This window comes from Peromyscus leucopus, chromosome 5, assembly GCF_004664715.2.
Source record: "Peromyscus leucopus breed LL Stock chromosome 5, UCI_PerLeu_2.1, whole genome shotgun sequence".
In the NCBI taxonomy this organism is placed as follows: Eukaryota; Metazoa; Chordata; class Mammalia; order Rodentia; family Cricetidae; genus Peromyscus; species Peromyscus leucopus.
In genome coordinates, this window is record NC_051067.1 from 17,117,152 (window position 1) to 17,405,509 (window position 288,358).

A 288,358-nucleotide genomic window follows, 5' to 3' on the forward strand; every position below is an offset into this window, starting at 1 on the left:
CCCTTTTTACTTGTTATTTAGGCCTAGGGATCCCGGTCACTGTTAATTTAAACGCAGCTTTCCCCCATCCTATTTTGATACAGTATTATTCTTCGATTTTACTGTTTACTTCCATTCCGCTTATAATTGATGAACGGGAGGAGATTACTATTTTCATATCGAGTGCTATTCTGAATCTAAACAAGCAGCCAACAGCCAACTGCCGCCAAATGACCCGGGCTTTGTGCCTCTGCGGCGCTCCGCGGGTGTTCTTCCGCGACAGCCTGCCTTTCCGAGAATCCGTGTTCTTGCGCGGAAAAAAAAAAAAACAAAAAAAAGAAACTATATTTCCCAGAGGCCTCCGCGGCCGAGAGCGCGGGCTCGACCAACCCTTCCTTCCTTTGCCCATCCCCCGCACCGTCGCAGCGTGATGATGCAAGCGCGTCGGGCGCCGAGAACTGACGGTGTTCTGGCTCGCGACCGCGGCGGCGGCGGCGGCCTCAACAGCGGTAATAGGCGCAAGAGCGGCGGCGGCGGCGGCGGCAGCGGCGACGACTGCAGGGACGACGACGGCGGCGTCGGCGTCGGGGCGGGCGCAGCGCGCACAGGGGAGGGGTAGGCGGGCGGCGCCAGCGGCCTGGACTGCGGCAGCGACGGCCAGGGCGGCTGAAGAGGAGCCTCCAGCAGCCGGCGGTCGAGCTAGGCCTCAGCGGCGCCCGGAGCAGCTCGCGCCGGCCTCGGCGGGAGATCTCCATAGAGACGGTGACAAACACAGACGCGGGGGTCCGCGCGCGGCCGGCGGCCCGCAGCCAGCTCGGGGCCCTCAGCCGCCGCCGCCACCGCCTTCCTCGCCGCCGGCGTGCGCGCACTCTCAGTTCCCGCTCGCTCCCTCGCGGTTCTCGCTGTGTCTGTGTGTCGCCTAGGACCGGGCGGGGGAGGCCCTCAGGCCGCCGCCTCTGCCTCTCCCGCCCGGGAGCGGGAGGCCGGCCAGGCTCCACCATGGCCTCCGGAGCCGGAGGCATCGGAGGGGGCGGCGGCGGCAAGATCCGGACGCGTCGTTGCCACCAGGGGCCGGTGAAGCCTTACCAGCAGGGGCGACCCCAGCACCAGGTACGGGACCCGCACGCCGCGGAGGCTGGGCGGCCCCGGGCGGCCGCAGTAGGGGGCGGTGCGAGGCCCCGGCTCCCCACGTGGAGAGGACCGGAGGGCCTGAGGCAGGGCCGGGGTGGCGACGGGAAGTGGGCAGAGCCGGGCCGGGCCGGGCCTGGCGGCGCACACGTGGGGTGCGGGCGGCCTCTCCCAGCCCTCCCGCCCTGGGGCTTTCCCCTGCGGGCACAGGGCGGGAAAAGAAAATCCAGGCTTCGGATACTCGGGTTTCTTTTTTGGCGGGTTTTGAGGTTTTGGTAGGATTGCTCACGACCTCGCGAGGGAACAAGGGAAGGAGATGTGCTAACAGGCCCATCGTTAGTAGGCTTTATTTATTTATTTATTTTTCTTTCTGGTGTTCCCGGGTTCAGGGTGCGTGGGGAGGGTAGTTGCCGCTGCGGCCCAGAGGGACTTGGGGAGGGGGCGCTGTTCCCCGAATCGTGGAATAATTCAGTTTAAGCTGCTTTAAGACATTACTGTTGTCCGGTCCTCTCTCGTCTCCCTGGCTGGCCTTTTCCAGATCTGAACACTGTCTTAGCTTCCCGTTCTCTTTCCCTCTTAACTGAGTTATAGTTACTGTGGCACTGAGGCATTTTGAAAGTCCCTCTCCACTCTTACGTCTGGTCTCTGCTGCGTGATTTCTTCCTTCCTCTCTTCTCTCCTCCCCGCTCTGTATTTTGAAGGCCAGAATCAGCCATTCTCTATACTTAAAACAGTTCTCCAACTCTGATCTAATACACCAAATATTTTTAATACTGGGCGTTTTCTAGAAGTTTGAGGTACTTTGGGCACACCGGGAGTGTGGGTGGTCTTACGTAGTTTAAGCCACAATATGCCTTCGTGGATCTTTTATAATTTTAAAAAGTTGATTCCTGTTGTAAATGAGATGTTTGGTTCTGAGAAGAATTTCATTGTTTAAAAATTGCTTGTGAGAATTATGATAAAAAACTCATTGTAACAAAGCCACTTAAAGTTCCTTGGTGAACTGAAGTAGAAAGTGTACGTTTTAAGTTTATTGAAGAAGTCCTAATAACTTGTTTTATACTGTTAAATGTAGACTTTGTTTTATTCTTGATAGTGCTGAAATTGAATACTTAGCGTTTTGTTTGGTAATGTTAAATTGTATCACTTTCGACAGTTCAAAAAGTAAGATATGAGCAAAAGTTTTGAATAGTAAATGCTGTGGTTATGTAATCAGTAATTATTTGCCATTGGTTGGGAGGGTTGGCACTATTACCATTTTCCCTAGATATGTACAGAATGCTGAGGAGCAGTATTTTCAAGCAGATTTTAAGATTCAAATCAGGTCACAAGCCTGGCCATTTTACTTAACCTAATATTGTACAGTAGAAGTTAAGACAGGCATGCCTTTCTTCTAAGAATAACGAATCACCTTCAAATTCTTGTTAAAGGAAAATGAAAAAAATTTGAGCAGAGAAATAAATGGATGGCTTTGATAGAGTTTAGAAAGGAGCTGATATAATCTTAAGTGACAGTTATTATAAAATGTACTCAGGTAAAAATCTAATCTGGGAGAGAAGATGCCTAACAACTAAAACCCAAGTTATTTTAGAACTGTCCAGATTTCAGGCTGTATACTGTTTTAGAGCTTAGCAGTTAAGTCATCTAAAATACTAGCTTCTTGCCTCAGCTATTTATTTCTCTGTGTGTAGCCCCAGCTATTAATTTAAAATGGAAATATATCTTAACATTGAATTGGGATTAAAGATAACTATTTATTGATTAGCAGATTTAATAGTGACAGAAATGACCAAAAAGTATTCAGGGTTACATGAAAGAATACATGTGAGTTTCTGTTTCTGTCTTAAAGTAACGAGTCTTACCTGGAACTTAGTGGGCTTCATTGTCATCTACTAGCAGAGCTTGTCAACTGGATGTTTTGCAGCAGCTGCTGAGTCATCCTGGATATAGTAAAGGAGCTTCATGACATGGCATGTTTCACACTAATGTTTGATAAGCGTCCAGGGCTTCTGGGCAAATGAAACCTCTGGTTGTGTAGTAGAAGGTTAGAATAAGAATAAGCAGGCTGGCACTATTAGTGGATACTGGACAGCGAATGTCAGGTCAAATAACTTCATGCAGTCAGTCACCCAGTACCCGTGACTCCTGTATTCACTTGACTTCTAATTTCCTGTTTTGACTTCTGGTTTAGCTCTTCTGGGAAATGTCTAAACTTTAGCATTTTTCTACTTTTAACTTACCTTTAAAAAAATGTCACCTTGCTTGATGTTGTGGAGCTAGAAAGTTACTGTCTTGCTCAATCAGATAAAGGGAGTCACTGTTAAATGTAGGAGCTGGTTGTAGTGGCACACACCTGTAATTCCAGCTACTAAGAATCCGAGGCCAGGGGATTTTTTAAGTTTGAAGCATGGGCTTCATAGTGAGTCCAGACTAGCCTGGACTGTAGAGTGAGGCTGTCTCAAGAAGTGTAGAAGCAAATGAGCAATGCAAGATGGTTGTTTTCACTTGCCTCTTCACCTACCCTGCTAACCAGCCACTTTTTAGCTTTCCTGAGGTAGGATCCTTCTGTGTGGCTCTCAGGCTGGCCTTAAACCTGAGATCTTCCTGCCTAAAAGAAATCTTAAAAAGAGATCTTCTGAGGACTAACCTAGGTACTTTGAAAAATGCTCATTTTTATAGTTGGGAGTTCTGTTCACCAAGGCATTGTGTTTAGTTCTTGTCAGCTGTTCAGTCTCCTTCCCATTTCCATTGTGTGTAGCAAGGTGTGAAGGTTAAGCTGGCTGCTTTTTCTAGTAGCCACCACAGAACACTTGAGTTAAGAGCAGAACTTACCTCTGGAAGAACCTGTTGGCACCTCCTGGTGAGATAGACCTATTTGTTTTTGCCCCTCCCTCCCTTTTTTGGTGCTAGAGGTTTTCGGGCTTGGAGCTAAGGGAGTCTACCATCCATCCTTACAGAAACAGAATGACTGACTTAGTAAGTTATTGACCATTTGAATCCCCCCCTCCATCAATAGTTTAGATCGCCGGCCGGTGGTGGCGCAAGCTTTTAATCCCAGCACTTGGGAGGCAGAGGCAGGTGGATTTCTGTGAGTTCGAGGCTGGCCTGGTCTACAGAGCGAGTTCCAGGAAAGGCACAGAGCTACACAGAGAAATCCTGTCTGGAAAAACAAAAAATCAAACAACAACAAAAAAAAAGTTTAGATCAAGGGTTGGTACATCTTTTAAATAAAGGAACAAAACTATTTTGAGGCTGTGTAGCTGCCCGGTCTTTTTTATGGTTCTTTGGCAAATGCAAAGACCATTTTTAGCTCCTAAGAACAGGCCAGAGGATAGCTTGGCCCACAGTTGCCGAGCTTGTAGAGTCTGGTTCATGTGATAGGATCCTTTTTATTTTGGCACTTTGTCTTTTTTTCTTTTTTTGATACAAATAACTATGTCTTGCCTAACATTTGATGACTAAAGAGTATTCTCAGCTTTGAAAAAGTACTATTTCTCAGTATTTTATTAATTTCAGATGTCACTAAATCTATTTTCTATACTCCAGATGCATAATGCTTTTGGTAGATATAGAAGCAGAAATAATTGGTTTGAAAACATTCTGATGTAATCACATGAGTTTGAATCCCTGTTCTGCCCTGAATTGAACGATGACAAATTCTTCTTAATTTTGTCATCTGTATATTGAAGATTGCCAAGAGTTAAATGACAAACACGTCTCAAGTGGTATAGTTAGAACTCACTTGAAGTTGTGATTAAATAGAGCCTTGAAAGTTAGTATTTTTAAGTTGTCTATGCATTTTGCTGTCTTTTATTAGTTTTTTTCTCCCTCTGGTTACCCAAGTCTTTTCCAGAGTACTAAACTTTTCCAGATACTAATTTTTTTTCCCCCTGAGATCGGGTTTCTCGATCTGTAGACCAGGGTGGCCTCGAATTCACAGAGATCCGCCTGGCTCTACCTCCCGAGGGCTGGGATTAAAGGCGTGCGCCACCACTGCCTGGCAAAAAAAAAAAAAAAATTTTTTTTTCTTGTGGTGAGAGGTCCGAGTGTGTTATCTTACCACTTTGCTTTTCAGGTTTTTAATATAACAAAAAAGCTCCCAATTATGTCTCTGTTTCTTGGAAAGTCCTAATGAGACAAGTCTAGCTTGAAATAAAAATGAATCCTTTGGTCAGATACCACTAAAGACAGCCATTTTATTAGGTACAGGGTATTGGGAATATTGCAATAATTCTGTATTTTCAACTTGTTTTATGATATAGAGCTTCCTATGATAAATCCCGAGGTAGGCTGGAACTCCGAGTAAGTAGCACAAGTTGGCCTTGAATTGGCAACTCTGCCTGTGCTCAAAAAGCAAAAAAGGTATATTTACATACAGTCTGGATGTTGGAGACAATTTATTATCAGAGAAAGGGTAGAATGCCTTTTTCATCTATAAATATTTCAGTTTGTACTTATTTTTTTCATAGTGTGGTTTGAGAAATAAACTCTTAGTCTCAGTATTGAAATGTGGGATATAAGATAGTTCTTGGGGGGTTTAACTGCTGTGGCCATGAGTGGATTATGTTTTTCTTTGTTGTATTTTAAGGTTTTTGATTTTTAATTTTTGTTTTTTCCAAAGACTTGCTTTTACTTCTTTTTTGCATATATGTCGTGTGTGTGTGTGTGTGTGTGTGTGTGTGTGTGTGTGTGTGTGTATGCGCACACACAAAACCACTGCCAGACTTCTGCTAAATGACTTGCTATTAGCTCTGACCCCCAGGCAACTTTATTTATTAACATACAAATAAAATCACATTTCAGCACAAAATAAACTATCACCATAGTGGAGGACTTGAAGTAGTTGCTTATCATGTAGCTAAAGGCTGTAGATAGAGCATTTTAGACCAGAGTTCACTTTTCTTCATGACTTGGAGTCATTTAACCTAAGAGTTTGATTACTGAAGCTTAAGGGTGTTAGTTTTAATGGCTTCAGGTCAGTTTGTATTATACCTTTCTTTTTTATTCTTTGGGCTATCATTTACTGTGAGTCCTCTTGGGCTGAAGCTAGTGTGCTGGTTAAATTTTAGTTGAGAAAATGAAGCTCTCTTAAGTACAGTTGCTGCATGCCAGTGACCCCTTATTGTAACTTTTTGACTTTCAGTTTGTTCTCTGATCTCCAAGATACGTAATGCTTCTGTATGTGACTTTTGGTTAAATGTAGTGCTGTTTCTAAGTTGTTCTGTAATTGCTTTATATGGGTAGGAATCATAAGGATATTTATTTATTTATTAATTTATTATGTATACAGTGTTCTGTCTGCATGTATGACTGCAGGTCAGAAGAGGGCACCAGATCTTGTTACAGATGGTTGTGAGCCACCATGTGGTTGCTGGGAGTTGAACTCAGGACCTCTGGAAGAACAGTCAGTGCTCTTAACCTCTGAGCCATCTCTCCAGCCCTATTATTATTATTATTATTATTATTATTATTATTAATGAGATTTTCTATTCATTTTACATACCTACCACAGATTCCCCTCCTCTCCCTCCTCTCACCCCCCAGCCCAACCCATTCCCACGTCCTCCAAGGCAAGGTCTCCCATGGGGAGTCAGCAGAGCCTGCACACTCAGCTAAGGCAGGTCCAAGCCCCTCCACCCTGCACCAAGGCTTCCCAAAGTGTCCTACTATAGGCACTAGACTCCAAAAAGCTGGCTCATGCACTGGAGAAGGGTCCTAATCCCACCTGTTGGTCCACAGTTTGCGTTTCCACTAGTTTGGCTGTCTGTCTGTACATTTTTCCATCATGATCTCGATGTCCCTTGCTCATAGAATCCCTCCTCTCTTTGATTGATGGACTCCTGGAGCTCTGCCTGGCGCCCAGACGTGGATCTCTGCATCTGCTTCCATCAGTCACTGGATAAAGGGTCTATGATGACAGTTAGGGTATTTGGCCATCTGATCACCAGAGTAGGCCAGTTCAGGCACCCTCTTGACTATTGCCAGTAGTCTAAGGTGGGGTCCTCCTTGTGGATTCCTGGGAACTTCCCTAGCACCCTGTTTCTCCCTACTCCCATGATGTCTTCATTTAATCATGGTATCTCTTTCCTTGCTTTCCCACTCTGTCCCTGTTCCAGCTCGAACCTCCCATTCCCCTATGTTCTCATCCCCCATCCTTTGCCCTCCATTACCCCCCTCACCCCCGTTTTTTTCATGTAGACATAAAGATCTTTCATATTCTGAGAAGCTTAAGGAATTCCACAAAAAGACTTTCCATCCCGTGATCTTGCTGTAAGCTTACAGAGATCCTCTAGTCTCTGCCTCCTAAGTCCTGTGTTTGTCCTTTTTAAAGTATAGTTTATCTTGTAAGCACTTTCAAGTCTTGCAATAGGAGGATGAATAACTATTACTCTGTGTGCTTTATAAACATTATGTTTAGGTACATAATTCTCTCAATTAATATTATATAATAAGATAAAAATAGAGAAATGATGAACTTGTGTTCTTCAGAATGAATGTTCTTAGAACTGTGGCCTTACCATATAGTTCTGTATTTTTGTTTAGAGACAAATAGAATATTGTTATTGTTGTTGTTGTTGTTATTATTATTATTATTAATTTCCGAGACAGGGTTTCTCTGTAGCTTTGGAGCCTGTCCTTGAACTCACTCTGTAGATCAGGCTGGCCTCGAACTCACAGAGATCCGCCTGTCTGCCTTTCAAGTGTTGGAATTAAAGTGTTAGAATTAAAGGCATGTGCCACCACCGCCTGGCAGAATATTAATTTTGTTATACTTATCAATTATTTATACCTTTCCAGATAACAAAGCAATTACTATTAGTATTCAAGTATTTGTTTCAGAAAGATTTTTTCCACCTTTTCTCTTGATAGAATTTTCAAAACCTAGTTGTTATATTTGCTTCCAAAGTAGAATTATGTATTCTGCCTTGACTTAATTTCTTTTTGTATCTACTAAGCACCTATTTCTTTGATTCTCTGAAATCTGATTAATACTGCTTTATGAGAGAAATTTACGCCTGAGATTACTTTATCCCAGCTTGCTTATGCTTTTTTCCTTTATTAGTAAAATTATCCACACCTGTTTATGTGATACCTTGAGAAGTACTTCCATGTTATTTCATTTGATTTTCATCGTCATTCCAGTGGGCACTTCCTACTGGAAGGGATGTTCTTAAGAATAAATCAGAGCCGGGCGTTGGTGGCGCATGATTTAATCCCAGCACTCGGGAGGCAGAGCCAGGAGGATCTCTGTGAGTTCGAGGCCGGCCTGGGCTACAGAGTGAGTTCCAGGAAAGGTGCAAAGCTACACAGAGAAACCCTGTCTCAAAAAAACCAACAACAACAACAAAAAGAATAAATCAGAGAAAAGGGAGGTTGGTACTCAAGTTCTGCCATAGGTCCAGGATGCATGCATGACTAATGCTATTACTCTGTCACACACTCATGCTTGTATCTTGGGCATGCTACTTAATGGCATTGTCTTTCTTCATGGTTTGGTTTTCTTAGGGCACTGGGGATTGAGCTCAGGCAAACACTACCATGGAGCTATGTCCCTGACTCTTCATTCACGAAGTGCCATATTTTCACTACATAAAGTGATTGATTGTATTAAATTGACAAATATTTGGAAATTGCTTAGAAGACTGCTCAGATCCCACTACAGCTGCAGTGAGTGTCAACTGTAGTATTGTCTTGTTTTCCCTTTAGAAGTTGCCATCCTAAAGCTAATTGCTCAGATTTTTAAAGAAAAGATTTTATAATATAAAAATTTTACCACCAAAAAAGGTCTTAGGTTATTTCTTGAGTTTGAATTATGTTGGATTAGTTGTCTTATTTCCTATTTTAAGAGGGATTCCTCTTACTCTTATTTGTTTAATTTTTTTTTTTTAACTTGTAGTGCTGAGGAATCTAAACTCAGGCCTCAAGTATGAGAGGCATGCAGTTTACCAGCTGAACTATATCCCCAGCTCTTGTCTTTCTTAAAGAATGTGATACAAAATAATTGTTGAAATGGTTTATATTGTGTCTCTTAATGTTCTAAGGTACAGAATGATGAAAACATTTACTGCCTTTTTAGTAAATTTTGTTGGAAACACTTGTGTTTTGCTTGGCATGACCTTCTGTAAGTACTTACTTACGAAGATAAATTTTCTAAAATAGTCTTATGTATGTTTTCTCCAACAGGGCATTCTTAGCAGGGTTACAGAATCCGTTAAGAATATTGTTCCAGGGTGGCTACAAAGATACTTCAACAAGAGTGAAAATGCATGTAGCTGTTCAGCAGATGCAGGTGAAGTTCCACACTGGCCAGAAAATAGAGAAGATGAGCGGGTGATTTATGCTGCTGAGGACAGCACGAACATTGATGATGGGAGAATCACCCCCGAGCCGACAGGCAGTAACACAGAAGGTACATAGAGCGTGAATATTTGGTGACAAACAGACTTTCATGTCGAATCTTAAATATCTTTATATTACTTGGTTATGATACAGTCTTACTGAGTGGTGTATAAATCCTGTATGGGTATATGGAATCAGTTTTCAACTGAGTATTTTTTACTTAGGAGTCTTAAAAAATTATTACTTTGTGTTTATGTGCACATGGGCCAGCATGCCACTGTGTGTGTGTAGGTAGGTATAGATCAAAGGGCAGCTGTGTGGTGGAGTCAGTTCTCTTTTCTCCTTTTACATGAGTTCCCAGGCATTGAATTCAAGTCACCAGGCTTGCATAGTAGTCCCCTTTATCTACTGATCCATCTTGCTAGCCTATACCAGCCTTTTTTTTTTTTTCATTAAGGGAGACTGATAAATCAGTGAAAACTACAAGCATTGACAATTGGACTTTCAACTTAAAGTTTTATAACTTCAGTATTTTGTGGCTTTGGCAAGACTCTTTTTCTGACACTGTAAAAATACTTATTTTTCTCTTCATGTTCTGTTACTTTGGGGAAGGGTTGGGGAGTAGATGATGAGGATGGTATGTTAAGCAAGGACACTACCACTGACCAAATTCAATGTGGTTTTGTTTTTACTGTATTTTGATAAATGTTAAAAAATTTTTTTTGGAATAACTGACTTAGATGTATGGCTTGTTACTGTTGGTGTAATTAGAAACATATATTCCTATCTAGTTGGCCTGAAAAGAGAAATAGTGAAATGGTCTTGAAAGAGTGGTTACTTTGAAGAAAATTATAAATCTAGTGTTCATAGATTTACACCTAATCATAATCAGGGTTTCCATTGCTGTGAAAAGGTTGATTTCATTTTACAGCTTACATCATCCAGGGAAGTCAAGGCAGGAACCTGGAGGCTGAGTTCAAGGAGGAATATTGCTTACTGGCTTGCTCCCCATGGTTTTCTCAGCCTGCTTTCTTATTACACCGAGGATCACCATTCCCAGGGATGACACTGCCCATGGTGAGCTGGGCTCTCCTTACATCATCAATCAAGCAAATGTGTTGTTAGCTGGGCATGGTGATGCATGCCTTTTATCTAAGAACTCTGGAAGCAGAGGCAGCTGGATATCTGAGTTTGAAGAGAAACCCTGTCTTAGGTCCCCTCCCCCCCCATAAACAAACAAAATATCAAAATGAAATAAAATGCACCAAAGGCTTGCCCACTCTGGTGGGTGTATTTTCTTAGTTGAGGTTCCCTTTTATCAAATGACTCCAGTTTGGGCCAAGTTGACATAAACCAGGATATTTAGTAGTATTCAGTTTGGCATAGTCTTTGAAATTTTGCTGTTTTTTATTAGGATAATTTGAATTTTGATATTTGTACTTTTCATAATTTTATTCAAATGTTACCAGCAATACCATCGAGGCTTTATCTGGTGATTGCTTCAAGTCCACTTTCTTGCCCTCAAATGGAGCCCAGACTTTCTGTTTTTTAATGAGATTTCTGGTCAGCACTAGTGTACCCATAGTAGCATAAAGCCCTTTCTCAGTTTGATGAACATATTAGTAAGGACTAAGTAACCTGAGTTTCTAATTTTATATCTGTAAAATTTTAATTGTGTGTGTTTTCATGAACATAATGGAATTAATTGGAACTTAGATTTTGTTCATTACATTACTAAATTTCTTATGTAGATTGTCCATGTTATGTATATTTTTGTAAATTTTGAATGTAAATTATGGGGGAAAAGTATAGAAGAAGATGCTACAGTGTACTCCCAATGTTGCCTCTTAATGTTGGTAAGGTTTTACACACTGTTAGTGGAATAGACCAGGAAGGGAAACTTCAAGAATGTACATGTTAAGTTTTTACTGAGATGAGACTTTAGGCCCCTGTGCTAAGGATAGAACCTAGGCCTTTGCACATGCCAGGCAAGCACTCTAACATTGACCCCTGTCTCTGACCATTTAGAAACAAGGAGGGCAGCTTTTTGATTCTTTTTCAAAACAGCAGCAGCAGTTTTTCCTCTCCACTTTTTTGATCTTGCCTCCTGTTTTAAAACTTGTCAGTCCCAAATAGTTCTTACAGTCTTCCTTGCTTTTTCTCAAGACATTTATTTGTTTGATCTGCAGTCATTGTGAGGAGTCAAGTTCCACTGATAGCTCTCTACAAAGATGAATAGAAACTGTACTAGATAGAGCTGAAAAATGTGAAACATTTAAATGTAAAATGCATTCTCAAAACAATCTTAGATACATTTGCTGTTCAAGTAGTATCAAAATGTGGGAAGCTAGCTGAGTATTGTTACTAAATAGAAAGTTTTGCAAATAACTTTTATGTTACTAGTTAAGACTAGAGAGTATTGAACATTCAAGTAACTCAGCAGTAACAGAATTATGCAGTTTCAAGTTTCTTCCTTACCGCATTCTGCTCAGGTACCTCCTGTGTTGACTTGTGTATGTATGTGTGTGTACATGTTTGTGTGTATGTGCCTGTGCCACATGCATGTGCAGGTCAGAGGTGAACATTGTGTGTCCTCAGTTGCTCTTTACCTTTAAAAAATAACAACAAAGCCGGGCGTGGTGGTGCACGCCTTTAATCCCAGCACTCGGGAGGCAGAGCCAGGCGGATCTCTGTGAGTTCGAGGCCAGCCTGGTCTACCAAGTGAGTTCCAGGAAAGGCGCAAAGCTACACAAAGAAACCCTGTCTCAAAAAAACCAAAAAAAAAAACCAAAAAAAAAAAAAAACTGAGATTAGCTGGTTAGCAAAACCCTAGGAATGGATTCTCTTGTCCTTTGCCTTCCCAGTGGGGTTACACTTTACTCAGCTTTTTTGTATGGATACCAGGGATCCAAACTTAGATTTTCATGTTTACATAGTAAGCACAGTTACCACTTGAGCCATCTACCCCATGGTGGTTCTTAATGTTGGTGAGGTTTCCTCCACTAGGTTAGTGGAATAGACCACTAAGGAAAACCTGAAGAATGTACGTGTTAAGTGAGAATTTAGGTCACGGAGAGTTCCATAGTGGCATATCTAGTAAATGAGTGAGTCAGCAGTGAATTGTACTTGTGGGCAGCTGTTTGATTTATTCTATCATGATTTGTAGTTGTCTTAGTTAGAAATACAGCATTGATGACTGATGTGAATCTGTAAATCATAGTGATCATAGGGTTGTTTCAGCCTATGCCTTTTGTCTAGCTTGTTGTGGAAAGGAAGGAGCCGTCTGTAAGCAGTAAAACTACATATACTAGGTTTAGTAGATGTCTGCTCATGCTAGAAATGGTCCTGTCACTTTTGCCTATAGGATAAATGGATGCAAGGTCAGAGAATGGAATGCATCAAAGGCACTATCTGCTAGAATCAGTTACAACAATTGGAGCACTTGTACCCTAAGACTCATTTCAGGGCAGATGAGATGACTCAGTGGATTAAGGCACTTGCCTACCAATCCTGACAGCCTGAGTTAAATCTCCAGGACACAATGGTGGAAGGAGAAGACTGACTCCTAAAAGTTTTCCACTGACCTCCACAAGTGAACTATGACATGTGTGTGTATACACACAAACACATAACCATAAATGGAATAAATAAATGCGTATATGAATACGGATCATAGAGAAGTTGAAATATTTATAATCTTTGTGTGTGTGTGTGTGTGTGTGTGTGTGTATGTGTATGTGTATGTGTATGTGTATTTTGTGTGTATTTTGGCTTTCCTGGTGGCTGAATCCTGAGCCTTGTGCATGCTAGACAAGTGCTCCATTATTAAACTACGTCCTTATGTTTAATTTTTAGATTTTTTTTTTTTTTCTCATGACAGAGTTTCTCTGTGTAGCCTTGACTGTCTTGGAACTTGCTTTGTAGACCAGGCTGACCTTGACTTCTGCCTCTGCCTCCCAAGTGCTGGGACTAATGGCATGTGCCACTACATTCGGCAATTTTTATATGTTTTATGTTGTACTGGGCATTGCTTATGCTAGACAAGTTTTTGTGATGTTTAAATGCCAATACAAGTAGATTTCTATGTTTTAGCTAATATTTCTCTTAACATATTTTGTTATAGATTATGTTTAAATCAGTTTAGATATTCTACTGGATTATATTTAAATCAATTTAGATAGTCTACCAGGTTGTTTTGTGTCTATGTGGTGCTGGGGATTTAACCAAGGGCTTTTCATGCATGCTAGGCAAGCTCTTAAAAACAAAAACAAAAAAAGACAAAACCTCAAGAAACAACCCTCCTCTTTTTTCCTGATGTGTTTTTCACCCTTAAAGAATTCTTCATTGCCATGTTTGGTATACCTTGTTTTTTAGAGACTTTTTTGAATTGTGGTAAAGTTTTTATATTAAACATGAATTTTATCATTTTGTTATCAGTTATAATAAGTGTGTAGTTGGTTGCACTAGGCCTTGTTTTAAGTATATAGGCATTGTTTGCAGACACTGTCTTGGAACTTTTTTCATCTTACAAAGCTGAAAGTCTCCATGGAACAGCCTTCCCACTCCCTCTCCCTTAGCACCTGTCATATTGTTCTAACTAGAACTTCAGTTCTGGGTCTCAGGTATCCCTGATCTAATAGAACAAGGTTGACCTTGAATTCTGAACCTCCCAAGTATAGGGAGTTACAGGTGTTTGCTACTGCACTCCTTTTATGACACAGTGCTGGAGTTAGTCCTTGTGTGCTAGGTAAATGCTTTACCAACTGAGCTATCCCGTTCCCCTTAATTTTTCTTGTTCTGTTTTCCATGGTTTGAAAATAGTTGTTCATGTGTTTTCTCTAGTTCTGTACATGTTTATATTAGAAGAGCTAGTTTGATCTTACTTAACTCCATTCTAAGAGGAATCCTCCTTTTGGAACTTGAAACATGATTCTGTAGTTCTTGAAGATATACTGGAAGATGGTTAAAAGAAATTCGGGAAAAGAAGAATAAAGAGAAGTTGGGAGGTGAATAATTTTAGGGGGAGTAATAAAAGCACAATATTTAAAAGTGAAGGGCAATTCAGAAATGTCTCAGCCATAACACAGAGATGAGGGAAGGAAGCCTTTTGAAATTAACGAGCATGAAGGTGACGTCTCATCTGTGAGGAAAATGAGAGGTGGTTTAAGAAGTTATTGTAGGACACAGTAAACACTAATGTATAACTGGTGTTATATTCTAGCTGGAGTAAAGATTAGCCACTGTATTGTATTATATTGAAAGGGTAGCCCACTCAAGAAATATGAAAGTCATGAATAGGTTTGGCCAGCTGGGGAAAAAAAAATAGTTATATATATTCAGCTGTCATATATCACATCCTGAATGATGAAAAGTCTATCTTACTAAGAAAGCGTGTTACTTGCTTTGAAGTCCAGGCTGAGATTAAATGTACAAAGATGGTAAATATATTGGGTTAGAGCAGTGCCTTTTCCCAGTTTTATTTGTAATGTTCCTATTCCTTTAAGAACCTTCGACGACCAGTACTGCTTCAAATTACCCAGATGTGTTAACCAGGCCTTCTCTTCACCGGAGTCATCTGAATTTCTCCATGTTGGAATCCCCTGCGCTACATTGTCAGCCTTCCACGTCCTCTGCATTCCCAATTGGTAGTTCTGGGTTTTCCCTTGTGAAGGAAATTAAAGATTCTACCTCTCAGCATGATGATGATAACATCTCAACTACCAGTGGTTTTTCTTCAAGAGCTTCTGATAAAGGTATTCTTATTACTAGAAGGTAAATAGTTGTGGCAGTAGGGATAAATTTCATATGTTGGGTTTTTTTCATATGGTGTGTTTTTTTGGGGGAAAGGGTCTCACTGTAACCACGACTGGTCTAGAACTTGCTCTGTAGATCAGGTGGTCCTTGAACTGATAGAGATCCACCTGCATCTGCCTGCCAAATGCTAGGATTAAAGGAGTGTACCTCCATCCTAGTTTAGATGTTTGTTTTTGTTTTGTGTTTTAAGATTTATTTTTAATTTATGTGTATGTGTTTACCTGCAAGAGTTTTTGTGGGCCAGAAGAAGGCATCAGATTTTTTGGTACTGGGATTCCAGGTGGTTGTGGGAAGGTGCTGGGAACTAAACCCAGGTCCTTTGCATGAGTAAATACATATTCTTAATTGCCTAGTCACCTTTCCAGACCTTCTTTAATTTTAGTTTTAATTTTTATTTTTCTTTATGAAAATCTAGGCCTTAGGGTCTTAAAATTGATGGTTACTACAAATTACACATTTTTGTCCTAGATATAGCTGTTTCAAAGAGTACTTCCCTGCCACCTCTGTGGTCCCCCGAAGCAGAACGTTCTCATTCACTCTCACAGCATACTGCCACCAGCTCCAAAAAACCAGCATTCAACTTGTCTGCCTTTGGAACACTTTCCACCGTGAGTATTAACTATCTTGGATATAATCACAGTGTCTAGTATTTTTGTTTATAATTTATCACTGTGTTTCTGTGCAGTCACTTGGGAATTCTTCAATTCTTAAAACAAGTCAGCTTGGAGACTCTCCTTTCTATCCTGGCAAAACGACATATGGTGGGGCAGCTGCTGCTGTGAGACAGAGCAAAGTACGCAACACACCTTACCAGGTTAGTGTCGGGGGAGGATTGTTGATGAGCTCTCCATTCATTACCAGACACTGACTGCCAACACCCAAAAGACCTGTGAGAGTACTTGAAAAAATCTAGAGCACGAGAACACTTTTAATTGTAGTGGACTTATTGAATATTAGATTAGTGTCCTTTAGGAAGTACGAAAGTTCCACTCTTTAAAATGAGATAAAAATTACACATGATCTCATTTGTCGTAATCTTAGCATATTGGAATTGTGATAAAACAGTGTTGTCACTACCACTATCTAAATGTTGAAAAAACCATTTTCATCAAAACAAAACATTATCTTGGATATTTCCATTTAGCTTTTACAGTCATTCTCTGGCAGCCCTTACCAGTTTTTCTGTACTTAGGGTTTTTCATAATGTTAAATGAATTTAGTCATACAGTGTGTAGCCTTTTGAATTGGGCATCAATCTGACTTGGTTTGAACACCTTGATTCGCTTTTTTTTTTTTTTTTTTAAGATTTATTTTATGTATATAACTGCTCTATCTGCATGTGTGACTTTATGCCAGAAGAGGTCATCAGATTCCACTAGAAATGGTTGTGAGCCACCATGTGGTTGCTGGGAATTGAACTCATGACCTCTGGAAGAGCAGCCGGTGCTCTTAACTACTGAACCATCTCTCCAGCCCCTACCTTGGTCCCTTTTTGATGCTGGTAGTGAGTTACAGTTTATTAGTGAAAGGATACTGGATTATTTCCAGTTTTAACATTTATTTTCATCTTCCTTGGACATATAATAAGGAGTTAGATTGCTCAACACATGGTTAAGTACATAATAAGACAGATGTTTTCTGATGTCAGTACCTGCTTGCTTCCTGTAATATTACAACAGTTGTATTGTGTCCTTGCTTCACATGGAGAATTGTCAGTTTTTTTGTTTTAGCCATTCTAATAGGAACAATGGTAATTTCAACTTGGGAGTTTAATTGCCTTGTCCCCAATGACTAATGATGTTGAATGTCTTTTTTTCCTCTTCTCTTCTCTTCTCTTCTCTTCTCTTCTCTTCTCTTCTCTTCTCTTCTCTTCTCTTCTCTTCTCTTCTCTTCTCTTCTCTTCTCTTCTCTTCTCTTCTCTTCCCTTCCCTTCCCTTCCCTCCCCTCCCCTCCCCTCCCCTCCCCTCCCCTCCCCTCCCCTCCCCTCTCCCTCCCCTCCCCTCCCCTCCCCTCCGTCCGGAATGTCTTTTTAAATGTTTATGTTTTAGAAGTATGTTTTTCTTTGACTTTGACAAGTATTGTTCACTATTAAATTGTGTTGTGTTCTTGATGAATTTTGAGGTTTTTTTTTTTTTTTTTGTGGTTGAGTTCTTTTTTTTTCTTGTTTTTATGAGATGTGTGTTTTACAGGTGATAGTATATTTTATTTTTCTATTGTGATTTTTTGCTTTTAGTATCTTTTATGAGATATCCTATATATAGCCCAATGTCACAGCAGTTTTATTCTAAAAATTTCAGTTTTTTTCCTTAGGCCTTAATTTAGGTCTTATTTATTTTGAGTTGATTTGTGTCTGGTATGAGGTGTGTACCAACATTGATGATTTGTTTTACATTTGAGTATTTGTTGGAAGTACCGCTTGTTGAAGACTGTCCCTTCTCCACTGTGTTAACTTTGCATGGGGAATATTTTGGGGACTTGTTTTTTTTTGCCTATTCCATTGTCTGTTCTTATACCGGTACTTTCTTCGTGATAGCTGTTGATGTAGAGTAAGTTTTGATCCCCCCCCCCCCACACACACACAGGGTTTTTCTGTGTAGCTTTGCGCCTTTCCTGGAACTCACTCTAGCCCAGGCTGACCTCGAACTCACAGAAATCTGCCTGCCTCTGCCTCCAGAGTGCTGGGATTAAAGGCGTGCGCCACCACCGCCTGGCAGGTTTTGAAATTGGTAATTGCCCGTTCTTTAATTTGTTTTGATACAAACGTGCTTTGGCTTTCCTAGGTTCTTTTGGTTCTGGGGATTGAACTGAGGACTGTGAACATGTTAGGCACTCATTTCTGCTCACAGGAGAGCCTTTGGTTTTCTGTAGTTCTTTGAATTCCATAAAAATTGAAAGGGTGTTAGTTTTTGCAGTGGCTATCTGGATTTTGATTGTGATTACACTTAGCCTAAAGAACAAATTGAGGAAAACATATATAACAAGTCTTCCAATCCAAGAATATGATGTCTCTCTAGTTATTTGGTTCTGTGTGTGCTTTTTGTTTGTTTGTTCTGTTTTGGGTTTTTTGTTCGTTTGTTTGTTGGGTTTTTGGGACAGAGTTTCTCTGTTTAGCCCTGGCTGTCAGGTTGGCTTTGAACTCGAGATTAACCTTCCTCTGCCTCCTGAGTCCTGGGATCAAAGGTGTGCAGCAGCAGCAGCACCACCACCACCACCACCACCACCTGGCTTATTTAGGTGCTTTAAAATTTCTTTTCATGATTGTTTTGTAGTATATAGCGTGTGACCTTGAATACATTTATGTTAAATTTATGCCCCAAGTGTTTCCTGTGGTATTTGTCAAGAATAGATAGAATTATTTGTTCATTATATTTAATTCAGTTGAACCTCCAAGCCAAGAAATATGGTTAATTCTACAAGACATATAAGAAGGAAGTAAATACTGATTCCACAGTTTGATGTAGTCAAAGAAGAGAGAACTTTTCATAACATACTTAGGAGAATAGCAAAGACATTGCAAGAAAATTATAGGCCAACATTTCTCATTAATTGTAGCCATCTTTTCACCAGATATATTTGTAAATTAACCCAAATCCTTAAAATGGTCAATTGGTTTTTTTGTTTTTTTTTTTTTTCTCAATGTTTGAAATTAATGTAATCTATCTTTTTCAGAAAAGATAGAAAAATCATATGACACATTTGGCAGAAATCCCTCATGCTTGATAAGAATTTTCATCTGCCGGGTGGTGGTGATCCCAGCACTCGGGAGGCAGAGGCAGGCGGATCTCTGTGAGTTCGAGGCCAGCCTGGTCTACAAAGAGAGTTCCAGGAAAGGCACAAAGCTACACAGAGAAACCCTGTCTCGGAAAAAAATTTTTTTTTCATCTACTAGATAACCTCACTTGTTACCGCACATCTCTATAAACCTTCAGTCAACATTCGGCTTTCTGGTGAAAGGCTGAATGCTGTCCCCCTGAGGTTAGGAAAAGAATATAGGTACTTAACTTCTGTCCCTGCTTAACATCAGGCCGCAGCTTCTAGTCTGTACAGGAGGCATAAAAATGAACTAGACACACGTATTGGAAAGAAGGACAATACTATTTCTATCGAGGACAGTATGTTTACCTTTCCCCCCAAAGCTGCCATGACTAAGTGTAGCAAGGACATAAGCTGCAAGGCTAATATGTGAAGTCATGCACAATAGCAGAGTTAGAAACTGGACAACTTTTAAAGAAATAACCATTTTGTGCTTTGTGGTAGTATTTTTCTAAGGAAGGAGCTATGTGAGCTGCTTCTTAACGGGAAGGTAGGAAGGTCTATTTCATATATGAATTAAATGTATTGAACTAATAGGATTGTTCAGACTGGCCAGGCGGTGGTGGTACACACCTTTAATCCCAGCACTTGGGAGGCAGAGCCAGGAGGATCTCTGTGAGTTTGAGGCCAGCTTGGTCTACAGAGCGAGATCCAGGACAGGCACCAAAACTACAGAGAAACCCTGTCTCAAAAAACCAAAAAGAAAAAATAAAAAGAAATCAAAAATAAACAAAAAATAAACTCACATACACAAATTGTTCAGATTGTTTATAGCTAGCAAATGGCATAAAATACTTAAGTATAAATCTAGTGATACAATACATTCAGGGTCTTTGTGCTAACTGCTAAAGGATGTGAAAGAAATTTCTGTACAAGTTTTACTTATTTGCATATTAGTGTGGCATTTTAATTTTACAATAGGACTTTAAAGATAGGAGAGACTACATGGAAGCTTTTATATGCTATATGTCCTTAGAATCTTTCTCAATATAGACTTCCAAACACTTGAAATTTGGTGAGTTTTTGTGGTTTTGTTGTTGCTTGTTTTTACATGCTGAGGGATCAAATATAGTGTCTTGCTTGGCAGGCAAGTACTCTGCCTATGAATAACACCTTCAGCCCTGTAAGTGACATTCGGATGATACCTGTTACTCCTTTCATACAGTGTAAGAGCTAGGAAACATACTAAAGATTCGTAATTTGATTCCGTTTTAGTGATTTACTAAATCCAGGCCATGAAGCCAGAGGACTATATTAAAAGAACAGACATGTTTTTTCTGGTAGATATTTGAATGTTCTTGGTTTTGACAAAGTCTGTAGCCTCAACTACAGTTGTTAACAAGCACCAGGTTCTTAATACTTATGTACAATATTACAGCTCTTTTGAAAATTGAATGAAATATTTGACATAACTGAAAAACATTTTTTAAAGCACTTATTGTAGTTCCACTTTTATATATAAGCTATTTATAAAAGATTAGGCTGGCTGATCAGTGGTATCCCGCACCTTTAATCCCACCACTTGGGAGGCAGAGTCAGGTGGATCTTTCTGAGTTCCAGGCCAGCCTGGTCTACAGAGTGAGTTCCAGGATCATATAGAGAGACCCTGTCTTAAAAAATGAAAGTGGGTAAAAAAAATTAGGCTTTTTAAAATGATATTAGTCATCATGCTAGCTATTTTGGGTTTGTGTAGTCCATGTGGTTGGAATGCTGTAATGCATCCTTGAGAAAAGTGTTTTTATTGAAATTTGTAAGCCTTTCAGTGTATAAAGGTCAAGGTTTTCTTCCCTAACCCCAATTTTAAGACCCTTAAAAAAAGCTTATTCCCCCCCTTTTTTAGATTTTAATATAATTGTGCTATTTCTCTCTTTTCCTCCTCCCGCCATCTGCTCCCACCTCCCCTTAATCTCTTCTAAATTCATTGCCTTTTTTTTCCCCCTCTTGTTATATGTGTACATGTCATGTTACTTGTATGTATATGATCTCAGGGCTGACCATTTGGTGTTGGATAACCAATTGGTGTGCTCTTCCTTAGGAAAGACTTGTTTCTCTTGATCTCAGCAATCATTAGTTGCTTGTAGTTTGTTTAGACTTGAGGCCTTGTGGGCCTTTCTCCTTCTATGTTAGAATATCATTGGTGACATCCTTTTTCAGGCTGTGTTCAGTCAGCCACATTGGGTACAGCAGCTCTTGACATTTCTAGGAGACACAGTCTCAGGACAAACTCCCTGTTCCTCTGACCCCTGCAATCTTTCCATCCCCTCTTCTACAATGACCCCTGAACCTGAGGGGCAGCGGTTCTGTTGTAGATGTATCAGTAGGGACTGGCCTCCACAACTCTGCACTTTGATGGGTTGTAGTTGTCTGGAATGTCTCTGTCTGTTACAAAAAGGAGTTTCCTGCTGAGGGGTGAGAGCTACAATTAACTTTGGGTGTAAATATAGATATTTAAGAACATAGTTAGGGATTATGCTGGTTTAGTAAAATGGTAGTTGTAGGTTCTCCTCCAAGACCCATTAATTCACCAGCCTTGGGTAATTGGCTAGGTTTCCACTATGAGGCATGATTTCCCTCTTGTTGAATGAGCCTTATATCCAATTAGAGAGCTGTTGGTTTTTGCCAGGGTATGCATACCATTACTGCACCCTTAGGGTTATCCTGGTAATTTTAGTTCATAGGTATCATAGCTAGATGGAACTTTTGGTTGCTTCCCTCCTTTGGAAGCTGGTGCTCAGAGGGAAAGCTTTAACATCAAATCTAAAGCTCTTTCTTCAAGAAATAGTCTGAATATTTTTGAAAATCTGTTATACTCGCTGTGGTAAACTAAGTCATAGTGATGAGAGTGATAAGTTCCTACTACATTAGAACCTAGTCTTTTTTACTGTTCTTTGAATTTTAATTAAATATTATTTAATACTCAGTGTTAATGGATGTCTTAATTTGTCATTGACTTTTTTAATTTAAATATTGGGGTGTATGGGTCAAGGTATTGCTACAAATTTTATGGAAAAATTTTATGTCCTATTCCCATCATGGAACATATGGATAATTTTCTTTAGAAGAGTGCATGATGTCTTTTTGTTTGTTTTCTTCAAGACAGACTTTCTCTGAGTATTCCTGGCTATCCTGGAATACTGGCCTTGAATTTGGAGATCCTCCTGCCTCTGCCTCCCAAGTGCTGGGATTAAAGGCGTGAGCCACCACTGCCCAGCTGCATGTTGTCTTTTTACTTCTGATTATTAAAGTAATTCCGCAGTTCAAGAATTAGAGTTTGATAATTGCATAGCCTGTCTTCTCCCAGAGATAAGCCACTGTTACCATAATCTTGTTTTATTTTGTATATCTATTTTGTTTGTTTTTTCATTGTATGTACCTTGGACTGTATGTTGCAGCAAGTCATGGACTATGTTTTTCTAGGCACCAGTCAGAAGACAGATGAAAGCTAAGCAGCTCACTGCACAGTCTTATGGTGTGACGAGCTCAACAGCACGGCGGATATTGCAGTCATTAGAGAAGATGTCAAGCCCTCTCGCGGTAAAAATTTGAAATCGTAATGAAATGAAATAATGCAGCAGAATTTGAGTTTAGTGAAAAAACTGATTTTTATTAACTTTTTTTGTTATTGTAATGTTAACAGGATGCGAAAAGAATTCCATCCGCTGTTTCTTCTCCTCTGAATTCTGTACGTTAACTTTTAAATTTTACATGAAATGAGAGTTGTTTTTCAGTTTTCTACCTATTCTAATACTATTTCATTTTTTTCAGCCTCTTGATAGGAGTGGGATAGACAGCACAGCTTTTCAGGCCAAAAAAGAAAAGGTAAGCTATCTAAAATGTCAGCCGCTTGTTGTGTTTACAGTTAGCAAGTAGATTGTAGTCACCAGCGAACATGTTTCAAAAAGGAGCTATTTTTACCTTTGGCATTGTAGCTTATCTCTCAGCCTTGGGATGAGCAACATAGGAAGTACATTCAGTGTTTTGGCTGTTTTCCATCCTCATGTTTATGACAGTGCTTACGGCTTTCTCTTAATTTTAGGTAAATAAAATGAAGAGTGGAAATTCCAAATGTTTAGTCATTGGAAGTGCAATAAACATATACCCTCATTGAAATAGTCAGTTTTGAAGAATTTTTATTCAACACATCAAATAGAACTTCATTTTGATAGATATTTCATCAGCTGAAATACTAGTTGAGGATATTGTAGCTAATAAAACATGCAATGTAAATATCTTGATGCCTTTTAGTTTAATTTTTGTGGATTAAATTAGCTTTTGAAATTATTGTGAGGGAGATTAGTGCTTGGTAATGGTGTTGAAGAGGTGTCTCCTGTCTTATATTTATAGCTATTTAAGTGTTCTCCAGGAAAAGTAGATTGCTGGATCCTTACTTACGAAAGAATTTATTATAACATTAAGCTCTCTAAAAGTAATTACTAAAATTATCACTATCTGAATTACTTGTGGAGATTAAATGAGATGTTGCTATGTCATTATAATTATTCTTACCAAATATGGGGCAGGAAGAAAGTTAGGGTTCTTTTCCCCCCTTGGAAGAATATTCGAATTTCTAGGGTTACCTAGATGTTTGTAGTTAGGTAAGACGGATCTATCTGCTTCGAACCACTGTCGTGCTGTAAATATAAAATGTTAACTTTCCTCAGACTCCCATTTATATCAGAAAAGTAAAATTTTAAGATTGTGCCATAATATAAATTGTCAGTGAAAATACTGTAAGTGTTTATGAGTTGCTGGGAATTAAAAAGCCGTATTATAGTATTAATTGTGTATCACATATAACAAACTTTCTCATAGAGTTGAGGATTTATAGGTGCTTTACAGAAGGCTTTGCCCTGGAAACCAGCATTGTTGACAGCTGTTGCTGAGTGAATGGACTATGCATGATAGTTTATGGACACAGTGGGTGTTCTAGACTTTATAATTGTCTTACACCAACAAGACTTTTACTATATTTCAATGTAACAAAGGACCATGAGCAAAACACTTGGGTACTTAGACTTCAAAACCAGTTCATGTCACAGTCTGGAAGTCTTAATATAATGCTTTATCAATTAGACTCATATTGTAATTCCTTTGGTTTCATTTGTTTTTAAAATAGTGGTAAACCACTTTGGAGAAAAAGATTTGCATATATGTTTATGAATTTGAAAATTTTTATGCCTTATTTAAAAATCATTTAACTTTTAAAAATTATTATTATTTTTTTTTGTGTGTGTGTTTTTCTGCATGTATATGTGTGCACCGTGTATATGCCTTGTGCTCTTAGAGGCCAGAAGAGGGCCTCATATCCCTGAGATTGGAGGCGTAGAAGTAACATGCCATGTAGGTGCTGAGAACCGAACTCAGTAAAAGCAAGTGCTTTTAACTACTGGGTTATCTCTCTGGCCCCTGTAAAAAACTATCTTAATTCTCAATGAAAAGAAATAGAAACAGATGTTTGGGAAAATGCAGAAAAATAAGTTTTAGCCATGTCCAAAATTCATCTTGGCTAAGGTTACAGTTGTTCAGTTGTCTTGACTATTACACGGTTTCATTTTGTGTGGGTACATGTGTGCTTGTGTGAAAGTCCTGCAAAATAGTCTAAAATTAGATGTATGTATATTTGCATATTAATAGATTAAATTCCTTTGGTTTATCATTTTTTTTCTGTTACTATTTTAGTCTGCCTATTTCTCTAGGAAATAGTCTCTAGGTCACATTAGCTATTTTGAAATAATTTTTAGATATGCCACTGATCAATAAAAATGTTTATTTTTGATTTCTGTTTTTCTTATAAGGTGGACTCTCAGTATCCCCCTGTTCAGAGACTAATGACCCCAAAGCCAGTTTCCATAGCAACAAATAGAACTATCTATTTTAAACCGTCTCTGACCCCATCTGGTGACTTAAGGAAGACTAATCAAAGGATAGATAAAAAGAACAGTGTGAGTTTGTTTGTTTATTTGTTTTCTTAAGATAGTATCTTGCTATATATCTATGCTGGCCTGGAACTCAGTAGATAACTGGGCTGACCTCACATTCATGTTGGTTATACTGCTTCTACCTTTTAAGTGCTGGATTATAGGTGTGCACTACCACATCTCTCTGAGTGTATTTATTTTTTACCAGTTTATTTTCTTCTTGAACCAGTCTATGAATATTGGTTGGAGTGAATATGTAAATGGAGGACCTCTGCTGGTGTAGTCTAGTAATTGTATGATGCCTGTTAACTAGTTAGCTAATTAGAATTGGGATACCTTTGAAAATAGTTTTCACCTAGATCACATCCCAAATCTGTGTGGGCAAATTTTATATATTCATCGCCTAGAAAAAGTTTGTTAAATTTACTTATCTATGAGTCTTATTTGTGTTGCTGAATTCTAAAAGGTTTCAGATGTTATATCTTCTGACAGAATTTCTCCTGTATTAACTCATTTTAAAAAGAAAATACGTAAAAAAATTTTTCCCCCCAGACAGGGTTTCTGTGTGTAGTTTTGGTGCCTGTCCTGGGTCTTGCTCTGTAGAGCAGGCTGGCCTGGAACTCAAACTGCTGGGATTAAAGGTGTGTACCACCACCGCTGCCCAGCTTAAAATGTTTTTTGTATCTGCTTCTCTAAACTAAGATCCAAAGATCAGATACTGCTTATGATTTTTTTTTCTTCCTAGACCACATAAAAGTTTCTTTTTTGAGGTGTTTTTATACCATAAATTTAACTATTTCATGTTTTTATTTTAGTGATTTTAGCATATCTTAAAGGGTATTGAGCCATTACTACAATTTTAGAACATTTTCATCATCATTTATCTCCTGAATTTTTTTTTCTTTTTTCTTTTTTCTTTTTTTTTTTTTTTTTTTGGAGATAGGGTTTCTCTGTGTAGTTTTGTGCTGAATCTCACTCTGTAGATCAGGCTGGCCTCGAACTCACAGAGATCTGCCTGGCTCTACCTCCCAAGTGCTGGGATTAAAGTTATGCACCACCACCGCCCGGCCCTCTCCTGAATTTTTTAATAACATACCATGTTATAGTATATATGAATATTTTACTGTTTTTTTTTTTAAGGCAGAATATTATTTCATATTATGGAACTTTGCTTAACTATTACTTAGTTGAGATATTTGGGGTTTTTTCACTGTTCAATTAATGTATAATGCTGCTATAGACATTTATGTAGATATGCTTTTGTGGGCATGAATTTTCATTTTTCTTAGGAGTGGAATTGGTAGGCATGTTTGTATTTGAAGAGACAAGGGTAGTTTTATGAAATACCTCACATTCTGTGTTTATTATCTTGTGTTATTTATTTTAGCTAAAGTGTTTTGGGTTTATGTATTATTTTACTGTTTGTGCCTACACTTTTTTCTAATTTCATAAAATAGCTCAGCTTCTTGAAAACTTCACATTTGATAGGGTAGTGTAGCGGTTTCTTGTGTAATGGAGACTAAGGGGATTCAGTCCCTTGATAGTCCCCTCCCAGGGCCAGGAAGAATCTACAGCCAGCTAATAATTTAATCTTTGATGATAAGAAATAAGTCTACATACATGAAACTTTATTATTCTGACTCAGTTCTTTCTCTCCACAGCTTCTATTCTGCTCTCATGCCTAGCTCCTTTCTTGCCTGATTTCTATTTACATTTATCTGCTGTCCACTCTAAGTTCTAACTTAATTCTCTCATCTTAGTTCTGCTCCATCTAGGTTCTCATCTCTCTAGTTCCTTCTCATCTTAACTCCTCACCCATCTCTTTCTCTCTCATCTTGTTCTTCCTCATCTGACCCTTCCTCATCTTCCATCTTGTTCCTAGTACTCTCTTGTAGCTCTTCAATCTGGTTCTTCCCATATAGTTCGTTCCTCTCCAGTTCTTACCCATCTAGTTCTTCTGTTCTCTTTTCTCTGTCTCATCCTCAAGTCCTGTCTCCAAACCTTCTCTAAGTCTCCTTATACCTCTCAGCTCCCTCATCTCTCTGGTATTCAGTTATAAAACGAAGCAATAGCAATCCTTTGGCTGAAGAAGGTCACCAGGCTTGAGTTCTTGCAGGGTTATAAAGGCAGACAAGAGTTTTCCTCAGGGAGTGACCATCAGGTTTTCTTTTGTAACCCAAAAAGGGAGTGGTTAAGGAGGAGGTCAATTGAGAGCTAATGATTAGTTAGTATATCAAGAAAAGGGGATTTATGTGCTCAGTCTACATTCCTAGAAGTACTTAGGTAAGACGTTAGGGGTCTGTAATGTTAGTAAGGCTGTATAAGAAAGGAGGGTCTCAGTTTAAACTGCACAAGAAATAAAGCTACCCTCCTGATCTAGGAGACATGCCTTGTTTCAATAAGGGTGTTACCTTAGTTCAGGAGATCATTTGGCCTTGGATGCCTGATAGGTGTTTTAGATAAATACACTGTTAGGAGTTCTTGGAAGCAAATAGCATACAAGAAAATCATTATATACAAAAGCTAAAATATCACCAAGACTTCTTGATCTTTGGAAAAGTCCTTGACCTTTCCAACTGTAGCTTTTGTGATAGTAGCTGGATCCCATTACACTTTCCTGCGGCCTGCAGCACTGTGTACTTGCTTATCTTCATTCATTACTTGTTAACATTTTGTCATTAAGATTCCCTTTTGAAATTTCTGATTCTCAAGATTTAAAACTTTCTTCATTATTGCTATTGTTGTTATTAGTGTTTGTAATTAGTCAGGCCTAGGGCCTTAGGCTTGTGAGGTTAAGTGCTCTGCCACAGAACTGTATCTTAGCTTGTAAGAAAAAAAATACCTAGATTTCACTATATTTGCTTTAATTTTTTGTCTGCTTATCCTACAGTTTAGGACTTCCCATATGTAATACGTAATAGCATTCAGACCCAATAATGAATGTTGGTGCAAAACAAATCTACAGGTTTTATTTTAGATGTTAAGCAGTTGTCCCCAAAGAAAAATGTCCCAAGATTATGACTTGTAGTTGTTGTATCTTTGTCTCTGTCTCCATTATCCTAGAATAGTCTTGAAAAACAAAAGTCAGTTACTGTGTAATGTCCAGCAGTGTGAGATTGTTCTGGATGGACCTAGATTCTGATTATTCTTGGTTAACCACTAAAGAAGGGCTGGGCTCTTCTTAGTGCTCAGGCATGCCTATTTTTGATCTCATTAGCATTTTTGAGAATTCTTGCCTGAAGCTGTTTGTTGATTGCACTGTGGTGGATCTTTAATTCTATTGTTCTTTCTCCATGTAGTGGTTAACCTTTTGCTATAAAGAAGAATTTCTTTTCTGTATTGGATTTACTTCAACTGAATTCTGAATTTAATAAAGTCTAAAGTACTTGCTTACGTCCACCCACCCCCCACATTGGCTTTGAAAAGAATCTTTTATGCTCTTTTACTATGACCCATCATCATTATTATTATTATTATTATTATTATTATTATTATTATTATTATTATTATTTGGTTTTTCGAGACAGGCTTTCTCTGTGTAGCTTTGTGCCTTTCCTGGATCTCGCTCTGTAGACCAGGCTGGCCTCGAACTCACAAAGATTCACCTGCCTCTGCCCCCCGAGTGCTGGGATTTAAGGCGTGTGCCACCACTGCCCGGCAATGACCCATCATTTTGAGCACTTTACTTTTTATATTGCAAGGTAATTCAGAATCTTGGACATTTCTAGCTCTCTATTTATGTAACTGGCTCTTTGTACAGGAAGCCTTAGTTCTTCTCAGTGAGAGGAATTTACATCTCAGAGATTCTGTCCTGTTTAAATTACATGTGCATTTAGTATGCAAGAAGGAAAGTGATCCCCCCGGAACTTTGTACTAGTGTTTTAGTAAATACATGATGAATGACATTTGTGTACACACACACACACACACACACACACACACACACACACACACACACTTTGTACTAGTGTTTTGGTAAATACATGATGAATGACATTTGTATACACACACACTCACTCACTCAAATTATAGTAAGTAGTACATTTGTAACTCTGGTTAGCATTCAGAGAACATGTCTAAATTATATATTCTAGGACTTGTTAAAAAAAATCACCAAATTTCTAATTCCAAATATTTATAGGGTAAAGCATGTTATTAAGAAAATTTGAAGCTATGGATATAGCTTTCAGTGGTACTTGTTTTGCATGTTAAGGCTCTGAGTCAAGCCCATCACCAAAAAAGAAAAAATTTAAGCCAGACATATTCATTCTTATAATCCCAGCACTTGGTGGGTGGAGGCAACAGGATCTGGAATTCAAATCTAGTTTAAAATTCATACTGAGTTTGAGGCATGCTTCTCTTATTACTATCCCACCCCTATAAAAAAATTGTTTTAAATAAAATCTTCATTCTGTTTTTTTCTTTCAGACTATAAATGAAAAAAATATCTCAAGACAAAATAGAGAGCAAGAAAGGTAATGTCATTTCATATACAACTGGATTTCTTTATATTTATTTTGTAAGGTTCATATTTATAATAGTCTCAAAGATTAAGAAAATTAAAAGTATATTTAGGGGAGTAGTGAGATGGCTCAGCAGGTCAAGGCACTTGCTACCAAGCCTGGAACCTTGTGTTCAGTCTCTAGAACCCACATAGTGGGAGCATAGAATTGACTCCCCAAAGCTGTCCCATTACCCTCCTAAGCTCTCCGTGTGATGATCATGTGTGCTCTCATGTGCTCGCACACATACACAAAAGAAATGTAGAAAAATTTATGTTTTGCTATTTATTGATTGTCTTGTTAGCTCTTCTGGTAGTTGAATATTCATTTAACAATTTCTGGAACAAAATAATATATCAATTGTAATTTTCTTTTTATTTGCTAGTGGCTTTTCATACCCCAATTTCAGTATTCCTGCAGCCAACGGTTTATCTTCTGGAGTAGGTGGTGGAGGTGGCAAGATGAGAAGAGAGAGAACACGCTTTGTTGCTTCTAAACCCCCAGAGGAGGAGGTAGGCTCCTATTTTATAGAACTTTGAAATGGTGGTGATGAGGTGTGACCCACAGGAATGGGACTTGGGGAAGACTTGGATTGAAAATTATCCACCATTGAAACCATCCTTTAGACTGTGCCTATCCAAAACCTAACCTAGGAGCCTTAACTTCATGAATTGCATAAAATAACTTACAATAGAAACACCATTTTTTATGTAGGTTATTCCTATTGAAATTATTTGATTCTCTGGACACTGCCTTAAGGTTTTGCTTATTTTTCAAATGTACATATGATTAACACTATGTACTTTTGCTAGCCCCTCCCCTCTCCCTCCCTCTCTTTCCCTCCCTCCTTCTTTCATTCTCTCATTTTTGTTAGTCCTCTCTCTCTCTCTGTGTGTGATACTTCATGTTAAATGGAACGATGGGTTTTAAATTTCTCTGCTATTTATCCTTTGTGCAGATTTACAACAATTAATCCATTCTCTCATCAGGGTACATTTGGGCTGATTCCCAGTATGTGCTAAGGTGAATATTTATACACTTCTCCTTTGCCATGTGCAGTTTGGTCTGGAGGATATTTACCTAGGCATGGGACTGTTGACTGCAGGGGTTGGCACACGTCTTTAAATGTGTCTGACTTTACTGTATTCCTCTTCACAACACTTCACACGATCATAGGTGGACCATCTATTTATTTATTTTTTTTTTTTACTAGCACTGTTTTGTTTGGACTCATTACTGGTGTGATAGCTGTAAAATGTCATTGGGATTTTATTTTGCATTTTCTTGTTTAATGGGAAGAATTAGTTTTTTGTATGTGTTTTATGACCATTTAAGTTTTTCTTTATTCATATTTTCCCTATTGGGTTTTTAAATTTTTTCATTAGGACGAGTTCTTGGACTGGTGAGGTAGCTAAGTGGGTGGGGGTGCCTGCTACAAGTCTGGAACCTGAGTTCATTCCTGGGACCTACGTGGTGGAAGAAGAGATGGACCTTTGTGGGTTGTCTTTAACTGCCACATGTGCTCTACAGCCTATGTGTGTCTGTACACGTGTGGGAACACACACGTGTAATTAAGATACAGTTTAAAAAAGAATCGAACTTGTAGGTGCTGCTTGGATAGAGAAGATAGAGACTAGTTGAAGACTGGTTAAGTTGACTGTCTGGAGTTTGCTCATTTCTTACCTTTTGAGTTGAAACAGCTCCCATTTCATTCAGTCTTTTTTTTCTTAGATTTATTTATTTTCTTTATGTATATGAGTGCTCTATCCGTATGTATGCCTTTGTGCCAAAAGAGGGCATCAGATCCCACTATATAGATGGCTGTGAGCCACCATGTGGTTGCTGGGAATTGAATTTAGGACCTCTGGAAGAGCAGCCAGTGATCCTGACCCCATTTCAGTCTTTAAGAGTGATTTCAGCCAAGCTAAATCATTTAAGGCTCTCACCACCCTCTAAGAAGATGTTCAACTTACTAGTTCATTTCAAATTTTGGATTGTAGGAGGTTTTTAAAATTTTACATATGTGGGTGTTTTGACTGCATGTTAGGTCCGCACCATGTGCATGCAGTACCTATGAAGGATAGAAGAGGGCATCAGATTCCTTGGAACTGGAGCCATGGACAGTTGTGAGCCACCATCTGTGTGTTGGGAATTGAACCTGGATCCCTGGAACTGCTCTTAATCACTGAGCTATCTCTCCAGCCCCAGGGGAGTAATGCTTTGACTTAGTTGTTTCTAATTAAAATTTCTCATTATGCTTATTGACCCCTAAAGTTTAAAACTTATATTTAATTGATGATGAATTTTTTTCTGATATGTGTGATTGTGGGCACACATGTGCCAGGGTACATGTGTAGAGGTCACAGGACAACCTCAATCATTGATTTTTGCTTTCCACTTTGAGACTGGGTCTCTCCATTGTTTGCAGCTGTGTGTGCCAGGGTAGCTGATTGGCAGAGTTCTGGGAATTCCCGCCTCCCATTTGTCATGGAGCACTGAGGTTACAGACTGCCTCTGGCTTTATGTGGATTCTTAGATTTGAATAAAGGTCCTCACACTGGTCAAAAAAGTGCTTTTTTTTTTTTTTTTTTTTTTTTTTTGCCACTGAGTCATCTCCCCAGTTCAGTTTATGTTTGAATTTAAAGTTGGATTTCACATCTGTGTTTGGTTTTACAAAAGCTTTGTTTTTTGCTTTTCTAAGATAGTGTTTCTCCGTGTAGTTTTGGTGCCTGTCCTGGTCTCACCCTGTAGTCCATGCAGGCCTCGAACTCACAGAGATCCGCCTGGCTCTGCCTCCCGAGGGCTGGGATTAAAGGTGTGTGTTACCACCGCCCGACTGATCTGTTTTTGTTTTTTTTATTTTTTAGTTGATATGGGGGCGGGGCGGCGCATGTGTACATGGTTGTACTCCCAGTACCACGTATGGCTTTGTTCCATAGCGGAATCATAATTGTGGTACAGAGGAAGACATTTCCCCCATTTAAAAAATGGTGGGGGCGGGTACATGTGCCACAGTGCTTGTGTGGAAGTTAGTAGACAACTTTTAGGAGTCAGTTCTCCTTCCACTTGGGGCTCTGGGGATAGAACTCAGGTTGTCAAGCTTCTTCTGCAAGCAGTTCTACCTACCCGGTCAACTTGCTGCCTCCCCTCATTTTTATAAAATAGGAAATTGGTGCTGAAATTAAGTTACATGGCAGTTGGTGGCACAACTGGGAATTGAAGTCTTTAGGTTTTTAACTCAAGAGCTCTTGTTAATATTGCATGGGGCCTATTTTTTTCTTCCTGTTTAAACTTGCTCACAACTACGTCAGTTCTCCTTGAAAATAAGTTGATAAAAGCATGGCATGAAAGATGACATCGTCACAAAACATGCTGTGTTTTAGGAAATGGAAGCACCAGTGTTACCGCAGATCTCTCTACCAATCAGCAGCTCCTCACTGCCTACCTTCAGTTTTAGTTCCCCTGTGATCTCAGCTTCCTCATCATCACCGGTCAGCTCTTCTCAGCCATTACCAAACAAGGTACAGAACCACTGTGTGAGTGTGGTGACTTCTGGTTTACTCCTTTTAATCCAATACTTAAAAAAGAAAAAATGGCTGGGCGGTAGTGGCGCATGCCTTTAATCCCAGCACTCGGGAGGCACAGCCAGGTGGATCTCTGTGAGTTCAAGGCCAGCCTGGGCTACCAAGTGAGTTCCAGGAAAGGCGCAAAGCTACACAGAGAAACCCTGTCTCGAAAAACCAAAAAAAGAAAAAAGAAAAAAGAAAAAAAAATGGCTTTTCATTGTAAAAATCAGTAACTCAAAACTAAGAAGAGAAAAAATATTGAGGAATTGGTGCTGGGAATTGATTCTAGGGCCTTTTTCATGTTGGGGAACATTCCCCCACACACACCCCAAAAATTGAAAACGGTGTTTTATTATTTTTTTAAAATGTATATTTACAGTGGGAGTATTCCAATCTCATAAAGTCTATGCACTAGACCTAAAGTGAGAATGTTGGTCTCCAACAGTATTTGCAGTTCAGGAAAAAGCAGTTGCTAGTTAGTGTTTTAAGAAGTCAAAAGTATTTTAAATTTAAATGGAAAGAGTGCTTTTATTTCTTTGAAAATATTTTCTTAAAGTCTGTTTTATCTTTCAGTCTTCTTACTATCTCTTTTTGTATTATTTCTCACTACTATGGAAAACCAGGTACAGACCTCTCTGGGCAGCACTGGCAGTCCTATGTTCACATTTTCATCTCCCATTGTAAAATCTACACAGGCAGATGTGCTACCTCCAGCATCTGTAAGTACCAAACAAGGACAGTTCATTATTGATTTCAAAGCCATAGTGTTTTGTTTTTAAATCAAACCTAAGAGTTCATTGGTAGTAAAACACTTCTCCAAATTAAAAATTGAGTGTACAGGAAACAAATGTATTGTATTCTTTAGTACATGTTTAGATATGTGTGTGGGCATCTTCTCTGTGTCATTTGTACGGTTACAGTGAAGATGTTTTAATTTCATTAGTACTTTTTCAGTTATCCCCAAAGAAGGACATTCATTTGCATTCATTTATACTCTAGAAATTTAACATGGCTTCAATATAGTATATATAGTCAGTGTTTTCTTGTAACTTCAGACTATCCTATAATGCTGATTAATTGCTGTCTCCTGAAGATTAGATGGAAAGATGTTGGCAGCTACATCATAATTGCATTTAAAATCTCTCGAATCACTTTTAATCTTGAACAATTCTGTTTGGGATATTGTTACACAGTATATATTTATTTCTTTGTAATTGAGAACTATTGGATAAGAATAATATGTACATGTAATGTTCCTGTTGTATACACTTCCGTCATATATATCAGCTTTTATATACTGTCTTTAGGGTTTTTTTTTTTTTTTTTTTTTTTTTTTTTTTGAGAAATGATCTTACTGTGTAGCAATGGCTGGCCTGGAGCTCATTATATAGGCTAGCCTAGCCTTGAACTCACAGAGATCACCTGCCTCCGCTTCCTGAGTGCTGGGATCAGAGGCCACACTTGGCTTGTTTTCAGGGTTTTGGCTGTATACTTGGGTTTTGTCATAGCTAATTGTTAACAGATAATTGTAGTTCTCTTGCACCCTTGTCCCCTAGACCTCATAATTTGTAAGATGGTGTTCAAGACCTGGGGATTAGGATCTCTTCAATATTTTATGTAATCCTTTTAAAAGGGAAAATACATAAACAGTTAAACTGTTTTATTATTTTTTAAAAATGTATATTTACAGTGGGAGTATTCCAATCTCATAAAGTCTATGCACTAGACCTAAAGTGAGAATGTTGGTCTCCAACAGCATTTGCAGTTCAGGAAAAAGCAGTTGCTAGTTAGTGTTTTAAGAAGTCAAAAGTATTTTAAATTTAAATGGAAAGAGTGCTTTTATCTCTTTGAAAATATTTTCTTAAAGTCTGTCTTTAGGTCAAACTGACAATGCTGTTTTATATTTTTTTATTCACTGAGTTTTTCATTCATTTATTCAAGATAGTATCTGGTTATGTTGCCTAGGCTGACTTCAAACTTGGTTCAAGTACTTTCTTAGCCTCCCTGATTTGGGTCTAGAGCTCAGCATCAGTGTACTAGGTACTTGGTTTATGAGTTCTAAATTTAGGAATTACAAAATATGAAAAGCTATCTTATTTATGACCAGTGATATTTAGTATGCCTTTTGATATAATGTAAAACAAAGTTCTGTTATTTGTTTCATGATATTTTGACAGCTGAAAAATACCTTTTCTCATTATAGATTGGATTTACATTTAGTGTGCCTGTTGCGAAAACAGAACTTTCTGGCTCTAATAGTTCTTCAGAACCAATTTTAAGTAGTAGTTCAGGTAAGTGAAAATTATGCTTCACAATCTTTACAAAATAAAAACCAAACCCATATGTTAAGGGGAGCACTTCAATTCTCCTTTGGTCATTCTTGAAAGTGCTTTCCTTTGAAGGAAATCAGCTCTGAAAAGTTAGTGGAAGCCATTCCAGCAGTTTTTTTTTTTTTTTTTTAAATTATCGTGAGTCATTTTTAACTGTTGTAGCTTGGTTTATGGTGTGCTGGCCATAATAATGCATTTATTCACTATAGTTAGTCAGAATAAGACACTAAATTTTTTGTCACATCTTATTACAAACTGAAGGTTTATTATTGTAGTTGTGGTGAACCTAATCGTTCGGTTTCTTTCACTTCACAAACATTTTTTTTTTTTTGGTTTTTTCGAGACAGGGTTTCTCTGTGTAGCTTTGCGCCTTTCCTGGAGCTCACTTGGTAGCCCAGGCTGGCCTCGAACTCACAGAGATCCGCCTGGCTCTGCCTCCCGAGTGCTGGGATTAAAGGTGTGCGCCACCACGCCCGGCTACACAAACATTTTTACTTATGCATTTTGCTGGTTTCAGATTAGTGGTGCATAAGTTCTGAACTGAAGAAACACTGCATCACTAAGTGAATGAAATTAGATCATCAAAGCAGGTTTTGGTGGTAGTGGTCATGGTTTTTGGTGTTTGGGAAATAAGAAAACATCTGAGTTTAATTCCCTAGGTCAAGAATTTTGAGCAAGTATATTTTACCCAAGAAGGAAAAGGAAACGGGGAACAGGGACAGGAGCAGTGGACGCTTGCATGTGCTTTGTCATGAGGCTGGAGAAGTTGCATTAAGTCTTAAAAGCCCTTGCCTTCTATGCTGAATAAATGGCTTGATTAATACACACACACACACACACACACACACACACACACACACACACACACACACCCTACACACCTACCTCATTTTTGCTAATGCTAGGTGGTTACTCTAGCCTTAGTTTTTATTCTGATGCTTTGTTGTCTTTTTTGGGGGGGTGTTTTTGCTTTTGTTTTTCAACAGGGTCTCTACCCATCCCTGGCTGTCTTAGAACTCATTGTGTAGACCAGGCTATCCTCCAGCTCAAAGAAATCCTCCTGCCTCTGCCTCCTGAGTGCTGGGATTAAAGGCTGGGATAAAAGACGTGCACCACCACTGCCTACTGCCCGCCCCACAATGGTTTTTATATGAGAGTGAGTGAAATAGTAGTTGACGGTGGGATACTGAGTAAGAGCATATGCAGTGTTGTAAGTACAGACATCAGTTGGGGGTTCTTGTCCTGTCCACAGTGTTTTTCACATAGCTACTCAAAGGCCTAAAACCCTAGATCCTGTCTTTTAAAATGTATATTATTAAACCAAAAAGAAAAAGTAGTTAGGACATAGAAGTTAAGAGAGGTTTTGGATTTTCTAGGCATCTGAACAATAAGACCCATAGACAACGGAAAGGGCCCAGAAAAATTTTATGTCTGTGCCCTCCCAAATTGGATGAAACAGGTCTGTATCATAGAAAGTAGCAAGCAATTTCAGTTTCAATTCTTACTATTAGTTATTTTCTTAAATGTTATTATGGACTTGAGGAAAATCCTTGAATTGAGCAATCTTAAGACTAGTTTCAAAGACAGAAATTCATCTTTCTGAATTTTACTAATGTTTTAATAGTAGATGACTGGCAGTTTGTTAAAGAAGCTTTGCATTTTATTGCTTCTTGAATTTTTAGGAGTTGGTCACAGATATATTCATGAGTGGAATCTTTAGAGGTATGTGTTCTTGCGACACGACCATTTCTCGCAACTTTTATCATTTAAAGAAACTGATTGAAATGTGGAGATGGTGGTGCAATGCCTGTAGTTGCGAGTTTGAGACCAACTTGGACTGCAAGTTCACATTTCAAACAAAACAAAAAAACGTGTGGAGGTCATGACTAATTTTGTGAAAGGAGCAAGTGTTTTCTTTAATTACTATTTCTTTATTTCTTCCTTTTTATTTATTTATTTTTTTGTTTTTGTTTTTCGAGACAGGGTTTCTCCGTGTAGTTTTGTGCCTTTTCTGGAACTCACTTTGTAGACCAGGCTGGCCTCGAACTCACAGAGGTCCGCCTGCTTCTGCTTCCCGAGTGCTGGGATTAAAGGCGTACACCACCACCAACCCAGCTAATTCCTATTTCTGTCACATTGAGTACTGTAGGCAGAAGTTTCTGTCCTGCCAGCAGCTCCTTACTCCCAAATACCCAGCAGCTGCTTCCCAAATTACCACAGAGGCTTATATTAATTACATATTCGTGGCTGACGGCTCAGGCTTATTACTGACTAGCTCTTAGGTTTAAATTAACCCATTTCTACTAAGCTATGCATTCCCACGTGGTCTGCGGCTTACTGATCCTTACTGATCCTTGGGTGGATGGTTTGTTTCTGCCCCAACTCCGCCCTTTTTCATATCTGTCCTCAGTTTGATTGTACTGCCTAACCTTATCTTGCTTCGCCGTTGGCCAAACAGCTTTTTTTTTCAACTAATGAGAGCAACACATATTCACAGCATACAGAAGGGCATCCCACAGCAGAGTACATTTCAGGTTGTCCTTAAAAATATGCTTTTGCTGAGAATAGTGGCTCTTAGAAGCACTGGGGAGACCGAGGCAGGAGGAGTGGAAGTTCAAGGCCAACTGTGTTAAAGCTAGCTATGGCTACGTGTATCTCAGAGGTTGAGAGCACTGGCTACTCTTACTCTTCGTTTCCCAGCACCTACGTGGGATCTGACTCCCTTTTCTTAGCCTGCGTCGGCACCAGCCATGCATATACATACGTGCAGGCAAAGTATACACATAAAATAAATATTAAAAGAAAACTAATAAAAAGTTACTTTGCCTTATGTTACTAAGTTATGATTATAAAATATGAAAGCAAGGTCTGACAACCACCCATCCAATCATTATCATGTTCTGCTAATCTCTAGATGAAAGTTTTGTTTTCTAATCTACTTTACCACAGTTATACTTTATGAATAATTTTTGTGGAGTGTTTAGCATTCTGTTGTCTCTGATAATTTATGTACAAGATCCTTATTATTGAATATTAATTGAACATGTTTTTCAGTACTATAATTGAAGGATATTTTTAATCGTAGTATGGATTTCTAGATGTGAAACCAGTTGAAAATTGCTTTGGTTTTTTTTTTTTTTTTTTGGTTTTTCGAGACAGGGTTTCTCTGCGTAGCTTTGCGCCTTTCCTGGAGCTCACTTGGTAGCCCAGGCTGGCCTCGAACTCACAGAGATCCGCCTGGCTCTGCCTCCCGAGTGCTGGGATTAAAGGCGTGCGCCACCACCGCCCGGCCTTGGTTTGTTTTTTAAATTGCTATTTGATCAGATCTATTATATCAGGCATTGGACAAACTTCTCATTTGTCATGTCTGGCTAGTGCTTCTGTTTGCTTTCCAGAGAACTCATGGGCTGACAGTTGTCATCTTTATTACCTTTTTCTCTGCAGAGTGGTTTGTGAGGGAATGTACAATGTAAGAAATAGTGTTTTTACGGGGGCTGGAGAGATGGCTCAGTGGTTAAGAGCACTGGCTGCTATTCCACAGGTCCTGAGTTCAATCCCCAGCAACTACATGGTGGCTCATAACCATCAATAATGAGATCTAGTGCCCTCATGCATGTGTACACGCAGTTGTACACGCAGGCAGAACACTGTATGCATAATAAATAAATCTTTAAAAAAAAAAAGAAATAGTGTTTTTTACTTTTGCGATGGCAGTTTGTTTAACTCTACTCTTTGTTATTTGTCTATTATTTTTGAATTGGGGTGAGTTTTTCAGAGTTTTAGAAACTGATCAAAAAGTTGTTTTGAAAATGGTTTTAACTCAAGTCCGCTTTTTTTTCCCTCTTGGCTTAATAACTTTTATAATTTAAAAATTACAGCTCAAGATAACACTGTAGTGAATAGTTCAAGCTATAAGAAGCGAAGTGCCACTTGTGAGGACCCTTTTACACCCGCAAAGATCCTGAGAGAAGGAAGTGTTCTAGACATTCTGAAAACCCCTGGTAAGTGCAGCTGCCCTTGTGATAGTAACAATCTCTTTTGCAAACTTACGGGGTCATGAGTGTTGTTACAATTTAAGTTTTTAAAAAATACAAGTAAATGCATAGTAAGGTGACTTGTTAATCTAGTAGATACTGTGCTGTATAAATTCTGTCAAAACTTTCACTTAATTCTTTGTCATTCAAGGACTCCATTAATAGGGGAAATCTATCCCTAAGTTGTGAATATAGGAGGAGAAGATGTCACCGTTTTTATTGTTGTCTTCCTCTGATAAAAGCATTGAACTACCATCTCACATTAGTCTTTAGTTTGGTATATGTACAGCTAGGCTGTTTGCCACTCTAGCATATTTGGAGGGTAATGCTCTAGACTTGAATGTTAGTGGGTAGTGCAATGTTAATTTTTTTTGTTTTTCGAGACAGGGTTTCTCTGTGTAGCTTTGTGCCTTTTCTTGGAACTCACTTGGTAGTCCAGGCTGGCCTTGAACTCACAGAGATCCGCCTGGCTCTGCCTTCCAAGTGCTGGGATTAAAGGCGTGCGCCACCACCGCCCGGCTGCAATGTTAATTTTTTAATTAACATTTTTATATGTACTCAGATATAGTATAAAACTTCAGTATATCTTTAAAAACCTTTCCCAGCACCTACGTGAGATCTGATGTTAGGGTACCATAGGTAACTAAATAGGAATACATTTTCAATTTGAAATAAAAAGAGAATGTTCATAGTTTGAATTGTAGTGAATTTGTATTTGGATGTAAAGCTGTTTATAAATAAGGTAACCTAATAGCTCAGAAAGAATGTAGGTTTACTCAGTAGACGTGTTTAGTGTTTAATGGATTAAGGTTTAAAAAGCAGCCTTGTTGTCCTCTTTAAGAAGGTTCAAAGGATTAGGTTGTTTGGGTTCAGTTTCCTCCCTTTACAGATAGTACTTGCTGCCTGTACAGGAGGTATGGCTGAACTCCAAAGTACACGGACTAGAACTACCAATTATCAGGCAGGGCCAAAGGTGTAGCTTTTTCTCACATAGACATTTAGAGCTACATTTTGCTTCCATAATCTTGTCCCCTTTTATTTAATTAAACTTTAAACAGAATCAAATTGAGTCTTCATTTGGATGGAATTGGGAAAAATCTTACAATGGAAGGAAAAAAGAAACATGCAGTGGCTCCAGAAAATTGCTTCTGGGATTTTACCAGCCTGACTGATTGCAATTAAACCCATAAATGATAGGGAACTGCTGATCATGGGCAGTATTCAGAAGTCCATGGATTGTATTCCCTTTAGGCCAAAAGCAATTCACTGGTTTCTTTATTTGACTTCTTTTGAATTCAGAGTCTCACTATGTGACCCTGGCTGGCCTGGAAACTCATTGTGTCACTAGGTTGTCTCAAACTCAAAATGATTTGCCTGCTTCTGCCTCCCAAGTGCTAGACTTAAAGATGTGCCCTACTATGCCTGGCTGGATAATATCTTGATACCATTAGAAAACCTTTACCAATCTTCTGAGTTTCTTTTCTGTGGCACTAAAGGCTGGATGCCCAGATCCCTGATGGTCGTGGTGTATGCAATGTGAAAGGTAGCTTGTTTTAAGTAAAGGTATTTCCTAGGCATGTGTCAGTGAATCAGCTTAATGACAGATCCCCTACTTCCAATCCGTAGTTCCATGTGAATATTTTTACTTGTCAAAATACACCTTTAATTTTTACTAAATTAAAGTACTCAGGATTGTATTGAAGAGAGATTTCATGCATTTGACTTGAGTTTATGTCATTACAATTCCTCTTCACGAGCATAGATTGGGTCTTAATCACTTCGTGTTTCTAGGCTCGTCTAGAGGGTTTGTCACATCTTTGGGATGTTCATCAAACTATGCCCTCTTAAAGTTTACTGTAATTATAGATGATCCTTGGTCTAGGCTTGGTGGTCTTCACTGTAATTCCAGCACTTAAGAGGCGGGAGGTGATGAGTTTAAGGTTGACCTCAGCTAGATAGTAAGACCCTATCACAAAATAGCCTGACACTCTTCTTACAAATTGGACGAACATCTGTCAGATAGTTACTGTCTATTTGACTCAGCCAGAGTTACCGAAGGTACCCAATACCCCAGCAATGGATTAGGACTAAGCAGCATTCAAGAGATTATACATATTGCAGTCATTTGACACAGCCATGTGAATACCTAGGAGGGATGGATGAGGAGGAAGACTAAGTGTAATAATAAGTTCATTGCTACAGGGAAGTAGAATAAAATGTGGACAGCAGTGGTACTGGATAGTAAGTTCAAATGAGAGCATCAGACTAGAAAGTTGTAGAGGGAGAAAGTGATATATATATGTAGTGTAAAGATGACCTATTTTTATATTTATAGAAATTCATTCATTCATTCATTCATTCATTCATTCATTCATTCATTCATTCATTCATTTTGGTATTTTGAGACAGGGTTTCGCTGGGTAGTTTGGTGCCTGTCCTGGAACTTGCTCTGCAGTGCAGGCTGGCCTTGAACTCACAGAGATCCGCCTGGCTCTGCCTCCTGAGTGCTGGGATTAAAGGCGTGCACCCCTACCACCTGGTTGTGATGACGCACGCCAGTAGGATTTGCTGAAGGAGGTGGAGGCAGGGGTATCACAAGTTTGAGACCAGCCTGGGCTACCCATTTTGGGCTCAGCTGTTAAAGGCTAGGTGCACAACCAAAAATATTTATAGAATTTTAAATAGGTTTAAATGCCATACATACCCATATGAAGTATGATTGAGTAAGTAATTGAAAAAACTTTAGTCCTTCTCAGGTCATATTAACTTGGTAATAATGTAAATGTTTTCCTTCCATAATAATGTTGCAGTCAATGCTTTGATGAGAGCCCCACTGCCTCATTTTAAAAGAACATTCTTTTTTTCCCCACTGTAGGCTTTATGTCACCAAAGGTTGATTCTCCTGCTGTTCAACCCACCACTACAAGTCCGGTGGTTTATACAAGACCAGCAATAAGTACTTTTTCTTCTAGTGGAATTGAGTTTGGAGAAAGTTTAAAAGCTGGATCATCGTGGCAGTGTGACACATGTCTACTCCAAAACAAAGTCACAGACAATAAGTGTATAGCCTGTCAAGCAGCAAAACTATCACCGAAAGAAATTGCTAAACAGGCTGGAATTGGGACACCAAGCAAAAGTGACAAACCAGTTTCTACATCAGGGACAGGCTTTGGAGACACATTTAAACCAGCAGTAGGAACTTGGGATTGTGATACCTGTTTAGTGCAAAATAAGCCTGAAGCAGTAAAATGTGTAGCCTGTGAAACACCCAAACCTGGCACTGGTGTGAAGCGAATCCTTCCATTGGTGGTGACTTCAGAAAGTCCTGTGACTGCTTCCTCTTCTAGCTGCACTGTGACCACTGGTACACTAGGATTTGGAGATAAATTCAAAAGGCCTGTGGGATCTTGGGAGTGTCCAGTATGCTGTGTTTGTAATAAGGCAGAAGACAATAAATGTGTCTCCTGTATGTCTGAGAAACCAGGTATGTTTTACAGCTGTATGGAATAGTTTGCTCATTACTTAATAGAACATTTAACTGTGAAACAGTTAATAACAATCCTGGTGGTGTAAACTGTTTCAGATGAACATTTCTTTTTATACCTTAAATTTTTAAAAAAAACTACCTTGTGGTTTACGGTAGACTACCTGTTCATTCAGAATAGTTTGTGAACTGGTTCATTCTATACTGTACCTGCTTTTTCTGTGTAGTGTTATTTTGGAAATGTTCCTCTTGTGGTAATTGACATGCTTGACAAGTGAAGATGCTGAAAGCTCTCAGAATGGGGCAGTCTTTCTCAGACCTTCATGCCTTGTCTTCTTTTGTCTGTAGAAATGAGGATGGTGAGTGGTCATTTACAGAAGGTTCTTTAAGAGGTAGGCAGTCATGCTTTATGCTAGTGTCTGTTTTTTACTATTATTGGTGCCATCTGTAGCCATGTGCTGTCTACCAGATTGTGCAGTGATTGTAATTAATTAATTGGTGAAAAACTCTTTCCTTGGTTAGAGAAGTAGAATTTGGTTTGAGGCCTTTTTTCAAAACCTTTGTTCAAAGCTAGAAGAATTACTACAGATTCATTTTTAAATTTGTTTTGGAAGTGTGTGGTAGTATGGACAGCAAGTAACATGTTTATCTTAGGAGTTAAGACTACTATTTTTGTTACGTTAGCTGTGGGTGGGTATGTAAGATTACTTCTGTAATGTGAGGCTCTGTTACTAGCCAAATTCCTTGCCTGAGCTCTTGAATCATGTCCCCCTATTTCTAATTTCTTCTGGTGTCAAAAATGAGCTGTCAGAATCCTCATTCCAAAATATTTGACTCTTCCCATCTGGCACCATCTATCTCCTCACCTAAGAAAAGTCATGTAGGACTCTGAGTTGACAGATGGTTAATGCAACTTTGAACCAGGAAGTAAATTATGAAGGAACAACAGAATCCTATGTTGGTATGAAAACACAAACACACACACACACACACACACACACACACACCAAACTTGGCCTGGAATTAGAAGTCACCTGACTTTGCCTCCAACCCTCATTTTATTTTGAAGGGTGGAGGGTGGTTTTTGTGTGTATGTATATTTGTCTCTGTTTCTGAGCACACATGTGCTAACCTGAAGAAGCCAGAACTGGGAATTGGATTCCCTGGAACTGGAGTTAGAGGTGCTATCTGGGAACTAAATTCCAGTCCTCTGCAAGAGCAGCAAGTACTCTTAACTGCTGAGCCATGTTTCTAGGCTCAATTTTTTTTTTAATTTTTAAAGTTACTTATAGATTTATTTTCTTTGAGTGTTTTGCCTGTGTGTGTATGTTTAATGTATGTATGCATGCATGCGTACATGTATGTATGAATGTTTTTATGTTTGTATGTATTCATGCATGTGTGCTAAGTCAGAGATGAGGGCATCAGATCCCTTAGAACTAGAATTAGAAATGGTTGTGAGCATTGTACTTCAAGGTAGCAGAATTTGGAAGGCCATCTTAGGAAGTTTGTGTGCGTAATATAAGTGGCAGATAATGGTGATAAGAAATCAGACGGTGGTGGTGGTGGTGGTGGTGGTGGTGGTGGTGGTGGTGGTGGTGGTGGTGGTGGTGGTGGTGCAGCAGCACACCCTTAATCCCAGCACTCGAGAGGCAGAGCCAGGGGGATATCCGTGAGTTCAAGGCCAGCCTGGGCTACCAAGTGAGTTCCAGGAAAGGCGCAAAGCTACACAGGGAAACCCTGTCTCGAAAAACAAAACAACAACAAAAAACAGATGGTGGAGTTGAATAAGGAGGGAGGATTTAGAACTGTGTATGGTTAAAGACACATTAATTTCAAATTGCTGAAGTTGATGTTTAGATATATATGTTGCTTTTGGCTATATCATGAGGGACTACAGATCCTTAGGGATGCAAATATAGGAGGTCATGGGAAATAGTTTGAAGTCATGGGAGTAGATGTGAGTTGAGTGAATTGAGGAATAGATCTCCAGACTGAACTCTGTGAACTTGAGGATCTGAGGATCTGGAGGGAATCAAACATTGATCTTGGATTAACCAGACAGGGAAAACAACTGTGGCAGAATAACCTCTGAAGAAGGTGACGAGAATAAGACCAAGACCAAGTATTCTAGTAAGGGTCCTGTTCCTAAAAAAGATGATCAGGCTGGGAAGAATACTGCAAAATAGTTTCTTCTGGATGTGACAGGGTTGTTGCACTCATGAATCCTCAGTGATAATATGGCTGCTTGCATAAGACCTGCCCAGGACCATACATATCAGTCAACATTCCAGCACAAGGGGGAGGTGGGCCTACAAGGTCACACCCCTGTTTGTAATGGCTGCTGAGGGAGGGAGACTGTTTCCTTCTGGTATGAGTCCCCCTTGATGGGTTCTCATGTCCAAGTGGTTAGTCTATAATCATGAACATGTGGGTAATACTTAGTATGTTTTACATACATCTGTGTACAATTATAGAAGAGGACATACATTTTTAGGGAGTCACCGGAGGACTTGGAGTGGAGGAGAGGTAGATAGGATAAAAACACATTATACTCAGCCGGGCGATGGTGGCGCACGCCTTTAATCCCAGCACTCAGGAGGCAGAGCCAGGCGGATCTCTGTGAGTTCGAGGCCAGCCTGGGCTACCAAGTGAGTTCCAGGAAAGGCGTAAAGCTACACAGAGAAACCCTGTCTCGAGAAAAAAAAAAAAAAAACATTATACTCATGAAATTCCCCAAAAGAAATGAGAAGACTTGAATAGCAGAAGGATCAGACAGATTGATTGTACTTGGGAAGTACATGAGACCGGGACCTTCCAGAGAAGCTTATAAAGAGCAGGGAAGCGTGGGTTGCAGGTAGAGATGAGGAAGTGGTTACACTGGTACTTAAGCCATCAGCGAAGGTGAGACCTTGTCAGGTGGGTAGTGAGTGAGTCAGTGATGGCCAGCAGTTTTGCTGGCAAAAGAGAAGAGAACATATTTTGAAATGCAGAGACTATTCCTGTAACTATGGGAGGAGAATGACCAGGTGGACGTTGTTTAGAGATTGGGACCCAAGGATAAATGGCTCCGCGGAGCTCTCCCCTGTTTGATTCCTCCTTCCTGTGTCACTCTTCTCAGACATGCTGGTTCTGCCTAAAGATTTTGCCTGTATTTTTTTCTTAAACCTTTCTGTTGTCTTCCTCTTTTGCACACTGAAGATCTATTACTTTCTGGTTGTGTTGCCATTAGTTTATATTTTCCCCCTTTTAGACTGGGAAGATACGCATTTCATATCATTTTAGTAATCTTTCTGTCCTGTAACTCAGTTACAGTAATAAATACCTACAAAATAGCATCTAGTGAGAATGTGTGAAAGTAACAGGCATGGGGCTGAATTGTAAAGTAGATTATGTCTATGGAAAAATAATTGTCAAAGCCAGAGATACATTGAAATTGACAGTGTAGATGGCCATGCATTTTGTGCATTGCCTGAAATTGACATTTTGTATTTTAGAAGTCTAATAGTTGAAGGAATTTGGACATTGTTAAGGACGTGTGGCCTAAAAGTTTAACTTGTTACATAGGCCAGACTGGCCTTGAACTCATAGAAATCTGCCTGCCTCTGTCTTTTGGAGTTTTGAGATTAAAGGCCATGTGCCAGCAAACTCAGCAACAATTTAGTTTTCTTTTTTTTTTTTTTTTTTTTTTTTGGTTTTTTTTCGAGACAGGGTTTCTCTGTGTAGCTTTGTGCCTTTCCTGGAGCTCACTTGGTAGCCCAGGCTGGCCTCGAACTCACAGAGATCCGCCTGGCTCTGCCTCCCGAGTGCTGGGATTAAAGGCGTGCGCCACCACGCCCGGCAAACCTCTTTTTTTTTTTTTTTTTTTTGTTTTTTTGGTTTTTCGAGACAGGGTTTCTCTGTGTAGCTTTGCGCCTTTCCTGGAACTCACTTGGTAGCCCAGGCTGGCCTCGAACTCACAGAGATCCGCCTGGCTGTGCCTCCCGAGTGCTGGGATTAAAGGCGTGCGCCACCGCCGCCCGGCTCAATTTAGTTTTCTAAACCCTAATTTTTCACAATTTCTTTTTAAATGTTGTTACTGGGAATCAAACTCAGTTTCTTATTTTTGCAAGGTATGCACTTGACTGACTGAGCCATCTCCCCAGGTCAGAGTCCCTAATTTGTGAGAATGATAGCCCACCTCTTTTTTCTCATTCCATGTGTGTCTGTGTGGACTGGATACATGTATATGGTATGTGTGTCTTGTGGTGACCTGATGTTATTAACAGGACTCTTTTTGCCCTATCTCATTTTTTTGATGCCGAGTCTCAGTAAAACCCAGAGCTTGCTAATGTGGTTCATTTGCTTGCTGACTAGGTTGCTCTGAGGAGCCCTTGTTTTCATCTTCCAAGGCTAGAATTAGAGGTAGAGTATGTCCACTCAGCATTTGTTATGTGAGTTCTCAGGGATTGGAACTGTGGCCCTTTTGTTTATTTGCAAGCACTTGAACCACTAAACCATCATCCCAGCCCCAAATTTTAAACAGAGAATAGTTCAAATTTGAGAGAGAGAGAGAGGAGAGAGAGAGAGAGAAGAGAGTGTGTTGTGTGTGTGTGGTTTAATAGGAAGGTTTAAGGAAATTAGAAAATGCATAGTCAGTGGTGTCATTAAGATGGTATTATAAGAGTGAGTTCCCAGGATGTTCAGGGCTACACAAAGATGGTACGAGAATATAAATTAAAGTTTTCATCAGTTTCTCCATTGCTTTTAGGTTCAGTATCTGCCTCAAGTAGCAGCCCTGCATCTGTCTCTCTGTCTTCTGGAGGCTGCCTAGGATTGGATAAGTTCAAAAAACCTGAGGGAAGCTGGGACTGTGAAGTGTGCTTGGTGCAGAATAAAGCAGACTCTGCCAAGTGCATAGCATGTGAAAGTGCAAAGCCAGGCACAAAGTCAGAGTTCAAAGGTAAGACGTTGGTGAAGATGCCCCAATGCCTAGTTAAAAGCGAAGTGTTGGGGTGGAGGCTGTGGTGGTATTGTGTTCCCCAATATATTGTGCACCCTAATAAACTTATCTGGGGTCAGAGACAGAACAGCCACTAGATACAAAGGCTAGAAAATGGTAGCACTCACGCCTTTAATCCTAGCATTCCAGAGGTAGAAATCCCTCTGGATTTCTGTGAGTTCAAGGCCACATTGGAAACAGCCAGGCATGTGACACGCCTTTAATCCCAGGGAGTGATGGTAGGAAGGAAAGATATATAAGGCGTGAAGACCAGAAACAAGCAGCATTTGGCTGGTTAAAGCTTCAGGCCTTTGAGCAGCAGTTCAGCTGAGATTCATTCTGGATGCGGACTCAGAGGCTTCCAGTCTGAGGAAACAGGATCAGCTGAGGAACTGGCAAGGTGAGGTGGCTGTGGCCTGTTGTGTCTCTCTGATCTTCCAGCATTTACCCCAATAACTGGCTTCAGGTTTGATTTTATTAATAAGACCTGTTAGGATTTCTACTACAGGGGGACAGGTTTGTTTTTAAGGTACCTGTTCTCTGAGTAATTATGTAAAATGCAACATGATCCTTGGGATTTTGTGTGTGTGTTTTGTTTTTACTGTTATCTGTGGATGATGGTAAAATCAAATTAGTTGCACCTCAGCATCAAGATGCTGTCTGTGTATCTTGGTAAGAAACTTGGTGCAGTTTCCAGGTTTGGGTATGAATTTGACTCTTCCATGATTACCACCCTTAGGATTTTACTGTAAGTCATTTAGCCTCTGAGTATGTGAGTACGAGGGAACTCTTAGCAGGCATGGTGGGACGCATGTCATCCAGCATTTGCGTCACCCAAAAGCCCAGCCTTCTCAGTATTTTAATACCTAAAAGTAAAGAAGAGCCTCACGTGGTCACTGATGCTAAATATATGAAGGCTGGTGTTTTCAGATTTTGACAGCTCATTTGAGTTCTTCCATGCAGACTTTGAAGTTGTGGAAAGCTTAGGAAAGAGGAAATATTTTAGAAATTTTAGATCTGAATGAAGATCAGGGAATCTCTGAATGAAGTTAGCCTCCAAGAGGGGAATGTGGAGGGATTTCTGTAGGCTAGGCTTTATTTTATACTTTACTTCAGTCTTTAGTGGCCTTCAAACATTGTAAATCAAAAGTCAAAGCTTGGATCTATCACACCCACTTCATGTTAGTTCACATGGTTGACAGTGTTTTACGTTAGTCTACAAGATTGACATGATTGATAGTTTATCTGAGGATAAAAGTTCATAGAAAAGCTTGGCTGTCCTTTGCTTTCATTTATGGGTGAGTAATGGGTGTCTGCCTTGCCACCTTCTAATAGGCCTTGTTTTAAAATCAGTCAAGTACTTCATACTCCATTTCTTTTTTTTCTTTCTTTTCTTTTTTGGTTTTTTGAGACAGGGTTTCTCTGTGTAGCTTTGGAGCCTGTCCTGAACTCGCTCTGTAGACGAGGCTGGCCTCGAACTCACAGAGATCACCTGCCCCTGCCTCCCGAGTACTGGGATTACAGGCGTGTGCCACCGCCGCCCGGCTCCATACTCCATTTCTTTAGCAACAGAAAAGCACCAAAGAATGCTAAATTTTTCTTCTTCTTCTTTTTTTTTTTTTTTGTTTTTTTTTGTTTTTTTTCAAGACAGGCTTTCTCTGTGTAGCTTTGCGCCTTTCCTGGAACTCACTTGGTAGCCCAGGCTGGCCTTGAACTCACAAAGATCTACCTGGCTCTGCCTCCCGAGTGCTGGGATTAAAGGCGTGTGCCACCACCGCCCAGCAATAATGCTAAAAGTTTTTAAATGCTTCTGTCAACACAATATTTAAAAACTGTGATCAAGGGTCACAGAAAATTTATCTCCTGTTTCTACTGGCTCTTGTTTCACCTTTTTGTCTCCCTGCAAATCATGGCTAATGCAGTGCTATACCTTCTAAAAGTGCTTTCTCCCTGTCCTAAGCAAACTCATTGCCATTCTAGTTATTCTGATTTCCTTTTTTGTCAGAATGTTGTATATCACCTACCTTTTCTGTTCGTCTTGGGTTTTTTTTTTTTTTAATCCTAGTTACTTTTGGCATGTTTTGTTTATCTTTCTTTCTTTCTTTTTTTTTTTTTTCTTTCTTTTTTTTTGGTTTTTCGAGACAGGGTTTCTCTGTGTAGCTTTGCGCCTTTCCTGGAACTCACTTGGTAGCCCAGGCTGGCCTCGAACTCACAGAGATCCGCCTGCCTCTGCCTCCCAAGTGCTGGGATTAAAGGCGTGAGCCACCACCGCCCGGCAGCATGTTTTGTTTTTCATCCTTTATTTATAGTTGCCTGGACCTCACAGCATTTTGTGTGTCTGAATTTATCATAAGACAAATTCCAGCTCTAAAATGCTGAGTCTCAGAGGGTATATTATGATTTAGATGTTTTCCTGAACATTGATAGATTATATTCCAACAGTTTGGATGCTGGTTTGGATCTCTCCCTACAGGATAGGGAAGTGCCTACTTCTCCTAGCATTCTCACTGACACGTGTTCTTTCATCTTTCTAGACCTTCCAGTCTTAGAGATGGAAGTGGCATATAAGCCTTTTTAGAGTTGTCCTATGGTGGGGCTTGCAGGGGTTATAGTTGCTAGGATGAGCACATTAATTTGGCGTCTCTTTGTGTGTTTTCTATTTTTGAAGGCTTTGGGACATCTTCATCTTTAAATCCAGCACCTTCAGCCTTCAAATTTGGTATTCCATCAGCCTCTTCTGGACTTCCTCAAACTTTTACAAGCACTGGAAATTTTAAATTTGGAGATCAGGGAGGATTCAAATTAGGCGCTGCATCTGACTCTGGGTCTACAAGCTCCATGAATACAAACTTTAAATTTTCTAAACCAACTGGAGATTTTAAATTTGGAATGTCTTCTGATTCCAAACCTGAAGAAATTAAAAATGACAGCAAGAATGATAATTTTAAGTTTGGATTTAGTTCTGGCCTAAGCAACTCAGCTTCTTCAGCTCCATTTCAGTTTGGGGTATCTACTCTTGGGCAGCAAGAAAAGAAAGAGGAGCTCCCTAAGTCTTCATCTGCAGGCTTTAGCTTCGGTTCGGGAGTTAGTAACCCCCCCTCTGCTGCTACCGACACCACAATGACCTCAGAGAACAAGGGCACCTTCAACTTTGGAACCATAGAAACTAAGAGTGTCTCAGTGACTCCTTTCACATATAAGACAACAGAATCAAAGAAAGATGATTCTTCTGCTACCAAGGGCGGCTTTCCATTTGGTAAAGTGGAGTCTGCCTCTTCGCCATCTGCCTCAATGTTTGCTTTGGGAAGGACAGAGGAGAAACAGCAAGAACCTGTTACTTCTACTTCTCTGGTGTTTGGAAAGAAAGCCAACAACGAGGAGCCAAAATGTCAGCCAGTATTTTCCTTTGGAAATTCGGAGCAAACCAAAGATGAGAGTTCTTCCAAGCCGACATTCAGTTTCAGTGTGGCAAAACCATCTGTGAAAGAGTCTGAACAGCTGACCAAGGCCACCTTCTCATTTGGAAATCAAACCAGTACAACTGGTAAGTACTAAAAGACTTATTTTTTGCAAGTCACATTCGATACCTTGACATGCAGGAAGTCAAAGAGTGCCAGAAAATAATGGAGGATACTGGTTTTGAAAGTCTTGAGGAAAGGGCTCAGGTTTTTCTGTTTTAATTGAACCAAATAGCCATGGTTCTGATGGGATATCTACAGATCTATTTTTGAGAAATACAGCTGTAATAGAAAGTGTAGAATGGGGCACATTATATATGTCTTTCTGTAACTACCTGTAAACAAAAATTTAACATAAAATTTTCCCTGACCGCATGCATCAATTATAAAATGTCTACATCCCATCTATTGTACAGCATCGGAGCTGAGAACTGGGGAAGTAGAGTTTTTCAGGTTGTAGATTCATGATTTCATGTAAACTCAAAAGATTTGTTCCAAGTTGACAATCAGTTGTACAGCATAAACATGACTTGTATTTGCTAAGCTTTCTAATTTCCAATGGTGGCGATGCTGAATAAGTACAAGAGCATAGGGGAATTGTTTCTTCTGTTCTTTTCATTTCAGTTCTTAGTTTTTGTACATCTTGTCAAGCTAAGCTACTTCTGAAATTTGTAGGGAAAGTGCATGAATGTGCAAGGAATTTGAGAAGCATGGCAGGCATGTAGGCATTAATTAATGGTCCAGTGACAGCGACAGCAAAGGGAATAGATGTGTACATTGTTAATTTAGGGTGCCACAGTAGTGACATTGTGTACTAGTTAGCAGGGGTTAGCAAATGCTGAAGTCCAGTCAGTGCTGTGAGGAGGTTGATATGTTAGGGTGCTGCTGCTGTAATAAGACAAAACAGTCAGACACATAAAAGTGCACCTACCTTCCATTGTCTGAATTTGGTTTATGAATACAATATCAAGTTAGAGTTGGATGTGAGGTTCTGTATTTCCCATTAAATTTATATACATAGCCACAGGACTTTTTATTTGAACGTTGAAGGTCTTTGGGTAAAGAAAAAATCCATAAACCATAAAAGACAGGTGCTTTGACATTTCAAAGTGATAATATTTATTTTATGAGTCAGACTATAAAAATAATCTTAGTTTATATTATCTGAAAAAATTTGTTAGGAAATTTGTTCTTAAGGATTTATGTTTGTTTCTCAATTATTCTTTTGCAGATCAAGGTGTAGCAAAGCCAGTTTTTAGCTTCTTGAACAGCAGTTCCTCTAGTTCAAGTGCTCCAGCCACTTCATCGAGTGGTGGCATATTTGGTAGTTCCACCTCTTCCTCCAACCCTCCTGTGGCAGCCTTTGTGTTTGGACAGGCCAGCAATCCTGTCAGCAGCTCTGCCTTCGGTAACTCTGCAGAGTCGAGTACATCTCAGTCTTTGTTATTTCCTCAAGAGAGCAAAGCAGCCACCACCACATCCAGCACTGGCTCCGCTGCCTCTCCCTTTGTGTTTGGATCAGGAGCCAGCGGTAACAGCACTGCATCCTCGGGCTTCAGTTTTGGAGCTGCCACATCAAGCTCTTCAGGTACTTCAGCGACAGGAGGGAAGGTGGAGTTCATAGGTAGTTGAATTGGTTTTGCTCCAAGTGTGCCAGTGGTAGCACATTCTTGCAGCTTGTAATCTTCTTCTTCTCAAGTGGCTTGAGTGCCTCTAAGTCACCTGTATCTGGAATGTTGTGAGTTTTCCCCTGTGGAGAAGTATGCAGTTTATGTTCAGGTTAATTAAATATATTTAACTCTTAAGAACAATTTTTTTCAAGCTGGGCATCGTAGTACATGCCTTTAATCCAAGTACTGAGGAGGCAGAGGCAGGTGGTTCTCTGAGTTCAAGGCCAGCCTGGTCTACAGAGTGAGTTCCAGGACAGCTAAGGCTGCACAGAGAAACCCTGTTTCAAACTAAATAAATAAAAAATAAAAATAAAAAAATCTTAATTGTAGGAAGAATATATAATTGCCTTTTGACATGTCAAATTCCCGAGCAGCCAGATAGTAAATAGTTGTTGTATAGGATGTGAGTTCTCATACAGTGATTCATAGGAAGTCGTACATCATTTTAGAAAAAAAATTGTTGAACCTATGCTGCAAAGTGAGTTCCAGGGCAGCCTGAGGAACAGAATAATATCTTAAGTACACTTCTCCTAGTAAAGGATTGTTGGTTGCAAAAGAGTATTGTTATTTGAAGTTTTTGTTAAACTAGTATATGTTATAGTAAATAGTATCATTGTTCTAACCATTCAAAGCTTGTGATCAAAGTAAGAGTCTGGAAAATGGCCAGAAATTGGTATGAGTTTAGAGAGTTTCCCAAGGGTGATCTCACTACAAATCTTGATACTGATTTAAGAATTTCTTGGTCTCCAGGATCCTCCTTTGTATTTGGCACTGGACATTCAGCACCATCTGCCAGTCCAGCATTTGGTGCTAACCAGACCCCAACGTTTGGACAAAGTCAAGGTGCCAGCCAGCCTAACCCTCCAAGCTTTGGCTCGATATCATCTTCAACAGCATTGTTTTCTGCTGGTTCCCAGCCCATACAACCACCTACTTTTGGGACAGTGTCAAGCAGCAGCCAGCCTCCTGTGTTTGGGCAGCAGCCTAGTCAGTCTGCATTTGGCTCTGGAACAGCTCCTAATTCCAGTAAGTTGTGTAATGACACTTGGTATCCATACTTGAGTCTAGTGTCTTAAAATAATGTTTTTCTTTGAACTTTAAACCATGAGTGTATCCTGTTTTCTAATGTTTTATACTTAACACAACAGTGAAGTGTGGTGTTTAACATTCACCTATCAACATTGCAGAATGTTCGTCACTACATTTGGTGGCATTAGTGTACACTGAAAGTGTTTCTTCCTCTGACTTAGGTGTGGGCTGTGTTCCACCCTGTTTCTCTAGCTGCAGTGCGGCAGTGCTTTGATGTCCTTTGGGAAGGGAGTCTTATCCATTTGCTGTTGAGTGGTAGTCAGTTTTGGCTGTTAGGAAATATTGTTTTCATGTTACAGAGTTGGGGAGCAGACGTGTTTCTTAGTGATGCACTTTGAATAGAAAGGTATACCTGGTATTTAAAGGTATTTATTACAAACTTACTGCTGGGTACACCAGTTCCCACGCGGCCACTGGTGGATGACAAGTCTCAGTCATACTTGGGTTCTGTGTAGTTTCCCTTTTTGTGAATTCTTTGTAAGTATTTTGTCTTTTAGTTTTGTTTGGTTATTGGTTTCTAAAGGTTCATCTTGTATTCTCTATTTGTACTTAGCTCATGTGTGCCCTAACATGTCTCCTGTTTTGTGGCAGTACTGGCTGGCTTTGATATCAGAGATTCTCTCCTTTCTGCATCCTGAGTGCTGGGACTAGAGGCGTGCATCACCATGCCTTGCTTAAGATCTTAAAATTTTTCCCATGTTTAATATGTCCAGGTCAAAGTCAATCTTTAACATTGTGTCATTAATGGGATATTTCTCCTTAATTTGTATAGGTTCTGTTTTCCAATTTGGCAGCAGCACTACAAATTTCAACTTCACAAACAATAATCCATCAGGAGTGTTCACATTTGGTGCAAATCCCAGCACGCCTGCAGCCTCAGCCCAGCCCTCAGGTTCAGGGGGCTTTCCGTTCAGCCAGTCTCCAGCATCATTTACAGTGGGGTAAGAGATGATTTTATTTCATTGAGAGTTGACATTGGTAAAGGTGTCTGTTTCTAAAAGTAAATCAGGCAGTTTGGGTAAACGTAAATATTACCCAATATCAGCTTATGATATTGTAATTTTGAGGGTTGTGTTATAATGTGAGACAAGGCCAAATATAGCAGAAGATATTTACTTGTATCAATAATATTTTCCTTACTTGTCATTTTGTTGCTGGCCATGTTAAGTGGTTATGAGCCTCTGTTTGTCCTGAACATTATAACACATAATGTTTTATTTTCACAGGTCAAATGGGAAAAATATGTTCTCTTCTTCCGGAACTTCAGTTTCTGGTCGCAAGATAAAGACTGCTGTTAGACGCAGGAAATAAAGGTCACAAAGGTGTTAATACCCAACAGTTTTATCAACAGCTGGTGCCTGCTTTCAGATACTGGATTGTACTACATGCTGGGCTTATCTGAAGTCAGATCTGTCTAAGGATTTCTTTAATTTTGGAATTGTACTTTTTCTCTTTATGGAAGTCCCATTCCCATATCCCATTCTCTTTTGAAAATAATAGCTAGACTGATGACTGACTGATTCTTCAGCAGAAACATTTTATGATCCAGCACATTATTCACTGATTGGCATAGTCTGGCTGTACCCAGGAATAGAGCCTGCACGGTGAATGGCTTTGTATAGATCCTGTCTGCACCGCTATGTGTGTTGATAAAGCGTTAATGGAACGCATTGAAATTGTAATTATATCTGGGGAATTCTGTATAGATTAGAATCCTGTATAGATTAGAGGACTTTGAAATGAATGATTTCTATGCGGAGTTTGTGGTGGTGTATGTGTGAAGTGAGTTGGATGTATTGTGCACAGGAAAATTCTGATAGAGAAAGCCTGATTAAAGAATGGTCTATACTAAGGACTTGTTAGATCTAGTTCATTCTCCATTTAATAAGTATATGCTATTTCTATATTTTCATTCTATTGACTGTCTTGCCTTTTTCATTATTTTATTATGAAACTTCTGTAAATACAATATTGTTTCTGTACTTTTTTGGCATAACATAAATCTGTGAACTTGAAATTTTAATTTTGTGTTAGACATATTTTTGTTGTTTGTTTAGTCATGTCTCAGATTTTATTATGTAAATCCCATTATTCAAAGTTGCCTAAATCCATTTGGAAATCTTTAAAAAAAAAATTGGGGATTCTTAAAGTTGAATTTATTGGCTTTTCTGATCCAGTTTTGTTTGGACCAAAAACCAGTATTGTACAAAGTATTAAGCATATATTTTTATATTTACTGAAATGGACTGTGGTGACTTTGGATAATAAGGAAAAGTTTAATATTAAAGCCATGTTTATTACCGTATAATTAACATGTTAAACCATGGGATAAATGCCATCAATAAAACTTTATGAAGCACGTTTTGCTAACAGTTCTCATAGTGAAGGCACACAGTGTTAATGGGAAGGGTGGTTGATTAGAAATCCCAAAGAGTATAATCAGGCAAGGCCCAAGTATGATCAGTTTGCAGTATACAGAAGAGCCTCTGCTTTCTGCCTACTGCTGTCTTTACTTCAGTTGTATATGTAGTACCCCTTTAAAAGTTGAAAATAAACATAGAACCCTTTCTGTTTGTACTTCTAGCTTCCCTGCTAGGTTATCTAAGCAATGTTTATTGCTCACCTTCTTGGAGATATTCCCCAGGCTTTCCAAAAGTTTATAAAACTGTAAGGGGGTGGGTGGTGGTGGTGGTGGTGCAGGGTTGGGGATTTAGCTTTTGTCTTCATTGTAATTCGGGTGGGCATTTATTGTTAGTTTGTGCTTAATTTGCCATACTTCAGGTTAGTTACATTGAGAATTTCTAATGCTTTGTCTTCGTGAAAAGATGTTTTTCTTACTAAGATAGCACGGCCATCACATGATTTAAGGGTAGAGCTTTTTATTTTTCTAATATTCTCTTTAATATTTACCTGAAACCTAACTGTTTGGAGCCTGGTGGTGAATGCTGGAAGAGGTAAACTGGGAACCCTACTGACCTCACAGTGACCTCGGAGGCCAGTTCTTAGCCATTATCTAGGTCCAAATAATTGCAGCTTAATAGGGCATACTCTTCTCTAAAATGTGTAGGAAATAATTTTGAAACCCCCCCCCCTTTCTTTTTTTAAAGCAGGCTACTAAAGTCTTACTAAGGCTGGTTTATATGAAAATTGGGTTTTTTGGTTTTCCAGTCTGTAAGACTGTTCAGATCTTGAGACTTGATTCTTGGGTTGCATGTAGCTTTCTAATCGTGGTGGCAGCCCCATCTCTGGGCCTGTCCCTCCTCCGGCCCAGCAGTGGTAAACTGTTCATTGGATTGGCTGAGATTGAGAGTGCTTATTAGTGGGATATGTAAGTGTATGTTTTAGGGCATATCCCCAGAGATTGACAGACTGGTTTTAGATAATAGTCTATCATCAGGTCTGGGTATGTCACTTTAAGCATTTAAGTGCTGGGTTGTTTGTAGTGATTATAATTTTAGGCCTTAAGGAAAAAAGTATAATTTAGACAACTGAAGTTCCTTTTTACAAGTGATGAAATGGTTTATTACTATAACTAGCATTTTTTAACAGGAAAGATTTAACCTGGGAACTTGTCTTCATTGTTGTACAAGCTCCTTTGGGCTTGTATAAAGCTTGAAATTCAATGGAAACCAACATTCAACAATTTTATAAAGGGTAGCATGTTTATTGGAAACTTTCATAACATTGAAAAGTGATGAAGATCTTATATAGCAACTATATGACAAATTTAGTCATAACCCTTGTTTCTTTGTAATATGGGCTGTCCCTCCCCTTTTCACTTTGTTTTTATTCCTCCAAAAAATCCACTGTAGTCCCCAAACATACAGTTTGTAGCTTGGCTTAGAATAGTTAATTGTCCGGAGCAACACTTTGACCTGGCTGCATTAAATAAAGTTTGTACATATATCCTTTAATGTCTAAAGATAGGGTCTTACACTGCAGCTCAGCCTGGGATTAAATTTGCAGCAATACTTGTGTGTCAGTCTCCTGAGTTCTGGGTTTACAGGTAACATGTCCACAATCAAGCTAATGCCTTTCTTGAAAGGCTGTCCATAAGGACTAGTTTATAAAGGCTTTTCCCATTAAGACTGAGTTTAAATCTAGTCATCTGATTGTTGTAATGCTAAAGGCTCTAAGTACCTACCCGTGAGTTTAACCTGTACTTTTACAGTTTTTCATAGGTGTTTGGATAATGCAGGTTGTTACATATTTGAGGCAAGTGTTATCAGCACCATTAGTTTAATACACCACTGTTGCTGTTTTCTTAGTAAAAAATAGGCAAAGACAGATAACACTGTTGACATTTATTGAGACAAAAATACAAACTGGTGACATACAAATATTAAAAATAGAATGAGTTTTATTTATAGGTGGGTCATTAGATACTGCTTGCAGGGCAAGCCCTACTATAGTGAACTACAAGGAAATCGGCATATACCAGCTGAAATGAGAAACTTCACCCAGGCACGAGTAAGAACTTTGATCTTTGGTTATGTGAATGGAAGGTTGCAAGGAGCTGAAACAGGACCAGTACTTGTCAGAGTTTAGGAATACTGTTAATTTAGGCACTGTCCTCAAAGAAACAGTGAGAAACTTCAATTGCCTCATCCTCTAAGTAACAAATGAAGATTCATTTTTGAGGTATGCACAGTGGCCCTCAACTAGGATGTCTTCTTGGAGATTAGAAGGTGAATGCTTTGTAGGGAGAATTAAGCCAGTGCTAGGGAAGGAGTTGGGCTATGCTTTAGAATACTGTCAAATATTTATGGTCATAGAGAATGCTCAGTAAAGTAAGGCCCACCATTGCACTGTTACCTACCTAGATAGTAGACTATCCTACTCACAAGATCTAGCCACTCCAGAACACTTTCAGCGATGGGTACCAAGACTTTCTCACTGCCTAAATCTCTTTCCAGTTGTTAGGACTGAATGCAGCAATGAGACTCCAGTCCAGCTCAGGGTACGTACATTCATTTAAGAACATCTTCATTTCTGACTTCAATTTTGCCCTTTTAGGGTACAGCTTCAGCATGAGACACAGGAAATCAGTATTTCTGTAGTTGAATATACTCATGTTCTGTGAAGGAAACTCCATTTTACAACCCTATGAGGAAAAAATGTGCCAGGTTCCCTTTTCTCTTTATTTCAACTGTTGGTTTTTTTTTTTTCGAGACAGGGTTTCTCTGTGTTGCCTTGGCAGTCCTGGAACTTACTTTGTAGACTAGGCTGGCCTTGAACTCACCGAGATCAAGTGCTGGGATTAAAGGCGTGCACCACCACTGCCTGGCTTATTTCAACTCTTGAGATTTCTTTTTTTATTGTAGAGGCAAAGCAATACTTTTACAGTCTATATGGCACAACTTGAATCCACAGCTGGATCTAAATGACTTGTCCATAGCAAATTGCAATATTTAAACTATAACAAATTGGACTAGTTTATTTTACTTTATAAATAAAAATATCCTCAGTGAAAAGTACAGTAATCTTTGGGTAGAATAATCAAGCACTCCAGAGCTGCATGAGTGAAGTACATTTCAACTTGAATTCCCTTATCAGTGGCAAAAGTAGTGTCCATACCAACTTCTTGATTTGTAGTGTAAGAGTTTGAAGAGCCGTAAAATCTTGACAGAGCCACAAGTGCTCTACATACTGCTCTTGACAAGTAATAGGGGTTCTGTGAAGTTGGATTTAATTTAAATAAAATTATTTTGAAAAACGGTTTTTGAACTCTTACAATAAGCTATTAGATTCTTAAAGTGTCTGTAGATATTAAATGCATTTTCACAGTTTTAAATGTCAAAAGTCCACTGAAAATGGATGCAGTAATAACACATGGATTATTCTTGCTATTTAAAACCCAGGAACAAAGATTGATTTCTTATACAATACAATTTAGTGTTTCTTGGGAAAATCATATACAATGAGTAAGAAAGTTTAAACTATAAGCAGTGTGGGTACATTTCAGTACAGCTAGCTAACTGGAACACAACAAAAGCACACAGACATAAACCTGATAATGTTGCACCAACAGAGCAAAGTACAATGACCATACACAAAAGTTTGCTTTAACATTTCCTCCCAAATTTCATCTCTAGCAGGCCCAAAATGAGCTTAGAGAAGCTAGAATAATGTCCGGAGATGACACTCTGCCTTGCTTTAGAGAGAACAATTCATTATGGGAAAATTGCTAATATTTCACAGGCTACTAGTATTTAGAGTTATTCACAAAATACTAAAGACTTAATACCTTGATGTTTTGACAGTCACAGAACTGTATAGAATATAGTGCCTTAGGAGTTTGCTTGTACAGAAATAGAATCTACAGGTACATTCATAACACTGGAGAGCACACACTGGGAATGTTTGATGGATGTTTCCCCCACATATTTATAGTTGATTTTTAGGGCACATGAATTCTAAGCTGAATTTACATTGAAAGTTAACATTCCCATCCCCACCCTACCCCCACAGAAGGCAATCACTAACTTACCTTTTTCTTTTAAAGTATCAATGATATGACTCAATACATTTTCATCATCATGAAAATTCCTGCCTCCAAATACATAAGTAGTAAGAAGCTGCAGAATTCCACCACTACTGCAGTGAATTCTAGAACATCCTGCAAGCATGAGGTGAGGGGACTGATAGGCCTTCCTCACTAGCCCTTTTCTCCAACACTTTGCCATGGAGCCAGCCAGTGGTTTGTTGAGTATCAATGCCCACATAAAGCAACTTCCCTAAGAAGAGTTGTGGGAGTTAGGTAGGTAGGTGTTTATAAAACACAACTGGACATTTTTCAATTACTCTAGGATAAGCCAAAATAAAATGGAGAATTTAAAGCTGAAAATGCTTCCAGCAAATTTTGTTTATCTTAAATGTTAAAGTATATATTTTTCTGTATTGGTTGAAATCATTTGTTTTGTTGTCCTACAAATATTTAACACTTGAATTTAATAAGTTTTCCTTCTGGAAAGGTTCTTGACATTTAAGTACAGTCAACACTTTCAGAACAGTCTCCTGCATCACACCGTAGTGACTGCTCTAATTTTTAAAACATCAATTAATGTAGCCTAGAGATACTGATGGCCTTGATACATAATTTAGTCTTGTCATCATTATTCCAAAAAGTGGAATTCAGGGCTCTGGGGCATCATCTGACCCCATTTCTTTTTACCACAATGGTTCCTGCTACAATGTCATAGGCTGTTCGATTATGCTGAAAAAACAGCAGTGTGATGAAAGCAGGGAAAAAAGAAGCAATAGAAAAATTCTTGATCAAAGCTCGTATGGTGGACCTAAAGGAAGCAAACAGAAGTAGCAAGTCAGGTCATATCAGTCATTGCCAACTGGGTATGTTGTTGAGGTCTATAACACTCAGAGCACAGTTCAAACAATACAGTTGAACTACCTGCTCAACTCCTAAAGAAAACTACGTACAAGACTAGAACTTTGGTAACAAACATCTCAGAACATCAAAGAGGAGACAGCACACAGGACTTTGTATTCTGTCCAAAGACATTTTCCCTTTGCTTACGTTTTCCATAGTCATATGTTCCCATGGGTTTCTAGATTCTTCTGAATTGGGTAGGCTACTGCAGTTCTACTTTCTATTTTATCTGAAACACAATCTGTTCTTTTATCTATTTTCTCCTGTATGGGCTCTAGTAATCTTAAAAAGCTTTCAACAATAGCTCAAAATAGAGAATTATCCTAACAATGTTAGTTTCTGCCTGTCGGTGGCTAAAAGTGCAGACTCTGAATCCAAACTGGCTGGTTTCACATTCATTTTCTAATTACTAGTGCTCCACAACTGTGAAACGCTATGTTAAATTACTAAAATGCATGGTATCTGAGAAGCGCTCAATAAACACTAACCATTATTGGCTCATTAAAAGAAGTAGCCAGAGCTGGGTAGTGGTGGTGCATGCCTGTAGTCCCAGTACTCGGGAACAGATATCTTTGAGTTTGAGACCAGCCTGGTCTATACAGTGAGTTCTAGGACAGCAGGGCTACACAAACCCCCTTGAAACACCAAAAAAAAAAAAAAAAAAAAAAAAAAAAGAAAAAAAAAAAGGCCAGAATTAAAACATAAAGTTGTAAGGCAATGTGCATATGCCAGTAAAATCTAGCCTGCTTCTGGAGCCTTGTTTGTGTTTCCCCTGAATCATTCCTGCAGCTTTTCTAGCCAAATTTTGTTTGTGCTACTGGCACAAACTTCCATCACCACTGCATGCTTAATGGTGCTGCATGCCAAAGGCCAGCAATGAAGACTACAGGCACTCTGTGCTCTACAGCTAAGAGCTGAAGTCAGGATAGGGTTGTAGTGGGTAGTTCACAGAGCCAGAGAATAAAGCTAGGCACAGAGCACTAAGAACACCCAAATATCTTTTTTTTTTTTTTTTTTTTTTTTTTGTGATATATATTTTTTTATTTTACAATACCATTCAGTTCTACATATCAGCCATGGGTTCCCCTATTCTCCCCCCTCCCACGCCCTCCCCTTAGCCCCAGCCCACCCTCCATTCCCACCTCCTCCAGGACACGTCCTCCCCCGAGGATTGTGATCAACTTGGTAGACTCAGTCCAGGGAGGTCCAGTCCCTTCTTCCCAGACTAAGCCAAGTGTCCCTGCATAAGTTCCTGGTTTCAAACGGCCAACTCATGGAATGAGCACAGGACTTGGTCCCACTGCCTAGATGCCTCCCAAACTGATCAAGCCAATCAACTGTCTCACCTATTCAGAGGGCCTGATCCAGCTGGGAGCCCCTCAACCTTTGGTTCATAGTTCATGTGTTTCCATTCATTTGGCTATTTTTTTTCAATAATTGAGTAAAACTGAAATTTATTATATGCCACAGTCGTCCTAGGGACCTCCATGCTATATATATAGCCTCTATGGTTCTATGGGTTGTGGTCTGATTGTTCATTTTATATCTAGAATCCACCAATGAGTGAGTACATACCATAACTGTCTTTCTGGGTTTGGGTTACCTCACTCAGGATGATTTTTTCTAGTTCCATCCATTTGCCTGCAAATTTCATGCTTTCATTGTTTTTCTCTGCTGAGTAGTACTCCATTGTGTATATGTACCACATTTTTTCCATCCATTCTTCCGTTGATGGGCATCTAGGTTGTTTCCAGGTTCTGGCTATTACAAATAGTGCTGCTATGAACATAGCTGAGCATGTATCTTTATGGTATGAATCAGCATTCTTTGGGTATATGCCCAAGAGTGCTATGGCTGGGTCTTGAGGTAGTTCGATTCCTAATTTTCTGAGAAACCGCCATACTGATTTCCACAGTGGTTGTACAAGTTTACATTCCCACCAACAGTGGAGGAGTGTTCCCTTTGCTCCACATCCTCTCCAACATTGGTTGTCATTGGGAACACCCAAATATCTTAACCATTGTTACACAGTTCATAAAATTATTTTGAACATGTGTGCCAAAGGCAATGAGACATACAAACCTCCATGTGATCACAGTGTATACTATGAAGAACCTGTAATGGGGTATTGAATACAATCTTGTGCTGCTTAACGAGGGACTCATTCTGAGGAATGTAGGAATGATCTTGAGAATGCAAAACTTGGTGCACTGTCACACACTTCAAACACCTTGAAGTCAACGTGCAGCAGACTCTTCACTGCTGAGTGCCATGATTGACATCATTATACAGTAGAAGATGACTTCACGATATTCTTTTTGCAAGTAGATTAAGATAAGCAAAGGACTTACGTTGTGATGCTAACATTTGAGGAAGGAATCACTAAAACCCGACTTGGAGCAATGAGTACCGATGTATCACATGTCACAACTCGAAGACCTAGCAGGAACTTTCCTGGTGTAGCTCCCCCTGCTCCCCAAATGCAAATTATCTAAGGAAAGAAGGACAATTTAAAAATAATTCACTAAACCAATTTTAAAGATTTACAATTTTTTTTTCTATTAAATCATTTCATTCTTGATAAACCATCATGCTGGAGGGCCAAATGTGGTAGCAGCACCTTTAGTCCCAGCACCCATCTCTGTAAGTTCCAAGTCAGCCTGATATACACAGTGAGTGAAAGCCAGCCAGGGCTAGGGGTTGAGACCCTCTCTCAAAACGAAAGTTACACTGGATGTGCCAAATGTATAGACTACTAGAAACCTAACAATTTTAACAGGCTGGTAGCACATGCCTGCCATCCCAGAACTCTAGAGGCTGGTGAATGATGACTGGCAAGATTGGGACCAAGCCAGGCTACATAATGAGGCCCTGTCTTGGCAAACTAAACACTAAATAAAGACCTGGTGGCACAAGGTCTGTCATCCCAACTACTGGGTAGGCTGATATGCAAAAAGTCAAACTGCATTCAGGAACTGCCCTCAGAACTCACTGAGACTCTCAAAAAGAAAAGAGCCTTGAAATATAGCTCAATGGACTTGCTTACCTAGCATGTATAGGGTTCTGGGTTTGATCTCCAATACCCACCCCTCTAGATTAACCACTAATGCATTTTATAGCCTTTTAATATATTCAATGTCAAAAATTATCTACTGCATATTTTTTGGCTCAGATTTTATGGAGTTTCACAGATAAAAATAGATTATTTCTACAACCAATCTGTAAGTATATTTTTGGACCAAAACCAACTTATAAATGTAATTTTATTTCTAAAACTGAAAAGCATAACAAAGCAATTATTAAATGTTTCCTTTCAAAAAATTTAATAGTTTTTTTTAACTTGAAAATGTTAATTTTAAAAATTGTGAAAAAATACAAATATGAAGATGCCTGAGAAATTCTCATTCTTTTTCTTGGTAGAAATCTACAATTACACTATTAAAGCAGCATTTGCTTCAGTCAGCAGCTTACCTCATAGAAACAAACTAACAACCTGTATATAAGTGCCACAATCATCATTTTCTGCAAGTCTTCCATGGATGTGTCTTCATCGATTTCTTCTATTATGTAGTGCATGGCAAACTTAGAGATGTCCCTGCACAAAAAAAGATTTGGGGTTATACGGAACTAGTTACCAGGTCATTGTACCGTTTTTCCCTAATTAGTGTAAGTCGTAAATTTTACATGAAATTCTAAGCTAACTGTTAGGTTCTCACCATCTAACTGCACAAAATACCCATGAGTTTATTCAACAAATAGCAATAGGTAAATAAAAGCAAAAGGTGCGGTTATGTTTGTTTGTTGTGTGTTTGTAACTCAGTGGTAGAACACTGTAGAACAAGCAAAACTCCAGCTCTGAGGACATGGTCAATGGTTTTGTCAACTTGAAAGGATACAGTCACCTGGGAAGAGGGAACCTCAATTGAGAAAATGCCTCCATCAGATTGGCCTTTAGGCAAGTCTGTGAGGTATCTTCTTGATTAGTGATTGATGTGGGGAAGGGCCTAGCACACTGTGGGTGGTACCACCTCTGGGCAGGTGGTCCTGGATGCTATAAGAAAGCAGGCTGAGCAAGCCGGTAGATAGCATTCCTCCATGGCTTCTTCTTCAGTTCCTGCCCTGACTTCCCTCAATGAGACTACAAGCTGTAAGATGAAATACACCCTTTCTTCCAAAGTTTTTGATCATGGTCTTTATCACTGCAACAGAAGGCAGACTAGGACAGCAAGGGCATATTAAATGTCTCAGCTTTCACTGAGATTCTAGCAAGGAAAACAGAATAAAGAACAATAATAAATGGGGATGCCAATTGTGTCAGGAAACCAGACCACCACGGAAAACAACCAGTTATACTGACTCTTGTGCAGACTTCTTAGAAATGACATGTCCTACAACACAAAGAATGAAGAGAAGCCAGCCAGACAAAGAGGATGGGAGAAGCTCTAGAGAAAGACTGGCAGGAGAGAGAGAGCCTTGAAGCAAGTGGTAGGGCTCCAATTTCTCTTGTGTGTGGACTGTGAGTAAGACTGTGGGCACCTGTTGAACCACGTGATGAAATTCAGACTTGTCAAAAAAAAAACTACAGCAGAGTTAAGGCTGGAGAGGTCAAGTTCTACAAATTGTCTTCTGACCTCCAAATAAAGAAAAATGTAAAATCAAAATAAAGGCTGTGTGTTGGGTTGGAGAGATGGCTCAGTGGTTAAGAGCACTGGCTGCTCTTCCAGAGGTCCTGAGTTTAATTTCCAGCAATCACATAGTGGCCTCACAGCCATCTGTAGTAAGATCTGGTGCCCTCTTCTGGCCTGCAGGGATACATGCATGCAGAACACTGTACATGTAATAAATAAATCTTTTTTTTTTTTTAAAAAAAAAGGCTGTGTTGGTGGGTAGTGGGAGGTAGGATAGGAAGGAATTGCAGTAACACTTGACAAGGGCCCTAAGGTTTAATTAACAACAGTTTGTATCAACTTTTTTTCCTCTCAATTCTGGCCTTAACTTCTCATAAACCTAATTAATTTCTACCTTAAGGTTAACAAAAACCAGTCAAATTCAATGTCTTGCACATAGATAATGCTTAGGAAATGATAGCAGCCATTCTCCAAGACTGAGTTTTTCAAGTAAATGCCATACTTGGCAGTGGAGTGAAATCTGCTCAACTGTAAGCAACCCCACTGAAATGCCACTAAGAGATTATTAAGAGTTCACCTACCACAGGCTCTCTGTGCTTTGGAAAGAAATCTATTTGTGTGTGTGCAGAAGAGGGGGTTGGATCCCTAGAGCTGGAGTTACAGGTAGTTATGAGCATGAGCTGCCTGACATGGGAACTGAACTTGGAACCTCTGGACAGGCAGCAGATGTGCGTTCATGTTAGAGACTGAATAGGCCAATAAGGAAACCAGTAAGTTCCTGGCTCACGAGAATGGTTAACAGAAACAAGCCAGGTCTGGAGACTCCTTTTACCTATTAAAATTTTTTTGAGATAAGATCTAACTGTAGCTCTGGCTGGCCTTGAACGCAGAGATTTGCCTGCCTCTGCCTTCTGCGTGCTGGGATTAAAGGTATGTGCCACCAAAGCCTCACTCTATCTATTTTCAAAAGGAGAATTTCCCACAGATTTTAACATATTAAGGTTTCCTCCTTTGTTTCTTGAGCCAACAAGGGGCCTGTGGTGATTGCTCAGTGAGTAAAGTGTTTGTACAGACATCAGGCCCTGAGCTGGTTGGTCCCCAGAACCCATCTAAAAGCCCACATACCAAGGTGTAGCATGGGGGGCGGGGGCAGGGAGACGGGTGGATCCTGGGGACTTGATGGCCAGCCAGTCTAGCTGAAATGACAAGCCCCTGGTTAAGTGAGAGATCCTCCCTAAAAAAAATACACTAGAGAGCAGAAGACACCCAAAGTGGACCTCCTGGTCTTTATAAGTACACACATAAACATACAGCTTTTAAAAGTTTAAAAAAAGAAAAAAAGAAAACCTGGCCCTGGGCACCCATCACCCAGGGTCACTCACGGGCATGGACAGATTTTACAAAACAAGATCTCTAAGTAACAGCTCCAGACTCTTCTGTGACTATCGTTAACTTACTTTATCCCACTGAGATGCATGATGCTCAAGACAATGGTTGCTTTTATAAAGAAGAGAATAAAGAAATCCACCATCTCTGCCATAAATCTGTGCGCCAAGGATGGAATGACATACTCTCTGCCTGTAAATTGGGGTGGGGGGGTAAGGGGGAGAGAAAGGAAAATGAATCACTTACACAGGCTTAAGAAAACAAGCCAAATAATGGAGGGGCAAGGTAAAGTCAAGGTCCAACTTAATTTAAAAAAAAAAAAAAATTCTAGCATTGTAGCAGCCAATGGCAATGATTCCACCAAGAGAACAAGTGACTGAAATATCTAACGATGACCAATACCAGTATTTCTAGCACTCTGGACCTGGAGGCAGGAGCATGACTGCAAGTTTTGCTAGAGTGAAATTCTAGTTACTACACAGAATCAATTAGACAATATTCAAGATCAATAAGTGTGGGCCCAGTCGAAGCTCGTTATTTGTATTCAGGTCAATCTCCTTGCAGTTCCACTGTCCTTACACAGCCCAAGTCCAGGTGATTCCTAGTATTCTAGTCTCGTTCCTCCAATAGCGGGGCTTGCCACCTGCGTTTAGCTTCGGATCTCTCTTTGCAGAGCATGGAGATCACCCAGAGGATGGTTTGATAAGCACAGGTCGCTACACAAGGGAAGGACTAGTGCCACCAGTAAGGGAATATCCTGGTAGTGCCAGGTCTAAGGGAAGAACAATTGGCATTGGCTCACAGTACATTTTTGGAATTTAAGGCCTGGGCAAACTGTCAATGGTAGTAGCAGCCCCAGTTACATATCTCAAGAGCGAGCATACTTGTCCAATGGTCACTCCTTCAAGAGACTCCTCTGCCAAGGCAAGTAAGATCCTGTGGACTGACACAGAAGTCTTACTGCGAGTTCGAGGCTAACCTGGCTACATAGTGAGTCAAGGTTAGCCTAGACTACAGGGTGAAATCCTTCCAAAATAGTAGGAGTAGCAGCAGTCATTTTAAAAAAGACCGTGAGCCATCCGTAACCCTAACACGCGGGAAGTGGGGGCAGAAGGATCAAGAGTTCGAGGTCAATAAGGGCGGCTGTAGGAATCCCGGTCTAAACCTCAAAACGAATATAACCCTCTACCCCGCCCCTCCTACATCTCACCCACCCACTCACCCAATCCCCGTTCTCACCCGCCTGCCGCCCGGCGTCGCTCGCCGTCCGGGCGGGGGCCGCAGAGCCGACGACCCTGGTCACGGGGGCCGCCCGGCCGGATGCCTGCACGTGCGGGGCCCGGGCTGTCAGGCCCGCGACGGCGGTCGGGGTGGCGCCGCCAGTGGCCGCCCCGGCCCGGGTCCGGGTCCGGGCCCGGGCCCCGGGGCGCTCAGGAAGTAGAAGGGATTGTAGTAGGCGAGCTGCGGCGGCGGGGCGGCGGCGGCGGGGGCGGGGCCGGGGCGGCGGGCTGCGGGGCGGCGGGCGGCGGGCCGCAGTAGGCGGGGAGGGCGGCCAGGCCGCTGTGCCAGGTGAGGTAGCCGCAGTAGGACTGCCAGAGCCATTCGTGCACCTGCCGCGAGTACTCGCGCGCGCTCAGACGCCCCGGCCCGTCCGACGCCTCGCAGCCCCCCGGCTCCTGCGGCCCCGCGGTCCCCTCCCGGCGCTTCCGGAGCTCCGGCGGCGGCGGCAGCTCCGGCTCCGAGGCGGCCGGGGCGGCGGGCGCGAGGGCCGGGGGCCGGGGGGCGGCCGCGGAGGGAGAGCCAGGCCCGGAAGGGACTGGCTCGTGGTCCCCGCCGCCGCCGTCCTGTCCGGGAGGGCGGCTCCGGGCTTCCTCGGGCCCCTCTGCCATCGTCGCCTCCGAGGCACCCTCCGCGCTGCCTGTCACTGCGCCGTCGCCCTCCCTCGGCAGCCCCGCCGCAACCGCTCGGTAGCCACCACAGCAGCGGCGGGCGTCAACAATCCGCCGCCGGAAGCGGAAACCCCTCCCCTCCGGCGCGTTTGCGGGGGGAACCGGGTGGGTGGTGGCGCGGCTGGGTACGTTGGTTCCTGGTTATGCAACGCCTTTTTGACTGTTCTGTCGTATGTTTTAATCATCAACTGTGACATATTCGTTAACATGACATGTCGCGGCACCACATAACCTGTGTGATACTGCATACGCGTGGGACACTGTGAACGTACTCAATTAGGCTACATCTTTGAGGCATTCGACATCACTCATTCTTCTTGAGAATTCCATCACCAAGGCCCCTACAGAGGATCCTGTGGGGTTAGGACGGGGTTGTCCCTCGTGGAACTGCATCCGAATTACCAGAATTTCCAAGAGGGCCCAGATCTCCAAACACAGCGTTTTTTTTTTTCTTAGTTCGTGTATGATTCGTCTTATTTTCATCTATATGCGACACCTCACATACTTATATCTTAATACACTTTGCTGTGTTAAATTTATAAGCCTGTTAGAGGTAGCAGTGTGTCTTTGTATCCCCAGGGCCGAACAAGGAAACTGCAAGAGCCAACTCTGTGAGAATACTCCATGATGATTGTGCTGGCTAAGATTAACTTGATACAGGCTAGAGGCGTTTGAGAGGAGTGAATCCCAAATAAGAAAATACCTCCATAAGACTGGGCTGTAGGCAAACGTGTAGAGCATTATCTTATATAGTAATTGATGTGGAAGGGCACAGCCCATCGTGGGTGGTGCCACCCCCAGTCTGGTGGTCCTGGGTTCTATAAGAAGGTAGGTATGAAGAGCAAGCCAGTATGCAGCACCTCTCCGTGGGATTTTCATCAGCTCCTGCCTCCAGGTTCCTTCCCTGTTTGAGTTCCTGTCCTGACTTCCAGCAGGGATGACTACAATGTGAAAGTGTAAGCCACATAAACCTTTTCCTCCCCAGCTTGCTTTTGGTCATGGTGTTTCATCACAGCAATAGAAACCCTAACTAGGAAAATGAATCAATCGTGTAGTTACTCTGGGAGACAGAAAAAGGCCTAACTTTTGTCCTTAAGGAACTAATAATCTGCTTGGAGGGAAAGTCTTCCATGAAACATTTGAAAACCTATTCAAGGTCATCACTAGCAGCAGGTAACAGAGCTCAACATCAGCAGCTGTGCAACATCAGCAGCTGTGCAACCTGAGGCATGTCCTTCCGAGTCTCAGAGGGCTTTACTTAGGTACAGCCCAGATTCTTAAACTATGCTGCATAAAAAGAATTTTATAATGAGTTACAGTTTATTTATCGGAGAAAGGACATAGGCAATGGGAAACAAGTGTGGTTACTAAGAGATGAATGCACAGGTAATAGCTTCTGCAGCAGCTGGCTATGTGAGTGATTTTGGGGAGTTTGCCATTACCTTGTTAAAGGATGTGATCTCTAAGATTGAGAGAAAAATGTGTGGCTATATTCATTTTCTTATGGGAAAATGATTTATATACAAGTGAAAATTTAAGATAGTGTATGACTGTACTAGCAGGCTTACACGTGAGAAAGAAACATAATTAAGACAAGATCATAGATCATTCGAGGCCGGATAGTGCAAGTATGTACTACCCAAGAACTTGCAGCCTCTGTCTCTCTCTCTCTCTCTCTCTCTCTCTCTCTCTCTCTCTCTCTCTCTCTCTCACACACACACACACACACACACACACACACACACACACACACACACAGAGAAAGGAAAGAAAGAAAGGCTAAGGACATAGCTCAGTGATTGATTATATGTGTAATATGTGTGGCCCTAGATGACCTTCCAGAAAAAAAAGGAGTTAAATTGTTTCTTTCTTTTTCACCCTGAGTATAGTTTGCTAACTAATAATATTAGTTTTATGGAGAGAATACAATTTTCTCTATACACTTTCTATATAAGGACGTCCCCAGACATCTAGGTCAAAACTCTTGTTTCTGTCAGCAAAAGGCATGGCAATTCAGGTAGTGGGCAGAGGGGATTTCTTCCTTTTATATGTCCCCTTAACTTTGTCTTTCTAGTCTGCCCCAAGACTGTGCAAAAAGGCTGTGGCAGCTCCAACTTACAGTGGCTTCTGTCTAACAACTTGGTTTCAAAATCAATTCAGAAGAAAGATTTCGTTGTTGTTCTGATCCCAGAGATCCAATTCAATACCTCATGCATACTAGGCAAATTATTTATATTTTCTAGTTGTGTTTATTTATTATAATAATTATTGTGTATATATGATGCATGTGTGTGGAAGTGCACATGCTATACTGAAACTTTGTGGAGTCTGTTTTTCTTTTTCTAACTTTACATGGGTTTCAGGGATCAAAGTCAGGTTGCCAGGCTTGGGCAGCAATTGCCTCTACCCACTGAGCCATCTCTGTCAGCCCGATAGACAAATTCTTTATCACTGGACTATGTCTTCAGCTATGAAGACATTTGAATGTTTAAATAAACAATCCTTGTGAGTTATGAGTGGGGAAGCAGGAATAGCAGGAGTGAAGAAAAAAGGTCTGGAGTGAGGGTGAAATATCATGATTATTGGGTATGAAGACTTTGTTTTGAGTAGCTGTGTTCTCATAGTATGTGACACAGTAAAGAAATTAAGAAAATAATATAACAAAGAATAAAGAACTCTCAGAAATGAAGCCAGATAATCAGAGAAGAATTAGAAACAAATGAAATGGTTATTTCAGAAAACCAGAAGCAATGAGGCAATTATAACACACAGTGCCTGAAGAGGTCGAACTGAAATCAAATATGAAATGCCTTAAGTTGAAAGAAATGCAGAGGGGCTGGAGAGATGGCTCATCCATTAAAAGAGCTTGCTGCTCAGGCGTGAGGGCTGGAGTTTGGATACAGCACCCATATAGTAAGCAGAGTGTTGTCCCATGCACAGCTGTATCCCAGCTCTGAGGGGGATGAAGAGGAGGGGTTCCCTGGCTTCCCAGCCTAGCACTGAAAACACAAGTTCCAAGTTCAGAGAGAGATCCTGCCTTAAAGGAGTAAGACAGAGAATGATAGAGGAGGATTTATGATACTGTCCATGTGTGTGCACAGTCACTTGCACAAACATCTACACATATACATACATAAACAAAAGAAAAGAAACGTGTGAATACTTGAAAGAAATGAAATCAAAGATAGGTGTAAACTACTCCTCATGAAGACTGAGGCAATGAGTCAGAAACCAAAATAGATAATAGAATAAATATAATACAGTATAGCCCCAAAGAACTTTTCCTGAATACATTCATACATGTATATGTGTATATAGAGAGGTTTTTACATATTTTACTGGTTGTATGTATATTGCATATAATTTTGGCATTCTGATAACACTGAATGAACAAATGACCTAGATTTCCTTTTAAAAAGATGGCCAGAGGAAACAATGATTGTGAGAGAAAGAAAACTGGATTGCCATGTGACTTAAATATTTATATGAGAAAAAATACTGGGGGCTGGAGAGATAGCTCTGTAGTTAAGAACACAGAGGACCCAGGTTCAATTCTCAGCACCCACATGGCGGCTCACAATCATCTATTACTCCAGTTCCAGTGGATCTGATGCCTTTTTCTGTCCTCTTTGGGCACTGCACACACGAGTAGACAGACATATATGCAGGCACCCACACACATAAAATAAAATAAAATAGTATGTGTATGAATATTTTACCTGCATGAATGTCTGTACACCACATATATGCCTGGGGTTCGTGGAGGTCACAATTGGGCATTAGATACTCTGGAACTGAGTCAGGATGGATAGATACCATGTGAGTGCTGAGAGTTGAACCTGGGTCCTCTGTAAGAGCATGGAGTGCTCTAAGCTTCAGAGACATCTCTCCAGCCCCATTATCTGATTTTTAAACATCATGAGTTCTTTCTGAAAACTGATTATAGCATGAGGCTCAGTAACTCACTGGCCAGTGAACTATGTTAGAAGGGTGACTAGTAACATGAAGCGTTTAGTTACATTAAATAGTTGTCTGCATCAGTCAGGGCCTGGAACCACTTAATGACTTGAACAGGGAGCAGTGAGGAATTCTAATGGGACTGAGATAAAGGGGGATTGGCTCGCGAAAGCCAAGTGCTCTGTATGCAGAACCCTTCCAGCCAGGAGAAGGCCTGGGAGAAAAAGCCTCAGTATGAAGCAACCATCTCTCTCCTGCTGTTCGGGTACCCAAATCAGGCTCTCATCATGGACAACACCCTTACGAAAGCTACAGAATGAAGTAAAAACTTGTTTCTTTGATGTTCAGTCTTTTGATCTTTCTTTTCCTTTCAAGTTTATTTTAATGTTGTTTTCAATAGGGTCTTGTTATGTAGCTTAGTCTTCTAATTCTGTGCAACCCCTTGCCCCAGCCTCCAGAATGCTGGGATTACAGGCATGTGCTACCACAACTGGGTAAACAGCTAATTATTTTTTAATTCATGTTTGAGTCCTTGCTTTCCTAGGACTTACAAGAACATTCTAGATATTTGGGTAGCAAAATGCCTGTTCTTTGATTATGAGACTTCTTAGTTTTAGTGAGATAAGCAAAGTTTTTAAAATTTATCATTCTATTTGAGTAATCCTTACCAATGACATTTAATAAGATGCCCAGTGCACTGAATAAAATATTTAACTTAAAAATAATTTGATTTCTGTCCTAACTTGTAGAATAAAACATGTAAGGAAGACGTCTTTTTCCTGTGTAACTAAACTTGGGGTGAAATGCTGTATTCACCTCTCCCCCATCTCCTTCCTCCTGGGGTTGCTAAGCAACATTAAAAACTTATCCATTACTTTAAGTATTTTATATGGTAATAATAACAGTAATAAAATAATATTTTTCTTTACTGTGAATTTATTGATTATGAGAACTTGGGGTGATTTATATTTGTGTCCTTATTCATAGCAAGCTTTGTTAACTCTGAAAAAACATGTCAAAAAACAAAACAAAACAAAACAAAACAAACAACGTGTCATGCTCAATCTGACGCCTGCTGCTTTGTGTAAAATAAACAGACAGGACTTCAGGCAACCAGTAGGGGGAGGAATTTCCAAAGCTAATCACTTTCTCCAGCCCTGACTTCAAAAGCTGAGAATCTTGAACAGGATTGACTCAATTCTCTGTTTTTTCTCTCTCCTCTCCTTTCCTCCCCCCTCCCCCCCCCATCTTTTCCCCTACCCTCTTTTGTTTGAGACAGGTTCTCATGAGCCCAGGCAGGCCTTGAACTTGATGTGCATTCAAGGATAACCTTTAATTTCTGGTCCTCCTGCCTCTGTCTCCTGAGCACTGGGATTTGTGGTGTGTGTCACTATGTCCAGTTTACATATTTCAACCCCAGCTCCTGTCTCTTTTTTATTCTGACAGACTCCAAGGCTTGTTTGTTGGTTTCATGTTGTACCTATATACATTGCCTGTGAAATTTGGCATAAGGAAAGGCTATTATAGGGTAAGACTAGATTTTACTTTGAAATATAAGATTGAGATGAAGGAAAAGCAGAGTTTTATGTACTAAGCATGACATCATAACCAGCTGAATGGGAGACGATACATGAAGAAAATGACTATCATGTAAGGAAGAGGGGGAGAGAGAGAGACTCAGAGAGACAGAGACTCAGAGAGAGACAGAGAGACCTTAGAAGCCTTGGTGACGTGGTAGAAAGTATCAGGTTGTATGAAAAGAACAAGAGAGCTGAGTATGACTTGGACCTAGTTAGCAACAGAAAAGATGGACGTAGCTCAGCCAAAGAGTATTGCCTAGCATGCATTAGACACTGGGTTCCATCCCTAACATGATGGGGCGAGCGATCATGAAGGGCATACATGTATAAAATAAAAGGGTTGGTTCCAATGAGTGTGGAAAACACTGATCTGCACCTGTTCTTTCCTTCAGTCACAGTGGAAGCTCGTCACAGGGACAGCACAACGTTCTTGATCTCAGAGATCAGGCCTCCTCCTGCGCCTAACCCAGATCTTCCCCTTGGAATTTCACCCTTGACAGTGGCTCCACCCTCTTGAAGGCCTTCCTAGTCTCCTTCTGAGGTGGAGCTCACTACTAGTCTGAAGGCCCCTCTCCCCTGCTGGGCTGTTATTATTCTGTTTGTTTTTTCTTTTTCTTTTTTTTTTTTTGCTGTGCTGAGATGGAACCTAGAGTTTTATGCATGATCAGCAAATGCTCTGCCACTGAACTATATTTCAGTTTAAAAAATATTTTTATTTATTTATTTATTTATTTGTTTGTTTTTCAAGACAGGGTTTCTCTGTGTAGCTTTGCGCCTTTCCTGGAACTCACTTTGGACACCAGGCTGGCCTCGAACTCACAGAGATCCGCCTACCTCTGCCTCCTGAGTGCTGGGATTAAAGGCGTGCGCCACCACCGCCGGGCTTATTTTTATTTTAAAGTGTGTGTGTGTACATAGGCATTGGTGTCTCTGGAGGTAAGAGGAGGGCATCAGATTCCCTGAAGCTGGAGAAACAGGCAGTTATGAGATGCCAGCGTGGATTCTGAGAACCAGACTTCAGGGCTCCTCAAGAGTAGCAAGCTGCCCTTGGCCTCCGAGCCTTCACTCCAGCCCTGCAGGTTTTCCTTCTTACAAGGCTTTACCACGATTGCAAATGGAAGGGCCAGTGCCTAAGGCAGTGGTTCTCAACCCGTGGGTCACGACCCCTTTGAGAGATGAGTGAACTTTCACAGGGGTCACCTAAGACCATTAGAAAACAGAGATGTTTACATTATGATTCATAACAGTAGCAAAATTACAGTTATAAAGTAGCAACAAAAGTAATTTCACCACAACAGGAGGAACTGTGTTAACGGGTGGCAGCATCAGGAAGGTTGAGAACCACTGGCCTGAAGGGTCTGGAGTTGTGCCTATCAGTTTAAACCCCCATGTCACGCATCAACTCCTTGCTCTGCTCTTGGCCTGCCTTGCTCTTGCAGGCAAAAGAATGAAAACAAAATCAAACAACCCCCACGATTACTTTGATCTCTTTGGGGCCCTTATTGGCATAGTGTGTACAGTGTTGTCTAAGTTTAATACAGGGGCTGACTTTATTTGAACTAAATCTAAGCACCATCCTCCTTTTTCATTCAGCAGGCTACCCACCCCTGGACCAGTTTTTAAGCCATTAACGTTTTGTATACCAGACTAGGGAGCTAAGGCTGAAAGTATCCAGTTTTGGTGAGATTTGGAGAAAGGGTTCATTCATTTTGAAGAAGATAAATTGCATAACATTTTAAACAGGTAACTTCGCCAAGACTGAGCAAAATTCAAAATACCCAAGCCCTGTCCCTCAGAAATCCTCTTTTTAGGAATCTACTAGGTAACAGAAACATTAGCAAACCAAGCACATTCCTCCAGGGTTAGTTACAAAGATAAAGCAAGGACAAATCCATGAGATTGCCATCAAAGACCGGAGTAGCAAGCAGAAGGACAGAATGGTTTATCAATAAACCCAATAACCAGCTCTCTGAAGGTAACAGTTTAACACATAAACGTCATTGTTAAGAAGAAAAGGAGACATTACAAGTGTAGGACATTAAGGCTGAGCAAGAGTATATATTTTACATATAGAAATATTTTTTGTTTGTTTTGAGACAGTCTCATAAAACTCAAGCTTAACTCGAACTTGCTTTGTAGCCGAGAATGACCTCAGACTCCAGATCCTTCTGCCTCCACTTTCCATGTGCAGGATTATAGGTGTACACTACCATATGGAGCTGGAGATATTAATTGACAATGGATGTTTGATTAATTTTAAAATGTGTTTTATAAGATATTGGAGAGTCTGTTTACTAACTGGCACTTTGTACTTTACATTTTAAAAAAAACATACTGTTTCTTACTTGTTTGCTTACCTCTAATCTATTTTTAATTCGAAGCTTGCTACACACAGAGAATGGTAGCTAATGCCTTAATCCTGGCACTTGGGAGGCAGAGGCAGGTGGGCTTCTGTGCCTTAGAGGCCAGCCTTGTCTATATAGGAAGTTGCAGGACAGCCAGAGCTACACAGGAGACCTTGTCTAATTGTAACAGACTTGAAGCATAAGGAAAGCATGCTTATCTGTCTCCCACAGGATTCGCCTGAGAAAATAGGTACTTTCACAGTCTTCACAACTTTTTCAAACATAAAGTAACATTTGCTTTCACTTTTGCTTCACTGAAAGAAAAAAAAAAAAGGGGTCCAATTTACTGCAGTGCTGGGGATGGAGCCCAGGTCTTCATTCATGCTGGACACACACTCTGCCCAGGTCTTCATTCATGCTGGACACACACTCTGCCCAGGTCTTCATTCATGCTGGACACACACTCTGCCTAGGTCTTCATTCATGCTGGGTACCCACCCTGCCCCACCGATTCATCCCCTCAGCCCTAATTTTTTTTTATAGCGTTTATTCACTTACTTGCTCTATAAGCCTTAATCATGTTTGCTTCCTTTTCCTAACTTTTAGGCTAGAATGCTTGTCATTCTATAATCTACTGTAGAAGGAGTTCTCGTTGCTACTTGATTGGAATTGCAGTAGGGTTTTCCTCTTTGGAGAATTATTTAAAATACGAATTGAATTTCTACACTGGAGGCTGGAGAGAGAGCTCAGTGGTTAAGGGCACTTGCTGCTCTTGCGGAGGATTGGAGTTCAGTTCCTAGCACACTTGTTAGGTGGCTCATGATCACATGAAACCCAAGCTCCAAGGGGATTCCAGTGCCCTCTGCTGGTTTCCACAGCACCTGCATGTACTAAGGTCCCAAATCAATGCACTTCATTTACATCAATCAAAAGATGAACTGTCCTGGTGACCATAACCACATCAGGTGAATCTTCACAAGAGAGTTTAATGCATTTGCCCTAAATTTTGTTTCACTGCACGTTTCTGATTTTGTGACTCACTTTCCGTTTTTCTATTTAATTTTGAGACCGAGTCTCTCTATTATACATGTCTGGCTGCCCTGGGACTCACTACATAGACCAGGCTGGCCTCAAACTCATAGAGCTCTACCTGCCTCTGTCTCCTGTGGTACTGTTAAAGGCATGTGCCACTATACAGAGTTCTTTCTCTTTGCTCAATCTTTTAACATTGAGATGCTTTGTGTTAAGTTTTGGTTTTTTAAGAGAAGGTCTCATGTAGCTCAAGTTGGCCTTAAGTTCACTGTGTAGCTGAGGTAACTTTGAACTCCTGATCTTCCTGCCTCCATTTCTTGAGCTCTAGAAATGTCTATGGCCCACTCTTGCCCGGCTGATACTTTGTTTTAACTGAGGCATTTAAAAACAGAATATGTGCATTTTTGACTTTAAAAAAATTATGTAGTATAGTTTATCACATTTAAACTTTCTGTTATATCATAGGTTTTACTTTTTATCTTTATTTAGGTATAGTCTATTGTATTTTTACACTTTGATATATATTATATTTCATTATAAAAAAGGTGCAAAAATCACACGCTGAAATTAATCAGACACAAGGACTGTACACGTCAAGAAGAGCCATTCAAAATGGCTGTAGAGCTATAGAGCTTCATGTTGGATTTTTTTTATGATGCTTTAATGTTTCCAATATCCCCACTTTTTTTGTATTTTTGAGATTACAATATAATTACAACTTTTCTCCTTTCTTTATTCCTTTCCTCCAAATCCTCCCATATACATACCTCCACACTCTCCTTCAAATTCATGGCCTCATTTTTCATGGATTGTTATTGTATGCATATATGTATATCTAAACAACCTGCGCAGTCTGTATAATGTTGCTTGAATATATGTTTCCAGGTCTGACAGTTTGGTACTGGACACAGTTTGATGTGCTCTTCCCTGGGGAAGGCCACCTCTCCATTTCCCAGCTCTCCTCAGTTGCCTGTAGTTCTTTGTGTGTGGTTTAGGCCCTGGGGGCTTTCCCCGTCCACTCTGGCCAGTCCATCGGTGTCAATCTTGGTCTCAGGGAACATTGCAGAAGAAGTGGGGAATGACTGTAAGAGCCTGAGGACCCCTGATCCCCACAGTTCACTGTGAGACTGTGTCTTTGTAATATCAGAAGCTACTTCCATCAAGTCTCACCAACATAACTGCACAATGGATTTTATACTTTCACTGTTGAATATAATTTCTATGTAATTAGCCACCATCAAAACAAAACAAAAATCTATGAGAGTTAGAGCTAGAGAAAAAAAAATGACTTTATAGTCTCTTTTGTAAGGATATGGAGGATACATGTTTTTTTATTTTACCTTTTCTGGTGTTGTAGAAAGTATGCATTTAAAATATTTTTAGAATTTAAAAAGTAATTGTCTTTCTAAAACATTTTTTTTGGTTCTGTATGTGTTATGTGTTTGGCATATGTTCATGTGTGTCTCATGGATGTAGGCAGTGTGTGTCTTGCATGTGGAGGCAGGAGGTTGATCTCAGTTGTCTTCTTAGATCACTCTGCATTTCGTTTATTGAGTCAGGGTCACTTACTGAGCCTGGAGCTCATGGACTCTGGCTGGTCTAAGTACCTACCTTACCCTAGGGATTCTTGGTCTTTGTCTCCAGAGAACTGGGATTCTAGGCAGGCCATCACTGCCGCCTGGTGTTTATATGGCTGCTGGGATCTGAACTCTGGTTCTCACATTTGTGTGGCGAGCCCTTTGACCTTCGAGTCGTCTCCCCACCTGCTAAAGCATCTTAAAGGATGTGTGTGTGTGTGTGTGTGTGTGTGTGTGTGTGTGTGTGTGTGTCCGTGACAGCATGCACAAGATCTGGACAAGTTCAAGCCAGACAAAAATTCTAGTCCAGAGAAGGGAACTATCAGGGACTAGGGGGGTCCAGCCCCTCGACAGTCCCCTCCCAGGGTCCGGGAAGAATCTACAACCAGCTGATAATTAATCTTTGATGAAAAGAAATGAATCTATGTACACGAAACTCCTTAGTCCATACACTTTATTATTCTGTCACTTCTCTCTCTACAAGCTTATACTCTGCTCTCATTTTTAACTCCTTTCTTGCCTGATTTCTCTTTACATTTACCTGCTGTCCCCTCTAGGTTCTATCTTAATTCCTTCATCTAGTTCTACCCCTTCTAAGTTCTCATCCATCTAGTTCTTTCCCCTATCAGCTCCTCTCCCGTCTCCTTTTCTCTCATCTTGTTCTTCCTCATCTTGTTCTTCCCCATCTGGCTCTTCCTCATCTTCCATCTTGTTCCTCTAGTACTCACTTATAGCCCTTCAATCTAGTTCTTCCCCCTCTCAGTTTATTCCTCTCAAGTTCTTACCCATCTAGTTCTTCCATTCTCTTTTCTCTTCTCCATCCTCCAGTGCCCTGGAAGTCCTGGTATATATACACTTACAAGCAATAGTCCCTTGGCAGTACAAAGCCAGGCTTCCAGGGTCAAACGGAGGAGTGATAAGAATCACATAGAGGGGCAATAACTGTTAATTATCATTTGCAACCCCAAAGGGAAGTGGCCAATGAGGAAATGAATTAACTAAGGGCTAAATTCGGGTAATATCTAAGAAGAGGAAACTTATGTGCTCCACTATAGTCTTAAACATGATTGGTAGAAAACGTTAAGACTCTATAAGTTGCTAGGTCAATGGGAGAAAATAAAACTGCCTTCTTTTTTCCTGTGGCTCCAATCTGTCCAAGCTATCTGCCATTTTTCTGCAGGGTGGGGGAAAGTGTGCTTGGTCGCTAGGCAACCTGTGTATAGCTAGATGTCTCTGGTGATAGTTAACGGGAGATCTGGATGGAACTAGAGGTAAGATTTGGGAAAGGAGAAAATGAAGCTTAATTGACACATCCTCCAGGCCTTCTCAAACAGGTAGCCTGGATGCTTAAGTTTGTTCTTAGAGAGTACAGAGGTATCTCTGATAAGGCACTTTCCTCCATCTGGGGATGGACCTGGCCGGATGCTGCTAATGATAATTACAGGGAGGCTTGAACTGGGGTTCAGGCTGAGCATAGCTGTCAGCGCAGAAGGTTATCTAAATATTCCTAGAAGTGGTTAGGTAAGGAGTTAGAGGTCTATAAAGTTAGTAAGGCTGTAAGAAAGGAGGGTCTGAGCTAAATTGTGTAAAGCTATTACTTAAGGTCCACATGACCTAGGCAGTGTCTTCTTGTGGAATTTACCTTAAATCAGGAGACTTTCATGTGGACTGTTATTACTGGTAGTCCTTGAAAGTGGCTAAGGAAGATATCTGATTCCAGAGAAAGCCTTTCCTGAGGCAGTTCTCCAAATACCTGGAATGTGTGTGTCCAGAGAGTGATCAGTCCACACTGTTAGCCCTTCTTAGGGAAAAGTCAATTGGGAAAACTATGAAGGCACACATGATTTTCACAACAGAATACAGCTGATACACAACAAGCCGAACAACACCAAAAGCTCCTTGGGATTTGGCTTCCTCTGGAGGAATTCCTTGATCCCTCCAGGTAGTGACTTTGCCATAACCAGCTGAGTTCTTATGATATATTCCTGCGGCCTGCAGCAGGGGACATGGATATAAATTCCTGCCCCTAACAAAGAAGATAATTGCAATTGAAAAACCTGCTGGGAAATGGAAACTCAGTTTTCTCATGTGTACTGACACTGGATGTATTAACCACACTGCAGGGAAGGCCTCATGCCTAGGAGTAGTTGACCAACACAAAATGGACTCCATTTTAGTGTGTGTATGCGTGCTTTTTTGGGGGGGAGGGGGCTTGGCATTTTTTATCTTTTAAAGTTTTGTTTGTTTTGATTTTTGGTATTTTTTTTTTTGAGAGAGAGAAAGAATGTGAAATTGGGTAGGTAAGTGTGGCAGGGTCCTGTGCTGTTGTTCCCTTTGAGGGAGAGGGCCAAGTAGGTGCAGAGTCAATGATAGAGACTCTGGGAGAATGTTGAAACAACAAGCTCAGTGTATTCAGCAAGAGGCAAGCCTTATATACCCTCCTCCACCCTACCCTGGGGGAAGGTCTGATGAATATGCATCTGCTGGTGTGACATGACTGCCTCCCATTGGTCCAGGTCATCCTCTCTCTCTTTCTCTCAAGTTGGCTTTAAAATTTATTCAATACATTTTGATCATAGTTTTTCTCCTTCTGTAGCTCTCCCAGATCTTCCCCACCTCCATACCTGTGGGATGACTCATCCCTAACAGGCTTGAGGGCCAGCTGGCTTAAACCAGTGAAAAAGATACTTTCTGAGAGCCAACCTGGGTCTGCCTAAGGGCCTTAGCAACAGCAGCTGAGACGTGATCTGGAGTGCTCAGCTCTAAAAGGCACCTTTTCCTCAATTAAAATTTTTTTGAGAATTTCATATTCGAGTACTATAATTTACATAATTTCTACCCCTTTCTCTCTCCCTCTAACTCTTCCCATGTCTCCCCATTTCCTCTTAAATTTATGACCTCATATTTTATTATTATTACTACTATTATTATTATTGTTATTACTACATATATATACTCATCCTTGGAACAAATCCTCCCTCTCTCAGCAGCCCCTAGTTGACCACGGCTCTTCATCTAGGGCTGAGGCCTTGAGGGTTTTCTCTATCCATCTCAGCATTTCAACTGGTGGTGTCACTACGTTGCTAATTTTTAGGCGTCCATATTATTGCAATTTCATGAATGTGGCTTTCCTGCTATTCACAGGAGATTCTCAGCAGACATCTTGGTCCTCTGGCTCTTACAAACTTCCCATCCTTTCTTCTGTGGTATTCCCTCAGCCTTGGGTGTGGGGGTTGTGTAGATGTATCAGTCGAGCTCGGAACCCTGGGACCTTGTTATTAGTTGAGACTATTTCTCTCACTCAATGCGGAGCTCGCTGACTGGCGAGGTTGAATGGCTTTGTGCTCTACGCTCTACCCAGTTCTGCTTCCCCAGGAATTACAGGCCTGTGCTTTTTTTTTTTTTGGATGTGGGTTTTGGGGAGCTGAACTGGGGTCCTCATGTGTGCACAGTAAGCACTTTACTCACTGGACTCTCTCCCCAGCACTGATTTTGTTTTAAGGGTTACATCATTCTTGAAAGTAGTGTTAGGCATTGGTCAGATGGACATACCTCTGGTAGTTCCCAGATGGAAACCAGATCACGTGACCCTCATAGCGACCTCTGTCCAGTGAATGCAAGAACATGCTGACGTTCTTAAAGGATTAATGAACTATGTGTCTACTTCTTAATTGATGACAAGCTATTGGAATTACCTCTACCTTATAGGACATCAAATCCTTTTTGAGGAAAATAGACATCTCCTTCTGTGAACTGTAGAGGAGGTGAATTTAATTAGAGAAAGTGGCTGTCTAGCCAGTTGGTAGAAGCAGCACGCAGAATGTAGGGCATACTGCTGGCATTTTAAATGCTAACAAGTCAGAGCATTGCTGATCACTCTGTGAAGCAGATTTTGGTTGTTTACAACAGGGCCTCGTTCCTTCTTCCATTCGCTGCTTGCAGACCCACCACGGTCTGTCCTCAGTCCTCTCATCCAGGTGCACGGCTGCAACTGAGTGCAAGAAACAAACCAACAAACAAAAGCCAAAACTGACCCTAACTAGAGAGTCTGGCCAGGTGTTTGGATCACTCAGATGTTCAAGTACGGTTTTCTGTAGATATGCAAGGTTAGCATCCTACTGATTAAATTTGTCAAATAAATACTGACATTTATGCTTCAGTTTGCCATCGTAAATGGTGTCAAGTTGATAACATTACAGGGGATGCCTGGGGAGTCATTCAGGGCTTCTGTGTATCACACACACTTACACCTCCTTTAAAAACTATATTCCAAGAAATGTACGCATATGCATGCATGCATGCATGCGTGTGTGTGTGTGTGTGCGCGCGCGCGTGTGTGTCTGCCTACCTGTGCATACAACAGGCACATGGGTAGGACAGAGGACAGCTTTCAGGAGTTGAGTCCTTCCACTTCCCGCTGTGGGTTCCAGAGATGGAATTCAGTTCCTTAGGTCTGTACAAGTGCATTCACCATCTGAATCATCCAGCCCGCCCTTTCTCTAGTAATTTGGGGCAAGATAGCCTAGGCTGGCCTCATCCTCATCATTTTCCTACTCAACCTTTCAGTGCTGAGATTAGAGGAGTACCCCACCACACCTGGCCTTTCCCTCTGAAGTATTTTTCCACGGCTCTTGTAAACAGTTCTCACACTGTCTCCCCGTCTTTTAGCGATACCACAGGAGAGGTCTTCAGTGTCCGTGAAAGAAGACCCGTTCACTGGAACTGGATTGCAGACAGCAGCTGTGTTCCTGACACCTGTGGTCCATCTGACTCTGGCATTGCGTCACAGCTTTGAGACTTGATCAAAATGCAGGAAGCAGGGCAGCTGTGGGCAGGGCAGGCTGCTGGAGGACATGTGTTGTGAGGGTCAGTCCTGCTAGGCGATGCACTTTGTTCATTGTTGTGTGGCCATGACTGTGCCCGTGGGGACAATAAACAAGGAAGAAAGGGCCATCAGTCTTTGCAAGCAAATCTTGAGCTTCCTAATCAACTCTACACAATTGTTATATTCATAGAAAGATTTTCCCTGGTAAGTTTACTGACTCTCCAATACAGCTAACCAATTCATAAGGTTATCATTAAAAATATTTTAAACAGACATGGTTTCTGTTTAGTTGCCAAAGTGAATTATTGATCTTAGGGAATTACCAACTGACTCTATCTATCTATCTATCTATCTATCTATCTATCTATCTATCTATCTATCTATCTATCTATCCACCTGTCCATCCATCCATCTATCATCTATTCATCTATAGCTAGGGTCTTACATAGCTCCAGGCTGGCTACAAACTTGCTAAGCAGCCAAGGATGACCTTGAACTTCTGATCCTCCTGCTCTTTGCTACTAAGCTTGGCCACCATATCTGTTTAGTGCAGTTTGAACCCAGGGCTTCATTCCTAGGAGTCAAGAACTCTACCAGCTGAGCTACCTTCTCAGCATCAGCTCATTTTTTAAATTTTATTTTGTTTTTTCGGGGCAGGGTTTCTTAGTGTAGCCCTGCTGTACTCTGGGCTGTCCTGGAACTCACTCTGTAGACCAGGCCAGCTTTGAACTAGGAGATCTACCTGCTTCTGCCTCTCAAGTGCTGAAATTAAAGACATGCACCACCACTGCCCAGCTGGCTGATTTTTTAAAATATTCTTTTCAGTAATGTTGGCATATGGAATTTTAAAATTGGCATTATGGCTTAATAAGGGATGTATCTTTCATTTGGTTCTTTGGTTCATAATGAGGAATCCTTTTTTTTTTTTTTTAAATGATCACTGATGGTCCTGAAAATGTTTTTTGTTTGGTTATTATTCTGAGACATGGTCTTCTGTAGCCCAGGCTGACCTTGAACTCACTAGGGACCTGACCATGACCTTGAAAGCCTGGTCCTCTTGCCTCTGCCTACCAAGTGCTGGGATTCTGGGCATGTGCCACCACACACTGCTTCTAAAATGCAAAGTGTGAGAAGAAAGTGGACTTAGACCCCAAACATCTAAAGTTGCAGCTTTAGGCAAAAACTTATCTTTGACTATGAAACCAGACTTTGTGCTGGAGGGAAACCTGAACACAGGCTCTTTTGGGCAAACATTACCCTTTGTTCCTTGTATATTCTGTGCCAAGTTACTAACCAAACAGAGGAACAGAAAGGCAGCTGCAGCAGTCTGGGTGAAGGGCTGTGGTATGGCTCCCTCTGGTTTCTCTTCTCCATGCAGAGCAGACAGAAGCCTCATCACACACAGAATTCCTGAAATGTGCTCAAGAAGGCTAACCTTATAAAACCAGCGTGTGTCCATCGCAGGGACAAAAGCCCTCAAAATGGCTGTCAAAACTGTGTCTGTACCTACAGTGGTACAGACAGTACCAGCATTTTAGAATAAGTTCTTTGTAATGAGCATGTTTAATGAGATTCATTTTTGGAATATTTAGCTCATGAAATAATTCCTAAGGAGCTGGTGTCCGAGACAAGGACGCCACAGCTGCATATCTATTGACTGACATTTTTAGTTATATGCCACAAAGACATCCTGAAAACACACATCTAAGACTGAACCATGAACCAGCCATGATGGCTCACGCCTATAATCTCAGTGCTCATAGGGCTGTGGTGGGAGAACTGTCAATCTAAGGCCAGCATGGGTAGGTAGCAAGTTCTAGTTCAGCCCAAGCTACAAAGACAATTGCAAACATTGTATTAAAAAAGAACACTTTAAAAAAAAAAAAAGAACACTGAACTGTTTTTCCCTTCCTTTCTGTGTGTCCTACCACAGGAAATAGGTAATTATAAATCTATGATGGAAAGTATGGGGGACCTGTTCTGGTTTCAGTGTGCACTGTCCCTCACAGATTCAAATGCTTGAACACTTGGTCTCCAGTAGGTGATATTGTTTTTGAAGATTATGGAACCTTTTTAGGAGGTGGAGCCTGTCAAGGGGATGTGGGCCACTGGCCTTGAGATTTGGCAACCAGGCTCCTCTTCCTGTCTAGCTCTCTGCGATGTGTCCAGCTACCGCACATTCCTGCTGCCACACCTCCCCACCAAGGTGGACGGTATTCCTTAAAACTGTAAGCCGAAATAAACCTACCCTTGTGAAACTGCTTCTTTTTTTTTTTTTTGGTTTTTCGAGACAGGGTTTCTCTGTGTAGGTTTGCGCCTTTCCTGGAGCTCACTTGGTAGCCCAGGCTGGCCTCGAACTCACAGAGATCCGCCTGGCTCTGCCTCCCGAGTGCTGGGATTAAAGGCGTGTGCCACCACCGCCCGGCCTGAAACTGCTTCTTATTAGGTATCTAAACAGCAAGTGACTAACAGTAAACTGGAGGGGTGGCTGAGGAAAACTGGGTAAGTGTGGGAAATGCGTGTGACTATAGCCACACCGAGAGGTTGGGACACCAAGAATAAGGAACTGGGGAGATGGATTCAGACACAAGTAGATGTGAGAGCGATGGACTGAAGGGAGGCAAAGGAACATTGAGTAAAGAGTTGAGACGGAGGAGGCAGAGATGCGTGACACACAGGAAAGGGCGGTGTCTAGAACTGTACTGTGAATGGGAAGGAGCCACCGGATCTGATGACTGTCAAGCCCTTCAGAGAGATGGGAGATGGAACAAAGTCCGGTAGTTAGAGCAAGCTGAGGCAACCCTCACTCGACCTTGTTGCTTCTCATTGTGCAAGGGGCGGGCGTCCCTGGGTCCCAGCTTCCTCCTCTTTAACATGACAGCATCCCTGGGACAGAGTCATGCCTTCTAAGGCGATGTAAACATTTCCAACGAGGGAAGGAATAAATGAATTCCATGGCATGCATTCCCTATTATTTCACCTCAAGATGTTTTGCTGTAAAAGGGAAGACTTTCAGAAGCAATTTACCTGGGTTGGGGGCAGTATTATCCAGGGAAGGATTTATGACAAAGACTTCCTTTGGGATTTTCATTTCCATCTTGAGATACTAAGGAGACGTAGAAGGCCCTTGGTCCTTGACTTTCTGCCACTTGTTTTCTTTCCTTCTTATTTTATTTTTTAATTTTTAAAAACTGGGCTACATAAGGCCATTTAAATGCAAATATGTAACATTCTGATAGTGATTTTCACTTTGACTTTTAAAATTTTAATTTTATGTGTACGTGTGTGTGACTGAGTGTGCAAGTGCACTACATGCTTACAGACACCCATGGAGGCCAGAAGAGGATGTCAGATCCCTTGGAACTGGAGTTACAGATGGTTGTGAGCTGCCATGTGGGTGCTGAAACCAAACCTGGGTCCTCCACAAGAGTAGCAAAGCTCTCAACTGCCAAGCCGTGTCTCCAGTCTCATTTTGACATTTTTTTTTCGTTTGTTTTTTGTTTTCTTCAAGACAGGGTTTCTCTGTGTAGCTTTGGTGCCTGTCCTGGAACTCACTCTGTAGCCCAAACTGGCCTCGAACTCAGAGATCCGCCTGCCTCTGCCTCCCGAGTACTGGGATTAAAGCCGTGCGCCGCCACCACTGGCTCGCTTATTTGTGCGAGCGTGTGTGTGTGTGTGTGTGTGTGTGTGTGTGTGTGTACTGGCATGCATATTCATGATTCATATGTAGAGTTCAGAGGACTTGTCTATGTCAGTTCTCTCTTTCCACCACATGGTTCCTGGAGTTCAAACTCAGGCTGCCAGGCTTGACATTAAGCGCCTCCGTCCCCTGAGCCATGTCTCTGGTCCTGTAATTTTTTTTTTTTTTCTAGACAGTGTCTCACTTTGAATCCCTGGCTGACTCCAAACAAATGAACAAACCAACAAGCATGCAAACAACAATAATAACAACAAAAACCACCCAGAATTCATCTCAGTATTTAAACAATTAGTTTTTACTTAGTGTAAGTTTACTGTTCAAAAATGATATTTACTAAAGCCACAACATTATTCATAAGGACAGAACTTTTATAGCAAAACCTTGATACATGAACATCAGTGATCTGAATACTATATGGCTATAGAAGCTATTCATAAAATGAAAATGATATTCAGAGGCTCTCATAGGCACAATGTGGACGCTCCCATTGGCTCCACAAGCGTTGTGCTACAGTGTGACAAGAATCTGCAGGGTTCCCAGTGCTGTGCAGGGAAGAGCTATGGCGAGCGCCACTGCTCACTGGAAAAAGTGTGTACTATCCAGACTAGAACACCGAGCAGAGCAGAACAAACAGTGGAGGAAGCGATAGTCTGGCTCTCCGTGTTCATCCTGGAGGTTGGTTAGCATGGCAAGCCTGGTGGATGGAAGAGGAACCCATTTCTAACAAGCCTGAGAGGCTGCATGGGGCGTTGGGTAGTGTGAGTGACTTCAAAACTGGAACGCAAAGACTGAGCCGTTCTTAGAGCAGAGCTATGAGGTATTACACAGCAAAATGAGGATCGCATCCCCCTCCCGCCATGTGGCTTCAGGATATGCAGACAAATAAGCATTTTCAAGCGACTCAGCAGGAAAATATTTAAGATGAGAAGTTAGAATTTCTTTTGTTTTTCACTAACTATAGAGGATATATTGTTTTTCCCAGGACCAAGAAACTGAGTTTGGTCCTTGGAATTTTTTTTTTTTTTTTTTTTTTGTGTGTGTGTGTGTGTGTGTGTGTGCTTATAAAAGCATGTATTGAAGTATGTATTCATGCTGACAGGATAGCCACGCCGATAAAGGTGAACATGTAAAAATTAAAAATAGAGTCATATTTTTCGGGGCACAAGACTATTTTATCATATTAAAATTGTCTAGAAGGTAAAAACATACAGCGATTCTCTAAGGCTTCATTTTTCTAGCAATTAAACCTAAGTGACAAAATGAGCAGGGATTTCCCTTGTCAGTTACGGTGTCCACGATACGATAGGAACAGAATTCTTTCTCCTTTAATTCTTCTGTGCTCATGTGGAACTAAAATCACACAATAATCATGATCAAATGTTAAATATTTCGAAATGCCCACAAAAGCACGCCAGAAAGGACACTGTTTCCACAGCACAGAACTGCAGGAGGCTGACACAGAGGCAGGGGCTGTGGTGAAATCTAGTTCCTATTAGCTACTTGCTTCTGTTGGTTTTCTAGAGGAGACTCAGGGAAGGCTACCTCCCGGGTGTCAGGCCATAATTTCCGCGGGTTCGGTGACCAGCTTGGATCCATCCCACACTGTCTTGAACTGCTCAGGAACAGGAAATTCTCTCTGGAAGAAGTAGAGAAGGGCAGAGTTATTTCCATGAAAAGTTCCTTTTGCTGACAGATGTTGTTTGACGGGCGAACGAAACTGCATCAAATCCTAATCTGTATCTTAGAGAGGTCCCAGTCATGTGCAGACCGGAGTATTCTGTGACTGCATGCTGGGGTCATTCTGACTGTATTTACAAAGAACCAGGCTTGCTTTTGGAGACAGGTCTCATGAACCCAGGCTAGCTTTGAACTCACTATGTACTTGAGTGAGGCTGGCCTTCAACCTCTGAGTCTGAGTTTTGGGATTACAGGCACGTGCCAATAGGTTAATGGGCTGCTGGAGGTGGAACCCATGGGCCTCATTTGTGGTAGGCAAATACTACAACTATACCCCGAGCTCCAAAGTAGGCATTCTTATGAGCACCAGACACCAAACTCAGGTGATCTCCAAAGACCTCATGAGCTCAGTGCTACTGAGATGCCATCTGCTGGGAGCAGAGGCTTGAGATGGTCAGCAGCCAGCCAGGGATGGCAGCACCAGTGAACAGAACAGCCAGTGTGCAAGCCCAGGCAGTCTCTCTCAGCCACTGCTCCCCATCAAACCTGAACATACACCGAGTCAGCCTGTGGTCTTATTAATTCTGATTTGGCGGGGCTGGGGAAGAGAGTGGGAAGATCTGGTCACCAAACTCTCAGGAGGCATCAGTGTGTGAATGAAGCCCAGACCTGTCTACTTTGAGACATTGTAAAAATGCTCTTTGGGCATGAGGAACACACACACATGCGCGCGCGCGCGCACACACACACACACACACACACACATACACTCATGCCTCCCTCAGCTCTGGCTTCTGGATCTTCACTGGACTTCCTGTACAGTCTTGAGAAGTGATCTATTTACTCATTTTGCTGCAATAAGGAAAGAATTCTAAAATGGAACCTGCAATAGAAAAATCAAATAATTTTTGATACAGGGTCTTATGCTATGTAGCCTTGAACTCATCATGATTCGCCTACCTCAACCTCCCAAGTACTAAGACTACAAATGTATGTCACAGTCTTCAGCTTACAATAGAAACATCTTGAGTGATATAATGCGTGTGTACACCTGGCATCATTTCTGCTATTCCTGTTCAAGTGTTTGTTCTCAAGTGAACTGCTACAGACCTCACGCTGGGGATGGAACCCAGAGTCTACTGCATGCTAGGTACATGCCCAGTCATGCAGGGGCCTCTTTGATAGTAAGGTGCTCCAGCATCAAAGAGACTGACCCCTCCATCACTCTTCTCTGGGAGGTTGCTTTGAAGCATGCCCACTGTCCATTCCACCATCCAAGGCAGGGCCTGCATTGCTCCCCCCCCCCCACCTCCTGCTGGAAAACGTGTCAAGAGGTCCAATAACTTGAGGGAGCAATTGCATTGACCCAAAGAGGCAAGGCTACATTTTAGTACAAAAGCTTAGGCTTGGATTATGTTCATTGTCTAAGCCAATGGGTCTCAAGCTGGGCTCCACACTGGAATCCACCTGAACCTCTTTAACAATTACAGATGCCTGGTAGCATGCCCAGAGACCAGCTTAATGAGTTTGAAGTGCTCATCCAAACCCCACCGCTCGTCTTAGTTGATCCAGTTCCCATACAGCTGAAGTTCTGCTTATATACCTACAAAGACCAGGGATGGCCCAGCATGCATACGGCTCTCCTACTCTGCTGCCCATCTGTGTTGGCTGAGAACCCAAGAGGGAATGCTCGTCTAGCTTGAGGTTAGAGTCTGTACCCAGAGTGGTGAAACAACACTCATTGTCTGCAGAGTAGCGGGCTTGAGACTCAAACGAGGAACTCGAGGCTGCAGCATGAGGCATGCGTGGGCAGAGCTGAAGAAAGAATTGATGGGTGTAGATAATCTCTGCTTAAGGAAATCAACCTGTCTGCTGATTGCTCTTGAGATAGCTGCTAACTGACCCATCTGGCTGGTGTGGCCCCTCTCCTGAAGGATGCTTGTTAAAGCTCTTGATTTGCTGCCTGCTCCTGCCCCACACAGTTAGAATTCTCCATGTGTTTATTCTCCTACTACTTCCATGCAATAACAACCAGCAGAGATGCCATATTTCAGAATCCAAAGGAAAAAAAAAAAAAGAAAAAAGAAAACAGAAAACCAGGATTTATTCAATTAATTTTTTTTAAGCTGCTTCATTGGGGAGAAGATGTAAAGAAAGGAAATTCTGGCTGAATCACTTGGGCTAGTGTTTCTAAATGAGGAATTCAATGGACTGATAGTATGAGAACTTACTTGGGAGCCTGCTAAGAAACATGATTCTGGGGCTGGAAAGATGTATGTCTAAGCAGGAGGACCTAAGTTTGAACCCCGAAACCCATGCACAGAACAGATGCTACATTGCATGCCTGTAACCTAAGCCCTTCTATGACAAGATGAGAGGAGGAGAGAGACTAACCCCCAGAAGGTCAGGAGTGTGGCCGGGACAGTGGTGACCAACAAGAAGCCCTGTCTCAGATAAGGTGACACCTGAGGTTTTCCTCTGACCGGCACACATGTCACGGCTTGAGTGCACTCCCTTACAACATACACAAAGAACTCAGATTCCGAGCCCCATGGTGAGGCTCCCGAATCCAACCCTAGGTTTTTCCAGGGTTTGGAGCCCACCTTTCTGCTGGGATCCCAGCAGATCCTTATGTTAAGAGGACAACACCATTTTTGGCCTCGGTGCACAGAAACGCGTAGGTCCACTGATTATCCCTCCTCCTTTCTTCCTCTCAACCCCCAAAGCATCTCTCTTCATTTGTTCACCCCCGTCAGGGGAAAGGGAAACATTTAGTCCTACATAAAAGGAACTCAGATGCAAAGAGCTGGCTCATTCCAGGAACACTTAGCAAAATGTCTCCAGACACAAATGCAGGGGCTAGCAGGAGAGGGGCCACATGGAAGGTGCTCCCCCGTTCCTTTGACCTGCTTGTGAGGTTGTCTACCGAGGAAGCTCATCAGAAGGTAGCTGAGGAGTCGCTCGCTCTCTAAGGATGCTATGTGAACGTGCCACATTGATGTCGCTGGACAGGCTTTTGGAAGGCACTTACATAATCGTCGCCCTGAGGGATCAGGACATTCATCTCAGATGACTTGGCGCTCACGATCTCACAGTCTAGTGCGTCTTCACTGAGGTACAGGTGGCACCCTTCTGTCTTGTTAATGGAAATTGTTGGCACTCTTCCCATTACCTGAAATTGGGGGGGGGGGGGGCGGGGGAGAGAGAAGGAACCAAGGCATCAAAATAAAAATCACCATGTACCCAAGCAGATACTCTCCCGAATTCCTTCAGATGTAGCTTGAGTTCAGTTAAGCTAAGATTTAGGACTCACTGGGGCAGTGTGCTGTGTGTGTGTGTGTGTGTGTGTGTGTGTGTGTGTGTGTGTGTGTGTGCAGGATAGGTGTCATTTGGGGACAAAAATGAAAGGACTAAACAAGGGAGAATCCTAAACGCTCAGGGTCTCTTTCTTGAGATGAAATTAAGGAATTGATTTGGAGGCAGCCGCTAAAATGTTCAGAAAAGCCTCACAACCCAGTTAGTGAATCTGAGATGGGTATCTGATTTCATGATAAGAGAAACAGGATTCGTTTGCTGAAAATGTAAGTTTTGACAGTTATCTGTGAGACTGGGGCTCAAACAAATATCCATACAGACGCTGCACAATGAGAGTAAGTTTGAATAGAAGCCAAGTAGATTGTTGCCAAACTTTAGAATAAGTAAGAAACGCTACCGTTCTTCCCACGTAAGTCATTTGCTGGGTAAGAATCTCAGGGCTGAAGGTGAAGTTCATCTGAGAAAGGTGTCTACGCATTTCAAAATGTATTCGTTTCAAGCCCACTGGAGGACATTCACGGAGATAATCGGGACCCTGTGCCAGAGCAGCAGAGCTTTGTACTGTTTACAAATATCGAAGACCGGTAAAAATGCAGATCAGTTTTAAATTTCTCCTCCCACAATCAGTTTCCAGACCTGCCCACCTCAAATGTCCACAGGGATATAGGGCTCTCCCAAAGACCTTATTACAACTCCAGAACTCTCCTTCTTCTAATGGTAATTAAAGCAATAAAGACATCTCTCCTTTCAACCCAAAGAAAAGGCTAGTTTGCAAACCAAAGGAACAGTGCTGTTGATGGTGCAGGAGCCCAGTGAATTCCTGGGGGCGGGTCGTCTAGCCCGGTCACCATGCTTCTCTCTCTCCTCCTCTTGCTCCATAGAAACTGGACACTGAGTTGGAATTGAACCCCAGACCGAGAGAAAGGTAGAGAGAGCTGGGTAGTTCAAGGTCAGGTAAGTACAGGCAGGGCTCTGCCTGAAATAAAATAGTGTGTGTATGTATATATATATATATATATATATATATATATATATATATGTGTGTGTGTGTGTGTGTGTGTGTGTGCATGTATATACATGAGTATGCATGTATATGTGTGTGCATTTATTTATATGTGTGTGCATTTATTTATATATGTGTGTATATACGTGTGTATACATGTGTGCTTTAAAAATGTGCCAGTAGTCATGTTTTGAGAATGTTTAGATTTGTTTATGTTATAATAACGACAAGCATTTACATGCCAGCCCCGAACACCGCGGATACCAGCAGCCAAGCAAAGGAAAGTGATGAACTGCCAGTGTGTCCTAGACGATTGGCTTATGAGTATTATTTCTCCCTAACAATTTAAAAAATCTCCACTGACTATTGTTGTCTGTCTTCCACAATCTGTATGTTTTCCTAGAACATTTTGTCAAAAATAAGATTACTAGGCCAAATTACATGAACTTTAGCTTTTCTCTTTTTAAAAAAAAAATAACATTATTGTAGTAAAATTTGAAAATATACAACTCACCCATTTTAAGCGTACAATTGGCTGCTATTTCATAAACGTACAGAGTTGTGCAATCAGGACTACAAGCCACTTTTAGAACGGTGGTTCTACCATTTTAAAAATATCGCTAATGGCCACTCACAGTCGGTCCCCATCTCAGCCCCAGGCAGGTAATCCGATTTCTGCTTCAGTTGTGCCCAGGCCCTTTGGAAACAATTTACTAGGCACTTTAACTAGGTAATGGAACTCTTTTGGTTTGAACATCCAAAAATTCACTAAGTGTTCAATCAAATGTCTTTCTCTTGTCTCCAAATTGCTCCTTCTATTTCCCTGTACAGGGGACCCAATGGTTCATCTTTCCAGAGGCGACTGTTCACAGTGCAGGTTCACATCCTTAAAGAGTTACAAGGTTTTTCAGGCAGAGAAACAAAAAATAATAGATACATACACTTCCTGCAGCAACCTTATCAGCCTTACATTTTGGTTATTCTCTTTTTGGTGTTTCTGAAAATTTCCTTCCTTCCTTCCTTCCTTCCTTCCTTCCTTCCTTCCTTCCTTCCTTCCTTCCTTCCTTCCTTCCTTCCTTCCTTCCTTCCTCCCTCCAACATGTCTTATATAGCCTAGGTTGGCCTTGAACTCACCAAGGATGGCTTTGAATTGCTGACCTTTCTGCCTTTACCTCCCAAGTGCTGTGGGCACAGGTGTACACTGTTACTCTTGGCTTTAATGTGTTGGCTTGTTTGTTTTTGAGACAGGGTCTCACTATGCAGCCCTGGCTGGCCTGGAAGTTGCTATACAGGTCAAGCTGGCCTCTAACTGCAAGGAGTCTTCCCAAGCGCTGGGATCATAGGTGTGCAGCGCACACTTGGCTTCGGTTTTGTTTTGTTTTTCCCACAAGAATGAAGATCTCACAGTATCACTGAAGACCCTGGACACCATCTTCCACCTCGCTTTTCCTCACTTCCTCCTCATTTCTTCCCTCCCCGTGTGGAAGTACTCTCCTGGTTTGTTTTTTGTGTTTGTTTAGGATCTGTCTATTGGGTGAAATGCCCAGGAGGGCCCCTTGGCCTGCCATAAGTGTGCTTTATGTTGAATAGGTTTGCACACTCTTGATGTTTTTTAATGAATGGATTCATCATATAGTACCTGCCATCCTGTAACTTACCCTTTTGCTCAGTGCCTTTTTTTATTGGCCTGATTTTGAAATTCATCTGTTTTTTTTTAATGCCTGTAGGTATAGTTTATTATTCACTTTAACTGTTGAATAGTATTCAACTAGGAAGATTTGTTTATTCATTTGCCAGTTGATGGACACTTAAATATTTTTTGTTTTTTTATTGCCATTACTACGATACTACAAAATACGCTTTCCATGTTTGCCCAGTCTGTCACTAGAGCTTTACTGTATGGACATAAACACGGAACGACTCAGCCACAGGCTATGGATTAGTGCATGGCACCAATTGTCCTACAGAGAGTGTACCAGGTTCACTACGTCACCGGGATGTGTCAGGGCCCCCAGTGTTCCCCTTCTATGACAGCTTGTACATCAGACATTTTAGCAAACAATCAGTCTTGCGATTACAGCTCCTTTACACATTAGAGTCTGTGAATGTGGCACTCTGCAGAGCGAGGACATTCCGAATGTAAAAGAGATAAGTGTGGAAAAGAAACCTGTGACCGTGGTATTCATTTACACTCCTCGTTCTGTTAGGCAGGCTAGCGTATCTTCATGTATCAACCGCTACACTCTTTTTTTTGGAGGGGGGGCATGTTTTGTTTTTGGTTTTTCAAGAAAGGGTCTTTCTGTGTAGCCCTGGCTGTCCTGAACTCACTCTGTAGACCAGGCTGGCCTTGAACTCAGAGATCAGCTTGTCTCTGTCTCCCGGGTGCTGGGATTAAAGGTGTGTGCCAACACAGCCTGGCTCCACTTCACTTTTTATGCTGAATTGTTACTGTTCCCTGATTGCTTTTCTGTTAGATCACCAGTCTCACTTTTTGGTCTGTGATTGTGTTTTTACCTGTTCTGGATGCAAATCCAGTTTCACTATCTATGTTGAAAATATCTTTGCTCAATCCATAGCTGGTCTCTCAGCTTTGCATTATCATATCTTCTGCTGATATATATTAAGAAAATGTGTGTGTGTGTGTGTGTGTGTGTGTCTATGTGTGTGTGTGTGTGTGTCTATGTGTGTGTGTGTGTGTGTGTGTGTGTGTGTGTGTGTCACTGGAGACTGCACCCATGCTATGTAAACACTTCACCACTGAACTCAGCCTAGAATTTTAATTTTTTCTTTTTTTTTTTGGTTTTTCAAGACAGGGTTTCTCTGTGTAGCTTTGAGCCTTTCCTGGAACTCATTTTGGAGACCAGGCTGGCCTCGAACTCACAGAGATTCACCTGCCTCTGCCTCCCGAGTGCTGGGATTAAAGGTGTGCGTCACCACCGCCCAGCTCAGAATTTTAATTTTTATATGGTTAGATTAACCAGCTGTTTTCTTTATGGTTTGTGGTTTGTACCCTAAATTAATGTCTAACCATGAACTCATAAAGTTTTCTTTCCCTGTATGTTATCCTACATGTTTGAAACTATTTAATTTCTAAATTAGAACCTTACTTTTATGTATGTCATGAGGTGGATATTCAGAGGTTTTATTTTTTTCCTTTTTAAAAAATTGTATGTGTATGGGTGTTTTGCCTTTATGTGTCTCTATGCACTGTGTCTGCAGTGCCTGCAAAGGCCAGAAGAGGGCGTCAGATCCAGAAACCGGAGTTATGGATGGCCGTGAGACATACCAATGCTGGCACCACACCTGGGTCTTCTGGAAGAGCAGCCCATGAATGTAACTGCTGAGCCATCTCCCTACCCCTCAGTATTGTTTTCCCACATAAATAACCAACTGTTCTAAAATCCATTTCAGTGCATATACCTGCCTACTTCAGGGTCTGCTAGGTTTTTTTTTTTTTTTTTTTTTTTTTTTTTTTTTTTTTTTTTTTTTTTTTTTTTTTGTTGTTTTAATATCTTTAACCATGTGACACCTCAGAATGACTCATTTCACCTTGTTTATCTGTTTTCAAATTATTTTATCTAGTCTTTAAGAAAACATTTTATCTTCCTTCCTTCCTTCCTTTCTTTCTTTTTTTTGTGAGACAGGGTTTCTCTGTGTAGCCCTGGCTGTCCTGGAACTTGCTCTATAGACCAGGCTGACGTCAAACTCACAGAGATCCGCTTGCCTCTGCCTCCCAAGTGCTGGGATTAAAGGCGTGAGCCACCACCGCCTGGCTTTATTTTACTTTTGAATTATGTGCATCACACATGTGTGGGTTTGTGCATGTGAGTGCAGTACTTTCCAAGATCAGAAGAGCATGTTAGGTGCCCTGGAACTGGAGTTACAGGCAGCTGTCAGCAGCTTAGTTTGGTGCCTCGGAGGAACCAAATTCAGATCCTCTGCAGGAGCAGTATTGGCTCTGAACCACCGAGCCACCTCTGCAGACCTACTTTTTCTTGTTCCCTTAGCTTCCAAATACATTTCAAGTTCCCTTTTCTTTTTAATAAAAAATCTTGTTGAAGTATTTGAGTGCCCCTGGACTTAGATTAAGGAGTGGGGGTGGAGGGGAGGCACAGAGAGAGACAGAGACAGAGAGAGGTGTGATACTCCTGTCTTTTTGCTCATTTATTTGCAACTATCCTGTGTCCTTCATAAACATGCATTATTTGGTCCCCTTTAGTCTTGCTGCCATTTTGAATCTTAGTTTGCATTACATTTCCTAATGCTTATTTGTGCTGTCAAGAGATGTTGATTTTTCTCCCCGTTGATAGTATAACTAACTGTATATGACTTTAGTTTATCGAATCTTTTGGCTTTTATATAAAACAATCATTTTATTGTCCTTAAAGACATTTTTATCTCTTCCTTTCAATTTTATTTCTCTCAGTTATTTTTCTTATCTTATTGCTGGAGTTAGGACCTTTTAATGCATGATTGATTTGAAGTAAGGATAGGAAGAGAGCTCTTGCTTCTGATGTCAATGCAGTTCTTGTGAATGAAATATGGCCTTGGCTGGAGAAGTGCAAGAATTATCCTTTGGTTACAGCATGTAACGTAACTTCCTTTCCCTGGGATTATCAGATATGTACATAGAGCTGGCATTCCTACCCAGGTTTCAGGATGGCCAATCAGGGCTGTTTCCATACAGTGGGCATAAACACCACCAACTTCTTAAGTGACAAGGTAAATATACAAATGTAATACATACAATTAAATGAGTTCTAATTAAAAGTGTGAATGGAGAGAAGCCGGGGAAAGAGAAAGATTTGTAAAACTGAAATCTAATCTTGTCAATCATCATGAGGAAACACCAGATTGTAAAGGGTAATTAACAATATGCAAATAGTATAATCAATGAGAAAGTTGGACTTGGCCCAAAGTCAGAAGTCCTCTAGATTTCTGTATGTTGTAAAAGCCTATCCAATAAAATCAAAATTACTAAAGGAGTACAGATTTTCTCTTGTTTCTGAAAATCCAATTCCAATCCTACTTCCTGGTTTTTTTTCTGATTATCTCACAGATTCTATACATTTCCCCCCCTTCTTCCTCAGGGCCATTTTCCCTGCAGGAGAAATTCTCTTTAGCAGGGGACTATTATTATCCTAGGATAGTCTCTCAATATCCTTTATTCATGTGGTAGCTGATTCATCCAATCATGCACTCAGCAACATTTACTGGGTGCATACAGTATTCAGGTGCTATATACATCTTCAGAACTGTAAGGACTGCACAGCTGTCCTTTGCTTTCTTTTTTAGTGCTCCGGATAGAACCCAAGGTCTTATGTGTGTGTGCACTGTGGGCCGCTAAGCTAAGTCCCCAGCTCATTGGCCATCCGTGAGATGGAGAGAGTAAGACAAGTGTTTGCAGTACAAAATGGGAGGGAAAAAAAGGTGACTGAGAATAAAGACTGCTTCCCCCGAGAGGTGATGATGGAGCTGTGCTCAGGAAGAACAGGAACTGGATGTTTTCTGGGTGGACACTGGGAACGAGTCCCTTCCTTTGTGCCCTGCAGGAAGATGAGTGGTCCATGCAGAGCCATGCCAGCGCAGAGCTTGGCTGTGGAGGCTGCTCACCTGGATCTGAATGTCCTTGGAGTTGATCACTTCCACAATGCCCACCACATTGTCAAACACCAGGCCGAACTTCTTGCAGTTATCTAAAAGGGGAAAACAAAACTCCAGTGACTTTACCCGGCATGTTTCTGTAACCCAGCGCATCACCACAGCAAACACACCCTTAGTTTTGCCTACCAACAGTGATGGAATTTACTTTTCCCTTTATCTGAAGAGTGGATTTTTCACACTTGAAAATGTAAGCCACTTGTTTCAGCTCGGTCTCTGAGATGACAAGGTCATTCTTGTCCTCTTGGTATTCCTAAAGGGAAGGCAGACATGGTTATTAAACATAAACAGAGAGACAGGCTGGATCCACTGAGTGCTGACGTTACCAGAGGCTTCAACAGAATTCTTTTCCCCAGTGCGCTTCCGTCCAGAACATTATCTTTGTGGAGAAACCTCGAGGTCTGAGCTGTCACTTGTAATGATGGGAGTGGGTGAACCACGGCTTGAAAGTGGCTATCAGTTTGCCAAGAGTCAGATGTTAGCAGTCCTGCCAGAGGGCGGGGCTGGAGCAGGGGTATGGTTGCTATGGAGACTTGGAGGCTGACACTCCACTTGATGCTGTGTCCATCAGGAAATGGGACTGGTGATGTCCAAACAGTGGTGTAAGCTACAATATCTATTGAGGCCCTTGCAACTTTTCCAGGGACTTTTTGTTCCTTAATCTTCAAGGAAGCTCTCTGGGTCAGTAGTGAACTCCAGCTATCAACCATCTTCAAAGCCTGCTCATACAATGAACCCCGAGACTGATGAGTGGCAGCAGTGGTTTATGGTTATGAATGAAACAATCAACCCATCACCACAAGGCGCAGACTCCCAGGACCACATGTTGATAGCTTCTCCCATGTCTGATTAAAAGTTATGGAAATCAGTAGTCATGTTCATAAAAAGAAAGCATATTGGCAGTGGCTAGGGGCTGGAGGGTTAGGTCCTGCAAGATGAAGAGGGGTCTGTGGTGAATGCTGGGGCTGGAAACACAACAGTGTAAACACAACCAGCACCCTAGGAATGTGCACTTAAAGATGGTTAACGGTAAATGTTATATGCATTTTTTATCACAGTTAAAAAACAGTTCTAGAAAGGAGAAAGAAAGAATGCATGGGAGCTACTGAGGAAACACTATGCAAGCCTGCAGAAGCTGCTGTTTCTCATTCTACCTGGGGCTTTTTCATCTTGGCATCTCACCTAGAAATCTCATGTCTCCAGGAAGTGGTTCTAGCTGAGTAGGTGTTTAGAAATCGGTTTTAGCTGAGTCAAGGCAGAAGGGCTTCACTCACCACTCTCCATTTCTTCCCTTCCAGCTCTAACACTGGAGCATGTTTCTGAGGAGGATTGGATTTTGGAGATGTAGGGCTTGGAGTGTGGGTTTTGGTTGGAGATCGAGCTTGTCCTTGAGCCCTCAGGCTGGGGTTCTTATATGTCTTCTGGTCGTCTGTGACATGCCGGAGCCCTGGGAACACGGGATGGTTAGTTTCAGTTGTCAACTTCCCCTAACCTGGAATTGCCTGGGAAGAGACTCTCAACGAGAGACTGTCTAGATCATGTTGGCCTGAGGACACATCTGAGGGAGGGGGTTTGTCTTGATTGCCTTAATTGATGTGGAAACAGCCTATAAATGGGTGTCACCAAAACCATTCCCTGGTTTTTGACCTTGGACTCTCTAAGAGCAGAGAAAACTAGCTGAATACTCAGCATGCATGTATTCTCTCTGCTCTTGACTGTGATGTGACTAGTTGCTCTAAGTTCCTGCCTTGACTTCCCCACAATGAGGGACTGTAAGCTGGGCTTTTAAGCCAAATAAATCCCCCCTCCCTTAAAGTCACTGTCATCAGGGCATTTTATAATAGTGATAGAAAAGAAACTAAAACAGAGGGTGGCCCAATGTAGTGCATTTCTTCCCGTCTCATGAGAAGGGAAATACCCACCATGTAAAGTACAAGAACCTTTGGTATTACTGTTTTCATAACACTCCATCGCTCAAGGTCAGTGTGCAGAGGCTGCATGCTGTGTAAGCTTAGATGGAAAGAAACATTGTGTGCATTAAAAAAAAAAAATGAGCATTGTCCCTCAAGGCCCATGGAAAATTTTATCTCCAGATCATGATGCTTTTTGGGGGTTGGGGTGGGGTAGAACAGTGGAACCTTTAGGTTTGATTGAAAGTTGATGAGGTGAATCCTGGCTGGAAGAAGTGAGTCACTAGGTGCAGGCCTTACAGTTTCATAGCCTGGCCCCACTTCCTGTCCACTCTCTACTTCCTGTTTTACCAAGATGTGAGGAGGTGAAAGGTCAGCTCAGCTGGATTTGGAATCACCTTGGAGACACAACTCTAGACATGTCTGGGAGGGAATTTCCAGAGGCTGAGCTGAGAAGAGAAGATTCACCCTGAATATGGGTGGCTCCCTGCAGTGGGCTGGGGTCTCAGACTCAACTAAAAGGACAATGTGAGCTGAATTCCAGTGTTCATGCCCTCTGCTTGCTGACCACTGTGATGGGAGCAGGCAGTCCTGCATCCCTGCTGCCACACCTTCCCCTAGTGATGGACTGTACCCTCTCAAACTGTGAGCCAAAACCGATCCTTCCGTGAGTTGCTTCTGTGAGGAATTTGTCACAGTAACTAGAAAAGAAACTAATACAGTGAGGCACCCTGCCCCCCAGCAAAAAGAACAAAAGAATCCCTACAAATCCTCAGGCCATCTTACCCCCAAAGACTTCTTGGCTTACTCACAGCCAAATCATTTGCTAGGTGTGGTTTAAAAGGCTATGATACCCCAGTAAGTATTTCTCAGAATACAGAATGAGCTTTAGAGTTAGAAGTTCATTCCTTTACTTTGCAAGTGAATTTCAGAGGGACCACTAGAGCAGCTCTGAGCCAGGGGTAAATTTGGAAAGTTTGAGTCCTTAGCTCTCAGCCCCTTGTAGAGGGACATCTACACCCTCAATCCCATTAGTTGTGCAAAACAAACAAACAAAAACCAAAAACCCTGCAACACACCTTTTAATAAATATATTGTTTAGCACCCGTGTACTAAAAGATCCTGATAAACTGTAAACATTTGCATTTTAAATCAACTATTTGCCATATTGCAGGACGGGGTACTAGTCACCATTTTTATCTCATTTGATCTTGATGACTTAGTTTTGGAGGGTGGTGGGGAAGCACCGGTACTGAGGGGTACCACTCACTGGTCAACTGAGAACACAGAGTCTCTGAGTTCTTCATGCTGCTCCATGTGGCAGCCTGTGGAGCCTAGGTTCCTGGAGCTTCCACCTCCCAAGGGCAGCTCTTCCTCCCTGTGTCTAATGGGGTGGGTGGTTGGGGTGGGGGTGGGGGTGGGGGAGTGGAATGATGCGCATTTCACTGGGGCCCTGGAGACTCCACCAGCTTAGAGCCAGCGGGAGAGGGGAGCAGCTTCGAGGGAGGATTTGTTTTCTTACCTTTTGTGATGGCTTCTCCCTGGTTAAGCTGGGCAAACAAAGCTGAGCGAGAAGGAGAAGACTCCTCATTTTTACCCTCATTCTCAAAAAGGGGAGGCGGCCCAGGAGGGGGTGGCGGTGGAGGTGGTGGTGGGAGACCAGGCCCAGAGGAGAGGACGGAAAACGCGGATGCTGTGGATGCCACAGGACCCTGTGGGAGACAGAGGATGGGAGCTGAGACTGAAGCTCTGGGCGGGATTCTGTCTGGGAGTCGAGACTCTCCAGCGGGGTCCCAGTGGCAGAACCGAGCCTGGTGAGCCCGTTTGAAGGGCTCTGGATCAGGGTGGGAATCCATGTTGGGAGCATACAGTCTGTTGGGTGGGCCCTGCATATTTAGGAATCCCACTGCCAAGTCATCAGCAAACAGCCACAGTCCCAAATTCATGCCCAAGGCCCTGGATAAGAATGAAACCAGCCTTGACTATTAGAATCTCGAGAAAAAGTAGTTCACAGGATAAGAAATTTTTTTTTTTTTTTTTTTTTTTTTTTTTTTTTTTTTGTGGACAGGAAACCACAACCACTAGAGAGAGAAATAGAGAGAGTGGGGGAGAGAAAGAGAGAGTTATCAGACATTTAGAGCACTTCTGAGTAGGTAAAGGGAGACTGAAATTCTCTGGAACTCACTTCACAAATGTGCATGCCTCAAACAATGACAAAGGCCATCTGTGGCCTGGGTGATTGTCAGATCCAGAGGTGGAAGGCACCTGGCCCCTCCGATGGCTCTGCAAATGTCAAGGTTGATAGGCCAAAAGCAATCAGCCCCTTAGCCACGGCTGGCATGCATCCTCATTTTTTTTTTTCTGCTGTGTGGCGTGCAATCTGCAGCTCAAAGGTCTGACAAATCCAAATGGCAGGACCAGGAGGCACAAAAGGGGGGCTTCCTGTCTCTGATGGGATAGAGAATCACTCTGGAAACACATCTCTGACCGCGTTTTTGAGAAGGGAACACCAACCAACCCTGGGGGGTGGCAGTATCGCTCCCTGGGTTGGGGTCTGGACTGAAAAAGGAGGAGCTGAGCACCAGCATTCATCCTTCCGCCTCCAACTGAATACGATGTGACCAGCTGCATTCCACTCCCCTGCCTTCCCCACGGTCACGGGCTGTGTCCTCAGACTGCGAGCCCTATGAGCCCCTCCCCCCTTAAGCTGCTTCTTGTCAGGTGCTGGGTCACAGCAAGGAGAAGAGTAACTAATGTAGACCCCATTGATGATAGTCCCAGAGGACTTTGCTGGTTGGTTGGTTGGTGTTTTTGAGACAGGGTTTCTCTGTGTAGCTCTGGCTGTCCTGGAATCTCACTCTGTAGACCAGGCTGGCCTTGAACTCACAGAGATCCACCTGCCTCTGCCTGCTGAGTGCTGGGATTAAAGGTGTGCCCCCTCTCCCATGCCTGGCCTCAGGGGACTTAAAACCAGTTTGACAATAAACAACAAACTTCAGATGTGTATATCACTATACTTTTATTTTTAATGTCTTAGTTACTATTTTAATGTCTGTTGCTGTGAAGGGAACTATGGCTAAGGCAACACTTAGGAAAGAAAACCTTTAATTAGGGGTTTGCTTATAGTTTCAGAGGGGTGGTCCATTTCCATCATGGTGGGGAGCACCCACGGTGCAAGCAGGCAGGCAGGCAGGCAGGCAGGCAGGGATGGTGCTGGAGCCATAGCTGAGAACTTACATCCTGATCCACAGGCAGCAGGCAGAGAGAGTGAGACTAGGCCTGCTGCCATGGGCTTCTGAAACCTCAAAGCCCAGCCCCAGTGACACACCCTTCAAAAAGGCCACACCTACCAACCCTTCCTAAACAATTTACTCAGTGGGAACCAGACATGCAGATATATGAGCCTATGGGGGCCATTCTCATTCAAACCACCTCATTTAATATATATATATATGTTTTTATTTATGTGAATGCATGTGTGTCTGTTTGGGTATATGTAATAGGTCTGCTGATATAAGTTTCCTTGAATCTGGAGTTATAGTCAGTTGTGAACTGCTTGACCTGGGTTCTAGGAATCGAACTCAGATCTGGAAGAGCAGCAAGTGCTCTTAAGCACTGAGCTGTCTCTTTTTCACATTATATTTGTAAACACTGATATATATAGCCACACACCTATGTAAAGGAATTAGAAGCCAATTAAATTTCAAAGAGGCAGAGCCAGGAGTAATGGGACATGTCAGGAATTTCATTACTCAGGGTCTGAGGCAGGAGAATGATTAGTTTCAGGCAACCCTGGGCTTATTATATGGAGAAAAGTTTAGACCACATAGTGAGACCCTGTCTCAAAATAAGATGTAACGGACAACTAAGAAACTAGGAGAGACAGAACAGTTTGTGCGTTTTCAATACCAAATACAAAAATTAAAACATTATATAAGTACTAAATGCTAATGAGAACAGCATAATCTTATTTTCATAAACAACTTGGTATTATGAGATGTCAAAGTCAGGAAGTTTTAATCTTCAGTTGTCTTTTAAAACAGCTATTTTTGAGTACTTACATAATCTCTGTTCAGCGCAGAGCCGCTGTGAATAGAAAAGATCCTTCTCTCATTCAGAACATGTGTCTTTGAGCCCCAGCAGGCTGTACTCTCCTCTCCGGAGCCATGATTTGCAGGACTTTTGTTTTTGTTATTTTCCTAAGGAGGAGCACCCTGACTCTGCCAGGATTCTGGGGTCAAGCAGAAAATGATTTCACAGTTCTCGAGACCAGCCAATTTTTCTCCCCAGGATCCTAAACGATTTCTCTCATGTAACCGAGGTGAAATGTGAGGAATTGCTCAGACTCACAAAGGACACACAGCACAAGCTCTGCACATCAAGCCATAGTCCAGGCCTTGGTGATAGGCACCGAAAGCCACGAAGTAATACTCTTCCTCATAACTCTGTCATTATTCATATAGTCAGTGGAGGACCAGTCCCTCCCCCAACTCCTGAAAACTTGTGCTTTGCAGGACTCCTGCTTTGTGAGGAAGGGAGCCGGTCCTGGCTTCTACATCTTAGAAACACTGGTCTCTTCATTCCGTAATCCAAGAGCTGGGGGATGACACACAGCAACAAAACCACATCCCGTCTTCATGGGGGCGTCGACACATTCGGATGGTTTGCCCAGGGACAGCAGATAGAGGGTTTACTGAGATAAATGTGGAAAATAAAATCTCCCAACTCAAGGACGCCTGGGGCCTGTGAAATGCTGCCGTGGACGTGCTCTTCTGAGGTACAGCCTCATTTCCACATCTTTCGCTGGGTATCAGACTCTGGTTTCCAAGGTTACTTTGTGATTAGCATGCAGGGGCTTTACTGAACAGTGGACTTGAAACCAAACTGATTAGGCCTTCCCTGAATTGCATCTCTTCGGGCTGCTCCCCAAACCTGGGAGGGGAGGAACTTATCTTTGCTGGCCTCCTCGTTCTGTACCATTACAGACCACAGCCTCAGCGCTTTCCACATCCTCCCGTGACCTGGCATCTAGTGGGCAGTGGTCAGCAAGACTGATCCCGCCTGACACCCATGAAGGAGAGAGGAAGCAGGCACGGGGGGTTGAGGAAGGACTCTCAGGTGCCAAATGCTTTTGTTGACTTAGTACTCACTGACTACTCAGCCAGGACTCAACTACGCCTGGGCTCATACGCCAGCTCTGCCAGCTCTGTGCCAGGGCTCTCTCAGATTTATTGGGACAGTTGAAGTACCTCCGGATCTGCTGAAACCTCCCAAGCTCAGGCTGTGTGGCAGAAACACTAACTGAGGAACGGGAGCAGGGTAGGATGCACATTCCTGCGTGTGTGTGTGTGTGTGTGTGTGTGTGTGTGTGTGTGTGTGTGTGTGTGTGTGTGTATGTGTGTCCACTGCTCTAGGGGATTGCAGTGTGGGGACAACCACCCTGTCCTATGGGCTGAGATAAACTGTAAATAGGACAGTGTCACCTGGGCCGTACTGAAATCCCTCTGACAGAGAAGAAGGCAGGAACTCACAAAAGCTGTTTGCATTCAGCAATGAACCAGCGGCCAATGTCAGAGGCATAGTTCTAGCACATGTCTGTTGATTTTAAAGCCTTCTTTACAGAAATCCTTTATCTATATTCAGATTTTTTTTGCCCTCAGAGATAGGGTCTCATGTAGCCCATGTTGGCCTGGAACTCACAAGGCAGCCAAGGATAACCTTGAACTCTTGATCTTTCTGCCTCTGCCTTCTGTGATCTGGGATTACAGGTGTTCACCACCACATCCAGCTACACTAACAAAAAACTTACACTTATTTATCCAGGCATGTGCTCATGTGGAGGCCGGAAGACGCTTACAGGAGGAGTCAGTTCTTTGCACTCCCATGGGTCCTGGGAGTGGAACTCGGGTGGTCAGGCTTGGCGGCCACCTGAGCCATCTTCTGCTCTCGGTTTTGTTTGTTTTAAAGTCACAGGTCCATGTGAAGTTGGAAGGGGACCGGGAGGTAAAGGGTGAGTCTGGGAGGAGTTAGGGAGAGAAGTCGGGGGTGGGACTAAATATGATCAAAATACATTGAAAGCATGTTGCCGGGCGGTGGTGGCGCATGCCTTTAATCCCAGCACTCGGGAGGAAGAGCCAGGCGGATCTCTCTGAGTTTGAGGCCAGCCTGGGCTACTGAGTGAGTTCCAGGAAAGGCGCAAAGCTACACAGAGAAACCCTGTCTGAAAAAACAAACAAAAACAAACAAACAAAAAAACCCAACCAAACAAAAAAAAAAGCATGTATGAAATCCTCAAAGAATTAATACAAATATTATAAAGACTAGAGGCATGGATTACCTTGTGAAATAACATTTCCCCCCCTGCATCTCCTCTTAGAATACATGTGACCGAGTGTTGGGAGTACAACAACCTTGACTTAGTTCTTTTTTTTTTGAGACAGGGTCATGCTATGTAGCCCAGGCTGGCCTCATGATCTTACTCCTACCTCAGTCCTCCTAGTGTAAGGAGGTGTGTGTCACTTGCCTCATGGGCCTCTCACACCTGCACCCGGCTGTCATCTTATGAATGGCCTGGGATGGTCTTCATTTGATGGGGGAGATTAGAACTCTTGGTTTGGGCACCGGCCCGGCAGTATCAAGTCGACTTTCACACTGGTCTTGCCATGCTTTAGGATTCTGCTCTAAAACCTGGCCTCCCGCCCATGATGTCTGTGCTCACTGACGACAGGGACGACACACTTGCACCCAGTCCCTGGATCCCGACGGAGTGCTCAAGTTGTGGGATGAGCCCTTGGTGTCCTAGGGACTAGAGATAGAAAGTCAACGATCCTCAGCATGCTACCTTTGAAAAGTAGCCGTAATAGGAAAGGTAACTGACAAAGGTGTCCAGACTGGACCGGAGCAAGACCACCAGGGCCTTGGGTGCCCACTGGCAGCAATGGGAACGGAGGCTGTAGGCCTTGGTGGGGAAGTGGGGGAGTTCAGAGGACAATGCACTGGACTGTGGGAGCCCACAACTGACTCAGTTTCCCAGTTTGAATCTCAAGTCTACTCTGAGTCAATAGAGTTCAAGCTTGCTTGCTCCAGGGCTGTGAGAAAGTCCTGATTAGCCCACAAGAAGGAACACACTGTCTAGCCTGATGCAGGCTGCTGATACCCAGCCGGAGGTACGTCGAGATAGAAAATGAAACTGCCTGCTCCTTGATGCAAGGCGGGACGGATAGTGGCTGAATGCCTATGCTGTGCATTGTTCCACCTCTGTCCTTCAAGACTGTATATAAGCTGGCTGTGAAATAAACTCGGGACTGTCCGGCACTGACCAGCAGACCTCTCGACTCTTTTCTGTCTTCTTCATTGTCTCTACGATCCGCACGCCTCTACCCAGCTACCCAGCTGACTGTTGGCAGGCTCTGCCTAGAGACATAGACAGAGAGCTTGCTTGCCAAGGGGCAGGTCTGTCTGGAGGTGTCTCCAGAGACATAGGTCCTGCTTTGGGAATCTGAGGGGGATGGGCACTGCAGAGGGGTCCCTTCCCTGCTGGGTGCTTCCGAGGTCTTGGGAAACTGCTACATTAGCATGTAGATGTCACTCATCCCTTGAGTGGAGGCTTTGGGAGCAGATCAGTGCAAAGCAGCCACAGCATGTTTAGAGGTGTGGTCTACTTGCCAATGACCCGAATATTCTGGGCATTTCTCAAAGGTTCTTCTTCCATCTTCCCTTGATACCTCTCTTCCTTCTCCCCAGACCGCTGACCCCCTCCCTCACCCCTCCCCCGTGTCTGTGTGTGTACAGGTGCAGGCTTTGTTTTTCGGGAACCATCTGCCTTGATGAGGTCAAAGAATAACTTTCAGGGGTCAGTTCTGATCTTCCACCAAGTGAATCACAGAGCTCAGACTCAGGTCGTCTGGGTTGGTGGCAGGTGTCTTTACTCACTGAGCCATATTGCCAGTCCTACTCATTCAGTAGCCTCTTTTCCCTCCCTAAAACATGGGCCTTGAGGAGCAAAGCTCGAATCTTCACGCATGCAAGGCAAATGCTTTATTGGTTGAGCTGCTCCCCCAGCTCAAAGAAAGCTTTCATTAATACATTCTTTTATGATATGTTTGACTTGAACAATTACCTTCATTTGATAGCTACAGTGCAGAGTCAGACATCCCAGTGCCCGGAACCCAAAGAGGTGAAGTCATGTGACTGGATGAGACACTGATGCTGCTCTGAGAAATACCCATCAATGAAAACCGACCGCAGGGCACACTGGTCCACGGCTATAGTGTATATAATGTGGGCTAGATTGTAGGCAGCCAAAAACTTGCAGATGCCCCATGTGCAGGGTGGGACGTTTCTTGGTTTTCTGCCTACAGTTCATGGCTTTAAAAATGGAAGAGGCAGCTGTTCCCAGGACAGTGACATCAATTTAGAAAGATTTGTAGAACATTAACTTTCTTTAAAAAGTCTTTATGCCAGAAAAAAACAAAACAAAACAAAAAACCACCACACAACAAGAACTCCGTAATCAAACATCTAGCTGAGAAAACGAGGCTGAGAACTGAAGGTGAGGACCTCAGTGTAGGAGCTGGAGGAAGGCAGGCTGTACCTTACCAAAGTGGCAGCGACCCCCTCCCCCAAAACGACTTAAGCCTTCTTTCTGAGACCCAGGAGAGGAGCCTCTAGAGTGTCTCAGGGTCTTCAGGCTGGGCATAATTAAAAAAGAGTGTCTATAAAAGTCATGTAACAACGGCTTGCCACTTAGAAGGAAAAAGAAGCGGTACTTATGATTTCCAATGGCTGTGTTCCCGGTGCAAAAGTTCACTTAGGTTGCAAGAACACGGCACAAAAATCCCAAATGAGGCTTTTAAGGCCTATTAAGATTAATTCTGAGAGCAGATGTTTGATTATGGACTTTTTTTTTTCTTCTGGCACAAAGGCTTTTTTAAAGAAAGTTAATGTTCTACAAATCTTTCTAAATTGATGTCACTGTCCTGGGAACAGCTGCCTCTTCCATTTTTAAAGCCATGAACCGTAGGCAGAAAACCAAGAAACGTCCCCCGCTGCACATGGGGCATCTGCAAGTTTTTGGCTGCCTACAATCTAGCCCACATTACGTACACTATAGCCGTGCACCAGTGTGCCCTGTGGTCGGTTTTCATTGACGGCTGCTTCCAAGAGCAGCTACTACTCATTTCATTTCTTTAGGGATCAGACTTCAGTATTTGGAGTTTCTGAGACAGGGTCTTACCTTGAATTAACTACATAGACCAAGCTGGCCTCAAACTCCCAGTGATACCCCTGCCTCGGCCTCCCAAGTGCTGAGATTATAGGCATAAGCCAGCATGCTGGACTCTTGGAATTTAGATTTTATTAGAAAGGGAAATTACTTCCAATTTTAAGTAGAATTCACTATTGCTCTACGGTGGCCATTCTTTATAATTAACTTGTATGTTTATTCCTCCCAACACTGCTTCTTCATTAACCAGTTCATTCAGATATACTCTAAACTTACATCTAAATAAGCTATAAAAATTATTCCCGTTATCCAGTTTTTTGAGTTTGTAGAAAGAAGGGCCAGGAGGGCTCGTTTGGGTGGGGCCAGGGAGCCAGACCTAGGCTGCTCTGGCTGAGAGCTGGACCATGCCATTGGGTGCTTTGTGAATCCCTTAATCTTGAAAAGGAGAGGTAAAGGGAATTTAAGCAAAGACGCAATGTATACAGACAGCATTAACCTTCAACTTTGCGAAGAGGTCAGGCAACCAATATCGTGGTTGGTATTTTTACCGTCATTTAAAAAGCAGGGACCAAGAACATAAAATTATCACGTGATCCTTTCTTGGAACAGGTGGATTATGTTGCTTACAACAGGACATTTGCTGAGACTTCTCTTTTATGAAATAGCTTAGTGACATTAATATTTTGAGCCACCTGTCCTTAAAGTATTTGTGGAGATGGTAGATAAAGACCACAGGAATGGAACAGCTGACGTGTTTATGGGTCTCTTTTCTCCCCTCCCTTCTTCATGGACACACACAGTTGGTTCCCTTGTTTCTGGGTAGAATCTCCCTGGCTGTCCTTTGTTGAACCGTCTTGGCCCATTAATCATGGAGCCTACCATTAACAGTCTCCAGGTAGTGGTGACAGCTCACGTGTGCCTGGTCATCCCCTCAGATGTTTATAAGTCCCCAGGCCATTTCAATCACATTTATGCTACCATAGGAACCCATGATGTTTTCAGCTAACATTTTACATAAAATGGTGTTGATTAACTTTTCTAAAGACAAAGAATTCCAAACAACCTGATATAATGTAACACATGAAGCATAAGAGCAATAAACTTCTCATTTCCATAATAGGAGCCAGTGGCTGAAGAAAGAATAAAAGTCTTAGTCTCTTCTCTCTCTCTCTCTCTCTCTCTCTCTCTCTCTCTCTCTCTCTCTCTCTCCTTCCCTCTCTCCCTCCCCCCCACCTCCCATGTAGATCAGGCTCACAATGTAGCTAAGGATGACTTTGGACTTCGGGTCATCCTGTTTCTACCTCCCTAGTGCTGGAATTACAGCCTAGCTTATGCAGGGCTGGGGATTGAACCCAGCACTTCAAGCATGCTGGGTAAGCACTCTACCAATTCAGTCCTTAAATAGTCTTCCGACCACAAATTCATGATTTAGGGGTTTATTTTTTTTATGTTTTATTTTATTTTTTTGAGACAGAGACTCCTGTAGTCCAGAATGGCCTGAATTTCACTGTATACCTTAAATGTCAGATTCCCCTTGCCTCTGTCTCTCAGGTGCTGGGTTTTCAGGTGTGCATCATGATGCCTGGTAACACTTATCACACACACACACACACACACACACACACACACACACACACACCCTGAGACAGGATCTGGCTGTGTGACTGGCTGGCCATGAAACTGGCTGTTAAGAACTAGTTCCCAGTGGCCCCTCTGCCTCTGCCTCTCAAGTGCAGGAATGACGGGTGTGTGCCCCTGTGCTTGGCTTTATGGATTCACTTCTGCACTTTGATCAACAGTAGTGAAAGCAACACATTTCCAAACTAAAGAACTTCTTCAACAACCTGCAGATTTTACATTCCCATTTATACCACAGCTCCACTACAATTAGAACCAAGACGGATGACCGTGGGGCCAGGGAAATGGCCCCGTGGGTAAGTGTACTTGCTCTGCAGGCACAAGCACCCAAGTATGCATTTCCAGCACCTACATAAAAGATTGGGTATGGCTGTGTGTGCCTGTGACCCCAGCACTGGGGGAGTGGAGACAGGCTAGTCAGCCTAGCTGAGACGGTGAGCCTGGTCCAGGGCAAGAGAGACAATCCCCCCCCCCCCCCCCCCCCCCCCCCCCCGCATCTCAAGGAAATAAGGAAGAGAGTGGTGGAGGAGGACACCGGAAGTCCTGTTTTCGGCCTCCATATATTTGCAAATAGGTGCACGTCTTCACACACTCAGACGCATGCACCACACACCACACCATAGCACATCCCCCCCACACAGACAAGAAGCCAACAGAAAGACTGCAGAGAGATCGCATCGTGTAAAGGATGACCATCCTCGCAACAGAAGTGCAAGCCAACGTGATTTACGACTTCAGGCTGAATTCTCTTTTATCACTTATTTGGATTTTGAGACTTCTGCCAAAGAAAATAAAGGCCCTGGGAACCATTCCAAGAGAACAGAATTGTTAATGACACGACAGAGAAGTGCCATGCAGTATTTTAAGGATATGTTTATTAATAACTTTTGGAAAGTCAATTTAAAGACTATTTTCTATTTTATTAATGGGTATCGAACACTGTGGAAATTTCTTATTTTCCACTAAGTCCCAATCCTTATATGCAATTGCTATCAAAAGATGGGCGCAAGCTTCGAGACAGAATGGGGCCCACTTGAATTAGTTCTTTTCTGAGTCAAGGCTCCAAACAGCTTTTTCGAAAGATGTGAAAAGGAAGGTCATTAAGAACCCCAATCTCAGGGTGAGGGTGCGGCCTCGTTTGAAGCATGCTTGCTTAGCAAGATGAGGCCTGGTTTTGATCCTCAGCACTGTACAAACTCAGATCTCAAAGCCCCAAACCTCAAAGTTTCACCCTAATTTCTCCTGGCTTTGTCCTTCCCTATCCCAGAAGGTTATCCTCCTGTGGATTTTGTAGGCTGCCCCTCTGGTGACATGGACAAATCAAAGCATTGGCAACTGATGAAAAGTAAAATAGAATAAATGAGACCAAGTCACTTCAGAGATGGAGTAGCAGCTTTCTATTCCAAAACACCCCGAGAGAGACATACACAGTCAGTACCAGTAAAATTAGATTTGTGCTCGATGTATGTTTAGATGAGCCCTTCCAAAAATGTAGGAGGTAACTTTTGTTCGACACGCACCAAGTAGAATCTTTTGGTAAGAGTGGACCAGGCCATGCCAGCAGAGATGAGACATGGTCCATAGGGGTGCCGTCGTCTAATTCACTCGTGCCATCTAGGCATTTGAGAGAACTCGGCTTGGTAAGTGGCCTTTGTTAAGAGTCTGAACTTGCTTTGCAACCGATACCCAGACCAAATCTGGAATCTCCAAGTTGTCTTTCTCTTTTTGACTACCAGCATCAGCAACATAAAAATACAAGTTCTCATAAAAAAAGGAAAAATAAAATTTCCATGGGAAAGTTTCCCAGAGTTAAAGATAGCCAAGTATACCCATCAAAGAGTCTGGCTGGAGAGCCCACGGCTGGCTGGAGGCCGAGAGTGACATGCGCTTTGACTCAGCTGGACAGCGACTACATTTGGCCGGATGGGCCTAAGTCCATCACTGAATTAATGTTTTTTTTTTTTTTTTCATTTGGATTTTAGGATCCTAAAGAAATGATTATGCTGCCTTGAAAGATCAGTACTTTGTAAACAGCAGATATGAGGACAAGGGCAAGTTAAGCACCGTTAGGGAGATTAATTACGTTGCATATGTATTTTTACCTAATTTTTTAAAATGAAAATACCAGAAATGTTATCTCTTGAACTTAAGAGTTTACCGTGAGCTTCAATTTCAACTCCAAATTTCATGGGAAACGGACAACTGATGCTCGAGTTTCCTTCTCTTCCCCTTCGTCTCTCCCTCCCCACCTCTCCCTCCCTCTCTCTTTCCTTCCTTCTTTGCAGGGCTGAGGCTGGAACACAGGGCTTCAGGAATGCCAGGAAGGTGCTCTACCACTGGGCAATGTGCTCAGGGATTGCAATGCACTCAGTACACATGACAGGTACGGCAGACTGTGACCAGGGATCATCTCTGCGAAGTATTTTATGAAGGGTTGTTTTACATTTACAGGATAACACATATCTTCTGGGTATTTTTTGTTTGTTTGTTTGTTTTTTTTGAGACAGGGTTTCTCTATGTAGCCCTGACTGTCCTGGAACTTGCTCTGTAGACCAGGCTGTCCTCGAGATCTGCCTGCCTCTGCCTTCTGAATTCTAGGATTAAAGACGTGCACCACCACTGCACAGCCCCATCTTTTCTTAAGGAAACCTTTTTTGTTTAATGTAATATCAGACCCAATTTCCTGAGTTTATGTCAGCTGAAGATGAGAGACATACGATGGCCAGGGGAAGGACTGGGGAATGTCACCGAGCAGAGTGTAAATGCATTGTCCATTCACAGCACAGAAATAAAGACATATACTCACCTGGCTCATTAACACTGGACACAACCTGTAGTCAATGAAGCAAGACTGTGTAGGTCTCAGTGGGAGGGAACCTGATCAAAATGAACGCAGCTGATTCGGTGGAAGTGGGTGGGCAGTCCCTGCTGGGGACCCCAGGTCCACTCTTTTTAGTGAGCTCAGAGCCTCAGAGCAGAGAAGAAACTTCTGTGCTCCCAGACAGGTCTTTTTAATTCTCTACCCCACTCCTCCATGTCTTAGTTTAGAAGTTTCTTCTAACTGGAAGACTCTTATAGATCCTTCAGAGTTCAACTCCAACAGCTTTTTGTAGGTTTTATTTGTTGTTGTTTTGGTTTTGGTTTGTTTGTTTTTTTTGAGACAGGGTTTCTCTGGGTAGTTTTGGTGCCTTTCCTAGAACTTACTCTGTAGCCCAGGCTGGCCTCAAACTCCCAGAGATCCGCCTGGTTCTGCCTCCCGAGTGCTGGGATTAAAGGCGTGCGCCCACCACCACCCGGCCCAGAAAGGATTATTTTAGACTGCCTTAGTGTCATTTCCTGTCGCTGTGGTAAAATACCCTGACAGAAGCAATTTAAGGGAGAGAAAGTTTATTTGGCTCACAATTTCAGGTTCTAATCCATTATTATGGGGAAGTCAAGGTGGTGGGCAATTGAAGTAACCAGCAACATCGCATTCACTGTCAAGAGCAGAAAGGATGAGCTGATGCATGCACTCTTGCGACCAGTTCACCTTCTTCTCTTGTACAAAGTTCAGGATCCCTTACCTACGGAATGGCGGCACATGTGGGTAGCCTTCCTGCCTCAGTTAACACAAGATAACCTGCCACTGACATGCTCACAGGCCAACTAGACCTAGGTAATCCCTCACTGAGACTCTTTTCCAGAGTTTCTCTAGATTGTATCAAGTTGGCTGCAAAAACTAAAATTCATAGACCCAGGAAGATGAGTAAGACCCTTGTCACAGGGAACTAGGGGCAGGAGATGCCAGGAGCAGGGGACATGAACACCGGCGTTATAATAAACGAAGTTGTTAATGATCACATAAGAACACATAGTCATACCACATTGTCCTGCCAAAGCTCACCTCCTGATGGTGTACATTTTACAAGTCACTAGTCAGAAAGGTGTCTTTTAAACGTCCTTCAGGGCTGGGGGCACCTCAATCATGCGGTATTCACTTAGCATCAGGCGCTGTTGCGCTGTTGTTGGATCCTCAGAACCCACCCCCTAAGTGTCCTCCATATCTTTTTGTGAACACACACACACACACACACACACACACACACACACACACACACACACACGAAATAACCGTTCAGGTTTTGTACTCTGCTCTGCTTCTCTGGACTGAACAGAGAATTACTTGAAGCAATATCTCCTTTGGTGGTTCTGTGCATTTTATCCACTGGAATGGCTCAAACTCATTTCTACAGGAGGCTGATTTTCTACCCATAGTATCCTGGGAAGGATGAGTTGATGGCTTTATCTGCCACACTCCTATCTCCGAGCTGTGCGATCCCTCCTCCTTGCAGGCACTCCCATTAGAATGACACCTCTCCTGTTATGTCACCCCCGTTATAATGGGGGTGACATCTCTCCTGCTATTCCCAAGAAGCTTTCACTGGAGCCCAGATGGGCTTCCTAATCTTGGACTTCCAGTTTCTCAAACTGTGAGCTAAAGAGCACTTTTTTATTTATAAAGCACCCAGCTTGGAGTGTTTTGTTATAGCAACAGAAAATGAATAAGCACATTCGTATCTATGGTGGGGAATACTTTTTCCTGGATGTTTTCTTCACTCACAACCTTTTGATAGCCTTGTGGCATGATAGAGAAAGAATGAATGACAGGACATCCCAGTTACACCATGGCTGTCAATGTTATAAATAAGGGAACTATTTATTTTTGGCACATAAAATAAAAGTAAATAAATCATTTAGGGCTAGAGAGACAGTTCAATGATTAGTAGCACTGGCTGTTCTTCTAGATGACCTGGGTTCAATTCCTAGCACCTACATGGCAGCTCACAACTGTCTGCAACTCCAGTTCCAGGAGGTCTGACACCCTCACAGAGATATGCATGCGGGCAAACTACCAATGCATATCAAATAGAAATAAATTTATTCTTGTGACAGGCTCCTGCTATGCTGCTCAGGCTGGCCTCACACTTGTGGCAATCCTCCTGCCTCAGCCTCCTGAGTGCTGAGATTACAGGTGTGAGCCACTACGCCTACCTCAAATTATAGATTTTAACGGAGTGTGTCTTACTAACATAAGGATAACAACAGCTTAAACAAGCTAGGAATTACAATTAACTTCTGACCCCTCGAACTTGAGACTTCGAGTTCTTGGTTGTGAGAATTTTCTAGTAAACAAAATAATCTTTACTATTAATCAGACGGTTTTAAAAGCCACTACTATTCTGATTTATGGAGAGAGACAAATACCCTAAAATATTTATACACTCTTATCAACAAACACTAAACCTCAAAGGTACTTTTGAGATAATAGAAGCAGTTATAAACAAAGAACTCAAAGTTCCATAGTTTAGTTAACTCTACACAGAACTGGAAGTCAAAGTCTATGGGCCATACTAGCTGGAATCTGCCAAGTTCATCCAAAATGACCCATTATGCTGACTACTGACAGCATTTTCAAGGTCTCTCCCAGGCCACTATGGTCTCATCGGTGGCCAGGTCATCCTCCTTACAGCTTTGAGATCTCATCTCTATCTTTTCATTGTCTCTTTGATAGATCCTTTAAGCAATGGGGGTCCCCAAGGTCGCCTTTTCTCTCCCTTCCTCTCTCTAACTGATGATTGCAGGCAGGTGATTTATAGAATGTGTGCTGGCCTTTCCCTTTTTCAGAGATGCCTCACGGGCTCCTCAAACAACAGGGCATCAGGCATTCTCTCCCTTTGCTAGCAGCTGCTCCTAGGATGTCTCCGTTTTTATCGTTTTCCCTAGAACTCTAGATTGGAAACTTTGTGACTGGATTTGAGTTCTCTGCTGGCTTCGCTCCCCACTCCCATTCAGCCACCTGCCGCTCCATACCCAGGACCTCTGGGCTCTTTCCTTTCTCAAGCATCATATACAATACAAAGCATTTCTTACAGCTTGTCACTTTCTGCTCAGCAACCCACAGTGAAAGTTACAATCCTTGATTCTACCTAGGCCCCAGCCTTCTGAGCATAATTACAAAGTTGTCTTCACCAGCTCTGCAAAACTACTAGCCTTTAAACTCTGGAAAAAGCTGCTTGTTCAGACCTGATGTGCGCACATTGAACTCTTTGCCCAGATTTACCCTTTTCTTTATTGTCTGCTAGAGAACTCCTACTCACGTCCTTCAAAGCTCAAAGTGTGGGCCCCTGTGTAGCTCTTCCTGTCCATTCAGGAGTCTCACTAGCAAAGCTTATTTTCTAGTATAGCTTTGCACAGTTGCACTCATTTGCATATCATAATGATCTTGGGGATGGGGAGGTTGCTCAGTTGGTAGAATGCTTGCCCAGCAGTTACAAAGCCCGGGTTTAATCCCAGCACTGCATAAACTGGGGGTAGGAGTGCATATGATCCCAGGACTTCAGAGGTGGAGGCAAGATCAGAAGCTCAAGATCATCCTTGGCTTCTTAGTAGGTTCTTCGTCTGGAATACAGGCCTGTCTCAGAAACAAACAACCAAACCATTACAACAACAACAACAAAGGAATGATCTCCCTATAGTAACTGCTTTGGGTCAATGGAAACGTACTAGGGTTTGGCTTTGCTGAGAAATCATCCAGGGAGTCTTGTCAACTGGAGGTTGTGTTTCAGGAGGGTGCAGGTGGGGCCTAGGAGTCTGAGATATTGATCTAGCAAGGGTTTGGGCTGCTGCTGGCCCAAAACCACACTGACTATTAGATGGCAGGCACTTCTCTATCTTCCGGGTCTACCATCTCATAGTCAGTGTGGTAGACATGTCTGTCACACATCGGTTCTGCAGCTAGGATGCACGTTGCAGCAGGGACACCTATGCCTGCCATGTCATTTACCTGTTAGTATTGTTAGCACCTTTCTCAGAACTTGGTGCATATGGATGCCTCAGAAATGTTGGACTAGCCTAGAGGTCTCTTTGAAGCCAACACAGCCATTCCCAGCCTGCCTTCATTTGTGTGCGTGGGGCTCCTTTGTTTATGGGTGGGGATTTAACCCACATTGATCAACACCACTCTCATCCAGCTGCCTCAGAGGTTCCTTGCCTCACCACGGAGAACAGCTGGGAAACTCAGTGCAGGTTGAAAGACTCCAAGTGAAAGCACATTTAACGTGCTGAGCTTAGCCACATGGCACAGTGCAGATGGGGTGGATGTCTCCTTGTGATCCAAATTCACAACACAAAGTTCAGGTGTTGGCTGGTTCGGCACCAACCAAAAACTGAAAAATTATTGTTGGAGGCTGAGGACACAGCGCAGTGGGAGAGTGGTTGGTTCTCATGGGTTGGGGCTTGAGTTTCATTTCCAGCACTGTAAACAACAACAACAACGACAAACAACAACCCAAAAAAAACAAAACCCAAACCCAAACCACAGAAACATTTGAGATAGGTGTAGTGGCACATGTCTATGCACTCAGGAGGCAGAGGCAGGAGGATTGCCCAAAGTTCCAGTACAGCCTTGTCTACATAATGAGTTCAAAGTCAGCCAGGGAGGGACACATAACAAGACTGTCTCAAAAAACAAAACAACACAATAAGCCAATGAAACGGTTCATCAGATAAAAGCACCTGCCCACCTAGGTTCGATCTAGGGACCCACAGGGTGGAAGTAGAGAACAAGCCTCTGCAAGTTGTCCTCTGAGTTCCACATGTGAGCTGTGACATGTGCATGCATGCACACACATGCTAAATAAATAAATATAATTGAAAAAAATCAAATAATGACCATAATAAAAATCTTAAGTTGAATAGTGGTAAGACAGGTAACTGCCTGTGATTGGCTGCCCACGGACCCCAAAGAGAGTTAGAGGCTTAAGAGCAAGGAACCTACCCAATCCAGCTGTGGGCAGGTGTTTCGGCCAGAGCTACTATGGGAGAGGGCACCAGGAGAAGACAGCAGTGAGCTTTGCATCCGTGACACCATCTGAGGCCCAGCCACCTCCTGTGACTAATACACCAGGGAGAGGTTTGCACAAGCTTTATCAAGAGGGAACCAGCGAGGCCAGAAGACCTGCAGCTCACAGGACATACATATTTAACGACACGCTGTAGAGTCTACATTATTTATAGTATGTCAGGATACCCTCTGGCAGATTTTAATTGGATCACAAGCGAAGGGTTAGACTGCTGCTTTGTTAATGGACATTTGGCTTTATATTGAAAAAATGGGTTGAAAGGAAAATGGCTACCCGGGAGGAAAGAAACGATGCTCAGTGGCTTGCTTTGGGAAAGAAGCCGTCCATGGTTATCATTTTAACCCACAACTTACGTTTTCCTGATTGTTCATGGGGGGTTCTGATGGATGACAATTCACATCCAGGGAAGGTGTTTAAACTCACACGGCTGACATTAAATGATGAGAAGAGATGGCCGATGAGACGGCTCCATGAGTAAAGGCCTGGGGGTTGAAGAGAGCAAGTCTAATGGCCTGAGTGGGATCCCTGGACCACGGAGAAGTGGAAGGAGGGAACTGATCTACATGGCTGTCCTCTGTGCTGCCTGAGTAACCCTGGTGTGCCATCACTCACACACACACACACACACACACACACACACACACACACACACACACGGGATGGGGGGGAGACAGAAGACACACATACACAAGAGAGAGACAGACAGACAGACACAAGAGAGAGAGGGGGCAGGGAGGGAGGGTGGGAGGGAGGGAGAGAGAGAGAGAGAGAGAGAGAGAGAGAGAGAGAGAGAGAGAGAGAGAACTGTATCACAGCTAAGTGTTGTGGCATGTGCCTGAAATCCCAGCACATGGCTGGTGCAGGCAAGAAGATCAGGAGTTCAAGGCTAGTCTTGGCTACATAGAGAGCTTGAGGCCAGCACAGGCTACATGAGACACTGTCTAAAAAAACAGCCAAACAAATACACGAAGTAAGATCCATTAAAACCACTGCATAAGTCTTTCTACATCCATCCATGTGGTCTTATTTTAATTTGCAGATAACTGAGCCTGTTTCTAAAGCTCAAGTAATTTAGAGTACACAAAAAGAGCCGAACTATGTCCACGAGATCCACACCACAGTGCCAGTAAGCTTGGCCTATGAACTGATCTTGTTCATGGAATTCTTGGGGCGATCTGGACAGTTCATAGAAAAAGTTCAGTTGACTGTGTAATTACAAGTGTAAGGAGCAGGCTTCAGTTTCCAGCTGCAGGCCTTCCTAGTGGTTCTTACAAATCTGTCCAACTTCCGGGGGCTGGCAGATATCGGCACCTCTACCAGGTTTGTGTCAAAAGATCAACTTGGTCAACAAAGCGTGCCTGAACCTTAGCCCAGAAGAAACACCACAAATCAGTATGAAAAAAGACTCTGGGAGATGGAAACTAACTGCAAACTCAAGTTGTTCTGGTTTGGACTGCTGTGAGCGAGGTCACACATTGGCATCGTGCTGAGGAAAAGCCAAGACAGATGACAAGATTCCACTGACGAAAATAAATGTAATAAGAGACACTGAAAGATGACTCCATGGTGGCTTCCTCTGAAGCCCCAAACAATTCAGCTCCTACCCCAGCACACTTGTGCCCACACTCACTGCCCACCCCAGCACACTGTGCCCACACTCACTGTCTCCCCGACTGCTGCCCCAAACAATGGCTGCCCTCAGAGTTCCCCATTTCTCAGTGACAAGTGGACAGGTGGGGCAGCAGCTGCCCGGCACAGCTGCACTCTGAAGGCCAAGATCAGGAGGGGGCAACTGGAAAATTCAGTCCCAACTGCTGTCTTGGAGGTGGGGTGGGTAATTCTTAGCCCAATGCACCACTGGAGGAACCGGGGTCTCTAGTAGTCTACTAAAAGACACAGAGTGGAAACTGTCAAAATGCAACTTGAAAATGAAAGAAAACAACAATTCCTCAAGATCCTCGAGGTATTGCACACTCATAGCTTTGGGCAGTGTGTGCAGTGTGGCAGTGGGCTGTGTCTGTGAAATGCAATGGGCTGGTGGGATGGCCTAGTGGGTAAAGGCACTTGCCATGCAGATCTGATGGCTTGTGTTGAATCCCTGGACCCATGGTGGCAGAGGAGAACTGACTCCCCAGAGATGACCTCTAACCTACACACACACACACACACACACACACACACACACACACGCACGCACGCACACACACACACACACACGCGCGCACGCACGCACGCACACGAAGTAAAAAGTAAAAGCCTGAGGCCTGTGGTGTTTTGCACCAACACCATGCCTTTCCCCAGTCTTTCCGATCCTTGTCTTCTTCTAAATACAGATTTTTTTTTTGCATACTTGTGATCAGTAGATAAATAAATGAAGGGATCGTGTTTATTTTTTGTCCTCAAGGACCATTTGATCTGATAATTCCAACAGTCCCATCTCTGCAAGAACTATGAATCTGGCTTTCCCATTAACGTTGTTGGACTAGCAAGTGAGGAGAAATTAGTTTGACCTGTGCAATAGATTGTACTTGGAATCTCAAACAGTTTTTAGTAATTTAAAATAGAAACTGAATTTTCAAATTTAAAAAGTAGAATTTAAAAAGACTTTATTTTATGTGTATGAGTTTTGTTCTTTTTTTTTCTTTTTTTGGTTTTTCGAGACAGGGTTTCTCTGTGTAGCTTTGCGCCTTTCCTGGAACTCACTTGGTAGCCCAGGCTGGCTTAAAAAAAGATTTATTTATCTATTATGTAATACAATGTTCTGTCTGCATATATTCCTACACCCCAGAAGAGGGAACCAGATCTCATTATAGATGGTTATGAACCTCCATATGGTTGCTGGGAATTGAACTCAGGACCTCTGGAAGAGCTGCCAGTGCTCTTATCCTCTGAGCCATCTCTCCAGCCTGAGCTTTGTTCTTACAGAAGTCTGTACATCACATTGAGTGCCTGGTGCTCTCCTTGGGAGTCAGAAGACAGCAGCAGGTCCTTCTGGAACTGTGGTTATGGACGGTTGTGAGCGGCTGTGTGGGTGCTGGGAATTGAATCTGGGCCAGCTGCAAGAACACTGGTCAATCTCTCTAACCTTATAATATACTTTTTAATGACTTCCCCCTCAAACTTTAGACAAGGAGGATAAAAATCAGGAAAAATAATGAGTCTATTTTTTAGACAAGGGGGATAAAAACCAGGAAAGATCATGGGTCTATGCACAAGTCTGGAAGTTTTTCAAAAGACTGTACATGTAGTACCTGGTTAGAACTATCATTTCACTGTCCCACTGAAGAAACAGCACAGGGCCAGGAGTGTGGCTGGGTGCTGGAGTGTGTGCACAGCATGCATGCACATTTACTGTTTCAAATCGAATTTTCACATGGCTTAAAACCATATGCTCCATAAACAATAGCTGTTCTTAGTACAGCATTCTGTGAGGCCCAATTTGCTCTAGGGATCACCTATATTTTATGTAAATGTATAACATGTCTTATAACATTGTGTTTTAAAATGTGGGATATGATGTATTTGGAGATTGTGAAATGGTTTTGTGAGTTTCAGCAAGAGAGTGACATAAAGGAAAAGCTGTCTGAATTCATTGTATATGGAGTTTGGGAAACTTGTTTCCGTTGTATGCATGGAGCATGTGTCTATAAAGTATATCTCTTCTTGAGTTGCAATAAAAATTTGGAAAGTTACTTCCAAAGCGTATATTCTTCCCCACCCCTCGATAATAGGGAATGAGTCCACGCCTCACGTGTGCTAGGAAAGCGCTCTTCCACTGAGCTACATCTCCAGTCTCTAGAAGCATGTATTTTTAATGAACACAATAAAGTGAGTATTCATTCTAGAACAAAGGAAAACACTTACATATTTTTCTATCATTAATAATCAGATCTTCTCTTTTGTATTCATAGAAATGATTGTCTAGCTTTATATGTGGTATTAAGGGTATTCAAACCATTTAAAAGAAGTTTTCTACCCCCTTTTTTATGAGTCTCATTAGAGACTTAGCATCTGTTGACATTATTTTTCCACAATTGTCATCCCTCTTCCATTTGTCTACCAGACACAACAGTGGGTCCAAGGACTCCTAATCTCCAGCTTGCTATTCGCCCATGATGGCTTGTCCCCATGGCCAAGTTGTGACAATCCCCTTTATGACACATAGATTTATAACAAAACAGGTTTTCATTTGAAACAGATAAGAATTGTAATCAGTCCACAAAACACTCACCCATCCACCCACCCACCCCCTCCTTCTTAAAACCCTCTAGAAATGCATGAAATCTTTTGTCCACATCACCATGTTGTAGGGAGAAGAAAAAGAATCAACTTAGCTGAGTTCTGTGAGGTTCATTTCAATGCTGCGGGGTGGAGGGGCAAAGTAGGAAACACAATGAACATCAGGCTGGAGGTGCTCACTGCTAACATTTTGTACCTCTTGGGGGACACTTGGAGGAACCCCACGTGGCGCTGAAAACTTGAAAATCGCAATCACCTCAATACTGAGTCTGCTGCCCTCTGAACTCTCTGAGGGCTGTGCCCTGGAGTACAGCTGTCAGGGGGACACTGGACGGAATTCACAAATGCGCCACTTCATTTTTCTCTGGTTGAACCGTTGGCTATTTAAAGGTGATATTCATTTGAACGGAAGGGGCTTTCCATGGAAAGTAAGTAGAGAGACCACAGGAGGTGAGGACAGTCCCAAGGGTCCCAGAATAGACACTGGATATACTTGATACCATTTGCTGAGAATGCACTCAGAACACTAAGTCAGGAGCTGGGCACACAGACGCCTTTCTAAGCAGGTGAGGACAGAGACCATAAGTGTACTAGCTAAGGTATTCTCAAGAAACAGAACAAGCACAGAGGAGAAACACCATCCTTCAGGGGGAGCTGGTGAAGAGCAACAGATGTTATTCAAAGCTGTGGTGTTCAAATTGAGCCACGGGGAAGTATTTGGGTGCCTACCTCTGGGAACCTAAGGTTATAAGTACAATGTCCATTCAGGACATTGCAATTGAAGCAAAACAGCGTGAGTACATCTAATTCGGAAACAGCAGTTTCTTAGTTTTTAGCTAAGTCAGTGGTTCTCAACCTTCCTCATGCTGTGACCCCTTAATATAGTTCCTCATGTTGTGGTGACCTCCTCCAGACATAAAATTATTTTTGTTGCTACTTCAGTTGCTACTGTTATGAATTATAATGTAAACATCTAGTATATATGCAAAAGGTCTTAGGGGGTCCCCTGTGAAATGGTTGTTTGACCCCACAGGGTCACGGCCCACAGGTTGAGAGCTACAGATGTAAGCATTTGATATGCTTGGGATGCTACAGGCAGCCAGAGACTGCTGCCATGCTCAGTGAGTTAGGGAAGAGCCGAGACAAGGCTGGAGAGGAGGCCAGGGCCACTGTGGTTTCCATATGTAATTTAAGCAGGCACACATGGAAGCCGGGCTTCCCCCATGGCTAAGGCACAGACAAAGTGCTAGGATTTAGCTGGAGGTGTGGTCTCGTTGGTGCAATGCTTGTCTAGCATGCACGAGACCTTGAGTGAGATTCCCAAACTATAGGAACTAAGCAAGCCTGGCAGCAAATGCCTGCAATCCCAGCACTCAGGGGGTCGAGGCAGGGGAATGAGAAGTTCAAGGTCATCTAAGGTTATCCAGACCGGCCTAGAAGGTAGGAGGCACGGTCTCAACCCTCCCTTGACCAAAACCAAACATACAAAACCCAAATAAGACAAAAAACACCAGCATGATCTAGCTGATATAAAAGATTGTTCAATAAACTTTGCTACATCGAAAGAAACAGTCAGAACTTTTGATGTTTTATTTACGACTATACCCATTTTCAAAGCTCATGTCCCCTTTAACTCCTGCTTCTTAACGCCCTCTTGGTGCTTGTAAACCCTTGTGCTTGAGCCGAGCTCTCTATGTAAGTGGTGGGCTGTTCTCCATATAGTCACACCCAGGCTAATCTTCATGGCTGTGGGATCCACTGTGTTAGTTTTCTATTAATTTTCTTATTAGCATACATGAATTGTATAAGATAGTAGGCTTCATTATGGCATTTTCCTAAGTACAGATTTTTATCATGTACTCTGAACACAGGAGAGATTCGTACTTCTGGGTCTGGCTTGTTTCCTTTAACATGATGGTCTACAGTTCCATCCATTTTTTTTTTCCTTCAAATGACATGATCTTGTCCTTCTTCATGGCTGAATAATACTCCCTTTACCGCCTTATCATAGACAGCTCAGCCCCTTCTTTACCTGTGCCGTGAAGACAGTTCTCAGGGTTTCCTCAAGGCAATGCTGTCTCCATAAAGCTTTCACCCTGTCTTGAGGTAAATTCTAAAGCTTATGATTATTAGGCCACATGTTTTCACAGGTGTTTTTATGGCCTTCTGACGCTCAGGTGAAAGGCCGCCCGAGGGCCCGGCACTTACTGTTTTGCTCCAAGTGAGGCCCGTGGTGTGGTGCTCCTTAATGTAGGTCTGAAGCTCGCTCCAGATGTTGAGATAGGACTTCACCCAATCCACATGGCGCAGATCACTTTTGTTACAAAAGAGAGCGGAGGAGAGCAGAGTTAGGCTAGAAAATACAATTTCATACTCCGTTATCTGGAAGCCAGAGCTCCGGACAAGTCCAGAGCAACTGTCCTCTCCCCAGAGGAGAACACTGAGAAGGTGGGTAGCCCTGAGTGCTCCAGAGAGAAGCAGGAGGACGGTGAGTGCTCTCAGCTTCAGGTATGGGGAGAGCCACAGAGAGGGGGACCTGGCCCCATGGAGCTGACACAGGAAGTGTATCATTCCTAGTGGAGGTGACTATGGAGGGCAGAATATTCCTTCTGACCTCCTTCCTACGCAAAATACAGAACAGCCTGCTTCCAGGAGTGGGGACAGCACAAAAAGGGAAAAGGGGAACAAAGTCATTCAGCTTGCTTTCTATAATTCAAGAGTTACTTGGTTTTAGAAGTATGATTGGCTAGAGACTTCTTCTCACTATGAATGATGAGGAAGTTGGTATTATAAGAAAAATGTTTTCTTATCAGCAGGCAAGACCCCATCCTTCTAAAGTGACTCTCACTGAAGTATCTTAATGGGATGCTCTTGACAATGCGAGCTATGTGGAGCTTGATCAGACTTTGTTTTATTGAATGAAGAGCTCGTTGAAAGCTTGCATTAATAGGGTTAGCACATGGGATTGAGAGAGCTGTTAGAATAGGCAAATGGCGGCATTTCTTTCATAAAATATATTAGTATTAATTCCTTGGGAATTTCATATTGGAATCACATGCATCCCCCTTTGTTGCATTTCCTTGGGCAATTTCTGGCCCCACAACTTCTTTCCCCCATTTTGAAGGAAGTGGTGGTCAGCAAATGAGAAAGCACTGGGTTTCGAGTTGGCAAAAACTTGATGATACAGGCAGGCCACTAATCTGAAGGTAACCATAGACGGAGACCTCTTGAAGACATTTTGCTTTCCTTGCCTAAAGTCTGCTGCAGCAAGCCAGAACACTAGGGAAAGTGAGCAGGGAGACGATCATGGTTTGGATGAGACATGTCCCTCACAGAGTCCTATGTTTGAAGACTTGGTCCCAGTGCCCTGCCATTGTTTGGGGAGGTTGTGAAACCTTTAAGAGGTGGAGCCTACTTGTAGAAAACTGGTCATTGCAGGTGAGCCTACCCCTATTTCCTGTCCCATCTCTGCTTCCTGACCTGCCAGGCCAGCCCTGTGGCCATGCCTTCCCAGTCATGATGCTCTGTATTTCCTGAACCACGAGTCAGAATGAACCTCTCTTGTCTTAGGTAGGTTCTTGTCTTGGGTATTTGTGATATCAATGAGGAAGCAACTAACATAAGGATTGGAATCCTGATGACTCTTCAAAGGGGAAGACTCAGTGCTGTTTCCTTCTACAGTTTTAGATTTGTTGGCTATATGACTGGGGTCTGTGAGGCTCTGCCTCACCTTCATGGTTAAAACCCCCAGAGTAAGTGGAGCTTCCTAGATCTGCCCTGTTCTCTAAGGTTTTGTGAGGCTTTCAGTAAGTACCCTGGACGCAGGAAACGGTGTGTACAACAGCTGTAAGAGAGTGAGACTCACTTCAGTGTAAACCAGCACTTGGTTTACATACATGCTCTGCCTATGCAGGTGTGTCTCATCTGTGTGTGTCCCCTTACACAACACACAGACACGACAACTTACAGAGATATCAGGTTATCATTTGACATGGCTTCTACTGAAAATTCTAGCAACCAATGAGAGCCAGATCTGTATAGGCAAATGTGTTTTTCTTTTAATCACTGAAGTGTTATTTTGACCTGGAGAAAGTTCCAGAACTTTGATAAATTCTAACAACCAATGAAGATCAAATCTATATATGTAAATATGTTTTTCACTTAACCATGGCAGTATTATTTTGACTTAAAGAACATTCTAGAAACAACTATAGGAAGGAATGACTGCATGGTGTCTTTTATCCGAAGTTAGTCTCTAGGAGATTAGTTGAGTAGGATCCAAACACATGGAAGCTGAGAAAGTTCCCTCCATTTTCATTGGCTCTGGAAGTGGTGAAGCCACACCTTGGTGAAGCCAAGGCAAGTGACTGCTCTGTTCATATAGAAAAAGGAGCCAGAAACTAGCCAAGCTAGTTCCCCGGGAAGCACAGAAGCGGAGTCCTTGGTCCACAGCCCTTTCGTTCCAATCATAGGGCGGCCTGTCTTTCAGCTTTCTCCCACAGGCCATGTGGGCAATGCAGAGAAGGTCTTGTGGGGAACTTGGGGGACCTACCTACAGATGGATGCTGGGCGTGTGAGGCTCCCTATGACCGTTAGTTCACCTGTACAAGATATTCAAGGGGGGACCAGGACCCTGATCTGCATCTCTGGTCACATTTCTCTGGCTTATTATATATTTTTCAGGTATTCTGCTGATGAAGTGCATGGTGATGCTGCCTGTTTATATTTTATATTTAACATGAGAAGTTGAGATCAAGGGACAAAGCCTGAGCTGGGCCGCTTGGCACAGGTTCGTAGTTACAAAGGAGGCTGAGGCTGAAGAATCACACTCTGAGGCCTGCCTGGACTACAGAGTGAGTTCAAGGCTAGCATGGGCATCTTGGTGAGACTCTGTCTCAAAATGAAGAAAAAGTTAAGAGGGCTGGGGATGTGTTTGTGTAGCATAGGGGAGGTCCCGAGTTCAATTCCTGCTTCAACCAACAGCAGATCAGAGTTGTTTTGTGTAGATGCAAGAATGTGGGAAATGCCAAACCCTTTGGTACGGACACCACTTCAGGAGACCACACAGACGGTGAGTAGATACTTAGGGTTGGAGACGTTTATGAGAAACAAGGAGCATCAATGGGTGGGTTCAGGCTTCTTTGGGTGAGGAGATGAAAATACTGCAAAATTAATTGTTGGAACGAATAAATGGAATGATTCCTTGTATTATAATTCTCTATACCTCACAAATATGTCACCAGTATTCTTATATAGTGAATAAATATTGATTTAAAAATAGCTTGGTGTGATGGTATATACTTGCCTTCCTGGCACTGAGTGGGCTGAGGGAGGAGGATCATTAATTTGAAGCTAGTCACTGGGATTCATAGGAAGATCTTGTTTTAAAACCAAAAAAAAAAAAAAAAAAAAAAAAAAAAAAAAAAGCCTTCTAGAAGACATCTCCTCCCCGCAAAAAGTTCCACTTGAAAAAAAGCAATGCAAATTTTGAATGGGTACCATCCCGGCCAATGGGTTAGAACATGGTAGGTATTTGTATCTGCTATACATTTGTCTATGTTCTGTGTAAAATGTGTCTTCTGATTCTGATGCTCAGGTCTGCATTAGTAAGATAACCGAGGTGGTAATCTAGAGAATTCAGGTCTTCTGGTTTCCTTCCATCTGAGCAGTCTGGAATAAAGAAGAGATGTCCCCAGGAGGTCCCATGCTTGGTGACTGATGGCCATTTCTGCTGGCTCCACTTAGGAGCTGGATGGGGAACTCCTGGAGTCCAGAGCCAGACAGTGGAAGACCACTGCTCTTATTTCTGTCTCAGTTTCTTCGTTAGTCATCAGGGACTGGCCATGGCACACTTAGCCAGCTGTGACCTCCCTGGAGGATGAGGACTCTTGTGACAATCTGTAAATAGGTTAAGAGACATTTTCCTAAACATCTCCTCCACCTGGTCTATCTCCATTTGATTGTATTTTCCTTCTGACCGCTGATCATTCTCTCTGGGCTCCATTATCTGGGCTGTTGGATACCAGATCTTTCCATGCAGGTTCTCCAGACAAAACCCCTCGGTTCACCTGTCCTTTCAACAGCTGTTGAGTTTCATTCAGACAACAGCTGTCTGCCCTCTAGATCCGATTTCAGTTCAGTTCAATCTGGTTTTGCTCCCCTTGGCCTGGTTCATGGTCTCACCCCTCTGGACTCCCCCATTCCTTCTGTTTAGTTATTCACTCCCTCTGCTTTGGTTGGTGGAAGTTTCCACTGGGCTTGGGGGCACCTGCCTGTACGTCCAGCACGTGGGAGACTGAGACAGGAGAACAGCCACGAGTTTGCGGCCAGTCCGGGATACATCAAGAGACTCTGTCTCAAAGCACGAAAGAAAAAAAAGTTGCAGCACACAGGCTCATTCTTTAAGTACAGAAATCTATAACGTAGTGGCATGTGGTCCATCCAGTGGGGACAGTTAGTCCCTGAAAGAACCGAGGCAGCTTTCTTTATAAATGGCTGTGTCGTCTAGGAATCTGAGGCCCCTCTCCATGTGGCTTTCCCTACAGAACTGGAATTTTAAAATGTACTTTTTGTTTGTTTGTTTGTTTTTCAAGACAGGGTTTCTCTGTGTTATGGCCCTGGCTGTCCTGGAACTCGCTCTGTAGACCAGGCTGGCCTCAAACTCACAGAGATCCGCCTGCTTCTGCCTCCTGAGTGCTGGGATTAAAGGCGTGCACCACCATGCCTGGCTAAAATGTATTTTTTAAAGATTTAAAAAATTTAAAAACTTGTGCTTATATGTGTGGCCCCGTGTGTGGGTATGTGCAGGTGCATGTAGGTGCCCGCAGAGGCCACGTGAGGGTGTTAGGTCCCCTAGCGTTGAAGTTGTGAACTGCAACCAAACTCCGGTCGTCTGGAAGAGCAGAAAAGGCTGGAACAAACCCCCAGTCCCTTATTTTGTTTTCTTATTACATTTATTCATGTAACTTTTGTGTGTATATGTGTTGGTATGCGCTCCAAGGTGTGCATGTGCGGGTCATAGGACACCTGTGGGAGCTGATTCTCTCTACTGTGTGAGGTGCAGGAATTGAAATCAGGTCAAAGTGTTGTAGTAAGAAGCTTGCTGAGTCTTCTCAATTGCCTATTTATTTTTTGAAGACATGGTCTCATGTGGCTCAGGCACATCTCACAATTGCAGTGTAGCAAAGATGACCTTGAACTCCCTATCTGCCCTCCAAGTGCTGGGTCACAGGTTCGAAGCTCAAATACGGGATTTTAATCTCAAGGTTACTCAGTGTGCCAATGAAGAGACTAGGACAGGAAGTGGTGATTAAATATATATTACATTTTAGGAGCAAATGTCTGACAGGTGGTCAGGGGAAAGCACAGCCAGGAAAAGAAGGCACATACCTGTGTTTGTAGTCCTTCAGGACCCGGTTAGTGTAAAAGGTGGCAGCGTCATTCATCTCCTTGACATAAGGACCAGGCTTGGGGGACTGAGAAAACAGGACCGTCACCCAAGCATAGAAGAGAAAAAAATAGGATAAGAAAGAAAGTACCTCTAAGAAGCAGAAGAAAAGCAACAGAACACTGGGTGAGCATTCTGTAAAGGCTGGAGAAACATTTTCCCATCTCGGAGTACGGAGCACTGAACGGGCTTTCACAGGCTAAGAGAAAGGCTGGCACACCCAGTCTGGAAAGGACCCTGTTCAGTGCACCAGATGGAGGAACCCGAAGGTGGCCCCGGAGGTCCCCGAACATGTGACGAGGTGGAGGGTGGCATGCTATCCAGACTCACCACAGCTATCCACCCCAGGGCGGGGATGCTTTCGCTGACCGCAGAGAGGTGGTTGAACATGCTGCTTCCCCGGTTTTTCTCTCGGAAAGTCTGTATTTCTTGAATCTTCTCCGAGATGGGTTTCAGAAGGACAGCCACTTCATTCTGTAGGCAAACGTTGGGTCGGTTACTGTGGACAGACAGAACCCTCTGTGCACACTGGCCTGAGAGGACCACCCAGGGCTTGCCATGGGTTGGGGATTTGAAAGGAACATGTGACCATCTTGCAGAAGAGGGTGGTTTTCTTCATTATATTAATGAAACATTTCTTCCCTTCCCTGAACCCTCTCTTTCTTGTATTCACCCCATCATTCTCTGTCTCCCTCTCTCCTTCTTCTCTTGTTCTTTCTTTCTTGGCAGTATTAGGGAGCAAACCTAAATCCCCAATGGCATGCTAGGCAAGCACTCCAGCAGTGAGCTCAGCCTCAGCCCTTTGTTAAGTTGATACAGAACAGTCTTCGGTATGCCCGGGTACTACTTATTGTGGGTTCAACCAACTGTGGGCAGAAAATACTACAATAAACAGCTTGGGTGACAGACAGATCTGGGTCCAAACAAGAGCAACAGCAGCAACAACAAGGCTGGACATGGTGGCTCATTCTTGGAACCCCAGCACTTGGAAGGCTGAGACAGGAGGCTTATTGAGGCTACAAAGTGAGACCCTAACAACAAAGGCAGACATGGTGTGGTGGCTCACACCTCTAATCCCAACACTTAGGAGACTGAGGCAGGAGGACTGCTTCGAATCTGAGACCAGCCTGGCTAGAGGGTAAAATCCTGTTCCTATCACCACCCAGAAAAGGCCATCATGATTTCATGATTTATCATATTTTATATGACCTCAGCCTGATTCAACTTTCTACATGGTCCTCAGCCCATGCACAGTCACATTCACTTCTGATTAATTCAACAAATGATTCATCTAGTTACAGTAACCTGATTTTCAAAACGATGTGAGCAGAGTTGCCAGGTACCACAGAGACGAGAGCCCCATAGCACCATGACTGCTTTGACACCCTCACCGGTGATCTGAGTGTTCTCTGCTTCCTCGGCGCTGATACAAAGCCAGATACAAAGGTGGGGTCTGTGTGTGCACATGCGCACCAAGGAAACAGCAACAGCCCTGTTTCAGCAGAACTGTACTCAGTCTTGTTTGCAGGAGGGAAGGCAGAAAAGCTCCTCACAACTCTTTCATTAAAACAACAACAACAACAACAAAAACCCCAACATTTCAGAGCAATGCTTTCCAACCTGGCCTACACACTGGAGCCATCTGCCATCTCTCCCTGCCAAATACTCATTACCTGGTCTTGGGGAGGATTGGGCAGGATTGGGAAGACTGGGCAAACTCCCTAGGTGGTCACAGTCACTGCTGCAGTGGTGTGTCATATGCCAAAGGACAGTCCTTTGGGACAGGAGCAATAGACCACAGGGGAAGAAATTACACTCTGCCACAGCGGCTCCTAGGATCTGCTTTGACTGTAAATACCTTGCTATGTCTTCTAAGGGAGATGCTATCCCAAGGGGCTTTGGAGTTAGAAAGATGTTGGTTCAAATCTCCCCTCTGCCACTTACCATCCACGGGGCCCTGAGCAAATCCCTTCAGCTGATCGTTGGTTGCATCTGGCACAAATGAAAGCTAACGACCTCTACAGCCTCTAGGTTACAGGAGATGCTGTATTTTAAACCTCTGGCCCCAGGGAGATACACAATAATTGTAAGTGATGGTTATGGCAGCTGTGTAATAGCTCCCATCAGAGTAGTAGTATGTTTCTTGTTCTGTGATTAAATACTTAACAAGAAGCAACTGAAGGGAGGAAGGGCCCCTAGAACTTTCTATGTAGACCAGGCTAGCCTTAAACTCATGGAAATTCTCCTGCCTCTGGCTCTTGATGACTGGGGTTGCAGTGCACATCACCATACCAGGTTTGGAATTTTAATCTTTAGAAAGCAAATATTTCTCTCTCTAGGGACTTCTTCTCAATTCAGATTCAATCACTGGATCAAAAGGGTGGTGCTTGTCTCCTCAGAGGCCAGTGATCCTCAGCTGTGGCAAAGCCATGGAGAAGCCCCTGCTCGCTCTTAGCACTTGGCTAAACCGCAACATCTTTGAGAAAGGCCAGAATATCTAAATTGCTGGTGGGACCTGGCCTCTTGCCCCAAGAAGAGAAAGAACCAGAAACTGTGTATTTACAATGTTGGAGAGATTTATTAAGACCAACTTTGTTTATCTCTAACATCCCAAGAACAAACTGAAGTCTGAGGAGATGCAGAATTCTGGAATATATTTTATATTGGTTATCTGATGGGAGCATCATAAATATCGAGAAAGTTCCCTTTTTGCCTTAATTTGGCAATTGTCTGAAGAACTTTCATCAGTTAAAAAGAAAAGTCAAGAGAAGAAAGAGCAAGTCCTGTTTCTACCAAAGCTAACGAACGCTTTACTCTTCGCCCTGTGCCGACAGATCTGCTCCTGCTGTAAAGCGGTTTCTCTCCCCCCAGTTCATCCCGAATCTCAGAGCTGGACCAAAGAATACCAGAGTGAACATGTGATTTCAATCAAAGCTTAGTGTGCAGGCGTCAGTGGAACAGCGGTGTGGGAGGACCTCAGACATCCTTTACCTGCTTATGAGGCATCTTTTAGGAATACTCAATAAATACGGCTGAATTGCATTGATGTCAGTTAAGCTTACAAAAGCTCTTCCTACTATAGAAAGAGATTGTGTGTGTGTGTGTGTGTGTGTGTGTGTGTGTGTGTGTGTGTGTGTGTGTGTTGATAGGAACTGAACCCAGAGCCTTGCACAAACTAGGCAAACAGTCTACTTATTGAGCGGAATCCCCAGTAAGGCATCCTGTGTTGTTATTATTATTTTTATTGCTGTGTTTACATAGGTTGTATGTGTATACGTTGGAGTATGTGTGGGCAAATGCGTGTGTGGGTGCATTAGTGTATGCATGTGTGGAGACCTGGGGTTGATGTTAGGTGTCCTTCTCAATTGCTCCCCACTTGTTTATTGAGACAGGGTCTCTCACTGAACCCAAAGCTCATCAGTTCTGGTGAGTGTGGTGGCTGCTTTGTCCCAGAGTCTCTGGTCTTGGCTTTGTGAGTGTTCTGATCACAGGCAGCCATTATGCCTGCCCAGATTTTGATGTGGGTTCTGGGGATCCGAACTCTGGTGCTCATCCTTGCCAGGCAAGTGGGCGAGTGCTTTATCCACTGAGCCATCTTCTGAGTCTGGCGTCTGGTTTTCCATGTAGCTATTTTCTTAGCATATAATGGTGGTGGTCTCAAGACACAGCTCCAGGGGCTGGAGAGGGGATATCTCAGTCGGTGGAGTGCTCGCTGCACAAGCTGGAGGTCGTGGGTTTGGATCTCCAGTGTGCAAATTTTTAAGAAAGCTGTGCGTGGCTGCACCTGCCTGGAATTGCAGTGCCTGGAAGATGGAACGAAAGAGGATGGTGGGCAGCACCACCGCCTGGCCTGTCTTAGGAGTCATCTCTAGATCCAGTGAGAGACCTCGCCTCAAAAAGTAAGTAATCAAGGAAGACGCTCTTTGTTCACACATACACACCCATATATGTACACACGAACTCACACACAAAATACACGGCTCGTATATTTTGGAATGATTTTAAATTCTCTCCAAAACAAAAACAACCAAAAAAAAAACCACATTTCCTGCTGGTTTCTGTTTTCAAAGACAATTTCCTGAAAGAAAATAAATTTCAAGCTGTCAAGACAAGCCTCGAAATCTTTTCTGTCCCAGGTGTCTGTGGAACAGACCGAGTCATACGTGGTCCTATGGGAAGGGAAGAGGCCAGTGAGCAAGGCCATGTTTTTGTGCTTGGGAAACTATCCCAGGACTGTGTCTTTACGGCCTCTGCATACTCTGAACTTGAAGAACGGGGCTCTGCTATCAGCTCCATCTCTATTTAGCTTCAGAAGGAACTGGATTGTTTTGCAGAAAGTAAAATGGAAGGGTTTTTTATCAGCAAGCTTAGAAGAGACTACCCAAAAAGGCAAACCGAATCTCTCAGGCAGTTCTGTAAGAGGAGCAACAAACTGAACCTTGACCTTAAAGATGGGCACAGAATAGCAAGAAAACTGGCTAGTTACTTCTAGAGCCAAGGGTTCTTTAAAAAAAATTGCATTTTTATTTACTGATTTTGTGTGCACCAGGGAACTTCAAAGGAAAGTCTGTGGGAGTCAATTCTCTTTCCGCCATTCAGTTCTGGAGATCAAGCTCAGGTCAACAGGCTGAGGGGTAGGGTCTTTTCCCTCAGAGCCATTTTGCCAGCGTTTGGAATACAAGGTTCTTTAAACAATTATTATTTATCTTTAACTTTTAGTGTATGTATGTGTAGCTATGAGCTTATGTGCCTCACATATATGCAGGATTCTGCAGGGGGGGAAGAGGGCCTTGGATTCCCTGGAACTGGAGTCACAGACAGTTGTGGGTTACCATGTGGGTCCGGAGAATTGAACCCAGGTCCTCTGGAAGAACAGCCAGTGCTCTTAACCCCTAAGCCACCTCTCCAGACCCTGGAATGCATGGCTCTTTTATAGTTTTATGTCAGGTAGAAAATGATCAAGTCATTTTGTAAAAAGATTTCTTTTTCCGATTATGAAGTCAATATTTGCTCACTGGAAACACTGGAAAATCTAGATGGGAAATACAAGTAAATACAGAATATTCTAATTCCACCATGGTGAAAATTTCTATAGGCGGGGGTATTCTAAATGTGTTAAAAATAACGATACAATACAATAACGGCTGTTCAGTTTGGCAGGAGTCTTGGGCCCGGAGAATGGCTCCACACCCGTGCACACATGGGCATCAAGAACCATCTTTAGTGGGTTATAAAAACAAGACAAAGCAGAAGGAATGACGTGGATGGGTTGGAAAAATATGGGGGGATGGAGTTGAAGGACTAAAATGGGAATATTTCATTATGTACAAGTATGCAATTCTCAAGAATAAAGAAAAACTTTTTTTTTTTTTTTTTTAAGATTGTAAGAGCCAGAGATCAGGGAGTTTGCTGTGAGATTGTGTCTCCTAGCAACATTAGAAGCTACATCCATAAAGTCTTACCAACATGACTGGACATCACCCAAACGTGAGCTGAACAAGGATGGCACCAGTGAACACGCCAGGCGGGTCAAGAAAATGCCCACGAGGCCTGAACTCTGCACAAAGAACTATAGGCAACCGAGGAAGGCTGGCAAAGGGAGAGGTGGTCTTCCCCAGGGAAAGGTTTATCAACTGTTCATCAGGGTCAAAAGGTCAGACCTGAAAACACACATACAAGTAACAGGATATGGACTGAACTAGTTAGATTTAGGATTATATATTAGGAAAATATATTCATATATATGAATATGTATGTGCGCAGTAACTGAGTGGAAGAAGAGGCTATAAATTTGAAAGAGAGGAGGGAGGAGTACATGGGAAGGTTTGGAGGGAGAAAGAAAAGGGAAAATATTGTAATTATATTATAATCTCAAAAATCTAAAAAAAAAAAAAAAACAAAGAATGATTTTGAGTTGAATTTAAGCCATTCAAACCAGCAAGCCTATCAATAGACAAAACTCAATCGATATACTCTTAGTGAGTTGTACTGGGAAACTTTCTGTTGCTGTGACAAAATGCCCAAGGGAAAAAAACTCAGAAGGAAGAAGTATTTGTTCGGTTCAGACTTCCCAGAGGTTTATAGGCCATGGCTAGCTGGCTCCATTGCTTTTGAGGCAAGTCAGAACTCCACTGGGGAGGCTGGGTGGGATAACATATTTGAACAAAAAACTACCTTAGGGAGGTGGGGAAGCATGGTGAGGGGGGAGAGAGGCAGGATCCCAAAACATTCTTCACTGGCATGCTCTCAATGACTACTTCCTGAAACTACGCCCCAGTTCAGAAGGTTTTCACCACCTCAAGTGCTGCCAGTCCAGGATCACGAGTTTAACACACACACACACACACACACACACACACACACACACACACACACACAAAGCTAGCCAGGCGGCAGTTGCTCACACCTTTAATCCCAGCACTCAGGAGGCAGAGCCAGGCAGATCTCTGTGAGTTCGAGGCCAGCCTGGTCTACAGAGTGAGATCTAGGACAGGCACTAAACCCTGTCTCGAAAAACAACAACAACAACAACAACAACAACAACAACAACCCGCCCCCCCAAAAACCCAAAAGCCCAAACAAAACAAAACAAAAACAAAAAGGAAACCCCCCCCCCCCCCAAAAAAAAGAAAGAGTTTAGTACACAAATCTTTTGGGAGATATTTTAGAACTAACGATAGTATAGGTACTGTGAGATATCCATCATTTTAGAAATGATGGTTTCAGACAAAGGTGGTGCCATTACAAAGCAGGAACTTAAGCAAAATTTGGAGTCTGAGGATTGGTTGGATGCAGCGCTTGCCTGTATGCATGTAGGTCTGGGTATGGTGGTGGGCCTGTGATTCCAGTACGTGGGAGGCAGAGGAAGGAGGATAAGAAGTCCAAGGTTGGGCTGGATTCGTGGTTCAACAGTTAAGAGTGCATACTGCTCTTACAGAGGACCCGAGTTCAGTTCCCAACACCCATGTCAAGTGTCTCGCAACCTCCTGTAACTCCAGCTCCTGGGAATCTAACATCTTTAGTGCCCATGGGCACCTACATCCATGTGCAATGCCATTTACATAATTAACAATCAAAACAAATCATCAAAAGCGTTTCAGATCATTTTCAGCTACAAAATGAATTCAAGGCCATCATAGGACTCATCATATCTCTAGTAGAACACACAAGCATACATGCACACACCACACACATACAGACAGACAGACACACACACAAACAAAAAGCAAACAGAAACCCCAAATCCTAACAACTGAAAAATATAACACAGTAAACTTTCAACTCCTTTCTTTTTGAGATGAGGTCTCATTCTGAGTCTCAGAATGGCGGAGAGGTTACTTTGTAGCCCAGGCTGGCCTCACACTGGCTGCAATCCTCTTGCCTCACTTTCCCAAACTGGGATTATAGGTGTGAGCCGCCAAGCCTGGCTTAAAATTTGGACTTTGTATATATGTGTGCATGTGTTTATGTGGGTAGATCTGTGGGTGCGTGTGTGTGCATGGATTCGTGTGTGTGTGTGTGTGTGTGTGTGTGTGTGTGTGTGTGCATGTGGAGGTGAAAGGTCAATCCATGCATCATTCTTCAAGAGTCACTCAGTTTTGTTTTTTGAGACAGGATCTCCCATTGGCTGGGAGCTTGCTGAGCAGAAGAGGGTGGCTGGCTGGCCAGTGAGCCACAGGGATCCTCCTGTCTCTGCCCCCAGGACTGGAATTTTCACATAGGTTCTGGGGGTTGACCAAACTCAGGTCCTCACGCCTGTGTAGCAAGCCTTTAATCCACTGAGCTACCTCCCCAAACCCAATGGATCCTTTAGTGATTGGATCCTACTTCATTTAAACCTCTAGAAAATTTATAGCAAGCAATATTTCTTAGCAAACCACAATACCAAATATCAACCATTATTGCTTTGGCTTTTACTAATATTTAGTTCTTTTTTTTTTTTTTTTTTTTTTTTTTTTTGGTTTTTTCGAGACAGGGTTTCTCTGTGTAGCTTTGCGCCTTTCCTGGGGCTCACTTGGTAGCCCAGGCTGGCCTCGAACTCACAGAGATCCGCCTGGCTCTGCCTCCCGAGTGCTGGGATTAAAGGCGTGCGCCACCAACGCCCGGCATAGTTCTTATTTTTTGAGTACTACGACTGTACATGATATTATAAATTGTTGTCATTATATCGAATAATATAACACATTTCTTGAAAATTTAAAATATGGGTTACATAAACACCTTGTTGTAGGACCAATAACCCAGGGAACTGGGGATGTGATTCAGTTCACGGAGCTCAACTAGCACCGGCAATGCCCTGGGTTCAGTTCCCAGCACTGAATAAACAGGTGTGGTGGTACACATTTCACAATCCTAACACTGGTAGGCTGAGGCAAAACCATGAGTTCAAGGGTGCCCTCAGCTACATAGTTGGAGGCCAGCCTGGGCTACACGAACCCTTGTCTCTAAATAGCAAAACAAAACCACTGAAGGATCCCAAAGACTTACGTTCCCTAAGAGTCATTCTTTAGGAATAAAATCTAGTAAGAATTTCCCACTAGGGCAGTCCCTGCAAGCTGCCAAGGGGTTGGGTCTGCCCATCCTTCTGACTCAGAATTCCTGAACTTTTCCTTTTTATTCTCTTTTCCTCTGTCTTTTGGATGCTGCCCTAAGCCTGAGTACAAGTTCTCAGGTACTCTGGGCTTCTTCTCTCTTCTTGGTTGCTTGTTCCCTACCAGACGCATGGCTGACCCCCACGCTGATGAACTTAAGTGGCATGCCTTTTCTCCTCTATTCTCCATCTGCTGGCAGCTGCCAAGATTTAGTTTTCCTGCTCTGCTGTTGGCATCTTTTCAACTCTAGATTGCCCTCCAGCTTCTCTTTGAAAAAAAAAATTAAAGATTTCAACTTGGTGACTTAGTCTACCAGGGGTGAACTGCTTTATGTAGTTGCATCATCATCATCCTGATGCCTGGAGAGAATTTTGGTTTTGTTTTTTTAAAAAGATGTAATAATTGAAAAAATTATGTGTATGTGTGTGTGCCTACATGGGTCTATGTGCATGCATCATGTGTGTCCTACCAGAGGGTGTTGGATCCTCTGGAACTGGAGTGACAGGCAGTTGTGAGCAAGCTGATGTCGGTGCTGAGAATTGAACTGCAGGAGCAGTAGGCTCTCTTACTCCCTGAGCTGTCTCTCCAGGCCCTGGAGAGAAGCTTGTAACACCCACACTCTTGGACCTAACTGTTCCATGAAAAGCTTTAATGGCACATTACACTCATAAGCAGATTTTATTTCAGCAACAGCCTTAGCTTTTGTTCATAAAGCAACTTTCTCAGCCAGGAAAAATAAAAAGCATAGAAAACCATGATGACATCCCTCACTGGCTTTTGATGAATCACACCTGGAAACCAGAGGTCAGTGACAAAGCACTATATAGATATGACCCTGGGGCTGGCATTGAAGTTTGATGTCAACTTGTTCCATTTTCCTTATAATGGTTGAACTTTCGGTTACAAATTGGGCAATTTGGATGTAAAGTATTCTCTGTGAAAATGTTCTGCAATTCCTCAGCCAACCTTCCCGAGGCTTGCTGGCTCATTACTGTCATCTCAGTGCTTAGAAGACAGAGGCAGCAGGATCAGAAGTTAAAGGCTAGCCTTAGCTACACAGCCAGTTCAAGGCCAGCCTTAGCTACACAGTGAGTAGAAAGCCAGGCTAGGATACAAGAGACCCTGACTCAAAAAAACCAAGAAGCTGAACAAAAATAAATGGAACCAAACAACCAGAGCACACTTCTATGGTCATGACACGGGGCCCGTAATTTTCTCTAAGTGCTCGCCGCCAGACACTTTCAGGTGAGTGGGTGTATGACAGAAGCAGCCAAGTTCAATGGCTCTGCAAATATTAAACACAGTGACCCACACTGGTTTGGGTCCTCACCATATCTCATATCTCCCAAACAACAGTGAGGGTCAGTGGTCAACACACACACACACACACACACACACACACACACACACACACACACACACACATCACAGAGCCCTTACACTAGCTGCTTCTTCAGATTAAGATGAATAGCTTTTGAGATGTGGGTGCGTGCAGTTCTATCAGAATATGTATCGTTCATACTAGAGCAGGATCCTAGGGCTATCATATTCCGGGCTGTTCGGGTGGGCAAAGTGACTTACAGTGAGTACATGAAGGCGAAAAGACGCCCAGTAAAGAAAACATGTCTTTTCCATTCCTGCACTGGTGTGCTGGCTAACAAGAACACAGGACACACATGGAATCTGGTGTCTCCGTCCTACCTCAGGACTTGACAAAATGGACAAAAGCTGCATTCATGGCAGGGACATGGGATGAACACATTATTTGGGATCCAAGAAGGAAGCAGGGAGTCTTTACTGAGCTATGACAAACAAGGACATTCCGATTCCGTGGCGAGAGAACACAGAAGGAGGGAACGGAGTTGAAAATGAACTTAACCTGGCTATCCACCGTCAACCTAAAAGAACAGACAAGGAGGTCGAGAACTCTCACCCTCCATCTCATTATTCTTTCAGTCACTGGATTGGTCGAGCTGAGCGAACATCACTGCCACGCTCCTGGGACATTCCCTCTGGCTGCGGACAGGGATGGAGTCTGTAGACACCTGTCCTTTTCCTCTGAGGTTGTGCACACTGCCGCTGAGAGGCGCGAGGGCTTTCCACAGGACTTGGCCAACTCTGTGCGCACTGGAGAAAAGTGCTAAGGCAGTTTCAGTTCACCAGCTTTAGAAAGCCAAAGGCAGTATACAGCAAACACAAGTGAGTCCTTTGAACTAGGAAGAATATAAAGGCTTCTGACGGGCAACTAGGTTTTTATTTTGCCGACAGCCGATGAGTGCTGGCTGCGTGCCATACAGTGTGCCGATTGCTTGCCCACCCGATGTCTCTACTTTCTGATGATACATCTCAGCTTAAACTATCGCAGGCCCCATCTGGAAGATTTGGGCACAGTCACATGTCTCCAAGGAGCCATCTTCTCTCCCCTGGATTAAGTGGCTGTGATGAAAGCATGGGCAGGTTTAGCCTCAGAGACTCGTGCAGAATGCCACTGAGATCACAACAATCTGGAGCCACTCAAACAATGTAAGCAACTTTAGCAATGTCCTAGGAGTCTTAGAACACCCCAAAGGCTAGATCAACCATTATCTGACATCAGACCTGTCCAATCTTAGTGTCAATCATCCTTGATCAGAACCCACTTTCGCTGTGAAGAGTAGCACAACCATTACAGGATTCTGTTGTTTTTCTTAAGCCTTAACATAAACACAAACAGGGCATCCTGGTCCACTGAGTCAGGAGAAGGGATGCTGGGTATGATGTCCCTCTTTCGACTCTCAGTTCCTCTTAGGTGGGGTTGCCAAAGCTTACTCCTTTGCATCCCTTGATGTTTCCTGATCGTCTTTGCCCACAGAATTGAGTTCCTCCTCCTCCTCCTCCTCCCCTCCAGTGTTCTAAGGACCACATTTCCGTGGAACACATCTACAGGAGGCCTGTGGGTGGCTGGAGGAGCCACAGAGCCAATCTGTCATTTGCTCACCCTGTTTGCGCTCAGGCGCCTCCTCTCTGGGTATTTTCTGTCATTACCATGGAGATGCTCTTAAGGGCATTTCATGGGGTTAAAGAAGCTCCCTGCTCGCCCTGCCACACAGCTCCCAAAGAGTTGCTGTAGGGTTATTTTTTTAAATTGTTACTTTTTTTTTTTGTACCACACACAAGGAAAAATAGTTTCAGTAATTTTTGACTTAAGAACATTAATCAGAATTTATTTAAAAAACCCCACCAATTCCAAATATCTGCATGTTTTTCTATCTGACCGGTGGAATTATCGCCATTGAAGTGGCTGCAGGTACACATTTGTCAATGGTTTGTTCTGGTTGGCATCTGCCTCATTCTTTGGAGACTTTTTTTTTTTTTTTTTGGTTTTTCGAGACAGGGTTTCTCTGCGTAGCTTTGCGCCTTTCCTGGAACTCGCTTTGGAGACCAGGCTGGCCTCGAACTCACAGAGATCCACCTGCCTCTGCCTCCCGAGTGCTGGGATTAAAGGTGTGCGCCACTACCGCCCGGCTTCTTTGGGGACTCTTTTCCAGAGCCGTCATCATCTGGGAGTGAGAGCATCACCTTTTTTTTTTTATTATTATTATTATTATTCTGTCCTTTACTTCCATCTCTGCTGTCATTGGTGAGACCTTCTTGTGCCCACCTCTAATCATCCCCACCGATGGCAGCTTCACTCTTTCCTCTTTCATCTCCTACATTCTTTTTTCTTATCACCTATTCTCGTGTGTCTAACAGTCAACTATGAAGAAGCAACAGCACAAGACTTCTGCATTCTCTGCAAACTGACAGCCAAGGGGAGACTGGGTTTCTCAGTCTGGGGCTGGGAGGCTGCAATGCTATTTTAATTGTCAGCACGATGAGATCTAGAATCATTTGGGAGACAGGCCTCTGGGCACGCCGGTGGGGATCGTCTTCACCAGGTTAGCTGAGGTACAAAGACCTGCCTACTGTGGGCAGTACCATTCCCTAGGACAGACCTCCAAACGGTAGGAAAAGGAGAAAACGAATTGAGCACAAGCTTTCGGCTTCACGGCTGTGGGTGCCACGTGACCAGCTGCTTCAAGCCCTGCTGCTGTGACTTCTTGGCTGTGAAGGAAGGACTGTAACCTCCAACTGTGAGCCAGGATAAACTCTCCATCTCTTGAGGTTTTTTTTTTTTTTTTTTTTTTTTTTTTTTTTTTAATCACAGCAAAAGAAAAGCAACTAAGACAGGTCTCCTTGGAAATAGCCAAGAAGACCTGGATAATTAAAATCCTGTGCTTTTCTTGATTTAAGGTTACTTTATTCCACAGATCACATGACTCCAAATCTCTTTTTTTGGTGTTCTCTCTCTCTCTCTCTCTCTCTCTCTTTCTCTCTCTCTCTCTCTCCATGTATGTGTGTATGTGTGTTTGATGTGTACTGATACATGTATTTGTGCACACATAGAGGCCAGAGCTCCACCTTGTATTTTGACACAGAGCCCATCACTGAACCTGGAGCCCATAGATTCAGCTAGCCTGGCTGGCCAGTGAGCTCCAGAAAGCTGCCTGCCTCCACCTCCCCAGTGCCGGGATTACAGGCATGGGCCACCACTCCTAGCATTAGGTGGGTGGGTGCTGGGAGTGCAAACTCAGGTCCTCATGCTTTTACAGCAGGCAAGTGACAAACAGAGTCATCTGTCCAGCCCTGCTTTTAAAGTTTTTGTTAGCATATATTAATTATGCATAAGATGGGGTTCACGTTGTCATTTTATATATATATATATATACACATATATGTATATGATGTACTTTGACCATACTGTTCCTGCATTACCCTCTCTTGTCCCCCACCCCATTCTTGCTGCTCCCCTTTTATCTTACCAAATAATGGGCTCTGTTTTAATTACCTTTAAGTGTCACCTGGACAGAGCTTGGTGTTACTTGAGAAGGGAGTCTCATTGAGGGACTGCCTGGATCAGATTGGTCGGTTGACGTAGGTGGACCCAGCCCACTGCGGGCATCACCATTCTCTGCCAAGGTTGTCTTAGGTTGTAAGAAAGCTAGCTCTTGATAAGCATGGGCCCGTGAGTAAGTCAGTAAGGAGCATTTTGCCATGGCTTCTGGGTCAAGTTTCTGCCATGACATCCCTCAATGATGGATCATAAGCTGGAAGTGTAAGCCAAATAAACTGTTTCCTCCCCTAAGTTGCTTTTGGTCAGAGTGGTTTTATCCCAGCAACAGAATGAACCGGGACAGATTCCCCGATGGAATCTTAACTGATTGCTTGGCTTTGTCCACCCACACACCTCTAAAGAGAGTTAGCCTGTCATTTGTTACCGTGGGTCCCTTCGCTTACTCAGTAAGTAGACAGGGTGCCCCGTGTGTGAGGCCTGGGATCAGTGGAATTGACACACAAAATTAACCATCACAGAGGGAGACCGACCAAGAGCCACGGTCGTAATAACTCAATCCTATACCACACGCTAGGTGTTAAAAGCCACTGGGGGTGGGGGGAAGTAGTTCAGTGATAAGGTTCAGAAATAGCCACGGGATGGGGATGGGGAATGAGTTGGCTCAGTTGGTAGAGTACCTGCGTGAGGCCTCTGGGGATCCCCCCTCGGCACTGCATAAACTGGGGGAATGGTGCTGAAATTCCAGAACTTGGGAGGTGGAGGCAGGAGGATCAAAAGTCCAAGGTCATTCTCAGTTATATAATGAATTAGAAGGCAGCCTGGAGAGGAGAGGAGGGGAGGGAGGAAAGGGAGGAGAGGGAGGGAGAGGGAGACGGAGAGAGAGGGAGGGAGATGGGGGAGGATCCAGTTGTTTAAAATAGGACGGTAGGTCTTCAGATTTCACCGAGAAAGTGACAGCTGAAGAACTTAAGTGGCATTGACCACGTGGGTGCCCGTGGGAAGAGCTTCCGGTCAGAGGACATGGCCACTGGGAAGGATCTAGGGCAGGCCAATGTCTCCTGTGTTCCAGGAATAGCAAGCAACAAGTGTGGCCGGCATGGCACATGTGGGGAAACAGGGCGGTGGGGATGTGAGGTCTGAGATGATAAGGAGGCGGTAGAGGAGTCTCTGTGCAGAGGAGTCTGGCTTTCTTCCCAAACAAAAGGGAATGGCCACAGTTTCCAGCGGGATGACATGGATGACTTTCTTTCCCAAGCATCATCTACATGCTGTCTCGAGACTAGATTGTGGGGGCAGGGAGGGGAGCAGGGAGATCATCTTCGAGACCACTGCAGTTCTTGGGGTTGGAGTGAGCATGCTGGAGCCGGGAGAAGCAGAGTCCAGGCTGGATACAGTACCAGGGTAAATGAGCAGCGGAGAGTGACTCATCCCTCTAACTGAGCAACCACGAGGATGTTGTCACCGTTGGCCAAGAAGAGGGAAGAGCAAGAGGATCCGGCTTTAGCAGAAGGATAAGGAGACCAGATTTAGACACTGTCTACCCTCAACCAGCATCATATTGAACCAAATATCTGGATACCCTGTGGACCAGTCAAGTTGAGATGCCAAGTTCATCATAGCAAAAGAGCAACACATAATAATAAGTCATTTGACATGTTAGATGTTAGACATGGGGGCACAATTCACTAACATCATTTGCAATAAATGCCAATATCTTCCATGTCCCCTCCATCCCACCTTACTCCACTCAGTCCCCTTCTAGTTTTTGCTAGTATTCCTTTATTTCTGTTTTATATCTTTTTTTTATTGTTTGAGAATACATCTCCACCGCTTTCCCCTCCCAACCTAGCATGCACATTAAAAAAAAAAAATCAGAGTCCACTTAGTGTTACTTGTATGTGCATGGACAATCTACAGGAGCCTGGACAGTCTCCCAGGAGCCACATCCCTGAGGAAAACTAATCCTTCCCCCTCCACCCTCCACCCCGCAGCCATCGGTGGCCAATATGTCCTCACCCTGGAGTGGGGACTTCATGAGCCCATCCTCAGTCTGTGGTGGTGTTTTGGCTGGTTTGATCCTGTGCAAGTTGTGTGTATCCCAGCAGCTGTGAATTCATATGTTCATGACAACTGAGCTGTCATGTCTGGCCAACCCTGGTTTGCTGTAGATGTTTCCTTCCTCTGGCTCTTACAGTCTTTCCACACTCTCTCCTGTGATGAGTCCTGAGCCTGCTGGAGGACGGGATATGCTGCAAATGTCCTACTTAGAGCTGGACGCTCTGCAGTCTCTTACTGTCTGCATGTTGACCAGTTGTGAGTCTCATAGTCAATCACCATCTTCCACACAAAGAAGCTTCTTCGACAATGGCCTTTGCTCGGGCACACTTTGAATTTTCAATTCACTGCACCCGAGGCATAAATTGTTATGCATTCCTCCCTCCAGCCAACAGAGTTCCAGTGTTATTCTGTTCAGTCTATTAACGGATTAGTTACTCCAGTGTTTAGTACAATCCAGTTCCGCTTTAGTCTAACAGATGTATAAGTAGGCTTTATGTTCCCGTGATCAGTATAATCCAGTTCCAATCCAGAATGCTGCAGTGTGTAAACTTCCTGTTCCTCACGTGCAAGGATGGTACTCCCGGGCACTATCCATCATGGGTAGGCTCTGGGACACTTTTCTCCTGGATGTGGATTGTGCTCAGTCACCACACTCTGGCCAGCAGCAAAGGTTTGAGAGATCGATAGCCAGAGTTTATGAGTACAGTGTGTGGCTGGTGGTAAATTTATATTTATTAAATTCCCAAGTCAGTTATTCATTATCTCCTGAAACTAGCGGGCTTATACAGAGATTAAATCTTTGAACTTGGCTTCAGCGGCACTCAATTTTAACTACTTGAGGCAATGGACAGAGGTACAATATTTAAGATGCTTGGCTTATGGAGACAGCCATGTTAGATGAGCAGCATCTCGGCTGGGACCCAGCTCACATTTTTTATAGTAAACACAGTGTCCTGTAGCAGACGACAGACTGGACGGATGAATGAACAGAAACTAATGTTGATGTGATGAATTAAAATGAAGCTCCTAGAAAGCCAGATATGATCTAGGGAGCAGAAATAGAACACATCCAGTGTAGAAAACCAATTTTCCTTTCCCAGCAGGTATTAATTGTAAATTGCTTCTTGGTAAGGGGTGAGATGTTGTGTCCATTTCTTTTCCGTGCTGGGGAGGATCTTGGAGCAGTTGGGAGAGGAGAAAATGACCAAAATGTATTGTATGAAAAGAAAAAATCCTAAATAAAAGAAGAAATACCCCACCTGTATAAGGTAACATTTTACTTCATTTTGATGTACGTTGTTAAAATTCACAAGGGGTAGAGTTTCATTTCTGTTGTTGTGATAAAATACCCAAAAGAACCTGTGACTTGACAGATCATAGGCCCCAGAGAAGAATCTACCACTGTTACTCCATTAAATAGGCAAAGCATTAAACCAACTCCCAATGACTTGTCACGACACACATAGATCAGTGTCTCTATCTCCCAATCTGTGGCAAAGCAGCTTCCATTTGCAGTAGATAGTGATTAACACAGAGAGCCACGGTGGGTCAAGGTGCAGAGGACAAGAGGCCATGGAGTGCTCAATTCTAAATGGGACATGGAGATGCTCAGTCACAGCCAAGCAGGAAGGTGTGCCACCACCTCAGACTTGCAGTTACACACATCATCACAGAAAACGATGCAGCTCAGGATACAGCTAGCAGAGGCAAGTGTGTCAGCAACTTGGGGTACAGCACAATAGAGCTTGTTCTGCGTGCTAGGTCACCGCAGTCACTCTTGAGTTTGGGTCCTCACTCTGCGCTAATAATATGCATATGGCAGAATGGACAGGCAGCAGCAGATGCTCCATGCTCCTGACCCTCTTTCCCTGGACTTCCAGAGGTACAGTCAGAGGCCGAGAGTGCTAACTCGTCATACAAACTGCAACAAACTAAGGCAAATCGGGGTTATCTAGAGATGTTCCGATGCGATCAACACTGTTTCCCCACAGAAATGTATAGTCTCAGAGTGACTCTGTAGTTTAGTATTGGTTTCACTGATTTTGAGCAGGGGAAACTGAGATTTAAGCAGATTTATCATTTCCCTTCCCTTCCCCTCCCTCCTTCTCTCCCTCCTTTCCCCCTTCTCCTCTCTCTCTTGTCTTCCTTTCTTCCTTCCATCTGCTGGGTTCAAGTCCAGGGTCTTGCCCATGCTAGGCAAAGGCTCTATTGCTGACCTATATCCTAGCTTGATATTTCATTTTAAAGATTAACTGTGGCTTGTAACATGCATATTTTCCTTAATCGGCATAAAACTCATTGAAGTATTATGAGTCACCACATCAACCACAATTCACATATTTCTGGCTCTGAGCTCCATACAGAAGAAATCGACAGCTCTGTAAAGGAACAGTCAGTCACCATGGTACTCGTTGGTCAAGCCACAGAAAGTGCAGGGATAAGGACATTGGTCTAGAGGGAGGGTCAGACAGGCCAACCCTGTCCCATTCTTTAAGGATGAGAAGGAATCTGAGGGAAAAGGTTCCCAGATGAGAGGAGCGCACTTTCCTGAATGGCAAAGATTAAGAACCCCTTGGGGTCTTCTGAGGGATGAGGCAGTTAAACCAGACAGGGTTGTGACCTTGGGGATCCCTGCTTGTGTCATCAAGAAATATGGAGTCACTGAGGAGCTCTGTGTGGGTTGGTTAGAAGTTTAGGGTAACCAACTGAGTAGGTAGGAGACATTCACTGACAGTTCCAAGAGAGAGGCAAAGACTAGTCAAGGCAGTTTGACTGAGGAAGGCCATGGCAAGGGGAAGGAGCAGAGACAGATTTGGGGGCATGCAAGGGACAAAGGACAGAGCTCCCTGTATGCATGATGATGATGATGGATTCTATTTTTTTTTTTTTGCTGTGTCTTCAGCATACAGTAAGAAATCCTAAGCACATACACAAACGAGCAACCTAAAATGGATTCAGCAGGTTATACATGTAAGTACAGGTGTGTGTGTGTGAACAATAATAACAAAGAAGAACAGGTCAATAATTTGATAGGTAGCTGTGGGGGACCTGGGAGAAGTTGGAAGGGGGAAAGGCATGGATGGAAATAATGCAAATACAATCCTCTTGTATGAAATTCTTGAAATAAGTTTAAATAAAAAAGAGAATGTGAAAAATGAATGGGGTGGTGGGAGCTGAAACGATGACTCAGCAGTTAAGAGTGCTTAGTAAGCATTAATGAGGACTGGAGTTCAGATCCCAGCACCTAGGCATCTGGTCCATGCCTGTAACCCCAGTTCTAAGGGATCTTGAGATGAAAGAATCTGAGGTTAGCTGGCTTTCAGCCTATCAGAGAAGATGTGAGCCCCAGGTTCAGGGAGAGACCCTGCCTTAAAGAAACAGGCAGAGAGAGGTAGAGGAGTACACCTGAGGTCTTTTTCTGCTGTTCACATTTGCATAGGTGGGCATATATCTGTATACACATGTGCATACAGATACACACATATAAATTAATCTAGATGATGCATGACTATTATAAAAACTAAGGATGAAGTGCTGGGCTAATGCATTGGCATGGCAGATGGAGCCAGGAGAGATTCCAAGGTGCTTTGTTTGGAGGTTGCTATTAAACATGGCAACTGCCACCTGCTAAGGAAATCAAGGAAGCTGCTGGCTCCAGAGGCTGGAGAGAGGTGGTGTGCATGCCTGGCAGCAGCTAAGGGTGACCATCAGAGTAATATACCATTAGAACACAAAGCATGCTGGGAAGTCCGCAGATGTCTAATGCAGTTTTGGGGGCTCATTTCCTCAATTTTTTATATTTTCAAGTATACATATCATTAAGCAATGTTCTCATCCAGTCCCCTCTCCCACTGCTCTCCCTCAGTCCCCTGGCTTCCCATTTCTCCCTCCCTCCCCCCCCCCCCCAGAGAGTTCCCTCTTGTGCTTTTTGTGTGTGTATACCGGAAGAGGCACATGCATGTGTGTGCCTACGTGTCTGTGCCCATTTGTCGGTCAGAGATCGATGCAGGCTGTCTTAATCACTCCCTGCCTTATTTGTTCATTTTTATGTGTGTATGTTTGTGTGGTGTAGGTGTATGCACGTTTCCATATGTGGGTACACTTGTGTGGGGAGCATCTGCACATGTATGAAGACCAGAGGTTAGGGTATGTATGTACCACGAGTGGTGTAGCTGGATTCTATGGCAGTTACTTTTCATTTTTTGAGAAATCTCCACATTTATTTCCATAGTGGCTGCAACAGTTTACAATCTTGCCAGCAGTGAATATGGAAGGCTTCCATTCCCTCACATCTTCACCTTTACCCGAATCTTAATGAGAATGGTCGTCAGTTAGGCCTTTGGGTTACAGGCGAGAAGAAAGAGATCCTTGGTCTCTCAGATCTCAGGTAACAGTTTTTGATAGCTTGGTAAAGAACATGTTGAGGATTTTTTTGTTTTTTTGTTTTTGTTTTTTGTTTTTGTTTTTGTTTTTCGAGATAGGGTTTCTCTGTGTAGTCCTGGATCTAGCTCTGTAGACCACCACCACCCGGCATGCTGAGTATTTTTATGATGTCCTTCATAATACTTAAATATAAAATTTTTTATCTATGCTTCTTTCCTGAAAAATATTCAAATTGAACTTAAATTAACAGTCAACTGGAGCTTCAATTACAACGTCTGAGAGTTTCACGTCCTGTTCTTTTGTAAAATTCTTCTGGCTTCTTGGGTTTTAGACCACATTTGGCTACAAATATAGGAAATTGTGTATGAGAGACTTTTAAATTTTAGGACTTGAATGCCAAGTGTCCAGTCATTCACAATTCCCAGCAGCAGTGAATGAAGTTCCTATTTCCCCACTTCCTTGCCCCTGGGGGTGCGATGGTACCTGGGACCACAGGAGCACAAAGTTGGCCTTACCGCTCTCCTCTTCCCCTCCCCTCCTTGGATCCTGCCTGAGAGATGAAGGCTCTTAGCAGGCTCTGCTTTCTGACGAGGAAGGGAAAGAACACTCAAAATACAGAAAAGGAGGGCGGTGGGAAGGCCGGGCTGGCATTGCGGTGTTCCTTTTTAAATGACTTTACTGATAATTACTAAACCCTTTCATTATCAATGAGCCCTTAGCCATGGCCAGTGGAAAGCCTCTCAGGGCAAGAGGGGGGTTTACAGAGGCGCGAGATGAGTGGGTGGGAGGTAGGCACTCATGTCACAGCAAAGGGTGTCATCATGGGTGCCGGGAGGGGGAGGCTCACTCACCATATACACTGGGTCCCTGGCCTGGCCCCAGACCTGGTTCTCAGAGCCAGCTTTCTTGGGATGGTGTGTCATTAGTGTTACTGGCTTTTCTCATCATTGCGACCAAATAGCCGAGAAGAAACAACGTAATGGAGGAGGAAGCTATTTTGGTTCATTTGGCGAAACGCGGCTCATGACAGGCAGGAAGGCATGGCCGCAAGAGGGCAAGGAAGCTGGTTACCTGGACTCCTCCCAGGTCAGGAGGCAGAGAGAGGACGGGAGAAGCTTTGGAGTAGTGCTGGGCTACCAAGCCTCAAGGCCCATCCCATAGTGACTCACTCACCCCAGCAAGGCTCTACCTCTTAAGTTCCACAATATATCAAAACAGTACCACCAGCTGTTCAAACGTGTGAACGGGGGGGGGGGGGCCCGCATTTCATATTCCAACCACCACAGTCACCAGGGCTGGCTGGGGAAAGTGGGCGGCATCAGTAACCAGATGCTTGTGCTTTATTGAACATCTGGGGATGTTGATCTCCCCATCTGTCTGTGGAGTATAACATTACTACCTAGCATGATGCTGTAGAAATGAACTTACAGGTGATAAGAGAATTTTGAGACCTCTGAATTTAAAAGTTCCTCATAAACATTCACATAAGATTCCATCAGTGTTTCTATCAGGACTAGGGGAACAAAAATCCCTCCCTGGGATGGAGGATCTATTACTATTTCTATTTGCTGTTCTGCTCTTTTGGATGGGTAGGGAGAAAAATTGCACAATATCACTTGACTTTTGCATTTTGAATTCATTTCAGAGGCTGTCCATAGTATGCTAATAAAGAACCACTTCCAAAGAGAGAGGAGAAAATGACATCTTTGACTAGGGACAGTGTGTGGTCAAAGAAGCAACAGGATGTGAATGCTACGACAATGGCACAATGTACCCACCACCTGGAATCAAAATAGCTCCAGGTGTCCCAGGCAGGTGCTGACTACTTTAGAAGCTATTTTTTCAAAGGGGTTCTTATGTGAGACACTTTCCTGCTCAGTCCCATGTCCGTTACTTGCATGGACTCAGTTCCACACCAACGCTGCCCCCAGAATCCACACCACAACATGTATGCTCAGATCCATTTATATTCCACTTGAACTTTCAATTTGTAAGCCATCCAGGGAATATGTTAGGTAGGGATGAAATGGGAGGTGTTTACAAACTGGCAATGAAACATGATATTTATCCTGTCAGTTGAAATGAGTCTGGCAGATGTAGGTTTTTGTTAAAACTAAAATTAGGAGGCGAATCACATTACCCTGGGCGATGCCACCAGATGTATAGCGTGCGTCTGACAAAGAGGCAGCCTGTGGTCATTTGAGCCGGGCTGTGGCTTCCCACGTTACCTGAGAGGAAGCCCCACCCAAGTCAAACACACAGAACCAGGCTTGTCAGGCTCGTGAGACTGACGTAGAAATTGTTGGTGTCCGTCTTTCCCTGGCTGCGGACATCATCACTATCAGAGAAGAGTTTCAGGAAACAAAAGTGAAGTGAGTCAACCAGCCTTGTAGTGAGAACGATCCTGAACTCCCGACCCTCCTGCCTCCCAAGTGCTGGGCAAGTACCACCACTGTGGCTTACTTTTTATTTTAATCCACAACAGTGGTTCCTGTCTCGGACCACTGGACCATGATCCAAATACACAGTCTGGGCATGCATCCTCTTCTCCTCAATGCTCTCTACAGTTTCTCATTGAATGTACAGAGTCCAAGTCGGAGGGGCTGGAGGACAGACTCCATGGGGCTGTTTTCCTGAGCAAGCACCTCCGTTTCTGTTTTTGTTTTTGTTTTTTTTCCCAGGATGCTCCTGTGTATAGGTTATGACCATGAACGCTTTTTATATTATTGATCAATGAGTTGGTAGTTCCTGGTCTGAAAATAATATTGCCAACATATCAGATACAGAAATCCCAAAGAGACCCTTAATGTGGGACTTTCTGAGGGCTCTGTGGTGCAGGGGCTGGAGCTGGCACGCGAATACACTCTATCAGGGGGTCCTGAGTTCCATGATGGTATGAACACTTTTCCCTCCATGCACTCCCTTTTGTATGTGTTCGTGGCTCTTTCGTACAGGGCCTAAACCCAATGCTGTCACAGACAATCCTCATCCAACTGTATCCTCTGCCATTACCTTGTCTGTACCCTGTAGACATCGATACATTTCCTGCAATGTGGCCAGCTGCTCAGCAGCAACCTTTCCTCTGCATTTATGTGTTCACTTGTGTGTGATGCATCTTAGGGAAGATGTTCACGAGGCTGTCTATCAATACAGGAAAGGAAACAATGATGAAAAAATTAAAAATTAGCACTGCATGTTATATGCCCTAGACTGATAAGAATGAATTTTATCAGTGGCAACACTTTCCTGGGACATCAGCTACAAGATCACCGGAAGACAGGAACAGCAACCCATAGCTCACACACTGTGACAGGTTTCATAACCAGTGAACCAGTCCCACAAATAAAATGCCATCATTTGACAGCTTGGATCCTTAAAGAAGATGAACAAGTGGCCCTGGGCTACCCACCTAAATGAACAGCTAATGCCAATAGCTTCCAGACAGGAAGGGAATAAATGCCTGTCACTATGGAGGAATGTGTGGCAACAGGAGCATGGACAACTGGCACAAATCAGAGCATCCACACCCACAGACAATGGCAGGAAATGTTCTCTGACAAAATTAGTATTGTGGGTTGAATTACTACCCCGTCCCCAAGTTCATATGTTGACAGCTTAAGCCCAGGCATCTCAGGACCTTGGAAACAGAGAACACTGATATTATCAGTTGGGAGATGGACGTGTTGTAAGACAGTGGGCCGCTGATCCTATGTGGCTGTGGCTATGGTTTCAATGCTGTCTCTTCTTTAAGTTCCACTGAAATGCAATTATGTCACAACAGTATTAAAAGTAGGACCTCAAAAAAAGTTATTAAAGCATGTGGATCCCGTCTTTATTAATGGATTAATGCTACTATTCTGGGAGAGGATTCCCTACAGACGGACAAGTTTGGCCTCTGGTGATTTCTCTAAACTAAGTGATGCCTTCTATTGTGTTATAACCTAGTCAGAAGGCCTTCACCAGATGTCCTGGATATCCCAGTGTTCTGAAATGTACAGATAAACTTATGCTCACTGTCTGTATTTATTCTCAGGCATTTGGTTGTAGCAGTACAAATGGTCTAAGACAAATGATTTGGACACAGAAACATGCATATATCAGGGAATACTGGGTAAACTTGAAGACAGAGATCCGAGACAGATGTGTTTATAAGCCAAGGAACATCATACTGCCAGCAAACAATTAGAAGCCCAGGAGATAGCCCTGAATCAAAGGGTCTTCCTGGCACCATTTGGGACTTCTGGACCTAAGAACTGTGAGAGGAGAGATTTCCAACATGTGAACCATTTTGCAAGTAGTGCCCGCTGCAGCAATGTTACATGTGGGACACTCTGTGGTGCCCGCTGCAGCAATGTTACATGTGGGACACCCTGCTCATGGTGCCTGCTGCAGCAAAGTTGCATGTGGGACACTCTGCTTATGGTGCCTGCTGCAGCAATGTTACATGTGGGACACTCTGCTCATGGTGCCTGCTGCAGCAATGTTACATGTGGGACACTCTGTGGTGCCTGCTGCAGCAATGTTACATGTGGGACATCCTGCTCATGATGCCCGCTGCAGCAATGTTACATGTGGGACACTCTGCTCATGATGCCCGCTGCAGCAATGTTACATGTGGGACATCCTGCTCATGGTGCCTGCTGCAGCAATGTTACATGTGGGACACTCTGCTCATGGTGCCTGCTGCAGCAATGTTACATGTGGGACTCTCAGCTCATGGTGCCTGCTGCAGTGGTGCTATAGAAGGAATATCTTAGTGCATGGAGAGAGGAACCCCAGCCTTTCTGTTTTTCCTTCTAGGTCTTTATTTATATCCTAGGCTGTCCTAGAACTTACAACCCCCCAGCCTCAGTTTTCCAACCACTGGGATTACAGGTGTTTAGCATTGGCCCTGGCTACTACTCCAAGCTTTAAAGGGCATGGATACTAATGGTTTCATGAAACAATTGTGGTAAGCATAAACTTGGATAAAGGACAGAAAGTGGGCCATAGTAGTGAACTGAAACAAAACTTTGGCTTGGACAACAGGAGAGCCAAATGCTCTTGACTGTCTCCCATTAAAAAAAAAAATGAAACATCAACAAAGCCATCAAAATGAAAGTTGTATTTAATGATGTGAGAGTAATACTTTAATTAGAATTCTTTCCTAAGACTTTGGAGCAAACAAGTTTTGGGCAAAACTCTTGACTAAGTTAAGAGATAGTACTTGGCCTGTGACCACTGTGTGTGTTTGGAGGCAGAGGAGATGATTTTAAGACTTAAGCAACGGGCCAACTAAAACATCAGACTAGTTACCAAAACCAGATGTCCATCTTATTATTATAGTGGATAATTATTCCACTGGACAGAAATGTAAGAGTAGCGTGGCACAGTGAGATGGCTCTGCAAGGCAGAAGTACTTGCCTGACAACTGAGTTTGGTCCCTGGTTTCCACAGTCACGTGGCCTCTCCAACACACACACACACACACACACACACACACACACACACGCACGCACGCACACGCACACGCACACGCACACAATTTTGAAATTAAAAATATTACGGGTATCTTTGTGAAGCAAATATATTAGAGTATTAGTCAAAGATTAACATGGTAGAAGGAGGGAGGCTGGTCAATTAAGAGGACTCCAGAGGATCTTGGGTAATGAGAATGAATGGCAGGAGACAAACGAGACTTCTTCCCTTTGTTTCCTAGAAGAGAGCCAGTTTCATCAATGAAAGTAAATTTAAGCAATTAAAATGGTTTTTCCCCTGAAATACATCCATAGGAACAAGAGAAGAAGATGCCACTTATAATTATCTTTGACCTAACTCAAGAAGAAAGGAAACTGAGATCTACCACAGGACCCACAGAACTGACAAGACACGACAAGAGACAGTGACGACACATAGTGGAAGTGGGATGTGGACGAATGAGGTCTCCAGTGGTTAATGTGGGGCCAGTGAGATGCCCAAGTGGGGAAAGGTGCTTGTCTGATAGACCTGCAGAGCTGAGTTCAAGCCCTGGATTCCCATGGTGGAAAGAAAGATTCCTGAAAACTCTCTCTCTCTCTCTCTCTCTCTCTCTCTCTCTCTCTCTCTCTCTCTCTCTCTCTCTCTTTCTCTCTCTCTCTCTCTCTCTCTCTCTCTCTCTCACACACACACACACACACACACACACACACACACACAACTTAGAAGTCAATATGAACAGCCCCAGTTTAGTTATTTTTTTTTTTTAAAGGAAATTCACCAAATGAAAATAAGGTCAACAATCTGTTTTTTAAAAGAAATAAATTTGTACCAAGTCATTTTGCTGGATGGGTTGGGAAAGGTCTGTGATACCAGAGCAAAAACACTCCAGGTTCTTCCACCTAGTGAATTCCGCCTGTCTTGCAAGGCCAGGCTTAAAAGGGCCATTCTCTGTGACCTCTTGTCCAGCTCCCCTGGCCCCTAGCTTCCTCGGGTCCCTACCAGCTCAGCATTTATGGCAAAACACTCAACACAAAGCACATGGTTTGTTGATCTCCAAGCATAGGTAACAAAAACATGCTGATTAAAAGGAAAGTGTCATTGACCAGGAGGAGAAAGGAGGGTGTCCACCCAACATCCCTTCACCCAGCAGGTGTATTCGGTCAGAGGTCTTAGGCTGCCTGGAGAGGCGGGCACACTGGGCCTGCTACAAACCATCGACTGCAAAGGACGCCGACTCCACCCTCTGCAGTCTGGAAGCTTCTTCCCACAGGCTACAGGAATCAGCAGCAGGATTTGGGATTAGTGGTGTTTTCTGCTTGTTTGCTTTGTTTTGTGATAGCTGCTGAGAGAACCGGGGACAGACTGGAGGAGAGGGATCTTTGAGGCTGGGAGCAGACAAAGGCCACTCCACAGTGTTTGCCAATGGGAGGTGGAGTGTGCTTTTCAGTGCTTTATTTCAGTATTAAAATCAGCAAGCTTGCACTGCCTTCATATCAAGCAACAAAAAAGCAGCCTTTTCTCTTCCCTTTCTCCCCTGCCCTGGTGCCCTTCCTCTCCCTCCTCTTCTCCACACTTTCCTTCTTTTCTCTCTGACTTCCTCCGCATTTCCTTCACGCTTTGCTCTCTTCCTATTTTGCTTTTTTTTCCCTTCCTTTCAGAACGAGGGTAAATTGGAATAAAGTGAAGGTTTGTGATTTCAAAGAGCTCTAGGCCGAAGCACCATCAGGACACAGGTCTTTTTTTTTTTTTTTTTTTTCCTTCGAGACAGGGTTTTTCCTCGTAGTTTTGGTGCCTGTCCTGGATCTCTCTCTGTAGCCCAGGTTGGCCTCGAACTCACAGACATCCGCCTGGCTCTGCCTCCCGAGTGCTGGGCAGGCACAGGGTCTTAATGCAGGAGTGCAGGAAAAAGGGCCAAGGGGTCCGAGGAGTGCTAACACAAGCGGCGGGGAGCTTGGGGTTTCACAACTAGAGAGAAGAAACGAAGATGAGGGAGGCAGGCTGAGGGTGCGTGTGTGGTTCTAGACCGACAGTGTCTGAGCTTCACTGGGGACACCAGAGCTTAGAGTGAAGAAGCCCCTCTCCCTGGACACACGCAGTGGGCACCGTCAGCAGGCGAGTGACCAGCCCTGTAGAAATGGATGAGACCAGGTTTGCTAGGGGCTTCTCTGGCGGCAAGGAAAGAAGTCTTAAAGGAACATGTACTGCAGAGGCATGCAAAGAGGAGAAAAAACTGACAGGAATAGACCACTTAGAATTATTTTACCATAGAAGAGAAGAAAAAAACCTTGAAGTTGGTGGTTCACGGGAGAAGTTCTTCAAGGAGGCTGCTTCCTGACTGTAGGTGCCCCATGACCGGCTGCCACAAGCTCCCGTCCCCACATCTCCCCCGCCCCACCACAATAGACGTTACCTCCAAACTGTTAGCCCAAGTCAGCCTTTTCTCACTTAAGTTGCCTTTGTTGAATACTTCATCAGAGCAAGGAGAAAAGTCAATAAAACATGTGTTTGGGGCCCTGCTGTAAGCACTGAGCACAGACCCAGGGCAGGCATTCATTGCTCAGAAACACAGAGCAATCACCCTCTATTATGTGGACCCCTCCCTGATGCTTCTGGGACTCCGCCCATGGTTACTCATTGTATGTGGCAATGGTTAAATGGATTGGATGCCAGCGAAAATGGGTAAGCCAGAAGAGTCAGTGTTAGAGAAACAACCCAGTTTAGGATAACCTGACTCCAAAGAATGGGAAACCTAAGCCCAGGCAAGGAAAGCAGCTGGCTGACAAGTTCCAAGAGTGTGGGCAGCCCTTCAACGCTGCTCTCTTAATAATTAACTCCCACGCCGTGCTCTTCCTGCCTTGGAGGCCGACGGACAAAGAGGCAAATTAAGGGCAGAATGCTTCTGAGGTGCAGAGGGCTGGCTCAAGCCTCCCTCCTTTATGTCTTCCTATAAGCTGCGGGGATATTACTGATGCTTGCGGCCTGCCATTGCTCCGGCCTGGCTCTTTTCCTGTTTAAGCTTTGAGAGAGAGAAAAACCACGAAGTCCTGAGCCCAGAGAGCCTTTCCCAAGCAAGGCCTTTCTGGAAGAGACCTCTCAATATTGAGATCCTGTGGTGGTTACTTTTGAGAAAGCTTAATTTGATCTCAGACACAGCATCAGGGAATTACAGAATGATCTCTTTCGATGTCTCTGTTTAGGCTAGAGAGATGCTGGTCAGGGACTGAAAGTCGCACACCTATCATGCTTATTATTGGGAGGCTGAGGCAGGAGGATCATTTGAACTCAGGACTTTGAGGTCACTGGGGACAAAGCTCCTCCTCCTCAAAAATAAAACACAAGAGTTCTAACTGTTGCAGAAAAAGAATTTTAAAGATACTCATGATCAATGAAATTTTTATAGAAAGCCTTTTGGGATTCTGAAGAGCAATATTAAATTATTATTATTGTTGTTGTTGTTATTGTTGGTGTGTGTGTGTGTGTGTGTGTGTGTGTGTGTGTAAATCTGGAGGTCAGAAAAGGCTTCAAGTCCCCCAGATCTGGAGTTACAGATATTTGTGGAACACTTAACTTGTTACATGGGTGCTTGGATTTGAACTCTGGTCTTCACGGTTCTGTAGCAAGCAACCTTAAACCCGGAGTCCTCCTTTCTATCCTAAATTATAACTTACATGTTTCAGATGGGAAACTTATGATACACAGATTTTTCTTTTTTTTTCAATTTTCACTGTTTGGGCTTTGTTCAGTCTGCGCTAAGGGCTGAACCAACAGCAAGGATCACAGACAGTTCTTGATTCACTTCCAAAGCCTGACCAAGAGAAAGAGAACAACAAGAAAGGTCACTGCCGCAGAGAGGGAGCCCCTGCAGGTCACTGACCCGTAGCGTGTGGAAAGAAGGGGAATGTGAGGAAGACCCTGGAAACTTGGCGGTGGAGACATTGGCAGCTTGCGCATGAGCAGAGCCCCCCCAAGTGCATTCAAAGGTCCAGGCAGAGTATCCAAACATCGCATTTTATCTCAAACGAAATCTGCACCAGTGCAGGAAGGTTTTACAACAAGGGACCGGTAACTGTCTGGAAATGAGCAAGTCACACGTCCTCTGTTAGGTGTGATTCAGACTTTTAAAACACATTTCGTGTCTGTGTGTGCTTGTGTGTGTGTGTGTGTGTGTGTGTGTGTGTGTGTGTGTGTGAGAGAGAGAGAGAGAGAGAGAGAGAGAGAGAGAGAGAGAGAGAGAGAGAGAGAATATGAGTGTGTGTGTGAGAGAGAGCAGGTTCACATGTCACAGAACATGTGCAGAGGACAACCTCAAGGGTCAGTCATCTTCCAGCGTTTGTGGGAGTGTCCCTTTATTGTTCTCCACTGAATACAGCACACTAGTGGCTCATGAGTTTCTAGGGGTTCTCCTGTGCCACCTTCCACCTGCCATGGGGGCACCGGTGTGACAGATGTTTGCTGCTGGACCTGGCTCTATGTAGGTTCTTGGTGCTCAACCTCGCATCCTCAGCCTTGCACAGAAGCATTTCTTCTTGAAGCCATCTCTCCAGCCCACGACTTTCCCTGAGCCAATCTGCAGCTACGACATATTAGGATCTCCAAGAGCCATCGTGATTAGTGTATTTATAACGGCGTCCAGGACTTGGAGCCACCCTCCCTACTTGAAGTCATTGTAGAAGTCTGATTGTATCTTAGCTTTTATGATGTGGGGTTGGCCTGTTCTGTGCTTTATTTCTGGCTGGCAAAATAAAGTTTCAAATTATAGCCGTCTCCCTATAGGAAAAGATAATCCAATTTATGACTTTCCAAGAAGAATCCAGTCCACATTCAACTCTAGGACACTCAGCCAAAGAAAATGATGGGACCCCCGTGGTTGGACTCGTTTAAGTCCAATTTGTGTGATGTGCTGGCCATTATTCCACCGAGAAAGCCCATCTGCACAGAGATGGGGTAAACGCTGGGGTTCTGTGCTGCCGTTTCTGCAGTTCCGACTGCACCATTACCTGCTCTGGAGGCCAGATATTGGACACTCACAGCAATTTCACTGCCACAAGAAAGCATCATTTTTCACAATTTACATGAAGACTCCTCACAGGGAAGAAATCCTTTAATTGGCACTTTTTTTTTTTTCCTGTAGCATTTAAATATCAGGCCAGCTGGATCCCCACAGCCCCTGTGAGTTTAATCAGCACGCTTTCCCCAGAACCTATAGTCTATAATCACCCAGTGCTTGAGCTACATCTGTCACCCAAATCTGGTGATGCTCGTCTGTCATCGTTAGCGCTCCACGTCTCGAAATGAATCATCCCACGGCACCTCGGACGCTCTCTGTAAAGGGTCGTAGGGAGCTGGCGCCTTTGAGTTGAAGCACCTTCCGAACACCACAGGCTTATCTTCCTCCTAATGCTCCCTTACCTAAATTCTTGTGAGCAACATTCCTTCAAGGCTCCAATTATGTGACAACCATGTAGCTACAATTCCCTCAGCTGTACTCTAACTTGATATTTCAGTCCTTACCAAATATACCTCCAAACACCAGTTTTTCTTTTTTGATGTGTGTGTGAGTGTGTGAGTGTGTGTGTGTGTGTGTGTGTGTGTGTGTGTGTGTGTGTGTGTGTGTGTAGTAATAGACAACTGGATAACACTAAATAAAAATGTCACTTTACTCTGCTCCCCTTCCTCAGCCACTGCAGTCCGTTAACCCAGCTTTTATTCTTTAAACCAATCCAATGTGACCGGGAACCTGAGTTATCTTTGTATTAAACTTGGCATCAAATAAAACATTGCTAGGACTACAGTGTGTCATAACAACAAAGACACATTAGCTTGAAGATCCTTGAAGCTCGTAGCCTGTCCTGTGGAGGAGATAGGAAATGTGCACAGAACAGTTAACGGTGGGATGTTTCCCAAATGACACATGAACAAGTCATTTGTGTGGTCACAGGGAGTGTTACCTACCTAGCTGCCAAGGAAGTTCAAGGCTACCATAAAAGAGCATCAAAAGGTAGACAAGGGCTTAGGGATATGACTTAGCCCATAAAATGTTTACAGCATCTGAGTGTGGATTCCCAGCAACCTACATAAAGGGGAGGTGTGGTGATACACATCTGTAACCCTGGAACTGGAGGCAGGGGACAGACAGGAGAGTCCCTGAAGCTCACTGGCCAGCTAGTTTAGTAGAAGCAGGGTGCACCAGGTTCAGTGATAAACCCTGCCTCAAAAAAAAAAAAAAAAAAAAAAAAAAAAAAAAAAAAAAAAAAAAAAAAAAAAAAAAAAAAAAAAAAAAAAAAAAACCAAAAAAAAAACCAAACCAAAACAAAAAAAAAACCAGGGTGGAGGGCTAGCGAGATGGCTCCATGGATAAAACGATAGCCCTGTAGGCATGAAGACCCGAGGAGGGGTTGCCACCAACCACGGAAGAGGTGGATGGGTGTGGCAATGTGTCTGCAATCCTAGTAGTCAGGGTGCAAATACAGGGACCTCCAGGGACAGCTGGTTAGCTGGACTAGCTGAGTTCAAAAGTTGAGGTTCAGCAAGAAACTCTTCCACCAAAAACGGAGAGGCATGCAAGAGGACATTTGCTGCTATCAAACTCTGGCCTTTGGGGCCTTCATGTGCATTCACACGCATGTGCTCCCTCATACATGGTAACACACATACACAAAGGCAAACAGACTTCACATATAGACATACTCAGACAAAAAGATAAAAATAAGATGGAGAGCAGCTGGGGAAGAGGGCTGATGGTAGCCTCTGCCTTCCACGTGTATGTACACATACACAAACATATACACAAAGGACATTAATATGATTCTTAATGTATGAGAATACTGCTGGTGGGATGGTGGGGTTTAAAGCACAATAACATCAAGATAACTGCAAAGCACAGGACTTTGTTAAAAAAAATCTGTATTATATTTTGTGTATGTGCGTGCGCGCATGCCGTGCACACGCATGTGCACATGTGCTACAAGTTTTTACAGGACAGCTTACTTGAGTCAATTCTCTTCTTCCACCCCTTGGGTTCCGGGGATTGAACTCGGGTCATTAGGTTCAGAAGCAAGTGCTCAACTTACTGAGCTATCCCACTATCCAAAAACACAGGAATGCATGAACCATGAAAAATCACATTATCAACAGCCTTTCCTCACAAAGGACAGTAATCACACAAATGAAATAAGAAAGGATGTCCAAGTGCCAACGGCTCTGACTACCATGGAGCAGGCGCCCAACAGCTGTTTTTTTCTTTTTAAGCCCAGAGAAAGAAATTCACAGGGCTGAGGAAATGAAGGAGGGCTGGAGTCTGAACAGGCCTTTTGCAAACACGGACAGCAAGTGCTTACAGGCACATCTCCCTCAGAAGGGATTCCAGATAAGGAGACGTGATTCCCATAGCAGTTAACCCACCAAACCTGACCAAAACATTTTTTTTTCTTTTTAGTTTACAAAAGGGAATAACAGTCAGGGGACATTCTCTAGGTGTTCGCCACCAGAAACTAAATATTAAGCTTTGCTGGAGAAAGAGACATGGAGAATAGAAAAGATTAATTAATAAGTTCTCTCTCAGAATTTTCTCTCGACTGTTTTTGAGAAGTTCTCTATCTCTCTCAAACAAATGGACATGAGGATTCTTTAGCATCCAAGTCAGGAAATAAGTTTTTAAAAATGCATAAAAGGAACTTTGGTCTTTATCTCCTGGCAAGGTTGGTTCACTCATTTTCACTTTGGAAGACACAGTGTGTCTCAATGAGTTGCATGGACAGCAGTTTGTCTCATTCTGAAGACGATTATCTAAAGTTTATTCTGGATTATTTGTAATTTTAGTACTCTGAGAAGCTGCATTTTCAATTAAGAGTTGACGATCCACTTAAAAGCACGGTATGATGAAACGCTGGTGGGACCCCCCCCCCCTTGTTGGTGTACATAAACACCAACATCAAGTGGTGGTTAGGTCATGTGACCTACCCCCCAGCACATACAAAGATAGAACATGACCATAAAAAGTAATGGACTGTGCCCTGGCTAACTAATTCATGACAGCAGATCCAGATCGGAATGCCAGTTGGAATTCCCTTCTCCTTGCTGGCAAGGATCACATACACAGCTTTGTACCGACGACGACGATGAAGCTCTGTACAGAAAAGACCACTTCAGTTATGGCTTGCTGAAGTAAGAGCCAAGAAGTGGATCTGAAGAAAAGGCCCCAGCAGGCTCTTCCAGGGCATTTAAGATTTGGTGAATGAGTCAGCAACTTCTTTTTAAATTTGATTTTTGACTCAGGCCTTAAGAGAAAGATCTTGTAACTCTTCCAGCTTTTTGTATCGGGTTTACAATGACAGGCAAGAAGCCATTTAGTTTTGCATTAAAGAATGATAAATAGATGATAATTATTTTTATAAAGAATTCAAAGTGATTTTGACATGGAACAAAAAAAGGATAAAGGAAAATGCCTTGGTGAAATAAATACAGTTTTATCCTTTATGTGGCATTTATCACCAAGGCTGCCTGGAATTTTAACAAATTTAGGATGAAGTAGTTGATAAAACAAAGGACGGCATCTTTCTCTGTGAACCTTCACCCCTCAGATAATCTCCCAGATCCCCAGTGTGGGATAAGCACCTCACTTCCTTTGGACAGCCATTCATTATCCGATTCAGGTCTTACACAAAGAGAGATGAGCTAATGTGTGCCTTATCAGATTAAAAACAACAACAAAGCCACCCTGAGGGACAGTTCAGCAGGACAGGATCTTAGCAAATCCTTTTTGCCTCCACCTCCCCCCCCCCCCCCCCAGCTTCCAAATAGCTATAAAGCTACCAGTCTCAGCCAGAGCTCACAGCTCATCGCTGCTTTATGCTGCTAAAGCAAACAGTCTGGGCAGAAGACTGTCAGCATCTCTCTCTTTTCGGATCAGCCTTCCCCCCAGCATCCCGATAAGCCAGTGATTAGCTTTCCTTTTGGGATTCAGTCCTGCCTGCTTAGCTTCAGGCTGTCAACTGCAGCAGACCCTGATAATATCACACAACTGACGCCTCTCTTTCCTTCCAGGGTGTTTTATTCTGCATTAACCGGCATCTACATCCGATGCCGGCAGCAGCCTTCAATCGCTAGCCCGGGTGCAATTATCAAGGTCATTTTCGGGCCATGGGTAGCAACATTCATATGAAAAGCAGAGGCTTCCTTCTGCCTCGTTTCTCTGTCTACAACATGAAACACTTGCCCATAAGGCTGCTGGTTATAAAAACCAACCTGCTAAGCCAGGCACAGTGGTGGATGCCTATAATGCCAGCACTGGGGAGGCTGAGGCAGGGGAATTGCCATGACTTAGAAGCCAAACTGGTGCATATAGTGAGTACCAGACCAGCCAAGGATGCACAGCAAGACTGTTTCAAATCAAACCCAAACCAAGTAATATCCAGCTCTCTATCAGGAAGACATGTTTTTTTTTTTTTTTTTTTTTGACTTGTTGCATGTATATTTTACTTAGCTTGAGCTTGTATGTTTCTCCAGAAATTAAAAGCATGCATTACTGCCCGTGGGTGCCTTTGAGTTGGTCATGAAGGGAACCAACCCATTTAGCAGTAACAGTGAGGGCAAAAATGTGTACATATTTATGAAATGAGCATCTTGTGCCAATTTGAGAAAGAGCCACCAGTTAGATTTGGAGGTGTTATTCCTCAGAATGGTCCACCCAGACTGCTGGGAAAAATGACCGGGGAATGAAAACACAATTCAGCACAATAACACAGGTAAAACATGAACATGTTTTACTTTTTTTTATTTCCCTTATAGTTTTTTTTCTGTTTTCAAGATAAATGAAAAAAAAAATTTTAAAAATTCCATTAAAATAAAGGTGGCAGACGGCTCATTCCGTTAAGTGCCTGGTATGCAAACATGAGGACCTGATTTTGGATCCCCCAGGATTCATAAAAAGTCAGGTGCAGTGTTGTGCACCTGTAATCCCAGTGTTGAGGGGGTAGAGACAGAAGGATGCTTGGGCGCTCACGGGACAGCCTACATAGCACAGTCAGGAAGCTACAGGTTCAGCGAGGAACTGTCTCAAAAAAAAGCAAAGAGAAATTTAGGAAGACACTGGATGTCAGTCTATAGTCTCCATGCCCCCTCTATTCCAATTCATTAAAAAAAAAAATCCTAATTGTATTTATTGTATGGTGTTCTCTGTCACATGGGCCCTGACAGCAGAACTTAGTGAAACTAATCATGGTTAAGTCCTTCAAGAAGATTTAGTAGAGATGCCGTGATGTTTTCTGGGCATGAATTTAAGAAACACTTTGGAGTTTGGCTTTGTTCAGTCATTTGCTTTTCCCTTACAATTTCCAGACCTGCCCCTAACACCAAGTAATTTACCCCAGACATGCCCTAAGATCAAAGCCACATAACTACTTTGACATTATAAAATACTGCGAAATGATGTGACTTCTTATGGCCCCGGTGAACCACAGGCAAACAAGGTTGGACCCACTACATGGGAAAGAAGTTACAAGTTATTTGTATACACACAGCTCTATTCATATGCAAATGTAATGGTTGAATTTTTAAAGCTGTGATGGTTAATTTTCATTGTCAACTGGATTTGGAGTCACCTAGGAGACACAATGTTGAGAGCATATGGTGAAGGTATGGAAAGATTTAACTGAGGAGGGGAGACCAAGCCTAAATGTGGGCAGTACCATTCCATGGGGTGGGACTCTAGGTTGAATAAAAAGAAAGCAGCTGGGCAGTGGTGGTGGCACACAGCTTTTATCGCAGCACTCGGGAAGCAGAGGCAGGTGGATCTCTGAGTCTGAGGCCAGTCTGGGTCTACAGAGCTACTTCCAGGACAGCCAGGGCTACACAGAGAAATCTTGTCTCAAAACACCACACCAAAACAAAACAAAAACCAAAGAAACAAACAAAACAAGAAGGGGAAAACAAGCTGAGTGACAGCATTCATCTCTTCACTTCCTAACTGCCGATTCAGTGTGCCCAGCTGCCTCACACTCTCACTGTCACGCCTTCCCTACCAGGATGGGCTGCACTCCTATATTGGGAGCCCAATAAATCCTTTATTCTGTCTTGAAGCTGCTTTTGTTAGGCGTTTTATAGAAATGAGAGAAGCAACTAATAGTAAAGTCTTCTTTGTCTTTCTTTGGATGGCTGAGGAAATGGAGTATCAGCCCAGAAAACCCTTATGAATATGGAAAAACAATACATGTGTTCTGAGATAGACTTCTCTACAGCAAGATCAAGTGACCCACTCTAGTAGTCTTAGATGCTGGGAGAAGTTGGGAATTCTTTCTTCTATGAATACTAATGGATTAAATTTTCTAGCTTCCCTTGCAGCTAGAAATGGCCATGAGACTAAATGAAGGTAACACATGTGGCTTCCAGGCCTGGCTCACTGAAATGTTCTTGGAAGTAATCCTGCATTGTCTTTCCTAAGTCAATGCTGAGGATCTAACAATGGTGAGAGACTCAAGAGAGCAGAATCTCACTCCCTGAATGACCAAAGGATGAACCATGACAAACACCAAAACAGACCTTCTATAAGAAAAACGTCTGCTCCAGTGAGCCTTTGAGATTTGGGGACATCTTACTAAAACAGTTATCATGACTAACTAATCTTAGACTCTCTCTAAGTCACCTGACCCTTTCATGCCTTTTCTCATCTAATCCTCATGACTCTAGGGATCATTATTTATATTTCAAAGATAAGAAGACATGGCTTACAAGCTTTAATTGCCATACCCCAGGTAGGCTACTTAATAAGCTGGTTTGGCTAGAGTGCCTCAGTGGAAACATTTGGTGGATTTAGCCTGGTTAATTTTCCAGCAGCTACTTAGAAAAAGACAGGAGATTCTTAATATTGAAGACATAGGAACACTGTTATTTTTGTGTTTGGATTAGTGGAGTTAATGTGTACAAGACCTGGGATTCAAGTCAGGGTGGGCCAAAGTCCTAAGTTTCTACTCTTGAATACCCTTATAGATTTCAAGCTGGGTGTGCCTGGTACCATTTGGGACACCCAGCACTAGGCAAGTGGAGGCAGGAGAATTAAGAGTTCAGGCCAATTTTGACTGCATAGCAAGTTCAGAATTAGTTGGGGCTATATGAAATTGTATAAAGAAAATACACACACAAGTACACACACACACACACACACACACACACACACACACAATTCATTTCCTTAATTGATAGGTAAGAACATAAATATTATACATCATTATGGGATAAATATGATGTTTCAATACATATATACATTATAATATATATTGTATAATGTTTAAATGAAGGTAAATGCATCTATCTCTGCAAATATTTGTCGTTTGTTATTACGTCTTTTAAAATCCCACGCATATTTACACTTCCTGGAGTTCTGTAGCTCTCACGAACCTAAATGGTTAGGGGAAGGTCCTAAGGCTACCTACTGCCTGCAAGGCTTCCTTGCTTGGTTTAAAATGAGTGAATGCTAACAAATGTAGAGGGTGTTCCACGCAGTAGCGAACCCTTGTGAAGGTGTGCTGAGCAGAGAGGCTGTGCTGAGGGGTACACAATCAGAGATGAGAAGCAGCCAGCAGGAGCTCTGAGTCACCTTTCCATTCTCGCTTTTCAGGCTGTGCACACAACGGAAGGGAAGAATGGGACCTAAATTCCTGTCCTCTGCAGAGGAAGGCACTGTTTCATCCTAACACGGAAGTCCAAGGAACGGGGATGTGGCTCAGAGGTAGAGTGTTTGCCTAGCATGTGTGAGGCCTTGGTTCAATCCTCAAGTTCAAATAAAGACAAAGAGTGACAAGATAGAAAAGCTACACACACACACACACACACACACACACATCCTTTGACAGGGCCTCACTATATAGCCCTGGTTGGCTTGGAACTCCTTATGTTGATCAAACTGGCCACAAACTCAGAGATCCACCTCCCTCTGCCTCCTGAGTACTGGGAGTAAAGGTGTGCCATTTCTGGCCTGGAGAAATCTCCTTGGGAGAATAAAATCTAAAAGATAGAACTACAATTTGGCTATAGGCAGTGTACTCCAAAAGTCCTCATGAAAAGCTTGGTCCTTAGGATGGCAATATTGGCAAGTGCTGTACACATTTAGGAGGTAGGGCTTTATGAGAGGGCCTTAGATCACTGGGAACACTCCCTTCAGAGGGCCCATGGGACCCTCATTCTCTCAGCTTCCCAGTTCGGGATATGGGTGGCTCACTCAACACACACTTCCATTCAGTGCCCTCATCTCAGGCCCAAACCAATGAGCCCAATTGATCTTGGACTAGAAGCTCCCAGATCATGGTCCAAAGAAAACATCTCTTCCTTTTGTGAGTTGAATGGATGATACAGTATTTCATTTTAGAGATGCAAAGCAGCTGGCAGGCATCCAATGGCCATGAATCAACTTCTGTGAAGCTGAAAATGTTAGTTTTCCCCCATATATCCATGCACATTAATCACACACACACACACACACACACACACACACACACACACACACACACATACACATTATTGGCAGGTTTTCACAGCACATGAATACAAGAACTGCTGGGAGAAATGTGTACAGCATATGCCATAGGAGGGTGTATGGCACTCATACACAGTGGCTGTGGTCGCCACATCCAAGTCCTGCCCACCCACTCCTACAGATTAATCAAGGCTGGATGGTGGGGCCTGGGTGAGGGATATCTTCCTTCCCACTGCTGCTGGTGATGTCATTCTTAGGTGCAGCACCCTTCTAAGGCAGTGGAGGCAATGGTCCATTAAAGACAGCATTGGTAGCTCCGGCTGACACTTGGTGGTCACTCATGTTAGGGATCATTAAAGACCGTGTTGCTCATCTAGACCAGGTGGAAAGAGATGCTTCAAGGCCCCTAATAGAAAATGCTACTTCTTCCTATTCGAGCAACCATTATCTACAGTTTTATTTTTTTATTTTTATTTTTATTTTTTTTTGGTTTTTCGAGACAGGGTTTCTCTGTGTAGCTTTGCGCCTTTCCTGGAACTCACTTGGTAGCCCAGGCTGGCCTCGAACTCACAGAGATCCGCCTGGCTCTGCCTCCCGAGTGCTGGGATTAAAGGTATGCGCCACCACTGCCCGGCTTACAGTTTTATTTAGACACAAAACTATAAAAGTTTGTGCAGTACACCTTATGTGCATTGTGTCTGTAAAGGACTTTGAGTGGCGTCACGATTTGGATGTGTCTGAGTGTGGCTCCAAGAGTTCATGTGTCAGGAACTTAATACTCAGTACGGCCGTGAGAGAGGTGTTGGAACCTGTAAGAAGTGATAGGTGGTGCGAAGTAACTTCGTTCCCTGGGAAGCTGCCTTCAGAGGGGGTTTATCCCCAGAACCCATGTAAGAAAAAGCCGGTGGCATATACTATAATCCTAATACTGGGGAGCTGGAGGCAGGCAGATCCTTGGGGCTCATTGCTCAGCCAGCCTAGTGTACTTGGTAAGGTCACTGAGAGATCCTGTCTCAAAAAACAGAAGGTGGCCAGAACCTGAGGAACAATACCCAAGGTTGACCTCTGACCTCCATATGTGCACACACATGCCTGTGTACTCAAATACACACACACACACACAGTACACACACACACACACACACACACAGTACACACACACACACACACACACACACACACACACACACACACACAGGGTTTATAAAGAAGAAAGCATGGCTCCTCTTGGTCAGCGGCTCCTCTCTTGCTCTCCCTCCCCCTCTCATGGTCTGGTTTAGTCTGCCAGCCATGTTCAGCCTGGACTCTTCCCTCTGCCTGTTCTCCCCTTCCATCTACAATCAAACTCTTCTCCATATTTTAGGAGCAGTCATGGCCTCCTCCTTCGATTCCAGTTGTTTCGTTCACCAGCAAGTTCTCCGGGTGACTAGAAGCAGCTGGAAGTGACATGCTGAAGGCCCTGAAATGAATTTGAACTTGATGCAGAATGGGGAGAGCAAGCCACACACACACCAGCCTGGGCCAGCAGGCTCCCTGTTACTTTGGGACACTTTAGAACTGTGGGTTCCTGGGACACACTCCAGACTTACTGACCTGGAAACTCTGTAAACGAGGCCCAGTTGTAACCTAACAACCCTTCAGGGAATTCTCACATACACCAAAGCTTTGAGGCACTCTGCTGGATGTCAGTGAGAGGGGAAATTACAGCAGTATTCTCTCCCTCCTGGCACAAGGAAGAAATCACAACACAAAGGGACAGACAGGCCATGGCTCCCATGAGAAGGTGCCATTTTTACTGTGGTAATACTTTTTTTGCTTCTAGAACACATACCAGGAAGACCAATGCCCAGCCTTATACTGTTTTCCCCATTTTGATGTGACCTCCTGAGTCCGCCTTTTGTCAGATGAAGTTCCAGAATAGTGCTTTGGGTTAAGAGGAAAGGAAGTAGAGGAAGGGGTCAGACAGAGAGGTGGGCACCAAACCAAACCAAACCCAAACCAAAAAAACCCAACTAGCTTTCCATTTTACTGACTGATCCTGTTGGGCCTTGCTACACCAGGAGCTGGGGAACCAACGCTCATGGGACATTTCAATGCACCCCTCCCTTGAAACCATCTTTCTACCTTTTACCAAGAATACAGCAGAGCAAGAAGGGAAAATTGTAGCTGCTATATCCAGTACACCAAGTCAGTGTCCTTGACCATGGCTCACCTTGGAATGCCAAAGTCCCAGTGCCTCAGTTCACATGAACATATTCCTTGTTCCCTCTCTTCTTGTGCTAGAGAGTGAACCCAGGGCCTCACTCACGCTAAATACATGTTCTACCATGGAGCTACACCCAGGCCCCTTTCATTTGCTCATGACTTCTAGTCATCATCTGCTATTTATAGTGAGGTTTTTTCAGTGTAAAGTGGCAAGGTCAATGGGAAGGATTCTTGTTCTAGGCTTAGAGCACCGATGCAGTGGAGCACCAGAGAGAAAAGTCTGCTCTTCCTCCGCCTTGCACTCAATGGAAACCACTTCTCCCACTTCAGGCAAAGAAGGCAGGCTAAAGCAAGAGTCTAGAAGGCCTTTTCACTTTTCTCTTGCAAAGCTGGGGTGGAGAGGTCAAGATTGGAGAGGTCCATCTAGATTGGAGCCTGGTAGATTTCCATGCTTTCAGACCCACCCAGGTTTTGTGGTAGCTTCTTTTACACAGAAGGAAGAGGAATACCCATCTCAGGAGGGGTTTACAACTCTGTTTACAAGCAAGAATCACTCATGAAGGCTTAATACTAAAGCCAAGGCCATTCTACAGACCACTTAAGTAGGAACGCCTTGGGGTGGGACCCATGCATTGGTACTTGTGATGGGTTATCCCCAAGGTCCTTTTGACTAACTTTGGAATCACCCAGGTGACACATCTCTGAGTGTGTCCATGAGGGTATATCTAGAGAGATCTGAGGAGAGAAGACCCACTCTGAATGTGGGTGACACTATGCTATGGGCTGGGATCCCAGACAGAGTAAAAAAAGAGAACGCTAATTGAGAGCCAGTATTTGTCTCTCTTTCTTCCCCATTTGTGGATACAAGTGACCATCTGCCTCACACTCCGCCACCATGCCTCCCCTGCCATGATGGACTGTACCCCCAGGTGCTGTGGATATCGCTCTATATAAATAAAACACTGATGGCTAGTGACCAGACAGGAAGTATAGGTGGGACAAGGAGAGAGGAGAATTGGGGAAACGGGAAGAAGGAGGGAGAGACACTGCAGACACCACCAGGACAAGCAACATGTAAAGACGCCGGTAAGCCACCAGCCACATGGCAAGGTATAGATTTATAGGAATGGGTTAATTTAAGATATAAGAACAGTTAGCAAGAAGCCTGCCACAGCCATACAGTTTATAAGTAATATAAGCGTCTGAGTGATTATTTTATACGTGGATTGTGGGACTGCGGGGCTTGGTGGAACCTGGAGAGAAGCCCTCCAGCAACACCCAGGCTGGGAGCCCACATAAAGCCTTTCTTCCTTAAGTTGTCTTTGTCATGAATTCTGGGACAGCAACAAGAAAAGTAATTAAAAAATTTCCTTAAAAAAAAATAAAAGCACAAGACCTTCATGAGTTCAAATCAGGCAAAATTCCAGCACCAACAAGGGGATGTGGACAAGGTCCCATTCCTGACCAAGAAGCTATCTGTAATTGATAGGAAGGGAAAATCCATTTCCTCCAGCAGATTGATCCTGGGTATTAGCTCTGTATGCTTTTATTTATTTATTTATTTATTTATTTATTTATTTATTTATTTATTTAGTCTTATTGATTTGGAAGTGTTGGGGGAAGGAATATGATCAAAATATATTGCATGAAAAATTAAGTTGATTTTTTTTAAATGAAAAAAAAAATCCAGATTACGTTATCTTCATGGCCCATTCCTTGTCTGGAAGGACTTTCTAGAGATGGTTGAGGGTATCAGCAACTTACTTACTTTTCTTGTTGTTGTCCCAGAATTCATGACAAAGATGACTTAAGGGAGAAAGGATTTATCTGGGCTCCCAGCCTGAGGGGACATCCCATCATGGCAGGGAAGCATGGTGGGGGAGTGTGAGGCAGATGGTCACTTGTATCCACAAATGGGGAAGGAAGAGAGACAAATACTGGTTCTCAGTTAGCGTTCTCTTTTTTATTCTGTCTGGGATCCCAGTCCATAGGATAGTGTCACTCAACTTTAAAGGAACCTAGTGCTGTCCTCTGAAGACCACGTCCTGGATTCCCAGGAGTTTGCCCAGTGCAACCCTTTCGATTTTAGGAATTCGCTTTAGAAGTCAAAAGAAACAATTGCCTTTGAACTACTTTGCCAAAAGGATATTCAAATTTTCTTTTTTACTGATATAATGTTAACAAGCCGTAGACACAAGATAATCAGAAGAACAATTGTTCCTTTCTCATCTCCTGATCGCTGTTAATAGATCTACATTTTACTAAACGATTTCATTATTACATAATGAGCCTGGTTAAAATGTTATTATGAACAGCTGGTGGAGGGAATGTGGACATTTCCATGATACCATCTTGGTTGCCTGGATACTGGTGGTAGGGCCTGGGTTTAGAGAGTTGGGAAGGTTGTATTGACATGATGTACTGGAAAATGGAAAGGACTTTCGTGACCATCGCTTTTTTCTTTAACATCTGCTCTTAACTTTTTTCATTTGCACATTAAGATTTCCTCGGGGTATCACATAGAACCATTATGATGGATTAAAGGTTATGAAAATTACTATGCGGATGGTACTGTTGCAGTGAGAGGTAAATCCTCTAATATCTTTGTGTGTGCACACTTGTGCTTGTGTGTCTGTTTGGAGGCCAGAGGACATCCTCACAAGTGTTACTCACTTTTTTTTGAGACTGTTTTTCATTGCCCTAGAGTTTGTAGATCAGGCTAGCCTGGCTGGCCAGTGAGGCCCACGTATCGCCCTGTCTCAGCTTCTCAGAGCTAAGATTGCACATATACAATACCATAATCATTCTTTTTTACATGGGTTCTGGGGACTGGTCTCAGTTTCTCATGCTTGCAAGACAAGCACTTTACCTACTGAATTATTTACCCAGTCCTTAAATATCTCTAATCTGAAAGAAGTTAACTCACATTTCTGTGGCAAGGAATGGCAAGGCAGGATACACACAGGTCCTTCAGACTCACCAAGTTTCTAATTATTATACTATAGCTGGAGCATCCCCCAGGAGCTTATTGAATGGTACTGAGTCTCAGATCATATTGGAGACCCAGTGAGTCAGAAACTGCAGTGAAGTTCCCTACCCATGGCCAGCACAGGGCTCTGGGAAGCACTGAGTCAGCATATCATGCTACTTAGGATGCAAAAGCCACCAAAGCTACACTAAGGATTTCCAGGGAATCAAAGACCAGCAGCCTGACCCAAAGGCAACGCAAATTTGGAACCAAAAATTAGGGCAAGCTTTTTCTTTCTTGTGAAAATAGGAAAGAACATGATGCAGATGTCACATGTAAATGGATCTTTAAAATGGTGATGTCCATTGTCATTGTATGTACTTGGCCATAATCACAATTTATCAGTAATAAGAAGATATACTATAGGGGCTTTTGCCATTGAAACAGGTATGACACACACACACACACACACACACACACACACATGCACACGGATACACACATAAACTTGTCACTATATATATTATATCACCACAGTTATAAAGATGGGAGAAATGCTGTACGGTGATCTAGATTAGAGACAGCATTAAAGGAAATGGCTCTTCTGGTTTCCTATTTGACGCCTCACTCTGCCCGCAGCCTAGGCAGTCCTGTTTGTTATGATGCTCTCTTACCTCCTGGGGTTGTTGGTACTGAGAGGCCATGAGAAGGAAAGCACGCTGGGCCTGGAAAGCACTGTGCACCATCTCCGCCTGCAAACAGAAAAGATGGCAGTGGTTTCAATGTTTGGGCTCTAAACAAGTATCAAATGTGTCGCTCATCCATCCACTCGACCACAGCAGTGAATATAACCATGAAGCATGCAAACATATGTTCACATAAAAACTTGTGAATGCATAATCACACCATCATCATTCATAATCGCCAAAATGTAGAAACAACCAAATGTCCATCAACTAATGAACAGATTTTTTTTTTTTAAATGACTTAGCCATGAGATGGTCTATTATGCAGCTTTTTAAAACAAAGTGCTGTCACAGGCGGTGACATAGGCAAGACTTCAAAACATTATGCTGAGTGACTGGAGCCAGTCACAAAAGAGCACGCCTGTGTGATCTCATTTATAAGAAATGCCCAGAATCGGCAGCTCTATAGAGACAGGAGAATAATGGGCGGCAGGGGCTAAGGGCAGAGGGATGGGGAGGAAACTGCTGACAGATCACAGAGGGTTTCTTTTGTGGTTGATGAAAGCGTTCTGCAATTAAGGCTGGGGTGATGGGTCAGTTGGTAAAGGGCTCACCGCCGTGGAAGCAGGAGGACCAGAGTCAAGCTCGCAGAACACATGCTAAAAGGCTGGGCATGGTGGTGCTCGCTTGAAATCCCAGAGGTGGGGAGGCAGAGACAGGCAGATCTCGGAGGCTCACCGGCCAGCCTAGCCTACTTGGTGAGCTCTAGCCCAGTGGGATCTTGTCTCAAAAAACAAGAAGGATGGCTCCTGGGAAACATCACGAGTTGACCTCTGGCCTTCATAGGCACCAGCATCCACATAACTACCCAGTCATACGCATCCATATAATCTTCCTATATTTCTCCCTCTCTCTTGCCTCTCCCTCCCTCCCTCCCTCCCCCCTGCACATATAAACCCGGGGGTGGGTCTTGCTCTCTAATCAGACAGAGCTGATGCGTTTCACATCTTTCTGACTATATTAAAACCCTCAGAATCATACTCTCTATAAGTGTGACTATTAGGATATATGAATTGTATCTCAAGCTATTTAAAAGGCTTGACTCATGGCTGGGCATGGCAATATACACTTTAAATCCCAGTGCTTACAGGGCAGAGACAGATGGATATCTGTGAGTTTGGGGCCAACCTGATCTACATAGAAAGTAAGTTTCAGGGCAGCCAGGGCTACAGAGTGAGATGGTGCCTTAAAACAGACAAACAAACAAAAACAAGTCTGGCCATCAAAGTTTTCAAAATGTGTCTCACTGGGATCTGGTCACCTGGATCCACTCCCACCTCCACCCCCAACACAAAGGACTTGTACAGGTGGGAATGTCCTGGAATACATAGTCATTTTTTTTCTCATCTTCAATTCATAATTAAATAGTTCTAATTAAGTAGAGTAAGAAAATAATTTTAAATATCTATACCATCTACAATTAACCTTACTTAGCTAGCTACTCAGCATATTGTTTCTATGTTTTACGAAAAGTCACAGCACTGTTTTAGTAAGTGGAAGCAACTAATGTGTAGGGTCATATGTGCATGTGGTGTATGTTTGTGTATGGGTCCATGTGCACATATGTGTGTGTGAAGGTTCAGGGTGAATGTCAGGTGTCTTCCTCTACTGCTCTCCACCTTTATTTTTGAGACATCAGGTCTCTCACTGAACCTGGTGCTCATCTATTCAGATAGGCTGGCTGGCCAATAATCTTCAGGGATTTGTCTCTTAGCATCTCACCTGCACCCCTCCCCAGCCCAACAGGGCTAGGACTGTAAGCACAGCTACTACGTCCAGCTTTATAAGTGGGTACTGGGGATCCCAACCCAGGTCTTCATGTTTGCCTGGTAGGCACTTTACTGACTGAACCCTCTCCTCAGCCTCAGATCTTGTTTTCTTCTTTTATTTTAAGTCAGGATGTTTCAACGATTGAAGTTTTACAGAAATACCAGACAACCTTTACCGCCTGGGCTGTCTCCCCAATCCTGCTCCCATTTTCTGAGAGCACTGCTTTGGATCTGAGCCCAGCTGGGTGAATTTCTTCCCTGAAGGGAACTTGCTTATTCTCGTTTGAAGAATGACTTCTTCATCCTTGGCGTGTAACAGCTTAAGGGGGCCATGTTTGCATTTTGAACTTCCTATATTATATTTCTTAGGCTATACTTGCCTTCTTTTGATTTTACAGAAGTTTTCTTATAGCATGTTTCAAGTCTTCTCTTCCATTTGTGAGAGCCTGCATCTAGGCACTTTGACAGTAGACTTCAGGGGATGATACTTAAGTGTCCGTAGCTTCTGCGTTATCTCCATCTTTTATTTCCTGGTCTGGGATTTGAGTTCCCTGGGATCACATGAATAGTGTTTTGTTTTTTTTTCCTTGACAATAGATACAACTTCAACAAGTCTTACATACTTATAGTTTTTTGTTTGTTTGTTTGTTTGTTTGGATTTTCCATACAGGGTTTCTCTGTGTAGCTCTGGCTGTCCTGGAACTCACTTTGTAGACCAGGCTGGCCTCAAACTCACATAGATCCACCTGCACCCTGTCTCCCCAGTTCAGGGATTAAATTAGGTGTGCATTACCATGTCTGGCATTTAAAAAAATTTGTTTTTAATACACAGATCATTTCTTTGCTCACTACCTTTTCTTTCTTAATTTAACTCAACTCCACCTTTTATTTCTTTCTCATGGTTTCATCATCTAGTTTTAAAAAGCTCTCAAAAAATCATTTGATAGCCCTGTCAGTGTCTTAGAGTGTGTTATACTTGGACCAAGTCACCATGGGACATTTGTTTCTGCAACCTGGTTTATTTTCTTCAAGGGCGCTAAAGTGTGGATCTGGACTGCCTCCCCTATGTGCGTGTGTGAAGGGCTGGCTCCCTAGCTTGAAGGGATATTGTGAAAGTGGTGGAACTCAAGGGCGGTTTCCAGGTTACTGGTGTCCCTGAAGAGGACTCTGGTCCCTCAGTCTCTTATAGCTCTGATTCTATCAGACACTCTGCCATCGCCAACGGTCTTGCCTTGGGACTAAAAGCAGCGGAGTCACTGACTGAGACCTCCGAAACCGTAATCCGGATGAACACTTTCTCTTGTTTAATTTAATATGTTAGGTATTTCATTGCAGTAATGGGAATTAAGACAAAACATGAGCCTGTGCCCTTCTGGTTCATTCTGACACTGCCTGCAGGCACCAGGCTGGCTCTTTTGATCTTGCTCATTATTTTGTGTGTACACTGATACTTAAAACTGTCTCATAAAACATGGGTGATTCCTTTAGTCTCTTGCAGTCATACTGGAGACCAGTGTGTTTTCCTTTCTAAGCAACAGTTTGAAGGCACAATCTTTATGATCTACCTCTTTTTATAGGGCCTGGTATGCTATGATTTAGAAGTAAATACCTCTCACAGGTGCATGTGTTTGAACACATGATTCCCAGCGAGTGGTACTGTTTGGTGAGGTGGGGATTAGGAAGAAAAAGTGGGTCTTTGTAGGGTGGGTCCAAGGCTGATAGCCTGTCATATCTGGGCTTCCTCATCTGCAGAGATGTGAACAAGCAGCCGCGTAGGCCTGCTGTCACAGCTGTGAGCTGCTCTTCTTTTCACAATTTCCCCACCATGGTGGGCTACATCCTCAAACAGCTGGCCCAGACAAGTCCTTCTCCCTTTAGTCCCTTCCTGTGAGACATTTGGTCACAGCCAAGAGAAAAATAATGCATGCATGGTGGCAAGGAGCCATCGGAAGGAGATGCTCAGCAGAGGAAGTGTCTCGTTGTTACAGGTTTTGGGTGCTGCTCGTCCTGGGGATTTTGTCCATAACCTAGACTGAGACTCACTCCATCTACTTGGGACATATGACATTCGGATGGAGTAGTCCCCTCAGGTTTTAGGTCATTTCTCCAGAGCAGAACCTAGACTTGGAGCTTATACGTCTACACAGTGAAGCAGCCCACGGTTGTTGCTTCTCCTGTTTCATATTATCCTTCACTTATTTCATTTTCTCTATGGCAAGTCTTTACGGGATGGGAAGAGTTAGGGAATCAAACCGTTCATCTGTCAGTTACTGACACTGTCCTAGATTACGGACTTTTTGGTTTGATTATTATAGAGAAGTGTTTTTATTGACAGGTTCTCATACTGCAGCAGCATGGTTTGGAACTCACTGTAGCCCAGGTTAGCCTTAAACTTGCAGCAATCCTCTCTTCCCAAGGGGTGGGATGACAGGCATGTATCTTCATGCCTGACCTTGGATTTCGATTTTGGAGTAATTTTGTATTCACAGTGAAACTGAATTCAGAGTAGCGTTGCCCTCTGCTATCCACTCTACCCCTGCACACACTCAGTCTCTCCCACTTGAGAGGTCCCTCTCATCTGCAAGATTTTCCCCCCATTCCTTTTGGCTTTTTGCTCATTTTGTGGAATAGGAAATACTTTGCCTGAAGGAAGCCTCCCTGAAAAGAATGATTCAGTCTTATGTAGTCTTGAGTTATACTAATGTTAATATTCTTTTTGTTTACTAATTTCTCCTCTAAGCTGCTCCTGTTAGCTTCCTGTCTGTTTGGGGCAGTTTCTACCTCTGCTGAATTGGATTGGACTTCCTGATATAAAAGGTAGGATTCAATTTCATACATTTTCAAAAACACATTGCTAGAATAACAATGGGAAGATTTAGGTTAATTTCATTCCAATGTCAATATTAGGATCTTTTCTAAGCTGGAAGAGTAAATATATTAACCAAACCAGCAATGGTGAATCTCTTGTTATTCTAGCCATTATTTTGACATCTGGCAATTTTTACAAAACACCTTTAGTGTTTTTACTTTACCGTAATTCTCATCTAAGGATTTTCTTCCACCAAGAAAATGTTTGAATTCAAATCAAAATTGATAGGCCAGTTATTTCAAAAATCACAAATCCACCCCATCATTAACATAACAGACCAAGTCTTGTGAACGTTTTCTATAAGTCATTCTGAAGTTCACCCCGTCCCTTCTTTGTCTCGGTCCTCTTTCTGCTGAGGCTAAGTTGTTTAAAAATCTCATCTATCAGATCTCTCTCAGCAAAGAGTAGAGTATTAAAATTTCACCAGCCTGGAAGCCATAACGACTCACGAATACGAAGCTTCGAGCTGAGATGCCTTTTCCATGAAAACACATTTTCAGGGCTTCAAAGACTGTTGTTGTCTCACGACCACAGTGCTCAAAAGGACTACCAAACGCACCTTTCCACAGCTTGGCCATAAATAAAATACCTGCCCTTCTCTCAGCAACGGCAAGGCAGAGGTACCATCCCCATCTATGACAAGCAGTAGACTGACTTCCAGTTGCCATGGTAACGGTGATTCAGGATGGCCCAACTCCGACAGTTGAAATGGCAGCTCAGAGGCGGCATTAGCAATATTTTTTTTGTAGTCATCCCACAATGAACACTGCCATTTTAGCCTTTTTCTACTTTCCCTGGTAACAACGTGGAGCCTGCTGCTAATGAAGTACTTTGCAGGCAGGTCTGACTAAGGAAGATGGGCAATTTCATTAATTAGCCCCTTCCTGAAAATGGCCTTTTGCTCCACAATAGGGGCTGGGGTCGGGGTGGTGATCCATTTCAGATCTTTCTTTTGACTTACGTAGAAAATGCCTTCCTGGGGGCTTCAGGTCCTTCTCTCAGGTCCCTGAAACTCTGGGCATAGCCAGCAAACTCAAATGCACATTCATTTGGAATTCCATCAGTTTTACAAGTATTTACAAATTTGAGATGTTCTGACCCATTTGTTTCTTCCTTCTGGAAAGTTCTGTTAGTTCCCTTCACCAGACAGCTATTGATTTAGGGGTACTTTTTCTGAACCTGCTGAGTCTGGTGCCTGGAAAGGGGAATGTTTGGCTCACGCAGGCTGTTGGACACACTGTGAAAGAAAACGTCAAACGTAGGGACTTTGGGGATGGACACACGACCAAGGGTTTAAGGGATTTTGCTGACTTTGCCTATTATGTTTGTGTGAGGCACTGGGAGCCCTTGAGGGGCCTTTGAAGGAGACAGGCTCTGTGATCTCCGGGCAGGGAAACCTGTATCTAACTGTCTGTGAGTATGTGTGTGCAGAGAACATACGGGCCATTCTGCTAAAGTCAAGGCATGATACCTTATTTGAAGTCCATCATTGTTAGCACTTTGGCAGCTGGGGCTCTCAAAACAGCTAGAGGACCCTGTTCTGTGGCTGTGGGAGAAGTACTGGAGAACCAGTCCCTGTGATCACGTGAAAGCAAGTTTGGGGGCAGGCAAGCAGACAGCAGCTAAACATGACTTATTTTCATCTAATCCTCTTGGGAGAGAGCTGGCGCCCTGGGGAAGCCCGGCTGATCTCTGAGTACTCATCAGGGCTTTGTAGAGTTTCTCTGGAAAAGCCCCAGACTGCAGAGTCCCATGCTCATAGCCAAATACACAGGCACAACTCAGGGAAAGGGCAGGGGCAAGACTTGGAAGATGGAAAAGCATCCTCCAGCCAGGATGCTGTGCTGAAGTCATGTCTAGAACCTTCTTCCCCAGGGCCAGAAGGGAAAGGGAAAGGACCCTCTGACTTCCCTGATCAAGGACAAGATCCAGGGTATATGTTTCCCCAGGGTTGTGACCAGGTCCTGGGCAGGCCGTTGATAGTGCAATCCCTGCTGGCCTCCCTAAATCATCCGCCAATGTTTACATGCATAATCAGAAATCCTGCATTCCAGGGCATTCCTGCTTCAGTCTCCTCTATCCTACCCTGAGGAAATCCCTGGAGTTTTCGCTAGTGAAGAGGTAAAGGGGGAGCTGACGGATGGATGGGAGGCAAGGACAGCTTTCACCTGTCTCAGGATTTGTTTGAAGCAAATTTTGCAGTCATGAACATGAACTCCAGCTCACAAAAAACTCCATGACAGAAGACACCCAGGTTGACATGTTACCAATCTCAGGAGAGGCTTAAGCCAGTGCTTCTGTGTCTCCAGTGAGCATACGAGTCAGTCAGGAGGTTGGTTAATCTCGCCTTAGTGCTTAGGTTCATTCAGACTTCCTGAATCAAACCTGCAAGTGGTACCAAGTACCACACTCTTTGAGTCAGGGTACCACACAGGAAAACCACTGCATCAAATGGTATCTAAAATCCTTTTTTTCTTGTACATCTATTTCATTTTCATCAGTGGCTGAGTTGGTGAAATAACTCAGAGGGCATCCACTTTGGAACCATGTACTCATCCATCCAAGGGGGGGGGTCATGTCACTCAACCCTTGAGGAAGGATAAAGGTGTTTGCCCAAAGTCAATGGACAATAAGCAACAAGTTGGGACACAAATCCCTTCGTCCATCCCTCCCTTCTTTTTCAAAAACAGGGTCTCACTATGTAGCCCTGGATGGCCTGGAACTCACTATGTAGACTAGGCTGGTCTTAAATTCACAGAGATCTGTCTGACTCTGACTTCTGATAGGATTAAAGGTGTATATTACCACACCTAGCTAAGAATTTTCTTTTTAAATGTTTTTATTTGTGTGTTTGTATATGAGTAGGTGTGTGTGTGTGTCCACATATGTGCATGGTATGGTGTATATGTTGTGTGTACAAGTGTAACAAATCACATGAGTGTGTGGACACTGTGTGTGTGTGTGTGTGTGTGTGTGTGTGTGTGTGTGTGTGTAACATCCAGGAGGTGGAGAAAAACTCAGGTGTCGTCCTTTATCTTTTTCCCACTCACTTGGGAGAGGGTCTCTCACTGAACCTAAAATTCATTGTTTGCTCAGGCTGGCTTGCCGCCAAGCTTCTGGAATGTGCTCGTCTCTGTCGATGCAGGGGTTAGAGACAAACACAGCCATGCCTGGCTTTTTACATGGGTCTTGTAGATTCAAACACAGGTCCTCGGGATTGCATGGCAAACACTCTTACCCACGGAACCATCCCCCCAGCTCTGCTGTAAGAATTTCTAACTTCTGATCCCTCCTTAGTTCCCAAGGGAGGGGCCTGAAGTACAGAAAACGGGCAAGTTTGGCAAACATGAATGGAATCAATGCAGGTCCTAGGGGCTGGATATAATGGTATCAGGCCAACAAAGGTTCTAAAAATTACCAGCAAGGCTGATTTCAGGTTTTCCAGGACTTATGTAATGAAGGAGGATACCTGGACGTAAGCTAAACTAGTTTTGGGAAGTCTCAGAAGTATTTGTAAGAACTCTGCAGGAGTAATTTGCCTCTGTACTGAGTGCAAGACAGCCTCATGATGGAAGAGCACAACAGACGAGTGAAAGGAAAGACAAGAGCCTTGGGGGGAAATGTGCTAATGGTGCTTGGGAACCTAAGTCAAGGGCCAAGGAGGGAACCGCATGCTCTCTACACACCATGCTCCCCTCACGCACAGAGCATCCTCACATCGAGTCTCTCATAATCACACCAAAGGCTCTTGTTTCTTGTAGAGGGTTTGGATAGAGCTCAGAATGTTGTCTGGCCTCCAGAGTCCTGCACAGTTGCACCGTCATCAACACCAGGGCCATAACTTCTGGTCAAATATTCTTTGTCTCAGTCAGGGCAGTCTCCCGAGAGTCCAAGGATCTTTTTTTAAGGAGTTTGGGACAAGAAACATACTCATACACTCTAAGCCTGTCGTTCATAACCTTTTCATCTCTTGGAGAAAGAAACCAAGACCCAGGGAAGCTAATGAAGCTCCTAACGTGGTCAGCAAGAGTCAGATCTGAGTCTATAGACGTGGCCACTGTCCTTTTTTAGACAGGTACTAGTTTTTGCTGTAATGTTGTGTAGACATGTCTTCACTGCTTCCTCAATGACAGAAGCCCCCAAAGAGTCAAGAATTAATTTTTTTTGTCTTTTTCAGTGAGCCACATGGAGTCACATACAGCAGATGACTCACAGTCATTTCCTGCTTGACAAGAACTCCACTCACTGTGGTTTATATTAGTTCTTAGGAAATTAAGTCTGGAAGCCATCTTCATGGTGAAGGATCAGAGAACAATAGATAGAGATGATGCCCATCCTCAAAATCAGGGCAGAAATGGACTCCCACTTGTCTTCGGCTCCCAGATAACATTGACAATATCAGTAGGTTAAGAAGTACTTCCTATCTACCCTTAAATAGAGGCTTTCTTCAAGATGCCTCAAGTGCTTCACACCCTACATGGTGTTGTCTTGGCTGCTTCTCTCAACCTTACCAGTGTCTCCTCAGAGTCCCACTCTCGTTAGATCTCCAACCCTACCCTATTTACCACCAGACACATGATAGTTGCTTAAGAACTGGTGGGCAGATGGACACAGGAATGGGTTGGCATGGGTAGGATGTGAATTGAGGGTAAATTATTAATTGTTCAGCCAATGGTGACGATTTGTAAGAAGTTGGTTTTAAAAATAGCAGGCCTTTCTATACTTCCAACTACCATGATTGAGAGTTTTCATATCTACCTTCTCCTACTACTTTATTTGAGGGTGGGAGCAGGGTCTCTTGTAGCCCAGGATGGCCTCAAACTCCTCATCAGAGGATGGCCCCGAACATCTGAGCTTCCAGTTTCCACTTTCTAATCATGCTGGGGATTCAAACCGGGGGCCACATGCATGTTATGTCGGAATCTACCAGCTTGAGCCACATTTTCCTCTACTTTTTAGAAATGAGACAAAGTTTATTCAATTTCTGTTTTCAGACAACACTATGGAATATCCATCCTGGCTTCGTCTTTTTGGCAACAGAACATCTCCTGGTGATATGTGGGGGGCACGGTGAGCAAGGTGGGGAGTGTGATGAACGTGGCACTGCAGTTATCTGGGGGACAAAGAGGGCGTGTCTGTGATGTGGGCAGCTCATTCAGCCACCATGATAAACACGGTTTTTACTGGCGTTGTTAAAAATAGCCAAGCTCTCTAGTGATGTGTTTATCTTCACAGCATAAGGTTTTGATTCTCTCTGCTTATTGTGGTCATGCTTATCTGGGGATGGTTGGAGGTGCTTACAAGGAATGGGAGGAGGCTAAGGCAACACCCCAAATGACCCCTCTACAGTGTCATAGCAAAAAATAAACTTAGAAGTACAGAATGTTTCTTCGTTGTGACTTTTGGTTCTCATGGACTTTTGCACCATAAGTCATCCCTCTTGTCCCACTGCCAGTAGGAGAGGGCACAGAGAAGCCAGAATCACCTTCCACAAAGGGACTTACATGTATGCTGGTGCTGAAAGCTGTGCTCAGAAGCTGAGACACCAGACTGGTTGTAGATGGCTGGAAGTGCCCTCGTGAAAGAGTGTGCCTGGTCCAACCACTTCCACCAGCATCTTTACACAACCGGATGCCCGGGATGCCCAGGATGCCTGGGATGCCCGGGATGCCTGGGTCTTCCAGTGCTTGGAACGTGGTCACTTGTTCCTACATGGTCAGCAAAGATGACAGTGTGGTTCTATCTTTGAAAAAGGATTGATTTGTTTTGTGTTTAATGTTGTGTGTATATGTGTTGTCTGTGTGGGGACACGTGTGCACGGGTGCAGGTGCCTGTGGGGGGTGGAAGAAGGCTCGGGCTCTCCTGCAGTTCGAGTTACAGGCATCGCGAGCCTCCTGACACAAGTGCAGGGAACCAAGCTCAGATCCTTGCGAGAGCAATAGGGGCTCCTAGTCCCTGATTTATATCTCCAGCCCTGTGTGATTCTATCTTAGAAGAAAATAGGATTATGCAATGAATGTTTTGTTTGCTTGGTTTTGAGAGAAGGGCTCACCATGCAATCCTGGCTGGACGAGGGCTTATTATGTAGACCAGGCTGGCTTCAAACTTACAGAAATGTGCCCCCAGATGTTTGGATTAAAAGCGTGCACAACGCCAGGCAGCTATGGCACTTGACTTTAATCCCAGCACTCGGGAGGAAGAGCCAGGCAGATCTCTGTGAGTTCGAGGCTACAGAGAGAGACCTAGGACAGGTAACAAAATTACACAGAGAAACTGTGTCTCAAAACAACAACAACAACAACAAAGCATGTACCATTATGCCCAGAATAATGAATGGCTTTTGACATTTTGAGAGCCTGGTGGTGGTGGCGCATGCCTTTTATCCTAGCACTCAGGAGACAGAGGCAGGCAGATCTCTGTGAGCTCAAGGCCAGCCTGGGCTACTGAGTGAGTTTCAGGACAGTCAGGGCTACACAGAGAAACCCTCTCTCAAAAAAACAAAACAAAACAAAACAAAAAACCAAAAAAGATTTTGAGAAACATCCTTATGAATAATACCAACTACTCATGATACTCACGCAAGCTATCTTTAGGTGCTGGGATTATATATGAGTGGTTTCTTCTCTTCCTGTATCAGTTGTCATGTTTTCCCATATTAGATTGTTTTAAAAGTTTTTAGGAAAAGATACAATTGAATAAAATAAAGACTTATTATTTATTTTCATAATAAAAATGTTTTTTTGTAGTCAAGTGTGGTGGCATACACCTTTAATCTCAGCACTTGGGAGGCAGACACAGGAGGAACTCTGTGAGATTTAGGCCAGCTTGGTCTACAATAGTGAGTTCCAGGGCAGTCAGGACTACATAGAGAGACCCTGTCTCAAAAAAACAACAACAACAAAAAAAAATGAAACAAAAATGAAACGAAAGTTCTTTTGAGGGGCTGGAAAGGTGGCTCATCAGTTAAGAGCACTGGCTGTTCTTTCAGAGGACCAGGGTTCAATTCCCAGCACCCACATGATGGCTCACAACTGTCTGTTATTCCCTGTTAGTTGCAGGGAATCTTATGCCCTCTCTGGCCTCTGTGGGCACTATATGCATGTGGTATACAGCTACACATGCAGGAAAAGCACAATACATATATATATTTCTTTGAGCACCTGCTGTGTACCTAGCAACCAAGTCAGGTATAAATCAGGAGAGACTGAAGAACCAGCCTGCCTCCATCTTAGGCTTAAAAGCCATCTTATAGTAAAGACAATCTAGGATCATTCTTGTTTATGATTAAACCTGTTTCTCAAGAATTGGGCTAAACCATTAGCTACAAATGGTTCTATATTGCCTCTTCCAGGAATGGCATTTGTTTCAAAAAGTTAATAACCATCTTGCAACCCTACCTTTGTTTCAAATGGTTGTTATGGCTACCTGTTGTTACGATCACCTTGCAATCATGTCTTTGTTTCAGGAGGTCATTATGACTAACTTGTTATGCTTATATTCTGGTCCTATAACTCTATTTTGCGTGCCAAATTCCCCATATGGAAAGCCCCTACCCTATAAAACCCTTGTTTTCCTCATATCCAATGTTGACCTCTCAAACACACCCTTAGGGGAAGGCAGCTCATGTACACAAATAAAAAAGCTTTCTTTAATTGATTGCTTTCTTTAATTAACTTGACCATGATGATTTGGATTAATGGCCTTTCTCCTCCCATCTTTGGGATTAACAAAACAAGATGTGAAGGCAGAGAAAAATTCACACATGTGAGTAATAAGCAATAAAGTGTTGGCTGTAAACACATAACAAGCATCCAGACTGGACAGGAAAGGGCTGTTGGTATAATCAAAGATGGGTGAATGAAACGCAAGCTCTTCCATTTGGTCAGTTTGACAAAGCCCAAGGCAAGAATGGAAAAGACAATGCGTTTGTGATACTTCATCTTCACTGTAACCTGACTAGATTTGGAATCACGTAGGAGACACACTGAGTATGCCTGCAAAGGTGTTTCCAGAGAGTTCTAACTGAGGAGGAAAGGCCCACCTATAATATGGGTGGCACCATTCCCTAGGCTAGGGTCCTAGGCTGTGTAGAAAGGAGAAAGCATGGGGATGTAGTACAATGGTAGAGCACTGGTCCTGCATGTACAAGGCTCTGGGTTCAATCCCCAACATCACAAAAAGAATACAAAAACATCAAACAAACAAAACAACTGAGAGAAAACAACCCCAGCACTGGCATTCAGCCTCTTTGCTTTCAGAGTGGGAATGAAAACTGACTGCCATGATGGACTGTGTCCCCTCAAACTGTGAGCTAAAATAAACCCTCCCTTTCCTAAGCAGCTTTTTGTCAGGTTTTGTCACAGCAGTGAATCAGTAACTAACACAATGTTCTTTCTGGGTAAAAGATTTCCTTCTTCCCACACCCCACCATCACAGGGAAGCACTGTGTGTGGTACTCAGTCACTCCCATCATTTCTCTAAATCATTCACTAACTCTTGAGAACAACGGAGGTTCCAAAAGACTTATATCTCAGCCACAGCTGCCTTTCTGAAACATCCTGTGTGTGTATGATAAAATGGAGCTGAAATTTACAGCCTGACTGAGGTGGGGGTTGGGGGTTGAAGCGCTAATGTCACACTCCACTTACTCAAAAAAATATGTTGGCTATGAGCCATTAAATCATAAAGATGAGTTAATTTAAAGACCCAGCCTGCTCAAATACAATTGAGTCATGGTCATTTGCAGGCTTTGCCTATGCCAAAGCATATATCAAAAAGGCAATTACTTTCTATTAGGTAATTGTTATAAATTAATATTTTTACTGCCTTTACAGTTTCCTGAGTTTCTTTCCCTCCAGTTCTGTTCCCAGTGGCAGAGGAAGGAGGCGTACCTACTGAGCAGGGCTGAATAGAGTTGTGCCATCTAGAAAGGAAAGCCGAGTAGGTAGACCAAGTAAGTCAGTGTTAGCCTACTAGGGACACATTATTGAGAAAAAAAATCATTCAGGCACTGATAATAAATGAGGGTTATTCTTCATTAATGGGACTGTTGCCTTGGCAACTTCCAGCTCACAGAAGTATTTATAGCAGCCCAGTGAACAGTTTTGACACTAAGGAACAGCTCTCATGTGTCTTTGTCTGTATGTATGCCTGGAATCTTCTCTGACAAATCTCAGCTGCATTTCTCATCTTAGCTAGGGTGACCTCAACATCCTGCCAACCCCACCTTAAACACATCGCATCCAACCCCCAAAGGGCAATTTAAACAAATTTCTTGATACATGGAACAGATCAAAGAAAGGTAACACGATAAATGACTTCTTTGCAAAGAAGCATGATTTATACGAGTTGTTTTCATTTTCCTGAGTATCTAGCAGAAGTTGCAACGTATTTTAAACATCCAACATCATGAATATTAATGCGCACTCAAATCATGCATTATTTTCCTAGAACTTTTATTTTCCTAGCGCCTAATTATCACCAAACAGCCTAGTGCACTTTGAGTCATGTGAGATCGTGGGTCAGCACAACAACGTGTGGGAGGCAGGGGGAATGAGGCAAGTGAAGCAGGGAATGCCTGACATTGGCTTATCATTCCCAGTGACAGGAATCATCTTTGAGAAAACAAGTGCACAATTACAAATAATGTTTTTGAAAGGATACCCACTGTGATTTGGTCAAATGTCACGAAAGCACAGGGACACAGTGAGGCTGGCAAGGACCTAAGGTACGTAGTTTAAGAGGGTCCCTGTCCCTTAGGTCATCCTAGGCTTGGTTCATGTGTCTCAACCTAGTTGGGGCCTTGCATTCTTATTACACATTACTGAGGCTATACACAATTGTGACTGTTCAAATCAACTGAGCATAACCATGAACAAAATATTATGCAGTCAACAAATGATAATATAGACAGAACTTGATGTACTGACATGGAAAGAGGTTTTGAACATATGGCCTACGTTAAATAAGTAGATTACGAAAATATATACAGAGAAGTTTGAAATTGCAGTAGAAACCAGTAAAGAAAGAGTTAAAATTAGTGTTTCTCAGGGCCTGGGAATAGCAAAAGAAAGGAACACCATTGTGTGTTTCAACCCATTTGCTCTTCTGACAGGCAGGAATACTGTTACCAGTTTGTGTTCTAAACAGAACCACGCTTCCAAATTGACTTCATTTTCAAACTCGATCGTTGTGTAGTTTGGCCCCTCTCCAAATTCTCTCACTTATTTCCCTAACACTTAAAGAATCAAAATAACTTTATCAACATGTTTAAACCAATTCTTTTAACTTAGGGAGCTAGCAGTGGTTTCATGGTTGATGGCTCTTGGGTTCATAAAGGTCCGTGAAGGACGCTTGACTGCTTTAGGGCCACAAAGGAAAATCAGGGACAATAGATCACTCATTCTAGAATGCACTATGGCTCTAAGCATTATCCTTTCACTTTGTATTATTTAAACCATTCTCTCTCTCTCTCTCTCTCTCTCTCTCTCTCTCTCTCTTCTCTCTCTGTGTGTGTGTGTGTGTGTGTATATGTGTGTGTGTGCACACACATGCGCGCGCACATGCGTGCATATTCATATGTCTGTGCAGGTGCTCATGCATGTGACATGTGTGTCCTCGGGTGTCATTTCTCAGGTTCTGTCCAGCTTCCATTTTGAGACAAGGTCTCTCCCTATGACCCAGCACTCTGATTAGGCTAGGCTGGCTGGCCAGCAAGCCCCAGGGATCCGCCTGGCTCCACTTCCCCTAGGATTACTATCATTATATTTGGCTTTTTATGTGTGTGGTGGGGACCGATCTCATACTTGCAAAGTGAGCATTTTAACAACTAAGCCATCCCCTAGACCTCTTTAAACCATATTCTCACCCAACATTTCATTTGTGTCCCTAAGTGGAAAATAAGTTGTGAAGGACTAAGCCTGTGATTGCTTATAAAGAAGGGAAGGGCCTATATTATGACAGAATTACTTAGGAGAGAGCAGAGTGATGTAGATGAGAAACCATGAACTTCAACTTCACCCAGGCCTGGGCTGCATGCTTGTTAGGGTTTTGCAGCAGACGAACACCTTGTCGGATCTAGGTGAAGGAATGCCCCAAAGATCACAGCACACAACAGACCTCACGTAAGAGATTTATTGTGGGGAGCGAGAAAGGCCACTTCTGAGCGGGCACAAGGGAGTGTAGGTGATGGTGGTGACTTTATAAAGGGTATGCGACTCGTGGTGACAGTGGAAATGTGTTGCATTTGGTGGCTGGTGACGATGCGGCTGCTGGCACTGAGTGGCTGAAGGTGGGCTGGGGGAGCACCTGGTTCCTAACAATGGTCACTGCAGGTTACCCAACCTCCTCAGCCTCCTGGCTTCATCTCAACAGCCACCTACCTTAGGAGATCCTTCCTTCCAAGGGTCAAGTTAAATAATGTTTGTTCATAGCAATGCAGTGTCCAACAGGCCTCCACAAGGGCTAGATTCCTTGGCAATCACCTGACCCACTAACCCAGTAAAGTAAATGTAAGATCGGGAGATAAAGGTGATGCATGGAGATGAAGTTGATCTCTAGTGGCTAGAAAATTTAGCTAGGCACCCAATATTGTTCACCACCAGCCAGGTCCACCTAGCATCAACCCTCAGATCTTCCCATAAACACTTGACTGAAAAAGTCCCTGTGGGGCTAGAGAGATGGCTCAGTAGTCGAGAGCACGGGCTGCACCCACATGGCAGATCACAGCTGTCTGTAACTTCAGTTCCAGGGGATCTGACACCCTCACACAGACATACATGCAGGCAAAACACCGACGCATGTGAAATAAAAACACATGTCTAAAAAGTTGAATAAGAAAGAAAAGACTGATATTTTCAAAAAAATAAGAGAAGAAAAAAGAAAAAGGAAGGAAGGAAGAAAGAAGGAAAGGAAAGGAAAGAAAGAAAAAAGCAAGCAAGCAAGCAAGCAAGCGAGCGCCTTGCCATAAAGACAGGCTGCCAATTGCACAGACACCCAGGCACAGCAGACACCCAGGCACAGGCAGTCATATGTGCTGGGTGATGGACGCTTTCTGGTGCTCTTTACTTTGTATTGCTGTTGGCGTTCTTAGTAAATTCCCTTTCAAGTGATACACTGCTCCCAAAAATCTATCTTTAGAACTCACTAGTCTTTCTTCCTCTTCCAATAGTAGTTCCTGAATGCTTGCTATAAAATGTACAAAGACATGGACTTTTAGAAAGCAAAAGATTTTGGTAATCCTACCTCCAAAAGATGACCACTGTCAGCAGTCCAGGGACCATCCTTCTAGACTTTCTTTTTAATGAGGCAAATCTTTCTTCCTGCATGGACCTTCTCCTATCCACACTGCTTTTAATCCCATTCTGTTACTTGCAGAAAATCTCTTTCCATGTCCTTTTTGTCCCACATGTGAGTTCCAAGATTAGCCTCACAATGGTTACCAGGCATCAAAGGCGGTAAGGCTGCACTCACACAGGGAAGGGAGAGGAGAGTTTGCTAGTGAAAGCCGCAAAGTGCCCAGGCTCCCATTCAGCTGAAAGCATGCTGCCTCTCCACAGAAACCCCCCTCTTCTCCTTTCTCTTATTAAATGCACAATCCCCCGGGTATCAGCATTCATAATAAATGACCGTTTTTCATTCAATGTTATTGTCATTTAACCAAAAGCATGGTGGGAAGGATTCTTTCCTAGCGTTTTTTGTTTTTTTTTTTTTTTTTTGTCAAACACAAGCACTGTCTGGAAAATAATGTTCTTTCTTTTAATTGCTGGTCACAAATATGTTTGTAAAAATTAAAATATTGGAAAAAATACAATTTAAGTAAACCAAACGAAGTCTCAGCTTTTTTTCCAATAACTAAATTGAGGACGCTTCAAACCACCTAGTGGGTTGCTGTAAAAGTCTTCAGCATCTTCCAGGTTTTTAGCAACCAGGCTTGGGGCAGCACCCTCTGCACAGTGCATACAGGGTAGCCCTGTGTACAGAGTGCCCTGTCCATGGCCTGGCACACCATCCGTGGCTTCCATTAGGGCCTGGGGCAAACGACTCCCAAGTTGAATTGGGCAGGAGGGAAGTATCTGGCTGAACAGCACAGGATATCTGTGTTTGGATGTGTTGAGACAATCTGCTGGGTTTTTCACTCCCTCCCAGATGTTTACCATTATAGAAACACATGCAGCTATGTTCTCATGAAAACCAGGGAGATTTGATTATTGGAAAAACACAGGGAAATTCAAGCTCAAAGTTTAATTTCTTAACCTTCGATTCCAGACTCTAGAGCTCCCTCTTGCCTGATAGCTATCCTTTTGAACATTGATGGTGTTTGTGTGTATGTGTGTGTGTGTGTGTGTGTGAGAGAGAGAAAGAGAGAGAGAGAGACAGACAGACAGACAGACAGACAGACAGACCATCATGGCAAACCCAAGACCAAAGAAAGAAACCAAACAAAAATTGATTTCTTTTTTTTTTTGTTGTTGTTGTTTTTTGTTTTTTGTTTTGTTTTCAAGACGGGGCTTCTCTGTGTAGTCCTGCATGTCCTGGAACTCTCTCTGTGGACCAGTCTAGCTTCAGACTCAGAGATCTGCTTGCCTCTGCCTCCTGAGTACTGGGATAAACGCATGCACCGCCACTACCACTGTCTAGCAGTTGATTTCTTTTTTAACTCTGACCTTCAGTTGGAAATATCACAGAAATAACTTGTCTCCATTTGAGCTCAGATGGCTTTATTGGCAGTGATCACCATTCCCTGTACTGGTGAATTTACTCCTTACTTAAGAATTCTAGCCTTGCTTTCTTAAGCTGCCTGAGAGCCAGCTTTCCAAAGGCTCCTCTCTGCGGCTACAAAACACAGATAAGAGTGAAAAGATCGGGGGAGCTAGTAGGTTGTCAGAGCATGGATAAATTCAGTGTGTGAGTGAGTGTGTGTGTGTGTGTGTGTGTGTGTGTGTGTGTGTGTGTTAAACCTCTGCAGAGATACAAAAATCCAACTCTCTCTTTTTTAATACTTCATTGCTAATTTATGGGCTTAAACATCTGGCCTTGGTCATTTTTTTTTTTTTTTTGACTATTAGTCTAGGCTTGGCTTAATTCAAATCATCAGCTACAGCAAATCAACCCATCCGCTGATTCAATTACATATCAGTAATTTGATTCATTCACTAGTCTTACTTTTCTGTTTAGCAAACTTTTATTAATCATTTATTGTGGTCCTGTGCTAGCTCCCGAGAGGTCTGTAGAAAAACTGCTTGCTTCTCGAATCTTCCAATAGCCCCCAGCATTCAGCAAGTGGATGTGAAAAATCACATCTAACTAAAGCAGCTAAGAGTCAAATATAAGCCAAGAGGCGTGGCTCAGGCCTGTATGCCCAGCACTTGGGAGGCGGAGGCAGGAGATCTGTCATGAGTTTGAGGCCAGCGCGTGTTACAGAGTAAGGCCCTTCTTCAAAGAGTTTTATGAAAGGTCAACACATTTATACATCAAACACACATGAGCAAGAAATTATCAGATCATTGAATATCCTGTTTAATCACTAAGGTATTTATTTGATGTTTTAAAAAGACTCAACTTATATATAACATGTTAAAAACATTTATACATAAACATATATTTATGAATATGCATGTGAACTGTCATGTTTTAAAATGACCCAATCATTGTTAGCCTACTGTCTAAGTACAAGTAGAAAGAGAAAACTATGGTGATGATCGGTGAGCAAAATTTGCTGTTGCTGTGTGCACAGTAACAAATCTACAGACATGCTCTCTTAGAATCAGAGTGATTCACAGGCCAGGTACCTACACAGTTGACAGACAGTGGGTTTTCTGGTGTGCACTGAATATGGTATTATGACGAATTTTTGTGAGAATGACGTGCGTGTTTCATGGGGACATAACAAGATTATCTAAACGAAATTAGAATATAAAGAAGTCATCTCGTTAGGACAAAGCATGAACACCCAAATCCTCCAGGCAAGTGAGTGTATCATTCTAAAATCCAGATAGAAAGATAACAGGATGTAGCTCAGTTGGTAGAGTGCTTGCCTAGCGAACACAAAGACCGGGCGGGGTTCAATGCCCAGTGCCCAGTAAAACGGGCATGGTAGCACATACCTGCAATCCCTGCGCTCAATAGGCTAGGAAGGTCAAGGTTACAAAACAAAAAAGGCCAAGGCAATCCTCAGCTATTAGCTGAGTTTGAGGCCAACCTAAGACACACAAGACCTGGTTTCAAAAACAGATAAACAACAAAAACCGGAAAACAAAATTAACAAAGAAGGCAAATGTTCCAATCACTGGCTTCGATGTAGGAAGACAGAAAGAGAGAGGAGAGGAACTCCCGGGGTGGGGGGAAGCAATGGAAGGGGCACTTCCTTTGTGTCCCTGGCAGTGTGACTTCACTTCTGATTGAAAATAACTGAATGAGAGGGTAATTTTCTGGAGAAAATTCTAGGGAAAAATTTGCTAGTTACCTACAAAATTTCTTTTTATGTTAAAAATTCACTGTACACATAAGGATATTCTCATGTACTATGTATCATATGTTGAGCATACTCTCCCCATGCCTCCCCCCCCCCGTAGCCCCCCATCAGTTTCCTTTGTTTCCCTAGACAGTTCTGCTTCCGCACACATGGTTTTATGTATCTCTATAAAATTAGGAACCTCAAATAAGAGAAAACATACATTCATTTTCTGAAACCACCTTCATTTATCTAATATGACTATTTACAGTTGAGTTCATTCTCTTTGGAATAACTTTCATCTTCTTTACGGCTGCAATCAACCCCCATTTACATCTCCTGCACTTTCTTGTCTCTTCCATGCTGTGGAGACCAGGCTGCTTCCCTGACTCAGCCACTGCCAACAGTGTTGCAATAAACTTCTGAACTGTCCACACATGCTGTTCTTTTACAGAGTGATGCCGTTTATCCAAGATTCATTAGTCTGCTTTCTTTCTAGGTTCAGCTGAAGAGGTATCATGTGACACACACACACACACACACACACACACACACACACACACACACACAAAACGCCTGGGCGTGCTCTGAATTCATCCCAGTATATGCTGGCTGCTTATTCTGCTTAAGCCAGTGAACCCAAAGAGGAATGGAAGAACCAGTACCATAGTTCCCCGATAGCATCCCTGGTGGCATCCATCATTATATGAGGATTCAAAGCAGCAGAGACTTCAGAATTTGATCCGTACCCCTCACCCCTCACCCTGGCCCACTGTGAAACAAGCCTGTGGCCGGTTTGGAAGTGCGACCTGGATTTCCTTCACTAGTGTGACATTCCACTCACAGGATCTCCAGCTCTGTAGAGGACAGGACTCTTCCCTCAGATTCAGCAGTTGTGGTGAGGATTTGGCTTTGTCTGGCTTACTCAACCAAAGAATTCAATTGCCCCGAAACAATTCATCACTAAAAGCAGCCCTGCCTGCGGGGACTAATTTCATTGTGGAGGCTCTTCCTTTCCCAAATAACTTATTCGTACAGGCCAAAAGGGTTATGAATGGAGTAAAAGAAACAGGGATCACTACACTACAGTCCCTGCACATTACTATGTGACGTTTTAATTAGAAAATCTGAAAATTTAGTTAACATGTATAATAGAAAAAAAAGTAATTGCTATTTTAAAGTTAATTTGAACATATTTCCCTCGAAAGCAACACAGTATGCTAGGAGGTGGGAGCTCATACCTTTAATCTCAGTATTCAAGGGGCAGAGGCAGGGGGATCTCTAAGTTTGAGGCCAGCCTGGTCTACAGAGAGAGTTCCAGGACAGCCAGGGCTACACAGAGAAACGCTGTCTTGAAAAATATTTAAAAAACAACCAACTAACAAATAAACAAAAAGAAGTGATACAGTTCAAATCTGTAGGCTACACCTTAACTCGATGATAGAAAGTATCATTTTTTATTTGAACAGATTTAATGTAAGAATAAATTATATGTATAAACTGCCTTAAACATAAAGAAGGGATCTAAAATGACGATACTATTTAATAATACAACAATGATGAAGCTTTGAAGTCTACACTGTTCCCATCTCTCTAAGGCCTTGCTATATAGCCCAGTCTAGCTCTGAATTCTTGATCTTCCTGCCTCAGCCTCCCAGGTTCTGTGATTCCCACTTGGGTGTAACTGTCATGCTGGGTATAATGTGTAAGCCCAGGGTACATACTTTGTGAAACAAAGTAACTGTCCTATGACTCATAAAGCTTCCTATATTCCTTTGTCAAACATTTGGAAAGTAACACTTCAATACAATTAGTTCCCTGAAATATAAGATAGGCTCAGAATTAGGGGCTATATTATTATCAACTATCATAGTAAACACTTAGAGAGAAAAGTCATATGCTTGTCTCCATTCAAGCCAGCCTTTGACACAACTTAATATTGCTGTTGCTTACATAGAGAAGACACAGATTTGGACATTAAAAATGATTATACTGCTCAATGGGTTAAGGGCCCTGCTGCCAAGACTAATGACCTGGACTCGATCTCTGAACCTCACCCGGTGGAAGGAAAAAACCCACTCCATAAGCTGTCCCTTGACCTCCTTATGCTTGCAATGGCACCCACCCACCCCATATAAATAAATAACTAAATGTTAAAAAGTGATTACCCTGCGCTGAGGAGTAGTCCAGAGGTAGAGTGCTTGTCTGAGATCATAAGTGTGAGGTCATAAGAGTGCATGCACAAATGCACGTACACACTCTCTTCACGTACACACTGTTTGGACAAGCCATATGGCGAAGAAATCAAATAGCAACAACGGTTGGCGAGGAAGGGAAGGAAGAAGCGAAGGAAAGAGTCTTATATAGCAGGAAAGAGGCTAGTGGGAATGTGAACCAGTCTACTCCAGCTACCGCAGAAATCAGTAGGGAGGTCCCTCAGAAAAGTTAAAGGAGAATTCAGCTCTCCCACCCCTGGATATGGGATGTGAGCATCTCTAAAGCAAAGCACCACAGAGATACTTGCAGGCCGATGTTTATTTCAGGATGATTCACAAGAGCCAAGATGGACTGACCTAGGTGCTCATCAGCAGATAAAAGGATAAAGAAAATGTGGCACTAGACACACAATAAGGACTCCATTCAGCCATAAGGAAGGACGAAATTATGATGTTTGCAGGAAAGTGAATGTAACTGAGATCATATCAAGTAAAATGAGCCAAAATTGGGGAGACAAATATTGTGTTTTCTCTGATTTGTGGACCTTAGGTTTTCTATAAGACATAAAATCATTTATATATATATATATATATATATATATATATATATATATATATATATATGTCATGAAAGCAGAAGCAAGATTAGGGTGATGGAAGGGATTAACAGGAGGTGGGGAAAGGGGGTATATGGGGTGGACAAGGTCAAAGTGCACTCTATACTTGAGTAAAAGCTCTTATGAAATGCACTACTATGTACAATTAATACGTCATTAAAAAGGTAAACCATTATCAGTATCTTATTACTACCGTATTAAAGGTGCTGGAAAAGACAAACACATTAAAGACATTACAAACCCGACAGCCTGAGTTTGATCCCCTGGAGCCTCGTGGTGGAAAGAGAAAAACTGGCCCACAAACTGTCTTCTCCCTTCCACATGTGTGCTCTGGGACGGGGACACCCCCCGACGCTTCCTGCCATTTCAGTGGGTGTCAGAGACCACAGAGCAGGTGGGTGATGCGGAAGAGGGAAAGTTCAAGGATGCTCACGTTGTCACAGCCCACGACTCCACAAGAACTCCAGTGGGGACAAAGCCTTAATCCCTTTGCCAGGACTCTGTCCCCTCTGTCCAAACATCTGGCCCTCTGGGACACACCTCCCAACACCTCAAGAATTAAATTTCCTTTCTAAGAACTTTTAGGAGACACATTCAGACCTGGAAATGAGATGGACAAGGAAAGTGGGTTACGCTTTAACATGTAGCTTTTCCTTAAATTATATTAATGCATTTATTTATCAGTCATTTATTTAGTGTGTTGGTATTCATGTACCACTTTGCACATGGGAAACTCAGTGGACCTTTGAGAGTCCTTTTTTCCCCCACCATGTGGGTTCTGGGGATCGAACTCGGGTCATTAGGCTTGTCGGCGAAGGCTTTTACCCACTGGCTCATCTCATTGGCCCACACAAAAGCTTTTCCTGACTGAATAATAAATACATGATTTACTCAAAAAGTTAAACTCAATTGCTAAAAAACGAAAGGAGAAAAGCATGCATGGGACACTTTAGCAAAACCCCTGCCCTACACTCCTGTAAACAATGCTCATTAAATTAACTGCCTCCAAAGAGAGGACAGGGAGGGAGGGAGGAAGAGAAGAGGGAGAGATGGGTTGAAGAGGAAGGAGTCAGCAGGAGTGGGAAGAAGACAAGAGAAGATATGGGATGAATGTGGTTAAGAGACACTAGATGCGCATGTGGAAAATGTCAAATGCAACCTGTGTGTATACCAGAAAGCTAAAGCCGCAGGTCTTTTCTTAACCTCGGCCACTGATAGGCCCTGATCCGTTACTCCTTCAGGATATTGGGTGGCAGCCAATTTCTGACAGACAGAGAAGGCAATCCTGGTGTTTGGTGGTGCCTGCCGGCCCTTCATAGATGTTTTTGTTCTGAGTCCAGTTTTTTATTGGTCACGCCCCAAAGTCTAGGTATGAAACTGGAATGCTCAACAAGAGTTGGGTGGAATTTGTCTAAAAACTTCTCTAAGGGAAAAATTTGCCAACTGTAGTTGTTACTTTTGTCCCCATTGTGCCTGAAATTTTGACAGGAACAACTTCAGGAGGGAAAGAATGGTTGGCTCCATCTCATAGTTTGAGGAGGTGCAGTCCGTCAGGGTGGGAAGCCATGGTGGTGTGTGCGAGGCGGCTGGTCACATTGTGTCTACAGCCAGGAGATGAAGGGACATTAAGACTGGTGCTCAGCAAACCTCTTAAAAATTAGTCTAGAACGTCAGCCTCTGGGACGGTGCTCTTACATTCAGGGTGGGGCTTCACTCTCTAGGCAAACTTTTCTGCAAACTCCTTCAGAGATATGCCACGTATGTGTCCTTATGGTGATTTTAAATCAGTCAGTGTCAACGCAGAATTAAAAAGTCTCCATGCTCTTGCAGAGAAAAGTTAATAGGCTAGTGTGCAAATGCTCCTGAGTTCTGTACCTCTGGAACCAGCAGCATGCTCATGACTGGGCTGGACTGGATTTCGTGACAGAGAGGACGTGAAGACCTCCAGGGTCATTACTGCTCTGAGGTGATGCATGAAAGCCATGAGGGAGGAGACCCCTGCCCCTCCCCAGGCTGCCTTGTGTTCCGCCACCTTGTTTCTTATGAGGAGAAAGGTCATGGGAGCCACAGCTGCCCAAAGAATCAAGCAGGCATCAGCTAAAGTGACAGAGGGGACTCTGGGATCAGATTCCCAGCTGTGCCGACAAGTCTCCGCTGTCCCTTAATCCACCCCCGCGCTACTTATTTTCTCTAGGGTATAGATTAATGTCTAGAACACGGACAGACAGGTGGAAGGAGAGAAGGACGGGAGAGGGAGAGAAAGAAAGATAGAAAGGGAGGGAGGCAGGAGGAAAAAGGAAAGGGGGAGGGAGAAAGAAAAAAATCAGGGAACAAGGGAGGAAGGAGGGATGGACAAGGGGAGGGTAAAGGAAAAATAACAGAGAAAGGGGATGGAGGGAGGAGCGGGAGGGGAGAGAGAGAGACAGGGAAGGAGAACTAGAACAGGGAGTATATTGAAGAAGACATGACTGGGATGCTACCCGAATGTTTTCTTGTCTGGATCCATAGCATGTAGGAGCCCCGGCCGGAGTCAGAATTCCTGATGAGATCAGGCTTTGATGTTTGCCATTGGGAGAAGCTGGCTTGTGATTGCCAAAACACCGTGTGTAGTAACCTTACTAAAGGCAAGTGTTTAACTTAGTTACACCACCACACAGGAAAACAGAAGCTAACTGGAAGACAGCACAGTTGAAGAAGAGGCCTCTGCCCATCTTGGACTCTCTCTGCCAGACAGCGTGGCAGGAGAGGAAGCAACCATTCTATAGATGAATTCAGCAGACAGCTAGGACTCTCAGCATGTGGTGTGGCGATGAGCAGCACCAACAGCGAGGCTTTGTGGGTGTGTATCTGTAATCCCAGCACTCAGAAGGAAGGTGGAGGTTGGAGGGACAGGAGTTCAAAGCCAGGCTCAGCTACATGGCAAATCTGAGGCCAACCTGCACTACATGTCACTCTTGTCGCAAAAATACCACCCCAACAACTATCAATGGAGTCTGTCTAGCAATTGTCTAAAAATGCTTGTCCTATAAGGTCAGGGAAGACAAAGACAGAGCATGGCTCAGACTGTGTCTACATTGTACGTGTGCATTATGCTTAGTTTAATTTTACTGTCTTTTTGCTTAAATTGTGATTCTCTTATTTATGGAACAATTAATACGAGATTTTTCTTTTAAATCCATTTTAATCAAGAAAAGGAAATAAATATTCCACACCTAAGAGATGTTCAGGAAGGACTCAAAATTTCCAGCTGTCATTGGAAGCTGCTTTGCGACCGTCAAGTCACTCGGCAATAGGCTCGTGATTAGTTCTATACACTGGAAATCACAATAGCGCTGATTTGAGGGTTGTTGAGTAGTTCAAGCTGTCATGCAGTCCAAGCTGGCCTCAACCTTGTCCCCCTGCCACCAGTGTAGAGGCTCCTGCCTTCACCTACAAAGTGCTGGGGACTGATTGTAGGCATGTGGGACCACATGAGGTTAATTTGGTGTGTGTGTGTGTGTGTGTGTGTGTGTGTGTGTGTGTATGTGTGTGTGTGTGTAGGGGGCACAAATCCAGGTCTTCATGCATGCTAGAAAAGCATTTTTACCAACTCTGCCAACTGAGTTACATCTCTAGCTCTACAAAAGTTTCATTAAGAAACACAACACAACACATAAGTCACACCAGTTCATTGCTAATGGGCCATGACTTCCAAGACCTTGTTGATGATACATGGACTCCGTTTGTAGAGGACCAGTTCCTTTCATGGCCACAACCGTATTTACCCTAAAGATCTATTATAAAATGATGCATTGTTTATTCTTCTAACGGAGGCACAAGCTGCGTCATTGTTCTCGGGTTGGAGAGTGATTGAAATAAGCCCTCTGGTTTATGCTGCACCCAAGGAGGCTTAGCCACAGCTAATCTTTTCTAAACCTGTTATGTTCTTGGGTTCAGCAGAACATCCTAATTGTCACCATTAACCCCCCCCCCCTTTTGTGGTCTGTTCTGTCAATAGACTATTGAGTGTTGGGCAAATTAAAGCTGGACTAGCAGCCAGCACATGGAGACAGACGTTAAATCATGGCCTGGCTGCCTGTACTCATTATTAGCATCTGTGAAATAGCTGCTGAGCCGGGGACAGGATTGAACACGATGCATGTTGGTACCCTTCTCAGATTTCCATACTGTACAGTCAGGTATGTGAGGTTTCCCTTTTCTAGGCAACAGGTGTGTTCTTGGAACAAAGTTCAAACGCCCCACTTTTGGCTTGCAAGAGAGGTGGCAGCTGCAGGCTTAACTCCAATGACACAGGGCTCTGGGAGGGTGCAGACCTCAACTGCTTGTTAAAGCAACAGGCAGATGGGCTCTGGCTGCCTGCACTTCTCTGTGTGCCACGGAGCCAGGGTCTAAGTTTTCAGATGGCGAGTGTCTCTCTCTCCCCTGTGGCTCTCTGTCTCACTTCCCGTGTATTTTCTCTTCTTCCTCTCCTCCTTTCTTTTTTTCTCCCTTGTGTTCTCCTTTCCTTCTTTTCTTCTGGGCGTTCCTCTCCTCTCCATCCCTCCCCTATCCCCTTCCCTTTTTTCCCTTTTTGGTCTTCTCTTCTATTAAAAAATAAACCCAACAAGTGTAAAACATTCCATATTCATTATCGAGAACATATTTTCATTAGAGTCACACTGTTTACAAGCTGATGAGTGGCGAGGAAAGAACCCTTCATTTAAGTTCAATTATACTTACACCTCACTTTATTCTCAAAGGAATCCAAAGGGACGGTTTACTATGCAATTGGAAGGTTCACTCTGCAAAATCCACATTTTGGAAAGATGTAAACTCAAGTACTTATTTCTAAGCCTCACTGTTTTCTGGATAAAGCTCCTACCTAGGGTTTGTGAGGTATTATTAGCCAGAGATCAGATGTACTGTCCTACCCCAGAAACATAGCGTCAACAACAACTGAAGGTCACAAGTTGGGAATCACCATGACAGCATCACTTGGGAACTTCTTCATACTGGGGTAGTACTCCTTTGTGTAGTTAGCTTTTGGGTAGATTGTGCCAACAAGTATGAGAGGGTATCTGTGGCAGACAGATACACTGTGATGTGATGTCATCAGATCTCTCTGCAAGACCAGTGTGGGTGTGGAATAGGCTATCAGCAGAGGAGAAGCAAAGACAGAATCCTTTTCAGTTATTTTTCCTAACCTCAAACAACTTCATTCAAGCATCAGATTTTCTATAAACCTACGCTGAAAGTGTCTTTGCCAGGATCGTCCTGATGGAGAGGCATCTAGAGGGAGAAAGAGTTGGCATTCTATCCTCTGAGACAGAGCCCTGAAAAGCAGCCTGATGCTTCCCTTATCCTTAAGTTTTTAACTGGTCTGACTTGTGTTTTTGCTAAATGAATGTAAATAATGACTAAGTGCTGGAGAATAAGACTGTCTGTTGCTAGCAGACCAGACACACATCCTTAACAGTCTCTTCCAATAGGGAATTCCCAGATTCTATGATTTTTCCTTTCTCCCAAGCTGTACTTGAAAAAAAGAAAGTCATGAGAAGATAAGACATAAGAAAATTTTCATTTGTGTGTGTGTGTGTGTGTGTGTGTGTGTGTGTGTGTCTGTCTGTCTGTCTGTCTGTGGGTCATAAATCTAGAAAGGGGATCATGGGGATGGAAGAGATATTAAGAACACGAAGAGAGAGCAATGGAATATTGTGACATGAAAGCAGAAGGTAGGGACCGTCTGAGGAAGAGAACCACCCAGAGGGACAGGGGTCATGGAAGAGGACAGCAGGGAAGAGACACAAATTGGTGCACAGGTATGGAAATGTCACAAAAAAACATGTTCCTTTGTGTGGTAACTTAAAAACACAGTAAGAAAAGGGCTGGAGAGATACCCCAGCTAGGAAAGGGCTGGCTTCACCAATGCCATGTTTGATCCCTGGCACCCATGTAAAAAGCCGCCATGTGCACAGTAATCCCAGTGCTGGGGAGGAGGAGACAGAATGATCTGCTGGCCTGCCAGCCTAGTCCACTCAGTAAGTACCAGGCCCCAGTGAGGCACCATCTCAAAGTGCCGAGGAAAGTCACCTGGGGTTGACCTCTGGCTCCACATACATGCACACACACATGCATGTGCAGTCACACACTCATGAACACACACTCATGAACACACACACACACACACACACACACACACACACACACACGATAAAACGGCAACAGCACATTGCCGTCTTAGCCATTTCGGTTGTGAGCCTAGCCTTTAATGGCTGAGTCATCCCTCCAGCTCCAGCTTAGCCATTTTTAACTATATGGTTCAGTGTCGTTACATTGGAGCTGTGAGATTTCTAGTTTTTTTTTAATCATAGAACTGAAAGGGCACATCCATTAGACAACTCATTGCCTCCCATGCCTGCCTCTGGTGATGTCTGTGGTGATACATTGTGTACCCTAATGAACTTTGCCTGAAGACCAGAGAATAGAACAAGCCACTAGATTAAACCTAGAGGCTAGGCAGTGGCGGCACACACCTTTAATCTTAGCACTCAGGAGGCAGAGATGCAGATGAGTTCAAAGCCACCCTGGATTACATGAGATTGACTCAGTCTAGGAAAGAAACAGAGTCAGGCAGTGGTGGCACACACCTTTAATCCCAATACTTGGGAATCACAAGTCTTTAATACCAGCACTTGAGATCTCCTGCCTTTGCTTGGGAAGCGCATACATCTTTAATCCCAGGAAGTGATGGCCAGACAGAGAAAGGTATATAAGGCGTGAGGAGACAGGAACTAGAGGCCTTTTCAGGCTGAGGAGCTGGTGAGGTAAGAGGTGGTGGCTGTGGCTTGTTCCTTTGTCTCTCTGATCTTCAGGCAAAGCTTATTAGGGTACACAATAGATCACCACAGATCTCCATCCCACTCTCTGTCTCTATCAATTTTGCCTCTTTGGGTATCTCATCTAGAGGGACTCACCCAAGGGACTCCTTTCTGTGTCTGGTTTATTTCCCTTAGCACAACATCCTCAAAGTTCACCGTCTTTCAGCACATGACAGGATTTTCTCTTCTAGAAGCGGAATAATATTCCACTGGACCTAGACAACCCACTTCCTTCATGCATCCGTCTGTCCATAGACACTTCAGCTGCTTCCACCTCTTGGTTGTGACTCATGCTGTTCTGAACTTGAGTGCACAAACACCGCTGTGAAAATCCGTTTACATTGCTTTGGGGTATGAGCTCGAACAAGAGATCACATGTTTACTCTACTGCCAAACCATTTTCTCTCATGGGTGCACCATTTTCCATCCCCACCAACAGAACCTGGGGGTTCCAATTTCACCACACCCATGCCAACACTTTCTATTTTCTGATGGCAGAAACACCCTAACAGGTGTTACTAATAGCCTCAGGCTGACCCTGAGGAGGAAGGGTGTCTGAGTCGATCCTGCTGGAGGAGCTTTTTTTAAAGTGGAAGGAATCCACCCTAATCCCTCTGTTTGGTGCCCTCTGTAGCTTCCTGTCACACCAAGCATACAAGAAAGTCCTTTACTGTGACTAACAGGTCCTATCTGGCTCTGGTTCCAAGCTACCTCTCTTCCCAGTTCACCTCCCGGTAGCCTTTTGCTCTTCTGAGAACAGCTTGTCCCAGCGTCCTCTGGGCCTTTCCTCTAACCCTCTCCTCTGTCTGGACCACTCTGTCCATAACTACCCTTACTACTCCCTCTAAGATCTCTGCTCGTGTCACCTCCTGAGATACAGCCCTGCTGTGGGATGTTAATGTATGTCCTGTGGGAGCCCTTCTTGGGTTCCTTGTGGCGTTACCCAGCAGGTCCGTATAGAGGATGATTAGGACCATGGGCCTGAGTGCAGGTGTCTGAGATGGTCTGCACTTGGCTGTGCTGGGGGATGGTCTGTATGTCAAGTTGCTCTGATTGGTTAATAAATAAAACCTGATCGGCCGTGGCTAGGCAGGAAGGATAGGCGGGACTAACAGAGAGGAGAAATAAAAGGACAGGAAGGCAGAAGGACTGGCTGCAGCCGCCGCCATGACCAGAGACACTGCAGCCGCCGCCATGACCAGCAGCATGTGAAGACGCCGATAAGCCACCAGCCACGTGGCGAGGTATAGATTTGTAGAAATGCATTACTTTAAGATATAAGAATAGTTAACAAGAAGCCTGCCACGGCCATACAGTTTGTAAGCAATATAAGTCTCTGTGTTTACTTGGTTGGGTCTGAGCGGCTGTGGGACTGGTGGGAGACAAAGATTTGTCCTGACTGTGGGCAAGGCGGAAAAACTCAAGCTACACAGCCCCTATACCAGCAACCCCGATTCCAGAATTTTCCACATCATTGTCTACTTCCTTATGTTTTGATCAAACCTACAACACCTCAGTTGGTTATATAGTGATGTATGCCTTTTATTTCCCAAAGGTAACAAGTTCTGTGGTGGGGGTGGGGCCGGACTCTCCTGTCTCATTCATCGAGAACTCTGGGCTTCTAGGACAGTACCCACGTGATGCCTGACTCAGTAGACACTTGCAGGGCAGACACAGAAATGACAGCATAAGTGAAAGGAAAAACAAAGGAGACACCATGATGCCACTGGGGTCGTCTGAGGGACAAGGAAGTACTCACATGAGTCTCGACGTCCCCAGCAAGGACTCTGCTGTTCTTTAAGAACTCGGCCACCATACTGATCACCAGCTTGTCAAAGGCTTCCACAGACGGTGCCACGCCTGTCGAAGAGAATGGCTTGGTTACTCCCTGGTGGTTTCGTGGAAAGCAGGGCCTGGCTTGCCACAGGTCACGTGCAGGTTGATTATCATCACTGTCACACTCGCTTATGTAGATCAGTCAGACGGTCCTCCACGCACTTGAGTATTTACTCAGGAAAATCCTCTTTGCCCTGCTTCCTCCTTTCTCAGTAAAGACTTTCCTCGACATCATTCATTCGGTTCTCTCCTGGGACCGTGACCGTGGTTATCAACTCATCTGGATTTAGAACCACCAAATGGACACACCTCTGTGTCTGTCTGTGGGGGAGCTTCCAGAGACGTTTAACTGAAGAGGAAAGATGTCCCTAAATGTGGGTGGCATGGCTGCTGTCCTGGACTGAATGGAAAGGTGGAAGTCAGCTGAGCACCAGCGTTCATCTCTGCTTCCTGACTGTGGCTGCCACGTGACCGCTGCCTCCTGCTCCTGTCACTAAGACCCCTGGCTTGACGGGCTGTGCCTCAAACTATGAGGCCAAACAAGCCCTTCCCCTCCCTGAATTGGGTTTCTACCAGGCATTTTGTTACATCAATGAGTAAAGTAACTAACTAGTGTATCCCCAAGCCCAGTGAGATAGGCAGGGACATCACCACGGTACATATAAGGGAATGGAAGGGCAGACAGAGCAAGCGACGGGTTGGAATTACAGAGCGAACAAAGACAGACGCCCAAACTGAACTGACCCAGGTTCCTTAAGTCTCCGCCTCTTCCCCCACAGCTCTCCCAGACACAATCCCAACCTATAGCGTTACCCAGAGTCCCCAGGAATTCGGAGGACAGTGAACTCTGGGACTCTGGGAAAGAGGGGGAACAGAGCTAAACTCACTAATCTGCCTCCTCCTTTACTTCCCAGGGGCAGAGCACATGGGCAGAAGGAGTAGGCACATCATTATGGATCAATCTGTACAGAGCATGATTAGCCGATGTGCTGTGCAAGCCTAAGGGGCAGCAGGCCAACCAGTGTGCTCCATTCCCTCCTCGGCTTTTAACAAACTGAAGAAAAAAAAAAAAAAAAAAAAAAAAAAAGAAACAAACAAACAAAAAAAACCCCTCTCACTTTGCTCCCTTAATACTGAGGAATTTATCCTTTCAGTTTATTAAAAACCAAACCAAAGCCCCTTTCTTTTCTCAAATAAGTCATCCCTGCACACAAAATGAAGAAAGGACTTCCTTTCCTTTTTATCCCGATTGTCCATTTCCACAGCCCCAAGGAGGGGTTAGAGTGGGGATGGGGGTGGGTGGGACAGTGACTGTCAGTTCCCCACACTTCAGGCCACACAACTCGGCAGCCCGATGAAGGGGTGTTATTCTGTAACTCAGTTTGTCACTTGAGGGAGATGTGAGAGGTCTCTGTTGCACATTTAAAGGTGAAGGAAATTTCAGAAACGTGATGGATGCTGCTGCCTAGCAAAAGGTAAAAGGATGAAAGAGAATATTTTTCCAGTTCCCTTTCATCTCTGGACTCTGTTCACACCTCCTCCGGGCAGCCTTTAATGATTCGGTCTTCTCCTGGACTGTACCCTTTGAGCCTCTCTTAATCAAAGCCTCTTCCACTCTGAATGGTTATGTAGGCAGAGCAGAGATGCTGGAGGATTAGGACTGTGTATAATTCATCTGAGGTTCCCTGCACTCAGGACCATGCTCCTCTCACTGGCAGGAATGCCAAAGTATGTCTCCAGCTGTGAAGCTGTTGTCAGGAAAACAGAACAGAAAAAACAACAACAACAAAAAACCAAACCCCAAACTTAAAGTAGAGAGGTTCTTGATGTTTGGATGGTATGTGCTTGTAGCTGCCTGTGTTCTTTCTCAAAGCTTCCTTTAAAGTGCAAATGAGATAGCTTTCTTTAATATAGTACATAATACAGTCACATAGGATATAGGATAATACAGTGTCTGTATTTAGGGGGAAACCCAGCTAATTAATTAGTAAATATCTCACACCATCCTCCCGCTTCAGTCTCCCAGATGCTGGGATTCCAGGTGTGCACCGCCACAGCTGGCTAAGAGGATACTTCAGGGTTTAGGGTCACCAAAGCTGACTAAGAAGAGGAAATGACATTACTTCAGATTAAATGTTTTAAGAATGGGTACCATTAAGGTGCCTCCATAATTATCCTTTTTGCTAATCACCCCACTTCAAGTAAAATAAATTGCCAGCTAATTATCCCAGGAGATTTTTGTTTCAAGAATTGATTGGAAACAACTTGCTGTATTAAAACCTATTTGTTTAAATGTCAAATAATTTAATTTTGTGCCCTCCAATTTTATTTAGCAGATTAACTTTCTCAGGACATTTCTTTCTCTTTTGCTTGTATATGTGCGTGTGGTGTGTGCACACCATGTGCATATACGTGTACAGGCTTGCACACATGTGGGTGTACATGCATGTGCTTTTGCATTTAGAGGTATGAGGCTGATGTGAGTGTCTTCCTCAGTCACTGTCCACATTATGTGTTGAGGCAGGATCTATTGCTGAACTCAGAACTCAGAGATTCCCTGGACTCGATGTCTCTGTGTCCAGTGCTGGGATAGGCCCAGCTTTGAAATGGGTTCTGGGGACCTGAACCCTCTTTACCCACTGAGCCATATTCCCAGACCCTCCCCCTTTTAAATAAAGAAAATACATAGTTTTGTCTGCTACCTTTTTGAATGTGTGAGGTTCAAAGCTTGGGTTTTCTCTCTTGATTTAGATACTCATTATCTTCTGGATTTTAACTTTATTTTGTGCACTTACAGGTTTTTTATCAAAGGACAGAGACCTTATGGAAATGTCTGCAGTCACTTACCGTCAAGGATATAATGAAATGAAGTTGCTGGAGACAATGGAAAGAAATTGCCATAGAAATGAGGCTTATGAGGCCCAGACACCAACCGAAAAGGGCTTAAGATGAAACCATGGGCACATCTTAGATGGGTGTAGGGGGCTCTGACCCACCCCAGGCTCTCTTTAAGCAATCTCTCCTTTCAATCTGTTTAGGTCACTTTGTTTTTAGCATGTTCAGGGGGAAAGACACAAGCAGTACATCTGAGATCACACAGTATTTTCTGTTCTGTGGCATGTAACAAGAGAGAGAGACACAGGTCCCCAAGTCCCCAGCATTCTAGCAGCAGCACAGCAGATCTTTCCTGGGGGAAGAGTTACTGAAATTGCCTCTTGCCCAAGGCTTTTCTCAGCTCTCCAAAGCCTGGCAGCATTTCAAACGGGTCAGAGGAGCTGTGTGTGTGCACACGGGTCAAGAATAGAACTGCAGATTCAATACAGATCACCTATTAAAATTTAATTTCAGAGGAGGAATGAGGAGATTTTAAAGACAATTATGTACTACACAGTATTTGAGAAACAATGATACAAAAAAATGTTTCTCCATTTGAAATTCAAATTTAATGGGTATCCTCCATTTTTATTTCTTAGACTGCAATCTTATAAGAAAAGGAAGTGGAAAAATTATTGTAGATAACTTAGTTTGCCATACAGGTTATCTGATATTTATTGCTGGCTTTTATCTGTGTTTTCTTTCTTTCTTTCTTCCTTTCTTTCTTTCTTTCTTTCTTTCTTTCTTTCTTTCTTTCTTTCTTTCTTTCTTTCTTTCTTTCTTTCTTTCTTCCTTCCTTCCTTCCTTCCTTCCTTCCTTCCTTTCTTTCTCTCTCTCTCTCTCTCTCTCTCTCTCTCTCTCTCTTTCTTCTTCCTTCCTTCCTTCCTTCCTTCCTTCCTTCCTTCCTTCCTTCTTTCTTTCTTTCTTTCTTTCTTTCTTTCTTTCTTTCTTTCTTTCTTTCTTTCTTTCTTTCTTTCTCTTTTTTTTCCCCAGTAACCCAGGCTGGCCTCAAATTAGATATGTAGCTAAGGCTGGCCTTGAACTCCTTCCTCCTGTGTCCATCTTCTGAGAGTTAGGATTAAGGTGTGCACCAGCCCACCTGGCTTAAAGAAAATTCTTAACTTTCTGTTTTTGACCCTACAGAGTTTGAAAATCTTTTGAGAAATGTATGTATGTATGTATGTATGTATGTATGTATGTATGTGCACATAATGCGTGTCGGGGACACCTCTACAACAAGACACCTATGGCAATCAGGACTACTCCGTGAAGTCAGTTCTCTCCTTCCACCTGTATGTGGGTCCTGAGGATCAAGCTGGGGTTGCCAGGTTTGTGTGGCAAGCACCTTCATCCACTCAGTCATCTCTCCAACCCCAACGCTCCTTTAAAAAAAGCACTCTTGGGGATCTAGCCTCGGCACTTGTTCCCACCTCAAGAGGCCTGTTACTTAGGGATGGTCAGAGGTCAGATAATAAGCTGTGGTCATGGACTTGCTCCATCTTTGGCTTAACCTAGGACAAGATGCAGTCAAAGCCGCAGTGCCCCAAATGTCTTTAACATGAAAACCCACAGCACCTTAATCCCTTCCAATCTGCATTCTAACTGAGCATGCTCATTCTAGCTGTGATAATTACTTCAATGATATAGTTACACACTAAAACAAAAGAATAACGCCCTTTTGGTTGTGGATTACATTCTTCAGAGGCGCAGATCTTGATCATTTTTTGTGGACTGTGGGTTGAAACTTCTAAAGTTTGCTTTTTAAGCTGGTGCATAAAACCTGCATGTATCTGTGGGAGAAGGAGAATGCATCCCTTCACTTTTTTTCCCAGGGACTGCCGGCCTCTGGTTAAGGTTATGATCACTCCCAAAGGAAGGAGGCAGGATCTGAAGGAAGCGGGAGACAGATGTTGGAAACCGAATGTTGAAGGCAGGATTAAGGGACCCACACAAAACCAGTAATAACATCAGGATATAGCCCTACCTCCATTGACACCATTAACTTCTCTGCAGTCTCCAGGAGGCCCACGTGAAGCTGCAGACAGCTGCTCCAGCCGGCTGACGGCACATTCCAGCCTCTCCATCAGCGCCAGCATGTCCGCCATTCTAGAAGGACATGGGCAGAGAGACTGTGTGAGCGTTTCTGAGAGGACCAGCAAACGGATGTCATCCCACTGAACAGTGAGAGAAGATAAACACCGCTCAGAATGGCTTTTATTCCCTCCCTGTCGTGAAAGTATGTGAAACTGAAAAAAGAGCTTACACAAAACGAAAATTATATTGGGCTCATTTTCTACTCAGTTCAATGATATTTATTTTTACTTATTTATTTGCAAGACTCTCTCTATGTAGCTCTAGCAATCCTGGAACTTGCAATGTAGACCAGGCAAACCTCGAACTCAGCGAAATCCACTTGCCTCTTCTTCCCCAGTGCTGGAATTAGAGGTGTGTACTACCACGCCTGAATTTTTTTTTTTTAACATACTATAAAACCTAAGCCACACATATCACCTAGATTGTCACTGTTTCCAGCTGTCTGCCTACATGCTTCCAATGTTGCTGCCTGGCACCATTTTTGTACAGCGCTTACCTAAAAGCCACAAACACATAACCCCAAATTAATATCACAAATGCTTACTAGCCCAAGTGGTGGGAACTAGTCCATTTTAACTAGCCCCAGTAATTCTACTGAAGTGTGATTACCCAGGCAACTCTAAATCCATTGATAATCCTTATTCACCTAATTGTATGAAATGTAGGTTTAGAGAACTGTGTATTGTTTAGCAAGCGAGGAGATACCATTACCTCTGGGTATTAATTATTATCAGTTTGTTTCAGTGTTTCTGTTGTGAAATTATCTTAAGTTATACTGATTCTGAATTGTGGAGGTTTTAGTTTAAAAGATTAAAGGTGGTTATTTTCCTTGTGGAGGCTACAGATTACTTTTAGGCAGTAGTTAGTCTTCAGTGGGCTGGTTTTTGGAGACTGGATCTTAAGTTAGTCACTATTCTGTCTGGAATAGAGATGGAACCTGACTGAGGCATTGAGGATGAGAGTGGGACTGTGCATCCACCCTTTTCTGTTTCCAAACACATTTAACTGAGTGCATGGGTAACATTACTAGTCCTGGACTTTCCACGCACAATCCTCTGAACATCTGAATCCAGTTATCTTAGTGGTGTCTATGAGCTATATCTCTAGACACGACAGCCTTTGGTAAAAATCAGTCCGCTGCTCCAAAGAGAATAAAACATGCTTGCTTTAGCCAAGGGCCTATGGTTCCTTCCACTCTTAGGAACTTTCCAACTTTCCATTCTGAGCAAAGGAGAGGCAGCATGTTTCCCAGTCACGGACACAGCTGCCCTCAAGCACAGGTGAGCTGTGTCACCCTGCGATGCGCGAATATTTCCGATTTCCCCTGGAAGCCAGGAGAGTGTGTGTCCCTGCATTTTTATCTTAAATATGATGATCACAGGTCACCACAGTTCCCCAACGCAAGGCTAACTACATCTAACCCTGTGCCCAGCTCTGTACGTCAGCATCCAAATATCAGTAGTCAGAGATGGAGGCAGAACTCAGGGTCTATTTTGGAAACCCATCGCTCTGGAAGCTGCCAGCAGCAGCAGCCCTTTCAAAATATGGAGCAGTACTCGCTGCGCAGCTGAATCCAGCATCTAATCCCAAGGGGCTGCAAAATTAGAAATTTCTCAGCTATTCTTTCCCTCTTCACGTCAGAGCTTCTGATGTTGTTGCATCTGAAGGGGGAAAAGGAAGGAGAGCTTTAACCGAATCCTTTACATAATCTTGCCGGGGAACTGGGTATCTCGTAGGTGGGCGAAGGCCATTTGAAGAATGATGAAAGCCCCTCAAGTCTTTTAATAGTTGCCCATCTGTTCAGCTATCTCGACTCCCTGTTAGTCTAACTTGCCAAACGTTATCCACCATGGACCTAGTCTACGATAGCAGGGAAACGCATCTGCTTTGCTCGCCAGCTCCCCAAAGCACCTCTGGCCCTCCCCCACCAGGGCAAGCTGCTCTGGGACAGCCTGTTACATTTCACACTTGGGACTGCCTTCCCAGCCTGTGCCTTAATCAGACACCAACTGGCTCCAGACTTAAGCTATCTAATAGTGAGTGTCCCACATGTTGAAAGACAACAGGACTCAGCCTATCAACTGCAGGGCGAGGCAGATTGCTGTGGAATGTGCTCTGAAAGCCACTCAGATGCCACTTCATGTAAAATCACCAAGTCATGTCACAGCCTCTCATGAGATCGAAACAGTTCATGTGAGGAGGCTGGAAAGATACCTCTAAGTTTAAGATTTTTGGAGCAGTCTGTTAGACACTTAACAGCAGACCGAAGAAAGGCTACAGCAGGATCCACATTAGCATGCCCGGGGTGGCTGATGGAGTCTGAGGGGGCCGTTCATCCCACCCAAACTTTCTCACTCTTTCTACATTCGACCCCAGCTGCTGTCCAGACCATCAAGAACAAGCAAAAAACACAGCTATAGATTCTCCACATTCCAGCCCATTTGTCTTGGCATTTCAAAATGCACTTAGCCAACTTTTGACAGGAGCTGGGAATTAAGAAGGGGGCTGGGGAGAGGCACAGAGTTGCCACAGCAAATGGGAACATCAGGGTCTGAGCAAGGGAGTCAGACACACAAGAGTTTGGACAGGAGGCCCGTTGAGTGGGGTGAGGGGCGAGTGAGCTAGATGACAGACAGTCTAAGAATCAGAAGGAGCACAGGAGGCTAGATTTCCAACTCAAGAATCAAGAGTCTGGATCAGAGGGTGTAGCTCAAACATGGCTCTACAAAATTCTAGCCATCCTGTCCATGTAGAAGGGATTTATAGGTGAGTCTCCATTGTCTACAGCACATCAGACCAGAGAGGGAGGGTGTGCCAAAGGACAAAGTGTTACATTCTGACATTTCCTGCTTTTAAGGTTGTTTTCGTTTACTATATTAATTTGTATGGATGTTTTGTCTGCATGTATGTCTACACACCATGTGCGTGCCTGATGCCCGCAGAAGCCAGAAGAAGGCACTAGATTTCCTAGGACTGGAGTTACAGACAACTGTGAGTTGCCATGTGGGTGCTGAGAATCGAACCCAGGTCCTCTGGAAGAGCAGCCAGTGCTTTTAACCTCTGACTCATCTTTCCAGCCCCTTGAAGATTTGTTTTAAGAAACTGTATTTGAGGGTAATTTTCTTTCTTAAAAAACAAACAAACAAACAAACAAACAAACAAAACACTCTCCATATGTAGATCTGGCTGGCCTGGAAGTCTTTATGTAGATCAGGTTGGGCTTGAACTAGCTCTGTAGCCAAGACTGATCTTGATCAGCTGATGTTCTACCTCCTGAAATTATTCCAGATACACACCACTTTGCCCATACTTGACATTGATCTTAATGCCTTGTGCGTTCATTTTTTAAGTATCACTTGAGGTTAATTATAATGGGAAACCCATCTCTAAGCATCATTACTTTTCTTATTTAAACTTTCCCTTCACTTTTTCTCCTCCATTCTATTTTTTCCCCTTTTAGTTGCCATAGCGTGGTTACAGGACACAGTATGGGAACTCGGTATTGTGTCATGACTGAATCTGCACTGTGTTAGCATTTCCATCCCCTTACACAGCAAGCCATTGTTTTGTGTGTCTGGGTCTTCAAGTTCCGCTCTTAGTTCTTCATGAGCTATACAACAGGTTGTGGTAAGATATAGTTAATGTACTGTGTGATAGAACACTATCCTACTTAGAATTTCTATTACTGTGATGAAACACCATGACCACAAAGCAAATTGGGGAGGAAAGGCTTCATTTGGCTTACACTTCAGCCTTGCTGTTCATCACTGAAGGAAGTCAGCACAGAAACTCAAACAGGACAGGATCCTGGAGGCTGGAGCTGATGCAGAGGCCGTGGAGGGGTGCTGCTTACTGGTTTACTTCCCATGGCTTGCTCAGTCCATCTTCTTATAGATCCCAGAATCACCAGCCCAGGGATGGTATTACCCACCATGGGCTGGGCCCTTCCCCATTGATCACTAAATGAGATAATGCCTTACAGCTGGATCTCATGGAGGCATTTCCTCAGCTGAGGCGCCTTCCTTTCTGATGACTCTAGCTTGTGTTGACACACAAAAGCAGCCAGTATACACACTGAACCTCATTCTTCCTCATATATGTTGATACCCATTAGCCAATCACCCTCTATCCACCCCCCCCACCTTCCTAGCTTCCAGTCATTACCATTCTGCTTTTTCCTGCCTTGAGATCAATATTTTTAGCTTTCACATTGGTCTGTGAACATGAGGTTTTGTTTTGGGGTGTCTGGCTTATTTCCCTTGGTAGAATTTCTTCCTAGCCTATCCATTGGCACAGATGACGGGATTTGTTCCTTTAATGACGACGGAATAATATTGAGTACATGCCTTCTCTTCATTTTCTTTATCCATGCACCTATAAATATATGCCTTCGCTGATGCCATATCTTGCCTCATTTTCTTTTTGTAAAGTTTAAGTTTTATCAAGGTGAGAGGTACACAGACTCAAAAAGGTATCATGTGATACTGGGGAATGTTTAGATCTGGTTAACCTTATCCACATCTTCAAATACTTCTTTCTTCATGCCAAAAACATTGACTATTTTTCTTCTACCTTTTTGCGAAACATAGTATATAATTCTTCTAAAAATACAATAGCTCCCTGCTCATGTCTTTTCATTTTGAGAGATAATAATTTTTAATTACTGTAGCCATTTCTTTTGACAATTACCTTTCAATCTCCAAGTAACATGATTTCATCTCTATACCTTGTCTGGCTTCCTTCTGGTTTAAGGTATTATCCACTGAGTTCCACCAGGGCACATAGTGCACAAATTTATTCATCTATTCATTTACTTGAGACAGGGTCTCATTATATAGCCCAGGCTTGCCTGACATTCACAGCACAGTCCGAGATGGCTTCCAATTCAGTCTTTCTGTCTCTGCTCCCCTAGTACTGGGATCACAGTCTGCACCAGCCCTCCAAGCCTACATAGTTCCTCGTGTCCATCTTTTTAAGTGTGCTGCCATAATTCCACTGGGATCTCAGTACACACCAGCCCTCCAAGCCTACATAGTCCTTGTGTCCATCTTTTTAAGCATGCTGCCATAATTCACAGAGAGTCACATCTGAATTGTAAGGGTCACTGTGGTTATTTGTTGGCATGCCTGGTTTCCTGAAGTTATTGTTAACAGCGAAGGGACACTAGCCTACTTGGGCATGTGGCTCTGACAGGCCTTGCCCTTCTCCCTGATTCCCTCTGCTTTGCTAAACTGTTAGATTACATTCCTAAAGCTAGCCGCCAAGGTCTATTCTCTTATTTGGCCATGTCTTCCTCCTGAGACTGACTGCCAAGGTCCAGCTATCAAAGTCGTGAAGTTCAGCAATCAGAAGCCCCCTTTGGCTACCCTGCTTAACATGCCCAATTAAAATTAAACACCTTACCCTAACATGGGGTTTCTCCTCGTACCTCTATAAACTGCCATTTTCCTATGTACCACGTCTGTCTCCCCTCTATCTAGATGCAGTCCTTTGTCCCTCTGGGACATATCCCTTGTTCTCTTTCCCTTCTCCCTCATCCTCTATCTCCTGTCTTTGTCTCTTATTCCCTGCCCTCTGTCCCTCTGGGCACATAAATCTCCTTTGTGCCAAGAACTTTGTGGTCTTGGGGTGTCTTCAGCTGACTTTTGAGACAAGAGCCTTGTTATGTAGCCCAGGCTAGCCTCAAACTTGCAATTCTCCTCCTCAGTTTCCTGAGAACTGAGATTATAGGTGTGTGCCACCACACCTGGCCCAACCCTTGGTTTCTATGCACTTAAAAATGACCCCTATTTTTACTCTTCTTCTAGCTGTGTGAGCCTCCATGCAGCAGAGCCCAGCACAATGGAATGTCTCTATGCGTTTCGTACAGGGTGGATCCTGCTCTCATCTCAATGGTTGTTCTGTAGGCATGCTGTTCATCTGTGACCTGGCCTCTGGTGTCACCTTCTTCTATGAAGTTCCCTCCTTTCTTCTTATGCGATATGGTATCTCTGTGCCTGAGTTTATAAATAAATAAAAAAAAAACTGGGCTTCAAATATTTCCTGTAATAAGTGTGTGCTAGCCTGCAGACTGTAATTGCAATAATAAAGAAACCTAGAATAAAGAAATATTTCCTGTAACCAGTGTGTGCTCTCCCATAGACTGTATCACTCTGGGGTGTCTTTCTGTATGCTGTGAATATGTGTTGCTCTAATTGGTTGATAAAGAAAGCTGTTTGGCCTATGGCAAGGCAACTTAGAAGCAGGTGGGAAATCCAAGAGAGAGACAGGAAGAAGAAAGGCAGAGGCGGAGGAGACGCCACCCTGCTGTTTAGGGAGCAGCATGTCATGGTGCACAGGTAAAGCCACAGAACATGTGGCGATACATAGATTAATAAAAATGGGCTGAGTTTATTCATAAGAACTAGCTAGCAAGAAAATTGAGCCATAGGCCACAGCCATGCAATCTGTAATTGTTATAAGCCTCTGTGTGTTTACTTGGGCCTGAGTGGCTGCAGGACTGGGCGTGACACAGGAAAACTTCCAGCTACATTGGCGCCCAATGTGGGGCTTGACTGTCCACCTAAAACTTGAGAGAACTTAAAAAACAAATCTAAAATGGAGCTAAAAACAGCTTCCTAGTGTGTCTCACAGGCCAGATGCAGCCTGCAGACTTGAGCTACAGTATGGCAGGTTTGCAGCGTATGAGCTAAACATGCAGCTCAGTCCTAAACACAGAGTTTAGCAGTTTAAAAACTCTCCTGGTCAGAGAAGGATTATGGATTCACAATAATGCAGATACAGAGGGAATAAAACTCTAAACGGATCTCTAGTGGAAGTGCTTAACTTTGCTTTGCTATGTCACTACCATTGAAGTTCTAAAAAGGCCTGCTTAGCTCTGAGAGCAGACAAGGTCAGACAACTTCAGGGTGGTATGGCTGAAGATTTCTTCAACATTAAAAAAAAGCTCTAGGCTTATTTATTTTATTTTATACACATGAGCCTTTTGCTTGCATGTATGTTTGTGCACTACCTGTGTAGCCAGTGCCCATATAGGTGAGAGGAGGCTGTCAGATTTCCCGGAAGTGAAGTCACAGATGGTTGTGAGCCATGTGGGTGCTGGGAATGAACCTGGGTTCTCTAGAAGAGCAGCAATTGCTCTAAACTGCGGATCCATCTCTCCAACCCCTTCTTCCAACATTTCTAACCAAGATTTTCTCTATAGACGTACAATTCATTATCATAAAATGAAAGGTGTAGTATATAATTAGACTTTTTTTTTTTTTTTTTTTTTTTTTTTGAGACAGGGTTTCTCTGTGTAGCCCTAGTTGTCCTGGAACTCACTCTCTGTAGACCTGGCTGGCCTTAAACTCACAGAGATCTGCTTGCCTCTGTCTCCTGAGTGCTGGGATTAAAGGTGAGTACCACCACCCATCATTGTAATTTGATTTGTAATCACATTTTTCCCTAAATATTTTTTTTTTCGCTTATAAGAGTTTTATTAGAGATAAAGGGACAGAGAGTGCTCAGGCCTGTGGGAGAGACACGTGCGTGGAGAAGAGGAAGAGGAGAGAAGAGAGAGAACCGGGAATATGGCGCTCCGCTTTAAAAACTGGCTGGGGGCGTGGCCAGGTCCCTAAATATTTTTATAGTGACACTTTAACATAAATAGTCCTACACAGGGACTGGGGAGACGGCTCGGTAGGTGAATCACATGCCTTGCAAACATGAGGAGCTGAGTTAGGTCCCCAGAACCTACATTAAAACAAACCCAGGTGTAATGGCATACACTTGTAATCCCAGCTCTAGAGAGGTGGAGCCATGCTGATACCTGGGACTCTTTGGCTAGACAGTCCTACATGGGAAGTTCCAGGCCAGTGACAGAATTTGTCTCAATAATAAAGTGGGTGACATCTCAGGAGTGACACCAGAAGTTGTCCTCTGGCCTTTGACTGTACCTGCACACATGTGTATTTGCACACAGGAGCGCGCGCGCGCGCACACACACACACACACACACACACACACACACACACACACCACAGAGAATTATTTTAAGAATTTAATCTCTGTAAACAATTTTGGAAAAAAAAAAAAAACCACCTTCCCTCAGTTCATGTAAATCTTCTCACGTTCAGTGGAGAAGGGCCCTTTGAGCCTTCCTCTCACTCCTTCCCATCAGGGCTAAGAACAGCTTTCACAGCTGCCCGGGACACTGGCACCCCATGACAACCTGCAAATGGTGTGAGAATAGCAGCCTATTTGTCCAGACCGTATCCTCAGCGGCTGTAAGACATCTCGTCCAATGAAAGCGCTCCCCACGCTGCCTTTTCCCTTAGCACATGTCTGCCCTGCCGTCCAAGCAGCTGGGCAGCATGCTTGGCCTGAGCTGCGACTGATCTCTCTTTCCCTCCGTTCTCCTACTGAGTCCAGCATGGGGCTGTACACCTAGAGAGGTCTATAAATATTTTTTGATCGACTAATGAATTGGCTTCCACTCGCCGCCTTTTCCTTACTGCCTACTCGCTGGCACGGTCCCAGATCAGGCTGGAAGCCAGATTTTCACAGGAGACATTTCCATTTAAAAGTGGGAGCTCGTTAGTCTTTGCTGTTTGGAACCACAGTGGCTTCCATGACCACAAGCATGTGCTTGCTCCACAGCTCTTTTTTTCTTTAGATTTTTCAAATATATATTCATATATATATTTTATGTTGTTCAAAAAGGTTTGTAAATTCTTCACAGCAAGTTCATAAATGAATGAAGAAGAAAGTTACTTTGATAATGTTTTCATGTCAATAAAAGAGAGTGAGGTCTTTAGGGTTTCCTGGTAGCCAGTTCAAAGGTCCCATTCCTAGGTGAAAGATGGAGAAAGAACTGTGGTGAGAGATTCTCTGGTGATTCTCTCTCTCTCTCTCTCTCTCTCTCTCTCTCTCTCTCTCTCTCTCTCTCTTTCTCTCTCTCTCTCTCTGTGTGAATGACCACTTGTACATATATGTGTGTGAATATAAGAGCTAGGTCAACCTCAGGTGTAATTCCTCAGGAGATGTACCCTTTACTTTTATGTATGTTGGGGTGTGTGTGTGGTTATGTGTGCCCATGCAGTTTAGGAAGACAGAGGAAGTGGTCGGGTGTCCTGTTCTATCATTCCATCTTATTCCTTGTGACAAGGTCTCTCACTGAACCCGGACCTAGGGTGGAAGCAGTAATCCTCCTCCTCCTCCCCCTCGTTTCCCGCTCCGCAGTGCTGAGGTTATGGTGTGCATGGCCACGCCCATCTTCTAACACGAGTGCTAGGGATGTGACGCAAGTCCTCAACTTTGCACGGCATGCCCTCTGGCTCAACAGAGCCGTCCCCTCAGCCTGCACACTCCAGTCAGAGACAGGGTCTCTAACTTGGCCTAGAGCTCGTGGATTGGGCTAGGTTGGCAGGCCAGCAAGCCCCAGGGATACGCCTGTCTCCACCTCCCAGCACTAGGGTAGATTACAAACACACACCATCCAGCCCAGCTTGACATCCTGGGTGTAAAGGTATCACACTTAAACAGTAAGCACTTCACAGGCCTAGTCACCTCCTCAGCCCCATGGTGATTCCTTGAAGCACATTCAAATCCACAGGATTCTGTTTGTGAGCCTAAGATCAAACCAGAAATAGACTTGAAGTGGGAGGAAGCTGAAGACTTTCAAACCTTTCCCATGATGATGTTTGGATGACTGGAAATATAAAACAGTTCTCTGCAAAAATAAAGTCACAGTGGACGAACTTCTCCACAAGTACAGTAGAACTTAAAAATATCTAACCATTCTGTCTTAGTTTAATTTTCTTAGGCATGAGTACATCAGTGACTTTCTTTCCTACCAGTCACTGAGGGAAGTCATCTTGTGACTCATTGTTAATTGATTCCAACCCCGCCCCCCCCCCATCATCCTATTTACTCATTCACGCTTTATGGGCTAACTAAATACATTAGTTTTGTTTCATTTGTCCCCAGCTTCCACACTCTGCTAGGCACAACGGTCATATCTAGACACTTGAGTCTGAAATATCTTCCTTAGTGAGCAGTGTTAGGAGGAGAAGGAAGTCAGGCAGGCTCACCAAGAGATGATGTTCATGGTACCGAGGAGCCCACCTTCATATTACTCACTTCCTCCCCTATGGGATGTTTCTGGAACCTGCTTTTCACCAAACAGCAAACATCAGTTACCATTTAGTTTGGGTCCTAGATGTCATACAATAAATGATGCTGAAGGCTTGATACCCCAGCCCATGGTCCTGCTGGGAGTTAGAAACTTTAAGAGGTGGGGCTGAGTAGAAGGAAGTTGAAGGGATGCTGGACTCCGCCCCTTCCTGTCTCTTTCTTTTTGGTACCTATGGGCTCATTCCTGCCGCAAAACACCATTCTACCATAGCACTGAAGCGGGAAGGCCAAATGACCATGGACTTCCTTCCCTCAACCCCAATGCTGTGGAGTCTTTCAGGGTCCTACATCCCCCTTAAGGTACTGACTTCATGTTTTCTCCACCAATCCTGAGCAGAGCACAGGACGACAGAACAAACAGTGATAAGCTCACGAGTTCACATTCCCTCCTTGGGGCAGGTTCAGGCCTCAAAATCAACTCCCATTGGCTTTTCAGAGTAAGTCATTCTTTGAACTGGGACCTCTGACCTTAAGAAGCTAGGTCTTGTCATGTGATATAGCGGAGAACACATTATGGGGATCAGAGAATCCTAGAGATATAGCCCCTTCAGCGGCAACCCACATATCTGGTGGATGACTAACCCGAGTCTCAGTTTCCCTGTTTCCAATGAATGAACTCAACTCTTCGCCACCACTCACCGACTCGAGAACACTGTGTGGGAATGCATTTTGGGCAGTCGTCTGTTTTCACACGGCTTTGTCCCGAGGCTAACCCAGACTTGGGACACTATACCGTAGTAGGATGAAGAGCTACAGTTTCCAGGAGAAATCCAATATTCCTGGGAGAAGAACAGGAGAGTATGGGGCAGAACCACAGAGAACCACAGAGAGCGGAGAGCTGAAGGGAATGCCCTGATTCGTGGGATGTTCCAGTCTCACCTGAGTTGTGCATATGTGGGACCACCCCAGAGTCCTTGAAACTGAACTATTATAGACTTCTGCTGGAGTCAAAGACTAACCCCTAAATAGAGCGTACATGTGACACAGGGGCTTTGAAAACAGAGCTGATGCTGGGACCACTGCCCATTGCATGGAACGCAGAGCTGGACAGATTGGCTGGTAAAACCAAGCAAAACCAATAAGCCAAATGCCAACAGCACCAAAGATTTCCCAAGGGACCCAGGGTCTCATAAAGCAAAACCAGAATGTCCAAAATTCAAATCAATACAGTTTGGCATGCAAGGGACTAGAGAAACACACTCAACCCCGAGAAAAGTCAACCTGCAAATGTCAACTATAAGGTGACACAGATGTTGGAATTTCCAGAGACATTTGTAGCAGCTGTTTTAACTGTGCTTGAGATGAAGCTAATATCCCGGAAACAACGAGAAGCCAGGAGTTCTTAATAGAGTCATAGAAACCGTAAGAAAATTCTAGAACTGAAAAAAAAAAAACCTACAATAACAAAAAGTACACTGGGTAGGCTTGACAACAGAATGGAGATGGCCAAGGAAGGTGCCTTGCACTTGATGATCCAGACGCTGTCTAATCTGATGAACAGAAAGGAAAAAAAAAAAAAAAACACTGAAGAAAAAAGAATGGAGGCTGAGGGGCCTGTAGGTCCACACTAAGGGTCTAATTTTAGTGTCCCTGGCGACTCAAGAGAGGAGAATGAGATTGAAGTAGAAATTCTGTTTCATAAAACAGTAACATCATGGTGTGGTGGCTCACATCTGTTCTTACAGAACTCGGAAAGCAAGCGGAGGCAGAAGGACAGCCATTATTGTGAGGTTACCCTGGGTTACAGAGTGAGTTCCAGACCAGCCTGGACTGCAGAGTCTCATACAAGAAAGGAAAGAAAAGAAAAAAGAAACAGAAGGAAAGGAAAAGAGAGATATATATATAATAACTAAATATTTCACAAATTTAGAATGGAAGACATACATTTATAGATTCAAACAATGATGACTAATTAACACACACACACACACACACACACACACACACACACACACACACACACACACACACACTGAGTCCCTCCAGAGGAGAAAAAAATAAAGATGAGCAAGTGAATAAATAATTATCAAGAAAGAAAAGGAAGGAAGGAAGGAAAGAAGGAAGGAAGGAAGGAAAGAAGGAAGGAAGGAAGGAAAGAAGGAAGGAAGGAAGGAAAGAAGGAAGGAAGGAAGGGTGATCCCTCTTTGGGAGGCGTAATACACACCAAGACTGTTAGTTAGCAAATATCCCCACTAAATCAGTAGCACAAGGAGTTAATCAGTACATGGGTTCAGTCACAGCGGAAAGTGTTCTCGTAGTAATGTACCCGATGAAGCCATCATTAGAAAACAACACAAACAGACTCCTCCTCAGTGGTCATTTGTGACTTTGCAAAATTTCATTTCTTTTTGTGGAGTTATGTTTCAGTTCTGTTTGCCCTACAGGAGACAGTTTTAATTTTATGTATGCTCTGCTTTAATATCTTCTACTGGTTACCCCACCATACTTTTTTGTATCAAAAATAATAGTGTAAAGGGATGGAGAGATGGCTCAGTGGTTCAGAGCATGTTTTTCCAGAGGACCTGGGTCAGATTCCCAGCACCCACATAGCGGCTCACAAACATTGGCAATGCCAATCTCAGAGGATCTGATGCTCTCTTCTGGTCTTTTTGAACACTGCATGCAGGCAAATACTCACACACATGAAAAAAAAAGCTATGAAGCTTAAATTAAAAAAAAAAAACCAACTCTTCTGCCATTGTTGTTGCTGTTATGATTCCTACAATCCAACTTCCAAAAAAAAAAAAAAAAAAAAAAAAAACCATTACGAAACACAGACACTACAAATTTTGACAAGTAATTACTAAATATAAGCCGAAAGTATTTTATTGGAAACCCACCTCTTTTGGTAAGTTTTATTAAGTTATTTCATGAACGTGGTAAGGACACCTATTATTAAAGTGAGGAAGCTTGAGGAGCAATTTTGTTTTGTTTTTAAGTGTGGCACGGTGAGAGGATATCAAAAATATTTGAGTCATCAGTGTCAGGGGAAATGGAAATAGAAATCTAGCCAGAACCGTAACTATTCATCCATCTGGGTTATTTCAGCCACTCATCATTTTTTATTAGGCTATTTTATATCTTTGTGGATATGAAAGTTAACTTGTAAAATAAAAGGTAGTAGGACATATAATTATTAATTATAGACATGCAAAAAAACAAATACATTGGCAGCACTTTATCCTGTGGAAGTTCCAGCGGAAGATGCAAATTTAACATCATTAAATAAATTCACTCTTGTATTACAAATTGTGTCCTTTGAACTCGATGGAAGGTCTTTCTGATTATTTTATAAGCTTAGAATTGTTTATTATGATATGTGGTATGATAGTGGTGGTTCTGTCCTTCTCAAGTACACCCTTTATGACATCAGTGTACAGTTTGGCTAGATTGTAGATCGGCATCAGTTTTCCTTAAAATGTTCTTTCTGACATCGATTGATTGGGTTGGGAGCCACAGCACACTTGGGGAAGAACTCAAAGGACAACCTGCAGAAGTTGATTCTCCTCACCATGTGGATTCCAAGTGTCAGCTCAGGTCATCAGACTTGGTGGTGACACTTATCCACCGGTGAGCCACTCTGTCCTCAGTGTTTTTGAAGAAAGGTTTAGAACTTGTATGGTTTATAAGAGGATCCCCTTCTAGGAATGAGAATCACTCAATGTCCTCACCCATCAAACTAAACAAGCATTCTCAAACACAGCCCCCTTTCTCTTCCCACCTGCTAGATTTTTACTTCCTCAAACAGAACAATTTACTAAAGTGGGTTAGAGACAGAACTTCTGCTAATATAGATACTAAGATGAGCAAGAAGCTTTTCATAAGTAAAGTGGAAAAGGAATTATGGAAAATAAAGTGAGATGGTTCAATTGTCTCCATCACAGGCCCACCATCAGGAAGAAGCATCTTAGGAAAAGTACACACAGACAAGAATTCAGATGTTCCCTCTCTTAAAACAGCACACATGGACACTTCTGGAAGGCTTCTGCATGTCCATGTGCACAGTCTGAAGATTGCTAAAATAAGCATAGGCACCAGTTCCCCTCTATGGCTTTGGTGTGATTTGTACTTATAAAGCCCAAATTGAAACTGAACTTCTCACTGGAGCACTGCCAGGATGCAGGGCCTTTGGGAGGTGATGAGGTGACAGGGTTGGGGACACTCATGGTCAAAGAGTGTGGGGGCACACTCATGGTGGGTGGAGACTTTTATGAGAGTTTGGCTGAAGTCTTGCAGGATGCCGTCTGGAGGGACAAGGTTAGTCACCACAGAGTAGGCGGTCATGAAGTCAGGCCACCTCACATGCTTAGCTATGCCCCAGTCTACTTCTGTTATTCACTAAAACAGCATGGGGCCCTCGCCAGGTGTGACCACCTCTCCCAAACTTCCCTGCAACAAGGTCCAGGAGCCCACACAGTCTCTTTTCTTCATAACTTACTCGGTCTCAGGCATTTTATGACGACAAAAGCACTAAGTGAGACTGAACGCAGGAAGAAGGAACATCCCCGATTCTATACTACCCGAGGCTCTTCCGCTTCAGCAAGCCTAAGAAGTTTAACTAGATAATGCTCACTTTCCCTACAGAAGGACATTGGAGGAATCACTGTCCTACTCAAGAGGCCATTCTGAAGAAAGATTGGATACAGGAAGTGAAGGACTGTCCGCAGCAGGAACTCGGGAGCCCTCAGGTACCCATTACCTCCCAAAGACTCCACTCAGAATACCAATAACTTTAGGGTAAGTAACTCAACATATGGGTTTTAAAGGACAAACACAATGATTTCCAAACTGAGATTCCGCACAACAGTCAGCCTCAGGTGCAGAGACAACGAGTCAAACTGAACTGCATGCTTGCCCATCAGAAAGCCTACTTAACTTGGTTCTGGAAAATCCGATTGGCCTGTGCAGTGGTGACTACTGAGTGTCAATCCGACTGGGCTGGCAATCACCTGGGAGACAAATCTCTGGAAATGTTTGTGAGGGAGTTTCCAGATTGGGTTAACTGAGGAACACAGTCTCACCCTAAGTGTGGCTGGGTACCACAGAGGAGGCTGGGGTCTCAGACTGAAGAAAAAAAAGGCCAGCTGAGCATCAATATCCATCTCTCTCTGCTGCCCAGTTGTGAATGCAACGTGACCATCCTGTTCCTCCTGACATGTCATCCCCACCGTGATAGGTTGTACCCTCAAACTGTGATCCAAATGAACATTTTCTTAAATTGTATTACTTGGGTGTTTTGTTACAGCAACGAGACAGGTCAGTAATACAGCCAGCTTTCTTGGTGTGGCCCAGTTTGACTGATTCTTATTGCTAGAGAGTGGGAAAAAATAGAAAGAATTTATCTCATAAGGACCAGAGAGTCTATTGTGAACAGAAACAAAACAGAAAACAAGATAGTAAATCAGGATGCCACCCCAAGTAAAGATCCTTTGAAATGTGCACCCACAGCTTAGATAAGAGCATCTGTTCACTAGTACTTATTCTTGGCCCCGTGATAGCTGCTATCACACAGCTGTCCTTCAAAACAACAAACAAATCTCCAGCAAATCCCAGAATGTCTCTGGATTTCCACGTTATAACACTAAGTAATGGGTTATTTTCTCTCCAAATTAACAGAGGTTTGGAAAGTCCCGCTGTTTGATTATGGCGTGGACCAACAGGACCCCTGGTGTTTCCCTCACTCATCTAGTTGTCAGGCATGTGTGCAAACACTAAGGCCACACCCTCCTCCACTTGTCTGAGAGGTCAGCAAGAAGCCGGGACTGTCAGATGGCTGTCTAGTTACTAGCTAGGGTAGATGAACACCTGTTCATAATAATCAAGGACTCTGCTTTGGGGTTCCACAGTTCCTATGCAGGGCTGAATATTGTGAAGGGGGAAAACCTGTCAAATAATTTCTTAGTGAAAGAAATCATGCTCTTTCCCAAGTGAGAAATGATTTATAAAGACAAATACAAAGCAAGACTCCCTTGGACATAACACTCACATAACTAAAAGCCAGTCTTATGGGATTGCACTCATTTGACCCGCTTTATGCACCCAGCCATCTCCTTCACCACCGCTTGTGAACTTGTTTAGTGCTCTCATACTTCAGAAAAAGTTATTACAATCAGAACTGAAATAGATTGGAACTCAGGACCTCGGATCTCATCATGTTATCTTGGGCTGGAGGAATGATAAACTAGGCTTACATCGTCAGTGGAAATGTTACTAAAACTCCTAGCACAGGGATGGGGGCAGAGCTTAGTTGATAAAGTGCTTACCTTTCAAACATGAGAACCTGAGCCCAAGCATGTCTAGAACCTACATCAAAAGGCCCAAACATGGTACTAGACACTTGAAATCTCAGAAGTGGTGAGGCAAGTGGAGACAGATGGGTTCCTGAGGCTCCCTGCCCAGCCAGCCTAGCCTAGCGGGTAAGTTCCAGGCCAATGAGAGATCCCTGTCTCAAACACAAGATGAATAGTGCTTAAGAAACAATATCTAAAGTTGTTCTTTGTCTTCCATATTTGCACACACATGTGAACATGTGTATACATGCATGTGTACATAGAGAGAGAGAGAGGGGAAGAGAGAGAGAAAAAAAAGAGAGAGAGGGAAAGTACACACTTTTAAGACACATGGGAAAGGTCTCCAAAGCAGCGTTCTTGTAAAGGGAAACAGCTTATATGCTTATCAGCTGGGGAAGGACCACAGGGATCAGGGAATATTTGTCAAAGATCATAACATGACTTCCACGTGTCAATACAGCTAACTGTTAAAAATGTAATGATGAGTCTTAAGAAAATGAGATTCAGCAGGGCATAGAGGCACACACCTGCAAACCCAGTACTCTGGAGAGGGAGGAAGGAAGATCACAAGTTCAAGGCCAATCTGGACTCTCTAGGGAGTACAAGGCCACCCTAGGCTACCTGAGATGCTATCTCCAAAACAATTAAACAAAGAAAAAAAAATAAAAATAACAAATGAACAAGCAAAAAGTGATGGGGAAAAAGGTAAGATTATATAAGTCTTTAAAATAAAGAGAAAAAACTAATAAGATCTAAACGATGGTTGTTTAGGATCTCATATACATGCTATAAAATTGCTTCACAATTTAACTGGGATGATTAACACAAAAGTTGTGGGGAACAGGGGGAACAGCATAGGGCAAAGTCACACAAGCCAGGTGGCAGCCTAGTTGTCTCAGTAAAGCCCTGTTTTCTTTAGTAGCCTGCTTGAGATATAAACACACAGCACTCAACTCACACACTTAAAAGGGTGCAATTCAGTTACTTTTATAAATCTCACAGATCTGTGCAACTGTCACTGATTTCACAAAGTTGGGAAAGGGTAGAGGGTAGCGGTGGAAATAGGAGGAGTTAGGGGCAGAGACTGGGAGATGAATGTGGTAAAATACATTGCATGCATGTACAAAAGTCTAAAAAAAAATACAAATATTATATTTAAAAATAAAGAAGTGGAGTGGTGATGGCGCACATCTTTAATCCCAGCACTGGGGAAGCAGAGGCAGGCGGATCTCTGAGTTCTAGGTCAGCCTGGTCTACAGAGTGAGTACCAGGACAGCCAAGGCTACACAGAGAAACCCGGTCTTGAAAAACTAGTAAAATAAAATTAAAATAAAAACAAAGAAAGAAATCTCATAGTACCCTTTCACCTCTCCATCCTAACCAATAACCCATTTGTTGATAAAGATTTCTTAGAAACATTTTCTTAGGAGTGGATTCATACAATATGTGGTCTTTCATGAATTCACTTAGCAGAATGCTATCGAGGTTCACCCACGTAGCATGTTACATACAGTACTGCACCCATTTCTGTGTGCACACACATGTGCTAATGTGTGTGGAAGCCAGAGGCCAATGTCAGATGTCTTCCTCAGTCACTCTCCACTTTACTTTTGGACACAGGGTCTCTCACTGAATCTGCTTCCCCAGTGCTGGGGTTACAGGCACAAGCCACTGCAGCCAGCTCTTATGTGGGTGCTGGGGTTCAAACTCAGGTCTTCGTGGCTGAGTATCAAGCCATTTCCCCAGTGCTGGTTCCCTTTAATAATATCCCATTGCACAGATCAATCATATTTTCCTGTTCACTCATCAGTAGATGAGTATATATATATATATATATATATATATATATATATATATATATATATGTGTGTGTGTGTGTGTGTGTGTGTGTGTGTGTGTGTGTGTGTGTGTGTGTGTGTTTCCATCTCTTAACTGTTACCATTGGTGCATCTATGGTAACATTTTGTTGTTGTTCCTTTTTAAAATGTATTTTTATGTGCAGTACTGGGGTTTGAACCCAAGGCCTTGCTCATGGTACACAAATGCTCTTCCACTAAGCTATACTGCTAACCCTGTGTATATGTTTCTTTTTCATGGCCATGTTTGCATTTCTCTCAAATACAGACTTAGTATAGGGGAACTGGTAGGTCATACAGTAGCTCTGTGTTTAACTCAAGGGACCATGGTTTTCCAAATTAAACACACCATTTATATTATCATCAGCAGTGTTTGAGGGCTGCAATTATTCCACACTCCCACCAACACCTGGGATTATCTGATTTTTTAATTACAGTCACACTAGTGAGTATAGCATGAATATCATTGTGGCTTTGATTTGCAATTACCCAGTGGATAATGATGTTGGACATCTTTTTATGGCTTTAGTGGCCATTTATCATCTTCTTTGGCATATTTTGACATTTGACATATTTTTATTAGTAAATTAGAAAGGCTGTTTATATATTGTGGATCCAAATTCCTTATCAGATATACGCTCTTATATACTTACACTTTGAAAGTTTTCTTTTCACAACTTTTGTTCTACTTCTAAACTTGGAGATATGTTCACGACTGTTTCTTTAAATACAATGATCATAACTTACATAGGCTTGGCATATTTTTATTTATAATACATAATCAATGAATTATGAATATAACTAAACCTCATAATAAAGATATTTGTTAGGAGATATGCAAAGCAAAAAAACACCATCGTGTCTAAAAGAAGTTAATGTTGTTCTTGTGAGTATTTAATTTCTGGGCATTCTTCAAGCCGTTGGAGAATCTAGTCATCAGAGGCTCTAGTCCAAGGTGGGAAGGAGGTGTCTGCTGTCAGAAGAAAAAAAAAAATCTACTTCTCTTTGTGTCCTTGATCCATCTAAACTAAGAATGGTGTGTGTGTGTGTGTGTGTGTGTGTGTGTGTGTGTGTATGCAGGGAAAATTGTTTCTGGTGAAAATTAACTAAACTTCAAACTTCAGTCTGTCACTGCAATGAAACTTGGGAGTACCATTCCTCTCCATATTCTCCTTGGCCACTTTTTGTTTTCTATAAATTTATTTTATGTTTATGAAAGTGTCTTATCCACATGTATGGTTGTGCACCATGTGTGTGCCCAGTGCCTGTAGAAGCCAGAAGAGGGTTGTGAGCTGCCATATGGGTGCTGGGAACTGAACCCAGGTCCTGTGGAAGAGTAGCCAGTGCTCTTAACTGCTGAGATATCTTCTGCACCCCACCCCACCCCTCCTTGGTCACGTTAGACTTAGAATAGCCACACTGAGTAGTTACTCAAGACCTCATGGGCTGCAAAGCCTCTGATTTCCCAGCCCTTCAGATTTCCCAGCTCTTCAGAAGGAAGTAGAGTAAACCCCACATCATGTCCCAAAGCTTCTGATTTCCCAGCTCCTCAGCCAGGAAGTAGAGTAAACCCCACACCATGTCCTATCAACAAGCCAAACACTGTCTCATCTCAACCACAAGTGGAAAAAACCCACTCCCTGCTTGCAAGAGCGGTTGGTAACTGTCATGATTTCTCACAGTCAGCTTCTTTTTCTTTTCATCCTTGTGTCCTAATTTTATTAAGGGTTTTTAGATTTGAGGACTCATGGAGAAATACGTCTTCTCTTGGAAAAAAAAAAGTGCAGTCTTGTCAAGAAAGCATGCCCTGGCTTCAAGCCACTGATAATTATTTCCACCAGTTTTTGGTTATCTCAGTGCAGAATCATGTATGCTGTTACATGCTCTCAGCCCATAACCATGCAGAGCTAACAGAACTATCAGAAGCCCTCCTTGCCCGCAGGAGGTTTGTGTTCTAATTAAACCCCGGCAAACAGAAATCACTCCAAAGATGGTAACACCACTGAAACCTTCCATGAAGTGGACCCAGCCATGTCACCAAGACTTCTGAGGTGATTTCCCGAGATTAAAAGACATCTAGCCAGGTATGGAGGTGCACACCAGGAATCCAGCACTCAGAAGACTGAAGCAGGACTGTGAGTTTGAGGTCAGCGTGGGATAGTGGTGAGTTCCTGGCCAGCATAGGTGCAGAGTGAGTGAGACTCTGACTCACAGGAAGCAAGCAAGCTAGAGGTGTTGGTGTGTACCTGTAATCTCAGCACCAAAGAGGCTGAAGCAGGGGGAGTGCTAAGAGTCTGAGGTCGGGAAGGAGTTTCATAGTCCACCAACAAACCAACAAGCCAAACAAACAAATGAAATCAACGCAGGCAGTAAACGCAACAGTGCTCTGCAAGCAATTCTGATAAGCTAAGTTTTTATCCTAAGTTTTCTGGGCGTTTGAATTCGCCTAACTAGCTGGCAAAGGCTCTTATCTTGGTTACCTCCACCTGGCGTTTTGGGACCTAATTCTTAATAACACGTCCTGAACATACTAAAAACACATTCACTTAAAGAACGTATGGATTCCGATATTGCTAACGCACAGCCTCTTTGTGGTGCTGATGAGAATAAATATTCTCATGTGCATGGCAGACCATCAGCCTAAAGGTGATGACAAGATTGCTGATGTCACAAACAAGCCCCTACGGGGCACTCAGACAGCAGCTGCAGGGGACCATTTTCAGAGCGGTCCCTTCAAAGCCTCAGTTGCGTTTGCATTTTTTAGAAGTGACTCATGGCCTCAAGTCAGGTTCTGCAGAGAAGCCAGGTCTCTTTCCTTCCAGCACCTTCGGAGAGAGGTGGCATTGGCAAGATCCATTTCAATGAAAGCCACCCAGGAACCCTTGGGAGACTCAGAGCAGAGCAGTGGAGACCCCTCGAAGTTAGACCACCCCAGGGTGCGGTAGCTGTCCGCTGGCAGGCTATGGGTGGCCCTCCAGCCCCCGGAACTCGCGGTCCTAAGCGCCAGGCAAGCAGCTGGAGCGCTGGGTTGCACTGACCCAGATGAGGACCGCTCGGGCACCGTGTTCCCCACATCCCAAGTCCAGGCATCCCCAGTCCTGGCATCTGGGTGGCCTCAGATCCCTGAGCCCGTGTTGCCTTTCTTCCCCACGTCCTAGCCATCTCCCACCCTACCCGGGGCGCGCAACTTGCGAGCGCTCGCCCAGAGCCCAGGCAAGCCCCCCCTCCCGCCCCCATCTCCCCCAGTACCCCCAGCGCTCTAGCCTGACCTGCTGCGGAACCCAGGTCCCGGCTTCGGTGATGCAAAGCCGGCTTCGGTCACTCGCGCCCTCCTCCCGCAGGCCCTGCGCTGCCTCCGCCTCCCCCCTGCACGGGAGCCCGAGCCGGTCACGCTGCTCGCGGGGAGAGTCGCCCGCGGCTTCCGGCAGCTCCAAATACAGACGCGCGCGGGAGGGGCCGGGAGCGCCCAGCTGAGGGCGGGGGTGGCAATAAAGGGAGCAGAGAGGAGGCGCAGATGGGCCGTGGGAGAAGAGAGATGGGAGGGCAGAGGCGATCGCCGGTGCAAGCAGGAAATGCCTTCGTCTCTTCCTGCAGGTTTGCAAAGAGGTCTGGAGAGGTCTAGTGGCTCCTGGTTGGGGGGGATGCACAGTGACCCACGCAAAGAGAGGGATAATGAGGTAAACTCGAATGTCCTCCAACTGGAAGAAAAGGATAAAGGGGTGCAGACCTTGGTATCTCTTTAGATAGATTGTAGATCCAGGACAATTGATGCTCCCTTACAATGTTGTTCAAAAGTAACTTATATACAGCAACTTTAAAAAGTCATCTGATTATTTAGAAACAAATATAACCCGGACCAACCTACTTCTGCAACTGTTTATTTGTGGACACCGCCCCTTCTATATATATGGTCCATGCTTACAAAACTGGGAGCTTTTTCTCTCTGGTTAGCATAATTAGCTAAAAAGGATTGATTTCCGATTTTCATTGGAGGTTATTTCAGTCTCGAATGCTGGACACGAAGCACTTCATTGAATGAATGCCAGGGGGGAACTGCAGATGAAGGGGAGTGGGGAGGAATGTAATAGCTTATGTTCTTTTTCTGTTTAATTTTGAGACAGTGTCTCAGTGTGTAGCCTTCGCTGGCCTGGGACTTACTATGTAAACCAGGCTGTCCTTGAACTCACAGACATCCTTCTGCCTCTGCCTCTTGAGTGTTGGGATTAAAGGTGTGCACTACCACAACAGTGCCCGGCCCTACAGCTATTCTTAAAGCAAACTCTCCAAACAGTGCGGCAAAGGGGACTCTGGCAACGTCAGTGTTCTCTATCAATGTTGAAGTCACATTTAACCCAGCTCTCTGTGTTATCAAAAGCCCACAACTGTGAAGCTGTTCCTAGCACACTTTATTCTTGGCCAACAATGGTGTCCTGGGACAAGCACCTCTTCCCTCTCTCTTGTCTGGAATAAAGGGCAACAGTGATGTAAACACTGACCTAAGGATGTGAACCACTGCCTGAAGCCAGAGCTGGAGCTGTTCGTATCCTGTGTGTGCCTTCCATAGGGTGGCAGTCAGTAAATCTGTGATGACTAACAGTGAGTGATTGGATAGATGAAAGGGATATAGATTTAGAGCATTTATGTCTCATGAATGCAGAAAAATATAACCCATTTTAGCATGAGTGCTTATTGTTCATTTACATACATGTACTTGAATGAACACACACAAATATACTGGCTTTGTGAGACAAGATCTTGTTATATATAAAACTCTCAGCCCCTAAACTCATGGCAATCCTCCTGCTTCCACCTCCTAAATGCTGAGATTACAGGCATTCACCATACCTGTAAGTACAATTTCAAAGCACCAACTTCTTCAATTACCAACAGAATGCTTCTTTTCACTTAATCCAGTCATCCTTCTGTGTCTGGGAAATTGGTCCTAGGACCTGCCACAGATAACAACATCTGCAGATGTGTAAGACTCCTGTGTAAAATGGCACAGCATTTGCATACTGATCATGTGCAGGTGACTTACAATACCCAATACAGTATAAATGCTATGTACATGTGTAAATAGTCATTATAATGTGCTGTCTGTGGCGGGGCAGCAAAGACAAGAATGATGGAGACATGTTCAGCATGTTCAACTCCACCCCTAATAGTTTAAAGCCACAGTTGGTTGAATCCACAAACGTAAGCCCCACGGATGCAGAGGCCTGATGGCAGATTTTCTGTTAGAATATGATGTACCATGGAGTACAAGACGGAGTAAGGCACAAATTCTGTCACTGAATTTATAAAATAACAGAAGGATGGGAGAATGTGGATGTAACCACAGAGCGAGGAAGATGATGAGAAATGCCCTAAGCATGCACAGAGCTCCTGGACACATAGATGAGAGGAGGCTGATGCGGGTCCAGAGGGCCAGGAGTACTTTCTAGCATAAGTGAAAGCTGGCTTTTTAGGTGGAGCAAGAACTGAAGAGAGAATGGTCCCAGAGCTTAGGTGGTTGAGACAGGACAATGGCAACAAGTTCAAACCAGCCTGGACTACATAGTGAGTTAGAGGCCACCCTAGGCTGATGGTGCAAGATTCTGTCTCAGGGCATGAGAGGGGTTGGAGAGAGAATTGCAGAGGAGAGAAGGAGAAGTTAGATCAGGCCATAAAGGGAGCTCGATTCGAGGGTTGGAGATGTGGAAGGAGCACAGGCTCGGCTGATGGAGGCCTTCAATTTTACCCTAAGAAGGAGACACTGGGAGACTACTAGTGACTTCTTTAAACCAGAGTTGAGATAGTGATGGTCAATCCATGGTGCTTCACACAACCAGAGAGGGACAGCATACAGGGGAGTCTTTGCCGTGGTCTGCACTTAGGCCCGCCCACCATAAGACCTGTGTGAAGTGTATCTCAAAGGGACAGACCTCCAAGGAGCCTTTCCTCTTCATAACTCTCTAAAAGGATGGTCGACATTTTCCAATCAGCCCTGAAGAGTCCAAGGACTCAGAGATGATGTTTTCTGGGACCAAGGCTGTGTCTACAGAAGCACAACTGAGCCCTCTTCATTGATAATGTTCTTGGGCAAAATCTGTTTAAGTGGTGGAGCTGGAAGAAAGGAGAAAGGGCTGAGTTTCCTAAGTCTTGTTGACCCACCTTGAGACTCCACCCCAAACCTGCCTTCGTCCTGAGCAAATGAGCTGAGCTGAGCTGAGCATGCAAATTCTGACAGCTTCAATACTCCTCTATCTCCACATTTCTTCTCTGTTCATATTTCTTTTCTGTTTCATGCACTCTGTCCTGATCCGAGAGTCGTAGGGAAAAGGAAGAACCCCAAACATGGAATGGAATCTCTGTTCTTTACGTACGATGTAAGTTTGTCATGAACTCTTGTCTGTGAATCTCAACATAGTAGATGGTTCCAGTACCTCCAAACTCAGCCCGGGGCAGGGGATGTGTCTCAGGTGGTAAAATGCTTGCCCTGCAAGCTTGAAGATCTGAGCATGATCTCCAGACTCTGAATACAATGCTGGATGTGATAGTACACACTTGTAATCCCAGGGCTGCGGAGGCAGAGACATGGAGATCCCCAGAGCTTGCCGGCCATTCAGACTAGCCTATTTGTAGAACTTCAGACCAGTGAGAGGCCCTCTGTCTCAAAATAAAAAGGGACAAAACCCATGGTTGTCCTCTGACCTCCACAACAAATATATACACACACATGCACATGCACAGGCACGTGCTGTGATTTCCAGAATCTCATGAGACTTTGCCTTAGTCTGTTTGTTGCTGAAACTGAGCTCCCAAGACTGGGTGACTTGAATACATATCCCAATAGATAGTTCATGAATAAGAGAAATTTATTTCTCATGGTTCTGGAGGTGGGGTAGTGGAAGACCCAGCAGACTGGTGTCTGCTGATAGCTTATGTTCTGTTTCCATGCTGGCACTCTGGCTCACATGGCAGAAAGCAGAAGGACAAAAAAGGGATAAATGGTGTGCCTGCTCGGGGTCGGGGAGCAAAAAGGATGAGTGCTCCCACAGCCTCTTTTTAAAAATGTTATTATATTAATTATATATTAATATATAATTACATATTAATAAACATATACATTTAAATGTTGTATATATATATATATGCAAGAATGTGCCACAGCACACATGTGGAGTTCAGAAGACAGCTTGCAGGAGTTGGTTTTCTTTTTCCACTATGTGCATCCCAGGAATGGAGCTCAGGGTGACAGGGTTGGTAGCAAGCAACTTTTTCTATCTAATTACCTCCTCTCCAATCTCTTTGTAAGAGCACTGATCCTATCCCAGAGGGCCTGAGCACTCTGGACTCCCCTACTTTCTCATCTCTCATATTTTAATGCTCTGGCATCTGGTAGTAGGTCCATGTATGCTTTTCAGAAGGTGAGTGCATTCAACTCTGACAGGTTCCAAAGCACCTATGTGTCTGATGAATTTGTAAGATGCTAACCACTGTTGAACTTGCTTGGTGAAAAATTCTCCCCTTGTAATCGTGTGTTAAATGGGAACAAGTGAGTCTTTTTAAATACTCTCACCTAAGCAGCAGTCAAGATGCACCATGGAGACAGAGAGGGCCCCTTCATTCCAGAGTGTTCCCCCAAATGAATCTATTCTAGGTGACCAGATCACTCTATGAATTCTGTTCTTCCCCTCGTGGATGCTAAGTTCTATGACTGGATCACTGGCCCATGGTATCTGCTTGCAATCTCTTTTGCTCCACTGGTAGGATCTCTCCCAGGCAAAAAGAAAACACACAGTGAACACAGCTCTTCCCCAAGGCTTTGCCTGGTTCCCAAGGAAGCCAAGAAGATGACGATGTTGCTCCAATAACACTCCTTTTCTGGACCAAAAGAGTCCACTGCCAGTGTACTGTAGGACTTTGTGTTTTATTTTAACAAATTCCCAGTGGAAAATTACCAGTAGGCATTTATACCAGCAGACGACTCGAGAACATTTATTCTACAAATAGTTGAGGTTATACTGTGCTGCTCACATCTCAGGTACCCAGAATGCAGCACTGTAAGCAAGCTGGATACCAATGCCATTGGCCTTCCCTCTGCACAGCTTTCACATCCAAGGATCCAAACAGCCTCAGATTTACAATCTCTGGATACAAAAGGTATAGGGAACACACACAATTTTTATTCCTGTTATTAATCTCTAAGTAATATTATATGGCAACTATTTCTGTGATATTTTCATTGACTGGGTACTAGAAGCAATCAAAGCATACTATAAGACAGTCTAAATTATGAGCAAATACTTCACCATTTTGTAGTAAGGAATTGAATATCAAGGGTGAGGGTATGTGCAAGGACCCTGAAATACCAAGAGGGAACTGCAATTGATAAAAATATATTGACTCATTACCATGTGCCTAGACTATCACCCATTCTAAGTATTTTATATATTCATTAACTCTGTAGCCTCATGACTTGGATATTGTTATTATCTTACATTTATAAGTGAAGAACTCCTCATATAATGGTTTAGCTATTTGCTCAAGATCATAGAATAATGTTGCCTGAGATTTAGACCCAGGATTCTGGCTGGGATTTCGTCTGATCAGTACATTTTATAGAAATAAGAAAGAATGAAGCTACCAATTTACCATATCACAAATGGTCACTACAGAATTAGATACCTCATCAGCTATGACTAGTTTTGTATCTGTGTTACCAAGAGTTAGGGCTGGAGAGACAGTTGATAAAATGCTTGGCTTGCCTGCCTCCAAATCCATGTAAGAGAGTTAGTTAGGTGTGGTGAGTTCTGCTTGTAACCCCAGGGCTGCTGAGGCAGAGACAGGCAGATCCTTGGGGCTTGCTGGCCAGCCAGCCTTGCCTGCCTGTTAAGATTCAAGGCAGTGAGAGACTATAAACTGGACGATGTCTCTCGAGGAGTGAATGACATCTGAGTTTGTCCTCTGGCTTCCACATACACACAATCAATCTAGAAATAAAATTGTCATATCTCCTTTTTACTGAGCTAATGTAGCATCCATGGGAGATTGGTTCTAAGACTCAGGGCAATACTCAGATCCTTGAGTATATAAAAATCTCGTAATATTTGCATGTTAATTACCCTTCTTGTGTACTTTAGTAATCTCTGGATTACTTGAAATACTTCATACAGTAACTGAAACTGTAAACGTTACTATATTGTGTTGTTTAGAGAATAATGATGGAGGGGAGAAACATCTGCTCCTACTCAGTACAGATGTATTTAAACTGTAATTTGGATGCACAAAAGTATAGTTTTCATACAAAGATAAAGTGGTGGTTTGAATGAGAATGTCCCCTGAAGGCTTACATGTTTGAATTCTTGGTCTTCCAGTTGGTGGAACTGTTTGGGAAGGATTAGGAGGTGTGGCTTTTTTGGAGAAGGTGTGCCACTAGGGGTGGGCTTTAAGATTTCAAAAGCCCATGAGAAACGTAGTCTTGTGTGCTCTCTCTCCCTGTCTCTCTCTGTCTCTGTCTCTGTCTCTGTCTTTCTCTCTTCTGTCTCCTCTCTCCCTGCTTGCTCCCTGTAATCAGGATGTAAGCTCTCAGCTACTGCTGTAGCACCATGCCTGTTTGCCTGCCACCATGTTCCCTGCCATGATGGTCATGGACTCACCCTCTGAAGCTGTAAGCAAGTCCCCAATTAAATGCCTTCCTTTATCAGTTGCCTTGTGTTGCTAGCTCTACAGCTGGAGTATCACTGTCTCTGATACCAAGGGGCGGGGGGTGAGTAGATGCAGAGTCAATGACACAGACTTCGGGAGTTTGCAAGCATTCTCTTATTTATTAAACAAAGGGTTGAGGTTTGTATATGTGGCTTTTTGGCAGGCTTTGCTCCTAGCTGCTATGGCATTTCTTGGTTGGCCCTGGGTTGCATGATACACCATTTGGTTTGGAGCTCATGGATCAGGTCTCCTCTAGCCAGAGTGCTCTCTGTGCATGTCACAGCTCTTTGTTTGCTTAAGGCATGGCCCAGTGCTTCAACCTTATCAGGCTCATAGGTCATGGTGTCTCTTCATAGCAATAGAACAATAAATAAGACAGAAGTAGAACCCAAGGATGCAGAGGGGGCAACTCTATACATGAGGATCAGAAAGACAGGGAGAATGGTAGTGAGGGTGGGGGGAGTCTTCTGGAGCTCATGAACTATGGACAGGCAGAAGGTGCTAAGTCTTGCCTTATCCATGCAAAACCCAGGATCCCTCAGCAGAAGTTAACAGCTCTGACTGTGGTGAATTCTTTCCTTCTCAAGGAGGGAAAGTCGGTAGCTCATCTCTTACATCCTGATTTTTCTCCTGCCCAATGAAAGAGGAGTCTTGGGAACTCATGCCAAGAAGTGAAAGACTCCTAGACAAAGTTAAAATAGTCCAGACTTTTGTCCTGTAAGTGTGTGTGTGTGTGTGTGTGTGTGTGTGTGTGTGTGTGTGTTTGTGTGTGTTGGGGTCTTTCAAAGATGTCCAGGTTGTCCTTAATCTCCTGGCCTGAAGTAATCCTCTCATGTCAGTCTCCCAACTAGCAGCTATGGCCCACAAGGTGATGTCCAGTGATACTGGGAAGCCATGCTCAAGGGAGCAGCTGTGACATACAACAGAGCTTGCTGAAGTCATGTTACTTCCACATCACATCTGTCACCCTGTGTCCTTCATCACCTTCTATAGACACAGCCACTGGCTCCATACAACTCAGTTACTAGATCTGTCATATGAAATGATCGGGTGTCACAGAAAATCATCCCCCTTTCCCACTGTCTCCAGATAACTCAGTTACTAGATCGGTCATATGAAATGATCGAGTGTCACAGAAAATCGTCCCCTTTTTCCACTGACTCCAGATAACTCAGTTACTAGATCTGTCATAGGAAATGATCGGGTATCACAGAAAATCGTCCCCCTTTGATGATTATACCACTTTGATGGTTATATCCACTCACAAATGGTTGGAGTCTGGGAAGCTAAGGGTGCAGAAGAAGGATGGATAACTATAAACAGAAGGCACCAAAAGTAGACTTCTTCAGGCTACAGATGCTAAAAATGACACGTTTCATTTATCTTGTGAACAGGGATTCTGAACTTGGGACCTCTGGCTAGGTTTCAAAGAATACTTTCAAGAAACCAGGCATGGTGGTGCATGATTATAATTCCAGCATTCAGGATGTAGAGACAGGGGGATTATCACAAGTTACAAGCCAAGAAGGAGTCCAAAGTAAGACCTTATCTCAAAAAAAAAATAAATAAAAGAAAGGAAGTTTTTAACCTGCACATGGTTATTATATACATTTAGGGAATAAAATGTGGCATTTCAGGTTATACATAGTATGTAATGGTCAGTCATATCAGGATGGTTGGTATGTTTGTCATCACAGGCATACATCATTTTTAAAAATTAAATTTATTTATTTTGTGTCCTGGCCACAGTTTCCCCTCCCTCCTCTTCTCCCAATCTCTCCTCCCCACCTCTTTTGTGTTCTTACCCCTAAGTCCACTCTCCCTCCATTTCTGTTCAAGAAGGGACAGGTCTCCCATGAGTATCAACAAAACATGGCATATCAAGTTGCAGTAAGTCTAAGCATTTCCCCATGTATTAAGGCTGGGCAAGGTGACCCAGTATAGGAAGTAGCGTCCCAAAAGTCAGTAAAAGAGTAGGAGAAAGCACCTGTTCCCACTATTAGGAGTCCTATAAAATGATCAAGCTACACAACTGTAACATATATGCAGAATGCCTGGGTCAGTCCCATGTAGGCTCCCTAGTGGTCAGTTCAGGCTCAGTAGGCCCCCATGAGCCCGGATTAGTTGATTCTGTGAGATTTTTGGGGTGTCTGGCTCTTGTACTTCTCTCTCCCCCTCTCTTACAGGATTACCTGAACTCTGCCTAATGTTTGGCTGTGGGTCTGTATCTGTTTCCATCAGTTTCTGGTTGATACCTCTCTGATGACAACTGGGATAGGCACCAATCTGGTAACAGGAGATGGCCAGTTCAGGCTATGTATCTGCTATTGCGAAGAATCTTAGCTGCAGCCATCCTTGTAGATTCTTGGGAGAATCCTTTGCACCAGGTTTTTTACCTGATCCTGAAATTCCCTTCCCCTTTTCAGGAGTCTCTTTCAGTACTCCCCCACTCTGCACCCCATCCACATAACCTGATTGCTCATGTTCTCATCCCCACCTGCCCTCAGTCCACTCATGAAATCTCTTCTACTTTCCCTTCCCAGGGAAATCTGGGTTTCCCACCACGAACTGTACTTGTTACCTAGTCTCTCTAGTTTTGTGGATTATATCATAGTTATCCTTTATTTTAGAGCTAATATCCACTTATGAGTGAACCCATACCATGTTTGTCTTTCTGGATTTGGGTTAACTCACTTAGGATGATTTTTTCTAGTTTCATTCATTTGCCTTCAAGTTTCCTGGTGTCCTTGTTTTTAACAGCTAAGTAGTACTCCGTTGTGTAAATGTACCACATTTTCTTTATCCATTCCTCGGTTGAGGGGCATCTAGGTTGTTTCCAGGTTCTAGCTATTATGAATAATGCTACTATGAACATAGTTGAGCAAGTGTCCCTATGGTATGATTGAGCATCCTTTGGGTATATGCCCAAGAGTGGTATAGCTGGGTCTTGTGGTAGACTGATTACCAGTTTTCCGAGAAACCACCACACTGACTTACAAAATGGTCGTAAACTTTGCACTCCCACCAGCAATGCAGGAGTGTTCTCCTCTCCATTATGAGCTTTCACTTGTGCTTTTGATCTTAGCCATTCTGAAAGGTGGTAAGATGGAATCTTAGAGCCATTTTGATTTGCATTTCCTTGATGTCTAAGGATGCTGAACATCTCCTTTAGTGTTTCTCAGTCATCTGAGAATTCTGTTGAGAATTCTCTGTTTAGATCTGTACCCCATTTTTTAATTGGATTCTTTGGTTTGTTGATATCCAGTTTCTTGAATTCTTTATATATTTTGGAAATCAGTCCTCTGTTGGATGGGAGGTTGGTGAAGAACTTTTCCCATTCTGTAGACTGCCATTTTGTCCTATTGATAGTATTCTTTGCCTTCCAGAAGCTTTCAGTTTCATGAAGTCCCATTTAGTAATTGTCAATCTTAGTGCCTGTGCTATTGGTGTTCTGTTCAGGAAGTTGTCTCCTTTGCTATTGTATTTGAGATTATTACCATCTTTCTCTTCTATCAGGTTCAGTGTCTCTGGATTTATATTGAGGCCTTTGATCCACTTAGACTTGAGTTTTGTGCAGGGTAATAGATATTTGCATTCTTCTACATCCAGTTAGCCCAGCAACATTTGTTGAAGGTGCTTTCTTTTTTCCATTGCATAATTTTGGCTTCTTTTTCGAAAATTAGATGTTTATAGGTGTGTGAATTTACATCTGGATCTTTAACTCAATTGCCAACATCAAATTAAATGGAAAGAAACTCAAAGCAATTCCACTAAAATCAGGAACAAGACAAAGTTGTCCACTCTCTCCGTATATTTTTAACATAGTACTTGAATTTCTAGCTAGACCAATAAGACAACTAAAGGAAATCAAGGGGATACAAATTGGAAAGGAAGAAGTCAAAGTATCATTATTCATAGATGATATCATAGTATATAAAAGTGACCCCAAAAACTCTACCAGGGAACTCCTATAGCTGATAAACACCTTAGTCAAGTGCCTGGATACAAGATTAACTCAAAAAAACTCAGCAGCCTTCCTATATACTAATGATAAACAGGCTAAGAAAGAAATCAGAGAAACAGTACCCTTTACAATAGTCTCAAGTAATATAAAGTACTGTGGCGTAACTCTAACCAAGCAAGTGAAAGGCTTGTATGACAAGAACTTCAAATCTTCAAAGAAAGAAACTGAAGAAAATATCAGAAGATGGAAAGATCTCCCATGCTCATGAATTGGTAGGATTAACATGGTAAAAATGACCATCTTACCAAAAGCAATCTACAGATTCAATGCAATCCCCATCAAAATTCCAACACAATTCTGTAGCAGGAATCTTAAAAGTTCCTATTAATAAAAACAAACCTGGAGCCAGGTACTGGGGTCAATGCTGGAAGATCAGAGAAGCAGAACAAGCCACAGTTTCCTCACCTTGCCAATTCCTCAGCTGATCCTGTTTCCTCAGACTGGAAGGCTCTGAGTTCTCATCCAAATGGATCTCAGCTGAACTGCTGTTAAAAGCCAAAATGCGTTAGAAGCTCTAGTTCCTGGTCCTCACGCCTTATATACCTTTCTGCTTTCTGCCATCACTTCCTGGGATTAAAGGCGTGAGTCACCATGCCTGGCTGTTGCCAGTGTGGCTTTAAACTCACAGAGATCCGGATGGATTTCTGCCCTTGGAATGCTAGGATTAAAGACGTGTGCTACCACCACCTAACCTCTATGTTTAATATTGTGGCTGTTCTGTTCTCTGACCCTAGATAAGTTTATTAGAGTGCACAATATTTCGGGGAACACAATACCACCACACAATTCTTTATAGACCTTGAAAGAACAATACTCAACTTCATATGGATAACAAAAAACCCAGGATAGCGAAAACAATCCTGTACAATAAAAGAACTTCCGGAGGTATCATCATCTCTGACTTCAAGCTTTACTACAGAGCTATAGAAATAAAAGCTGCATAGTATTGGCATAAAAACATACACCAGTTTTTAATGTTGGAAACATTCAACATTCTCTTTACTAGCTATTTTGGAGTAGTCAAGCAATTGTCACCCATACTTACCCTACTGTGCCTCTATGCTGTGGGCAGTTAGAAAAACATCCCTCCTATTCCACTGTATTCCTCTAGCCATCCTCTTCTTGCTCTGTCTGTCTGTCCACCCATCATTCTATCCATTCATGTACCTTCTTTTTTAAATTCTCTATGTAGGACAGGCTAGCCTTGAACTCCCAATTCTCCTTCCTTAGCCTTCTGGGTGCTGAGATTTAAGGTCTGAGCCACCACTTCCAGCTTGCAAAGAGGGTTTTTTTTGTTTTGTTTTGTTTTTTTTTTGTTTTGTTTTTTTAAAACAGATTGTGAACTCCAGAAATTCCATGTTCTATATTTATATATTTGTCATATACACCTGGCAGCAGATCTTTACAAACCAATAGATGTTTTAGGATTCCAGTGACTCACTGAAGTTATACCTAAACTATTTAGTTCATGGCTATCTCTTTTTTTTTTCAGATGCCTTTGAAATATATAGTCTATTCATTCAATTAAGAAGAAATGACTCTAAATTTTAAAATGTTTTCCCCTTTGAAGTTCCCACTGATATTTAAAGTTGATATTTAAAAGCTGGAATCCAAATCTCAGGTTTATTTTATGCCATTACTCAATGGGAAATAAAGGATAATGTTGGGCCACATAATGTTTTTTTCCCCTCGGGATGGGTTCATGAATATTCTCCATCCACTCATTGTCCTTTTGCCCTCAAACTGGGGACACCTGCCTCGGCATACTGGAACAGAAAGTGCATGGCACTCAATCCTCAGTAAGTGTTTTCAGGAGTTGTTTCATGAAACAAATTCAGATTTAAAGTTAGGACTTAGAGGAATGAGCAAGTTTTGTTTGTTTGGTTTGGTTTGGTTTCTTTCTATACCCATAAAAGAAATAAGCTGTTGGTTATTCACTATAAATCCAATTGCTGCAAAATATGTGTATGGTGACACCTATTTGTGGTGGTTTGAGTAAGAATGGTTCCCACAGGCTCATAGATCTGACTGCTTGGTCACCAGGGAGTGGCACCATTAGGAGGTGTGGCCTTGTTGGAGTGGGTGTGGCTTATTGGAGGAAGTGTGTCACTGGGGGTGGGCTTTAAGGTTTCAGAAGCTCGAGCTAGGCCCAGTCTCTCTCTCTCTCTCTCTCTCTCTCTCTCTCTCTCTCTCTCTCTCTCTCTCTCCTCTCTCTTCCTGCTGCCTGCCTATCCAGATGTAGAACTTTCAGCTGTCTCTCCAACACCATGTCTGCCTGTATGCCACCATGCTTCCTGCCATGATGATAATGGAATCTGTAAGCTAGCCCCAATTAAATGCTTTCTTTTATAAGAGTTTCTGTGGTCATGGCATCTCTGCACAGGAATAGAACATGGACTCACTTTTGAAAAGATAATTATTCATGGCCATGAAATAGTTCAGTGGGTAAGAATTCTTGCTGCACAAACTTGATGGCTTGTGTTTGATTCTTGGAACCGACAGTGTTAGGAAAGAACCAACTCCTGAAAGTTGTCCTCTGACCTCTACACTGCACACCATGGCAGGATCATGCCCACATTCAAACACATACACACCACACACATACACACATATACACTAAAATAAAAACTTTTAAAAAGAAAAGAAAAAAATTTCATCCAAAACCCCATTTTTAAAACTTAGAGGTATTATGCAATAGAATACAAAAGGACTGTAAGTCAATGAAATGTAGACCAAGTATAGAAAAGCCACACATTTGCTACTCAGTCCTGTCTCCGCAGTGTAAGTAGACCTAAGAGAGTGAAAGTGGCCAAGGTCGGATGGTCAGACAGGAGGTCCTTAGCAGAAAGGCCAGTGTATTTATTTTCCATTTGAATGCAATAAGAGTAGTGACAATATAGATTACATCCACTGGGAGTCGTGAGAATATAGATCACATCCATTTAGCATCCTAATCAAACATCAAGCTGGGCAGTGGTGGCGCACGCCTTTAATCCCAGCACTCAGGAGGCAGAGCCAGGCGGATCTCTTGTGAGTTTGAGGCCAGCCTGGTCTACAAAGTGAGTTCCAGGAAAGGCGCAAAGCTACACAGAGAAACCCTGTCTCAAGAAAAAAAAAAAAAAACTAATCAAACATCAAAATGTCTGTGTATTTGTTGTGGTTTGAATGTGAAATGCTCCCTCCATGTTTGTGAGCTTGAACACATGGTCTCCATTTGGTGACACTGTTTGGGAGAGGTTGTGGAGCCTTTGGGATGTTTATCTAGCTGGAAGAAATGTATCTCGGCTGGGTGGTGGTGGCGCACACCTTTAATCCCAGCACTCGGGAGGCAGAGCCAGACGGATCTCTATTGGTGAAATTATTATGGCCACTCCACGTAGTTAAAAGGGAGGGTTTTTTGTTTGTTTGTTTTTTGTGGGGTAACTTACAAGTGAATGGATAGTTTACAGGGTCTGGGAAAGGTGTGGCGCAGTCTAGCAGTATTCTCTGGAGAACTCTGCTCTGTCTACCTCCAGTGTCCAGGGTCCAGGAACCAAGAGAGCCGGCACATCTGGATCTCAGGTCTTCAGGGTCCTCCCTTGGCCCTGCCTTGTAGGCGTGACAGTTACTGAAGTTTCAGTGGGGTTTGGAACTTTCAGATCAAAACTGGAATGGCTACCCACTACAGATCTCTGTGAGTTCGAGGCCAGCCTGGTATAGGGAGCGAGATCCAGGACAGACTCCAAAACTACACAGAGAAACCCTGTCTCGAAAAACCACAAATAAATAAATAAATAAACAAATAAATAAATAAGTAAATAAATAAATAAATAAAATAAAAAAGAAAGAAAAAAAGAAATGGGTCTCTGGGGAACAGGCCTTGAGATTCACAGCCCAGTCCCTCTTCCTTCCTTCTTTTCTTCTTTTTTAATTTTTTTGTGAATATCACATCATGCCCCCCAATGCCACTCATCTCATCGTTCCTCCATATCTGCCTTCTGCCCTTGCAACTCCCCCCAAAAGAAAACAAACAAAACATAACAATAAAAAATAAAGATTTTAAAAAACTCTTGCCATGGATGCCGTAGTGTGTCATACAGTAGACCCTTTGCCTAAACAGCTTTGCTTGCAAGTGTTCATTGCAATCAGTCGTTGGACTGGTTCGAGGCCTCTGGTTTCTGCCACGCTATCAATACAGGATCCTCACCGAGACTCCTCTTGGATGTCCTGTTGTTGTCCCGTGTCGCGGAGATCCTGCAGCTTTGCTTCTGCAGAACTGGCCTCTTCACATGCTCCAGTAGTAGTTCACGGCAAAACTGCAAAATGGCTTATAAGGTCTTAAGTTTTACAGTTCTGTGTTAGACCACATTCGTGGCATGTGGCCCCGTGGGCTGAGGTTGGACAAGTCTGGTAGAAGAAATTACAGTTGTTCCCCAACTACTTTAAACAAATATGTCAGGGTTGGGCTATGAAACAAATATTATATTGATGTATTTTCTCTTAACATGTATTGAGTGCAGATAGATATACTTATGTATAGGTATATAATTTAATACACACGCTTATAAAACAACCTACAACTTTATGGAAGTTCTAAGATGGCCATCTTAGAGTGGAAAATTCCCAGGCTATCCCTCCTTCCAGCCAGGTATTTTCCTAATCAGGACACTAGCAGACATCACTACTAAGAACACTTCTAGCTTTCCAAGTTTCTGTCTGACTTAGTTCAACAGTCATGAACCAGAGGGATTAACTTCAAACCATTCTCCTGGCCTGACCTCAGACCTGGAAAACAATGCTCTACTTTCTATGGATTTCCCAGCTTTTAGAAACAAGACAATCCCAGTGAACTATTTTGTAATGATCCCTAAAAGCAATGATAAGGCTGATTAAAAACCTGACTCTGTCTAACACCCCGGGGGCTGGTGACTGGATCCAGCTGTTTCCCACCAGCTGTGAGGGACAGGACCCTTGCTATGTACGCTTTTCATCTACAGAAAAGGAAGAGCCCGGAGGCAGCCACCTTGCCCATTTCTGGTCAGAGCAGAAAGCATTTGTCCCTCCCCCTCTCCGCCACATTTCCCCGTCCAGATTAACTCCATCATCCTGTGACTAAAGGAGAAAATAACTCCCCAGCTGTCTCTGGCTTCTTTAGCTGCCAGCATAAGAACCTGATCCACAGAGGGACATTCCCGAGTTAAGGACAGTCAGGACATGTGATGTGGGATACAGCACACAGATTTTTTGATGGTGCTATTTACAGGGTACCTCTGTTTGTCTTTCTAGGGTACCACAAATATATCCAAAGCTACACTAAAGATTCTGCTTATAGACTCTAAAAACACTGAACTTATAGACGCACAAAGTAGAATGGTGGCTGCAGGGAGCTGAGAGGAGGGTGAGCGTATGGAAGGAGAGCTCGGGGAAGGAGCAGAGAGGAATTAGGAGGTGGGCTTGGCTGCACATGGCTGCAATTTCAGCAGTTTGGAGTTCTGAGGTAGGAGGAGTGCAAGCTCAGAGCTAGCCTGGGTTACATAGTGAGACCCTGTCCCAAGCAAATAAAAAGTTAGATAGGAAGACGTAGTTCAGCGGGTGTATTGAGCAGTATGGTGATGAGAGAGAGTCAATAGTAACATGCTATCTACTCATCATTGAGGGGATACAGCTGCGTATTATTATTGTGAGAATGTGAGGTGATGGGTATATATCAATGAGCTTCATTTACCCATGTCACAATGGAAAATCAATCAATCAATCTATCTATCTATCTAATTTATCTCTACCATCTGTCATCTATGAAATGTGTATATATATTTGAAATATATATATATCACCCATCTCCTATATCATTTTATCTGTTATTTATCTTCCTAAGGCCTATCTATAAGTATCATTTTCACACTCTTTTTTTGTAAATAAACTATATCTTAATAAATATGAGAGAGAGAGGGGTTGTTGCTTTCACATCTGCACTCCTGCACTCTTGACTGAGATCTCAGTGGCACTAGGTCATCACCCATGGGGATTTATGTGCTGGAGAGCATGGGTGGTTCCTGAGGTGCCGCTCCAAAAGTCCCACGGATCTTTTTGGTATGGTAATGGTAGAATAAATGTAAGAGAAGGCACACTTCTGGTGGGAATATGAGTCCTTGCTTTGCATTGACTTTCTTCTAGTGCTTGTAAGATTTTGGGGTGGTGTGGGTAGGATTTTATGTATCTCAAACTAGCCTTGAAATTGCTGTATAGCTGAGAATGAGCTCAGACTTCTGATTCTCCTGCTTCCAGCTCTCAAATGTTAAGATTATAAGTGTGTGACATGATGCCCAGTTTACGTGGCACTTCTTGCATGCTGGGCAGGCTATGTGGCACTTCTTGCATGCTGGACAGGTACAACTGAGCAGCCAGCCTCTGTTCTAACTCTGGAGAGATCATACAAGCAGGGGAAACTGAAACCTCAATAACGCAGACTAGAAAAGCGAAGGCACCTTGGCTCACCTGACTGTGCATGGATGGGGAGTGCATCAAGGATGCATCAGAGAAAGTGCCGTAGTTTGGATCTTAAATGGCCTACACATTGAAGGCTTGGTCCCAAGATGGTAATGCTACTGGGAGGTGGTGAATTTTTAGGGGGTAGGGCCTATTGGCAAGAAATTACTGCTCTAGGAGCTTGCCCTTGAAGGGGTTAGTGAATTTGAGGTTAGCCTGGGGATACAGGAGACCCTATCTCCATCCATTCATCCATCTATCCATCCATCCATCCATCCATCCATCCAAATAAATAATTTAGAGAGGTTCTGTTTTTTATTTTATATTTTAAAAATAGCAAATATACAAAGAATGCAATTATTTGCTTTTGTAACTTTGGTGAGTGCTTATCTATAATGTAGAAGACTTCTCCCAGTCTAGGTTGACTATCCCTTGTCCAAAACGTTCAGAGCCCAGTGTTTCAGATTCCCTCCCCTGTTTTGGGACCATTTGTACACACAGAATGAGATGCCTGGAGAATACAGCCCAAAGTTTCAACACAGTGTTCATTTGTTTTTTATACATACACTATAGACACAGCTCAAAGATCATTTTACACAGTTTTAAAAGCAGATTATTATAGTTGATTAACTAATTAATTAATGTGAGTGAATGTGTGTGTGTGTGTCTGTATGTGTGTGTGAATGCCACAAACATGCAAGCACCAGAAGAGGACACTGACCTGGAGCTATAGGGGGCTGTGAATTGCCTGATGTGGGTGCTGGGAACTGAACCCTGGTCCTCTGGAAGAGCAGCAAGCACTCTTAACAGCTGAGGTATCTCTCCATCCTCTCATCCAGCTTTACAGTGTACTTGGGTTTGGACCATTTGTGTGAGATTGGATGTGGAGTTTTCACTTGTGTCATTGACTTTCAGAACATCTGGGTTCTTGAACATCTTGATTTCCAGGTTTATGATGATGCAGAAGTGGATGAGATCAAATCACTAGGACTTGTGAGAAATGCCTGAGGGGACGGTGGTAAACAGGGTGGGACAACACCCGTGGCTCAGAGGGGAATGAAATGCTTTAAATCTAGTTTTTAACCTAATGAGAAAGAAGAGTCCTGTGGTGAAACCCCAAGTTGACCCTGTAGATGAAAAAGGGACAAATTTCTTACTTCTTATGGAGGTAGCAGGGAAAGCCATTCTTGGTGCAATAGAAGCCAGTCTCCAGACAGTCTTGAATGATTTCCTGCTGTCTCATAAAAAATGTCAAGGAGATCTATAAAGTAAGACCAGGCCACTCTCCATTTCCCAGAAGGGCTGTATAACTGCAGTGCCATCCAGCCGTGCTCCATGCTTGATAAGCTTTCTAGAAACACGAGTGCATTTTTGAGCATTTTTATACTGTACACATTGGCCTAGAAGATCTTAGTTCTTAGGCTGAAGGCTCAGTGGGTAAAGTGTTTGCCGAATAAGCATGGGACTTGGGTTTAGAGACCCAGTGTGGTAGCACACACCTTCACCCCTAATGCTGAAGCAGGGGGAGAGGAAGTAGCATGACTTGCTGGTCAACCAGTCCAACAGAAATGACAAGTTCTAGGTTTAGGGAGAGACCTGGCCTCAAAAAATAAGATGGAGACCAACACAGGATACCTGAAGTTATCTTCTGGTCTCTACACACACACACACACACACACACACACACACACACACACACACATACCCTCACATGCAAATGCATCCATGTACATCCACATACACACTACACATACACTACATAAATAATAACAATAAAAGATGGTTCTTTAAAACCCGTATCTTAGGATCTAATAAGTCATGTTTTTCGTTCATACTTCTATGATTGAGGAGGGATTACAGCATCCCATGTCTTCTCTGTTCATGTATTTTGCAAGATTTCTGATAAAGACTGTAATGGTGAGCAAGCATAATTCTCGAAGCAACCAATGTCAGGAAGTAGCTGTCATGCAGAATCCTTCCTCATTGCCTTGCTCTCTTCACCCAGTGTCCCAAGAATAGCAGCAACATAAGCCTTTCATTTATTTTGATTCTATTCCAAATCTCCATTGAGAGATTTCATCCCCACCCACCCATCCACCCACCCACCCAAAGACAGAGGTCTGGCTGCAAATGAGAGCAAATTCTGACACAGATCCGAATTTCCATGGCTCTTCACAACACAAGCGAGAACTTTGTGGACTCCCACGAAGTGGCCCCAAAATAGACATTTTTCCACGGTCCACTGGAAAACTGGCATTTATCAGTGGTGGGAAGATTACCTATTACATAAAGGTACATTCTGGAAATGGTTCTTCAACTATCTGCTCAAATTCAGCACCAGTGCCCCCAATCCCAGATCTTTCCCTATCAGCCTGTGTTCTGGAATCCACTTGATCAGGGGTGAGTCATTGTAGCATCGTTGGTGTATCTGAAGACTCAAAGCAGGCATAGTTCACTCACTCTTCAAGTTCTTGGCTTTGGAAGTAAGCAGAAGGCAAGTATCATTTTGTGTGCTACTGTAAGCCAATCATGTTTAAACACCTTTAGCCAGTCTCTAGAGGGTAGAGAGGTCCAAGAGAATGTGATGATGGAGAACTTGCTATCTGCTCTCATGGCTTTTCTGCTGTTGTGACAAACACCAGGACCAAAAGCATTAAGGGCACGGAAGGGTTTGTTTCAGCTTATGTTTCCAGGTCATAGTCCATCCCTGAGAGAAGTCAGGGCAGGAACTGAAGCAGAAACCTGAGAGCAAGAACCATTGAGGCATGCTGCTGGCTAACTCAGTCTCTTGCCTGCTCACTCACAAGCTCATGCCCAGCTAACCTTCTTAGACAGCCTAGAATCACCTGCCTAGGGATGGTGCCACCCACAGTGGGTTAGGCCCTTCTGTATCAATTAATTATCAAGACCTCCTATCAACATGCCCACAGTAGGCATTGCCTCAGTTGAGGCTTCTTAACTCAGATGATTCTAGGCTGTGACAAATTGACAATTAATGTTAATGAGGACACACTCCAAGTTGACTGGAAAGGTTCAGACATGGTCCTCACTATCATTCCATGATGTATCCCTTGGAGCAAAAGTCCTCTGCACATCTCAGTGAGGACAAAAGAATAAGGTAGCAATTTGAAAGGGAAAGAATGACAGCTGGACACATTTCTGACAGTGTTCTGGAATTGGCTTTGTACGATTCCATTCATATGCAGTGTGAAGAGTAGGCAAATCTGTAAAGGTAGAAGGTAAATTGGTGGCTTTCACAGTCTGGGAAAAGAAGACAATGGTGAGTGACATTTAATGAGTATTGTGATGGTTCATCGTCATGGCCATCGCCAACTTGACTAGATTTGGAATCACCTAGGAGACACACCTCTGGGTCTCCTAGGTGATTCCTTTCTCCATTAAACCTGAGAGGTTTAATGGAGAAAGGAAGCCACTCCCTGAAGATGGGTGACATCATTCCATGAACTGGGATCTATGCCTGAACACATGGGGGCAAGAGGAAGCCTGGTGAACACTAACATTCATCTCTCACTATTTTCTGAGTGCTGGCCTGATATATCTGGCTGTTGTCTTCCCATGCTGCTGTAGAACCCCCTTGCCTCCCCAGCCACCATGAACTGACTCTAAAATTGTAAAGCAAAAGAGATCATTCATTCTTTTCCTCTTTTTTTTTTTTTTTTTTTTTTTTTTGATTTTTCGAGACAGGGTTTCTCTGTGTAGCTTTGCCCCTTTCCTGGATCTCGCTCTGTAGACCAGGCTGGCCTCGAACTCACAAAGATCCTCCTGCCTCTGCCTCCCAAGTGCTGGGATTAAAGGCGTGCGTCACCACCACTTGACTGAGATCATTCATTCTTGAAGCTGATTTTTGTCAGTCTTTGATCAGAGTCAAGAGAAGTAACTAACACAGGTCTGGAGTTTTTTGGGGGGGCCGAGAAGATGTTCTAGGATTAAAAAGTAGTGGCAATTGAACAACTGGGGATATACTAAAGGAAACTGAATTATATTCTTTTTTCCCATGTGCATGTGTATATGTTTTTGCCTGTGTGTTTATACATGTGTGTGGGTGTTTGTGCACATTTGTGTGGAAGCCAGAAGTTGATGTCACATGGCTTCCTAAATCACACTCTACCTTATTTTTTTGAGACAGGGTCTATTATTACTGAACCTGGAGCTCACTGATTTGACTAGACCAGTACCAGAGGTTCCCTCGTCTTTGCTTCTCCAGGGCTGGGATTACAGGCACCCACTAGAGCACCTAGCTTTTTGCAGAGGTCAGGGAACTGCATTTAGGTCCTTCTGTTTGTGTGGCAAGTGATTCATTAACTGAGCCATCTCCCCAGCCCCTTGATTATGTTCATCAAATAGAAGTTTCCGCCATGTGACTCGCATCTCAATGGACATATCTGATATTCATGGGTGAAAGGTCTGAGCTGGTGAGGTTGCTTGCTAGCAAGCTTTACTATCTTAGCTCAGCCTGAAGTGGAAAGAGAGAGTTAACTCTTGAAAGTTGTCCTCTGACGACATGTGCGCCCTTCCTCCCCCCATGCACGCATGCGCGCGCGCATCCCCCCCCCCCACAAATGAGTGCCAATTTTAGGTTTATCTGAAGGAAACAGCAGCAGCAGCAGCAGCATGGTATGGAAAAACTTCTCTCTCTCTCTCTCTCTCTGTGTGTGTGTGTGTGTGTGTGTGTGTGTGTGTTTAAGTCTATTATGTTTTCTAGTTTCTATAAATGCTGCAATGGGAGCTACTAAGAACATGAACAAAATACACCACTAAGGAGATGTCAGTAATGCTGACCCCCATGTGGTTTTTAGTTAAGTATCTGACAGGACCTGGTATGGCACACACATATGTTAGCCATGTTACTCCTCTCATATTGCACAGATACAGGAAACTGTTCCTGCCATGCCTGTCAGATCACCTCTGCTCTTTGCCCACCGGAGCACTCCACGATGATGGTGGAAATGGTTTTCAAGGCCGGCTGTTTTCTGGAAAGAAATAATTGTCAGTCAGTATTACCAGTGTTCAGGATACAGTTTTTAAAAAGTGAAGTTAAAAACCAGTGTTTTAATTTAGTTGTGTATCAAAAGTTCCAAAGTACTTTGTAACAAATCCATTAGAATTTCTTTTAAAACAAACTTTTCTCCATTAGTTTTTTATGTACACAGCATTAATTTTTCCATTTTAATCATCTTATGTGAGTGGGTGAGGCATTCTTGCAGCGAGACCATCACTGTGTTTCTAGAATTTTTCATCTTTCCCATTTAGCATCCATCCAACACTTGCCTCCTTCCTCCAGCCTCCAACACTTCTCTGTTTCTATGAACTTGCCTGCTCCAGCACCTCTCCGGCTGGCTTCTTTCACTTAGCATAATGTCTAGTTCAATTCACACTGGAACATGAGTCAGCTCTCTTTCTGTCCTTTGGTATCTGGCCTATTTCACTTAACATGGTGTTCTCCAGTTCCATCAATTTTCCTGAAAATGACACAATTAGATGCTTTTTTTAATGCTTGAATGGTACTCAAGTGTATATACACACTGTATTTTCTTTATCTGTACATATATTGCTTGGCACATAGGCTAATTTCATTTCTTGGTGATTGTTGATAGTGCTTTAGTAAACATGGCTACAAATACGCTCTTTGTATGCTGACTTCATTTCCTCCAGATGAATATTCAGGAGTGGTATCTTATTCATATGATAGATCTATTTTTAGTTTTGTTTGCATGTGTGTGTGTGTGTGTGTGTGTGTTGTGTGTGTGTGTGTTTGCGCATGTGTGCATGGTGTCATCTTAAATTGTTCCTCATCTTTTGAGACAGGGTTTCTCACTGCATCTGGAGCTCCCAGACTTGGCTAGACCACCTGGCTAATGAGCCCCAAGGATCTGCCTGTCTTGCCTCCCCAGCACTGGGATTACAAGTGCTTGCTGTCACACCCAGCTTCTTATGTGAGTGCTGGGGACCAGAACTTAGTTCCTCATGTTTTCAGGACAAGCACTGTCCCAAATGAGCCATCTCTCCAGACTCCCTATTTTTAATTTTCTGGAGAAAATACCTTACTGCTTTCCAGAATGGCTATAATAATTTATATTCCTAGTGAAAATGTATAAGGGTTCTTTCTCCCCATAGCATTTGTCATTCATTCATTCATTCATTCATTCATTCATTCATTCATTAGATAATACTCATTGTGACTGGAGTGAGATGGAGTCTCAGGGTATTTTGGCTTGCATTTTCCTGAAGATAAAGATATCAGGCATTTTTCATATATTTATTGGTCATTTTTACTTCCTTTTTTGTTGTTCTAAGGTATTTTTTATTTTTTCATTTATTTTACATACTGACCATAGTTTCCCCTCCCTCCTCTCCTCACATCTCCTCCCTCAACACCCCTTCTGCCCCCCACTCCCCATCTAATCCTCCTCGGTCTCCATTCAGAAAGGGGCAGGCCTCCCATGGAAGTCCACAAAGCATGGTACATCAAGTTGAGTAGGACCAAGCTCTTCCCCCTGCACCAAGGCTTGGCAAAGCAACCCAGCATGGGGATTGGGTTCCCAAAAGCCAGCTCAAGCTCCAGGGACAGGTCCTGATCCTACTCACCGTTAGGAGCCCCACAAACAAACCAAGCTACACAACTGTCACACACATGCAAAGGGCCTAGGTTGGTCATGTACTGGCTCCATAGCTGCTGGTCCAGAGTCAGTGAGCTCCCACAAGCTCAGGTCAGCTGTTTCTGTGGGTTCCCCTGTCATAACCTTGAACCCCTGCCTCATACAATCTTTCCTCTCTCTCTTTAACAGGACTCCCAGAGCTCTGCCCAGTGCTTGGCTGTGGATCTCTGCATCTGCTTCCATCAGTTACTGGATGAAGGTTATATGATGACAATCAGGCTAGTCACCAATCTGATTACAGGAGAAGGCCAGTTCAGGCTCCCTCTCCACTATTGCTAGGAGTCTTAGCTGGGGTCATCCTCGTGGATTCTTGGGAGTTCCCCTGGCACCAGGTTTCTCCCTAACTCCCAAATACTCCCCCACATCAAGATATCTCTTTCACTGTTCTGCCCATCTATCCTGTCCCCAACCAGCCCAACCTGATCCCTTATGCTCATATAGCTCCACCCCCACCTCCCCAACTGGTCCCTAGTTTACCTAGGAGATCTCTTCTGTTTCCATTTCACAGGGAAATCCATGAGTCTTGGGGCCCTCCTTGTTACTTAGCTTCTCTGGGGCTGTGGATGATAGCCTGGTTATCCTTTACTTTACAGCTAATATCCACTCAGGATGATTTTTTTTTCTAGTTTCATCCATTTGCCTGCAAATTTCATGATGTCATTGTTTTTTGTTTTTTCTGCTGAGTAATACTTCATTGTGTAAATGTACCACATTTTCTTAATCCAGTTTTTGGTTGAGGGGCATCTAGGTTGTTTTCAGATTCTGGCTATTACAAATAAAGCTGCTATTGAATATTGACCAAGTGTCCTTGTGGTATGATTGAGAATCCTTTGGTTATATGCCCAAGATTGGTATAGCTGGCCCATTTTTACTTCTTTTGAGAAGTTTATGCTCAGATTATTTGACAGTATTTAGTTGGAGTGCTTTTGCTTTTAATTTTTAAGTTTTTTTCTATAACCTAGACATTAATTCTTTGCCAGATGAGCTGCAGAACTGGCCTCTACTCTGTGGGTTGTCTGTTCGGTCATAGCTTGTTCACTGGCTGTATGAAGAAGCCTTCTAACTTTGTGAAATACCATTTGTTAATCCTTGCTTCTGTTTCTCTGGCTGCTAGAATCCTCTCCAGTAAATCACACCCTGCCAGTATCTTGAACTGTTTCTTCTATGGTTTTTCCTAGCAGCTCTTACATCTTGGATCTCACCTTAAGGTCTCTGATCCATTTTGGATTGCTTTGTGTACAGGCTGAGAGATAGAGGACTAGCTTCTCTCTCTGAACATTCTGTTTTCCCAGCACCACTGGCCAAAGAGGATGTCTTCTCTCCAACACGTGTTGTAGTAGCTTTGTAAGGAAATGTCAGATGTCTGTGGTTGCACTCTTTATTCCACTCCACTGATCTGTAGGTCTGCTTCTAGGTCCACACCATGCTGACATGATGGCTGTGTCATTTAGTTTGAAAGCAGGCACAACAACCTTGCCTGAATTGCCCTTCTTGCTTAGTATTGATTTCTCCAGTTGAAGGTTTTGTGTTTCCATGTGAATTTTAGGTTTGCTTTTCTAGCTCTGCTAAGAATGGCTTTGATGCTTTCATGGGGATTCTTATAGTCACTTTTGGTAGTGTATCCATTTTAACAGTTTTGTCCTCCAACTCCATGAAGATGAGAAGTCTTCGCACCTTCTAACACCCTTTTCAATGTCTTTGATCAGTGTTTGGCCAGTTTCATCATAGAGGTCTTCCACCTCCTTGGTTATGTTTGCGCTGACGTATTTTATTGTATTTGGGGCTACTGTGAGCGGGATTTATTTCCTGATTCCTTTTTTAGCAAGTTTATTATTGACATATACCAAAGTTACTACATTTTGTATCCTGCCATCCACTGCATTCATGAGTTCTAAGGATCTTTTGGTGGAGTCTTAGGGTTTTCTAAGTATAGAATTTTATCATCTGCAAAGAAAGATCCATTAACTCCCTCCTTTTCTATTTGTACTCCTTTTATTTATTTTTTCTTTCCTCCAAAGCTCTGGTTTCTATTTCCAGCACTCTATTGAATAAGATTGGTAAGAAATAGTGCCCTTGGCTTGTTCCTGATTTTAGAGCACGTCTTGAGTCCCCCCACCCCACCCTGTGATGATATCATGCATGGGTCTGTCATATATATCTTTCACTATGATGACACAGGATCTTTCCATACCTGAGTAATTCTGGGCCTTTGGGGCTGTCGAGAATTTTATCAAGAGTTCCCCCACCCTCTGGCCTTGATCTGTTAGAATGGTCTCATGATTTTTACCTTGGATCTATTTCTCTGCTGAATTAACACTTATTGATTTGCATGTGTCGAACTGTTCTTGCATCCTTGAATCCTTCCATTCTTTTAATGCTGGGAATGAAAACAATTTGATCATAGTGTATGATCATTTCATTGTGTTGTTGACTTCAATTTGTGAGTATTTATTGAAGATCTTGCAGCTGTGTTTATCAACGATGTTAGCCTGTAGTTGTCTTTTATTTTTGTCTCCCTATCACGTCTTTGTAGAGTAATGCTAGTTCCATAAAGTGGCCTTGGGAGGCTTTCCTCACTTACTATTTTATAGACAGTTTTGAGAAGCATCATAATTGTTAATAGTTTTTCAGATGTCCTAGAAATCCAGCAATGGATCTCTCCCATCCTGGGCACCACTTCTTCTTCTTCTTCCTCCTCCTCCTCCTGTTCCTGTTCCTGTTCCTCTTCTTCTACTTTTTTTTTTTTTTAACTACTGGTTCAATTTTATTGCTTGTTATTGGTCTACTTAGGGTTTAAAAATTCTGTCATATATGCCCAGAAATCTGTCTATTTTCTTCCAGGTTTTCCAGTTAACTAATATATAGTTTTCAAAATATTCCCTAGTAATATTATGGATTTCAGTGGTATCTGTTGTAATATTCCACATTTTCTTTTCTAATTTTATTTTTTGGTCTTTTTCTCTTTTTCCTTTGGGTAGTTTTAGTTAAAGTGTGTCAATTTTGTTTATCTTTTCAAAAAGTGAACCCTGCTACCCTTGAGATGATCACATGCCCCCATTCTATCCTATTAGGGAAGTATGTACCATTGTTGCTTTTCAGTTATGAACTTTACTGTTTAAGTTTTTGAGTTGTAGATTTACTGATACTGAAAGGTGAACAAAATTAACTACATTTAACAGATAATTGCGAACACTTAGAAAAACATTTGATTTTCTATGTCTTTTTCTTGCTTTTACGTTTTCCTTATAAGATTATTTAGGTGTTATGGAAGTGTATTGTCCTGATTTCCTATGATTTAAAATATTTTAGAGAGGCATAAAGCAAGAAACTATTTGGAGAAAGTACTCATTACTTTAAAGAGATTCTTGAATTGATTTCAAACTCGTGGAACAATGTAATTATATAATGCTTTAATAGAGTGTGATTCACTGTAGTGATGGATATGTAATTTTCTCATTCTGGGAGACTTTTTAGCTTTTAGTGTTTTGAAATTTAACTCTTTCTTGGAAAAATTATCAAGCTGGCACAGGTGTATTAAAAGATGTTCTCAGTAGTTCTACAAACTAGAAAAATCAAGTGTGCCTTTAGTGAAACATTGTTCAGTCAGACTGCAGTGTGAACCACATACACACTTTTAGTTTTTATAGTTGTTACATTTTAAATAGAAAAAAAGAGGTGAAATTAATTTTAGGTGCTTTATTTTACTCAATTTAATGTTAATATTTCAACATATATTCTATGTGCTATTTTATATTGCTTAATATGCCTTATTTAATTCAATACATTTAAATTTTTTATGAATTATATTTCTGTAATATTGATACTTGAGATGTTTTTTCTACTATCTTTAACATTTGGTATATATTTTTCTTACATTTTTTATAGCACCTCTCAAATTGGATAAGCTACATTTCTTGAAATATTTTGAACACATTTGTGGTTAGCAGGGATGGGCGGGGCACAGGTGTGCCACAGCGTACTTACAGAGGGCAGAGGACAACCTGTGGGGTAATTCTTTCCTTTCACTGGGTCCTAGGAAGTGAACTCAGGTGGTCAGGCTTGGTGGCAAGCTACTTAGCTGCTGAGCTACGTCACCGGCCCAGGGGCTAGCTGTACTTCAGGTGCTCAGCAGACATGTAGCTAAGGGTATAAAGCAACTTTACAGTTCTATACTTCTTGCATTTACAATAGCCGAACATTGGTATCCATGAAATTACATCACGAATCTTTAATATGTCTCAGCATAAAGTTGTGATAGTCCTCCAGATGGTGAATGACTGAAAATTAGTGAGCAACGGCGTGGTCGTCTATCTCATTGCTTCCTGAGTATTTGAAGTCTCACAGTCCTAGAGTTGTTGGATATGTTGCTTTATTAGTAATGTCAACTCCTAATTTTTCCTCTTCCCCCCCCTAATTAGAAAGTTAGTCTCCTGGCGGTGTTCATGTAACAATATCATTGCTACCACTTCCAAATGAAATACTCTGGTTTCATGGTGCCTAGAAGAAAGTTTCTAAGTCCCATCTGTCTTCTCAGTTTCCAAATCTCTGATGCACAATCATTTTCATCCCTTTCTCTAGCATCTTTGGGCTGGCGAGGCATGGTGTGAGGGTATTTCACTTGTTCAGGTCCCTTGCAGTGCTGTGGTTGGAAGTGAAGACAATGTAGCTTACAGGGATGAATTTCTGTAAAATTCACAAGAATTAAACCATTATCTCCTTCCATTCCAACCTCTCCTCTGTCGTGTAGCTGTCTTTGTCTGAGAAGTGTTCTAATGTGATTGTATCCAATTTTCAAGTCAAAGGAAAATTTATTTAGGGATATGTTTGATTTATGTTTAGAAGGGCGTAGTTATGTGGTTTATGGTCTTTTACATATAGGTGAATTATTGACATAGGGATAGATTCCAGGAATATTCCCTCTGTCTACTGTGAAGAATTGCCTTGCTGTGGATATTGTTCTATATAAATAAAACACTGATGGCCAATGACCAGGCAGGAGGTAGGTGGGACAAGGAGAGAGGAGAATTCTGGGAAGCGGAAGGCTGGAGGAGAGAGACTGCAGCCACCGCCAGGACAAGCAGCATGTGAAGACTCTGGTAAGCCACCAGCCACGTGGCAAGGTATAGATTTATAGAAATGGGTTAATTTAAGATAAAAGAGCAGTTAACAAAAAGCCTGCCACGGCCATACAGTTTATAAGTGATATAAGCGTCTGAGTGATTATTTTATAAGTGGATTGTGGGACTGCGGGGCTTGGGGAACCTGGAGAGAAGCCCTCCAGCTACAAATGGCGCCCAACGGCTCGAGTTTCCACCTTAAACCTGAGAATATTTAATAACCAATTCTAAACAGAGCCAAAACCAGGTTCCTGCTCTTGTCTCATACGGGCAGCTAGATGCGCCAAAACGCAAGTTTGAACACTGGCGGGTTCCTGGCGGGTGCGTTTGACCGGCAGTATGGCGGAAATGAGGCATCTGCCAGCGGCAAATTAAGCTGTGTGGTAGATTTAGTTTTTACTAGTATTAAAAAAAAAAAAAAAAAAAAAAGAGGTTTCTGGGCTACACGCTGCTTTGATAAAAGCTTAGACCCACTATTTCTGAGACTTGATGACTCCCAGAGCTGGCGGAAAACGTACCACCGCCATGTTGGAAAGCTGAAGTGGGCGGAGCCAGCAGCCACAGCGCCGTTTCAGGCTTACAATGGTACAGTTTAAAGCAATAGGCTCAAGGCTCAAGGTAATATAAAACATAAGCCACATAAAGATGGCTACCACACAGAGAATCTGGATTATGTTCTCTTTGATATTCATAACTAAAGAAAAACATTTGATTACAAAACCTGTTGAGTTATGCCAAAATGTATATTTTAAAGGTACCTTGACTTCAAAATTTGGATATAAGGATATGTTACTTTGGAAAAGAGGTTCTGCTTTTGTTTCCACAGAAAGCCAGAGGCTGTGGACTTGTTCCAGATTAAGATACATCAGGTTTCACCAGCCAAGACCCCCTGAAAGGACTCCGATGACACCATGGCCCAGATGATCCAACATCCAGATCGGTTTCAAGGCAACTGGTTCACACAATACAGCCTCACGGACTACCCCATAGGTCTAAAATTTCTTTGCATCCCCATAAGATACAGCGCCCCCCTCCAGCAGGAAGTAGTAAGAGATGCTACGCCCAAATTCCCAAATATACCAAGCTGGCTTTGGAGGTGGAATTGGCTCACTCCCCCTCTAAACCCAGACATATTGCTTAAAAAAAAAAAAATGGTTAAGTGATTCTTGTGTCCCAAATCAGAAGAGCCCTCTGGTGTGGGACAGAGAAAAACCAATATTTTTATTTAAAACAGGTTGATTATAAATGTGATCTCTTTCTAAAAAACAAAAGGGGATATGATATATAGGAGGATATGGAGATGATAAGATAAAAGGGTAGATTAATGAACCTACTTTTAAAGAACAACTTGTTTAAAATGTTTTACATTGGTATAAATTTTAGTTTATGTTTAAAATGTTTTACATTGGTATAAATTTTAGTTCATTGATACAAACTTGAAGTTAATTTTGTTATACTGTATATATATATATTTCTATTCTTGTTTGAGGTATTATGTTTATATAACTCATTTAAAATTGTAATGGATAATTAAAAAATAGGTTAATAATTAGTCATCTATGATAATCATATCTGTAGCCATGTTAGTTAAGTCTTCTAGGTATACATAGATATATTTCAGATAGATAGGTAATCTTCAAACACTTCATAGACCTAGAGAATATGGCATTTAAATAACTTAGAATTCTGTTGACATGAGACACAATTGCTCCTGGCTGCACCAATTTGATCCCGAGAGAATGTTGGACTTCTAAGACATTTCCATTTGGAAGTTTGTCTTCTTGGCACAAAATGGCCTACTGGGCAAAGAACTGCCCTTGCCTTAATGGCTGACAGTACAAATGCAATGCTGTCCTTTCTGGACAAGCGGGACACAAGGAAAGCGACCACTGTACTCTGCCAAGACACGGTAAGATGGTCTCTTAAAATTCCTGCTTCTGAAAATGGTCTGTCAGATACTCTAGGCCTGTAGCCAATTTGAATGCACCAACAATGCTGAGAAACATTAGGTGACTGTCCAGGCTGCCAGCTGTCTTGGTCTACTCTTGCAAGATTCCCGAAAGTTGCTTGCATCCATCTACCATTTCTCAGGTACCATTATGTTCCTTCTCAGGTCTTTGATGTGTTTGAAGACTAGATAGTCGTAATTTCCTCAGTTATGATAAAAGATAAGTTAGATATAAAACCTTAAACTCACAAATATAAGATAGATAGGACATCTTCTTTAATATTGTAAGTATAATTCTTGCTCAGTAATTGTTTTGTTATATGTAATTTTACCATGTTAAAGTTAAAACCTTCCTTTTTAAAAAAAAGAAAAAAGGGGAAGTGCTGTGGATATTGTTCTATATAAATAAAACACTGATGGCCAATGACCAGGCAGGAGGTAGGTGGGACAAGGAGAGAGGAGAATTCTGGGAAGCGGAAGGCTGGAGGAGAGAGACTGCAGCCACCGCCAGGACAAGCAGCATGTAGAGACTCTGGTAAGCCACCAGCCACGTGGCAAGGTATAGATTTATAGAAATGGGTTAATTTAAGATAAAAGAGCAGTTAACAAAAAGCCTGCCACGGCCATACAGTTTATAAGTGATATAAGCGTCTGAGTGATTATTTTATAAGTGGATTGTGGGACTGCGGGGCTTGGGGAACCTGGAGAGAAGCCCTCCAGCTACATTGCCTTCCTCATTAGACAGGTGTGGGGCCATTATTTGAGTCACTACGTGGATATGACACAATTTACATGACACTAGGAAAACATATAGAACAGAAGAAAAATAAAGGCTTGGGTACATAAAGTAAAAAATAAAATTATTTCAAATGTCAAAAATGTAAATGGAAAACTGAGTCTTATTGACTTCTGATTAAAAGCAAAGTTTTCTTCTATTATCAATATATTCTACAACATAGTACACATAACTATGATACTGTTCTGGTAGAAATTGTATACTCTTTAAGAATTTCTGTCTTACCAGGACAAGCTCCAGGAGTCCAGTTGAAGAGAGAGAAGAGGGATTCTATGAGCAAGGGCATCAAGATCATGATGAGGAAACCTACAGAGACAACCAAACCAAACTAGGAGACACTCATGAAATTTAGATCAACAGCTGTGGAGCCTGCATGGGACTGGACTAGGTCCTCTGCATAGTGAGACAGTTGTGTAGCTTGATCTGCTTTAAGGGGCTTCCTGGCAGTGGGATAAAAATTCATCCCTGGTGCATGAACAGGCTTTTTGGAGCCCCCTACCTATGATGGGACACTTCACACAGCCTTGAGGCAGGAGGAGGGGCTTGGATCTGCCTTTATTAATTGTACCTCCCCGTGGGAGGCCTTACCTACTGGTAGGAGGGAGTGAGGAATGGTTTAGGAGGCAGAGGCTGGAGGGGCAGGAGGAGAGAAGAGGGGGATCTTTGATTGGTATGTAAAATGAATAAAAAAATTCTTAATAAAAAATTATATAAAAAAAGAATTTCTGTCTTGTAGAACAGAATCTGCAACAATGACGCTAAGAGTGACATGCACAACATCCAATGTACCATACTGTTTTATTATAGTTCAGTTTACCTTGTCAGTGTTAGAAATACTGCGGTCTCTGCAACGTTTCCTGGTGTGGACCAGTTATCTGACACCACTTCCATCTTTCACTTGGAAAGCTTCTTGTTCCACGGCTCCTTATCTGGAGCTCCTGCTGCCCGTCCTCCTTCCTGGTTTTCACTCACTTGGTTGTGTTGCCAGCGATGCCTCCAGCTCCTCCTTTAAAACCCAGGCGTAGTGCATAGAAATTATTGAGGTGCTGGGGTTTGTGTCTTTTCCCAGAAAAGGCAAATCTCTAATTTTCCTGGCAGATATCATCTTTGACTAAGGTTTCAGTACTCACATTAAAGAGCCAGGCAGTAAATAGTTTAGAAGTGTCAGGTCAGAAGGATGTAAGGCACATATGTGTATAACATGTGAAGACATGCTTTCATGCATTTCCAGTAATCATTTTGCTTAAAATTTAACTGGTATTCTAGTCATAGAAGTAAGTTGAAAATATGTTTCCAAAGACAAGGAAAACTCTTTATTTCCACCATATTGGAATGGAATATATATATATATATATATATATATATATATATATATATATGCAAATGTTAATTAAGATAAGTGAAAATCTATTTTGGCTAGTTCATAGACAGATCAGTATGCAAAAAGCAATTGTGTATTCATATGTGAGCAATAACAATTTCAAAATTAAGAAGACAATAATTTATAATATGAATAATAAATTACTTCAAAGTACACTATTACAGAAACCAAAATCTTATCATCCTTGAGAAGGAAAAAAAAAACATTGAGGAAAAAGCCAAAGCTTTCAATAAGTGGAGAGATGTCATAGTCTCAGACAGTAAAAGCCACCATTTCCAGGACTGCTATTTTCCCTAAATGGATCTATAGATTTAACACAATTTCTATCCTATCCTATGAAAGTATTTTGCAGAAATTGATGAGTTGTTCCTAAAATGCATATAGAAGTCCCAAGTACCAGTTTTATGTAGTAAGATGCAAGATTTATTTAAGCCAATTTCATGGCTAATTCTAAAGCATAATTAATAATCAAGACAATATGGTGTTGATTTTAGATAAGTGCATAGATTAGGGATAGATAAAATTTTTAGAAAGGGCCATTGAAATGTTTACTTTTCATTGTCAACTTGATGAGTTTATACTCCCCTAGGAGACACATCTCTTGGTGTCTCTGTAACAGTATTTCCAGAGAGGTTTAACTTGGGAAGACCATCCTAGATTTGTGCGTTACCATTCCATGGGCAGGGGTCCCAGATTTAACAAAAGGGAAAGGAAAAAACCTGATAGCAATCTGTTTTCCCCTCTTCAGGCTTCCTGATCCACTCACATGTGAGCAAGCAGCTCTGTGCTTACACTGCCATGGTTTCAGGTTGCCTTCCTCACCGTGATGGACTGCACCCTCAAACCATGAGTTAAAGCAAACCCTTCCTCCATTAACTTGCTTCTTACCAGGTACAGTGATGGGCAAAGTGCACACCCAGTTAGTGAATGTCTGAGAGGTAGAGGGCTCTGCTGCAATTCCCACCTAGACAGCATATAAACACACAGCTGTGTTCAATAAAACTTTATTTGCAAAAAAATATAGTAGGCTGGATTTGGCTGATAGAGCATAAGCAATCCCTACTATAGCTCAAAGAAATAGAATCGAGACTCCACAGACCCTCACATTTATGACATACTTATTTTCAACAAAAGTATCAAGATATGGAAAGGGTACTTTTCAAATAAGAACAATGAAGTCATTGGGCATTTATATGTAAAAAAAATCATGTGAATAAGGAAACAAACTTGAAATTTACCTTCACACTGGAAAGAGAGTGCAAAAGGAGTCATGGTTACAAAAACAAACCCAGCAAAACTCCTTTAAAAATGTGGGACTGAATTTTCACATCTCTGTGTTAGTAAGGAATTTTGTGAGTCAAGATACCGTAAGCACAAATCAGGAAATTAAAACCAATTGGTAAGTTCAGCTTATTCAAAATTTATCACTCGTACAAAAACTGACATTCAGAAAGTGAAAAGATAAGCTGGAAACAGAGAACAATATTTTCAAATCATTTTTCTAATTAATGACAGGTGTATAGAATCCATAAAGAATTCTTAGTAAAAAAAAAAGATACATTAATTTATTTAAATTGGACAAGACTCGAATAGATATTTTACTAAAGAAGACATGAATGACTAATGATTATACATGAAAGGACTCAATATTAGTCTTCAAGGAAATGTAAATTAGAGTCTTAATAAGATGCTAGTGTACTCTTTCTAAGAAATGGTTATAATAAGAAAGACTTAAAGAAACATGAGGTGCTGGCAGGGATGTGGAAAAGATGGCTCTCAGGTACTGCTGGTGGGAAGGTAAAGTAGTATGAACCCTTTGGAAAGGGGCTTGTCAGTTTCTGTAAAGGCCAGACACAATTCCACCCTGTGATCTTCCTATTTTACTCATAGATGTCTAGCCAAGAGAAATAAAAACCAACCCACATCAGGACAAACACGTCAATGGTTGGGTCAATTATTATTTGCAAACACTTTAGCCTTTGTGGTATTATTGACAAATAACACCACAGTATTTGGCTTTAAGAGAGCCTACAATATCCTTCCATGCTACAGCATAGCTAAACCTCAAAAGCTGGATGCAGAGGAGTCTATACTGCGTGGTTGCTTATCTTGGGGAGTGGTTAATTGTGACTGTCAGTTGGATTGAGTTTAGGAATGCTTAGTAAACCAGTAGAGCACACTTTCTGGGTGTGTCTGTGAAGGTGTTTTTGGAGATGTCTGGCGTGTAGGACATCCTGAACGTGGACAGAATCAGCACAGGCAGGAGCCGGGATGGAACATGAGCATAAGGCAGGCAGACCTTACCAGGGTGTGCAAGCTTCATTCTTCTTGAGCGGATATGTGTGTTTCTGCCACCATCACCTGTAGCAGCCAGACTCTGGCTTCTCTAGCTTCTCAGTGTGCACTGACATCATCCTTCCCCGGGGAACCTCCAACCCTCATACTGGGGCTGCATCATGGGTCCCCCTTGTTGTGAGGCTTCTGGTTCTTGGACTGAGTGGCTACTTGGTTTTCTGCCCCTCCAGCCTGCAGACCACCACTATGGAGCTGTCCTGCCTTTGATCATGTGAGCCAATCTATTACATTTCCTTTTGTAATTATTCTAGTGATTCTCCTTTTCTGGAGAGCCCTGGCTGGTATGGGTGGAACATTCAGAAAGGGCATGTTTAGAGAAAGGGTGCTAATAAACAAACAGCTGCTTAGGGTCAGGGATGGGCTCAGGGGTGGGAATTGAAAATGAATTGAGGGGAAAGTGGGTAGTGATGTGGTCATACAGCTCAGTTTCCTGAAAGTCACAGAGTTATCTACTTAATAGTAGACAGATTTTATAGTATATGCTACACTTGAATGAAGTCAGTAGGAGTCTGGCTGTTTTTCCCACGTTTGAGAGGGTTAGAGGCACATGCAGTAGCCAGGGATCCGAAGCGTGGCCAGGAACTACCTACTTTCCATCCCACCATCCTCACGTGGCCAGCCCTCATCCTTGTGGTACTTGTTCTGGGATGTGGGCCACTGATCAAGTCAGGAATGTCATGTTCAACTCACAGGAAAGGGTGGAAGAAGCAAGAGCCAGGAAAACAAACCTTCCTGTAAGCCCTAAATTAAGCTACAACTTATATCTAATGGGACCGGATTTTAAACACGGACTTTTCCGGGAGACCCAGGAGAGCCATGATTGGTTTCCAGGAAGAGAAGGAAGAGGGCTGTGAATGGGTGCTGGGATGTCCAGCAAGACTCTTTCAGTCTTTTCCTCGGAAAGATGGACAGGTGTCATTCTGTGAAATGGCATCAGCTTATATGAGTAAATAGTTTATGGAAGAAACTGTATTTCTAATGTTTGAATGGATTCTAAAGACTCAAGATTACTTTCTTCTTCTTCTTTTTCTTTTTTTTTTTTACAATCACATAGTTTTTTTTTGTTCAAGTTTTTTTTTTTTCATAATAGAAAGGAAACCAGATTAGTCTTCACAATGATGGGAACACATCTGTAGTTCCAACACTTAGGTGGAGACAGGAGATTCAGTTTGAGGCCTGCCCAGGTTGTGTACTGAGACCCTGTCTCAGTAAACCAAATAAATATTCATCTCAAAGAAGTATGTGCCAGGGGTATGTGGAAATTCTTATGCAAGACGTTGTCATTGATAACAACAAAATAGCTGTCACAAAATAAAGTGTGGTCCTCTACGAGGGGACAGGTCTGGAGCAGAGAGAAGTGTCTACAGCTCTGGTTTCTATTGCTTAGAAGTGGTTGTCAGGATGGCCAAGTGGCCCAAGGTGCCAGACTCAACAGATGCAACTCTTGCTTTCCTGGTTAAGATTAGGTTTCCTGACTGTTAATAGAACTTTCTGTCCGTGCATACAGGAGTTGTAGAGAAAATGCCACACCTGAAATGGTAGCCACCTCTCCCTGATGCTAGGGGCCCTGGGATGTATGGCAAGTGTAGAAATATGAAGGAGTTCTCTTCATCTCCACTATGATGGGACTCTGAAAGATTCCATCTCCTGCAGGCATGCAATTCAATTTCATTTTCAACCAGTGTGCTTTAGGCACCATACCTCACAAGGCAGAAAACCCTTACAATGTCTATCGTATTTTTTCCCTCCGATGAAAAGACTTTGTAAGATTAATCTTTGTAAGACTAATCAGATGAATGAAATCATTTAGGAAATGTTATCTTACTTGGCTTTTCAAACATTAAAAATCACATGATTAAATGTCCACATTTCAGTGTTACAGCACTGGCCTCTAAAGCCTTGTATCTGATGCTCTCCTGCTTCATCTAGCAAGAGACAGATTTTGTGTCTGCTCAGCGATATTCACTTGTCAAGAATTCACAACCTCACAAAAAGTGCAATATTAGTCTGCCAGGCAAGATGTGCCCATTGGTACAATACTGGCATGACTGATACCTGGTAATCAACCACTTCCTGGTTGGGTTTGAGGCCTATTTCACAGGAGAGAATTCATGCCTGGTACTTGAAACCCAGGCTGGAAAGATGATAGAACCTAGAAGGGAACTGATGCTGCTGTTTTGCTGATGTGCTGATCAAACAACCTGTTTGATTGCCAGATGGGCTTAGCTTCTTCCCTGTAATTTGCCCCTGTGCAACGGTGACCCCACTTTACATCTTGGGGGATCTTCTTTTAGCTGATGTCCTGCCTTCCTCCCTTGTATTTTTCCCCTGTGACCCAATAATTCAAAAATCCTCCTGCAAAGACTCGTAGATGACACGGTTTTAAACATTGCTTCCACATGTCAGCTGCACTTCTGTGAATGGTCAGCATTGGTTGAAATAACTTTACTTTATTCTGGACAGAACACAAACAAATACACTGGCTATGATCTGACCAGGAACTAATCCTGTTATTGGCATGGGATCTAACCAAATATCAATGGCAATCTAGTTATACTCTTACCTTACTCAACGTGCCAATCAGCTGAAGCCCCTGTCTCATTGATGACAAAATGCCAATCAGCTGAAGTCCCTGTCTCATCAATGAGACTTTTATTAAATCACACATTTCACATTTTCCAATTGTGTAGCTGGAGTTTTAAACTCAGAGTCTAGAACTGACACTTATTCTAAATGATTTCCATTGCTGGGGCTTTGACCCAGTGGTCCCAGTAGGTAAGAAGTTTTTTGAATGCACCATTTTGTCATCCAAGTGATTAGCCATTTTCTAGACTCATATCATTAAAAAAATTAACACATTGTCTTTTTTTCTTAAGAAACATAAGTTTTAAAAAAGGCCTAGAACAGAGCCCTTCAGTACTCCATAAAAGATCTGCTCTGTGTGTGAGTGTATGTGTGTGCGTGAGAGAGAGAGAGAGAGAGAGAGAGAGAGAGAGAGAGAGAGAGAGAGAGAGAGAGAGAGAGAGAGAGAGAATGGGACCTGATCTAACTAACCCACAGCAACTTCTGTGGGTCATCATTCTCTTTTCTTTGAAACAATGACACACGTAGGAAATGAATTCTCATAATGAAAGTACATAAAATACCTCAGGTCATTGACCAATAACTCCCCTCACCTCGCCTTACACCCCCATGCAGGGAAGACAATAGGAAATTGATATTTATCCTTCTAGATAGTTTTAAGTATGTGAAATAAGCTACCCATTATCTCTTCCAAATGCCTGTTGGATAATGTTCCATGTTTTCCCACCATGATGGTTAATCCTCATTATCAACTGGGGTGGGTTCGAAATCAGCTAAGAATCTATTTGTGAATGTTTTTCTAGAGAGGTGTAGCTGTGGTGGAACAACCCAACTGAAGGTGAGTCCTGTGAACTGGGATGCCAGACTGAATTAAAAGGGGAAAGAAGAGAATGAGCTAAGGGCTAGTGTTCATTTTTCCTAACTTCGGATGCAGTACGATCAGGACCTTCCGTTCTTGCAGCCACGCCTTCCTTCCCCGTCATGATGGTCTGTACCCCTTCTTGAATCATGAGCCAAATCATCTTTCTTTTCTTTGCTTTTTTTTTGTCTCAACGATGAGAACAGCAGCTAATATATTCACTAAATAAAATACCCAAGGCCCTCCCAAGTTTGTCCATATTCTGTTTAAAGTACTCAAAATAGTCTTTGGTTTACCAAATTCATCTGATTCCTCTGCTGTGGATAGACATTTACTTTATTGCCAATGTTTTGATTTTTGGAAACAGTGCAAAGCGTTCTTTTGCATACATTTTCAAGTAAATAAAAACAAGTCAGGTGGTGAAGCTGGAAATAGCATTGCTGAATTAAGAGGCATACACTTTTACATTTCTAAGGACGTTTGCTTCAGTTTGTATTGTAAGCATGTGTGATGGTACTCTAGAGCCCAGCTCCGCAAAGCATGGTCTTGACAAACAGAATTGGCATCATCTGGGAACTTGTAAGGGCTGAACAACCCCAGGCTCCATGCAGACTCATTGAATGAGACTTTGCTGTTGAGCCAGCTTCCCCAATGACACATAATTCTTACATTTTCATAAACAGTCTTCTCTATACTTCTTTGTTCGCTCAAACAGGGTATTATTAATCTTCAAAATTTTTGTTCATTTCTCTTCATTTTCCAAGTTCTGGTAAACTATTACTCTAACACGGTTCCCCAGAATATTTTCTAGGCTCTCTCCTAAATGCACAGGTTGATAATTTGCAGCATTTATCTTTATGAAGACAATATATATTTTTTCCATTTTCCTAACATTGGGTATGTTTTTCATTCTCCAGGATTCCTTTGAGGCATCTGAAAACTATTTTGGAAAGTCCCTATGCTGGTCCTTCTGTTTCCTGGGACATAAGTTATCTGGGTTGGGAGACCCACATCAACAGAGCAGACCTATAGATAATCCTGTGACCAGTAAGAGGATATTTGAGATGTCCATGCTCTGCCTTTGCTCATAGCTGCTTTCAGGGAGCCTTTAACAGACGACTACAGGTATCACACTTTAATTTTGTTGTTCAGTTCTTCTGTCGAGGCAGCCCTTCTGTTTTGTGCCTGCTCCAGGTATTAAAGCAAAGAGCCCTTCTGCTCTGGCTGGAGGTGGGGAGGAGGACAGAGCCATGTTTCCTTCCAGCCTGTTGCCCATCTGATCCAGTGTGTGCTGTCTGTCGAGTCAACCTTTGATTTTTGTGCCGCTCGTGAATGTTTACTCAGCACCTGCCGCACCAGAGATTGGGCTTTGTGTAGGTCAGTTTACTTATCCTTGGAGCATCTCTCTCATGTGCATACATGGCCATTTTCCAGAATGGAAATTCGAGAATTTAATAAATGATGGTAAGTGGTGAAAAAAATGCCTTGATTCTCCTTCTGTTATCGGATTTGAAATTGTGAAGGAAATGTATTTGAGAGATGGAGAAGTTGAGCAGGGCTCAGGGGAATAACTACATTTCCATAGGCCACATTTGCAAAGAGAACCTACTGCTTTTTATGAGCACAAAAGGAAGTGATGACTTGGGTAGTTTTATAAATTACTTGAATTGGAATGTTTAATAGCACTTGGATACATTGTTAAAGATAATGTAATAAAAAAGGTAAAATCTTGGTTTTCATACACATGCAGAATGAAAATCTGTTAGGGAATTTAACTCATTAGCTAGGAGGGGAAGTAGTATGACTTTATGACTGATCTCAAGGAGAATTTCCAGAGAGGAGGCATGTGTGGGCCGTGATATAAATTCATAAGAAGACACAAAACTGGCTATTTCTCAAGAATGGAGAGAGAAGCCAATTGTCTCTCCAGCAGACAGAATTTATCTGCAGATCTACTGCTAAAAATTGCCATGGAATCTGTTCTTCTACAACCTAGAGAACCGTGGCAGAGCCTAATGGTAATGAAAAGCTCTCTGCAAGCCAGATAATGCAGAAAGATGAGCTGTAGGCAGAGCATCTGTTCCGCTGAAGGTGCCGACTGGTCTTTTGGTCTGATTTGCTCTCTTCCACAGTGTTTTCCTGTGTCGGTGATATAAAGCCAAGGCGAAGGTGAAGCCTTCACCTTGGAATCATTACTACGATTGTCTCCATTTCTTAGTTCGTTTGTCTGGGGCAGAGGTCACCTTATCAGAATAAATTTCATTCTATATTAGAATAAATGACACACACACATCTGTTTTGGATGATACAAAGCTGTACAGTGGTCACTGAGCCTAAATCTGTCATGGAAGGCGTGTCTTCTGGAGGAGGTTTGGTGACGTACTAGACGGAAGGGTGACGAACATCCACGAAGGGGTGTCAAAAGATGGAAGCCAGGGTAATGGTTAATCTTGAGTTCCAACTCAATGGTATTTAGAGTGTCTAGAAGACACATGCCTGGGATGAACAAGGACGGACCTATCCTACTTGTGGGTGGTGCTATCCCCTAGGCTTGGCTTCCAGACTGAAAGGAAAAGAGTAAAGAAGAAAATAATGGGCGCCAGCAGTGGTCTCTCAGCTTCCTAACTGTGGATGCAATGTGACCCATTGCCTCACAGTCCTGCCACCATGCCTCCCAGAAATGATGGACTGTCCTCAGATGAACAGGTTAGTTTGCGTCTTTTCCTAGAAATCATTGATTTATCATTTTCTTTTCCTCTTTTGATTGTCTGATCCAAACAGTGCATATACTTGGCATTGATCTTTCTTCATTAATTATATATATAATCAGGGGGTTCCAAATCTCTCTCTACCACAGCTAACTACAGTGAAGAAACCATTCAAGGGAGCCGTAATCCTCCTGGTGATTCACACCCTCAGACTTTCAGAAATGTGCACATATTTATGTCACCGCTAACATACCAGCCAGGGCTTCAGCTGTCTTAAAGGTCAGGGATCAAATCAGAGCAGAGAGCTACTGAGCACTGAATATGCTAGAGGGAGCCAGTAGCTGTAGTTCATACTTGGCACTTGGCAAGGGGCTGGTGGAGCCAAGTTGAATACCCAAAACATGCGCTAGGTTCTCCTCAAGTCTCTGAAATCAGTTAGAATCACCAAGGGCAACCTGCAAGAGCATCTTTAAGAAAGACAAAAATTGTCATCACAGAAACAACGGATCCAGGGCAAAGAATTAGCACACTTTGGCTTTTAAGCTGTTTGTGAGGCACAAAACTGCCTGTCTCCTGTCTGGGGAAGCTGGGGTTTCAGCTGCTGTTGTCTTTGTTTTTTTAAAGCAAGATTTCTTGAGACAAACTCTTCCTTTAAAGGCCTGCTTAGATCATGTTTACCATTAATTTGAAACCGTGTGGCACATGAAGCTTTGTTCAAAACTGCAGGAAGTCTGAGCTGCCATTCTGCAGGATTTAAAAGCCACAGCTCTTTGAGCTGTCATCCCACACCCTCTGCGAGTCTGGTTAAAGCGACTTCACATTTGCAGGGAGCTGATCGTGTTTGCAGGAGGGTGCAGTTGTCTGGCTCCCAGAAAGCTGTGTGCAGCTTCTCAGGATGGGCACGGCAGCAGCATTTCATCCCCTTTCCTTCTTTCCCAGCTTGTTCCACATAAAAAGCTAGCAAAAACATCGGCATTTTTTTTTTTTTTTTTTTTTGTTGTTGTTGTTTGAGACGGGAGTTTTTCTATGTAGCCTTAGCTGTCCTGGAACTCGTTCTGTAGACCAGGCTGGCCTTGAACTCACAAAGATCTGCTTGCCTCTGCCTTCCAACTGCTGGGATTAAAAGCATGTGCCACCACTGCCCAGTTTAGGAAGATCATTTGTATGTACAGGCAAGTGTACACATGTAAGGACAGTGTGTGTGTATATGTGTGTGTGCTTTTCCTTAGATGCCTTTGTGTTTGAGACAGGGTCTCTTGTTGGCCTGGAACTTCACCAATTGTGCTAGGCTAGCTGGCCATTGAGCTCCAGGGATCTGTTTGTCTCTGTCCTCCATCTTGATTTTATTGGGATTATAAACATCCACTATACCTAGCTTTTTATGTGGGTTCTGGGCATCTGAACTCAGGCCCTCATGTTGCAAGTCAAGTACTTTACCAGCTAAGCCATCTCCCTGATCTTGGCCCCTTTCCCTATTTCCTTTTCCTCTTCTCCCTCCCTCCCTCCCTCCCCCTTCAGACACAGCCTTTTAGCCTAGGCTGATCTTGAACTTCAGCTCCTCCTGCTTCTATAAGCACTAGGATCCAAGGCCTGTGCCACTATGACCAAAGTATCTTACGCTCGGCAGCTGCTTAACTCCAGGCATAGACAGCTGTGTTGCAATAATGAAGAATAACCAGAGCCCAGCACAGGTCAACACGGAGTCTTGAGTCAAACTCCCTGAGCTCAAATGACAGTTGTGTTTTACTAGCCACATGACCTAGGACAATCAACTTCATTGCCCTGTTCTCAGTTCCCTCGTCTGGAAAACAGAGATGCTATGAGCACTACCCAAAAGAGTAATTTCAGAGATTCAGTGTGCTCACTTTCATCTGACGCTTGGAACACAGCAGGGCCTTCAACACAGATCAGATAAGAACATTTTGAACTGAATAGCTAAGAGCATGCTTTTCAATGTGGAAACTGGAAGAAAAGAGCAATGTCTACCAATAAGAAGCTGGTACAATAAAATACAGACATTCATATGGGAGAAATGCAAGCATTAAAAAAGAGTAGGGGGCAGATGGAGAGATGGCTCAGTGGTTAAAAGTGCATGCTGCTCTTGCAGAGGACCAAAGTTTGGTTCCCAGCACCCATACTGGGTGGCTCACAATAACTCGAGTTCCAGGGGATCCAATACCCTCTTCTGGTCTTGGTAGACACTCACATTCATGAATATATACTCACACACCAACACAAGCAGATATACATAATTTTTTAATGATAGAATTTACTCCATCTGACATGAAAAGACTTTCAAGAAAACGTATGCATACTTTTTTTTTTTTTTGCCTGTGTGGAGCAATACCTAGGTAACTGTCCACAGCTGTCCCCAAGAGGAACAGAGAACTGGGAGCACAAGTGGCATCCTTTTTAGTAGACACATCTTGATGCTACTGAAAATTTTAATCTGTTTCATGTCGTTATTTTTTCAATAACTATCCAGTTAATTGTGAATTTGTTAGGGTCAGAAAAGGGTAATTGAGAAAGACGAAAAGACAGGCTTTCATTTTTATCTTCTAAGAAGGGACTCTGAAGTATCTTTCTCAGTGGATACAACTGAGTGTTGTATTGTGTGTGTTTTCTTTGGGGATCGAAAGGCCGTTCAGGGGCTTCTTAACTTGTACCATCTCTATGATTTGGGACTAGGAAACATGCAATAAAACTTTATTACACAGAGGCATGACATCAGATATGGTCCACCCATGTCTGTGGACACTACGGATGGGACTATAACAAAGAGGAGATCACTGTGCACAGAAAACAAAGACTTGAAGGCAACAGTAATGGATGCAGCTTCAGAATGGACAGCAGTAGGAGGAAAGAGGTGTACTTGGTTAAACTCAGAGTTGACTCTGGCCCTGGCAGCTAGTAAATACTGGCCATGGGAGTTTGTTCCCATCTCTGACTCTTTTCTGCTCCTCGAAAAGAGGCTAGTATGCATATACACAACTGTTAGCTTTAAATTAGCCTTAAATATTAACTTGACACAACCTGGAATCACTTGGAAAGAAAGTTTCAATTGAGGAGTTATCTAGATCAGGTTGTCCTAGGTATATGTTGGTGGGGGATTGTCTTGGTTGTTAATGGATGTAGGAGAGCCCAGCCCATGGTGAGTGGCACCATTCCCTGACATTGGGCTCTGGGTTGTATAGGAGTAGAGAGGGCTAGTCGAGTGCTAAATACGCATGTGTGTATTTCTCTCTGATCTTGATTCTGGATGTGACTTGCTTTACCTGCCTTGATTTCCCTGAGATACATGGAATTGTAAGCCAAATACACTTCTTCTTCCTCAGAGTTTCTTTTGGTCAGGATTTTGTTTGTTTGTTTTAACACAGGTTCTCACCATGTAGCTCTGACTGTCCTGGAATTTGCTATGTAGACCAGGTTGGCCTTGAACTATAGAGATCTACCTGCCTCTGCCTCCTGAATACTCGGATTAAAGGCATGCACCACCACACCGGGCTGGTCAGGATATCTTATCTCAACAACAAAAATGAAATGGCTGCAGGAACACTCCATAAACAACATGTTTTGATGCATATATACATATACATGAAATATATATTTATCATATATGTAGTAAATATATTCTATTATTCAAGCCTACATTAGCACCAGTCATATAAAAGCTCCTCAATAATCTTTGTTGAAGAATTCATTTAAGCAAGGTAACAATGAAGATGGCCAGTATATCCTAATTTTCTTCTCTGGTTCCTGCAAGGCACTTGGTAAGTTTTTTTGTGGTGTGTTCACAACTGCTTTGGTGGCTATAGCTTAATTACTAATCAATGGTTCTCTGACAGCCTGCCAATGGGTTCAAAGATTTTACCATTGGAATGTGTCCTTTTTACCAATTAAACCATTAAAAGTATAAACAGTATGTGGCTGGAGAGATGGTTCAGGGGTTAAGAACATTTACTGCCCTTGCAGAGGATCTACATTTGGTTCCTGGCATGGACATGGCTGTTCACAACTACCTATAACTCCAGTTTCACGGAATATATATATACTTCTTCTGGTCTCCACAGGCACCTGACTGAAACATGGTGCACATACACATGCTTAGGTACACACATCCACATAAAATGAAAATAAATAAACAAAAATATATAAACAATATGGTCCATTAGATGTTTACCTATCATCAAACTGAAAAGAAAGATCCTGCAGAATGGGGAGGTTTTGATTGATTCACACAAGAGATAGGATGAGATTTATTTAGCAGAATAAACTTAAGTTCTTGCATTTGAATCACAAAAATTCTAAAACAAATAACCGCTGTGCAGGCTTAGTTGCTGAGGTTCTGCCTGTAATGACTTCAGAGAATCTTTGTTTCCATCAGCTCTCCCCGTGTGCTAACGGAGGCCTGGTACCCACCCAGGTTAAAGCATCCTTCTTGTTTGCTCTGTTGTTCTGCTCTCCCTCCTGGATCAAAAACAACAGACAAGACTCCATTGGAGTTCAGAGCTGATTGGTGAGGGTCACAAAGGGACCTGATACTCCCTGTGAAATGTGATTGAAGAAAACAGGAACTCTCGCTAGAAGGGAAGCCTGGTGATAGGATGGTGTCGGGTTGTCATACACGAAGAGATCTGATTTGACCTATGAGGCACCAGCAGGTCAACTATGATGGATGGGGAACAATTAATAGATTGTTTTTGGTCATTATGAGAAAGAAGGCTATGGGTAAAATCATGGTTAAACTTTGGTAGGTTTTTTTTTTCCATCAGAAAAATAAAACATGTCCTTTAAAAAAATCATAAAACAAAAATGATTAAACACTATTGGTATTTTCAAGCCATGCCATCTGTTAAAGTTCAAGCAGCCTAGTACTTGTGAGGGAAAGGTTTGAACTTAGTAGTTCACTAAATTTGGTGGATGCTCAGGTAGAGTTGGATCTATAGGGCCACAGCAAAGATAGCACTTACATTAAAACATTTCAGGCCCCTTTCACATCCAAAAGCCTTTTACTTTACAAACATGAAAAGCATTGATTCTACTGTCACGGCAGCTCAGCCGCCGACCTTGGCTCTAAGCCTCCTGTGAAGACGAGAATGTTTGCCGGAGCCTGCGACTCTGTCAGGCTCTATCCACAGCTAGTTAACTAGAATGGAAAGCTGATGAGGTTGCTAAGCAACTCAGATTTGGATAAATATACCTTCCTTTCCCAGTGTACCAGATAAGTAGGTAAACACACATTCCTTTGACTGATTTAATCTTACCCTGTGGGTCCACTTACAGAAATGAACAAAAGAAATCAAGGCAGATATTTAGGTAATTTAGACAAAATTTTCGGTGGATAATCTGATAATTTAGAAGCCCAAATGTTTAACTTCTGAGTCATTTTACCAATTCCCCATTTTAGTATGTGAGCAGAATGAAGTCTCAGTCACATGTCATTAATTCTTACCAAGATGGTGTGCAGTGTAGCATGAGAGAGAGAGAGAGAGAGAGAGAGAGAGAGAGAGAACTGATGATGAGTGTCCAGCCATATTTCTTCCATAATTTAATCACCCGTCATAGAGTTGATTTGTGTGTTGGGATGTCTTTTTTTAGAGTCTTGGACCATAGTCATGCTAGTAGGACAATGAGGTCAGTCTCTGGCATCAGCGGCATGGTTGTTCCCCTAAGGAGGCTCTGAACTCTTTGAGGGCATTCATTTTTGCTTTGCATGCCGTCCAGAAGGCATATAGAATTGGATAATGTTGTCTCGTGTTGCAGACCAAACTTGCCCCATCAAGATGCTTGGAATGATGCAAATGCAGTCTCATAAAGCATTTATTATCCTTACTGTGACACTTTATTTCATTTATGTTTGTTTGTTTTGCACGCAGGTGCCATGATGAGTGTGAAGGAGGGGGACACACGCAGGAGTCAGTTTTCTTCTTTCATCATTAGGTCCTGGGGATCAAACTCAGGTCCTCAGGCTTGGTGGCAGGTGCCTTTACCCACTGAGCCATCTTGCTTTTTCTTGTGACACTTTAGATCTTAAGCCAAGAAAAGCACTTTCTATGAAACAAGGCTTGATATTCATTAACCTAATTTTAACAAGCCATATTCAACTCAAAAATTTTCTGGCAGTTCAAGGGCATGCCTGAGTTTCAAAGATGACAAAGTTTCCAAGCATTGCTCATATGTTAACATTTTTCATTTTCCAGTAGAATGTGACATCTCCCCATGACAAATGTCTCCACCTGACTCAGTCCATCCACCACCAAACCACATTCATTTCTTCAGTCTGATGGACACAAAGCTACTTTCTATCCTTGAAAACGATAACTTTGGGGCCAGTGGGATGGCTCAGTGGGTAAAGATGGTTGCTACACAATCTCCAGTCTACTGCCAGAGCCTGCACAAAGGAGGAAGAAGAGACCTCGCTCTACAAAGGACGCTGTTCTCTGGCATCTACATGTGCACTGCAACAAGTGTGTCCCTGCGTATATAACACCACACACACACACACACACACACACACACACACACACACACACACACTTTTAAAAATGAAAAAAAAAAATCATTCTGATCCTGGGGCATGACTTGCACATGCTCACCATGTCCTCGTCCCCATCTCCATGCCCAGCCCATTCAGTTTGCCAGCCTCCCTGTCCTTTTCTCTTTCTGGAATAGGCAGAGAAGACATTTACAGAAAGACCTTTCTCCTTCTCTTTTCCTTCCCATGGATTCCTAATATTGTCAGTTCTTTAATGAGACCCTCTCTTGGTCTCTTTTGTGTTTCTAGCACCTAGCAAGGCACCCGACACCCAGCCTAGGCACAGACGGAAGCACAGGGAAGGAGCCTGTTGGCCTGATCATCAGGAGCCTTGCACAAGTTTTGGGATTCGGCTTCCCCTGTGGGCTGGCTTCCGGAGAGTGAATTCGCTCTTCTGTGACTTCCCTCCTCTGTGGGGAACATTGAACAGGTTGAGCCGTGTGCTCTTACGGTATCTTTTGCTACCAACTGCCTGTGTCTTAGGCAGGCTTGCGTCTCCATGGAGATCAGGTCTATTCTACTAGGGGACGTAGTTCACATCACCTATAGCACCTGGGAGTGCTTCACTGCTCGGATTAAAGACATCAGTAAACATTTCACACTTGTGACACTTTTCCACCTGAGAAATCGCGACATTTATCTGACCATACAGGTATATAAAGCAGCTATACAAATAAAATATTTACTGATAGCAAATCATAGAGAAGTTTAATTCTAAACAATTCTAAAGTATATATCTATTTACACAATTTATGAAAAACTAAAACAAAATTGCATACTAATGAGATATGTGCTCTTCTGCTTTTACATAAAGAATTAAATCTTGACTAAATATTTAACAATATAAGATATAGATAACATTTGTCATTTTTCAGAGTTGACTGATGTCTTACTATTAATGGTCAACGCTGAGATTGCTATTTTGCATAAATACATACTGCAAAATGGCAGAGGTGATGTTGATGGCTGTTTTAAACAATGTTGGAAATTCTGTCCTAATCCCAAGCCAAAATCCATCCAAGAATTTATTTTGAATGAAACGTAAGTCGGTGACTCATACAATAATTTTTAAGATCAAACATTCTAATATCATTTAATTCGAAGTTGTACCAACTGGATACTTACATACTAAGGATCCACAGCAGGAAAATATTAAAAGCCCCCTCCCATAATAAAGCCATTTTGTTTCTATAAGAGCAGAAAACTACCTTCACAGGAAAAACTCTGCAATGCCTGGTGTACAGTCTGGGGTCTGAGCTGAGGTGTTTCTGCCAGTATTTCTGGGTGTTGTCTGTTGTGGTGGTGTGTACGGTACGAAGTGTGAGTGCAGTGTGTTCAGAACCCAGGGTGGCAGCAGAGGCGGGGGTGGGGGGGCAATGGTTCCTTCCAGGGACTCCTCAGATCCATTACAATTTTAGAGGTCTAGACTTCACTCAGAAACCTTCACTGTTGACAATTTTTTGATGACCTCCGTTTAGTTCCGTGACCCCAAAACTTGTGGCCTGTAGTTTAAGCTCAACCCTGCATGCCTCACAAGGAATTTAGAAAGCACACAGACCAAAAACCCAGGCTTCAGCCAGCTCTCCATGCCTGGTATGTTTGTAGCCAGGGATGCAACCAATCAGGGACCCCAAATCTATAGGAAAAATGTGGGTCCTGAATATGAATGGGCTTTTCTTTTCCTTCCTGAATTCCCTATGTGGTTCCTCAGAAAATGATACAGGCTTTACATCTTATCACTATCAGAAATAACCCAGAGCTACTTTGAAATGCAAGAGGAGATGTGAGCAGGTTTTATGTGAACACTCATTATTTTATGGAAAGGGAATTGAGCATGCTGGGGCTCTGGTGTTGGGTGGGGGTTGGGACCAGTCCTCAACAGATATCAACGACAGCTGTATTTACTAAGATTTGGTATTTGGTCAGGCTAGCCTGAGTACATACTGACAAACGGATACCAGGCCTCTGTAATATGTAACAGGAGAAAGGTTCTTCACGATGGCTAAAGGATTCTGCTTCCTTATAGAGGAGAAGTGTTAACTTACAGACCGAAAGAACAGACATGCGCCTGGACAAACTGGGAAACACAACACTAGGATGTTGGTATAGAACTGGGAGAGTCGGGTTTTTTTTGTTTTTTTTGTTTTTTTTCCATTTAGTATGTTGTCTTAGTAACGACTGCACCAAGATGCTCAATGCTTGGAACATAATTCTTAACTTTACCAAGGCAGGAGAAAAATAGAAAATGATGGGACCTTAAAATACCTTTGCCAATTAAATCTGGATTATTTCTGACTCCGGGAAACTGCTAAAGATGATAAAGAACACACAGAGTCTTCATGTTTCCGTTTTCATTACTGCAGAATCTCCAGTGTGTTTGGAGGCTTCATCCGACCACCTTATCCCAGGTGTTAAGAGTAGGTAGATATACGGGTCAGCTTAATAGCGGATTTTCACCTTCAGGCTAATGCCAAAATAATGGAGTTCATGACTCAAATCACAAATTCCTATAATCTAAGGGCAATCTCAGACTATCTGTGATATACAAAGTAAGTGGGGAGAAGGACACACACACACACACACACACACACACACACATACACACACACACACACACACACACACACACACACACACACACACACACACACACGGCACTCAAGCCCAGTCAATCAGATTTAGATTAGAACTCACAGCAAACTTTACAGACTTGTTTAAAATCCCCATCTTTCCTTTACATTTCTTCTTCTTTTGTTTATTTTTTGAGACAAGGTCTCACTGTTTTACCCTGGCTGTTCTGGAACTCACTCGGAGGACCAGGCTGGCCTCAAACTCACAGAGATCTACCTGCCTCTGTCTCCCAAGTGCTGGGATTAAAGGTGTGCACCACCACAGCCTGACTTTTCAATCTTTTCTTGTTCTCATGACAGGTCTTGTTTATTACTCATTAACACAATGTTCCAACTTGCATGTGTGTGCATAAACACATGTGGGTGTGCATGCCTATGGGTGTTTGTGTGTTGTGCATAGGTGTAGTATGTGTGTGTAGTCAACCTCATGTGCTGTTCCTCAGGTACCAGGCAATTTTTTTTTGAGACAAGTTTCTTCCCTGGGACCTAGGTTGTCGTTTTCTCCTCCTCCTCCTTTTTTTTTTTTTTTTTTTTTTTTTTTTTGGTTTATGGAGAGAGGGTCAAAGTCGTGTGCCACCACCACTCGGCTGGCCCGGGTCTTCTTTTTAGGCTCGGCTGGCTGGCAAGCTCCGCGGGCCCTCTTGTTCCTGCCTCCCCAGATCATTGAGATGCAAGTGTGTCGTCACACCCAGGTCTTTATGGGGGTGCTGGAGCTGAACTCAGGTCCTCTTGCTTGCATGGCAGGTACATTATTTGCCAAGCCATCTCCCAGTCCCCCCAAACCCCTCCCAACCACCACCGCTACAAAAGTTGAAAACATTTTACTTTAACAGCTTTTTGCCTACTGGGTGATAATATGTGTCAGGGCCTGCAGAAATCAGAACTCTGCTGGGAAGCATCTCGCAGCACTTGCTGTCCGTGGAATGGCAGATGGATGAGTTTACCAGGATCTTTCTCTCGCCCTCATTCCTGCCTTGATTGGAGACATGACATCTGGAGTGTTGGCGGCCATTTGGTCACCAAAGGCTACAAATACAGAAGACAGGCTAAGAAATTTTCAGTGTTACCTGTCCCCTGACTAATGCCAGTCTGCCTCTATCACCACATTTGTTTTATTATTATTTGTGTGGTGTATGTAGACATGTGTGTGTGGATACATGTGCGTGGGCACACAAACATGCGCCCATGTGAGGGCCAGAGGAGGATACTGGGTATTCTGCTCTATGACTCACCCTTGATAAAGGGTCTGTCACTGAACCTGGAGCTCGGTTGGCAGTGAGTAAGCTCCAGTGACTCTCCTGTCTCTACCTTCTACAGTGTTGGGGTTACAGGATAGATGCCTATGCACAGCTTTTTACATGGGTGCTGGGGATTCAAACTCAGGCCCCTGGCCTCTTGTGGGAAGCCCTCTTACCCATACGGTCATCTTCCCAGCCCTTTCCACACTTACGAGAGCATCACCACACCAAGTACTGAGGGTTTTTTTTCCTACGCTCAGATTGCTCTGCCTGTGGCAGAGAGGCAGCCGTTCTATTAAGTACGGTTTAATTAAATCCTTCTCTACAGGCCTATAAAAGAAGCAGGAAAAGTGTGGCCTAAAGTACCAGGGGAAAACATGATGGGAAAAATCTCAATTCTAGCTCATAAACCTGACAGCGGAAACGGTCCTCCGTAGGAGAAAAACGACACACACAGGTGGAATCATGGAGTTACTCTAGGGGATACTGTCAGGGATGGCTGCATGTCTGGCTCTGGGCCCATCAGAGACCGCAACAAAGCTCAGTGACTTCAGTGATGCAAGGCTGTGCCAGAGGAGAGACTGACTCAGGCAATGTAGCCTAAATGACAGAAAAGCAACGGCTGAGCTGTGTTTTGAAGGATGATCAGGGATTCCCAAGAGTGGGTGTGTAAGGCTGAGGAAATAAGATGGTCAAATCCTTTTGGGGGCACAGACTCATGTTTGAGGAGCTGCAGCTTTGGTGTATAAACTGACATGTGGGCTCATGAGGGAGGGACTGGGGGACAAGGCGGAAGAACTAAGTGATGTCAGTTATAAAGGGTGGTGTGACTATTGCAGGGAAGGACAGACAGACACAGTATTACAGGGAAGGACAGACAGACACAGTATTACAGGGAAGGACAGACACACACAGTATTACAGGGAAGGACAGACACACACAGTATCATAGGGAAGGACAGACACACAGTATTACAGGGAAGGACAGACAGACACACAATATTACAGGGAAGGACAGACACACACAGTATTACAGGGAAGGACAGACAGACACACACAGTATTACAGGGAAGGACAGACAGACACAGTATTGCAGGGAAGGACAGACAGACACACAGTATTACAGGGAAGGACAGACACACACAGTATTACAGGGAAGGACAGACAGACACAGTATTGCAGGGAAGGACAGACAGACACAGTATTACAGGGAAGG

At 42.9% G+C, this 288,358-nt stretch overlaps 3 protein-coding genes across 5 annotated transcripts; 1 reads left to right on the forward strand and 2 right to left on the reverse strand.

Annotated features, from left to right (window-relative positions):
- Window positions 1-569: 569 nt before the first annotated feature.
- On the forward strand, window positions 570-56,478 carry Nup153 (nucleoporin 153). 3 transcript variants are annotated; one of them, XM_028867683.2, is made up of 22 exons: window positions 570-1,089; window positions 9,292-9,517; window positions 14,952-15,200; window positions 15,730-15,869; window positions 15,947-16,075; window positions 22,492-22,608; window positions 22,712-22,756; window positions 22,840-22,893; window positions 24,870-25,016; window positions 29,421-29,467; window positions 29,880-30,006; window positions 32,878-33,015; window positions 33,684-33,779; window positions 35,264-35,351; window positions 39,269-39,391; window positions 42,300-42,908; window positions 47,659-47,850; window positions 50,558-51,433; window positions 52,579-52,935; window positions 53,768-54,043; window positions 54,879-55,047; window positions 55,333-56,478. In XM_028867683.2, the coding sequence occupies exons 1-22, from the start codon at window positions 979-981 to the stop codon at window positions 55,415-55,417; spliced, it is 4,401 nt and encodes a 1,466-aa protein (XP_028723516.1). In that variant the 5' UTR covers window positions 570-978; the 3' UTR covers window positions 55,418-56,478. The 3 variants fall into 3 exon arrangements, with proteins under 3 accessions (XP_028723516.1, XP_028723517.1, XP_028723518.1); XM_028867684.2 differs by lacking the exon at window positions 24,870-25,016; XM_028867685.2 differs by lacking the exons at window positions 570-1,089; window positions 9,292-9,517 and adding an exon at window positions 10,417-10,524.
- A 4,778-nt stretch (window positions 56,479-61,256) lies between these two features.
- Fam8a1 (family with sequence similarity 8 member A1) lies at window positions 61,257-69,530 on the reverse strand. Its single transcript, XM_028867686.2, is given in 7 exon segments — window positions 61,257-61,401; window positions 63,845-63,984; window positions 64,965-65,088; window positions 67,579-67,699; window positions 68,747-68,900; window positions 68,903-68,980; window positions 68,983-69,530. Coding segments are annotated over 7 exon segments (1,176 nt in total). The 5' UTR covers window positions 69,397-69,530.
- A 19,976-nt stretch (window positions 69,531-89,506) lies between these two features.
- On the reverse strand, window positions 89,507-222,592 carry Cap2 (cyclase associated actin cytoskeleton regulatory protein 2). The gene is made up of 13 exons (XM_028867687.2): window positions 222,570-222,592; window positions 213,706-213,827; window positions 208,771-208,871; window positions 177,161-177,238; window positions 132,817-132,960; window positions 132,429-132,514; window positions 127,248-127,353; window positions 103,561-103,750; window positions 101,403-101,575; window positions 100,258-100,381; window positions 100,081-100,163; window positions 93,181-93,321; window positions 89,507-90,108 (listed from the first exon to the last, which is right to left on the reverse strand). The coding sequence occupies exons 1-13, from the start codon at window positions 222,584-222,586 to the stop codon at window positions 90,025-90,027; spliced, it is 1,449 nt and encodes a 482-aa protein (XP_028723520.1). The 5' UTR covers window positions 222,587-222,592; the 3' UTR covers window positions 89,507-90,024.
- Between the last annotated feature and the right edge of the window lie 65,766 nt (window positions 222,593-288,358).

Coding starts and splice junctions, on each gene's coding strand:
- Nup153 (XM_028867683.2), top strand. CDS start 979: ATGGCCTCCGGAGCCGGAGGCATCGGAGGGGGCGGCGGCGGCAAGATC. Junction 9,518..14,951: donor GACAGGCAGTAACACAGAAG/GTACATAGAGCG, acceptor TATTCCTTTAAG/AACCTTCGACGACCAGTACT. Junction 55,048..55,332: donor CCAGCATCATTTACAGTGGG/GTAAGAGATGAT, acceptor TTATTTTCACAG/GTCAAATGGGAAAAATATGT.
- Cap2 (XM_028867687.2), bottom strand. Junction 177,239..208,770: donor CTGGGGACGTCGAGACTCAT/GTGAGTACTTCC, acceptor TTCTGTTTGCAG/GCGGAGATGGTGCACAGTGC. Junction 132,515..132,816: donor CCCTGGGGTGGATAGCTGTG/GTGAGTCTGGAT, acceptor CTGTTTTCTCAG/TCCCCCAAGCCTGGTCCTTA.